The sequence below is a fragment of the Narcine bancroftii genome, chromosome 4 (genome assembly GCF_036971445.1).
Source record: "Narcine bancroftii isolate sNarBan1 chromosome 4, sNarBan1.hap1, whole genome shotgun sequence".
Lineage (NCBI taxonomy): Eukaryota > Metazoa > Chordata > Chondrichthyes > Torpediniformes > Narcinidae > Narcine > Narcine bancroftii.
This window is the reverse complement of record NC_091472.1, coordinates 304,995,049-305,283,406: the sequence shown is the minus strand read 5'-3', so window position 1 is coordinate 305,283,406 and position 288,358 is coordinate 304,995,049. Positions and strand designations below refer to the sequence as shown.

The window sequence follows — 288,358 nt, the reverse complement described above, 5'->3', positions numbered from 1 at the left end:
CACTAGCTCAAACCTCCCGCTCTCCGCCAATAACCCTCCAACCCCCTCACCTCCATGTACACATCCAACCTTCTCTTAAATGACAGAAGGGACCCTGCCGCAACTATCTCATTCGGAAGATCATTCCATCCTGCCACCACTTGCTGAGTGAAAAAGCCACCTCTAATATTTCTCCAAAAGTGTTGCCCCCTTACCCTTAATTCATGGCCTCTTGTTCCAACCTCCCTGCCCTCAGGGGAAAGAGTCTGTTTATGTCTAGTCTATCTATTCCTTTCATAATTTTAAATACCTCTATCAAGTCCCCTCTCAGTTGTCTACATTACAATGAATAAAGTCCCAATCTCCTTAATCTCTCCCTGTAATCCAGATGCTGTAAGCCCGGCAACATCCTTCTAAACTTTCTCTGCACCCTCTCCACCTTATCTATATCCTTTCTATAATTTGGAGACCGGAACTGAGCACAGTACTCCAAACCTGGCCTCATTAATGCCTTAAACAGCTGTAGCATCACCTCCTAGCTCCTATTCTCTATACTATGATTTATGAAGGTCAGCATACCATATACCTTCTTAACCACTCTGTCTACATGGGAATCTACCTTCAGTGAACTCTGTACCATAGCCCCCAGGTCCCTTTGCTCCTTTGCTTGCCTCAAAGCCCTCCTCTTATCTGTATATGTCCTATTCTGGTTATTTTTACTGAAATGCAACACCTCACACTTGTCTACATTCAATTCCGTCTGCCATCTTTCAGCCCACTCTTCCAAACAAACCAAATCCTTCTGTAATCCAAGAAAATCTACCTCACTATCCACCACTCCCCCTATTTTCATATCACCCGCATATTTGCTTACCCAGTTAACCACACCCTCCTCTAAATCATTAATATAAATGATAAACAACAAGGGACCCAGCACCGATCCCTGAGGCACCCCGCTTGTCACAGGGTTCCAACCTGACATACGGTTGTCCACCATGACTCTCTGCTGTCTATCTCCCAGCCACCATTACATTAGTTACTGAATAAATGCAAAAATTAAATTAAGACAAAGAGCAAACAGCACCCGACTAATATATGAAAAGTATGCAAGTGCTTCTTTGATAGTTTACTTGGCATAACATGATTTTTAACTGTGATATTTCGGATTATTGATTGGGAACTGTAATCAGTGATGTAATTATGATGGTCAAGGAAAAACCTATCATATTTGCATTTTAAATGTTGATGAAGAGTAAAAGAATTCATGCTCAAATTGAGGAAACGCTGTAGAGCAGTGATTCTCAACCTTTTTCTTTCCACTCACATCCCACTTTAAATATTCCATATGCCATCGGGTGCTCTGCGATTAGTAAGGGATTGCTTAAGGTGGTACGTGAGTGAGAAGGGAAGGTTGAGAATCACTGCTCTAGACCTAACTGTTACTGAAATATTTTGCTTGCGAAAAATTGTCATTGGTCCATTTCCTTTGGAGTTCTGAAACCGTGCACGTAACAAGTCAATGAGATACGATTAAAACAATGGTTTTCATACTTTTTTCTTTCCACCCACATACCACCTTAAGCAATCCCTTACTAATCACAGAGCACCTATGGCACAGAGAATACTTAGAGTGGTATGTGAGAGAAAAGAAAGAGGTTGAGAACCACTGCAGTTTTGAGGTTCTTTTTGAAATGAAAATATTCAATAAGGTCAGGGCATTCACTTTGATCACAGACTACAAACCTCTGTTCGCAATTTTTAGAATCAGCAATAGTTATGCTAAAAATGCCAAGAAAAACCATTCATCTCAATAAAATTCACAGTCGAGTATAAAAGTTCAAAGAAAATGCTATTCGAGTTCGTTTATTATCATCTGGCTGTACATACACAACCTGACAAAACAGGGTTTCTCCAGACCATGGTGCGCGCGTGCACACACACACACACACACACACACACACACACACACACACACACACACCCTACATAATAATCACACATGTACATAACGGTATATCTTAAAATAAATATACATATAAATATTTTGGGATGATGTACTTGTGGAAAGAAGCTACTATTTCCCAGTCTGGCAGTCTTGATTTTGATGTTCCTGTACTTCCTTCTTGACAGTAGTAGATCAACAATGCTATGTGCTGGATGGAAATGGCTTTCTATAATTCTTTGAGCCCTATTTAAGCAATGCACCTGATACATGTTGTAAATCGAGGAAAGGAAGACCCTAGTGATCTGCTTGGCCATTTTGGTCCATGCTTTGCTGCTACTATACCATGCCATGATGCACAGACAGGACCCTCTCAATTCTGCTCCTGTAAAAAGTTGTCAAGATGGGGGTCAGTATCCTTGCACTCTTCAACTTCCTTAGGAAGTGTAGGCTCTGCTACATTTTCCTGACTTAAGAGATATTGTGGGTCCAGTTTAGTTCATCCTTTGTATACACACCAAGGAACTTGGCGCTCTCTACTCGGCCTATGACGGACCCATTAGAGAATGGGCGACTTTCATCTTCCTAAAGTCCACAATCATCTCCTTTCTCTTGTCCACATTGAGACACAGGTTGTTGCTCTCACATCATTTTATGAACCCCTCAACCTCCTCTCTGTAAGCCGACTCATTGTTATTGCCAATGAGCCCAACTACTGTTGAATCATCGGCAAACTTGATGAATGTGTAAGATCTGAATCTGGCAGGGTAGTTCTGAATTAGCAGGTGTGAACTCTAGCTGGCTGAGCACGCAGCCCTGAAGTACCCCAGAGCTCAGCATGATAGGGCTTGAGATTTTGCTGTGACTGTGATCTTTTGGTCAAGAAGTTCAGAATCCAGTTGCAGAGAGATGTGTTGAGTTCCAGCTAGGCCAATTTATCCACTAGCCTCTGAGGCTGAAGTCAACGAGGCATCATTCACGATCTGGATCAGGACGCAGTATGTGGATTGGTTTGGATAGTAGGCAAACTGGAACGTGTTCAAGGTGCCTCATAATTGTACAGGTCAATGCTACTGGGCAGTTGTGATTTAGTCCAGTTACTGTCACCCTCTTGGGCACCTTGAGTTCTGCACGGAGAGTGGACTACTGCAGTGAGAATGTTGAAGCTGTCCCTGAGGAGGTCCAACAGCACTGCCGCACAGTCCATCAGCACCTGCCGGGTATATACTGTCTGGGTGCTTTGTGTGGGTTCACTCTGGAGAGGATCCTCCTTACCTCGGCTACTGTTATGCCAGGTACTTGTGCTTCAGGGGGAGAAGAGGCTTGCTTTGGAGTCACATTGTTTTTCTCATTGAAACTTGCATAGAAGATTTTCAACTTATCAAGAAGGTGCAGAAATGCCTGTGTGTTCTTTTGGAGAAGGTCATTTATAATTTGAGAAATGAGTATGATGTATTTTTGAAAATTTGATGCCATTACTTAAGAATTGAGGGAATTAATTTATAGACCACTTCCTTAAGCCTCGAACTTCGTTAACCTCCTTGAAAGTATTAAGAGTTAAAAATGATTCATACCATGTGGTGAGGAGGAACTTCTGGCAACCAGGTTTCTCTTCTAGTTTCTTACTTTTCTTTAATGTTATGATTTTATGTTTTCTTACACATTTCATTTATTTTTCTTTTCTTTCGCTTTTTCCTCTTTTGGGGTTAGTTTAGTGGGGGAGGGGGTTGGGGTTTATATCATCATGTAATAGACTTGGTGTAAATAATTGATTGTCATATTTTGAAATGAAATATTCATAAAGAAAACTGTTTAGAAGGGAGACATTGTCACTGGCACTTAGGGGTGCATTATAGTCAGTTACGATTTGAATATCCTACAAAATTCGGCAGTGTCTCACAGGTGTCTGTGCACAAGCCCACTTTCCAGATGCACTGACAAGGTTTAGGAAACAAAAGCATCATCTTCACATTAAGAATAGTGGAAGATGATTTCCTGTTTCCAGCACAAACAATATTGTTCTAAAGGTGTATGAAAACATTTCATCAGGATGGGCTGATTCAGACAATCTTCAGAGGAAGGCTGTAATGTAACCAATGACAAGAGTGAGCCCAGACACTTGTACAGAATCGGAAATGGTGAATGAATCCTTTCCAAAGAGAAGTCATTCTTTATTGTGAGAAGGCAATCAATAACGTTTGGAATTCATGGACAGTCACTTACAATAGTTTTAGATTAAGCATTTTGGGACGACACTGCAAAAAAGTGTCATCCATTTTCTTCATTTCATAATTTACTAGAAGATCTAGTCCTTTTTATTCTATATGAGCATTTTATGAATCAATGTGGTATTAAATACAAGGGTTAGTCCTCAACTTACAATAGGGTTATGTTCCAGCACTCCCATCGCAAGGTGAAAAAAATCCCGTCGATAAAGGGCAGTGGGATCAGGGTGGGGACTGACACAGGGCTGTGGGGAGAGAGCGGGGCCGTGGGATCAGTGTGGGGATCAACACAGGGCTGTGGGGGGAGAGCGGGGCACTGGGATCAGGGTGGGGACTGATACCAGGCTGTGGGGAGAGAGCGGGGCAGTGGGATCAGGGTGGGGACTGACAGAGGGCTTGGGGAGAGAACGGGGCAGTGGGATCAGGGTGGGGACTGACACAGGGCTGTGGGGAGAGAGCGGGGCAGTGGGATCAGGGAGAGGACTGACACAGGGCTGTGGGGAGAGAGCGGGGCAGTGGGATCAGGGTGGGGACTGATACCAGGCTGCGGGGAGAGAGCAGGGCAGTGGGATCAGGGTGGGGACTGACAGAGGGCTTGGGGAGAGAACGGGGCAGTGGGATCAGGGTGGGGACTGACACAGGGCTGTGGGGAGAGAGCGGGGCAGTGGGATCAGGGTGGGGACTGACACAGGGCTGTGGGGAGAGAGCGGAGCCGTGGGATCAGTGTGGGGATCAACACAGGGCTGTGGGGGGAGAGCGGGGCACTGGGATCAGGGTGGGGACTGATACCAGGCTGCGGGGAGAGAGCGGGGCAGTGGGATCAGGGTGGGGACTGACAGAGGGCTTGGGGAGAGAACGGGGCAGTGGGATCACGGTGGGGACTGACACAGGGCTGTGGGGAGAGAGCGGGGCAGTGGGATCAGGGAGGGGACTGACACAGGGCTGTGGGGAGAGAGTGGGGCCATGGGATCAGTGTGGGGATCAAAACAGGGCTGTGGGGAGAGAGCGGGGCAGTGGGATCAGTGTGGGGATCAACACAGGGCTGTGGGGAGAGAGCGGGGCAGTGGGATCAGGGAGGGGACTGATACCAGGCTGCGGGGTGAGAGCGGGACAGTAGGATCAGGGTGGAGACTGACAGAGGGCTTAGGGAGAGAACGGGGCAGTGGGATCAGGGTGGGGACTGACACAGGGCTGTGGGGAGAGAGCGGGGCAGTGGGATCAGGGAGGGGACTGACACAGGGTTGTGGGGAGAGAGTGGGGCCGTGGGATCAGTGTGGGGATCAAAACAGGGCTGTGGGGAGAGAGCGGGGCAGTGGGATCAGTGTGGGGATCAACATGGGGCTGTGGGAAGACACTGAACATCATAGCCTGGCCAAAATTGAAAGTACAGTACAGATTTGAACCATCATAAGTCAGGAACTATTTGTCTGCATTTATATCATTGCCTCATCCAGCATCAAATGGTGCAAGTGGGTGATCAAAGGGTGTAGTCAAAGGAACACTGAAGAGAGAAGTATTGCAAGGATACTGAAAGATGTGTTAAACCACAAATAACACCACATTCTACAAAACACAATACTCAAAGAAAACAGAAAATTATTAAGTTCGTTCAGATAAATCTTGAGAGGGAGTGGAAGAAAGACAGTAGATACAAGCAAAATTATGCCTCAACTCATGGAAAGAAATAGTTAAAACAACATAGTAGTATTTTTGATACCAGTGAAAAAAATTGGATGTTGGAGTGCTTGTTGAAATATGCAGTTAAACAAGGTAACTTCTGAACTTAGGAGGGAATGCTAGAAGTTTATGGGTAAATCATATAATTCCTAAACTTACCACATGCTTCACGTCTGTCCATACTTTGGCTAAACATGCCTCCTCTATCTCAACAATGAAAATACTGAGTGTTCTTCAGTTCTGCAATGCACTTTTAGACTTCCTGAGGTCATGAAAGGCCTCTAAAAGTCTCAAACCATTCTTCCGAACTTTAGGGGAGGTTTATACCTACAGTGGAAAATCATTTAGATCTGGTAATAATAATTTATGGAAAACATGGACTGGAATATTAGACACAACTAAAATTCTGCCAAAAATTGGAAAATGGAATCTCAGAATCCTCGAGAATTCAGGCCCATTTACCTCACAATATATCAAAACCTCCCCATCCTGGTCTTCACCACCACCAAATCCATTAATAAACATATAGTAAAGAACCCTTCTGTCTCTACCCCTTCCCAAACACCCCACCATCCCCATTAATAGACATTACACAGTTAAGGAATTATGGAGAAATATATTGAGGAGATTTTATGGACAGAAAAGTGGAATGGCAAGAACATCTCCACAATCGTCAGGGGAACACCACAGGGCTGTGTACTTACTTAAACCCCTGCTCTACTCACTTTACACCTATTACTGTGTAGATTGGTATGACGACAACACTATTTATAAATTTGCTGACAATACCACATAGTGGGCTGTATAAAAAGAGACAATAAGTCACTGTACAGGCTGAATGGTAGACAAACAGCAACCAACCTCTCACTTGATGTCACCAAAACCAAGGAGCTGGCTGTAGACTATGGGAAGGGGAAACCAGTACATCAGTGCCTCTATTTCTTCAGAAGTTTGTACGACATCGGAAAACTTCCACAGCTGTGTGGTGAAAAGTGCGCTGACCTGTTGCATCATAGCTTGGTTACGGGACACCAATATCTCTGAGTGGAAAGCCTTGCAAAATGTAGTGGACACAGTACATCAGTGGCAAAACTCTCCCCACCACCAAGAAAATATACATGGAATGTTGCCTCCGTAGAGCCGCAGCAATCATCAAAGATCCGCACCATCCAGGACACGCTCTGTTCTCGCTGCTGCCATCAGGAAAGAGCATAGGTGCCACAAGACACATACCACCACGTTCAGGAACAATTGCTACCCATCCAATATCAAACTTCTAAACAACATATTATTTCAGAGACTCATTTAAAGACTCTTATTTGCACATTATTTATTACTGAATAGTATTTTTGTATTCCAAACAGCAACTGACTAATGTATTGTTTACATTTTTTCTTTGTTTACATATCTCTCTTTTGCAAATTTATTTCTTTTTTTTGAGTACAGTTTACAGTTACCGAGAAGTAGAAATAGTGTCTAACCCACAGGAAAAAAAATCTCAGGGTTGTATGTGATGTCATGTATGTACTCTGACAATAAATTTGAACATTGAACATTTTACTTCAAGTGTACATGTGAAATGAAGCTTTATTATAGCATTGTAAAAAGAACAAATAGGTTAGATTACAGAGGTTATTTCATAACTTTTTAAAGTACGACTCATAAACTGAAAGAGGTAAAAACAAAGCTCATTCTGAAACATACATTTATGCTGTAACAATTTCAATTCACAATATCTTTTAAAATAGGTGGCAGGCATCATGTGACAATACATGGTTAGCACAGGGCAATCCTTTATGGTAACAATGAACAGCATTAGTCATCTCAGAATTCTGATGTAAATCAGTAAAAATGAAAGAGATAAATATTTCACTGCCTGGCCAGGTGATAACTCACTGCTGTGCGATTTAAAATGCTGACTGGAGTGAATTATTACCTAATGGCTTGAACTGCAAAGCCACAATCATTTGAGATGTTTAAAATGGAAGCAGAATTCCCATGTAATAAATAGAATACTGCCTCACTAGTGCATTAAATGCAGCGATTCTCTTAGTCGAGTGAAAGGATCTTCAGGATTGAGATTGAGTGGTCTGTCTTTTCCCCTCATTAATGAGTTGATGCAAAGCTCTGATTCCTTCTGTCTGTCCCCCTCATCCTCTTCCACCTCCATTGTAAGGGACACTGGTGTAGGAATATTTAACCACCTCGAAGATTTATGGAATTTAATTTAAAGGCTTTCTACAGTTTTACACCATGATAGAGTCCGAGCTGTGCTAAGAGTATCATAAATTATAATAACCCAATCTTTTATGGTATGGAAAGTTTACTGAATAAAATGGACAATTCTAGAGGGCAAGTTAGATGTTTTATAACTGATAAAAGAGCACCATGTGAAGATTTGATTTCAGAAAATCCCCTTCGATGATGCTGAGATCTGACATCGTATTAGGCCTGGATGATTATGATGCAGAATGGTGTTGACTAGCTCACATTCTCAATGCAGACAAGAGAACATTTGAGATCGCCTTGCACCTTCGATGATTCAGTTCTTATGCTTCTTGTTCCCCGTCAGTCTGGGCGATGGAACAGTTGGATTAATTTCAGGAAAAACGCCACCAACATTCTCACATCAACTTCATGTACCACAAGGCACAAAAAAAAATCAGGCATATTTTGGAGTCCTGATGCTGAACCTCAACTCAATTCAACAACCAACCCTCCCTGACTTCATAGATACTGGATGACTAGTTGGGATCATCTAGCAGTTTGATTCTCACTCAACATTCCTGTTCCTGCAGTCTATTATGTCTCCAGGCACATTTTTAGTGCGTTTCACCCAGCCTTGACATTCAAAGGTTAAATTTCCATAGATTTAAAATCTTTCGGAAGGGGATTGGCTGGTGCTACATTCAAGTTTGTACCAGGGCAACCTGACAAAACAGTCTTCTCCAGTCTATGGTGTAGAACAGTGCAAACACATGTACAGACATAAACGATACATATACACTGTTACATATATTAAATAAAATATTATTAATAAATAATAGATTCACGGAGGGTTGCTTTAGCAGTTCAACAGTCATTGAGTAGTCTCAATGTCCATGGGAAGAAGCTGTTCATCAGCCTATTGTTTGGAAAGGCAGCCATCATCATACCGGATTCAGAGGGTGCCAGTAATAGTTCTCAACGCCCACTGGCACTGACCGCCACCATTTCGAACATCTGGTGATGGAACGTATCAAAGTCCACCTCCGAGAGACACTAAGCCCATTTCAATTTGCCTACAGGTGGAACCGCTATTCTGATGATGCTATAGCCTTGTCCCTCCACTGCATCCTGGCCCACCTGGAGAACGACTCCTCATACCCCTGGCTGCTATTCATTGACTTCAGCTCGGCATTTAATACCATCATACTCTAGAGGCTGGTGGAGAAGCTATCCTCGCTGGGACTCAACACCCCTCTTTGTAACTGGATTATGGATTTTCTCAGGGAAAGGCCGCAGTCTGTCTGGGTTGGCCACTGTCAGAGAGCAGCAGCAATCATCAAGGATCCACACCACCCAGCACTGTCCTCACTGCTGCCATCAGGAAAGGGGTATAGGTACCTCAAGACTCGTACCACCAGGTTCAAGAACAGCTGCTTCCCGTTCATCATCAGATTCCTCAATGACAAATTCAATTAGAGACTCATTTAAGAACTCTTACTTGTGTACTTTATTGATTTCTTTTTGTTTTCTCTGTATTGCAGTTTATTTACAGTTCTTTCTTTGTTTACATGTGTATGTTGTGTACAGTTTATTTTTTTGCTCTACCAAGTAGTGGTAATTCTGCCACACCAGCAGGGAAAAGGAATCTCAGGAGTGTATGTGATGTCATTTTTTGTACTCTGACAATGAATCCGAAATCTAAATCTGGCCATCTGCATCACATCCAGTTATCCAGTTGTTGTAATGCATCAGATTGGAGGTCAATCCACAGGTCCATAAAAGCAGCAGAGAGGATCACTGGGATCTTCATCCACCCCACCGACATGATTTACCAGATCGTTGTTTAAAGAGGGCTCACAAAATCAGGGAGGACTCCTACCACCCTGCACACAGCATCTTCCAGCTACTCCCACTAGGAAAAAGATACAGGAGTATTAGAGCCAGAACCACTAGGCTGAGGAACTGCTTCTTCCCACGGGCAGTGGGCCTGTTGAATGACTGTTAAAACAGCTCTCTGTGACTTTATTTACTAATAATATTTATTTTAATATATGTATGTACTGTGCGTATGTATTGTGTATTATGTGTGTCTGTACTGTTCTGCACTGTGGACGACAGAAGATTGTTTCTTTGAGTTGTACTGGTGCAATTAGATGACAAATAAACTTGAACCATAGAGAGTTACAGCACTGAAAAACAGGCTATTTGACCCTTCTGATCTGTGCCGATCAATAAAACTATCTAGTCCCACTGAACTGCTCTCACTCCATAACCCTCCAGACGTCTCCTAGTCATGTATTTATCCAATTTATTTTTAAAACTCAAGGTTGAATCTGCATTCACTACATGAGATAGCAGCTCATTCCACACTCCTACCACTCTGAATGAAACACTTTCCCCTAATATTCCCCTTATACCTCTCCCTTTCAGCCTAAATCCATGACCTCTCATATTTATCTATTCCAATCTACGTGGAAGCATCCTACTCACATCTACTCTGTCTACACGCCTCATAATCTTATAAACCTCTATCAAGTCTCCCCTCATCCTTCTTTGTTCCAAGGAGTATAGTCCTAACCTGTTTAATCTTTCCCGGTAACTCAACTCCTGAAGGCCCTGCAACATCTTGGTAAATCTTCTCTGCTCTCTTTCAGTCTTATTGATATTTTTCCTGCTGTTGGACGACCAGAACTGTACACAATATTCTAAGTGTGGCCTCACCAATGACTTGAATAACTTCAGCGTAACATCCCAACTTCTATACTTAATAATCCCAACTTCTGGCTCTAATACTTCTATATCTTTTTTTTCCTGACAGAAGTAACTAGAAGATGCTGCGTGTGGGGTAGTTGGGGTTTTATATGTTAACTTCAATTTCCTTGTTCTTCATTATATTCGAGTTGAAGTTCAAATTCAAATTTATTTATCATCTGATTGTACAAGTACAACTAGCAAAAGAGGGTTCTCCGGTCTTCAGTGCAAAGCACTGCAAATATGTTTCACATGTAGAGAGACATATGATACATATGCACAGTATATATATGCAAATTCTAAAATAAATAAATATTATTATTGAATAAATAGTAGAGGATTCATACAAGGGTTTATCAGTCATTCATCAGCCTCACTGCCTGTGGGAAAAAGCTGTTTCTCAGTCTGGTGGATCTGGCTCTGATACTCCTATATCTCTTTCCCAACAGGAGTAGCTGGAGATGCTGTGAGCGGGGTGGTAGGGGTCCATACTGATAGTGTAATAGTAGAGTAATGCCCCTGCGCTATGGGGATTGGTAGATGCCGCATAAGTGTAATTCCTGGTTGCTTGAGATTTACTCTTACAATGTCTAACTAATAAACAGTTTAAAAGAAAAAAGTCAAAAATACAATATTGTATTTAGAATGAACAAACTTCACTTGTATGAATATATAAACCTTAAAGTATTTAACTTTATTTTCAGTCACATTCTTTGAAAACATTTAACCGTCACTGAATTGGCAGGGTGCTCTCCCTCTATGGAGCCGCCCAAAAGACAAATAGATAATGAACCCCCCCCACCCCCGCAAGTTCACAGAAAAAGCCTCTGTCCAGGGTGAATCTTAATCTTACTAAGCAGGAATAAGGAGACACTTTAAGAGAGTCACCCCATCGGCGAGCGGCACAATATAAAGGCCAACTAGTCCATGAAACCCACGCTGCACAATTACGCACAATTAACCTTCCAACCCCATATGTCTTTTGGATATCTGAGCATCCAGAGAAGCTCATGCGGGTGATAAGGAGGATGTGTAAACTCCTTCGAGACTGCGCTGGATTCGAACCCATATTGCTGGTGCAATAATCGTATTGAGCACACCGCTACATCAACCGTGCCACCTTCAAAGTATCTTAAAATATCCATGGGTGTTCAAAGGAGCTGTATAGAGATCAATTAGCTGGCTGCCTTTTTTTTCTTACCTAACTGAATCTAATTATATTTTGCAAGGTAGACCACTTAAGAAGTAAATAAAGACACAAGAGCATTTATTGTAGCAGAACCATAGCAAACAAGATCTTATTTCAGACAAAGCCCATCCTTTACCCTGTAGATTAATAACTCCAGACCCTCACCACAGATTTCAAACTTTACCATGTTCGGGTCATGGGCACAGATTTGTCTAATCAAATGCCTGCTGCAAAGTAACTATTTTCTGAGGGTGATAGAAGTCAAGACTTTGTACCCGACACCCTGTAATAAATATCCTTTGATGAACAGATTCTAAGATAATAAATCAAATCTCAACCATAATTTAGCCACATTGCTTTTATACGCACAGCAACAACTGCATTCATGACAATTTTAAAAAATGTCACACAGCTCCTTATAATCACCAGACCAATTAATTATATTAACAATGGCAGTCTGAGCAAGATCATCAGATATTGATGCTTCTTTTTTGCAGCTTCTCACCTCACCTAGTTTAGATTGCAGCACAAAAAAGAGGGTGAAAAGAACATAAATTATATTTTCCTATGCTATGATCTCCCCCTCCCCCCCACCCCCCCCAACCCATCAACTTTGAAGATTCTGATTGTGAAAGCACTACGCATCTTACTTCCATGCTACACTGGCTCAATGGAGCTATCTTTAATTCCTAGTTTGTACTTATCTTACTTGGAGTACCTCCATGAGATAGTGGTATGCCGACAATTGCCTTACAAATTCCATCATGGAAAATAACAGCTGTAGTCCCCTTGCATCATTACAGAGCCATATATTTACAAAGGTATTGGAAATGGTTGCAATTACTGTATCCATTCATAGAAGTAAAATGGACTGGGACAGAAATAGTGACGACCCTTTAGATGGAGAGTGTATTGGTCAAGTCATAGGTCCCTGATGCCAGTTAGTTCCTTCAGGAGGGGCTGGAAGACAGCAATCTGCCAACGTCATCTTTTTAAGATTGAAGTGCAGAGCTCATTCATGCAGCAGAGATTATCTGTTAATATTTACTTAAAGTTTATGCCTGGTTAATGTTCCTATAAATATTCTTTAGTACCCAAATAATTCAGTCAAAAGTTTATAGCTGGCAAATGGGCTCCACTCCGCAGATCACTGATTATATTAAGGAGTCGACAGTTTAGAAACTTCTGTTTCGAGAGGTTCATTAAAAAGATATCAATTTTATTTCAACGCTCCGCGTTACTGTTTCTGGATTATGGTGGATGGTTTCATCTTGCAGGAGAAAGGGCAAGACCTCCACATGAAAATAGGTAGACTTGCTGAGCTGCCAGGGTCGGGAAAATGAAAGGAAGGATGTGCTTTGGTTACATTCGGGATAACTTTTAGTCAAAATCCCAGGCATGGAGAACAGTTATAGGAAGGATGTCACTAAGTTGGAAGAGGTGCAGAGGGATTCACCAGGATGTGGCCAGGACTAGATGACTTAAGTTATAGGAAGAGGTTGGATAGCTGGGTCTTTATTTCCTGGAGCATAGGCTGCTGAGGGATGACCTGATAGAGGCTCATAAACTCATGAGGGGCATTGATTAAGTGAATGCTCACAGTCTTTGTTCCCAGGATGGATGCAACTAGAACTAGAGGGCACAGCTTTATTATGAGAGAGGAGAAATTTAAGAAGGCCTCGAGGCGAACCGCTGTCTTAGAGAGCATTTGCATCATCATTTGGAGTTTAAAAAGAACATCACACCAGGTTAGTGAAAGACTATTTTTTGAATTAAATAAATTAACCAAAATAAACCATTAACATTAGTTTTTGTGTGATGTTCCCAACACATTAGGGCAAAGGCTAAGTTGTTAGAATGTTTGCATGTCAGCTGTGCAACAGATTATGTTGTGTTTGCATTGTTTATAGATATGATTTTGGGAGATAAATTGGGGCTGGTTTTTTTGTGTAGGTCACATACAAACACTTTAAAACAGATCTTATTTAAATTATTGGAGTTCTGCTCATGCTAGACAGGCCGGTACCAAGAGCCTTTGCAAAATCTTTGGAGAGTGCCCAAGAGACTTTACTAATGAATTGTTGTTTACAAAAAGGCAACCGATGAAAGAACTCGTCGGAGCCGCAGGAGTGGAATGCTGTTCTAAGAGGGTCATGTGGTTTTGCAAGCAGAGAGAGAGAAAAACAGGCTTTCTCAAAGAGAGAGAGAGAGAAAGAGAGAGAGAGAGAATTCAGTTCTGCAGTTTTACAGTCAGCAGTAGCAACTGGGACTGGAACAGGAAAAGCTGGAAAGCTTGTGGAAAACCCCATTTGGAAGATGGGTTGTGACAGCTTTGTTCAGCCTGGTCAAAGCCCTTGTGGTTCATACAAGAGGAGAGGACTGGCTGCCTAATGTTTCACTTGAAATAAGAAAAACAAGAAGGAAATCTGTGGTGACCTGAAATAAAGAGGTTATCATCTGAAGAACCCTAAGGGGGCAAGTTTCTTCGGCAAGACACTGAAGTGCCTGGTTATAAGGAATCAGTTGTGGTGTCCAGTGAACAACAAATCTCTCTCTGAAAACTGACAAGGACCTTCCGAAGCAGTAACCATTTACCCTTCAAGCACCAAAGCCTGGTGAACTTTATAAATGTTAAAATCTGTGCACAGTGTAAGAATTGCCTACAACCAGTAAACTTGGAGGAATGAGAACTGAGATTGGACTGTGAATCAAAGAACTTTTTAAAACTTACATACACATTACATACACGTGCACTTAGAATTAGAAGGGGGTTAAGTTAGGTTAGTTAAGTTAATAATAATAAGTTAAAGTTTGATCCTGTTTTCATGTTTAAGATCATTAAAAGCAACTTTTGTTTAAGTAACCATTTGTCTTGGCGAATATCTATTGCTGCTGTGTTTTGGGGTCCCCTGGGCTCGTAACAGCTGCTAGTGCAGCTATTCCCCATGGGGGTCCTATGCCCCCCACCCCCTGGGAGCCATAGTACATTTAACAAAAGCATTGTTTTCTTTTCACCTCATGTAAGATAAATATTTTTTTATTTTTTCATGTCATTCATTTTGTTTGAGAAAAGTTTGGAAGAAACCTTGACTGCTTCATAGGGAAGAAGGCCCATAAACTTTGACAGATTTCTAAGGGGGCCATAGACAAAAATAAATGGTTTTAGTCAAAAGCACTGTTCACCTAGACTATCTTGTCAATTATGTAGTTGCTTCTATGATGTCTCTTTATGTAGGTCACATCAGCATTAATTAGCAAAAAGGCACCAGGCAGTGAGTGATTCTGAGTTGATGAATGACAATGAAAGAGAAATAACTTAACAAATATAATTTTCAGCGTTAGATCTTCAGTACTGAAAACACCAGTATACATGACGTATCCAGCATCCACAATGATTCAGGTGATACTGGAACTTTTTTTATTGCTTCATTATCTATAGTTTGAAAGTAATGTAACCTTGCAGCATAATAAAGTGCTTTGGAGAAATAATGCTTTAATATTATTTTCACCTTTTTCACTTCAAGGTGAACAGTATTCTCAAATATTTTGTTGTGTGTGAAATCTTTTCCATGCTCTTAGACTGGGTGTATTGCCATTGCTTCTCTTTGTTTCTTCCTGCAAGGGGACAGGGTCGTGGACACTCCCAGTGCCTCCTGACCCTGGGTAACAAATAAAGTTAAAATGTAACATACATGAAATTCTTTAACTTTTTTCCACCGTAAGGTGGACAACGAGTCACCACCTTGTCCAGCAGCTCTCGCAGAAACCTCCAGCACCTGGGGTTCCGAGGCGGTCTCCCCTCCAAGTACTGACAAGTCCTGAGCCTGCTTAGCTTCTGAGATCAGGCAATCTCAGATGTATTCAGGCTATTAGGTGCTGTTAACTGACTTAAGGACACCCATAATATTATTAAATTCAAAGATCCAACCAGCATACTGGCATACATTCTGATGCAATGTACAAATGGAAGCCATTCATTACCCAAGAAGTAGGTGCTGCTTATCTACAATGGTTAACTCTTGATCATTATCAACCATCCACACAAGAACCAGGATGATGACTGTCTAATCTCTCCTGCAGCTGAATTTGAGTAAGTTTCAAATACTGGAAATCTGACCTTTCAAAATGTCATCACTTAAAAATACTTTGATTTGGAACAGAAAGCATTTCTCTCCTGTGGTTCAGACACAGAATGGAATTTTCACATCGGTCAGACTCCAATCTGGCTCAAAGTGTTTATCCATGAGTAGCCACATGTATCATTTTATATTAGCAATTAGTCTCCAGTTCCTAGAGAAGGAAACTTTCATCTCCACCAAGGCAGTAAACAAGTGGAAGACATTGTAAAACTCACTCCAATTTCAGAGCTTGATACAGAGTGGAAATAGGTCCATCAGCCCAGCATAACAGACAGCAAGCAGCCATTTACACTTCTCCTCTACTGATTTATAATCTTATTCTTCTCACATTTCCATGAACTCCGCATAAATCCCACCGCTCACCTTCACACTAGAAGGTAGTCAATATGGTCAATTCTGACGAGTACATTTGTGAAATGCACAGCAGTTACTGGCGGAAACCCATGTGGTTACAGAGAGAAGGTGCGGACTCCACACAAACAGTGCAATAAGTCAAGACTGAACCCAGGTTGCAGGAGCTGAAGGCAGTAGCCCTGCCAGCTGCTTCACTCTTCTTTCAAATGGAAAGCTTGAAAAAATACAGATGGTCCACTTCTCCAAATCCAGACAGAAGGAGAAGCATAACCCATTATCTCTGAGCCACATAAACCAGTATGGTTCCTAATCTGTGCTGTTAATTAGTATCAATGATGAGATTGGAGACACTGTGAATGAAGCAAATAATGAAGTGCATTCAATTTGATTGCTTTCTGAATGAAAATTAAAATTTAGTGAAAACACATGAACAAACTTTAGTTAAAATGAAAGCAGGAACAATTGCAATGACTCCTGCAGTTGAATAGCTTGTTAATATTGTGACAGAGTATATAGATATGTTTTTGCAAGATAAATTGGGAATGGTTTGTTAGAGTAGGTCACATCAAACACTTTAAAACAGATCTTATTTGAAATACTGGAGCTCTGCTAATGCTAGACATATTGGCTCCACAGCTCTTGCAAGAGCTTTGGAATGTCCAAGAGACTTCACTAATGGATTGTTGTTTACAAAAGGAAACAGATGAAAGAGCTTGACAGAGCTGCAGGCTGTCTGGAGTGAAACTTGCTGTTCTAAGAGGGTCATGTGGCTTTTTTTCTATGTGTGTGTGTGTGTGTGTGTGTGTGTGTGTGTGCGCGCGTGTGTGTGTGTGTGTGTGTGTGTGTGTGTGTGTGTGTGTGAGACAGACAGATAGACAGAGATCACTTCTACACTGTTACAGTCAGTAACAGTAGCTGGGACTGGAACAGGTCAAGCTGGCAAGCTTGTGGAAAAACCCATTTGCCTTTATGGTTCTGCAAGAGGAGAGGACTGGCTATCGAATGTTTCACTTGAAATAAGTGAAACAAAAAGGAACTCTGTGATGACCTGAAAGAAAGAGGCTACCATCTGGAGAACCCTGAAAGGGCAAGTTTAGTCAGCAAGACATTGAAGTGTATGATGGAAGTACATCAGTTGTGGGTGTCCAGCGAACAACAAATCTCTCTTTGAAAACCGATGAGAACCTTCCTGAGGAGTAACCATTTACCTTTCAAGCACCAAAGCCTGGTGAACTTTACAAATGTTAAATTCTGTGCATAGTATGAGAATTGCCTGCAACCAGTGAACTTGGAGGAATGAGAAGTGAGATTGGACTGTGAACCAAATAACCTTTCTGAACTTACACACACATTACACACACATGCGCTTAGAGTTAGAAGGGGCTTAAGTTAGGTTAGTTAAGCTAAGTTAAAGTGTGATTCCATTTTCAAAGTTTAAAGATAATTAAAAGCAACTTTTGTTTCAGTGTCTTGGTGAATATCTATTGCTGCTGGGTTTATGGGTCCTCTGGGCTCATAACAATATGTAGATCAAACATTGAGAGCGAACATTGAAATAGTCATCAGAAATATCTGCAACAATAGATCCAAATCTCAGATGGAACCAACCCAAACATGAAGAAAGAGCATGTAAAAAGTTAGTGAAAGAAAAAAACATACTACTTCTGCAACATTAACACAAAAAAATTCAGATGCTGGAATCTTGAGTGAAGAAAGAGAAGCTGAAGGGATTCAGTGGGTCAGGCAGCATCATGGAGAGAAGTGATCAGTCCATGATTCAAGTCAAAACTCTTAACCCAAGGATCCCCACCCCAGATACTGACTGACCATTCCCAAGAATAAACTGGGATATAGACTGGGATTCTCATATGGTAAAAGGACTGGATGGGTTGGAGTTTGTCAAATGTCTACAGGAAAGTTTTCTACATCAATATATAGAGGTACCAACAAGAAAAGATGCAATACTTGATCTTGTTTTAGGGAAACGGGCAGGTCAGGTGGCAGAAGTCTGTGTAGGTGGGCAGTTTGGATCCAGTGACCATAATATCATTGGTTTCAAGTTAATTATGGAGAAGGATAGGTCTGGTCCTCGAGCTGAGGTTCTGAATTGGTGAAAGGCCCATTTTGAGGAAATGAAGAAGGGTCTTGGAAGAGTCACTTGGAATAAGTTATTTTCTGGCAAGGATGCATCAGCAGGTACAAGGCCTTCAAGTACGAAATTTTGAGAGTGCAGACATTGCATGTTCCTACCAGGAAAAGGTTAACAGACATAGGGAACCTTGGTTTTCAAGGGATATTGGAGAGCTGGTTAAGAAAAGGAGGGAGCTATATATGCGGTATTAGCAACAAGGAGTATAGAAAATGTGAGAGAATGGTTAAGGAGGAAATTAGGAAGGCAAAAAGAAGACACGTAGGTGCTTTGGCAGATAACGTGAAGGAAAATCCAAAGGGTTTCCATGTAAAAGGATAATAAGGGACAAAATAGGACCCCAAGAAAATCAGAGTGGTCAACTATGTGTGGAGCCTTGTGATCTTAAACATTTTTTTTTGCAATGGTACTGATGCATGAAACTGGATAGTAATTAAGGATGGAAGGGAAACAAATAGAAGTGTTATGGAGTTTGAGGAGAAGGAGGTACTTGCTGTCTTGCAACGAATAAAGGTAGACAAATCCCCTGGACCAGATATGATATTCCCCCGCACCTTGAGGGAGACAAGTGCTGAAATTGCAGGGCCCCTGGCGGATATATTCCAAATGTCCTTAGTCATGGGAGAGGTGCCAGAGGATTGGAGGGTGGCTCATGTTGTCCCACAGTTTAAGAAGGGCTCCATGAGTAAACCAGGCAATAATAGGCCAGTGAGCCTGACATCAGTAGTATGTAAATTATTTGAAGGATTTCTGAGAGATAGGATATATAGATATTTAGACAGTCAGCGTGGATTTGTGAGCAGTAGGTCATGTTGAACTAATCTTGTAGAGATTTTTGAGGACGTTACCAGGACGGTTGATGAAGGAAAGGTCATGGATGTTGTCTATAAGGACTTTAGTAAGGCCCTTGACAAGGTTCCACATGAGAGGTTGGTTCAGAAGGTTAGGATACTATGTATACATAGAGAAGTTGCAAATTGGATTCGAAATTGGCTTGGTGGAAGAGTGGTGGTGGATGGTCGTTTCTCAGACTGGAGATCTGTGTCAAGTGATGTGCTTCAGGGATCTGTGTTCGGACTATTATTGTTTGTTGTCTATATAAATGTCCTAGATGATAACGTGGTGAATTGGATCAGCAAGTTTGCTGATGACACAAAGATAGGAAGTAAAGTGGACAGTGAGGAAGATTTTCAAAGCTTGCAAAGGGATCTGAACCAGCTGGGAAAATGAGCCAGTAAATGGCTGAAGGAATTTAATGCACATAAATGTGAGGTGTGGTACTTTGGAAGAGCGAATCAGGGAAGGACGTACACAGTAAATGGTAGGCCATTGAGGAGCGTGGAGGAGCAAAGAGATGTGGGAATACGTACACATTGTTCCCTGAAGGTGGCGTCGCATGTGGACAGGATTGTAAAGAAAGCTTTTGGCACCTTAGCCTTTATAAATCAAAGTATTGAGTATAGGAGCTGGGATGTTATGTTGAAGTTATTCAAGTCATTTGTGAGGCCACACTTAGAATATTGTGTACAGTTCTGGGTGCCCAGCAGCAGGAAAGATATCAATAAGAATGAAAGAGTACAGAGAAGATTTACTAAGATGTTGCTGGGTCTTCAGGAGTGGAGTTACCTAGAAAGGTAACTCCTTGGAACAAAGAATGAAGGGAGACCTCCTTGGAATGAAGAATGTGGGGAGACTTGATAGAGGTTTATAAGATTATGACAGGTATAGACAGAGTAGATGTGAGTAGGATGTTTCCACTTAGATTGGGGGAGATAAATATGAGAGGTCATAGCTTTAGGCTGGAAGGGAGAGGAGTAAGGGGAACATTAGGAGAATTTTGTTTTACTTAGAGAGTGGTCGGAGTGTGGAATGAGCTGCCATCTGATGTAGCAAATGCAGATTCAATCTTGAGTTTTAAAAATAAATTGGATAAATACATGGATTGGAGTGGTCTGGAGGGTTATGGAATGAGAGTAGGTCAGTGGGATTAGCTAATTTTATTGGTTGGCACAGACCAGAAGGGTCAAATGGCTTATTTTTCTGTGCTGTAACATTCTATGGTTCTATGGATCCCCAGCCAAGACACTGCTGACCATTTCAGTTTTCAGGAAAACAGCTTAACCATGTGACAGAATAAAATGGTAGATTCTGGGTGTGGCAATAATAAGGGAGGATGGATTTGTTGTTGCCTCTTCAAACCAGACAGAAAACCAGACCACCTTGGGGAGGCGGGGGAGGGGAGAACACGGTTAGCGTAGGGGTGGCACAGTTAATGCAATGCTGTTACAGCACCAGTGACCACGGGTCAAATCTAATGCTGTCTGTAAGGAGTTTGTACGTTCTCCCCATCTCTGCATGGGTTTCCTCTGGTGTTCTGGTTTCCACCTCCCCTTCAAAACATACCAGGGGTTGAAGGTCAATTGGGTGTAATTGAGCAGCATGGGCTCTTGGACAAAAAGGGCCTGTTACCATGCTGTATATCTAAATTTTTTAAAACACACCTTCTATTGAGTGTAAAAGCAGTGTAAATCAAGGTCCAGCCTGAATCTGCCCCTTTCAATAGAGAGATAATTTTAAAATTGGTGATAAATGTATTGAGCCATGTTTTTTCATTTTATTTGACAGCGTAATATAAGTGATTAAAAGTTCATGAGCGAGGATATATTATTAATTTTGGCAATTATTTTTGAGATTTCAATAAATACTGTTAAAAACCCTTACCAATATTGCCAGAGTTAAATATATTGGAGTACAACTATGATTGGTTCATAAAAATGATTTAACAGCCCATAGGCTATCGTGCTATCGTGCCACAGGAAACTGCCTAATAAATGCATCATTCTATCAGTGAGTAGGCCATGCAGAACACCAGATTTAACCAGTGGTCTATGCTAATCTTTAGCTGTGATTGCATTGCGAGGTTGGGAAGGGGAAGGCATGTTATCCTAATGACTCTAGTATGGGGTGGAGTTGGGGGAATGGGGGGAACCCTGTGTTCCCATCTCTGATGTTTTTATCAGTAAATAACACTGTAAAGATCATTCATGAAAATAGTGGTCACAGACTGCAAGAGGTTTACCTCTGTCTTCCTGCAGAATCAACTATCCTACTCATTTATTAGGCTCATGGGAAAATAATCACTTGGACCAAATGTTGGAGAACTGACGTGCCGGAAACTGCGCCCTGTGAACCATTGCTTGGAGACAAAGCTACTAATAAAATATACAAAGCTAATCACAAATACAATTTTCAAATAACTTGAATGCCATTTTATTAAACAGAAAACACTAAATGTATCGAAAGCAACATTCCCAACATAGCTCCTACACAGTAGCAGATCTCCAATACCTTATCAAAGTGATTTTGAAGCAGTGCTATTAAATTCCTTCACCGACTTAAACTCAAGCTGTTTTTTACACTTTAAACAATTTTCTCTTGAGGCCAGGGAATGAGAAAGGAAATGCCCTTTAAATTTAGAACACAATTTAGTAATGTTTCCTCTCTAGCGTTCAATCATTAATTCCTGCACACTCACACTAAAGTGCTTTGGAAATTAATGTAAATGAAGTTATTAATATTAATTTGGATATATGATACTGCACTTAGTGGTGCCAGATGAAAAGAGGATTTTGTATCAAGGGGCACAGAATTGTATTTTCTTTTCATGTTGACCGAGGAGCGAGGGAAGCTATGTTCCGTTTCAGATGCAAGAAAGACAGAGTGAAGGCAAGGTAAGAAAATGGTCTAGTTGAGGAGAAAGACAAAGTTTACGAAATTCACAATGGAAAAAAAGAAAAACGAGACCCCACATGGTAACGCATTCAACCAATGAATCAATCTGATTAAGGCTACAGTCTTCTTTCAGTTGAAGTGTCTGCTCTATAATTCACAAGTATTGCAATAAAACTTGCATAACCTTTATTAATTCACTTATCATTTCTATGGTTTATTAGCTGCATATAATTTAATTTAAAGTATTAATTCAAATAGTTAACAATGCGAGGAGAAAAGCATTGGAAAATTTCAGGATTTTAAATGCCAGTTTGATCAGCTGATACTGAAGTAAGGCTTAGATCTGATTCTCAAGATCATGCCACTGGCAATAAATTGATCTGATTTCAGTATTTCTATATTGCACTGACAGATGCCATATTTTAATATTTAATTGTTTTTATTTAGACTCCTGCACATATCCCTAACTCTAGTAACTAACAGAAAAGATCATCGGAACTCCTTTGGAGGCTGGAAGGACCAATTAAAGAAGCCATGTTCAGCAAGCCACCATCTTAGAAAGTTCACTGCTGCAAGGTCTATCGTGTGTGAAGCCTGTTGCAGTACATGCAGCCATAGAACATCACAGCACAGTGTAGGCCCTTCAGCCCATGATAATGTGCCAACTTATACAAACCTACTCAACAAACTAAACTTTCCCTACCTCACAACTATGACCCTTTATTTTCCTTTCATGTGTGTTCCTAATGTACCATGACCTCCACCCTGGCAACACATTCCAGGCATGCACTACTCAGTCTGAAAAAAAAACGTACCCTCCAATGTCTTGTCGTACATGGTTTGCCAGTTTAAAGTTCTTCAAGGTCTTTTCTCTGCCTGATCTCACAATTACAAAATAAGCAGAGGGAAACTAATAGTCAGAATTCAAGGAAATTAGGAAAGAGAAGCTCCATACATGAAGAAGGAAATAAGGAAGAGTTATGAAAGAAATTATGAGAGTTTATCAGGAAAGTACAGCAGTAATCATGGATGACTTTAACCTGCCTGGACACCTGACAAATCAGAAAGGCAAATGCATCCTGGATGATGAAGTATTTTGGGGATTACTTCATAAATTCTGGAACGAACCACAGGGCAGACCTGATATTGTGTCATGAGACAGGATTAATCCATTCACTGATCGTGAAGGTAGACCTGGGCGGTGTGATCAAAATATGATTTACCTTTGCCTTCCATTAGAGGGAGAGAAGATTGGGTCCAATGGTAGTATCTCAATGAGAACATTGACGATGGCATGAGGTAGAGGAAGCTAAAGTGAAGTAGAAAATTAGATGAAGGGATCGGTCATTTGAGATACAATGGCAGGCATGTCGACGATTGGCTGACCAGAAGGAAACAGGATAAGCATAAATAATTGTAATTCTGCTTTGCTCTCATCTGTTGATGCTTTTCTCTTTCTATCTATATCCTATTATGCCTTTAGACCATAAGAAAAATAAACAGAGGTTGGCCATGTAATATGTCCAAGCCTGATCTGCCATCCAATACCATCATAGCAGATCAAAGGTCTCTGCCCTCTCCCCATCATCCTTAGTTCTCTTACAGACTGAAAAATCTCATCATTAAAAATATTCAAGGAATTAACTTCACCGCTTTCTGTGCAAGGAATCCCAAAGATTCACAACATTGAAGAAATCTGACTTCTAATTTCTTCCCACCTAATTCTGACTATGTCTTCCCACCTTAGATTCTTCCTTGAGAAGAAACAATCCCCCTCCCTAATAATCTTCTCTGTTTCAATAAAATTGCCTATTATTCTTCTGAGCTCTAATGAGTACAGATCTAACCTGTTCAAGTTTTCCTTACAAGCCAATTGCTTCATACTACGACTGTTACAGTCAACCTTCTCTGACCTGTCTCCAATTATAAAATCTATTCTTGAACAAGGGAATCCAAACTTCAAAGCCCTTTGTATTGCCCCTCTCTGTCATTTCTCCAGATGAATAATAACGTTTTATTCTCCTTGTTTCTGAAGTGAATGCATTCCTTTGTTCTACGCCATTTGCCAATTTTCTGCCCACTCTGTCAGTATCTCTGTGTAAACTACATCCCAACAACCTGCCTTCACTTTCTTTTACATCATCTGTAAATTTGGCTCTGAGTCATTAAAAATATTTTATTTTAAACACTGTATCACCCTCTTGGCAACTTAAAGATCATTCTCCTCCCTTATTGCTACTTCCTGCTAGTTAATCCATTCCTCTCCATTCCACTGCATTACCTCCAATAATATGAGCATTTATTATGTGTAGTAACCTTGTTTTATGGACTCCACATCTTCTTAGCATTGATCATTCCATATAATTATTCTAGTTTCATCTCTTACCACCATACATTAGTTTGTTTTTTGTACCTTTTCTTTTCTTCTCAAGCTCTTTAAAACTCGAATATCCCTGAATATCAACTTCCTAGTCTTCATCTCCTTGTAACTACATTTCCCTAATGGCTCTTAAAAATCAGATTAATGTGTGGTCCTCACAGACCCAGCAGATCTGTTTCCATGCTGCGACTCTCTACAGCCATAAAATCATACCCATTTATCTCTGTGCTGTGTGTTTATTGATATTGTTTTGAATACTACATGCCTTTACATCTAGAGCTTGCATAGGTTCCCATTTAATCAAATCTCGCATCATCTGCAGATATTGTAATTATTATCTTGTGCACATCTGTTCAGAGGGAGAGATTGCATCTAGCCTTCAATCCGAAAAGCCTTACTGAACCTCAGCAGTATTTTTGGTGAAGGCATTCCTGGAATTTTCAGGATTACAGGACAGGGAATTACAGATCCAACCAAAATGAAAGAATGGCAATCCATTTCTAACTTACGATGAAAGTGGCTAAGAGAGAACCTGCTTGTAATGGTTGTTCCATCTTCCCATGCTGCATTTGTCCTTCTCCATAGAGGTTGTGTGTTGGGACTTGCTGTCAAAATGCCTGTAACTGCAGTTAATGCTCTGTATATTTACTGAAAATGGAGCTGGAGTAAGCCATCTTCGGTCTGTTCCACCATTCAATACAATAATCTGTCTCCAGACAATATTTGCACATTTTCTCTCAATGCCTTTTGCATCTAAAAAAAATGACCCCATCTCCTTCCAAAATATATTCTGTGACTTGGTTATTGTGTTGTGACCAAAGTCTTTTCTCTTCATTTCAGTTTGACATCTACCATGATGAATTGTTTTTAGAGGTTGGTTAAGGAGGCAACTCTTGCCTCGGGAAGGACCTGGATCCACTTCAAAACAGGTCAATGACAGATTTCATCTTGCTGACAGGTCTTTGTGGTCCCTGAGTAAGTATGATCAGGGTAGTAATGGGAGGTTCAAAAGCCTGACAGCTATTGTAAATCCTACACAAATCATCTTTGGATCGAATGCTATCCTTAATTTTTGTTGATAATCATGGTTAAAATCTCTTTGGAAGTAAAACACAAAAATCTGCCATCCAATACCATCATAGCAGATCAAAGGTCGCTGCCCTCTCCCCATCATCCTTAGTTCTCTTACAGACTGAAAAATCTCATCATTAAAAATATTCAAGGAACACGACGCTGGAGAAACTCAGCTGGTCAAACAATGTCCTTTACACAGCAAAGGTAAAAATACAGAACCAATATTTCGGGCTTGAGCCCTTCATCAAGATCTGAGCAAAATATAGAAGGGTGCCCAAACAAAAGAGTTGGGGGGAGGGGGAAGGGGTGGTCTCAAGGCAGGAGGTGATAGGTGGAGAGGGAGGGAGGGGACGAGGGATGGTGAAGTGAACAGAGGGAGGAGGACTGGAAAGGGGAAGGGAGCGGGGAGGGGGGGAAGAGGACTGCAGGTTAGCAGAAACTAGAAAAGTTGATGTTAATGCCATCTGGCTGGAAAGTGCCCAGACGGAAAATCAGGTGTAGTTTCTCCAATTTGCGGGTGGTCTTGGTGGGACAGTACATGAGGCCATGGACAGATATGTGAGTGTGGGAGGGTAACACAGAACTGAAATGGTTGGCTACTAGGAGGTCTCTGTCCCTGGTGTGGATGGAGTGCAAGTGCTCAGCGAAACCATCTCCCAGTTTGCGCCCAGTCTCTCAGATGTAGAGAAGGCCACAAAGGGAGCACCAGATGCAGTAAATCAGTCCTGTGGATACACAGGTGAAGTGTTGCTTCACTTGAAAGCCTGTTTGGAGCCCCAAATCCAGGTGAGGGAGGAGGTGTGGGTGCAAATGTAGCACCTCCTGCAGCCAAAGGGAAAGGTGCTGAGGGGGGAGGGCAAATTGGTGGGTGGGGATGAGTGCACAAAGGAATCACGGAGGGAGCTAAAGGCAGAGAGGGGAGGAGAGGGGATGTGTCTGGTGATGGGATCCTGTTGTAAGTGCCAAAGGTTCTGAAGGGTGATGTGTTGGATGCAGAGGCTGGTGGGGTGGTGGGTGAGGATGAGGGAAATACTACGTTTCTCACGTCATGGGGCAGAGGGGGTCTGAGCAGGTGAGCGGGAAATGGAGGAGATGTTGCCTATCCATGATTATATCTTTCAGTGGAGTTTCCCAAATTATCGTATCATTATGTTAATATTTGTATCTTTGTAAATGCATTTCTGCATTAATTTATTGTTACTTAAAAATATTGCTTAAAATTATGAGGTAGTTGAGATATTTTCCAAAGTTCTATTTCTAGACCTTGTCAAGAGGGAGGAAATGGACCATTTTTCCTCATTTTAATATTAGAGATTTACCAACTTGCATGTTCTTCCATAAACACATAGTTCCCTAAACAATGAAAAAATATCTCATAACACTTTCAAAAGCCCACATTTTCCATAGTGTTCATTATTGAGTAGACCGTATGTTGTGGGTCTGCACAGTGAGCGTGCAAGCAAGGACATGTTTGCTATTACCTTCCGTGGACGCTGCCTGACCTGCTGAGTTTCTCCAGCATTTTGAGTGTTGCTTCATTGTGTGAACCGGTGCGGACTCGAAAGGCCAACGTGGCCTGTTTCCGCTCCGTAAATGGTTATATGGTATGGTTATATGACAGAGGCCATCTCATTAATCATCAAGCGTGTTATGGACATGCATACATACAATGTGCACAAGCTTAATGTGCCCTCTTAAAGCATCCAAATTCACATCTGTATCATCCCTGTTCGGACTACATATTATTCAGAACAATTAGGGTTAGGAATAGTTATTTTAAATGAATTATCGCTCAAAATTAAGTATATATTTATTAATCTCAAACATTTCAATGAAGAAATATTGCAACTAATGAAGCTAAATTGCTGTAGTCTTTGCCACAATATTTCAAAGAACTTTTTGACTTACTGATTTAACCATGTAATTTGCAATGCACATATGATATGCAAAACTCATTTTCTTTTAAAAATCAATCATCAAAAAACAGTGTTGTAAGTTTAAAAAGATTAATAACGTACCTTCCCTTTGCACAAGGTAACAATTCCAAAACATATTTGCACGTACCTTCTCTATAGCTGAATGCTTATTAATATTACAGACTAGACACTTGTTGTATAGGCATAAACCACTCTAAGGTTAAATCCAGCAAGGAAAGGTGAACATCAGGTACATAAGAGAGCTCAATCTGCCTTATCACCATAGAATTGATGATCTTCTTCAGTCAGGCAGCTTATAAAGATGACAAAAAATGATTTATTGATATCTGAAATCTTCTTTGCTAACAAGCACGCTTCTTTAAACTGACACTGATCTGATTTGAAATTGCATACAGCCACCATTACCCAAAGACGGCAACAGTAAGAGGCCTCAGTAACAGGCACTGACCTCCAACATTATGAAATGCTTCAAGTGTCTAAAGAGGGAACGTATCAAAGTGCACCTCCCACAGGCACTGGGCCAATTTAAATTCACCTACAGACGGAACCATTCCACTGACGATGCAATAGTCTTGTCTCCCCACTCCATCCTGTCCCACCTGGAGAACGATGCCTCATATGCCAGGCTGCTGTTCGTTGACTTCTTGCTGTGTGCTCAGCCCTTATCCAGACAAGCTACTGATCCACGATTGCAATGCCAGATCCAGCTCCGACAGAGTCATCAAGTTTGCTGATGACACAACGGTAGTTGACCTTATCTCCAAAATGATGAGTAGAAATGCAGAGAAGAGGTGGAAAATCTCATGAAATAGTAAAACAATCTGCATCTCCACGTGGACAAGATGAAGGAGATGGTTGTGGGCTTCAGGAGAATCAGGGACAATCACCCTCCATTCCCTTAGATAGCTGAGGCTGGCAAATCTGCTGACCACCATTCTGTCAACTTTCTACAGGAGCTCTACCGAGAGCATCCAGGCCAACTACATCACAGTGCGGTACAGTCGCTGTACAGCTTTAGATTGGAGGTCAATCCACAGAACCTTAAAAGTGGCAGAGAGGAATAGGAATATTGTGGTCTCTCCTGCAACCCGCCCCCACATCGATGGGATTTACCAGGATTGTCTTTAAAAGAGGGCCTACAAAATCATGGAGGGCCCCTACCACCCCGCACAAAGCCTCTTCCAGCGACTCCTGTTGGGAAAAAGATACAGAAGTATGAGAACTAGAACCACCAGGCTGAGGAACAGCTTTTCCCACAGGCAGTGATATTGTTGAATGACGTTAAAACAACTCCCTGAGACTCTACTGTTTATTAAGAATATTTATTTTAATATGTAGTGTTATATATGTATCATTTGTATGTGTGTTTTGCACTGCTCTGCACCGTGAACTGGAGAACGCTGCTTTGTTAGTTTGTATTAGAACAATCAGACAAAAAATAAATTTTAACTTTAACTTGAGATGCGTGACTCCATTATATTTTTCCTCTTAAAATTGTTAAGAGGGAGAAATTGTAGAAATTATTCCTTTCACTGAAACTCTCTGCAAGTGATTTTTAATTCCAAGCAAACCAACTACTTCTTAAAGACGTAAGTTTCAACTGCCTGCCTGCATTTTGTCAAATTAATATTCCACTTCCAAGCAAACAGTTCAGCTTCAGTCCTCATTCTTTAATCTTAAAGTGCATAATGGGGCACCACATATTTCTTTTAAAGACACCACAAATTATTAAAGAAGCAAAATAACATTGGCATTTTAAAATGATTAGTGACAAATAGGTTTTCTCTGTATAAGCTAACAATTCCAAAGTACATAATGTTCTGCCTGGTATGTCATTGTTGATGGTATATCAATACCAAGATATTCACTTTCTACAGCAGACTGAAAGAACAAATCTTTATTTACTCCCAGTATGTTCCAAACTCTGTTTTCAGACCCAGTTCTGAAATGACGCTGCTTTAATTCTAAACAATCATTTGCCAATAGTCGCTTTGCCCAAACTAGTTCAGTCACTGGTGGCATTCCAATAATTTGTTCAAGTGTGAATCCTACTGATTATGGCCAGGTGGTGTTTCTTACTAAATTAGTCCACCATGCTGACCGCTGTAGCGAAGCAGAGATCCGCATAGGACTTCCAACATCCCTAATTCAAGAGACTTAGGCAAATTTGTCTTAATATTATAGAATGGGAGTGCATAGACACAAGTAAAGCTTTCATTTTTGTTTTTGGGTGCTTCTGGGGAGCCCTGTGTATTTAATTATCCCAGCCCTTGGTCACAAGCCCACCATAAAACCAGCTTCCTTCACTACTGTAGATTGCACAATGGCTGGGAGTGGGAAACCTGATTGATTGCCTTCCTTGTATCCCAGAAGGTAGGCATCACAGCCCTAGTCCCCAGTTCTTTTCATTCACATCTGTCTGGCACATGCCAAAAATGAATTTTTGACTCAAAAAAAAATATTGTATAAACGAGTCAGGTTCTCCAGTCATGAGGTAAGTTTCCAAATTTACTCGTTGAATTCTAGGCAGACATGCACTGTGGCTTCACTTTTCAATAGGATACCTTTGGGTTCATAAAGATGAGGGTTGAAACCCCTTAAGAGTTTATTTTGCACAAAGCATTAGAATGCACAGAGGCAGAGAAAACTGGACCAGGCCCCTCAGCCCCTTTGAGTCTGCTTTGCCTTTAAATATGATCACTGCAGGTCATCTATGTCACAGCACACAGGCAGTCCCTGAGCCTCATAGGGTTCCATTCCTGATATCTGTCCAGAAGCTGGTTTCCCTGTTTGTCAGGTGTCTACTTTCTAGTTACCCATACCAGGACAAGATGGCACAATCTTAGAATTAGAAAATACCCATTTAAAACAGAGATGAGGAGAAATGTCTTTAGCCAGAAGGTTGTGGATTTGTGGAATTCGTTGCCACATACATTATGGAGGCCTGCTCAGTGGGGGACTTTAAGGAACAGATTGATAGGTATATAATTAGTCAGGGTTTCAAGGGTATATGGGGAAAAGGCTGGAAATTGGAATTAGATGCAAGAATGGTTTAGCTCAGGATGGAGTTGCAGAGCAGATTCGATGGGTCGAATGGCCTACTTCTGTTCCTTGATCTTGTGATATCACGCTACATACACCTGCTGTAATTGTTTCATTTCATTCAATAATTATTCAATAATAATCGGCTTAACACTACCTATAGCCAATCAAATAAACACTATGTCTGGTCCTTCATGAATACCTCGAGATGTTATATTATTCTCATTAACTGCTCAAGAATTGCTTCAAAGCTTGTGGGAAATTTTGTGTGAAGCCAGTTTTTGGCAAGTTGCACCAATGGTAACCAGGGAGCTCCATTATTCCTGTTGTCTTATCATATCTTTAATGTCTTTTGTGCATGGAGATATAGCTCCTTCTTATATCTGTTCAGCAATCTGACCTCCAGTGTTTACTGTGGTGGAGAACTCCACAAGTTCATCATTCTCAGAGTGAAATAATTTCTCCTCATCTCAGATCATCCCAGGCAAGAAGAAACAGGCTCCTGCCATCCACCTGTTCAGTCCTATCAGAATGCTGTACATTTCAATGAGATCTGAGCTCTGGAGAACAAAATCCGTGTCCCCATAAAACAGTCCTGCCATGCCAGAAATCATTCTGGTGAAATTTCACTGCATTCTCTCTGTGGTAAGGAACACCAGGGGTCTGGGCCCAGTATTAAGATAGTTACGAATTGTAGTTGTGGGGGGGGCGGGGGGAACAGTTAGTGAAGCATTTAGTACAATGCGGTTACAGCACCAGTGACTGTGACCAGGGTTCAAGTGCCACATTGCCTGTAAGGAGTTTATACGCTCTCCCCGTGTCTGCGTGAGTTTCCTGCAGGTCAATTTGGGGGTGTAATTTGGTGGCACGGGCTCATGGGCCTAAAGGGCCTGTTACCATGCTGTTTGTCTACATTTAAAAATAAATAAATTAATTAAATGCTGGGAAGCTGGAATAAAAACATAACTGTTACCTTCTTCGTCCTGAAATGCCCACTTTGTTTCTTATCCAACTGAGAGTTTCCAGCATTCCTTATTTTTAATCCTAAGTAATGGTAGCAAGATATCCTGGCCCTGATGCTATAAACATCAATTCAGGGATCTCAGACTTGGTACTAAGCTGCTAAGACACAAATAATTCACCCCACAATCCCAACTGATCTTGACTGAACTCAAAGCCATACCAGAATTGCTTATCTGGCTCCAAAGGATTTTTTTTAAAAAAGCTGTCACTTCATTGACAATTTGTAATGGGGTTTGGGAGAATGATGCTATCAATTTATGCTTTGTGGAAATCACCAAAATACATACCCAGGAAGTCATCAGAATTAATGATGGCTGACATTCCACACTGAGGACTGGATTTGAAATCAGCTGCGAGAAGGTAACCAAAATGTGCTGCTCAATGATCACCACCATTATTATTTTGTGTTAGTTTCCAGCACGTTATAATGTCCTCCTTCTTATAGCTCACCTTTATCAGCTTGTGCTTGAAAAGCGGTGGATAAACTGCTTGCATGTAATTGCTGAAAATCTCTGTCAACCAGCCACAAGGAGACACCAGAGACTGTTCCGTGACAAGAATTGGTGTCAGACCTCCCCTCCCCCTCCTACATTTAAACACTCTCCACCTAAATTTGGAATCATCCTGCCTGCTGCCCAGGACACAAGTAGAGCAGGAAATGGATTTGCACCCACCACTACTAAATAAACAAACCTCCTCACATTTTGGAGGAGGCTTGAGATGGAGGCACCTTAACAAAAACTAAACAGTATTAAAGCCTTTAATGTGTTAAGGAGAAAGTTACACTGGGATTGTCAAAAACAATGCTGGGTAAAATAAAGTGGGCACAATCCTTATTGGATTAATGGCTGTTAGGGTGTACCTTCAGCAGTTCGACCACTCCATTTACCCCTGACCTCATCTTCGACCACCCCTTAATCCCAATTTCACCTCTTTGAATAGCTGTCACATCAATGTTGGGATTGATAAAAATCAATAAATCAGACAAACTACAGGAACAAAAGTTCAAACTGTCCAGTAGTATCATCCAAACTCTGAGATGAGAGCCTGTCTTTAGATTTCTCACCGATACTTATCATAATCTATTACATTTACTGGCTATGGTTTGGTTGACCTCATTCGTAGAGAGAGAAACAACTATTATTTTGGCTACAGACATATACTGTCATATTGATTAAAGCAGGAAATCAACAAACTTGATATTTTAAAATATAAATTTTTACATTTATTTACAACACGGTGGAAGTTGATTCTGCCATTGAAACCCGTGCTGCCCCAATTACACCCAATTAACCAACCACCTCTGTACATTTTTGGAGGGAGGGACAGAATTGGGTCACCCAGAGAAAAGCCTCAGGTCACAGGGTGAATGTACAATCTCCTCACAGACCATGCCAGATTTGAACTTGGGTTGCTGGTGTTGTAATAGCATATTAATAATATTAATATATTAAACATTATTTGTGTCATTTGGGGAAAATCGATGAGCCGACAAGAAATGTTGTAATTTGGGCCCAGATTCACTGTAATACGAGGCAGGCACCATTTGAAAAACTTGAGTCGACTATTTCAAAAACATATCCTGGCAAGACAAGGAAATTATTCAGCCAAATGATCAGATACACTGAAGAGGATAGGGACACTACAAGGCATAAGGAGAAAGTCCCATCATAAGTGCAGTTTTCATGTAGCTAATGGCTTTAGAGGAGGAGAAAAATTAGTCAAATAAAAACAGAAAATGCTGGAACTAGTCAGCAGGTCACATCCTGTCTGGTACTCTTCCCATGAATGTTATGCCGTGATTAAACTGATATGGGAGTGGGAATACTGGGAAAGAAACAGGAGACATTTGAAGGGAGGTGGTTGTGAATATATCTGTCATCAGGACCGTCATAATCCCAAGCCCCTCCCACAGTGTTGGCATGGATAGCCTAATGGTTAAGCTCAACACTGTTACAGCGCAAGCAATCAGGACTGGAGTTCGAGTCCCGCGCTGTCTGTAAGGAGTTTGCACGTTCTCCCCATGTCTGTGAGGGTTTCCTCCCAACGTTCAAAAGTGTACCGGGTGTTGTAGGTCAATTGGGTGTAATTGGGTGGCACGGGCTTGTGGGATGAAAGGGCCTGTTGTCTAAATTTTAAAAAATTTTTAATTAGAATTTTTTTTTAAATCAGGAACAATAAATAGCAGATAAGCTAGATGAAGCATACAGAAACAAATGAGCATTGCCTGGCACTACCCTGGCACTGAGTACTTTGCATAGAATGCATGTCATTTTTTTTAAATTTAGAGATACAGCACAGTAACAGGCCCACTAGCCCACGGCACCCAAATACACTCCTGTGATCAATTAACCTACTCACCCCGTACATCCTTGGAATTGGCAGGATCTGTGTTAAATCTCAGAATATAAGATGGACGTTGACAATCACAGCTGGGATCTCCCTTGATGTAACTTGGAATCTCTGGGGAAGATTAGTGCAGATTTGACCTCACGACAGGATGAAATCTTCCACTGCTTTTCACCCTGCCTCACACCCTGTGAGCACCCATGCATTCCCAATGATTTTGCTGCACATGAGTGAAGCTGGAACTTGTGAACCTTTAGGGCGAGCTAACCCAGGTGTTCCCAAATTTGGTACCACTTTCATGCAATTCCAAGAGAGAGGGTTGATACTGTTTCAGACACCAAGGCAATCATGGATCCAGGACCTTAAATGAACTTGTGCAGAGGTGTTCTGGAGCAGAATCCTCTGCGTCCTTCCCCAAGCCCAAGCCCAAGCCAATATATTTGGCATCTCCATATTCATGAAAAGTAATATAAACCCAACATTGGATTCTACTTATTAATGATAAATATTTTTCATTCATGAGCATTTCAAAATAACCTTCACGGGGACTTCCTTAACACTGCAGAGCTGAAATAGAATAAAGTTTTGATCTGAAATCTATTTCTTGTGAAGGAAGTGCAAATTTAAGGCCACGCGAGTTTCGGGGGATTTTGCATCCTTTTAAATATGTCTCCAAGCGAATGAATCTTCTGCATAGAGATCTTTTTTTTTCATTGCAGATAATTATGCAAAACAAGCATAAATTTACAATAGGCACATCACCGAAAACATCTAGTCAGGTGCTAAGTCATTTAGTGCCCAGAAATCATATGGCTGATTTCTGTATTGCAGTCATTACATTCATTATCTATCTACAGTTCTTTTATTTGTTTGTATGTTTACAATGGGTACTGTTTATTTTTTACACTACCAATTAGTGGGCGCCCACAGGAAAAAAGAATCTCAGGGTTGTATGTGATGTCATGTATGTACTCTTTCAATAAATCTGAAATCTGCCAGACAAAAAGTCTAATACCAGTTATTAATGACACCCCAAGCCCTCTGTGTAATCAAAGGGCACATCTGAAATGATATATGACTAATGTCAAGCCAGAAATCTCTTTTCAAGAATAGATGCCTACCAGCTGATGGCAAAACATCCTCCATTCTGATTACGTGACAGACAACCCAAAGCATTGATTCCCCTCAATTTTATCCTCACAATCATTTTGTCACCTTTCTTGCCAGGGAGCCTGTTATTATGTGCCTCCAGTTTTAAAGTAGTGTTCATATATCCATTTGTAAACCTGATCTGTGCAGTTGATGCCTTTAGGTTATGCTATTTAGAGATGCCATGGCCTCAACATGAACCCGAGTTCTTGAGGAAAATAAATGAAAACTTCATTCCCCTCTGCAACATTTCTGCATGGTATCAAGACTGATGTCGCTTTCGCTGAATGTGACTAAGTAAAGTCAACAGTGTTTTCTAGTGTAATAAGCTATATTATACCACTCCAGAATGACATTTGGAAAAGAAATCAAATGAAAAAAAATCAAACAATTACAGTATATGAAAGCACTATGCATCTTCTTTGACTTTAAAAGTGCAGTCAGTTTCTAGTAAAAAATATAGAATTAATAAAGCCTTAAGCTTCAAAATGAAACTTAAAGCTTTAATATTTGTAAGAAAAATAACTCTGTAGAATTTTGTTAGGTTGTGCAGGATATTTTTTTCTGCTCTGAATATTTCAGAATGGTATTCAATCATGACGTAATGCCAAAGAATAGGAAGGTTTTCCAATTAGGGCTCCTCCAATCATATTCTACCTTGTGATTTAATTTGCAGTCCTGATGAACACTCATTACAGTGAAATATGTATAGCTTCCCATCATACAGCACTGCAATATCCTCTCTAATTCTGATTGATTCCAAAAAAGAAAAGCGCCTCAGGTAGAGCAGAGGCGCTCCCCTGCACAAATCTGGCACGCACACAAACACACAGTCACACATTCCAAAGAGGAAGTCAATGCAACCAAATGACCCTTCTGTGAACTTTCTGGGAGATGAAGAGATCATTCCAAAGGGCAAAGGTCAGCCATCACGCTGGTCACAAATGAAAGTCAAATTATTCATGCAAGGAAAGATGGTGCTAGCTTCAAAATCAAATAATGTCAAACATTGAAATAGTATTTACAAGATAGATTAAGGAACAGATGGAACAAAGAGTAATTTGAGCTGATTTGTGCTCCAATTATCAGAGATAGAAGTATTGCATTAAAAGCTGGGCTGCAATATTACTATTTAATAGTTTGGCCTGCAGTGGCTCTGCACTCCTTAGATAGGATTTGCTTCCAAACTGTTAAAAGGCAAATAAGCAGCACGGATCCCTCCAATTTATAAATGGAGAGATTCTCGAAACATAAACAACAAAGGTACTCTGGGATTTTTCCTGTGATCAGTTGATGCAATCCTTTTCTTCTTAAAGAAGACAGCAGACATTCTGTGGCACTGCTCTGATTTATTAACCAAACTGCCTGTGTGCATCCACCCAAATAACACAAATCTGTGGCGTGTCAGTATGATGGGCATTTCTTCAAACACAGACTTAGACCTTAACTCTCATCATGCAGGCTGGCCAGACGTGACGAGAAGTAAATACCAGTTTATGCCTAAGCAAAGCTTGGTTCCACAGAGAAGACAAAACAGGCTTTTCTGGCATGAACTCCCCAGTCAGTTTTATACTCACACCTGTTCAAAAGCACTTACAAGCGAATGCAAACAAAATCACCATCTCCAATCATCAAAATGTTAATTCATCACTAGTAAGACCATGGAGCAGAAAGTTGGCCTCAAGGAAATTTATTGGCTTCTTTGAAAGTGGATGAAAATAGTTCTCTGAACAAAACCTGCTATTAGAGTGTAGACTTTAAATTGAGACTTCAAAAGAAAACAAACATCCTGGTAACATTGGCTTGGATAACATCCTTGTTAGCAGCTGAGACTATTGCAGCCTATAAATGCCCAGAGTGGAGATGAAGGGAGTAGAAAAGAATTGAGAGGGAAAAAAAGAATAATGACAAGACACAATGGCAAAGTTCTCCTTGTTACCAATTAAAAGAGGCAAGGTGGCTAAAGAGTCCTTTCCTTGTTTTCTCCCTAGCACTTTGCATGTTATTACCTCAAAGCATCTGACAGAGGCCTCTTATTTTGATCCTTTCTTTCTCTGCATTAAAAGCAGCAATAACTAACCTGTGAACAATCAACCTCGACAATGGAGAACCTTGTATTTACCCAGGAAGTGATTTAACTTTGGGTTGGTCACACTGTCATGGCTGAAAAATGCTTTACTTTGTCTACTGTTTGAAATGCAAAATTTAAAAGCTTGGTTAGCAAGTGAAAATTAAGAAGTTTTATCTGCTTTGGTAAAGTAGTAATTTGCATTCAATTTTTCCATAGATTCCCCAAAAAAATTTCCAGTGAAATCGGCAGATAATTTATTGATATTTCACATTTTGTTATCTACAGGTCCTCAGTAACTGTGGAGCAATGGAGAATAATATTCCTATTGAAGCTTCTTGCGGTTCATCTAATTGAAATGGAGGGAAAGTGTAAATATCCCAGGCCACTCCTAAATATCAAACACAGGGTGCTGAATTGCAGTGGCATCCAATGCTGGCTTTGTTTGGCCCAGATCTACAAATAGAATCTGAGGCGATCTGAAGGGAATAATGGCATTCATTTGAATGGGGTCACCAACTCTATGGAGAAAGAATTGAGTTATTTTACCTTAAAATATTAATGTTATATTTTAATGTGTCTTGGTGTTTTAACATTTTGCTGGTTTCATTTTTATTTTGTTACATTTTTCAAATGTATTTAAATGCTGTAAAATGTCTCTGGCAGAGTATTTTGAAAATAGTTCAACAGTCAACGAACTGTCAAAAGAATATCAGGATGTTCGAAGAATAATGACTTTGTTGACATGTTGCCCACTGTCCGTTGGCTGTTCAAAGCTATACTTGCTTGAAGGCACCACTTGAATACCCAGGATCACTGGCCGTTGTGCCAGCCTTGGATGAAGAGGGCTGAATGAACCAGCCCACTATTTCAAATGAACATTGACAATTCCATTGGTTTATTAACAATCTAATTCAGCGTTTGGACCACATCTCGGTAAGGCAATGAATGCCTTGATTAGCCCAGATACACCAGAATTATACCAGGTCTCCAAGGCTTTAATTGAGTGGTATTGCATTCCTCTGAGTATTGAAAATTCTCATCTAATTCATGTGTTTAAAAGTGATTAAAGAGGTTGACAGGATAGATAGAGAGAAACAATTCCCTCTGGTGATGGAATTCAGAGGAAGGGTATAACCTGAAAGTTATTCAGGAGTAATGTTAGGAACCATTTCTTCAGGTAAAGGTTGGTGGAAAGATTGAACCTGTGTCTTGTGTCAACAAAACAAAACACATCTGTAGCAAGTGAAATCTTGAAAACCATAGTTGATCGCTGCGTTAAATAATAATGGTATAGCTGAAACAAATACCGTATATATCAGTGTATAAATCGACCAGCAGATAAGTTGACCCTCTTTTTCAGCCTCATTTTAATGGGTTTATTATGTAAAGGGTGTATAAGTTGATCCCCAATTTTTGGGCTCACCGGGCCTCCCAGCAAAAACCTAAAATTTGTTACAACACTCTAATCACCAAGTTACGAAGCTGTAAATTACGCAAACAAGTTTTAAAAAAGTTAAAGAAAACTTTAGCTTCTGACTGAGAAGATGCCAAACCGTGCTGGGTTCAAGTCTTCAGCCTATCAAGTAAGAGCAGCGACCTCACTCTCCCGAGTAGGAGCGGGAACCTCAGCCTTCCAAGCAGGAGTGGCGACGGCCTACTGGGCAGGAGCGGCAGCCTCAGGCTCTTGGGTAGAGTACAATTGGAGAATGTCTGGGTGGGTTATGGCAGTGCCCGGCAGTGGGGAGGTGTTTGGGAGTGGCAGCACTGGCGGCGGTGGTGGGGGGGGGGGGGGGTGGGGTGGTGCTTCCACGGTCAACTTGAACAGTGGTGAATTGAGCTGAATTTAAAGTCTCAAAATAATATCTGGGGTATAAGTCCACCCCCATTTTTTGAGAGATTTTTGAGGGTTTTGAGACTCGACTTGTACGACGAAATAGACAGTAGATGGAGTTGAGACATAGATTAAGCGTGATCTCGCTGATTGGGAGATGTTCAAAGGACTGAATAGAGTACATTTCGCCTGCTTCCTCATCCATCGCATAAATAAAAAATAAAGACAGGCAGGATTTGAAAGTGCAGTCATGAAAGTGAAATGCACTTCATAGATACTGGCACATAATGTCAAGAATATCAATTACTCATTCAATAAACAATTAAAAGAGCTCCTTAATGCTTCGCAGGTTTGCTTCTCTGTGACGGTGCAGTGAATCTCTTAAAATGCTAAATTTCTGCCACACAACAGATCACTAAGAATTCTTATCATTAATTTGAATATTATTATGCAGTGGTTTATTGTATAACTGACAAAACAGGAAACACGGGAACGTATAAAATTTAAATTAATTTCATTATGCGCCGTGAATAGCACAACTAATTCCTATTAAATTATAATGCTTTTAATAGCTTTTTCCACCAAATGCAGCAGATGAGATGAAATACTTAAAAAGTCAACAGACACTTGAGAGGATGCTGATGGCGACCTTTTGCAGCACAGACAAAAAAAAATCACCACTTTGTTGTCTGGGTTCACATGAGAATAGAGGTCACTGTGTGCCGGGGCATGGAGAAGGAGAGGAGAAACGAGGGCCATTAGCCTCCATAATAACAAACTAAAAATAATCTATAACCTGATGTTATGGATATATGCATGTTTTCACTCCATAGTGTGCGCGCATGCCTCTCTAAAAGCCCAAAAATTTCGATTCCTGGGCCTGCTCATACATTAGAGAGCAGTTACTTCCTGCAGAACTATAATTCCGACTATGTTTTTTTTAAAACATCCTCCCTGGTAACAGGCCCGACCAGCCCACAAGCCCATGCCGTGCAAATACCCCAATTTAGCTACAACCCCGGTACGTTTTGAAAGGTAGAAGGAAACCTGGAGGAAACCCATGCAGGCACGGGGAAGATGTACAAACTCCCGACAGTCAGGGCCGGATTTGAACCTGGGTCACTGGCGCTACAATAGACTTTGCGCTAACCACTATTGCTGACTGTGCCACCCAGCTATGTTAACCATGCAGTATTAAGAAGAGCACTGTTATATCGTGTTATATGGCGAGCTCTCCACTGGCCACCGTGACAGAGGTGCACCAAAGAAAAGGTACAAGGACTGCCTAAAGAAATCTCTTGGTGCCTGCCACATTGACCACCGCCAGTGGGCTGATAACGCCTCAAACCGTGCATCTTGGCGCCTCACAGTTCGGCAGGCAGCAACCTCCTTTGAAGAAGACCGCAGAGCCCACCTCACTGACAAAAGGCAAAGGAGGAAAAACCCAACACCCAACCCCAACCAACCAATTTTCCCCTGCAACCGCTGCAATCGTGTCTGCCTGTCCCGCATCGGACTTGTCAGCCACAAACGAGCCTGCAGCTGACGTGGACTTTTTACCCCCTCCATAAATCTTCGTCCGTGAAGCCAAGCCAAAGATTAAGAAGAGCAAGGGGAAAAAAAATTAAAGGGGAAAGGCTTTTTTACAAGATTACTCTAAAAATAACTTGCATCGATAAATAACCAAGGCAAAAAGTAAACTATGGAGTAAATTATGATGTTCTCTCATTGTTGGTTTGTATGCAAGCCATTTTGTCTCTACTGTAAACATCTTACATGTTGAGAACTGAGCTGCTGTGTGAAGGTGGGTATCCACGAACATATATTTGTACGGTATGTGTAGGGCACCTGTGTATGTGCCTTGAGAGTGCTGTGCATGTGTAATCCCTAAGAACAGTTTTTTAATTTTACTTTAGTTACTAGTGCAACTTTATTGAATTAAGGAAACACGACAGACATGCTTCAGGCCAGGGAAGATATGAATATTTGATGTTGACTCCAGATTTTTTTTTTGCAGTACTCCACTTATCACTTTGCAGCCTTCCTGCGGCTCTAATAGGCGCAAGAGGAAGTCAGAGGAATATAAATCACAGATTAGACTGTCAAACACAAGCAGATTCCAAACAATTGGCACAGAAAGGGAAACATGGCTAACAGCAGATAGCTTTATCAGACATCAATGCAATATTTTCTTTGCAGGAAAGAAATTAAAAATATAGTATCTTTGGCATTCACCTGCCTAATATGGAAATTGGAATTCTTTGGGTCAACACTAATTATGAATCTTAAAGAAAGTAAATACTTTCTTTATTTCTGATTAACTCTGTTGGCAACAGAAAAATAATATTTTAATTAACATAACTAATTCCTTTAATTAAGTGAAATATGAAACTTCTATAGCCTATAACATTCATCATCACAGACAACCATCTGGTTGTGTTATCCTCAAAAACAAGATATTTTGTGTCATGGTTTCCTTACTTGGGGAAACCTAATAAGAAAGCTCAATATTAAAAACATGTTAAGTACATGTATATGCTTCTGCCAAACTATGAACTGCAGTAGATTTCTGAAACATGCGCTATCATGTGAAACAAAGACAGATTTACAACTTGGATATAGATCCAATTAAATCTGATCCTTTTTATTTATTGACCTGGCTTTGTTAGACTGTGAAGAAAACACTCCTCAGTGTCATCAGGACAGGAAGCAGATTGCTAAGTGTGTCCTGATTCCAAGTCTCACAAAATCAGTAACATGGGCTAACGTCATTGCTTTAATCAAACGTCTAACCAGATCAGTATATTCACAATGCAAAGGGCAGTGATGTTTATAGATTATGGGTCCTTTGTTTTTATAATTGAAATGTAATTTTTAAGCTGATGAGTATTTTAAAATCAATAATACTGAAAGACCTAGACTGCTGAGTTTTAAAATTATTTCAGTCCAATTACACTATCAGACATTTTAAGGAACCAGACATATTTCCCTGTATTTTAAATATGAGAACAATTGATAAGTTGTCATAAATAGCAATCTGATCAGAAACCAGAATGTGCATAACTCTAGAATTTATGACTTCAGGTATTTCTTAAAACATCAAGATCTATTTAAAAATGACTGAACCAAAACCTGTTTCAGCTGGCAGGCACGGTGGTGCCACTACTAGAACCACCCCTTCGCTGCACCTGGGACCAGGTTTCAATCCTGCCCTCAGATGTTATTTGTGTGGAGTTTGCACATTCTCCCTGTGACCATTTGGGTTTCCTCCAGGTGCTCTGGTTTCCTCCCACATCCCAAAGTCAAATGGGTTGATAGGTTAATTGGCCAGTCCCAATTATCTCCAATGTATAGGTGAGTGATAGAATCTGGGGGGTGGTTGATGAGAATGTGGGGAGAATTAAAAGAGTATTAATATAATGAAGAATGATGAGAATGGAGGTGGGGGTGCGAAGGGAGCCAATATGTGCCTGGAGGTGGAGGAGGTCGGGGAGGTTCTAAATTGTTTCAGTATTCACAAGAGGAAAGGACCTTGATCAGCATGAGGTTGAAATTGAACAGGGACTGTGTGCTGGACTATGTGGTGATTAAGGAAGAGGAAATGTTGGATCTTCTTAAAAACATCAAGATTGATAAGTCCCCAGGGCTTGGCACGATATACTCCAGGCTGCTGTGAGAAGTGAGAGCTGGGGAAGTAGCTACGATCTTTGAATCCTCTGGCTGCAGGGAAGGTGCTGGAGGATTGGAGAATGGCAAATGTAGTCCCCTTGTTTAAAACAAAGGTAATAGGTAGAATCTGGGGAATTATAGACCAGTGAGTCTTATGTCAATGGTGTGAAAACTATTGGAGAGGATTCTTAAGGATAGGGTCTATACAATCTGCTCAAGAATAGTCAACATGGCTTTGCAAAGGGAAGGTCATGCCTCATGAGTCTAATTGAGTTTTTGAGGAGGTAACAAAATAAACTGATGAGGGTAGGGTGGTGGATATGGTCTACATGGATTTTAGCAAGGCATTTGACAAGATTCCCCATGAAAGACTCATCCAGAAAGTCATGAGACATGGGGACCTTGGCTGTGTGGATAAAAAAATTGGCTTGTAGGAAGAAATGAGAGAGTCATAGTGAAAGGAAAGTTTTCTGCCTGGAGTTCAGTGATTAGTGAAGTACTGCGAGGATCTGTTCTGGGACCCCTGCTCTTTGTGATTTTTATAAATGACCTGGATGAAAAGGTACAAGGATGGATCAGGAAGTAATCAAATGATACGAAGATTAGGAAGAGTTGTGGATTGAAGTGAAGGTTGTTGAAGGTTGCAAGAGGATATAGACGGGATGCAGAGTTGGGCAGAGATGTGGCAGATGGAGTTCAATCTGAATAAATGTGAGGTGATGCATTTTGGAAGGACAAGCCTTCTGGGAGTACAGAGTTAATGGTCAGTTACTTTCGAGAGTGGATGAACAGAGGGACCTTGGGGTTCAAATCTATGCATCCCACACAGGTTGATAGGACATGAAAACTTGTTAAAAAACACTTTTAAAAAATCTGAAATTTATATAGTGCCTTTCACAACCATGGGATGCTCCAAAGCACTTCACAGCCAATTAGTACATTTGAAGAGTAATCATTATTGCAATAAAAGAAATAACCACCAATTTGCTGAAGGAGCTCCTTCAAACAGGAATTTAATCATGATAAAACCATTCAATTGCCCTATTTTGGGCTGTAGGCTATGTCGCAAAGATTGGCCAAGATACCTCTCTCAAATTAGCCCTGTGTAAATTTGCATCTCCACAAGTGGCGAGTTGTGATTCAACGTCCTATTGAAAGTGGATCAGATCTTTCAGAATTGTGATAGAGTGCCAGCACACTTTTCTGAAGTTGGACAAGCAACTTAACATTCTGATTCCAATGCAAGAGGTCAAGGTAGGAGGTATAGCTAAACCCTCAGAAACTTACTGTGCTGCACTTGTAGATACTAAATAAGGCAGCTTTGTGTCCCATGGAGGATGAGGGGGAGTATGCTTCATGTGGTGAATGCCAGCCAAGCAGGTTCTTCTTTACACTTTGGGTATAAGAAAGCGCTGGTGCCCAGACGCCACGTGTCTCCCAATGACGTGTGTAAAATGTCTGGACATGTTAATCTCCTTAAGCCTGCGGTGATATTGGTGCCACACCTGAAATAAAGGTGATCTCATTGCACTCTTGGGTGCAAATGGCACAACAGAGTCGTGAAACATTCCAAACTAAACAAGCAACTGCCCAACTTAAATAATTTAAATAACATCAAAACCTAGATCATTAATTAAACTATAGAAACTTATTTTTCAGACGCTTACACAAATTAGAGAAAAGAAGTCAATCACCATATAATTTTCTATCATTACACTATTTTTCAAGTTATCTTTACGTGATGTCATAGTTCATTCTGGTGTTCTCTGGAGATAGCCAACGTAGATTCTGACCAATGATCAGATAATCACCGATAAATTAACTGTTAATACTGCTACCAGGGCTGGTGTAATCAGTATTAACATTTCAGCAGATACCTTTTTATGCAAAGTTATGTTTCCAGTAGCTTTTGCATTTGACATGCCAATGTGTTTCCAGGTGCACTCGGCATACATGCACAGGAAACCAGTTCAACCTTCAAGCCACCTCATGTTCCCAATGCAACTGTTTAATACAATAAGGGCAGTGTAGTGCCAGAAAAGAGTTAAGTTGCTTTTTCTGTCACAGTTTAACACTAGACAGAATCAAACCGCTGTAACCTGCCAGTGAACTCCGCAGTTAATATGACAAGTTATGATTTTGTCATCAATCAGAACAGGCCGAGAACTGACCAAACCTCAGAGCACTGCTTCACAATCTAATTGTGTCAGAGATTCATCAGCTGCTGTAATAATCCATGTTTTCCCGTTGTTACTGGTCACAGATAACTATATAACTTTAATGTTTTCAAATTTATGCTATTATCCCATTTGAACAAGGAAGAAAATTAGGCCTTTGGATTTTGTGAGGAAAATAATCCTGCATTATGTCATTAATTGTTTTTATTTATGAGCTTCTGTGTTGCATAAGCAGACAAGCTGATGGTGCTGTAGGGAATCAGATGAAAATTAGAATCCCATAAGGGAATTGCGTGAACTTTTGAACCAACATCAGACAACTTTAATTTGAATAGCTGCAAGTACAATAGGGCCCCTTCACTGAAAAACAGTGGTGAGTGTGGCATACAGAGTCTTCAATAAATTGAAATTACAGGCAGCTTCTTTAGAAAGCCATGGATATCATTCTGTCGAGTACATTATGTAGTCTGGTGCTCAATAAAGATTATCTGGAATATAAAGCTGACTTGAAGGAATTTATTTTCCCATGTCTTGAATATATGAGAGACACAGAACAAATGTTTAATGTGAGGAATACTCTTCCAGCAACCCATACCTTAATCAATCTATTTAATTAATTCCAAATATGCTATAAATATCTATTTCAAACAGAGTTCTCTACTTATTGAGTGAAAATCATTACCTTTTTATCACCAAATGATGGCATGATATGGACTGCTAAAGCTTCTGTGTGTTTAAAATTAATTATGTTTCTCTCTCTCAGTGGGCTGTAGAAATATCAATATTACAAAATGTATTCCTATTTAAACACAAGGATTTATGTAATTAAATCAAACCAATATATCTACAACTGCTGAACATTTGTACAAACAGTGAGATTAGCCTTGGTAAGAAGACCCCACAACCAAAGGAACAGGGCCGTGGCTGTTAAGGCAACAAGCGGGGGGGAGGAAGATTCATGCATGAAGGAGAGGGTGACACAGAATGATTCTGCTTTCTATTGCAGTCATTTTCATAGTGTCCAAGTACCCATTTCATCTCCTCTCAGCCTGCAGAGGGACGAGAGACAAAAGCCACATTTAAGTCAGGCTCCTTCACGTTGCAAGTGGAAACCTGATTTTTTTTAAATGAGCTAAGTGCAGTGTGGATTTTCTGGTGATTGTGATACAAGGCAGTCAACTAGAAGTAAGGGCCTCTGTGGGACCATTGGGGTGGGACAGCAGCCCTCGCTCACAACACCGACCCAGCCTTTCTCACAATTGCGCCCAATGGCTCACCCTCCTCTCCTTCACCACAGATATTCAATTTCCTCATGGAAACAATGCTGGAGAAACTCAGCTTTATAGAGCAAAGATACTTTGATGAAGGACTCAAGCCCGGAACACTAGTTATGTATCTTTATCTTTGCTCTATAAACTGCACTTTTTGATCTGCTGAGTTTCTCCAGCATTGTTTTTTTCACTTCAACCACTGCAGTTTTACTCCTTAATTTCCTAATCTTGATTTCTTTCCTGGCTTGGAATATTGCCTGTTACATTGTTAATATTCATTGCCATATTCATTGTTTTAAAATCTCTATTTTATTTTGTGACATGAGAGAATGAAATAGCAAATAAAAATGGAACATAATCAGATGCTGAAAATCTGGAAGCCAGTCAGGCAGCATCTGTGAAAAGTAAAACATAGTTGATACTTCAGATCAAAGACCCTTCATGAGATCAGACAAAGAATCTCGACCTCTTTCTCCCTGTTAACTGTACCCCGTTTCACAGTTGCTGCCTGACTTGTAAAGTGTTTCCAGCTTTTTCTGCTGCTATTACAGAATAAAAATCACAAATGGTTTTAGGAGCTAAATTTTGGAGACTCTCTGTGAAACTGAAAATGTTTTTTAAGGCTTCGAAGTGTGTCAAGAATCCGAAACAAAATGAAAGGTAAATATTAAGTGTAATCTTTTGATGACTGTAATTTTTAAACAAAAATAAAACTAAAAATAAATCTTGAATCAAAATATATTTTTTTAATTGGAAAATGTGAACGATAACTTGATATTCAGTCCTGAAAAAAAACCACTTCAAATGGGCATTTAGTGTAATTTTCATTACATATCCAATATTTTATTTCTACGGAAATGATGGCATAATCAGTCCTGATACAGGATCATGATCTGAAACATCAACCATCCCTTTGCCTCCGTAGATGCTGTTTGACCTGATGAGTTCCTCTAGCAGTTTGCTTCTTGCTCGACGTTCCAGCATTTGTAATCTCATGTGTCTGCAGCCACATGTTAAAGTTGTCTCAAGGTCTACAATTACAGACATTTTCATTTGTGTGCACATACATGCATGCACAAGAACAAGAAATTATAAAATTATAGATCCTTTCAGTTGTTTATTTATTGAAATATCTTTAAATACTTTAAAGAAACACTAAAGTGAAATGGGCAAGAAATAATCAGATGACCAAATACTTGGTTAGAGGTGGAAAGAGATGGCCAGCTGTTACAGAGACTGGGGTGGTGACGCCATGGAGAAATTCAAAAACAAGTTTTAGAATTGAAACTTTGCTAGTCTAGGGGTCAGTTTGCAGAAAGATGAATGTTAAACTGAACAGAATGTGGCAGGAACTGAAAAGCAGAATTTTAACTGCTTTAAAGTCGAGAGAAGAATGAACCAGACAACTCAGGTGTGAATTGGGATATTAAGTCTGAAAGGTACCAAAATCACAGAGATAGAACAGCATGTAATCGGTTAATCAGGATCTGGATGGAGGCTTTCTCTATGATGGTATGGCTATTTCTTCAGAAGCAAAAAAGGGTGGGGATGTCATGGTTAGGGTAGTGGTTAGTGCAACACTGCTACAGCGTCAGCGACTGGGGTTCAAATCCAGTGCTGTATGCAAGGAGTTAGCACTTTCTCCCCAGGCCCTCATGAGTTTCCTCTGGGTGATCCTCTTTCCTCCCACCAGTGGGTGGGGGGGGGGGGGGTGTAGGTCAATTGGTTGTAATTGGGTGGTGTGGGCTTTTGGGCCAAAAGGATCTGTTGCCATGCTGCAGGTCTTTTTTTTAATTAAAAAGGACTTTGGTAGCAGTAATCAAATCAAAAGGTTTTTCATGCAGTACATACATTATGATAAAGTCTTTATGTATTTTAATGGAACATGTTCTATTTCATACTTAAAAACATAACCTTGGAGGTATATTCTCTATTCAGTACATTATTATTGTACATATTCAAACAGTTGGGAAAATCTTATTGCAGCAATTTACTTGTTTGATAGAATGAGATGTATGCTGTAAATAAACGTAACATTTTAAATAAAAAAAAAGGACTTTGGTGAGTCAAGGTTTTAGAGACACATTTGAAATAATACCAAATAACACCAGGTCAATACATCACATCTGGAGGCGAATTAACATCATATCTATTCATGCTTTCTCTTGGGCTTAAGGGAACATACATGACATCTATACATGGTAAGGGTAATGTGAAGAGATAGAAATTATTTTAACGAGGGTCAGGAGATAGTATCCGTCAGAGGAGCACATAGGAAGAAGTAAGAGGAGTGGGGCTGTGGGTGGAGAGCATTGCAAAGAAGTGATCAGAGTGTGGTGGTACACCACCGGCCTACTGCAGGGGGAAACCTCTGTACCTGCAGGAGTGTACCGCTAGCCTACTACAGAGGGCAACCTCTGTACCTGTAGGAGTGTAAGGAGACAGGACAACACCTGGCCGGCTGTCCCAAGCCCCACCTAGTTGGGTGACAATCACCTTCCGGGATATAAGCCTGCACCGGCCTCCCAAGGCTTCACTCAGAAATGCTGCAGCCACAGTCAGCCTGGCTCTGTGGAAGTCTTTGTGGATTAAAGCCTGTTGTACAGTCATTATCTTTGTGTGTGTCTGATTCTGGCTAACAGAGCACCGCACAGAGATAGCCTTACTTGTAAGGGGTGGCACGGATGGCATAGCGGTTAGTGTAATGCCGATACAGCATCAGTGATCGGGACTTGGATTCATACGTTCTCCTCTTGACTGCGTGCGTTTTCCCCAGGGGCTCCAGTTTCCTCCTGCCATTCAAAACATACCGGTGGGGGGGGGGGGTGTAGGTTAATTTGGTATAAGCATGGGCTCAGGGGCTGAACTGGCCTGTTACTGTGCTGTATGTCTAATTTTTTTTTATGATGAGATGGAAATATCAGGGACGTGGCTAGGAATATAGACTTAATTGGAAGAGCCTACCCTAGGGTTGTGGAATAAGGATAGAATTGTTGTGGTATAAATTTTGAAAATGCAGCATGTCCAAAATGGTAGGAGGCAAAGATCAAGAGAGTGGGTATTTTGGGGAAAAAAAAACAATTAATTATTTGAAATTAAAATACAGGATTTGTATCCATGAAATTCCACCAGTTGCAGAGAAGACTCGATGGGCTGAATGGCCTACTTCCCATTCCTTTTATCTTGTGATCTTGCAACTCTTTTGTTCATTAAATTATTGATGTTTTCAGGGATGACCAATAGGTTATTTGAGTCCACATTTGGTTCTGCGATCTCTTCATTCACACCTGCATGAAAACCTCTCCCTGCTGCCTTTAAGGTTTGTGTATGAAATGTGTTTCCACCATAACAGACCAGAACTTAATGATCACTGATCAGTGGCTTAAACTAATCTACAATAAAATTAAAAAGTAACTTATTAAAACTTAATGATCTTGGTTCAGGAAGACACAACATGAGGAAAGTAAAATTTCCCAGTCCAGTTGTGTAGCATCTTCATCTGTGGTGGGAACTCCAGCGCATTGTTGAATCAGAAATCTATTCTGCTAGCCCATGTTATGTATGATTTGTATCTCATGATATTGACAATGATTAGAAAAAATGGAAAAGTGCTTCCAGGCACATCACTAACTAAATTAATCTTGACTCTCATAAAATTTAAGCAAAATTGGTTTCAGAGGGAAATCAGGCAGTATTATCATTTTGTTGCATTATATGGGCTCAGAGAAATAAAATGAAAATATTTAAATTGTAAGAACAGAAATTATAAATGCCAAAGCCCAGAGCAAATCTGTGCCATTCACAAACACACATTATCTTCAAGCATTTAAATCTTCATTTCTAAGTCCACCTGTCATAGCTTCAGCTGGATAGAGTGTGCTTATATAATAAAACATATGCTGTTTAGTGCAATCCTCGGCTCCATTACCACCTGCTCTGGAAGCCCAGAGAAACCTCTGTTTAATTTCAACTGGATGACGTAGGCTGAATTTCAGGCCCTATCCAGGTGAACCCCAGCTGCAACATTCTTCATACATTATATTACTCATTAGTACTGTGGCCTCTGGGAATAATAATGTTGCATTTAGTTCATTAAATTATTTTTTTTAAAAGTGTTTTTATGAAGAACAAAACATATATACCAAATACTCAAAAGAGAAATCCTTTCCTATTACTGTATTTTCACTTCACAAAATGAGCCTTTGCATACACGTCCCACACAATATCACCTTAATTGCACATTAAGTTAAAGCGAATTTATAACCAAGACAAGACCAACAAAGGATTTTACCTTTTGATGAAAAGTCCTCAAGCCCAAACGTTAACTCTCTATCTCCCTCCACAGATGCTGTCTGACCTGTTCAGCACTTCCAATTTCAATTCCAAATTTTCGTCACCTGTAGTTTGTTTTGCTTGTCGGACCTTTATAACTGCTCATACAACACTCCAAGATTCTACTATTTATTTAAAAATATTTATTTATTTTTATATACATACCGTATATGTATCGCTTGACTGTAGATGGTTTATCTCTGTTTGTGTGTTTGCATCTTTTTGTACGGAGGACCAGAAAATACTGTTTATTTGGGTTGTACTTTTACAAATGAATGATAATCAATCCAGAATAAAGCTGGTTTTTAAATTATAATTTTATCTTCTTAATGATGGAGATTTATCTGTAAAATCTAATAAGGAAACTCTTACGAGAATTGGAAATAGCACATGTGGTGTCTTTTATACATACAGAGCTGGAAATGATAAAGGACTGTATTAAATATAGTTTAATAACAAGGCGGCATGGTTAACACAACACTATTGCAGCACCGGTGAACCAGGTTAGCGTCTGGTGCTAACTGCAAGGAAGTTGTATGTTCTCGCTGTGTCCTTGTGGGTTTCCTATGGGTTCTTCAGTTTCTTTCCACTTTCTAAAGATGCATGGAGTTAGTAGGTTAATTGGTCAATTTGGACAGTGCTTGCTCGTGGGCCAGAAAGGCCTGTTACCGTACTGTGTATCACTAAATAAAAGTAAAAATTAAATTAAAGAGTACATTTCAATGTGGTGAAAAATAAAACCAACTATAAAGATCTAACCAGTTAAACTTCAGTAAAAATGCACACAAAAATACCAACATTGTAAGCATGCTTTCTGCAAAGCTTGTTTCAAAATGTTTGTGATGTATGCCCTTTGAAAACACAATTCTTCATTTTCGACACTCCACATACACTCTTCCCAGACTCCTGACATTCATAAATATTACACTTGCACTTCATCATGTTAGTGTGCTGTAACAATGTGCTGGAAACAGCCTTCATGGACTTTGTCTAGGTTATATTGTGATTGACATTACACTGTCATACCAAATGGTTCATAAATCTTGTCTGGATACAGATTTTTTTAAACAAGAATTAGTATTCTACGTCTTATCTGGTTGTTTTTTCACTGCCTGGCAAATCTCACAACTTACTCCCACTTCTTGTAATGATTTTCTATGGGTCATGATTTTGATTCAGCAAAACACATTCTAAAAATGTGTTAAGTAAGAAGATAATAAACTTTTGAACTTTTGAGCTTGATCCACCATTCAACAAGATTGTGGGCGATCTTCTTCCTCAAGCTTTATCTTCATGCTCCATTCTGATGTTTGTTTATTCTCTTAATATCTGCTTAAAACTATCAATGATTGAGCCTCCATAGCCAAACCATGTAAATAGTTCTAACATTCACCGCCCCCTCATTTTAGTCCTGAACAATCTACCCTTTATTTTGAAATTGCAATAGTGAGATCAAAATGCCAGGGGAAAAATATTGTCCATATTTGTCCTATTGAGCCCAAAAGTCTACCACTCTTTTTTCTTACTCTTGAGAATGGAGCCCTAGCTGATTCAACTTCTCTTCATGTGACAGACCTGCCATTGCAGGAACCAGTCTGGTGAATCTTTGTTGCTGTCCCTCAGTTGTAAGTCTGGTTTTTTTTAGGTAAATTGTACACAATATTTCAGGTGTGGTGGAAGCAAACCCCACCCCCCCCCCCATCCCCCTGCAATTGTAGTAAGACATCTTTACTCAAACCCTCTAGTAATATAAGGCAGCAACCCATTTGCCTTTTGAGATGTCTGATACACCTATGTATTAGACATCAATTACTTCTATTTAAGGACATCATTCAAACATCAAATTCTCTAAATGTCTCATTACCTGCAAAAACAAATTGCATTCTCTCACGTTATCTGTCAATATTCAGTGCGCTGCAATTTGACCAAGTTAACATGCTACAGGGGAGTCAGACATGGAGCATGAATTAATTGTAAGTGGATATTCTGACAAATTTTCATTCTCTTCTTCATCGACTTGGAACACTGCCCATATGAGAGCCATGGGAATGTGTTCAATTGCTTTTTTCTCTGATTGGTGACATATGACACACTCTGCGGCATTTAAGGCAAATGAAATACATAGCCATGCTTGTATTAAGGATGATATAAATTTTGCCTTTAATTCACAGTGTTGCTGCCATAACTAACAATGACCTCTTTCCACAAATGCTTATAAAATTTAGATAAGTGCGAACAAACTTGGAAAATTAAACCATTTTTCAGGCAAGTTCCTTAAATGTTTGATATCTTGTTTGGGTCGAAGATATTCAGAAAGTACTGGCAAATTTCACCCCCCCCACCCCCCTCCATCTGCAGCAGAAATCTGGTTGGGAAACTTTTGAAGAATCATAGCCTACAAGGGGGGGGGGGGGGGCGGGGAAGTGCTATGACAGAAATGGAAATGTTTGCCTTTTTGAAGACACTCAGGTTTCAAGCAGATGTGTTTCGATCCTAATTACAAAATAGTAAACTAACCACATTCTATCTGTCACTACCAGGCAAAGAATTTGATCAAAAATTAGGTGATGAGTTTCTTTTTGTTTTGATGTAGGATGTTGAGAGGTGAATAGAGGATAATTTAAATGTAAATTAGTGCAGCATTTATCATTCTGACATGTGATTCCAGGTGTTATCATATTCACAGTGCAATTCAGGAAAGAAAATTCAAGTACTACCAACTATTACTGCATTGCTACCAAGCTGACTGATTTGTTAATATTTTGCCTTCTAATCACTTCAAAAAATACTGTAGCGTAAAGCGCTAAAATTGGAATACTTATTAGAAATATAAACAGGAAATAGTGGAAATGCTTGATAGGCCAAGAAGAAAAGTGAAGAGGGAAAAGTAGTTCATGTTTTCGACCCAGGACACATTATCAAAATAAAATGACAGAATGTGTTCAATGCATTTATTGAAATGGATAAATGGAGAGAATTCAATAAATGACCTAATTTTGAAATGTACATGAACAAAGTGATGTTGGCCTGCACACACATGTAAACATATAAACTTGGCACGCTTGGTTTGCTAAGGAGTTTAAATATTATATGGATTACTATAGGGCAATAATGAACTGAAATCGATGCCAAAAAAAGATGATGCCCAAATGTTATAATTACTGGTGGGGCCTCCGATGGATGATGGTGAAAACTTGTGAGCAAAAAAACTTCAATGTTGGAATCTCCTGAGGAAAAAAATAAAAGGATTTACCTGGATATTGGCAGGGACAAAGGTCAAATAAAAATAAAAATCTTTACTTTTTTTAAAGATTGGCACAAACAGTGACTATTTTTTCCGACAATACAAATATCCTTAATTCTGAGGAGAGGTATGACTGGAAAAGATTAACACATGACTTAATTGTTCCTTTTCCATGTTCTTCTTTTCCTTGAATATATGTAGTGTCTTAGGATGCCTTTGACTATATATGTCGCAGCTGAGTCCCTTTTTGCACTTCCGTTCTCTTTATTTTGCATTCTGAAGGCAGTTGCACCATATTGTCAATGAAATGTTTTTCAAGGCAGCCAGAGGTGATAGATTAGGGAAACTCTCCATGCTGACATTAAACAGAAGGAAATACCTTGCAGATCAGACAGGATCTGTGGAGATTATTTCCTTAAATTCTATTTTCTGGACACAGATGCCCTCTGGCCTCCTGGTTATTGTAGACGTTTTATTCAGATTTCCAGCAAAAAAAGCATTATGCTTCTGAATTGAGGCCAAATAAGATAAGATCACAGATTCCAAGCTACTGGCAAATGCACAGCAGCCAATTTGAGATGAACTGTTTTCACTTGGAGAGCAGTTCCAATCTTGGAAGTTCTGTCAAATTATGTTGAAATCTGGTCAATCAAACTCTGCTGGGCTGAATTGGGCAAATTCGTTGGCACAGGGTTGTGGTCAAAATGTGGGACTATGACACTGCACTGGGAGAAGGATCTGGATACCCCACACCTCTGATGTCAATTCCCAGGAACTGTCAGGATAAGTCCAGTGTCAAGACCCTTCATTGATGAATGAAAGCGGTGTGAAATTCTGGGGAAAATCTCCAGGAAAAAATGAGCCAGATTTCCATTCGATTTGAAGCCGACAAAAATCCTCAGACGCGTTTTGAAGCCCATCCCACCCCAAACTCCAACAGCACCCCAAACTCAACAGCGAGGCCGGCAGCTGGCAGCAGGGATTCGGCCAAAAGTTTAGCCTTCCTGACACAACAGGACGATGCCGGGTGCCTTTAGAGGTACCTGCGTCCATACAAGATGCCGTGCCGCTGTCCAGCGGGTGGAAGTTCTCCTAGCACAGGTCATTTGACTTGACTGCTTCGAAATGAAGAAATCCTCCCTTCTACTCTCGAAATCCCTAAATCCTTAAAACGAGTACATTTTCGCGAAGCAGAACTCGCTTCGAAAGGGAACGTGAACACATCAGCGAAAGAGCACCGACACAAACAAGTTTTGGGGCGAACGGGCGGCGACCACAAGAGAGGGACGCCTTGAATTCAGTCCAAGAGCTGCCCCCCTTCAGCGGACTCATGTGCCAATTCATGGTTCGGCGAACGGTGCCCTTTCTTTTTTATAAAAAATCTAGGTTGACTTGAACCGTCTGTGTCTTACGATGTTGAGAACCCCTTTGCTGCGATGCCGTGATGAGCAGCCACTGAACTGTTGTCCCAAAGGGCCAGCGTTTGACCATGAGGCGCCAAGTCAAGGCACGTTTCGCGGGTAAAAGGGAGGACATCTCCACTGCTGAGCCAAATAATCTGCCATTGGAGCAGAAACAAATAGACGAGTCTATATCGAATATTGTTTAATCCCCATTATTGATGAATATTACTTGCCAAAGGAGTGGGCTTGGTGGATAGTTTAAGAAGGCAATCAAGATAACAGATCTCTGCAATGTTCCTCATATCTCCACAATATCGCCGAATTCACTGGCATGTCTAAACTCAGTTATAATGTTAGCAATTATTTTCTTCACCTGAAAACTGAGGCTGAGCGAAGTGGTTTAGTCAGTAATACAGCGCGGACAAAAACAGCATCACCCATCTCCCGAGGAATCCTCGGCTGAATGTGCACCTTTTTTATTTGAGGCAAACGCCTTAAAGTTAGAATGAAGGCCAACCCATTGGAGTCGAACGAGCACAGGAGAAAAGAAAAGAAAGGGGCTTCATTAGATCCCGGTCAATGACCGAGCCGAGCCTTCAGGACCAGGGAATGGAAATGGGTTTTTACTGGGGTGTTCGTGCAATTTAAGATTACCTGGAAAAGCCGAAGGGTTTTATAAATATCCAGTCTAATTTCCAGTCACGTTTGACGTTACCCCTCTAAAAAGCGGAGCATGGAAAGTTCTCCCCGAGTGTGTGTAACGTTGAAACGCCATCCCTGAACATCTCATTCAGAACGATAATGCGAGACCCATATCAATCCCAGGATGGAGCTGCGAACTCGTGCTCCACTACTCACTGCTCGTCTCATGGGATCGGATTTTATTATTGCCATGCCCTCATAGAAGAAGAATATCTAAATCTGGATGATGCGCTACTATATCCTGTCCTTTTTCCATCGCTAATATCCGAGTAGCTACAGAAAGGAACATCCCAACCTTGGATACAGAATGAAATCATATTATAAAATAAGAACTGAATTCCTACTGTCCCAACCAGGATGTCCAATGATCTCGAAGGTCAAAGATACAGAATTTCCCGACTCTAAAACTGAATGCAGCAAGCTAACTTTTAGATCCCCGCTATCGGGTCCCCCGTCCCCCACCCCACCAAATCGCAGGGAGTTCCTTTTCTGTAGAATGATCCACAGTAAATGAAGGGTTTCTTGTAGGAGAGAACGATATCTGCGATTGAGGTTGCGGTGTTACTCCCCGGGCAAGTTTCGAGCTCATTCCCTTGGTCTTTCATTAAAACTAGAACCGTTTCAATCAGTAACACTTTCATTACGCTCAGGTTTAACCAATATATTCGTGCGTTCGCCTCAATAAATCGTATGCCTGTGTGAGGCAGAACTTCCCCATTGCTTCCTGAAATATTCATTTCAAGTAAATGGTTGCAAAGAACTGGGGTAAAGTATTGATTACGGATATTAAAATGTTGACATGAGCTGATATAAGAACATCAGAAATACTAGCAGAAATAAGCCTTTCATTTAACCCCTTGAACCTTCTCCACCATTCAACAAGTGCAAGACCTATCCTCAACTCTACCACACTTTCCAGTTCCATCTCCATATCCCTCAATCCCCTCCAATATTCAGATATCTAATAGTCTCAGTTTTGAATGCAATCAAAGGCTGAGCCACACAGCTCTAACGGGGTGGAGAATTCCAAAGATTCACCACCATTTCAATAATAACATGGCTCCTTTTTTCAGTCCTAACTTCACTAACTCCTTCCTAGAATTATCTAAAATTGACCTGGACTGTTTCAGACATCTCTCTTCCCTTACTTGACCCCCCTGTCTTAATCTCAGTGGATAAACTACCCACAGATACCTATTACAAACCCACCAAATCTCTGAGTTACTCCTCCCACATGTCCCTTGTAAAGACACCATTCCTTTCTCATAATTCCTCTGCCTCATCTGTTCCCAGGATGAGACCTTCCACTGCAGAACATCCTATATTTCTTCCATCTTTCATAAACATAGAATCTCCTTTCCTCCCATTGATACCACATCAACATCTCCACCATTTCTCATCCTTCTGTCCTTACGCCACTTCCTCCCAAACAGAAGGACAGGGTCCAGTTGGTTTTCAGTTACCATCCCCTCAGCATTCCCATCCAACATATTATCCTCTGACAGGGTAGGGGGAAACCATTAGGAAAGGTGGGAAGAGGGAGTGAGAAATGTTAGTGGAAAAATGTACATACAGGAATGAGTTTTTAAAAAAAGATGGAAACAATGGACAGATGGGCTTGGGAATTACTTAAAATTAGAAAAATCAATATTCATCCATTTGGTTTAAGGCTGTCCAGAAGGAATATGCTGTGGGCTTCTAAAGTTTACATTTGGGTTGACAATGGATCAGTCTGAGGAGAGGAATGCCACTATAGTTTAGGGGAGATGAATTGGTTAGTTGCAGGAAGCTCAAGTTTAGACCCACAAACCAAATCCAGGTGTTTGGCAAAGGGTCACCCGATCTCTATTTGGTTTCATAAATGCAGAGCAAACCACACTGAGAACACCAAATACAGGAGGTCAGGTTGGATGATGTGCATGCGAAGCTTTGCCTTACCTTTAAGGTCTGTTTGATGCCCTGGCTAACGGTGAGGGAGGAGAAGAAAGGACAAGATTTTCACTTTCTGGGATTACAACAGAAGTACTTAAGAGGGGTGAGTAGGGAAGAATGGTCCAGAATCTCTCAAATAGACATCCCAGAGAAAAGTGGTTAGAAAAATATGTAGATGGTGGTGGGATCATGCTGAAGTTGGCAGGAGTGTTGCATTGTGTCCTTACAAGAGACAGGGTAGGAAGAGGTATAGTCCATGCAGCTATGGGAGTCACTGTGTTTCTGATAGATATCTATGAGATAAAGAGATCCCTTTTCTCCCAATTCCTGTACCCAAGATGATATCTGAAATATCCTTTCTTTAATAAACATTAATACCCCTATTGTCCTTGATAAAGCCTACACCCTTATCTCTTTCATTTCTCAATCATGCACCCCACCCACCCTACCCAAATAGAACACACAGAGTCCTTCTGTTTCCCACTTTCCACCTACCAGCCACAGCTGACACATGTCCTCCCACAGCTCCATCCACTTCAGTGTGATCCCACCACCAGCCACATCTTGCCCTACCACCCTTCTGGCCTGCAACATTGACAGAGCATTTCTGCCCTTGGATGATATCAGATCTCCTGAGTTCCTCCAAAATCTTGTCCACTGCAAAAGTTAGAAGTGAAATATTGGTTAAACAGATTCCAGTGAAGGTTCTCCACACACAGGATGGAGGATAAACTTGATTGAGTTGGGACACAAGTTGCAGTCGTTTTAAATGAGCTTGTAATTAGAAAACGGAGGGTAAGGGGGTGGGGGGGGGGGAGAACGATGGATTTGGAGGATATAAATAAATAGACTTCCTGAAGCATAGATGGAATCGTTTTAAATGTGAAGCAATGATGCAATGATTACAAGCCATGGGCAGTAAGAGCCCACCACAAAATGTGAACATTAGGAACCAGCCCTTTGTACTGGTTATGCCATTCAATACAATCCTGGCTGATCTAACTGGGACCCCAACTCCTCACTCCCACCTCCTTTGCTCATCACCTCTGGGCGAAAATCTCTTAAGGTTCATCTTCCACTGCCTTTTAATCTCTACGCTCCTCTGAATCTTGTACATGTCCATCAAGGCAACTCCTCACTTTTACGAATTCCAGCCGATACAAATTTTTTTCTCTCTCTCAGACCTGAGCCTATCCATCGGTTTAATAAATCTCGACTTTCAATAAAGAGGCTACTATCTCGCGACGGCCTCTGGGTGTGGTATCACCAATGTTCCCTCTAACTAACGCATACCTCCTCGGCTTGCCGCTGTAAATCATAACGCCCTGTTAGCTTTCTTAATGACTTCCTGTACCCTGCATTCTGACAGAGAAGTGAGGTGGCGCTCCACCCCACGTATACAGCCAAGACACGGTACTGATACATTTACAAACTGACAATCGCCCCACGTAGCGCCTTCATGGAAAGGCGGTGGGGGGGGGGGGGGGTGGTGGGGGGGGGGGGGAAGCATTTGTAATCTTTGTTTTAAAAACGTCTTTCTATTTAAAATCATCGCGTACTCAAGCCGGTTAGAAATGTTTTCGTTCTCTTTCCATCATAAATCTGTCAGATTTACATCGTAGCCCTGCACAGAAGTCCTGCGTGTAGCCTTCGAGAAACAAGGAATCGTTCCCATTTTGCAGCAAGACAGATTAAAAACAAACAATGAGCGCATCTATGTGTAGATTTAAAAATATATATATCAATAAAATACCAGCCGACATAACACTTCATGACTACTGTGGGCTACACGAATTGTCAACGTTTTAAAGTCGCTTCTGTTCTCCGTTAGAATAACCCGTCAGCGTCACGTCGTGCCACATTGGTAGAGAGCCTCCTTTGCATGCACAACGCGTAGCCAGAGAATAATAAACTGCAGCCTACCAATGCCCGCGGCTGAGGTTGGGTTCGATAAGACTTGTTTCTTGACGAGGATGCAAATTGCAGGTCTCTTCTCCTTGGTATGTGGTCAATCAGAGCCGGTGCTCCGGGGCTTCTTCATTGCCAACGTGCACTTGGATCCCTCCTGAAAACATTGATCGGGTGTTTCTGATATTTTTATCCGATTTTCCGGAATTGCAGAAGTTGAGTGAAGGTGACACCAGAGATTGCAGTGTTTTGGACTGACCATTTTTTTGAAGACTAGTGCAGTTATAAATTCACACTCATGCAACCGGGTGGAAGGGCAAAGATCTTTGGACAGTCAGCGAGACCCCGAGAGTCAGTGGGGGAAGTAATGTTCAGGAAAACCAATGATGTCCAAGGAGAATCAGCATTGCACCGGGAGAGTCGGACATAATCTGTGCCATCTGGGAGAGTTAATGATGTGTGAGGAATCCGTGATTCCTAGAGAGTTAATGAATCCGAAAGGCAGAGGCGCCAAGGGAGATATTAATATCCATGTAGTGGGCTGCAGAAGAGTTGCTGACTGGCTGAGAGTGTTGTCTCGCTGGAATCACCGACTCCACAGATCTCCCTGACTTCCCGAGGATCCCGAACTCCCTGGAAATCACCGACTCGGGGGGCTTGGTGCTGTTCGGAGAGTCTGTGATGTCCATGAGAGTCAGGCACAACCGAGAGAGTCAGTCACTCCGGGGGACGTCAGATATATATATATATATATATATATATCCGGCGATAGTTTGGAGTGAGTCAAAAGACGACGGCGGATTTCAGTGAGGACCCCCCCCCCCCCCCTCATTCCACCCCCTCCCCACCCCACCACCACCACCGAGAACGTCAGATGCCCAGGGCACCTGTGATACTAAAGAGAGCCAATAACATCCGGGAGAGTGAATGATGTCTGGGGAATCGGTGATAATCCCGGAGCAGAATCTGTGGTTTCCGTTGCGAGGCTGAAAGGCTTCACCTGTGAGTTTGTATTTCTGGAGTTTGGAAGGAGGAGTGAAGATTGAAACATAGAAAGTAAGGGGACATCCCGGAGATGGAGACATCTTCCCTAGTGGGAAAGTAAGAAAGAAATTGTTGCGGTCCTTGCTGAGATGTTTATGTCATCTTTGGCCCGAGTAAAGTGACGACAGACTGGGCGGTGACGAATGCTGTGGTGTTATTTGAAAGGGCAGCAAGCACACGCCTGGGAACTCCAGTCCAGTGAGCCCGATATCAGTAGTGGAAGTCGAGGGCATTCTGAGGGACGAGATGTACCAGCATTTGGATAGACGGGGTGATTGGAGGTACAACAGAGATTTATGAAAGCTGCAAATACTAGAACCTTGAGTAAAAACCCTGAGCAAAGAATTGCTGGAGAAACTCAGCATCCATGGGTAGCAATGGTTAGTCAAAGTTTTCAGACTGAACTCGGTATCAAGATTGGAGTAGTCATCATGTCTGTAATGGGAGAGATCATCCATCCCAAATGTGATAGAATTTTTGGAAGAAATTACCAAGAGGTTTAATGAGGGCTGGGATATTGTATATATGGACTTTAGCCACGCCATTGACACAGTCCCACACGGCAAGTTAGTGTAGAAGTTTAGATCATATCGAATTCAAGGCGATCTGGCCGATTGAATAAAAATCATCTTAATGGTAGGAGTCAGAGGGGGTAGTGGAAGATTGTTAATCAGTTTGGAGGCTTGTGACTCGTGATGCCACATGTCCATTGTAATTTGTCCTCTATATTAGTGATTTGGATGACAGTGTAATTAGCACGATTATTGAATTTGCAGATGACATCAAAATTGCCTATGTAGTGGACAATGAGGAAGGATATCTAAGTTCACAACAGGATCTAGATCAGTTGGTAAGGTGAGCCAAGGGACGTTCGAGATGCAACATCTTAGTAAATGAAACACGAGTATGATTACACAGTAGATGGCAGGACCTTGGAGAATGGAGACAAAAAGAGACTTTGGGGTATAGGTGCATAGTTCCATGAAAATAGTGACTTGTGTAGATGGAGAGGGGAAGAAGGTATTTGGCATGTTTGCTTTCACTGGGTAGGATATTGGGTACAAAATATAGGACCTTATGACCACACCTGGAGTGCTGAGTGTAGATCTAGTCACTTGGTTATAGGAAGGATATCAATACGTTGGAAGGGGTGCTGAGCAGATTCGTTAGGATGTTGCAGGGACTTGAGCAATAGAGAAAGATTGGATAGGTTGGGTCTTTGTTCCCTTAAGTGCAAGAGGTTGAAGAGTGGTCTTATAGGCGTTTATAAAATCACGGGGTGGTGGTGGTGGGGGGCATAAATAACGTGAATGCTCACAGTCATTTCCCATGGTAGATAATTCTAGAACTAGAGGGCATATGTGAAACATGAGGTGTGGGGGGGGGGGGCTAAGAGGGTCATGAAAGGCAACGTTTTCACTCAGTGGGAAGTCCATATCTGGAACAAGTTGCCAGATTGTAGCGCTACTGTGTCTCCTGTCCTTCAGCTCCCCAACCCCTCCATCTCCCCAACCCCTCCATCTCCGTTCAGATTGCTACCCTACCCCCAATCACCTGAACTTTTTATCTTTTGTTCTCCCACCTTTATCCACATATGACCTCTCATCATCTGTTCATCTCCCTCTGCTCCTTCTTCCCACCTCTCCTCTCCTACCCCACCTTTTTATCCAGGTGCCTGCTCACTTTTTGCTTATATCTTGTTGAATGACTCAGACTTGAAACTTTGGTTATATCCTTTTGCTTCCTAGAGATGCTTTGTGAATTGTACTTTTGTGTATTGGACAGATATGTGAATAGTAAAAGCTTGGAAGCATATGGACCAAATGAGGCAAATGGGATTGAACCAGGATATCAATTTGGTCAGCATGGACAAGCTGACATGAATCTATGATTCTAGCAGGTGAATCTCAAACAAGGGCACATATGTGGCATCTTTTAAAACCGAGAGTCGTGGAAACTTCTGAGAGGGTGGCGAATCTCTGGAATTCTCTATCTCAGAGATTTGTGTGTCTAATTTGTTAGAAACACTAAAACTGGAAGCATATTTTTTTTAAATGATGGGGTAGGTACGCTATGATCAGGGACAGGAGTTGAGGAGCTATCACCATATTGAATGGCAAGGGAGGCTTGAATGGCCAGAAGGTTTCCTCCAACATCTACTTTTCTCGTGTTCCCATTGATGTAAAATAGTGGAAGTTTGTAACAGGTTTGTCAGCGATGGGCACCCAGTTATTTATGTTTGAGAAAGCAGTGATATCCCAGGAATGGGATTCACTTAATCGTGAAATAATGAGAGTTCAGGGTTAACATTGCCCTGTTATGGAGAAATGGTGAGGTCAGCAAGCTTAAAGAACACTAATGTCAAGGGATACATAGTTGGAAATAGAAATAAAAGGAAGTACGTGGCAAGTTTAGAGAGCTGAAAACCGGGGAGTTCTTTCAGACATGTAAGGGTTTGCTTTAAAAATAAAGTTGGAGGTCAAAGAGGGGACAGGGAGTATCACTGATGGTCAAGATTAAGGAAAACCCAAAAGGATTTTATAAATATATTAAGGGTTAATATATTTTATAAATATGTTCAATATGTTACAACTCTACAAATCTCTGGTGAGACCACACTTAGGGTATCGTGTTCAGTTCAGGTCATCTCATTATAGGAAGAATGTGGAAGTTATGGAGAGGGTGCAGAGGAGATTTACCTGGATTGGGAAATAAGTCTTATGAGGCAAGGTTAAGGTTAGCGGAGCTGGGATTTTTCTCTATGTTCTATATAACTAGGGGGGGGGGCAGTATTTTAATTATCCATTAATGATCGAAGGGCAATCAGTTCATCTTAGGTGGATACTTCTCTGTATTTACCAAGGAGAAGCACATTGGAGTGGGAGAATTCGGGGAGGGAAACTTGGAAATTTTGGTGAAGTCGAGGAAATCGGTGCAGTCCTGGGAGAGTGTAATGTTCGGGTAACCAGTGAAGTCGTCGGGATCAGTGATGATCTGGAGTTTAAGGTGTCCCACGAATCAGCGATGTTGACAGAGCCTGTGACACTGAAGAGTCAGTGATAACTAGAGAGTAAGTGATGTGCGTGGAGTCCCCAATCCCTGGTCCACCAATCAATCCTACATGCATCCCTGTCCTGCTCCTCCAACCCTGTCCTCCATGTCTTGGCTTCTATCTCTGCGGATGTCCGCAACCTTGAGGAAGAGCTCCAGCCCAAGTCGTCAACCATGTGTTGAGTGTAGGAATGGATATCTTGGTTCTATGCTCTGTGACTATAGACTTCTCATGGTTCATCGGGGCCTCCACACTTCACCGATTTCCCGTAAATTCACAGCGATGAATCTCCGAAATCAGTGACCCCCGAGATATCTCCTGGAACCCTAAGCGTGGCCGATCCCCGGGACAAAGGACGGCAATGGCGCTGCGAGCAGACCTACAACCTTGCAGCTCCGGCGACTGGAATTAACTCCTGGCCTCCGCTGCTCTCTAAATGACCCCCCGATACCACAGACTCTGCTTTCGCCACTGACACCATTAATTGCTCAGATCCCAGGGTGCCGGGTATCAGATACTCCCGAAACACGATTATTGATTGACTGGCCAGACAGCACTGACTCCCCGGACATCCTCCCCAGTCGAACCCATCAGCAATGGAGGTCAAGTTTGAACCAGGGTGGCAGGGACAGCGAGGCTGAAGCTGGATGGACAGGACAACCCAAATTCCTTTCACAAATGTTCTTTGTAATGTTTCTCTCCAATATGGCCATCAAGTCTAAGATGTTACCGATAACCGAATGACCCACGTCTTTGGGATTTGGAAGGGAGAGGAAAAGCCGAGGGAAACCCCACGATCGCCGGGCGAACCAACAACTCTGCATAAACAGCACGGAAGACCATAATCAACCCCAGGTCTTCATTCTCTATTGCTCAACATCCTAGTGAATCTGCTCAGCACCCCTTCCAAACTATTGATATCCTTCCTATAACCCAGTGATATCCTGGAACTGAAGTCATGCCCCGGGAATCATTGTTTTACTGAGGATGGGATCTCCTGCGGGAGTTGGTGAACTTCGGCTTGCTGGTGTGGCCAGAGACTCAGCGGAGTTCCGGGAGTCGCCAATATCCGGGAGGTCAGCGATATTCGGGGGTGTTCTTTCCTCCAGCTCTCCACCGCCATTCACAGAGCCATTTCCCCACCTCCTGCTCCTCCACCTCCTCCCACCGTTTCGTTTGGGCGCTTGCCTACAGTTTGCTCAGACCTTGATGAAGCGCTAAAGCCCCAAATGTTGGGTGTGTAAATTTTTCTTTGCTGCATGAAGGACATGGTTTGACCAGCTGAGTTTGTCCAGCTTTGAACTTTGACAATATTCCGGGGGACTCTGATATCCAAATATTGGATTTTTGATATGTAATTTCAAAGTAGCAGTAATAATTGGCTCACACTGGGTGCCGGTGGTATTCAGATTTTTTTTGGACCTCTGGGGAATTCTTGAAGCTCGGAAGTCGCTGATGTCTGGGCAGTCAGCCATGCTGAGTTGGTGGCATCGAGGGTGTCAGTGGGGTGCTACTGGTGAAACCGTGGGAATCGGTGATGCCCTGGAATTAGGTGATTTCATGCATGCAGTGATTACCTGGAAAGTCTGTGACGTTATTGAAGCCATTAGTTTTCATGGATTCATAAGAAAAAGGAACAGGGGTAAACCACTCAACTTTCTACACCTGCTTTTCTATTCATCCAAATCATAAATTATCTTCCTCCATGGCTTTTTTCAGAATTATCCATAAACAAAAAAAGTCAATCCATCTATTTAAAATGAAATTTCCATATCCATCCAGGGGAGAACACTCCAAAAGCCCCACATAACCTGAATCAAGTCCTACACCCTCTTCTCAAATATGGCCCTTGGTCCGACACACTGTCAGGACAAACATCTTCCCTGTATCCGGCTCATCAGACCCTTAAAGACTTCTGTAGGTTTCCCTAAGATCTTCTTTTGTTCTTCTAATCTTGAAAGAATATAGTCCTAGTCTACTCAATCTCTCTCCATATGGCAATCCCACTGACCCTAGAACCAGTCTAATTAAAGTTTGCTGCATTCCCTCTTTGACAAGTACCAATTCATAATTCAAACTGAGCACCAATAATTCAGATGTGGTCACACTAGGTCTACTACAATTTCAATAAGACTTCTTTACTCGAGTGATGATGAAGTCTAGCATACCATTTGCCCTGCAAAGCACTTAGCTCTCCTGCAGTGACTTCATAAAAGCACATCTAGATCCTTTGAGCAACATGATCCAATCTCCATAAGACCATAAGATATGAGAGCAGAATTATGCCATTCAGCCCATTCTTTATTCTCTACCATTCAATCATGATTGATGAAGTTTTCCTTCTCAACCCAATTTTCCTGCCTTCTCCCTATAACCATTGACACCCTTACTAATCAAGAACCTACACTCTAAATATATCCAATGATGGGTATATGTAAAATGCAGCAATCTGTGGCAACAAATTCTGCAGATTCTCCCTCTGTCTAAAGAAATGTCCTTAGCTCGGTTCTAAATAGATGTCCTTTTATTCTGAGGCTCTCCATTACTGGAAATGTCCACTCTATCTTGGCATTTCAATATTTAGTAATTTTCAATGAGGTCTCCCCTCATCCTTCTGAACTCCAGTGAGTACAGAGCCATTAAACACTTCTTAGATATTAACCCTCTCTCATTGCCATGATCAACTGAAAAACCGCACAAAGATAAGCGTATACAGAGCCGTTGTCATACCCACTCTCCTGTTCTGCTCCAAATCATGGGTCCTCTACCGGCATCACCTACGGCTCCTAGAATGCTTCCACCAGCGTTGTCTCCGATCCATCCTCAACATTCATTGGAGTGACTTCATCCCTAACATCAAAGTACTCGAGATGGCAGAGGCCGATAGCATCGAATCCACGCTGTTGAAGATCCAACTGCGCTGGGTAGGTCATGTCTCCAGAATGGAGGACCATCGCCTCCCCAAGATTGTGTTATATGGCGAGCTCTCCACTGGCCATCGTGTCAGAGGTGCACCAAAGAAGAGGTACAAGGACTGCCTAAAGAAATCTCTTGGTGCCTGCCACATTGACCACTGCCAGTGGGCTGATATCGCCTCAAACTGTGCATCTTGGTGCCTCACAGTTCGGCGGGCAGCAACCTCCTTTAAAGAAGACCGTAGAGCCCACCTCACTGACAAAAGACAAAGGAGGAAAAACCCAACACCCAACCCCAACCAACCAATTTTCCCCTGCAACCGCTGCAACCGTGTCTGCCTGTCCTGCATCGGACTTGTCAGCCACAAACGAGCCTGCAGCTGACGTGGACATTTACTCCTCCATAAATCTTCATCCGCGAAGCCAAGCCAAAGAAGAAAGAGATATTAACCCTCTCTCATTGCCATGATCATTCTTGTAAAGCTCCTCTGGACCCTCTCCATCCTTAGTTATGGGGCCCAAAACTGCTCATAATACACCTCAGGTTTTGTGACCAATGCCTTATAAAGCCTTAGCATTACATCCTTGCTTTCCTATTCTAGTCCTCAAAATGAATATTAACAATGCATTTGCCATTCTTACTACTCATTCAAACACTGTGACTCCCAAGTCCCTTTGAGACCTCAGATTTCTTAATTCTCTCCCCATTAAGCATTAACCTTCATTCCTTCTTCCAAATTCCCTATGCTATATTCCATCTTCCATGTCTTTGCCTATCCTTCCACCTGTCCAAGTCCTTCTGCATCCTTCCTCAGCACTACCCGTCCCTCCACCTATCTTTGTAACATCCACAAACTTGGCCACAAATTTAGCACTATTTAACACACACTGTGGTTTTTTTTTATTTTGAGCACCAAAGTGGATGACTCATATTTTCCTCCATCTGCTGTATTCTTGCTATTTAGCTTGCCTATATCCTTAGAAGATTCTTTACACCCCTTCCCCCTCCATACTCACAATGCCACCTAGTTTGGTAGAATGAATAAAGTTGGAAGTATTCCAAGGCATTTCTTTCCATCATCAAAATCATTGATAATGATCAAGAATACACGGACCGAAGCACTGATCAATCCTGGTGATTCTCTGGTTGTCCCATTCTTTGCTTTCTGTCCAATAAATATATCCTCTAATTCCATTAACAAACATCCTGAGTCACACTGTATCTAGAAGATACACAAAATCCAAATACACCACACCCATTCATTCCTGACTCCTCCTCCATGCCTTATTCAGGAAAAATTCCACCATATTGGTTGAACATGATTTTGCTTCATGTTCACTCTGAACAATCCTATCATTCTTTTCAAGGTGTTCTGTTATGACAACTTTCAGTATAGATCTTAGCATTATATAGACATAACGCTAGGTCCATATGTTCCTCTTTTCTCTCTCCCTCCTTTCTGAAATAGCGAGATCACATTTCCTACCTCCAATCCACAGATCAACTTCTGTAAATACATTTTTTTTAATGTAGACATACATCACAGTAATATGCCATTTTGGCCCATGCTGCCCAATTTACACCCCATTCTCCTATACCCCTGGTACATTTTGAATGGTAGGAGGAAACCAAAGCCCTGGAGGAAACCAAAGCCCTGGAGAAAACCCATGCATACATGGGTAGAATGTACAAACTCCTTACAGACAGAGAGGGATTCAAACCCCGATCTTGTCCTGACCACTGGTGCTGTAAAGGTGTTGCATGAACTGCTGTGCTGACCATGCCACGCTTTACAGAACCATGGAAAACAATATCTGTATAACCCACTATCTTTGATGCCACCTCCCAGGTTCTTTGGATTTATCAGATTTCAAACACACAAACTTCTATAATACTATTGTTGACCAGTTCCTCCTTCTCAAGGCCTCTAAATATATCCAGGAGGTGTTATTATTTTTCCATGAAAACAGCATCCACAATATTTATGTAATTTTTCTAATTTCCCATTATATATTCCCATGTTATCTGCTGAAAGGAGTCCAGAATTGTCCCACTTGTCTTTTTCTTTTCAAGTATGCAAAAAAGCTCATAGTCTTTTTTTTTTCTATGCTTTTAGCCAGCCTGTGCACACATCTTGCATTCCTTTATCAATTTCCTAGTTAGTGATAATTGTGAATCATTTGTTGAAACAAATACATTGTCAGGGAATCAGTGACATTTGATGGCATCTCTCATGCTGATAAAGTCAGTGCTGTCTAGAAGTTCAGCAATTAGTTTGGCAGAGTCAGTGATGTTCAGGGTTCTAGGTATATCCAGGGACTCAGTGTTGCTGAGTCAAGGAGTAATTTCTGAGAGTCAGTGGTTTCTGGAACAAGGGTAATGTCAAGGGAGTTGGCAGAGTGGATATAGTCAGCTATGTTTAAAGATATTTGGACATCCAGTATTGTTCAATGATCTCTTGTGATGGCCATGAAGTCCCAAGGATAACAATGGGCCAATTTCAAATAGGAGAGAAGAACTTGGAATTATTCTTATTATGAAGGTTAAAAATCTTAGAAAAACTTCTGGTGCTGAAGGCACTCAAATCACCAAGCCTGCATCTGAAGGATTTAAATGAAATGGCTGCAGATATAGTGGTGATTGAAATTGTTTAAAACTCACTGAATTCAAATGTGATTTCATGAATTAAGAAGGAGAAAAATCTGGAAATTATAAAACCTGATGTCGGGAAAATGCTAGTCCATAATCAAGAAATAAATAGTAATTTACCAATGCTTGCTGTAATCAAATCAAGGTTTTATGACAGACAAATCACACCAACAAATTTGCTGGTGCTCTGCAATGATGTACAAAGATTATCTACAGAGGGGGTTCTATAAATATGTATATGGATTTCCAGAAGCATAAACATGTGACTCATACAAACTTGGTGGACAAGATAAGTGCCCATATTGGGGGAAATGTGTTAACAAGGACAGAGGACTGGTTGTCCCACAGCAGACTGAGAGTTAGAGGAAATGGTTCTTTTTCAAGCTAGAAAGATGTAACCACTGAAATATCCCATGAATCAATTCTTTGTCTTCAACTATCAATGTTGACGACTTGGGGGAGGGGGCAGATGGCAGTGAATCAAAGTTTGCTCTTGATGTGGGGGAAAAAAGGCATGCTGTAATGCGGATATTCAGATTCTGCAACTGAATATAGATAGATTGAGTAAGTGAGAAAATACTTATCAAAGAGACCATGCACTTTGGAAAGGGGAATCCACAGGGTGACTACTATCTAAATTGTATTGAAGATGTTAGCTTTCTACTCATTGATATTTTGGAGAATTGGGACATAATCTAAGGAACTCTAAGATCCATAGGTGGTCTGTGAAAAAAGGGATAAGATGTTCCCATTAGTAGAAGAATGTGATACATAGCGATATGATTCAGGCCACATCATTTAAAATTGAAGTGCATAGAAATTTCTTTCTCACATCACTGAGCCCTGGGTATTTCTGACACCGACTTGCAACGGAGATTGTCTGAAATTCTCCGTTCTTGAAGGTTATGAAGGCTGGATCACTGAAGATGCTCAAGGTTAAAATGTTGAAAACTTGGAGAATTGAGGACAATGTGGAAGAGGCGAGGAAGAGGTGTTGAGGCTTGATGCTGTGGGCCCCCTCTCTGAACCCTCCTACCATGTCCTCTTTTATACTGGCTTCTTTACTACATTTAACAAGCCTCTGTAAACTATCTCAGACTTGAAGCTATGACCACATTTTCTCCTGATGATGCTGTTTGACCACTGAGTTCCTCCTTTAGATGGTACTTTCGGTAATGCTAAAGGGAAGTCTGTGGTGTCCAGGAATCAGCAAGTATCTAGAAAATAGTTATTTCTCTTTAGTCTGATATATTCAGGGATAGTTTCTGACAATGAAGGAACTATTCGTTTCCAGGAATTCAAAGATGCCTACCTAGGGAGTATGTGAGTTTCAGTGTGGTGGGGAGAAAACCTTATCCTGGGAACCAGTGGGCATACCCAGCGAGACAGTGATTTCTACGGGGTCAGCAATGCCCGGGCCTCAGTGATGTCTGGGACTCACTGATGACTGGGGAGTTATTATGTCCCCAGTCCTTGATGACCAGAGATGGAGTGGTTTCTCGAGAGGGAGATCCGGAAAAATTCTAAATGTCTCAGGAGTCAGTGATCTTCCGGCATTCACGTACGCAAATTGTCACTGGATTCCCAGGGGCTCAGGGTGACACTGATGTTCTGCGTTTACTCGATTTCCAGGGAGTCGCGATGAACGAGAAGTTGGTAATTTTCAGGGAGTTGGTGGCATCCAGGATGTAAGCGCTGTTCAGCGTTATCACGGGAATCAGTGATGTCCTGGGAGTTAATAATATCCAGTGATTGGTTGATGTCCCAGATATAAATCATGGTCGAGGATTTAATGATATCCAGGGACTGGTTGTTCAGTCGTCCAAAATGTTCCTGGAGTCATGGGTGTTTACTGAGGCAGTGTCATTGCTGTCCGCGGTCTCAATGCTTTCCAGCTTGTCATATACAATGGGTTCGTGATGTGTGGAAATCAGTGATATCCTGGAAGACCGTGATTTTCAGGAATGAGAGATTTCCAGGGAGTCGGCGATGTCCCGGGAGTCGACCATGTTCTAGGATTCATTGATGTTCTGGAGTCAGGGAACCGGCATTGGCTCGGGAGTCAGCTTGTCCTAGGAGTTGGCGATGATCTGGGAATCCGTGATGTCCTGGGAGTCGGGTGATGTTTGGAGAGTCAGTGATTACCCGAGTGCCTGTGATGGCTGGAGGTTCACGTGATTTCAGGGGAGTCGCTTATGCCCAGGAAGGCAGGAGTGAATGAGAAAGCCGTGGATTCCCGTTTCTGAAATGCATGTCAGTCCTGGGTGTTCGTGGTGTCCCTGAACTGGGGGAAGTCCTGGGTCCAGCACTATTCAAGGCATTACTAATCTACGGCAAACCAGAAATCTTCCGGGAATCAGAGTTCGCGATTCCATGGCGTGATGGTTCGGGGAGTTGATTATGGTAACAAATTTATTGTCGCATACACTGTACAAATGCACCAAAATTCTTACTTACTGCAGCCAAACAGGTACTTTTGTGAACAAATACTTCCATGTTGTGAGAGGTAGTGATACTCGAATATGACGCTCAAAGAGCCCGGGGTGAGTCGATCATAAAGTAGGGAGTCGGAGATATCAGGGAGTCAATGTTATCTAGTCAGATGACAATGGTCTCCTGCGAAACAATGAATACTGGCGATCCAGTGGCGTTCAGGGAGTCAATGAGAGTCCCTGATGCCTGGTAGCATCACATGTCAAGCAAGGCAGCCACATTGGAGAGGTTCTGCTATCCGAAAAGTGGGCCAGGGAGTTCAGGAGACTGAATTCGTGATCGTCAAGGAGTTGGTAATGTTCAACAAAATTCCAGGGAATTTGTAATCTCCAGGGAGATCAAATAAAACATGGGATTTTCAGTGAGGCCGGACGCTTTTTTTTTGACTTTCCAGACGATCAATGAATACTGAGGAGTTAGTAATATTCCAGGAGCCAGTGATGTCCGGGCAGACTCGGTGATGTTATGGGATTCAGTACCCCCCTGGAGGTCAGCCATGTCACGAGTGTTTCTGATTTCCAAGGAGTTGCTGGTCTCCTTGGAGATTCTGTCATGCCCAGGAACTGCGTGGATAGGGGGAATTAGCGGCATTCTGGCAGATTCAATGATGTGCTCAACAGGGCTAGTGAAGCTGCGCCAACGACGCCTGTGCGGGGACATCGTTCACACCGCCTCTTCCTTTTCAGCAAGGTGGCCATGACAAGTAATTAAACCGTGGTTCAGCATCCTGTGCTGACAACGAGCCTGTAAATCCTTCACTTGCTATCAGTACATTCTTTTCCGCGCCAGCTCGTTTGTTTCTGCTGTTTAATTCGGTCTCAAGCGAGGAACAAAACCCATAAAGCTGTATTTAACTTCCCCTCATAAATGTAACAGCTTCCCAGGCAATGAATTCAGCGCTTCAACTGTCCCACAAATTCCAAATTGTTTTCTAATTGTAGTGAATAAATATTTGAAAGGAAACCTACTGGTAATTTTCCAAAGGTTAATTCCCACTGATTTCAGACGCTTTCCGCGTGGGAGCAAATACTCAAAGTATTTAACTTAGTTAATGAACTACAACTAACGGTTGCCAAAAATATCAAGAAGACTCCTCCGTGGTACTGTTGCATTTTTTGTTACAACAAGCTATCAGAGTCCTGTTGCACGCGCCAAGTGCTACATACACACACATTCCTTCACTTTGGACACATTCCAAATATTTTCGCAGTCTGCGATAAATTCCCGTTTGCAGCTTTATGAACAATCTCCTTCTGCACAATGACCAGTGGGGGGAGCTGTTTATGCAGTTACCTGAACTTGGGAATGCCGATTCCCCTCCCAGTTATCACCTGCCTTGGCGAGATGTTCGCCGGCACTGGCTGCACGTCACCAATTCGGTATTCGGCAAGGATGGAACACTTCACGACTGCAATTTGATGTTTAGGTGTAACGATATTTAATTCGTCTAAAATATTTACTGGTGTATGAATAATTTATTTTCAGTGGTCACAATGGCACTTCCAATAAGTTTTAGATATAGTCTCTAAATAAATAAATGAATGAATAAATAGATGAATAAATAAATAAATAGACCTTTTCATGTGAAAGTAATAGATAGATAGATAGAAAAATAGATAGACAGATAGATAGAAAGATAGATAGATGGATAGACAGATGGATAGAAAGATAGATAGATGGATAGACAGATGGATAGAAAGATAGATAGATGGATAGACAGATGGATAGAAAGATGGATAGATGGATAGACAGATGGATAGAAAGATGGATAGACAGATGGATAGAAAGATGGATAGAAAGATGGATAGACAGATAGATAGATAGATGGATAGACAGATAGATAGATAGATGGATAGACAGATAGATAGAAAGATAGATAGATGGATAGCCAGATGGATATACAGATAGATAGACAGATAGATAGACAGATAGATAGACAGATAGATAGACAGATAGATAGACAGATAGATAGACAGATAGATAGACAGATAGATAGACAGATAGATAGACAGATAGATAGACAGATAGATAGACAGATAGATAGACAGATAGATAGACAGATAGACAGATAGATAGACAGATAGATAGACAGATAGATAGACAGATAGATAGAAAGATAGACAGATAGATAGACAGATCGATAGGTAAACAGATAGATGGACATATAGACAGATAGATGGACATATAGACAGATAGATAGACAGATAGATGGATAGACAGATAGATGGATAGACAGATAGATGGATAGACAGATAGATGGATAGACAGATAGATGGATAGACAGATAGATGGATAGACAGATAGATGGATAGACAGATAGATGGATAGACAGATAGATGGATAGACAGATAGATGGATAGACAGATAGATGGATAGACAGATAGATGGATAGACAGATAGATGGATAGACAGATAGATGGATAGACAGATAGATGGATAGACAGATAGATGGATAGACAGATAGATGGATAGACAGATAGATGGATAGACAGATAGATGGATAGACAGATAGATGGATAGACAGATAGATGGATAGACAGATAGATGGATAGACAGATAGATGGATAGACAGATAGATGGATAGACAGATAGATGGATAGACAGATAGATAGATAGACATTTTTCATGGTGAAGGTAACCAACGATCAAAATAAATAATGGAGTTCAACTTTTTTTTCCAATTTCTGATGACTGGAATCAGCATTTGTTAATGCCAAAGATAAAACAGCCAACGAAGCATTTCCGTTCCACTGGCCTTGCGCATATTGGAGGGAAAAACACTCTTAAAACCAGGCAAATGTTCAATTATCATCTTCCTGCGACAAAACTGATGGTTAAACTTTAAAACGCCCTGGAAAAAGCACACCAAGCGCAACATTGTGTTCTAAACAAAATCAATATTACGAGATTTCCAAAATTAATATTACATGGAAATTCCTTGTCTTGCTTTCGGCCTATAGTATTCATTAAAACACATCATGTTCCTGTTTATTTATCATGGCCCTATTTACTTTCGAAAAGTTCTCATTTTTAATGAGATTTTGTTCTAACACCACAATTTCTTTTATCGACAGAGGCAAATACTTTCGGCACCAATATGTCGCACCATTGTTTACTGGGGTAAAAGGGTAAAGGTAAAGAGGACTGTTACCAAAGAGTGCAACAAAATGAGTTCCTTTCCATTTCTGCTCCAGGGTGAGTGCACCCTATGAAACAAGCCATCCCACCTTGCTGTCTTGACTCTGGGGGAATGCGATGTCTTGTCACCTCACAGATTTGATCTGAGCGATGGGGAGAAAGGATACCCAGGGTCAAAAATTATCTCTAAGTGATTCCAAACCTCGTTGGGTTTGAAGACAAATGGCCTATGATTTAACTTTTTAAATGTCATTCTACAGAGACCATTTCGAGAGTTTCTGCACACGAATGTTGCTTTACCTGGTGAGCGTTTTCTCTTTGTCAATGTTTGACTGAATGGGTAAAAGATTATAGAACATTGACTGTTTCTTTCGAAAAGCATCAAACTATTTGGAAATTTCAATGATTTAATTCAAGAGCGTCCAGGCCAACGAAGGAAACCCCATTAATCGTTTACTTTTGTTATCCACCTGGAACAGCATAATGATGTTTCGCTCTCTTCCTTTCACAGCCGTATTCAAATCCAACATAACTGTTTGAAGACATCCTTTTCACTTCGTTGTGGCGCATTCCAAATACTGAAGAAATGTATTCTTTGAAAGAAATGAATAAGAATTTATTTAATTAAATGGGTTCAAACCGCGGTAGTACCCTAGGGGGTCATATCAGAACAACCCCAAAGCCTTGCCTTCAAGGTGAGTGCTTGTACAAATGAGTTTTGCCTGAAGAGTTATTACCAGTATAAATTACAATTTGACCTGAGGGTTAGTGTTGCTACAAACCACAGTCTTACCTTCAGGATCAATGTTAATGTAAATTACCATCTTATTTTTGGAAATAATGTAAAATAAAATAATGGCCTTGCCTTGGCTTTAGTGCGACTACAAACCAAATCCCAAGCATATACTATAATCTTGGCGATTAGTGCTAATATCAAAGCAAAATATTATTGTCTGATATTTATTCATTATCCTAATCGTTTTGATTTATTGTGGCTTACAGGATGTTTTGTTTTACTAACTACCTTTCACTTTACCATGGCAGGAAAAATAAAAACATTGCCCTTCGTTTATTTTATTAATTGGTTGACCCTGACCTGATATGACTTTTACCTGGGTCTGACATAATAGAGATTGCCCGGTTGGGCATGTCTATAATTATCCAAACAAGAGACAAGCAAGAGCCAACACTAAGGCCACAAGAAGTATGCAGAAGAATTCTGCTGGAGTTTGACCCACAATAAATAATGAGAAACAATATTCACTATAGAATACGTGAGGGCACTTCACCGGGCACGTTCACTACTTACACCAAGCCGATACCTTGTCACTCCAAGAAGGCTCCTGGCCTGCATGCACACTCCATTGTTTACCTAGCCTAAATTGATTCAGTGTGGGTTTTCTCGATGAAATTACAATTACAAGTCTTTCTACTTGCACTTTGACATTTCCACCTTCGTTGAATATCTCAACTTGATTTTTCCTTCTTAACTATAATTCTCATCCCCTATCAACCCTCTAAATGCAAAAAAAGTTCCCACTGAGCCATCTTTGCTGTTCTTATTCTTCACCAATCAACTTCACAGACCCCCAAAATAAATTACTACAGATGCTGAAAGTCTGAAATAAAGTCAGAAACTCTCTGCAAGGTCAAAAAGAGTTATGTTTCATTTGAATGATACTTAATTGACAACACATCAGCTGTTTTGATGCTCTGGTAAAGCACGGGTCGCCCTCTCGCTGGCCACTCCTGCTTAAAGGCGCACACTTGAAAAGATATTGCTGACAAACGGTTTAACCTTCTTGAGATCTGGGCCAACCACATAAACCACTGCTCAGCGCTTCTCGTACCATTCAAAACATGGGCCACGAACTAAGTTCGTTCTTAAGATGTTGATTCTCTGATCGGGTTCTCTGCTGCTTCTCTCGCCCTTCACCGAGTCCGTGACCCCAAACTATTTAATCTTCCACTCAACCCGATTTGCCTGGGAACGCCTTGTTCAAGCGTTTGTCGAGTCCCTACCCGAAATTTCGACTGATTGTTTCTCTCCATAGATGTTGCTTAACCCACTATTTATTTGTTCACGGAAGATTCATCGGCAGCTCCTTTGTTTCTTTAAATCTCATCAGGTTCCTGATGAGATCCAATCGCAACTGCTCATTGCAACTCTCAAACCTGAAACGATACCCACTGAACGCTATTCCATAACATCAATTCCAACATCCACCAACTGAACATGGGGAAGGCATTGTATATATTGGCAGATACGTAAAAGTATTGTACAATATGTTCGCATTCGTTGGGTGTCGGCGACAGAAACTAAGCATCAATCTCCACCCCCACCCCACCCCATATATATCTTCCTACATCAAGGTATCAAAGGATATGAAGCAACTGATCACCTGAACCTCATGTGCAGTTCAGTCAAAATCTTGTGACTCAGCATGCTTGAGTGGTCACATTCACCTGGCTCCAACGTATTTGTAAAAACATAGAACTGCTGGAAGAACTCAGCGATCTCCTAGCGTTGACATCAAGATCTATAAGCCACGCTTTGGGCCTGAGCCCTTCCGCAAGGTAACCTACCTGTACCTACCATCATCTCCCGCACGCCCAATGGGCCTGACATTTCTCTTTCGATTTATTTCCACCCTGCAATACTTTGCTTCTTTTTAAATAAATGCTACGAGAAGTGCAATGGGTTGCCCCTGGAGGAGCCAGGATTGTCAGTCATCCTGCCCCGGCCGTGGACCAAGATTTGTGCGCTTCAATTTGGAATTAACCAGCACTGGATTATTTTTATATAATTACGTCCCGCGAACAAACGATCCAATTTGCGACCACGAGCCCATGCTTGACACTAAGACAGACTATTGGGCCAAGACAATGCCATAACATTAACGAAACAATTACTCCAGTAGCTGCTTAAAAGTGCTGTACAATTGCACTTTTGGCTTAACCAGGTGAACTGTATTTATTGTCGCAGTCGATACGATAACGGTGCTTGCGTGCTGTAATTATTACGATGCAATAAAATGCCATCACTACTCGTACTTGTTATAGATAGAGAATTTAGGTTAAAAAGGGCTTAAGTTAAATTGTGATGATTAATCATAAAAGGGGAAGCCAGAATAGACAGGGAGCTTACCATAAAAGTTCAGCTAGACAATGTTATAACAAACAGAGATTTTCATGGTCACAGAGAGACATGTAGGAGCCAAAGATTGATAAAAAGAGTGAGAAACAGAATTTAGTGTGTGTAGAGTTCGTAGTGTACGTAACAAACATGATAATTACAAATGCAAGTGTACTTAGGATGATTTTGCAAAAACTAACCAATTAAAACAGTGTTAAAAAGAAGGGGAAGGACAAACAAAAAAAGGTATAAAAATCAATGCACTGTATGTATCGGGGCTTGACTTGGCGAGAAGCCAGTTGAGTCCAACTCTGCAGACTTGTAAATAAAGCTTGTCGTGTCATCAATTTTAAAGAGACTCGTGTGTGAGAATTTGTACTTCTGACAATACTCATCGGGTGGAAACCAACACATGGTGTGCATTTCGTACTCAGTGTTGATAATAGTAAAAACACACCGAAATGGTGCAGGAACTCGGCCAGTCTTTTTGGTGTCTCTATTGCCAACGTTTCAGGCTTGAGCAGAATGAGCCAGAAGGAGAAGGTCTCAGAATTTAAACAGTGGGGAAAGAATCTAGACCAACAAAAGGTGTGAATTTGATATGATAAGGGATGAGGCATCATCTGTGCAAAAGAAGACAGGAAATGGAGAGATGAATGTGACTGGGGGTCGGGGAGGGGGTGATGGGGGTTGGTTTAAGGAAAGCGAGAGAAATTGATATGAATGCATTCCAATTGGAGGGTACCCATGGGTGCCCAGTTGGTAGATGAGGTGTTCTTCCTCCAATTTACTGGTGGTCTCAGTCTGGCAGTGCATGAGGCCATGACAGACATGTTGGCAAGGGAATGGGATGGGGAATTGAAATGGGTGGCCACTGGGAGATCCACATTATTGCAACAGACAGAGCCAAGGTGCTCAACAAAGCGATTTTTCAGTCTGCGTCCAGTCTCTCCAATGTAGAGGAGACCACAATGGGAGCACCAGATGCAGTAGGTGACCCCTTCAGATTCATAAGTGTAATGTTGCTTCACTTGGAGAGACTGGGGCCCCAAATGGTGCTGAGGGAGGAGGTGTGAATGCAAGTAGAAAGTCTCCTGCAGTCACAGAGGTAGGTCCCAAGGGGGAGATTGGTGGGGAGAAAGGAGTGGACAAGGGAGTCACGGAGGGAGCGGTCCCTGTGGAAGGCAGAGGGGGGAATATGTGTCTAGTGGTGGGATCATGTAATAGGTGGCAGTAATGGCAGAAGACGTGTTGATATTGGAGGCTGGTGGGGTGGTAGGTGAGGACAAGAAGAATCCTGTCCTTGTTGCATGTGGGAGTGGAGGGGACCAGGGCAGATATGCGGGCAATGGAGGATATGCAGGTGAGTGCTGAGTTGATGGTGGTAGAAGGAAAGCCACATCTCTGATGAACTGGCATGAAAATCCTTATCCTGGGTGCAGATGCAATGGACACAGAGGAATTGAAAGAATGGAATGGAATCCTTACAGGGGACAGGGTGGGAAGCGGTATAATCTAGGTAGCTGTGGGAGTTGATGGGTCTCATGCACTGCCAGACTTAGACCACCCATAAATTGGAGGAACAACACCTCATCTTCTGACTGGCCACCCTCCAACCAGGCTGCATTCATATCAACTTCTCTGGCTTTCATTAACCCCCCGCCCCTTCCTCCCACCCCCCCCCCCCTTCCCCAGTCATCTCTCCATTCTCTATCACCTTTCACACAGATGATAAAGTCTTGGCTCATCCTTTATCATATCTAATTAACATGTTTTGTTAGTCTGGATTTTTCCCCTCATTGTTTGAATTCTGAGGCTTTCTGAAACTTCCTGCATATTCTGCTTATTCCTTGAAGAAGGGCTCAGGCCCAAAATGTTGGCAATATATTTTTGTCTCCTATGGAGGCTGAAAAGACCGGCTGAGTTTCTCCAGCATTTTGATGTGTTTTTATTACAATGGCAGAGTCTGCAGACTTTTGTGTTTCATTCAGTGTTGATAATAGGTACAGCCTAATGTCTTAACTACTATTGAAACAATTTCTTTAACTAAATTAATTAACATAGCATATTAAAGAAATAATCTGCTGGACATTTGCTTCAGTGCATAAACACAATATAAAATTTCCATTATCAGTGAACTATAATTACTGTTAATAAATAATGCCTTATAGTTCTGAACCAAGAAATTTTACAGAAGAGGGATGAGGTAATGTTTTATTATAAATGCAATCACTTGACAATGAACTAAATCTGTTGATGGGGACAAACAAGATATCCTTTATGAGGGATCTGGAGAAATGGGCTGCAAAATGGCAGATGGAATTTAATGCAGACATTTTGGAAGGACAACCCAAGATAAGACTTACGTGGTAAGTAGAAGAGTGCTGTACAACAGAGGATCTGGGAATACAAAAACATAATTTCCTGAGAGTGGCATCACAGGTAGATTGGGAAATAAAGGGTGCTTTTGATACACTGGCCTCATAAATCAAAATATTGAGCATAGGAGTTGGGAGTGAAACACAAAAGCCTGCCGACACTGAGATTGCAGTAAAAACACACAGAAATGCTGAAGGGGCTCAACTGATCTTATAGCATCCATGGGAAGTAAAGATATATTACTGACATTTCAGGCCTGGTCCCTTCTTTAAGGCATAAGCACAACATAGGCAGGGATCTTAATTAAAGACGAGAGATTAAGGGGGAAGAATGACAGGGGAGGAGTCAGCCAAAAGGTCCTAATTGGATATGATAAGAGAAAAAATTAGAATTGATTTTGGCTCTATGAAAGGAAACAGAGGGAAATGAGAAGTGAGAGAGATGGACAGACAGACAGATAGAAGTATAGGGAAGGAGGCAGGGAAGAAGGTTTTTTTAAAATGGAAAATTAAAAAGTCGATGTTAACGCCAGCCAGTTGGAGAGTGCCCAAACAGATGATAAGGTGTTTTCCTCCAATTTATGGGTGGTCTCAGTCTGGCAGTGCATGAGACCATGGACAGACATGTCAGCAAGGGAACGGGACAGGGAGTTGAAATAGGCGGCCACTGGGAGATCCACAGCATAGTGGAAAACAGAGCTGAGGTAGTCAATGAAGTGATCTCCCAGTCAGCGCCAATCTCTCTGCTGCAGAGGAGACCACAATGGGAGTACCTGATGCAATAGATGACCCGTGCAGATTCACAAGTGAAATGTTGCTTCACTGGGAAGGACTGTTGGGGCCCCGAATGGTGGTGAGGGAGGAAGTGAGGTCACAGGGATAGGTGCCAAGGAGACAATTAGTGGGAAGGGAGGAGTGGACAAGGGAGTCATGGAGGGAACAGTTTCTGAAGAAGGAGGAGAAAGGAGGAGAGGGAACATGTGTCTGGTCATAGGATCTCATAGAAAGTGTTGGAAATTATGGAGAATGATGTGTTAGACATGGATTTGAAGTATTGTGTGCAGCTTTGGTCACCAAACTACAGGAAAGATATCAATAAAATTGAAAGAGTGCAGAGATGATTTACTCGAATGTTGCCAGGACTTGAGGAAATGAGTTACCAGGAAAGGTTAAACAGGTTAGGACTTTATTCCTTTGAGTACAGAAGAATGAGCGGAGATTTGTTAGAGGTATACAAAATTATAATGTGTATAGATAGAGTAAACATAAGTTATTTTTTTCCACAGAGAATAGGAGAGATACAAACTAGAGGACATGAATTAAGGGTGAAAGGAGAGATGTTTTGGGAGAACATTAGGGGAACTTTCTTCACACATGAAGTGGTGGGAGTATGGAACAAGCTGCCAGCTGAAGTGGTGAGTGTGGTTTCAATTTTAAAATTTAAGAAAAGTTTGGACTGGTACATGTGTGGAAGTATATGGATTGGATGTAGGTCAGTGGGACTAAGCAGAATAATAATTTAAATTTAAATTTAGACATATAGCACAGTAACAGGCGATTTCAACCCACAAGTCCATGCCGTCCAATTACACCCAATTGACCCACACCCCCGGCACGTTTCAAACAATGGAAGGAAACCGGGGCCCTCAGGGAAAACCCTGAGGGGAGAACATATAAACTTCTTACAGACAGCGCGGGATTCCAACCCCAGTCCCAAACACTGGTGCTGTAAAGGCATTGCGCTAACTGCTACGCCAACCATGCCACCCCACTAGAAGGCCAAAGGGCCTTATTTTTGTGTTGAAATGTTCTATAGTTCTATGGTCCTTTGCAGATTATATAAAATAAATTCAAATAGATTATAGTTAAAATTAATCAAGCTTTGTTTGATAATTCTGCATAATCACTGGATTTTGGTCCTGAACACATTAACATGACATAAACTATTTTCTTAATGTTTCTTTAAAAGTACAAAAGATTTGGCTAAATGAAAGAATTCAGTTAACAATCCATGAAGATGTAGTCACTTTAGCCTCGCAGCGAGTGAAAAGCCACGCAGAGTCGAAGGTGAGTTGAACCAACTGCTTTACTGATACAAAAACCATGCACTTAAGAACCCTCTCCCAGCAGCCCCTGTGATCTGTGGGGCGGAAATGATGTCAGTCACCAGACTGTGGGCTTGTCCCGCACCCGGAGCTCTCACAGTCAGATCTGCCGCAGACTTGCCCGCGACTCCGTGAGCCGGTTTGCCTGTTGCGTGGGTTAGCCACCACAAAGAATAAAATGTTTTACTGTACATGGTATTGTATGGATTGAACTCTAAGCATCGGACCATGTGTGTTCAGCAGTGAATGGATTAATACAAGTTATGGTGTAAAAAGATGGATGAAGAATTGAATTTTAAATGCATATTTTCCTTTTGTGGCAATTATGTGGGCAATTAAAACATAATTTAACATATGTTTGTGTACTCATTTATGCACACCTCGCATTCTTTGATTTATTTTTTGTTATGCACCAGTTACACTTTGCCCCAATTTTGCAAGTCAGCAAAGCCAAAAAACAACAGTCAGTTCAAGTCAAGTCCAGTCAAGTTTATTGTCATCTGATTGTACAAGTGTTATCTAGTCATCTGTGCAAAAAATATGCAGGCACACAACCAGACATGACACACATAAATCAGAATCAGGATTTATTGTCATGAACAAGTGATGAAATTCGGTGTTTTGCGGCAGCGTCATTAAGCAAACATTCATATAACCATCTTACATTACTATAAATTTAAAAAATTAAAATAATGCACAAAAAGTAAGACAGTGCCTTTGGTTCATTGATTATTCAGGAATCTGATGGCAGTGGGCAAGAAGCCGTCCAAGTACCAATGAGTGCACATCTTTAGGCTCCTGTGCCTTTTTCCTTATGGTAGCAGAGTGAAGAGGGTGTGGCCAGGGTGGTTTGAGTATAAGAGGCTGCTTTTTTAAGACACCGCCTCATGTAGATGTCCTCGATGGAGTGAAGTCTGGTGCCTGTGATCTCGCAGGCCGAGCTAACAACCCTCTGGAGTTTATTCTTGTCCTAAGAGTTGGCACCTCCATACCAGGCAGTGATGCAACCAGCCAGAAGGCTCTCCACGGTCCACCTGCAGAGATTTTTGAGAGTTTTTGGAGACATACTGAATCTTCTCAGACACCTTACAAAGTATAGCCGCTGATGAGTCTTTGTGATTTCATCAACATGGAGGCTCCAGGACAGATCCTTGGAACTGTTGACACCCAGGAATTTGAAGTTTTTGACCTTCTCCACGACTGAGCCCTTGATGAGGACTGCGTCATATTCCTCTGACTTCCTCCTGAGGTCCACAACCATCTTCTTGGTTTTGCCGATGTTGAGTGCAAGGTTGTTGTCGTTACACTATTCAACGAGCTGGTCTCTCTCCCTCCTGGACGCTTCCTCATTGCAGTTTGTGATTCTGTCGACAACTGTGATGTCATCAGCATACTTGTAGATGGCATTGGAATTGTGCCCGGCCACACAATCATAGGTATATAATGAGTAGAGCAGTGGGCTAAGCACACATCCTTGGAGTGCGCCTGTGTTGATGATCAGTGAGGAGGGAATGTTGTTTCCAATTTGTGCGGACTGTGGTCTTCTAATGAGAAAGTCAAGGATCCAGTTGCAGAGGGGGGATACAGAGGCCTAGAGTTTGTAGCTTCTTGACCAGCACTGAGAGAATAATGTTATTGAAGGCCGAGCTGTAGTTCATGAAGAGCAGTGGTATGTATGACATGCTGATTGTGAGGTGTTCCAGGCATGAGTGGAGAACCAACGATATTGCATCTGCTGTGGAGCGATTGTGACCAAATAACACATATGCAGGACCAGTTTTATATCTATATAAATAAATTTTGTTTTATACAAATGAGAGTCTTTGATGGTTAGTGTGAGTAGTTCTTTTGATTGTTCAGTATTTTCACTGCCCATGGGAAGAAGCTGTTCCTCAGCCTGGTGGCCCTGATACTCCTATATCTCTTCCCCAATGGGAGTAGTTGGAAGATGCTGTGTGCAGGATGGAACAGGTCCTCAATGATTTTGCACGCCCTCTTCAGACAACGATCCTGGTAGATCATGTCAATGTGGGGGGAGGGAGACTCTAGTGATCCTCTCTACAACTCTTATAGACCTCCAATCCATTTTTCTGTAGCAACCGTACCACACTGTGATACAGCCAGCCAGGATGCTCTTGATAGAGCTCCTTTAGAAGGTTAACGTAATGGCGGCCAGTTGCCTTGCCCACTTCGGTCTTCTCAGGAAGTGCAGTCGCTTTTGCACTTTCTTGACAAGTGAGGAGATGTTAAGTGTCCACGATAGGTCACTAGTCAGGTGAACTCCAAGGAACGTGATGCTCTCCTCTCTCTCTACTGCAGAGTTGTTGATGTATAGTGGAGGATAGTCATTCCTGGTCCTCCTGAAATCCACGATCATCTCCTTCATCTTGTTGAAACTCAGGTTGTTATTCTCACACCATTTTATGAGATATTGCACCTCTTCTCTGTAGAGCAACTCATCCTTGTTGCTAATGAGGCCAGCGACAGTCGTGTCATCTGCAAACTTGATGACACTGTTGGAGCTGGATCTGGTGATGTAGTAGTGGATCACTAGCATGAACAGAGTGGGCTGAGCACACAGTCCTGAGCTGCGCCAGTGCTCAGTGTGGCAGTGCTCAATATCCTCTTTTTCCTGTGGGTCTGAGCTCCACCTCCCACTTCCCCTCCCATTTTATTTAAGCATCTGCCTGCTTTTTGCATATACCTTGATGAAGGACTCAGGCCTTAAACATTCTTTATCTTTGTTACATAAAGAACATTGTGTGATTTGCCAAGTTTCTCCTGCATTTTTGAGAAAACTACAATCACAGCATCTATGGACTTTCTTTAACTACAGTAGGCAGTTCAGAAGCTCCTAATTGAAAATAATTTCAATGTTACACATGTATGAAAAAAATTCCAGGACATCTGAAATTTACATATTTTTTAAGCCATTATTAGCCCCTTTCACATTGGCAAACTGCTAAATTGGCGTGTGAATGAAGTTTTGAAATATTGGTCAGACCATTCACACTGGTCCAAGGAAAACCGGTCTGTGGACCCTTTCACATTACCTACCCAGTAGCGGAGAGCAAAGGGTGTCTATCCTACGCACTCTGTTATTCTTGTCTGCTTTATTCCAGCAATGATTTTCCCCACAGTCCTTCATAAATTATGTGTGTATGTTTACTTAAATTGTGTGCGTATTTCGCCACACCCTCATTCATGTGTGTGTTTTATTCCTGCTATGATTTTATGATACTGGAGTAGGTTTATATAGGTCGGCACAACAACTGGGGCTGAAGGGCTCATACTATCCTGGACATAATGCTTCATTATGTTTTAACTAAACATGAATAATTTTGTTTAAATATAAGATCATAATACCTTAAAACAATTATTTATAAATTTTAAAACCACAAATATATACAATTATTGTGTAATATTACAAATCCATTACAAATATATGAAAGAAAAAAAGAACCCCTCTATTATCCCCCCTTCCATCTATCCCCAACAAAGAAAGAAAGAAAGATATTTTTCTTTGGCTTGGCTTCGCGGACGAAGATTTATGGAGGGGGTAAAAAGTCCACGTCAGCTGCAGGCTCGTTTGTGGCTGACCAGTCCGATGCGGGACAGGCAGACACGATTGCAGCGGTTGCAAGGGAAAATTGGTTGGTTGGGGTTGGGTGTTGGGTTTTTCCTCCTTTGCCTTTTGTCAGTGAGGTGGGCTCTGCGGTCTTCTTCAAAGGAGGCTGCTGCCCGCCAAACTGTGAGGCGCCAAGATGCACGGTTTGAGGTGTTATCAGCCCACTGGCGGTGGTCAATGTGGCAGGCACCAAGAGATTTCTTTAGGCAGTCCTTGTACCTTTTCTTTGGTGCACCTCTGTCACGGTGGCCAGTGGAGAGCTCGCCATATAATACGATCTTGGGAAGGCGATGGTCCTCCATTCTGGAGACGTGACCCATCCAGCGCAGCTGGATCTTCAGCAGCGTGGACTCGATGCTGTCGACCTCTGCCATCTCGAGTACCTCGACGTTAGGGGTGTGAGCGCTCCAATGGATGTTGAGGATGGAGCGGAGACAACGCTGGTGGAAGTGTTCTAGGAGCCGTAGGTGGTGCCGGTAGAGGACCCATGATTCGGAGCCGAACAGGAGTGTGGGTATGACAACGGCTCTGTATACGCTTATCTTTGTGAGGTTTTTCAGTTGGTTGTTTTTCCAGACTCTTTTGTGTAGTCTTCCAAAGGCGCTATTTGCCTTGGCGAGTCTGTTGTCTATCTCATTGTCGATCCTTGCATCTGATGAAATGGTGCAGCCGAGATAGGTAAACTGGTTGACCGTTTTGAGTTTTGTGTGCCCGATGGAGATGTGGGGGGGCTGGTAGTCATGGTGGGGAGCTGGCTGATGGAGGACCTCAGTTTTCTTCAGGCTGACTTCCAGGCCAAACATTTTGGCAGTTTCCGCAAAGCAGGACGTCAAGCGCTGAAGAGCTGGCTCTGAATGGGCAACTAAAGCGGCATCATCTGCAAAGAGTAGTTCACGGACAAGTTTCTCTTGTGTCTTGGTGTGAGCTTGCAGGCGCCTCAGATTGAAGAGACTGCCATCCGTGCGGTACCGGATGTAAACAGCGTCTTCATTGTTGGGGTCTTTCATGGCTTGGTTCAGCATCATGCTGAAGAAGATTGAAAAGAGGGTTGGTGCGAGAACACAGCCTTGCTTCACGCCATTGTTAATGGAGAAGGGTTCAGAGAGCTCACCAACGAAAACCACGAAAACCAAAGATATATATTTTATATATATAAACTATATCTTTTTTTTGTAAGGGGATAGATTTATATACCCCCATTTTACGACCTCTTTTGTAACAATTTGTACATTAATTAATTTTTTTTAAATCTCCAATACGCAATAATAATGCCACCTCTGTCTTTACTGCCATTAACCATATAACATATAACAATTACAGCACAGAAACAGACCAATTTGGCCCTTCAAGTTTGCACTGATCTGGAGCATTTCCTTGCGTATTGTCAGATTCTGTCAAAAGTAATAAATTTCACTCCTTCAAAACAATTTTCAATCATCTTAATACCCTGATATTTCCAATTCTTTAAAAAGGAAAATGGAATAGATCTACTTTGGAATAAGGGTGTTCTTCTATTCATTAAACCTCTTTGACCTACTTGTTTATCAACCTTATTCCAAAGATCAATTAAATGTTTCAATATTGGAGTTTCTCTATTCGCTATTAACAATCTTGAATTTCATTTATACATAGTCTTGAGGATCTGCTTCTCCTATTTTATCAAATTCTATATTTATCCAAGCTGGAATTTTATCTAAATCACGCAATACAAGATCATAATACATTGATCAGGATTGTGAATTATTTGGAAGAATATCATTTGTTTCCTTCATGTTCCTGCATGCACACAAGAACATCATCAACACGTCACTAATTGGATCCGGAATATGGGTACCCTATTCACATTGGGGGGGCCCGGTATGCCGATTCAAAACAGATTGGCAATGATACTACCTCCCTAGGCGATTAATTCACAGGTCGATTTCCCCCCACCCCCCCTCCACTGGTTCGGGAGCTTTCACACTGGCAGGTCAACTGGTAAATTGCCGGTTAATCATTGGGTTCAAGCGTCAGTGTGAAAGAGGCTCATTATGTTTCAAAAACCAAATTATGAAGTACTCGAAAGGACCATCTACCAATTTCCTTCAGTTTACACTGTTGGCCTCCCCCATTCACATCTCTGTTTGTATTGGTGATCTCTGCCTCACTCTATCCTCCAAGTTCATTACAATTCTTTGCATTAAATGCAGCTGAGAGAGAAGAAAAAAACAAAAGATGAGTCTTTATGAAAATAATTTATGACACAGACATTATACTTTTCAACAAGATGATGATCTTTCTGAGCCTCTGTCTTATTATTTTTTTTCTCTCTCCACTGCATTTAATGCCAAGTCAGGCCCATCTGCAGAGTATCCTGTCCATCCAGAATCATTCTTGTTGGTCTTCTGTGTACGTTTTTTAAAGACATAGAGTTCTTGAGATGAAGGAAAAGCAAAACAATTCACATTTAAAATATATACTGTATTTCTTATCAGCCTTTAAAATTTCATAGTTTTATAATAAATAGTTTGGTTGGCTGTGCCCCCAGTGGCCTTGAACTCTACAATCATGATGTGCTTTGAGTGACTGGTAGGGAACACAACAAATCTGACATTTCAGCCACATTGGACCTGTTCCAGTTTGCCTACCCTCAAAGCTGGTCCACAGATAATGCTATTGATGACCATCCACTCCATCCTGACCCACCTAGAGAATGACGCCTCATGCGCCATACAATTGTTCAGCTCGGCGTTCAACATGGTCATACCTCAGAGGCTGGTGAATCAACTTTCCTCGCTGGAACTCAACACCCACCTCTTCGATAAGATTCCGGGCTTCCTGACTGAAAGACCTCAGTCAGTCCAGGTTAGCAACAAAATTGCAAGTCCCACCATGCTGAGCACAGGTGCACACCTCAGGGCTGAATGCTCAACTGGCTGTAGTTCACATTCCTGATTCATGACTTCACTTCCAGATTCAGGTTCTAACAGAATCAGCAAGATTGCAGATGATACAACAGTGGTTGGTCTCATCTGCATAACTGATGAGTTGGCTTACAGAGAAATCGGGAGGCTCATTAAATGGTGTGGGAGCAACAACCTGAGTCTCAACATGGACAATATAAAGGAGATGATTGTGGACTTCAGGAGGACGACGGTCAACCATTTTCCATTACACTATGACTCCATCGTAGAGAGAGTGGAGAGCACAAATTTCCCTGCCGAGCATATAAAGGATGGTCTATCCTGAACCCACAACACCTTCTCATTAGTCAGGAAGACTACATTACCTCTAGACGTTCAGGACATCAAGGGTACTGGCTCTCATCTTGCCAATGAGGATGTCCTGTCCGGCTACATCATTGTGTGATGTGGCAGATTTCAGATTTATTGTCAGATTGCATACATTACATCACATACAACCCTGAAATTTCTTTTTCTTGTGGGTGTGGTCAAATTAGCACTAATTGTAGTGCAAAAAATAAACTGTACACTGTGTAAACATGTAAACAAATTAAACTGTAAACAGATGATGAATGTAAACCAATTGACTGTACAATACAGAGAGAACAAAGAAGATCAATAAAGTCCACAGGTAAGAGTCCTTAAATGAGTCTCTAGGGTTTTTCAGGTGCATTCTACTCTAAGAATGCACCTGAAGAAGCTGAAGCGGCCCTTTAAATTGCCGTTCAGGTGGCAGCGTTTAAAGCGCAACGCTGGCCACCTGAAGGACACAGCTGCACAGGATGCGGCTCTGAGCCCACTCAGGCTCCTGCCCAGGGTCAGCTGTGATCAGCAGCCTGACCCTTTAACATCTGCTTTCATCCAGCTGCATTCAGGTGGCTGGGGGAGCCACTGAGCTGAGCTGATTATCCCTCTCAGAGCAGGGTGACGTAGTTCACCTCAAGAGTGCCTCCTGCACATTCAGGTGGCCTCAAAACAGCCACATATGCCTAAACAAGCGGCTTTACATGTGGGGCAATTGACCACCTGAAAGTGCCTTCTGATTGTCATTGAGGGTTCTGATTATGGAGGGATAGCAGCTGTTCCTGAACCTGGTGGTTCAAGTCTTGGGGCACCTCTACCTCTTTCCTGATAGCAGTAGTGAGAACAGAGCGTGTGCTGGGTGGTGTGGATCCTTGATGATTGCTGCAGCAGTGTTCCATGTAGACCAGTGGTTTTCAAACTCCTGAGGAGTTAGGGATGCTGACGTGCTTTCTTCAAGATGCCATTGGTGTGTAGGGTCCAGGAAAGAACCTTTGAAATAGAGATTCTCAAGAACCTAAATTTGCTCACCCTTTCCACCTCTGATCCCCCAATGATCACTGGATTGTCCACCTCTGGTTTTCCTTTCCTGAAGTCAATAATCAGCTCCTTAGTTTTGGTTTGAGTGCATAGTGGGGTGTTAACTCCTAGGTCTTTGAGTTTGCTGATCAGTTTTGAGGGGATAATAGTGTTAAATGATGATCTGTAGTCAATAAAGAGCCTGATGTATGCATTTTTGCTGTCCAGGTATTTCAGGGCTTTGTGTAGAGCCAGGGAGATGGCATCTGCCGTAGACCTGTTTCGATGATAAGCAAACTGGAATGGGTCCATGCCACTGCTCAGACAGGACTGATATACTTCAAAGCTTCAGATCAGAAGTCAACACAGAGGATCATCAAAACGGTAAAGAGGACCTCTGGGGTCTCCCTTCCCTCTAATGCCAAAATTCACTAGTGCATTGCTTAAATAGAGTTGAAAGAATTATTGAGGATGCTTTCCATCCAGCACACAATAACTTTGACCAACTACCTTCAAGAAGAAAGTACAGGAGCGTCAAAGTCAGGACTGTCAGGCTGGGAAATAGCTTCTTCCTGCAGGTTGTGAGATTGATGAACAGTATCCTGTAACAGAGTAAATCATCCCAAAATATTTATGTATATTTATTTTTAATTATATTTTCATGTATATATGTCATTATTATGTGCTGCACATTGTGTGTGTGTGTGTGTGTGTGTGTGTGTGTGTGTGTGTGTGTGTGTGTGTGTGTGTGTGTGTGTGTGTGTGTGTGTGTGAGAGAGTGTGTGGGCATGTGCCAGTGTATGTCTGTGAGTGTGGTATGTGCCTGTATATGTGTGAGAGTGGGTATGTGCCTGTGTATGTGTGTTAGCATGAGTGTGAGTGTGATACAGAGAAATGCTGTTTCATCTGGTTGTTTTAGTACAGTCAGATGACAATAAACTTGAACTTGAATTCGAACAAGCAGTAAACACTTTCACGTCTTTACTTTTCACGTTTGATTGACACCACAAATGTTCATTTCCATTTTCACGGAAACTCAAAGGTCAAATCACTCACTAAAGTTAGTCTTCAGCCCATTTTTAAAAACTACCTACATTTCTTTGCATAGTATGCAAACAGGGAATTTAAATTGGGAGACTAGAATGCTGGATTATTGACCAAGAAACACGAGTCTGAATTCTGTCCCAGCACAAAAGAGTCTGTTGGGTCTTCAATGTGATAGAAGCAGAGAAGCACATTCAAATACAGAAATTGCTTTTCTACAGCCTAACTCCATTGAGACATGCCAACAATAATTTGTGGCTTTATGCTCCTGGAGCTTCCACCACCTACATGAGGTTGAGAAGTGATCTGAATTAGCCATTTTTCTTTGGTTTCCCATAGGAGCTGGTACAATTTTTCAATGCTGTATATTAGCATAAAGAATCAAATAGAATCCTAATATTCCCACTCAACTGCTCTTTTTCTGTAGCACTGTAAAGTTTTCATTTCAAGGATTCTCTTCTGAATGCTGTTATTAAGTGTTTCCTCTACCCTTTCAGACAACAGATTTCTGGTTAAAAAAAATTGTTGTACAGAAAATATTTCCTTGTATTGTTTCTGTGTCTTCCAGTGACTGACCTTTTTGCCACGGAAAACAACTCATCTTTTTTTTCCAAAACTATTCAATGCTTTTATCAAATATCTTTTCAACTCTCTTCTCTGAGAGACCACATCCAGATCCTGGAGTCTCTCCGAGTAACCTAATTTTGTCAAACCGGTTATCATTCCAGTAAAACTCTCTGCACACACTCCACATATTATTTTTTTGAAAATGCTCACAAGTGAATCCTTAATCCAACTGAGGTCTAACCACAGTCTTTGTTTTTAACAGAACCTCTTAAAGCCAAGAATTGCTCGTTTTATTTATCAACCTCTCAAAGTTCAGATTTATTGTTAGAGTATATAGAAGACAACACTGAGATTCTTTTTCCTGTGGGCCAGGCAGAATTTCTTCTTATTGGTAACTGTACACTGTACTCAAGAAAAAGATACTACACAAAAGAGAGATATGCAAAAAAAGTAAACAAAATGACTGTGCAATGCAGAAAAAAATGAATATTCAGTAATAAATAATGTGTAAAGTAAGAGTCCTTAAATGAGTCTCTGATTGAGTTTGTTGTTGAGGTGTCTGATGGTGGAGGGGTAGCAGCTGTTCCTCAACCTGGTGGTGCGAGACTTGTAGCACCGATACCTCTTCCCTGATGGCAGTAGGGAGAACAGAGTGTGTTCTGGGTGGTGTGGATCCTTGATGATTGCTGCAGCAGTGTTCCATGTAGACCAGTGGTTTTCAAACTCCTGAGGAGTTAGGGATGCTGACGTGCTTTCTGATAACAGCATTCCATGTAGACCAGTGGTTTTCAAACTCTTTCTTTCCACTCACACACCACCTTAAGTAATTCCTATGCCATAGGTGCTCTCTGAATAGTAAGTGATTATTTAAGATGGTATGTGAGTGGAAAGAAAAAGTTTGAAAACCACTGATGCAGATTTTCTTGGTGGGAAGAGTTTTGCCTGTGATGTACTGGGCTGTGTCCATTACGTTTTGCAGGGCTTTCTGTTCAGAGGTACTAGTGCCCCCATAGCAGACTGTGATGCAGCCAGTCAACATACTTTCAACTAAACATGTGTAGAAATTTGCCAAGTTTTAATGTTATGGTGAATTTAGGCAAACTCTTGAGGAAGTAGAGGAGCTGATATTGTTTTTTCTCATGATCGCTTTAGTGTGTTGGGTACAGGAAAGGTCTTCCTAGATAATGACTCCCAAGAATATAAATTCTCAATCTGGACTACTATTTCAAAGATTTTGTGCATGTCTCCTTGTATTTTGTGGGGTTTTCCTTATTCTGACTATACAAACATAAACAATGAAATCACCAGGTTACAGAAAACAATAGGTGAACTGACCCTTTTAGGTTTACTTCATTTTAAAGAAACTCCAGAAATTTTGCATAACAAATTTTAATTCTATCTGGTGTTACAATATTACATGTTTTCACCAACAGACACATTATGAGAAAGACATTGTGATCCATCATATCCTTCCAAATCAACTTTGTTAACACATTATCGTAAACTCCAGATTTGAGAAATACTGTAATTCCAAGAGGTTGATTGCCTTTCCAGCCATTTGGAACATCCAGGCATTTGTGGCAACAATTTCCCACTTTTATCAGCTTAACCTATAACTTGTATTCTGTTGATACTATTCTTCTTTTGAACCGATCAACTAAAATGAATCAGAACTGAGTGACCGAAGGTTCAGTAGTGTTAAAAGGTGAGAGCATTAGATGATCAAAGACAGAGAAGGTGCTGAGATGCTGCTCCTCGAGTTAGGGGCTGGTCACTTGGAAAGAAATGTGGAGAATTGTGGTGACTTGTTTGGCTTTATGCCTCAAAGGACTGTGCTGGTCAACCTTTATGTGTAATCAAGTTTACGTTTAGTAGATTATTGGAAACAAAGGGCATCAAAGGAGGTGCTGATCAGGCAGGAAAGTGGATTTGAGACATACTTACCTGATGATCTTCCTCAATGACACAAGTCTCATGGGTCCTGTCACTGACACCTAGTTCTCATTTAAGGACTGTAACTTAGCACATTATTAATTATTGAATATTTATTTTATGTATTTTACAGTCAGTTTGTTTGCACCTTTCGATTCTTTATATTTCTTTCTTTCTTTTGTACACGCACCCTTTCTTGAATACAGTTTCTTACACTCCCACTGAGTAGAAATTCTGACTGGCCTGAAAGAAAAAGAATTGCAGAGTTGTAGGTCATGTCATGTATATACTCTGACAATAAATCTGAACTTTAAACTTTTTACTCGTGTTTACATTCTTGAAGTATTCTTTGAGATGAAAAGCATACATTAAAGCACCAGCATAAGGGCACAAATAGTTATGCAATTACTACTTCAATCAGCTTCTGTTATGATAGTTGCAAGGCAACTAGCAATGCCTTACTGCTCGATTAGATTTGGCTGCCACCAGGGACTGACACAGATCAGGAGACATACAGTTCGCTGAAGCTGTAGTGGAGACTTGGAGCCTCATGGCCTTATGGTGTTGATCATAACAACTTTAAAGCAAAGAAACATTCCCCTCATCCATTGTTATCAAGAACTCACACATACAAATACAAGATGAAACATGGTGTCAGAAGTGAGATGAAGGAAATTAGAAGGAATTACTTCAAAAGGTAAAAATCTAAAGTCAGCAACTGATCAGTGAAAAGAAGCTAATACAGTGAAAAATGCAAGGATTACATCCACCAGCAAAACTTCAGCTGACAGGTAATGTGGCTGAAAATTGGAACAGATTTAAACAACATTTTGAATTGTATTTAGTGACAGTCAGAGCTGACGAGAAAAGTGATAAAGTGAAAGCATCAGTTTTCTTATGTCATGGGTGATGAAGCCCTGGATGTGTATAATAACTTCACATTCGCTGCTGAAGGAGACAAAATGAAACTGGAAAAAATAATGGAACAATTTGAGGTGTACTGCAAACCTAAGCATAACGTGATGTTTGAGAGGCACAAATTTTTCACACGTGCACAGAAAATGGAAGAAAGTATTGATCAGTAAGTGACTGAATTGAGAAACAGAAGCCCATGTGAATTTGGTGGACTGACCGACTCACTGATAATAGACAGACTTGTGTGTGGTAATCCAGATAATAATCTTAGGGAAAGACTGCTAAGAGAGCAAAGTCTAGACCTGGAAAAAGCCATAGCACTTTGTAGGGCTACAGAAACTGTAAAATTGCAGACAAAAGAGCTTTTCAGTGAAATTAGCTGCAACATGGATGCAGTGAGCAAGAACAGACATAAACTGTTCAACAAAAAGTGCGCCAAAGTGGAAAGAGAAGCGTGGTGAACAAACATAAATGAAAAGGACAATCGAAAGCCATGCCGTCGTTGCAGTGCACGACACCTACCAGCATATTGTAAAACATGCTATCTGTGCAACAAAAGCAACCATTATGCCTGTTGCTGCAGGAACCAAGTGCAACAAAGCAAGGCTCATGCAGTAGATGAAAAGGAGATAGAGGAATTCTATGTAGATATTGTGACTGAAAACAAGAAAGAAAATAGAGACTGGATGTTGAGATTAAAAGTGAATGACATATACATTTCAGTTAAATTGGATACTGGAGCACAAATTAATGTAATATCAGAGATTGATTTTAAGAAGATTAGATCAAGACCATTGCATATGCATCACTCTCAATGACAGACGCAGAGACGTGTTGCGCTCAAATTGAAAAGGAGCTGCTCAGCATCACATACGCCTGTGAAAGATTTCATCAGTTTGTGTCAGGACAAGCAATCAGTGTAGAGACTAACATAAGCCCTTGATTGCATTGTTCCAAAAGCCATTAAATGAATGTCCACTTAGAATACAGAGAATGCAACACTATACACTGAATGTAGCGTGCATTCCGGGTAAGCTAATGTACACAGCAGACCCATTGTCTAGAGCTGTTGACACGAGAGACCCAGAAACACCAAAATGGATGAAGACATGAATGCCTTCATGGACATGATCACAAGTGCACTGCCCATATCAGATGCAAAAATGGAGCTCATAAAGTCAGAGACAAAGAAAGATGAAACAATGAGACAACTGAGGGAAAAAAACATCTTGGATGGATGGCCCAACATGAAACAGGACTGCTCACTGATGTTTCAGAGTACTGGAACTGCAGCGCAGGACTATCAATAGTTGAAGACGTCATCTACAAAGGAAGTAAAATCCTTATCCCAAAGAGTCTGAGAAAAAAGATGCTAAAAAGGATCCATGGAGGACATCTCGGAATCGAAAAATGTAAGAAAAGAGCACGAGAGGTAATGTACTGGCCAAGAATCAACAATCATATAACAAATGAAGTGTCAAACTGTACAATATGCCAGAAATATTAAGCAAGCAATTCTGCAGAACCATTAATGCCACACCATACAGACCTTACCAGAAGGTAGGTGCTGACCTATTCGAATGTCAAGGGAAGGACTATCTTGTAGTCACAGACTATTACTCCCTGTATCCAAAGGTGTGTAAACTGAACACCACCATGGCAGATGCTATAATAACAGGTATTAAACCCATATTCTCAGACATGGCATGGCAAGTGAGGTCTTCACAGACAATGGACCCCAGATTTGCAATTTAAAGTTCTGACAGTTTGCCAAAGAGTGGGACTTCGTACATACCACATCAAGTCCTCATTTTCCACAATCCAATGGTCTAGTGGAAAATTCAGTACAGACAGTGAAAAGACTGATGAACAAGGCAAAAGAAGGTGGAATGGATTTCAACCAGAGCATGCGAGTATACCGCACAATGCCGCTCGAGTGTGGTATGGCACCAGCACAACTCTTTATGGAATGTAGGCTAAGATCAAACTTACCCATTCGGGAGAACCTCCTAAAAATAAAAGAGGGGGAGAACGTTATGAAGTTCATAGAACAACAGAAAGAAAAGACGTAGGAACAAAAAACCTACTGGAACTCTATAGTGGTGACCAAGTAAGGCTAAAAGACAAAACAAACTTATGGATTCAGAAGGGAACTATCCTTAGTGAAGTCCAACCAAGATCATACACCATTCAGATAAATAAAGGTGCTGTTCTGCGAAGAAATCGTTGAGATCTTCAAAGCTACAGTAGATGGAAAGATGGATACTGTTGAACAACCTGAATACACATCTAAGAAGACATCATCTGAGGCAACAACTCAGGTTCAAAGACAATCAATCAGGAGATCGTCAAGACACATGAAACCTCCTAGGAGACTTACTGATCATATTTAAAGACTCCTGTTATAGAATGAAGTATCTTATTCTCTCTTCATGTTCTAGTCTATGTAAAATGTGAACACACAAAAGAAGTTTAAAAAATGTTAAAAATGTTGATAATAATGAAAATGTAAGTTCTTGTTAAAAGTTAAAATTTGCAGAGATATACAAAGAAAACATGTTAGTTAAAAGTAAACTACTTTTGTTTTAAGAAAGGGAGATGTAATGATAGAGATTGTGGTTGTAAGGCAACTGGCAATGCCTTATTGCTTGATTATACTTGGCTGCCACTAGGGACAGACACAGAGCAGGAGACACACAGCTGGATCTGTAATGGAGACTGGCAACCTCATGGCCTGCCTCATGGTGCTGTTCATAACAACTTTAAAGTAAAGAACTCTTTCCTTCATCCATGTGTTGTCTTAAGAACTCACACTTACGAATACAAGATGAAACAGCATCTAGCTCAATAAATAAAATGGATGCTTAATATCTAGGCACAAGATGTTCAGGAAAGGGCGGAATGGGAAATAGGTAAGAGTTTTATTTAAGACAAATACCTTTAAATTGTTAAAGACAGTGTCTATTTGATTGCATATAAGAAGTGAGCTCTATTTTTCACTCGGTGCTCTTTGTAGGTCTCTAAATAATAATTTGTTTATTATCACACACATAAGTTCAATATACATACACAGGAATTTTTGCATTGCTGCAGCCAATCAGTTACCTTTGTAAATAATATGCAACTACAACAGTAGACGTTAAATTACCCGAGTGCAGAAAGAGTCAATAAAGACTGATAGATAATGAATATTTAGCTGTTTGTTAGTAGAAGAAAAAAAGTTAAGTAGATTAAATAGAGCAATAATGCAGACAGGATGTTTTGTGGTTTAAGAGTTAGTTTATGGTTAGGGTAGTCAGGGGAGGTTTAAATAATGTGGATGAATCAAAGGCCAATCGCGGTTAAAATGGGGCATTAACTACACTAAATTCAGAGAATGTGCTGGATTTCTGAATATTACTTAGGAGATAGTTCTTGAACAGTATGTTTCCCGTGTAATGTCAAAGACCAACTGTAATAGATATTCACCAATACTATGTTAATTTTAAAACACTATTTTTCTTTAATATTTTAACTCCTTAAGCAATTTATCTAAACTTAACTCCCAACTATGTGCAAATATACATATGTGTGTGTGTGTGTGTGTGTGTGTGTGTGTGTGTGTGTGTGTGAGATATACCCAAAACCATTAGCTACAATTCTGGAAAGTTATTGCAAAGTCAGTCTTGCAAATCCAGTGTTGACACAAAGACTCTTAAACTAATTCAAATAAATAATCACGAAGGAGGTGCAAGAGACCGGGTGACCAGACTGTTGAAATCCTTGTTACATTGCTTCCAGAGCTAATGTCCATACAGATGAGTGGTTGTCACAACTCCCCGTTTCTTTTCACACGGGAAACAAAAGAAGTGTTTCCAGAACCCAGGCATGGATCAGGCAAAATGGTCACGATCCAGATGCAGTAATTCTCCTGCTTTCAACAACCCAAATACAGGTCAATCAATGTGACCTTTTCTTTGGTCATGGTGTAGTCCAATAATCCCCCGACAGGGAGAATCAAACAAATCGTCCATAACCACGCAGAGTCAATCCTGCTCAGCTTATGAGATGGCTGCTGTTCATAAAGTGTGTTGTTTCTTTAATGTTGGTCACAAGACTCTCTCCACCTGTATCCCTGGAACACTTGCTCTCTCCTCTTCAAAGTATCAACTTTGACCACAGTCCATACCTGATTGTTTCCACCCCAATCTCTCCAAAGCTGTGCAGGTTTCTGCTTGATTTGTTAACTCTTAAAGTGACAGTCCCACTAAAATAAAAATGGGAGCTCGTAATACCTGTCAAATGAGGAAAGAAAATAGCTAAATCCAGTCACGGGAATGAAAGAAATCAAATGGAAACTGCCACATTGTGGAACTCTGGGATTAGTGTTCACAGTATCATAATTCTTAGGATTCTTAAGATGAAACACAAAGTGCTACCTTGAATAAAAATACAGGTTTGGCTAATTTCATCAAATTGAATTGAGGCCTGGCTTGTCAGATTGGCTAGCGCTTAAAAAAGAAGTGGTTGAAGTACATTCTAGGTCCATTCCTTGAAGAAAGAAAGGGGAGAAAATGATACAAATAAATTAAGAGAGTGTAGCATTTGCTCCACTCTAGCATGGAGAAGAACGACACACACATCAAAGCCTTGGAAAATAAGACTGGTTTATTGTTCTGGCCATCGCGCTTATATGGGCCACAGGCACTGACGTCAGGGCCCCGCGTCATTGGGGCGCCGGCCTGGGGTTGGCTGCCATTCCCGCCAGAGTTCCCCACCATACACTGTGAGACAATGGCCGGTGTCACCCCCCCCCCCAGGTCTGCTCAGTTGCCGCATTCATCGGCCATGTTGTGGTCCAGTCCGTGTTCCCGCGCGTGAGCCTCTTCAAGAGCAGGTTAAAGCAGAGAGCTGCTGTTTTTTTCATTGTGATACTGCAGGAGAGAAAGTGCTGAAGATCCACAAGAAAGGAAGAAAGAAAAGTAATGGAGGCCAACAAGGGAGACCGCAGGCGGTGGATGAACTCAGTGGGTCAGACAGCATCCATGGAAAGCAATAGATCATCAATATTTCAGGCTGAAACCTTTCATCAGGAATATTTAGAAGCAATAGATTAGCAAATTAAGTACAGATAGTCTTCTGGCATTTTAACAGTAAAAAATGAGAATGATGGGCCGATTGAGACCAAACTGGTTAGGTTATTAATGACCTTTTTGCACTGTTTACCAAGACAGAGGACTTTTTCAAAGTCACGGTAAACAAGGAGATTTGCCAAGATGCCATATTCAACTAAAAGGAGGATGAAGAAAGATAGTAGCAAAAGAGGCAACACTTTAAGTCAGACAGTAACGGTTAACTTGCCCAGACAGGATTTAGCATAGGCTGTCCAATCAACCAAGGACAGAAATTGTGACCATGCCGACCATGACTTTTAAAATTATCATTTGATACAGAGTGCAAAAGAACAGAAGGATTGCAAATCTCATCCTCTGTTTGAAAAACAAGGAGATGGGCAGACCTGACATTTACAGACTAACTGGAATATCATTAACAGTGGAAAAAAAAATTGAGAAGCCATAATTTGAAAACTGAATTAAGAATATGCAAATAATTGTATTAAGAGCAAACTATGTTTGACCAATATTTGACGGAGTTATAGAGACTAGTTTTTTTTTCAGAGAAGACAAGGATACAAAGTGGAATTTCCAAAGGTTGAATAGAAGAGCCACCATATTGTTTTGATATATGTCAACGACTTGTGTTTGAGGATACAGTGTATAAGTTTCAAAATTGCCAAGTGGTAATGTAGTCAGCCCTGAGAAAATGATCATGGGCTGTGAGCATTCACTTGTAACAGAAGAAACCTAATGCATAAGCACATGAAGTGAAACGCTTTGGTAAGAAGAGTTGGGAGAGACAATATATATTAAGTCAGTCATTTTCTAAAATAGGAGCAAGAAGGCCTAGAAATTCTTATTGCACTACTGTTTGAAGTAATCATTGGGGGATTGGAGAATTTGTAGGAGAAAAACAAAAAGGGATTGGAGCTAGTTTAATTACTTTAATGAAGAATTGGTGATGGCTTAATGGGCTTCATCTCTGCTTTACTGTTGTTTAATTTTATAATACCAACTAGCAAGAAGCACTTTAATGCAAGATATTGAGTAAAAATATTTTCCAACCGCTTCCAGCCACAACTTTCTCCTGAGTTGGAAGTGATATGATCAATTGTTGCCCAAAAAATAAACTGCTAGAGGAACTCAGTGGGTCAAGAGGCATCTGTGGGCAGAAAGAGACTGTTCATGTTTGGGTTGAGACTCTGGATTAGGATTGAGAGGGAAGAAGTCAAAGTGGACGTCATAATGGCAATTAGAAAAGGAAAGGTCAAGAAAGGGTAAAAGGCTGGAAGGCAGTGTCCAAAGGGTAGGAGTGTGGTGGAGACATGAGAATGGATCATCAGCGGGGGGTGAAGACTCCATTGTCAGATAAATAGGCACGCAGACATATAGAAGTTCACTGAAGAGGGAAATCTGGAGGTCAAAACAAGGAAATAAGATGGCTTTTATGAAAATCCTAAAAGATTTTACAATATATTTAGAACAGAGGGATAACGGAAAAGAATGTAGATCTCCTTAAGATTCCATGTTGTTGGCTATGTGTGCAGAAGCCTGCTGAGGAGTTGAACATTTCACATCTATTTATCATGGAAAAGGTCGGAGAAGGAAATAAATAGTGAGGCAACCAAAGAGGGGGTTCTGGAGGTGTTAAAGCACAGGAAAAGAGATAAATCCCCACAACCTGATCAAGCACATCTTAGGAGATGGTGGGAAGTAGGGTAAGGAACTGCTGAGGCCCTGGAAGAGATCCTGCATTAACTTTAGCCATGGGTGACATGCAATAAAACTGGAGAATGGCTTATGTTGAGCCTTTATTTGAGAAGAGCTTCAAAGACAAGCCAGAGAACTACAAGGTAGTGAGCCTAACTAGTGATGGGTAAGTTATTGGAGGGGATTATGAGGGTCAAGAATCGATAAGCATTTGGAAAGGAAAAAACTGATTAAGAATATTTAGCATGGGTTTGTGTGTGGGAAATCATGTCTCAAAAATTTGATCGAGTTTCTTGAAGAGGTGATCAAAAATAGTGATGAGGTATAGAGCATTGAGTTGGGATGTACTGTTATAACAGTTCAAGACATTGGTGAAAACCACACTTAAATTATATGTGCAGGTCATGTCACCCAGCTAGAGGAAAGATGTCATTAAGCTAGAAAGGATGCAGAAAAAATTCACAAAAATATTACAGGGCTTGAATTATAAAGAGAGGCTGGAAAAGGCTGGGACTTTTCTTCCTGGAACATAGAAGGATGAGGGGTGACCTTATGGAGGTATATAAAATCATGAGGGGAATTGATGAGGGAAATCATCTTTGTTTATTTTGCAGAGCATGGAAGTCTAATACTGGAGGGCACAGATTTAAGAACAGAGGGGAAAGAGTTAATAGGGACCTGAAGGGCAGTTTTTTTTTCATAAATTGATATGTGGAATGGAATGTAATTGCAGTGGGTACATTGTTCAAAGACATTTAGTAGATTCTTGGATTTAAAAAAAGGTTTAGAGGGATATGGACCATACACAAACAGATGAGACTAGATAACTTGGTCATGCAGTAAAACTCTATGACCCTTGACACTTCAGAATAAAGACTCAATGGATCCTATCGGGTTTTCCGTTGAGCAGACTGCCCAAATCATCTGGCAATCCGCCTCATCGCCAGAACTCACCAACAAGAACAAGACCTCTCCAGCTGGCAGTGAGACAGTCCCTCCCTGTTCTGTCCCTCCTGTATAGTCAGAATCTCATTCCCAATGCATACTGCCCTTGCAATGGCTATGATTAGGCGGAGACAGTTGCCCACCTCTTTGCAGACTGTGCATTAGTGAACAGGGTCTGGAGAAGGGTCCTTGTCGAGGCTGTTCACGAGCAGCTGCCGAAAACTAAACAAAGTATTGTTCCAAGAGAGACAAACACTCAACTAGGTGAAAGATGATCTTTGGTCAGCCTGAAACCTTTTGGTCTTCCAGTTCAATAGGATATACATAAGGGAATGCTGATGGATGCAGTGAAGCTCAGTTCAGCCCATGCAAAGGCATTATGGGGAAGGACTGCACTCTAGACTCTTGCCACTGGCCACTGAAGGGCTGAGCCCAAGTGCGGAAACCCTTCAAACAACTGTAGTCGGTTTCATCCTAGGAGGTCACATGAGTGGCATTGCTGCTATGCAGACAAAAGATTTGCTGACCCTACATACACATGGAACCAATAGCACTGCATGTACAGATAAAACAACATTGCATGCACTTTTTCTAGTTTTATACTTTTATTATGAATAAAGTTTATTTTTGAAATTTAATAAATGGTTCCTATTCTCCCCCAGATCCTACTCAATCTACAGAGTTCCTTCTGCAGTTTGTTCTTTGCCCCAGAGTCCAGGATCTTATCTCCCAATTGTTATACAACTCAAAAGCTTAGCTTTTTTTTTCTCAGTTGCTATTTTACAAGTATTGTTTTCCACTTCTTTTCTTTGTTACATACGACAGCTTTATGTTTTTGTCAATCTTCCATCCTCCAAACACCAAATTCAGTTTGAGAAGGTCATCTTGTCAGTAGCCAGAGTGTATAACAGTTACGTGAAAGTCTGACTCCCAGCTAAATATCGCACGATGGAATATGAAAATACAGTGTTGCATTCTCCTGGAGAAAATCACCTTCAATTTACAGATGAGAAATGGCAACCGTATCTGAGGCACATAGGTGCACAGATATAATTCACACCCATTTCCCCCCGAATAAGAGAAAAGAAACAATCCGTCCCATCAGGTATGAAATGGGGAATGCAGCAGAGATGACATGTGTTTTTGCCCCAACCTGTTTTTATTTAATATATTCAAGGAGGAGCATTGTCTTTGTCAGTATTTAGGTGATGTTTGTATGTCTGTATTTTTGTGTTTTTATATTTTGATATTTGTATAATTTAAAGAATAGGGAGGGAGGGTGTAAGGAGGGAGAAATAAAGTCTCTTTTAATCATATTACATGGAAAGAGAATGTAATATTTTGTTTATTGGAAATATTCAAAAAAATTACTTATCTTCCTCCTCACATCAGCATTGATTATTTCTGGGGTGCAGTTCCATGAGAGTTAGTCACTTTCTGAAACATTCCCAAGAGACAAAATGAATGGTGGGTATCAGCCAAACACCTTCAGGAAACATCCACGCATAAGCACCTTCCAGGAGAACCCCTGCCTAGTGCCCTCACAAGAGGAACATTTCAGGATGTTTGTATCTTTGGTGCAACATGACATTGCTTACAACAATATCCCTACTGTCGCAAAACTGAGAGGTGCTTACTTAGCACAAGCTGATCGAGCTATTAAATGAATGGCCTTTTGATATCCTTCAGTAGTAATGTCTGTATCAAATTAAATATTTTTTTCCTTTATGAATACATTTCAAAATAATAAATTAGAGGATGCTGGAGAAATTCTTTTGCACTTCCAAGTGTCCATTACAGATTACAGAATATAATCTGTAATATTGTTATTAGTCAAGCTTTATGTACTGGTGTGCTCAGTGAAACAGCAGGAAAGAACTGTTGCTTCTCTTTGAGACATAATTCTTTTTTGAAATGGTCTTGATCTCAAGTTAAGGTCTGCGGTTTCTTTGCTGGCTTGCAGCTTCATGTTATAAATTAATTTGGAGTGAACACTGCACAAAAAGTTTTACACTTTTCATACCTTTTGCTTTGAACTGTGCTTTAATATTCTGACAGGTTCATAAGAAGATCATTCTGAAAGAGAATCAAGTTCTCATAAAACACACACAAAAGCTGCAGATGCTGCGCTGATGCAGTTGTCATAAGATCCGCTTCACTTTATACAGTATAAACAGAAACATTGGAAGAAAAAAAGCAATGTAACGGAGATTAAAAAGATAAACATGATGATGGTAAAATCGAATCTGTGAAAAATATAATACGGTACGAGTTTTTCCACTTTCCCACAAGAAGTCCTTTGATTCCCTTCAAAATGGAATCTTACAAATACTTTAATAATAAAAGATAGAGTCAATTCACATGAAAAGAAGAAATATCACAAAGTGTGAAACTTTTTCAACTTTACTTTTGTATAAAACGACAATTGAGGTAAATTATTTTTAATAGAAAGGTGATATAATTTCTGGATCTTGGTCAATATTGAGCCTAACAGTTTAACCATTTTTTTTAGTAAAGATAGAAGTCATTTCTTTGAGGAGACAGTAAAGAAGAAAAACCCTTTTCCTTTGTGACCCATGATATCTCACAGACTTCACTGGAGCATGATAAATAGGGGACGAAACTGGCTATTCAGCATTGATGCAGTACGGTATGTCCCTTGGTGCACAGGAGATGGAAACGCTTTGTTCTGAAACACCATTAGTCCAGTCAGAAGAGGCTCTTCTTCTGCATGAATAATTGCCAAGTCAGTACAGTAGTAAGAAGTATTTATTGCTTGTAAGTAAATAAAGCTTTTCTCACCACAGCAGAATTACTGTAGGTTTTGCTTTTCCTAATGGATTTCATTGGAAATAAATTAATGATCTGCCCATTGATATTTCATAAAATAATTAGTTGTTATAAATTATAATCGAACTGATGCCTTGTCAAAGCATTACCAATTTTATTTTTAACAAATAGCAATTGCATGGAATTGTAAAGCCTATTTGTTTTAAAGTGTATTCTTGGATGACCACATCTCAGAAAAACACCTTGTTTAATTTTGAAATGCAGTATTTATGAACGTTCAAAATACTTGATTTCAAAATGTTGCAGTTCAGGCTCAGCCAGAATAAGGAACAATGAAATCTCGGGCAGTATTCTGAGAGTCTTTTCAGATTCCCCCAAATCACCTAAGGAGGAATTTAATAACATATATGACGAAATATAATGTTTGAATGTGGTCTGAATAATAATAAACTATGGATTTGTGTTTCTCTGCAGTTTTGTCGGGAGAACTTATTTTAGTTTAATCCTGCCCCAAGTTCAGGACTGCATTCATGTGCAGTCATTCATAGTGCTTTGCTCTTTAATTGATTGATACCATTTTGTCGTAAAAGTCACCAAAATACATTGCAAAGGAAAAGAATGTAATAATCTATTTAAGGACTTTTTGATTATCGGTCTAAAGGGGGAAAAGTCGACTGCCCCTAGTAATAGGTGCTGATTTGCTGTGTGTGATTTACATGTAGCTGGTAGCAAGTCAACGTCAGGTTCCTGCTGACTTTGAAGATTGCTGCTTACAGCCATTCCTAATTGTTCACTGCATGGCTGCCCGAGCAAGAGAAACCTCAGTATCATCAACCAGTTTGCATTTCATAAAAATAAGGTGGACAATGCCCACAGCTTTTCAAAAATTCAGTCTGTGATCCTTGAAGAATGCAAGATCCTTGAAGAAGCTTTTTTTTTTACCTCTGCCACACATGGTTGGAGTAAATCAAAATAATCTACTTGTCGGGTCTGGAGAACCACCAGTACCAAAACTCCCTCTCTCCACCACACTAGGAGAAGGTAGCTGTGGTTGTCATAAATAGGCATCAGGTGCTGAGGACCTCGATGGACAGTGCAGCAAAAAGTTCAATAATGCCATACACGATTGAGTGAGTGAGTGAGTGAGTGAATGCATCTTCTAGTGCCACATCCCACAAGTCAAACACACCACTCCATGCCCCACTCCTCCATCATTCACTCTCCAATATTTTCCAGTTGCCAGGTCAACTATATTCGCAAGACTCACGTCCACATGTCAGAGGCTGCAAAACTGCTAGCTATCCAACTGCATTGGGAGCATCAGCCCAGCAAACTATGCAACACTCACTGAACCTCTTCCCACACTCTTGCAGCACAGGGTAAACAAAGGAAACTATTGTAAACTGGAATAAAACAAGAAAGTCTGCAGACACCATGATTGAAGTAAAAACCAATACCTTGATGAAAAACTCAGGCCTGAAATGTTGGTTATGTATATTTATCTTTGCTATGTAAAGAACATTGTATGACTTGCTGAGTTTCTCCAGCATTGTGTTTTTACTGTAAACTGGTAGCAGACAGGTGTAGCTGTGGGACTCAACCCTCTCCACTGCCCCCTCCAAGGATAAGGTAGTGCTGACCTTTGTTGGAGTGATAGTTGCTGCAGTCAAAGGAAACAATACCAGATGCCCATTTCCCCTTCTGTATTTTCATCTCATGTACAGTGCTTTAATGTAGTGATGAAGCTGCGATTCCCCTGTCCTTTACCAGAATCCTTCCCTTCCGAGTATTAACCAACTTGCCAACGTATTCACAGATATCTTCAGCGCCTCACTCCGCAAGGGCATGGTACCCATCTGTTTCAAACAGTACCAGTGCCCAAGAAGAGTGTGGCAATCTTCCTAAATGACTACAACCAGTGGCACTCACATCCATAGGGATAAAGTGTTTTGAAAGGCTGGTGTTGAAGCATATCAGCTCCTGTCTGAGCGGCGACCTGAATCTGTCCCAAGTCACCTATTAGAGCAATAGGGTCTACACCGGATGTCATCTCACTGTGTCCACACAAGCCCTGGAACACTTGGACAGCAAAGATGCATATATCAGGATTCTCTTTATTGACAACAGTTTAGCATTCAACATCATCACCCCCTCAAGATTGATCAGCAAACTCAAAGACCTGGGATTCAACACCCTACTGTGTAATTGGATCCTTGATTTCCTCACCTCTAGACCACAATCACTGAAGAACATCTCCACAATCTTCACCACAGGGCTGCATTCTTAGTCGCCTGCTCTACTCCCTACACAGCTTTGACTGTGTGACTCGGTAGGACAGCAATGCTATCTACAAATTCACTGACGATACCACAGTGGTGGGTTGTATAAAAAGGGGGTATGAGTCAGCGTATAGGAAGGAGATTGAAAACCTGGCTGAATGGTGCACTAACAACAACCTCGCACACAATGTCACCAAATCTAAAGAGCTGATGTTAACTTTCAGGAAGGGAAAACTAGAGGTGCACAATTCGTGATCATGGCGGGATCAGAGTGGAGAGCAAATTTAAGTTTTTGGGAGTCACTCTCTTGGAGGACCTATCTTGGATCAAACACATTAATGGCATTGTGAAGAAAACATGTCAGCACCTCTACTTGGGAGTTTGAGGAGGTTTGGTATGACATTGGAAATCCTAGCACATTGCTAGGCGTGGGGTGGAAAGTGTGCTGACTGGCTGCATCACAGTCTGGTATGGGGACACCAATACCCCTGAGCATAAAGGCCTGCAATAAGTAGTGGCACAGCCCAGGACATCACAGGTAAAACCCTCTCCTTCATTGAGCACATCAACAGCGAATGCTGCTGTCGGAGAGCAGCAGCAATCATCAAGAACCCACACCACCCAGCACATGCTCTGCTCTCAAGAAAGGGGTATACGTGCCACAAGACTCGCACCACCAGGTTCAGGAACAGCTGCTACCCCTCCACCATCAGACTTCTCAACAACAAACTCATTTAAGGACTCTTACTTTTGCACTTTATTTATTTACTTTCTCTCTGTATTGTCCAATTTGTTTATATTTCTTTATTTGTTTACATGTGGACATTGAGTACAGTTTTTTTGTACTACCAATAAATGGTAATGCTGCCTTGCTCACAGGAAAAGGAATCTCAGGGTTGTATGTGATGTCATTTTTGTACTCCGACAATAAATCTGAAATCTGAAACCTGCCTTTCTCTTATCAGATTGACAAATCCTGCACTCTTGTGTGGAGAAGTCATAGTTTCAACAGCAAAAGAAAGCACACAATCACTTGCTTTAATGTTTCCAGCCATCAGCTCAGATACTGCCATTGTATGTAATGGCTTAAAGGTAGGATCTGCAGAAACTAAGATTCCAAACAAGAGCTCACTTGCCTGAGCACACCGAACTCACGTTCTGTTACTGAGGACTTGTGAGGACTTTGATAAAGCTGGCTATAGAAGAAGAGTGATGATTATGTGCATTTAAATGGTTGATTCTTGACAGGCCCGGGAGAACACTTGGACAAAAGGTCAAGGAGCATACAAGGCTTCAGCATCGAATTTGCGCTGGACCTTGGAGAAAGCTTCCACCCTAGCCCTCCCATCGTGGAATACATGTGGACTGAACATGTGTCAGGTGGCTGGTGACTTGCCTTCCAAAGCAGCAGTTGTTTAAAGCAATCATAATGATTGTGGATAAGTGTATAAAGGACCTTGCCATTCAACATGAGGTGCACATGAGGGAAGAACTTGCTTTATATGCATGCTGCACCCATATACACTCCAAGTACTGGGAAGAACTACTGACCTGAAACAGTTAGGGCTTTTAGACTGCAGGCATGTAACGGCACAATCAACGAAATTTGCCATTACATGGGCAGTCTAAAAAGGAAAGTGCAGGAATTTTTAGTCAATTCCTGAACTGTGATTTATCCTGCAGGACCCCTACTACTTTTTGATGGAAGTCTGCAGTCTAAGTTGCACTGCAAAACCCACCTCATGAATTTGACATCCAGCTGATGACTCAGGCCACATTGCTCCACATCAAAACACCGGGACTAACGCACACAGGAACTTAAGGGGTGCAGTGTAAATGACCACGAGGTGAGTAATTATGTTAATTTATGTTAAATGTTTCACAGATTTTTTTCAACATTGCTGTCTAAAAACACAATTGATAGTTTTCTCTCCCATGGGTGCTGCTTGACTGGCTGAGTTGTTTTGCATCCAGTTCCAACATCTGCAGTTCTCCATATATGCACTCTGGTTTACTGAACCATGTAATCAGTACTTATTGTACAGTATTCACCAACATTTGAGCCAAACTGTAAAAAGGAGAAGACATCTTAACTAATCTCTTTCAAGTTGTGGCACACTGCAGCAGTGGCATGCACTGGTCCCAAAATCAAGGCATGAAATCAATGGCACCCTTCACCATGAGGAACCTATAATCATGTAGTCATAAATTTGCTCTGGGATCAGTCTGAATGAAATGTCTTTAGGTGTATAAAATTATTAACTTTCCTTAAGCAATAATAGAAAGCAAATAGAAAAATAGAATAAAATTCTCCCAGTTCTGCCTGCAAGTTGGCTGGTCAAAGTTTATAGCATGAGTTCTTGACATCCACTTACAATGTTTGTGTGTCATGATGGTTTGGTTGTGGCTGGAAGAGGAGAAATATCTCATTGTAAATGTCTCATGGTTGATGAAAGAAAATTACTCCCTGTAAGTCCTAGAGGTTAATAGGCTCCCCTCCCCACCATTGTAGCTCTTTTTCATAGTCCTTCATCTCCTCCTTTCTTTGAGACACTTTTCCTCTTCTGAATGCCCTTCTCTCAGTAACAATGAGGAATAATAACTTCTGCATCCGAAGCTGGGAACAACCAGTTTTCTAAGAACCCCAACAGTCTTAAAGTCAAGACAAAATCCTTTAGGTCCTGCCATGCCATTCATTGTTGGTTGAATAATACACCAGGAAGTGCCAAGGTCTTGGATTTTGTAGCACTGGGCAAATCAACCAGCAACTGCCAACAAGTAGTGCTTAATCCCTTTAAATAGCATCAGCAGAACTTTCCATCTCAGGAGAGGGGGTACAGCACCCACTACTGTCCACATCAAAAGTGCTGAAGTGAGAGTGTAGATAGCTTCAAATACTTGGGAATAAACATTTCAATGACATGACCTGGACCAACCACATTGGCTTCATGTTCCCCATGTCCCTCAGCCACTTCTACAGCAACAACTTTGCTGGATGCATCACCTTGTGATATGGGAGCTGCTCTGCTCAAGATCAGAAGTTGCAGAAGGTGGTGAATGTAGCTCAGGACATCAGGCAGACTTCCATCTCCTCCTTGGACTCCATCTAAATCTCTTGCTAAGAAAGACAGCCAACAAACTAAAGGACCCACTTTCTTCTCCTCTCTCCCCTTGGGGAGAAGCCTCAAGAGAGTGAAGCAGGTTTAGAGACAGTTCCTTTCCCGAAACCATCAGGCTCCAGAATGAAGCACACAACCGTGCTCTCATGCTGCTCTTGATTTGTAATCATTGATCATTTTTCATGGTAATTCTATATTCTGTAATTGTAGTCTTCTACTTTACATGACTCCATGAATGTTAGAATTGATCTGTTGGACTGCTCAAAGAAGAACCCTTCTCACTCTACCAGGTATCATGTGACAAATTAACTTAAACAGCTCCCGTCCCATCGGTTACTTGTGAAAAATCAGAAAGTGATATTGGCTGGCGCCGCTGACTTTGAAAATGACTGTGGCCTGCATCAAAATAAATTAATATCTTCTGTTCTGATATAACCACTAAGTGGGCTTGAACTATGAGATAGGCCAATTGTAGTTGACCTCTGTTTTGTTTTCCCCTGAAGCGGGTATGTTGGTTTCCCTGTGTCACAAATAAAGCTGTGCAAATATATTCTAGGATAAATCAAACTATTCAGTTCATTCCAACTTGGGTACAATGGCCCAAATTTTATCCAGAATAGTGTAATTTTTCAATAAATAATCATTATATAATAACTAGCTGTTATCTGGAAAAAGAGCAGCAGAACTGAAATGTTCCAAATTATTTTAGATTGTGTTTCTGACAGGACCCAAGGAGAGTACACAAAGGATATTTAAAATCTCACAAAAGCATTTTGGTAAATGACTGGTCATAACTCATTGCTGAATGCTTTGACATCACCTCTATTCAATATCTCCTTCTAATAGCTTGTCTTAGATTTGGAACTTACTGTGTGGGAAGAAAGTCATAGTTGATGAGCTACGGTGGTGAATGATTGCTCTAATATTTCATTTCATTTGGCCACAAATTGTTTACGATCATTTAAATCAGTGTGAAAAACTATACTTTTTAAGCAGGGTTTGATAAGATAAATATGACAGATGTTGAAATATGTATTTAGTTGTTTGAAACTGCAAGATATTTAATTCAAACACGTTCACTCATTAGTTTTAGTTCCACAGACCACTGTCGACACTTTATTGATGTTATGTGAAATGCTAATGCTTTTTCCTGCCCTGATGGTGACTGAGGTTATACTAGAGGGAATATAAAGAGACTCCCTAATTGTCTGATTATAGTCACAAGAGAGACTGATGCATTTTCTCCCTTTTGGAAATGCGATTCAAGTCACAGTGTAAATCCCACAGAATAAGAAGCCACACATCCATGTTTAAATTGATTTCTGAAAGAAGTAAATCCTCTGAATTTTTAAAAAAATAAACACTAAGGCACCACGCTGGCTCACTGATGTGGTGGACAAGACGAGTTCATGTCAATTAGTCCATATAATAAAGGAATTCTGCTTCAGCTGAAGGAGGCACAAAACAAAAATAAGCAATGCTGCCGTGCTCTACTGGGTCCATTGTTTTGGCACCATGCTTATTTTTGCATGATCATGAGTGAAAATGCTTAACTCATGCCATCCAGCCAATTGGTAATTTCTGCAGAATTGTGTAGCCACAACCAACATTATTGCTGAGATAATCCAATCAATTCCACAAGTTATGCATGCACAAAGTACCCAGTGTGGAGCCGCAGGACAAGCCAACCCCACTGATTCTATTAAAGGAATTCCATATGATCTCCGGATTCATTGCAAGGAGAGGCAGTTGTGCAAATTGGCTTGTTTTTCATTGCTGGATGCCATTGTGTTCCAGAAGGAAAAAAAACCACGATTTGAGGTAGAATTTTTCTTGCGCCTTCATGAAATATGAAACTTTGGTGACGAAATCTCGCCTTAAAAAGAACAAGTAAGCTTGCACAACAGTGAGAGAGAAAAAGAGAGTAAATGGGGAAGGATAAGCATGGCGTTCGGCCTGACCAGGATCCCTTATCTGCAACAAATTTTCCAGGAGTATTTATCTTTCATCAGCTTGCCTGAGGAGAAATACTAATGGAGGTTCAGTTTCTCCAGGGACATCCTCACATATACCTAGCACTTGCTGCTAGGACTTGGGCTGCCTTGTGAGAAGAAGCACTTGTGCTGAATTTCTATACCTCCAGCTCTTCCCAAATAGATATTGCAGGCAGAATTAACATTGCAATTTGTAACACAACTGTGGTGATGTCGTGATGTAATATATTATGCTGACTGCTTGCTATTGGTTATGACTGTAGATTGGCTCCACCCTACTGGTATAACAAATGGGGCAACTTATCCCACTGGTCAGTGGAGGTGGCTTCTTCTGTTAATAAAAGCCTGTAGTATGATGCAAGACTGGTCCCTGCTTAAGGCATATCAACAGCACTACATTAAGGTTGTTATAGAGGCTTTCAACTGAAGAAATATTGTTTATCTCCTTGCTTTTGGGTTGAAAACAAACAAGAAAATTTTCCAGGATCAAAAAATAATTTGCTGCAGGAACTCAGCAGGTCAAGTAGCATCAGTAGGAGAAAAAGAGTTTCCTCAGCAGATTGCATTTTAGCTCCTGTTTCAGGCTCCTGCAGTTTCCTGTGTGTGTTGAACCTTTCAGGATAAATAAATGGTGGCACTATCAGAGATGCTGGAATGCTGACGGTTCCGTACAGGCTTTAAGTGGCCCATTGAAGGTGCCGACAGCAGCTTCTTTTTAAATCCTGCAACCAGATGGAGGTGCCTAGGCTGGGCAGCAGTCCACAAGGGGTTGCAGATGTCGGGAGAGCAGGGCACCAGAAATGGGGAGAACATCACCTCACCTGCTAAGAAGGAAAAGCCTGGGAGATGATCTTATAGGACGGTGTCCACAACGCAGTGGCTGTGGGCTACTGGTGACTTGCAGTCAAAGGACCCACGCATGCTGTGGGCTGTTGGAGATGGGCTCATGGGAACTGCATATTGGAACCAGGATTCAAGAGGGAGCAGAGAGAAAGAAGGACTTGCAAAGGGCCTCAGGCACTGAAGGGTTCCTGATTATGTCAGAGATTTGAATATGGAACTTTTTGGGTTGCCGCTAGTTTGAACAGGAGGCCTTCAGCTGCACAGGGTGTAGAAGCGTTGGAGGCAAATCTACAGACACTCAATGTCCCTGAAGGGATTCTCTTTTGGTTTTCTTTCTCCTAGAGTTAGGGGTGCGGGGTAATGCTCATGGCAACTCTTTGTTTGCCTTTCAGCAAATGTACATTACATTTATAATGTATTATTACGTTACAATAAAAAGAACCATTGAACCTTTTGGATAAGCTTGGACTTCTGAAGAATAAAACACCCATGCTCATATGTAGAAAGGGAAACACAAAAGCTGCAGATGCTGGAATCTTGAGCAAACAAAGAATTGCTTTCCAATCTCAGCAAGCCTGATGGGGGAAAAAATGGTCACATCGGGTCTGAAGCCTTTATCAATATAGAATAGATAAAGTTACATATATAAGGTGGAGGAGGGGGGTCCAGAGGTAACAGGGTATAGGAAGAATTCAGTAGAAAGTGTCATTAATGAGCAGGGGAAGAGAGCTTCACACAGCCAAAAGTAGAAAGACCTGAGCAATACTCAAGCATGAGTAAGTAATTTTAATCACACGATAAACATAGAACAATGAAAAATAAAAATCAGCCAGTTTGACTTGATATTACCTTCATCAAATTCTGCCATAAATGTCTTTCAGGCCACCATTGACCAGCATCTTTACTGGGACATCCACGCCATACAAAAGCTTGTCTGAGACTGGGTATTCACAGTGAACAGAAACCCAAGAGGAGGGCCATGGTGGAGAGAAACAAGTTGAAACTTGGAAAATTAATAACCAACTAAATAAGTAGTGGTCATAAAGGCAAGCCGCAAATTGAGTCAGAATATTGGAAATGTTTATTGAATATGGAATATGGAAAGGCTAAATTTAAGAGCGTTATATCTAAATTCTGCTGTAGGTGGATAATTTAACAGCAACAATAGTTCTAAAACTTATCTGATCAAAATGCCTTAACAGAAACATGGGAGCAGAAGTCCCAAAACTGGAACAAAAATGCCCAGTGAATTTGACATTTAGGATGGACAGGCAGAAAGGAAAAGGAGGTGGGTTAGCTCTGATTGTGAGGAATGGTTTTGGGTTGGGATCCTTTATCTCGACTTTGGTGTTTGTCTTACCTACTGGAGCAAGGCAGTCTGTTTATTTGGCACCCAATCCACTATTATCAACATCTACTCCTTTCATCACCACTGCTTAATAACCATAGTGTGCACCAACAAAATACACTTCAGCTCCACATTAAAGCTTCTTTCAGAATACCTCTCAAAGCTGTGAACTCTACCACCTAAAGGAGTAGGGACAACAGGCTCACAGAAACATCATCACCTGCAATTTTACCAGTAAGTTACATGCGAATCTGAATCGGAAATAGATAATTGTTCCTTCATCAGTGCTGGGTAAATTCTTTGACTTTTCAGACTAACAATAATGTAGAAGAGTCAGAGGCCCATGATGGCCTTGCTATCAACTGGCATACCTAATGAGTTAGTAAAAATACATTAAATGAGCTAGATTTTAATTGGTACTGATGGCAGGCATGCTAAAAAGTAATTGTGTGACGTGCCAATGTTCTTTTCCTGTGCCCAAAGTTTGGGCATTGGCAATGTGGAATGAATCTTTCAAACCTACTATACTCACAACAGTCTCAGGCAAGTCCATTTGAACGATGAAACATCAGACAGAAATGACCAAAGGAATTGCTTTTGAGCATTATTTGGTGTCGGCGCATTGGGAGAGCAGTTCGGGTCCAACCTTTCCGCTGGCATTGTCGGTGTGGTGTTTGCATATTCTTTCTGTGACTGTGTAGGTTCTCTTGGATACTCGAGTTTCTTCACACAACCATAGGCACATGAGTTTCTAGGTTACTGGAAGGTGTCGCAAGTGTGCAGATGAGTGATAGAATTTGGGAAGTAGTTGATGGGAATGGGGGGGTGGTTGCAGAATAAAAAGCATTCAGGTCAGATTAGTGTAAATAATTTCACATCATGCAGCTTGGTTACTTAAAAATAGGTTTGGTTAGAAGAAAGAGAGGTGAAAAGTACTGGAGAATGTGTTATCTCCAATTAATTAATTATTTAAAGAGGGTGAGTTTGAAGCAGGCAGTGGCAAAATCAAAGAGGTGCTTCTGTAGCTAAAGATCAATGCAGTTCTGAAAGGCAGGACTACACCTCTCGTGACACCTTCATATTAATATTAGGAAAAAAATCATGACTTTTTCATATGCCCTATTGCTTTGTGTGCATTCTATAAGCAATACTGAATGTAATTAGGAACATAAAAGTCTTTCCTGTAGGCAACTGCATGCTCTTTTTGATTGATTGGTTGTACATTTTTATATTGGTTATTGCAGTATAGATGTGTTTCAGTCAGTGGTATTCAGCTTTGTACCTGCATCTCATTTTCTGCAATATAACTGAATTTTTGAAATTGAATGCTTTTAAAGTTTGATCAGTAAAAACAATCACATAATTGTGCATGGAAGGCTCATGACTTGTAAGTGGAGCAGAATATGGCTGTGATTTATGTTGTCGACTTTATGACTCTGAGACCACAGTGGTTATTAACATTAAGGTGTCACTAAGGGGTGTAGCCCTGTCTTTTACTACTGCATTAATGTTTAGCTACAGAAGCACCACTTTATTTCCAAGTTCAAGTAAAACGTACAAAGAACTCCAAGACCATTAAAAAGCAATACAGTGTTGTGGCTGTGATAATAGCTCATTTCCTGGCCATTAATCTAGACATCATTTAATCAGTCATAGAACTCCATTTCTCTTTATTGCTATTTTGAGCTCAGTGCCTCATTGTCACAGGTGCAGGCAATTTGTGACTCAGTGGTACGAGCCTTTTTTTTAAATTAAGAGAGTGTAAACATCCCTTTAGACACAAGTGTTTATCCTGAGGATCTGTCATCTACTTCCAGTAAAGAGCATGAGATGAGCTCAGACTCTAAACAAAGAATCTTTCTCATAAAGACAGCTGTTAAAGAAAGGCAGTGTAAGGGGAAACAGAGGGTTTTGGAACACGGGCAAACGGTTAAGTTCCTGTCATTGCAGATCCTCATAGACTGGCACCATTTAGTTCATTTCCTTGTTTCCTGTCATTCTTTTGTTTCCTCAATCAGCACATTGAACATCTGACATTTTCACACAAGAAACTGAAGCGTTATGTACACTCATTTACTAAAACTTTATACACAATTTTAGTTTCCAAATTTTGAATGATTTTTACATTGGCAGATTTGTAATTATTATTTAACTGTTAACATTCTTTATAAAGAGAACTTTCTTCTCTGCTTTAATCATATAAACTCTCAATCTACAACATTATGATTGATTTCATGAGACGTCACTGCTCTAAATGCTGAAAAAAAAAGAAACTCCAGAGACCATGAGACATCAGAAGCAGAAGTGCCAAATTTCTTTCTCAGCGAGTCCTCTCCACTGAGACACAATGTTTTAGTGTCAGTGCAAGTGAGAAATAAACTTCTTGAAAGTGTAGCAGATTTGTTACATGAAATACTGTAATTCTATTCACCTACCCTTCTGAGTTTCGTGAAGTAGAATGAGATCAATGTACATATTTCCCTGGATGGAAAACAAATGATCTGCTCCAACTTTGCCAGTGTTATTTCAGAGGACTTGGATCAGAAAATCTGTACATGGGTATGACTGGGGATTCGGCCTCAGATTGGGCCAAATAAAGCTGGGAAACTGGGAATAGAGGTAAGGAATTTTCTGGTGACTCCAATTTGCATTTTATTAATGCACTTTATTTGTTCTTGGATCTTGTGTCTTGCTCACCTGGCTATGGAACAGTGATGGACACAAAATCCATAATCGCTTTGAAATGGAAAGTGGATGAATATTTGATAAAAATGTAAATTGTGTGGGAAAGCCAGCTGACAAAGTAAGTACATTGCTGTTTCAGAATACTGGCACAAGTCCAGTGAGGCAAGGTGCATCCTGTGTAACATCATAAGGCCTAGAAATTCACTCATTTTAATGCAAACCCTTTATTTTGTACTTCATAGCTACATTGAGCATGTTCAAAAATGTGAATAAAAGACAATGCTGGGTCTACCAATTTGGTTAAGTGGCATCTATGGTAAGAGAAAAATTGATTTTACATGTTGACGACTTTTCATCAAATCCAACCAGTTCTGCGGGAACGTGGAAAGGCTGAAATTGTTGAATTCAAGATTTGAGTTCTGAAGATCATAATGTTCCTGGTAAGACTGTTATTTTTCACAAATGGTATTCTTTTTACTATAACAACAACAACATGCTATTCCATGCATCAGTTTTGGGCCTAAAGGAGGGTCTTAAATAGGAGGATGTGGGGGACAAATGAGTTTAGTGAACCGGATGAGTTTTGAGCGCCAACTTCATTACTGACTGAACTTGTGACCCTCCATGATAAAACAAAAGAAAGAAAAAAATAGCTAAGCTCGGAGGAGGAGAACATTCAAGAAAAAGGATTCTGTTTGAGTTGTTGTTGTTGCAGGCCCAAAGAGAGGCAGCAGGATTTTGACCGAGTTTCTCAGGAGTGTCGATTGTAAGATCATTCGGGATTGTTTGTATCTGCAAATGATAAAAGCAAGAAAGAGGTAGGAATGGTAGGTAGAAGTAATATTGGGTTGGAAAGGAATGGCAATGTTGTGATCTAAAGGAGCACATAATCCTTCCAGTGCAGGTCAAGATGATGGCTTTTGTTTTCTACGTCTTTAATTGGCTGAATTTGTTAATTATTCAAGTTGGAATATTAGAAAAAACAATGGGAGAAGAGAGAGTATGGTACAGAAGTAGTGTTGGATGTTGCCTTAGACGTGACCCTGTGCCTTTGATACTGTCACCAACAGCCAACACAGATGTGAGGAAGAGTCTGAGATCCTTGGGTAGCAATGAGCAGAGTATAAATTGCCATTCTGAGATAATCTGGCTATGTTTAGGCTTTAAGAGTGAAATCAAGCAAGAGCCGATTCACTCAGTTAATAAGATGCTGTGATTATTTCTGGAATCTGTCTGAAATATAAATTGTAATATGCTGCCAAAACTGTTGCCGGATACCACACAGGAAATTATTGCTCCAATTGAATATAACAGGCCATGTGTATGACCACAGTAATATAATAGATTTATGACCAGCAGTCAAAATGGAATGGTTCCAATTGCAATAATATCATAAAGATGGATAAATCTTATATCATAAGATAACATTTGTTATTTTCTCCTCTATATTCATTCAATTTCCCTCTACCTCACACCATTCATGACTGAAGGCTGATAAGATATCGCACACATTACCTCCAAATTTTTTCTTGATTATGGAGTATCTGGATAATCTTCTTTAGGATTCTGCTTTGGAGCTACTTAGAGTTTCTTGGATAACAAAGATGAGATTAAGAATTTTGTGTTCTCTGGACCATAAACTTAAATCGGCAGATCAGATTCAACATGTGGAAATTAAAATGGTGGGAGATGGTCTTATAGAAGGATCAATGCAGGGAATAATGTTATTAGATAAGCATGTTGAACTCAAGAACAATTACAAAAATTGCTGGTGACATCAATTTAGGGAACGCTGGTAATGCAAAAAATTACTAACAAAATGCAGAAAGGTTAATAAATTTGCAGAATAGCATGTAATTGGGAATAAATAGATCATGATAAATCAACGTGACATCATACATTTTATTTGGAAGAGTACCAATTCAATGATTGAGGGAGATAGGGATACATAAAGCAAAAGAAAAAGTTGGGTTCATGAAGAGATGTTAAAAGCTCATTAATTTTTTTAATAAAAAGAATTTAAATCACTGCACATAATTGGCAAAGATAGAGAAATTAAAAGAAGAAATGCTAAACTTCTGCAGGAGCTCCCTGTGAACTATTCTGGTCTTCATGATGTAATGAGAAGGTAGAGGCACAGGAGACAGTCAAAATATAACATTTACCATGACAGAGCCCATTGTATGAATTATGGAGCAACAGCTAGATGTCTTGTTTTTCTGGAATGTGACAGAGTATTGACACAAGCCGTCTAATTTGGCTGGAGACATTGAGACAGATTCCTCTCCCTAACTGCTGTTCGTACTCAATAAAAAATAAAATGGCCTCTCGTCTAAACAGCAACTTTAATAAAACCCTACAGCTACCTCCTCCATTTCCCAGTGAAGAAATTTGGATTCCAAAGTCATGGATAGATATGAAACATATTTCATAGCTCAACATAGATTTAAGGTACTATTTAATTTTTTTTTTTCTTTGGCTTGGCTTCGCGGACGAAGATTTATGGAGGGGGTAAAAAGTCCACGTCAGCTGCAGGCTCGTTTGTGGCTGACAAGTCCGATGCGGGACAGGCAGACACGATTGCAGCGGTTGCAAGGGAAAATTGGTTGGTTGGGGTTGGGTGTTGGGTTTTTCCTCCTTTGCCTTTTGTCAGTGAGGTGGGCTCTGCGGTCTTCTTCAAAGGAGGTTGCTGCCCGCCAAACTGTGAGGCGCCAAGATGCACGGTTTGAGGCGTTATCAGCCCACTGGCGGTGGTCAATGTGGCAGGCACCAAGAGATTTCTTTAGGCAGTCCTTGTACCTTTTCTTTGGTGCACCTCTGTCACGGTGGCCAGTGGAGAGCTCGCCATATAACACGATCTTGGGAAGGCGATGGTCCTCCATTCTGGAGACGTGACCCATCCAGCGCAGCTGGATCTTCAGCAGCGTGGACTCGATGCTGTCGACCTCTGCCATCTCGAGTACTTCGACGTTAGGGGTGTAAGCGCTCCAATGGATGTTGAGGATGGAGCGGAGACAACGCTGGTGGAAGCGTTCTAGGAGCCGTAGGTGGTGCCGGTAGAGGACCCATGATTCGGAGCCGAACAGGAGTGTGGGTATGACAACGGCTCTGTATACGCTTATCTTTGTGAGGTTTTTCAGTTGGTTGTTTTTCCAGACTCTTTTGTGTAGTCTTCCAAAGGCGCTATTTGCCTTGGCGAGTCTGTTGTCTATCTCATTGTCGATCCTTGCATCTGATGAAATGATGCAGCCATTTACTGATGATAGATCTCACCTTCCATTAATTCAACTAAACAGAATTCATTAGAAATCCATAAATATTACCGATATTTTATTGCAAAACACACAAAAAAATTCCTTTAAAATTATTACTAAATCATTAAAGTCCATATTTCAAATCAGTTTGTTTCAGATCAGGGTAAAATATGGCAGTAAAAGCTTGACATCATGCACCAAGCACAAAAGTAGTCAGATGTGGTTCAGACATGGTAGTAAAATGGAAGTAATTAGTAGGATTAAGTAAAGCACAAAATGCTGGAGAAGATCAACAGGTCAAACAGTGTCCTTTATGTAGCAAAGGTAAATTAGTAAGATTGCTTGTTAAAATATACCAAAGGATGACCTTGTATAATTCTGGTCAGGATGCAGAAATTAAAACACAGTGAAACTGATACAAATGCTTTTATAAATTAAGAATTTTTTTAATGAAATGCAATTAGGTGCATAAGTTATTCTTATTATTTCTTACATGCGTACACCATGTGGATTTTGCTGATAATTTGGGTTTTTTTTTAACATATATACGTTCAAATTGCCCTTCCTCGATGTAAGTCACTAGAAATCGGGTGCTGCAATTAAAGGGCTCCACCAAGCTAACTTGTAATGTGCTTTCTGAGTATTAACACATGACACGAGAGTTCAATATCTTTTGTACGGGCATCAGCTTGTTTTTAAGTGAAATGGAGAAGCTTTGTGGAGATGGAAACACGTTCAGGTAACCACCCTTGTTCTTTTCAGATAGATTGCTTTCTCTCCCAGATCAATTTGTAACTGTGAAACATTAAGAAAAAACGTATTTCTTAAATGGTGAGTAAATGGGAAAAAGAGCCGAGTTGGTATCTGCTGTTCATTCGTCTGCAGAGAATAATTATAGTTTGAGTTCAAATTGGGAATCTGGTTTGGTTTCCTAAACAAGTAAAGCTTAGTTTAGATGCTGCCTGTTTATAAGTCTGGCAAGATTACGTGGACACCTCTACAGGAAATGCAGCACTAGAAATTCCACTAGGCAGTTTGCTTTGCACACCACATGGCTACACCAGAATTGTGCTGTGTATTGTAATTGCTCTATAATTCTCTAAAAAGGGGCTGATAGCCAGATCTTATGGAAATGTAATAACTAACGTCTATCCCTGGTCCCTACTATTATCTTGAGCTCAGCATCTCAATTATTGACACCCAAAAAAATGAGTTGGGGGTAAGCAGCTGCATTACCACTTTCTAAAATGCTTAATCAGGTGCACCACTCCAGATCTGGTCAACAGACTTGGCCAATGTCACGAGTGTCCAGTGACTCCTCCCATCAGCTGCCTCAGTGGAAAATACTTTATCAAGTGTTGGTATTTGTACTTCATTTTGCACCCTGCCAATTCTCCCAGCAATCACCCATCTCCCTGTACTTGTGGCTATGCAGTTAAGAGCAATACCCTTGCCATCAACAAAGACACTATCGATAAGCAGCAGTTCTCTGGTCTGTCATTTAAATACCTGGCCAGGTGTCTCACAAGTTTCTTCACCACTTTCCTTTTTTAGCTTGCTTTTCTCAGCTGTTGTGATTTCAACTTGCATCTTATTTTGAGGAAAAATGCATCATATTTCTTAGGCTTAAACCTAATGGTATATAATTGATCTAATTTTAAGCAAACCCCACCCACACCCCATTCCAGTTTCCATAACTTTTTTTTTGTACTCCTGTATTTTTCGTAATTCCCCATTCATGGGTTTGTCTATCAGTCCCTCCACCACTCATATTTTCTGTCCAACAAACCATCATCTCTGGGTCCCTCTTCCAGCTTCTTTTCCTTTAATATGTCATTTAATTTACTCCATCTTAGTCCTGATAAAGAGTTCAGACCCGAAACGTTAACTAACCATTTCTATCCATGCATGCTATGAGGTTTCTCCAGCGGTTCTTTGTCTGCTAAAGATTCCAGCATCTGCTGCTTCTGTGTTTTCCCCATCTTTATTTCTTTCTTTGGCTTGGCTTCGCGGACGAAGATTTATGGAGGGGGTAAAAGTCCACGTCAGCTGCAGGCTCTTTTTAAGAATTTGCATATCACCACCAAACCCAACATTCATTGCTGATCCCAAATTGCTGCAGCCATTCACTGAGGCAGCCCTGCAGCTGAAGGTACTCCCATGTTTCATTTGGGCAGGGAGCTGCAAGATTTAGCTAAAGTGACAACAGCGGCCCAGTGACATATTCCCAAATTAAAATGTGCGACTTGAAAGGGAACCTGTAGGTGGTGGTGTTTGCCGGCACCTGCTGCCCTCATCATTCTTAGCTGCAAAAGTAGCTGGCTTATGAAATGGTGATGGACTAGCCTGGGTGAGCACGTGAGTGCAGCTTATAGCAACCAGTGTGAGTTGGTGATGGGACGGCAATTAAGTGGGCTGCCTTGCACTGAGCTTCCTGAGGTTTGTTGAAACTGGACTCTTCATCTTGGCCAGAAATTGTCTGGCAAAACTGCAGAACATGGAGAAGCGTTTAAGGAGGAAATAGTTGAGGCACAGTTGAGATGCATAACCATGAGAAGGAATAAGAAAAGGGTGATTACAAAATAATTGGGGGGTGAAAACTAAAATAGGATAGGCAAAGAGAGTGATGAGAAAAAACAATTGCAGGCACTAAAATTGGGATCCAAAAGTATTCTTCAGGCATATACATAGTACAAAGGTGAGATTTGGAGAAGTGGGCCAATTACTAATACAAACAGGGAATTGCACATGGATGCTGGAGTTTGTTAAGATGCAAAATGAGCATTTTGCATCTGTTTTCACTGGCAAAGTGGGGACTTTCATAGTAATTGTAAAGTAGGAGGTCATTGAGGCTGTATCCAGTAATGCCCCTGGTATCCAGCATGTAGAGGAATTGATAATGCCGGATAAGTAAATTTTCCAGTTGCTTGAGACTGTGTTGCCGATTGGCAAACTAATGATGAGGTGCACCAATTTTAAACCTGTATTTTTTAACCCTTTTTCTCCCCATGAGTTTTCTGCCCTTTGCTTGAATTCTGGATAACATGGATATTACCATATGTTAATAATTAGCAGAAAAGTTGATGACACAAACACATCACCAAGTGCAGATAGAATACGTCAGAGTTAAATATGATAGGAAGTCACATGGGCACCAATCATAATCATCTAGCACTCGTGCAAATGGGAGTAGTGCCAGAGAAATGCAGAGTAGTAAATGTTACTCCTTTGTTTGGAAAAGGGAGCGAGTATAAACCCAGAAACCACAGGCCAGTCAGTATGAAAGTGGTAGGAAAGCTTGCAGAAACATTGATTCCAGACAATAGTATTAGTTGCCTGGAGGAAAATGTGGCAAGCCAGCATGTTTCAGGCAAATCATGTTTCTCCAGAATGATTGAATGTTTCAATGAGGTAATGGATGCAGTTGATGATCAATGCAATTGACAAGGTGCTCATGGACTTGCAGAAGTCTTTTGAAGAAATGCTGGAGAAAGGGCTTTACAGCAGAGGGACAATGGCAGTGTGGATATGAAGTTAGCCGTGTAAAACAAAGGAGTTATGGTGAAAGGCTTTTTTTTTTCTCTATTGGAAGATGAATGTTAGGGCCATTACACTTTTCAATCTATATTAATGACCTGGACTTGGGCATGCAAACCATAATTTGTACATTTATAGATGACACAAAACTTGGCAGCATTGTGAACTGTAAAGAGGATACAGATCAATTGTAAAAGGAGACAAATTGGCTGGTTAAAAAAGGCAGACACATGGCAGAGAAAGTTTAATGCGAAAAATGTGAGGAAAAGCTCTTTGGTTGGAAGAAAAAGGAGGCAAACAGAATGAAGGATACTGTTCTAAAAGGGAAGCAGGAATAATGTTGAAGTTCAAATTTATAGTCAGAGCACATATATGACATCACATACAATCCTGAGAATCCTTTATCCTGTGGGCCAGACAGAATTTCTACTTACAAAGGGATCTGGGGTTTAAGGACATATCACAGAAAGAAGCATTGTGGGTTAAGAAATGTGTATTATTGGGCTTATTGAATAAAGGTACAATATGTGAATAAGTTATGCTGAACCTTTACAAAACATTGGTCCAATCACAACCCATGTTGTGTTTAATTCTGGCTGTCTCATTGTAGGAAAGAGGCAGCCAAAAGCATTTGGGAGGTCCCAGAAAAGATTTATATGACTTGTACTTCTACTGTCACCCCGGGAACAATGTTGAATTAGAAGGGTTGGGAGAAATCTGATAGAAGTGATAACAAAGAGAGAAAACCGGTAGAGAGAGAATCAATAGTGACATGAAGAATAAAATCATGCAACGTGTGGATAGAATTTTTTGTTGTCTTCAACAGGATGTCAACTAAGTCTTTGATGAAGAAGAATTTCCAAAGCTATGGAAGTGGTAACTGGAGTGGAGAAGGCATTGAACTACTGAGTTTCAGGCAGAGGGGTTGTGCCACAATGGACTGGATGATTTTTTTTTTGCTGTGGCCATTTTATTTTCCATCAATCTGTCTCTACATATTTAAGTACACTCCTATCAATCACTCAATGAAGTAAATAACCCAGCCTTCCCTTTGACTTTTCCATTCAGATGCCATTGCTGTCAGTCATTCCAATCACTTAGTTAACTCCAGCTTTGTTTTTGAAATGCTCTTTATTCATAAACCTAGTTTTCATCCTCTTTTTGTTTGCATCCCTGAAAAAAACTGTGTTGCACTGGGACGCATTGCAACAATTCCTCTCCCTGCTTTTCCATAGCCATGCACAACGACTCTCAGGCACGACCACTCTCTTACCTCCTACAGTGAATTAAAGCACATGGTGGACAACTGGTTTTGCCATCAGATGTGGAGTCCCATCTACCACCTAAATTAACGAAAGGAGAAGGAAATTAAAAGAATTGACTCAGTGGAATTTCTTGTTTATTTTTATTGAATGACAACATTGTTTGATTGGTTTAATGTGTCTTAGATTTTGTACTTTAAATGAATGGGGGGAGGTAGGGAGGGTGGGATGGGAGGAGGGGGGGAGAAAATGACACTGTATATATTTGAAAAGGAAAATGTATGTATCTTGGTCAGTGTGAAAAATAAAAAATTTTAAAAAAAGATGTGGAGTCCCAGTACGACCCTGCATCCTTTGACATCATCACCTCCCTCAACTCAGGAATGCAGAATGTTAACAGCAAGTTACTATTTTTAATTTCAACAACTTATAACTTTAATTTTTTTTGGAGTTATCCAAGTCCAATTGTTAATGATAGAGGTTGAATTCCAATTGTGACAAAATTAAAATGTTGCGGAAGATATGCTAAATTTGCATAAATATGCTACTTTCACAGTTGATCTCTTTATACAACTTGAGTATAGTTCTGGTATTGATAATGAATCTACTAAACTGTTATGGGAAATTAACTTATATTGTATGAAATATATTTTTGTGTACTAAATTAAGAAGATTATAATTTCCTATTATTGTTGGGAAATGTGATCATGTTAAAATCAGATGAAAAAAAAATCTTTTGCTTAAATGTGATTCAAATGTTTTTCTTCATGTATCTGGTTAGGGCTCTCCCAACTTATAATGTAGAAATTCACTTTTATTCTGCATTTACAACCTTCAGTCGTTACTCGTTTTTGTCTCCGCATTGAGTATTTGGCGTTATCAATATAAAAATGTTCTAACCACTTACTTTAAGTGGTGCTTCAGCTCCCACTGTTTGTGGGTTTATGTTATAGTAACAGCATGGAAAACTAGCACAGAATCTGCAAATGACAAACCTGAGGGCTTTACCAAATTGTTGCAAACTTGCAGTAGCAAGCAATATCTTAAATTGACAATTTGATACTTATTTTGTGAATGATGACTTGAAAGGCTCAAACTATTAACAAATTATCGGTGGCACTTTTCCACTGTTTCAACCCCACACATAAACTGCTTGCCCATATAACTCTACAGCAAAAAAAAATTCAGACTTTTTCTATGGTTGGGCGCTGAACAGGGAAGAACGTACACATGGTTGTCATTTGTCCTAGACTGCGCATGAACTGAAGGTTTTTCACTTTAAACACCAGTGTGGCAGATGATGTATGTGTTTCTTCAGTTCTGTGATTACCAGCTCAGAACCGTGGTGCAACACTCTTCACCTCATCAGTTCTAGAAGCAGCGCTCCAACACGGGTGAGGTATTCACAGCAAGATGGCTTCTGACATTCAGTGAGGAGGTGACATTCTGTGTAATTTCAGAATATAGATTTTTGAACAAACCTGCTGCTGGCCTAACAAAAACAGTGTGTCTGCTAAACTATTAGTATCCATACATTTCATTTGTGGATTTATCTTTTCAAAAAGATCTAACTTTTATAGAAAGCTACTGTGACTGTCTAGGGGTAACAACAGAAACAATTCTTCAAGCTTGTAACCCAGTTTGGATTTGTAAGACCAGATAATGAGCAGCAGTTTTTCTCTGTAGTGAATCATTAATCAAAGAAATGATCCTTGCTGGTGTTTAGATGTTTTACTTAATTCCTTACCTCTGGCCTGCTGCCCCAATAGTGCCAAAATTATTATTTCTCACCCAGCAGGTGATAAATAACAACTTCAACCATGATTAATACAGTGAATTTCAAAACCAGACTAATGTAAAAACTAAAACCTGTAGAACAAGTGGGTGATAATTGTGGTGAGAGCCATGGGATCTGAGGTCTTGCTTGTAAAAGAAGCTGCAGGAAATGAAGTGCATACTAGTAGTCCAGCTGATCCTAAGAGGCTTCATTAGAGAGACGCATCACGAGACCATCATGTGAGTATCTCCCTTTCTTCCTCTAATTGTACATCTGAAGCAATTGGTCAAAAATAAGATGATTTTTATATTTGGATCAAATTTACTCTCCAGCACAGGGGGGAAATACAACTAATAATAACCAGTTATAAATTATTTCTTGTTCCAGTCATCAGTCAGATGGATATCTCAATGTAGGGATCTTTATTATGCAGCTTTCTTCAGGATAACCATGTTATGATCTGAGGAATTAATTCTTCGGGATCAGAAAGGTCATAATGCTCTTTTAAAAAAAAATTCCCTGTATTAAGTCAATTTGGCTCAATACAAAATTTACTATTGATTGTTTTGACAATATTTGATTCTTGGCCTTTAGGTTACCACATTTAAACTACTTCATTAAGCTTTTGTGATGAAATTTGTAACATTTTCGCTCATTAGGGGCAGTTTTGGACGATACAATATCCAGTCAATATGGCCAAATTATTCTCCATGGATAATTAATATTTTGTCATATTACAAAAAAAATCTATTAGAGCTACAGTAACAATTTAGAAAGTTGCAATTTATTTAAAATATCAAATCTTCAGCAATGTAATTTGCCTCAGCTTGATGCAACAGAACTTTACATTTTGTGCAACACATCTAACGTCAATATATCACAAGGCTTTTTATATTATGCAAATGTAAAAGTACATAGTCCAATAATTCCTCTAAAATATGAACAAAAATATTCCATAAAATTTAGCTTTACACACGATTATTCTTAAAAATACCAGGTATATTCCATTCTCTCAAAATAAATGAAATACGACAGACAAGAAGGTTTCGGAAACAAAAAATCTGCTGGGATTTACAGGAGGTGAATAGAAAAGACTAAACTCTGGAAAATATTCCAAGTTTAGGAAAACAGTAATTGAAATTTTACTTTTTTTAAAAAAAATGCACTTCATCTGAAATGTTGTACTTAGAAACATTAGATCGCCATCACTCTATTTGTTAAGTCTTGTGCTTCATTTCAATGATAATACATTGGGTTTTGGATACAATTGTGCAATATTACAGTCCTGAGACAATCAATCCAGACCAATATAATATGCCTGATTGATCCATGGTATCACTTAAGCGGTTTTAAAATCAAGTTTATGCTCCAGTTTATAAATAGTTCACCTCTGTTAACCTAAACATGCATTTTCACCCTCATTCCCAAATCCCACCCCAGATATCATACTTTTTAAAATACAGTAAAATCCCCGTTATCTGGAATTCAAGCAACTGGCAACTTCAAGCAACCAGCAAAAAAAAAAGGAGATAAATAAACAAACCAATTAAAACAAAAAAAAGTATTAATAAAAAATTAAAGTTTAAAATTGTAAAAGTAAATCTTCTCTGAAGAAACACAAACTTTTGGGAAGATAGGAACAAATATTCAGCTAGTGGATTGCACAGCAACAGGCCCTTTGGCCCCTCTAGTCCATGCCAAACATTATTCCGCCTGGTCTCATTGACCTGCTTCCATATGCCTCCTCATGTACATATCCAAATTTTTATTAAATATCAAAATGGAGCTTGCATCACCACTTTAGCTGGCAGTTCATTCCACACACTCACCAGTTTCTGCGTGAAGAAGTTCCGCCTAAACATCACACCTTTCACCCTAAACTTCTGTGTTCTAGTTCTTGTTTCACCTAACCTCAGAGGAAAAGACCCGCTTGTATTTGCTTTATCTATATCCCTCAATTTTATATACCTCGATCAAATCTCCATTCATTCTTCTACACTCCAGGGAATAGTCCTAACCTGTTTAACATTTCCTTCCTGGCAACATCCTTGTAAATCTCTTGCACTCTTTCAAACATTAATATTTTCCTTTAATTAGGTGACCAAAACTGCACACAATACTCCAAATTTGGCCTCACTAATGTCTTCATTACATCTCAACTCCTATCCTCAATATGCCAAAAACTCCCTTTACAACCCTATCTACCTGTGATGCTACTTTCAGGGAATTATGTGTATTCCCAGATTCCGCTGTCCTACTGCACTCCTCAGTGCCCCACCTTTTTAACCATCTGTGTCCTACCTAGGACTGCCAAAGTGCAATACCTCACTTATCCACATCAAATTTCATCTGCCAATTTGCAGCCCATTTTCCCAGCTGGTCCAAATGGCATGCAAGCTTTGAAAGCCTTCATTATTGTCCACTACACCTGTAATCTTGTGTCATCAGCAAACTTATTGGTCCAGTCTACCAAATTATCATCCAGATAATTGAAATAGATAACAAACAGCAGTGGACTCAATAATAACCTCTGAGGTACACCACTGGTCTCCAGTCAGAGAGAAAATCATTTACTATCACTCTCTGACTTCTCCCGCAAAGCCAATATTTAATTCATTTTACCACCTCGTCCTGAATACCAAGCAACTGTATCTTCTTGATCAAACTCCCAAGTGGAACATGGTCAAAGGCCTAACTAAATTCCATGTAATCAATATTTCCTTCATCAATTTTCCTGGTAACCTTGAAAATCTCAACAAGATTGGTTAAACTTGGCCTACCACTTCCAATAACTTACCCACTACTGTATTGACATTAGGGTCACCAGCCTATAATGTCCTGAATTATTGTTAGAGCCTTTCCTAAATAATAGAACAGAACTATCCACCAATCCTCAGCATTTTTCCCATGGGTAAGGATGTTTTAAATATCTTTGCCAGGGCTCCCTCAAGGTCCAAGGGAATATCTTGCCAGGTCCGAGGGATTTATCCACCCTTTTGCCTCAAGACAGCAAATACCTCCTCTTCTTTATTATAGGTTCTATGATCTCTCTTCCAATAGTTTGAACTCTTCCGCCCTCATGCATTAAATAAAATGAACATTCAAATTAAGGGCAGGAGTAGGCCATGTGGTCCCTCAAGCAAAGCATCTATTTAACAAGGTCATTGGGTTGCAACCCAAGCTCCAAACTGTTTCCATTATCTGTTAACATTGCATCTCTGTGCTCATCAGGAAACTATCTGCACCTGCTGTCAGTCCTGCTGTTTTCTCTGGCCTTTGAAGAGGGTTGTACAGATTATAATTCAAAGAGAGAAAAAAAATCACCTCATCTACCTTAAAGCTGAAAATCTTCTTTAAACAGCAATCTCTACTTTCAAAAGCCCCTTTCACACTTGCAAGTGGTCCCAGGAATTAACACCCAATCAGCCTAAAAAGGGTCCAGTGTGAAACCAAAATCTTCTCAATGCCGATGCAAGATGACATCATCTCACGCCAGGGATAGACAGCCTCGACCCCTAATACAATCCCCGGAATCTGCAGACACTGGTGATGCAATTAGACAAGTGTAGAATGTGCAATTGCATTCTGGGACAGAAATGATCCAAGTTTTTGCAGGGACATGAAGGAAGATTAAAATGAAGTATTAACTTTGCCATGGGAAAGTCTAAATGGGAGAGAAAATAAATAAAATAGTGGGAAAGTTGGTAGCACTACAGAGCATAATTTATAAAGACCATGGAAAAAAACGATGGTTGTCCTGACTTCCCAGAATGCCATGTGACAGAGAAACCCATCCATAAGTGCTCCATGTATATAGCCCTTTCTCTGCCGCATGGCATTCTGGGATGCAGGTCCACTATCGCACCCCCCGCCCCCCCCACAGTATTTATAAACTGTGCGCGATTGTGCTACCAACTTTTACCCACTATTGCTATTTATTGCTAGCACTTTCCTACGGTCCCTTATAAAGGTTTAAATAGGTTGACACAACAACAACAGGGGCTGTAAGGCTCATACTGTGCTGTACATAAAGCATAGTTATGTTATAATTAGGCATGATTAATTTTGTTCAAATATAAGATCATAATACATTGATCAGGATTTAGGCAGGTCCACCAATGAGTCATGATGACACCAGTAGAAGGTAGAACAGTCCTAACCCCGGGATGGCTCCTTGTAAGTGTGCACGGGTGCAGTGTCCCAGTTAAAAATGGTCAAGTGTGAACAGCAAAAACAACATTGCTATCCCGGGACACAGAATAGCTGATTTAGTGGGACGCAAGTATAAAAGGGGAAAATTCTCCTTCAAAAATAAATGTAATCTTAATCTTAATGGTTAACTTCATTGAAACACAAGGTCCTGAGGAATGTTCTCTTTCACTCTTCCAATTTCAAGTGGTTACACAATTGTCTCATTCAGGCTTTTCTAAAAAAAAGCACCCATTCCAGGGACAGTCTGTAAACCTACTCTGGCCTGTTTCCAACAAAATTACATCCTCAAATAAGGAGACCACTACCATACAGAGTGCTTCTGATGTGTTCTCCCCAACAGCCAATATATCTGAAGCAAAATCACCTAATATGTTTATGAATTAGTTGCTATACCTGCTGTAGCTTTTTGTGAATCATGGACGAGGATCTTAGAGATGTCATCTTTAATCAGATAAATTATGCTTTTTAAATTTCACCTACCAAAGCAGACAATTTTGTATTTCCCTCATTGCAGTCCATTTGTCAGCTCTTTTCCTGCTACATCCCTTACTACATCATTTTGTCCTCTTCACAACTTCCTTTTTTTAATCATCAGTAAATTTAGCAACTCTACCTTTGGTACCTCAGCCATCATTTTTACAAGTTGTAAAAAAAAGTACAGCTCTTGTTACATCTTGCCAACAAAGAAAAAATACTTATGTTGACTGTTTCCTGTCAGCCAGCACCTCTTTCTATCCACATTGCCTTCTGTGCCTTGAGCTTTTTTTATTACAATAACTTTTGATGCAGCTTTTTAATCAAATGCCTTCTGCAAACCCAAGTGTTGACCACAAAGCTCCAATAATTCACTCAGTCGTGCACATCTGGAAATGTAATTTTCCAAATGTCCTCCCTGCCTTCAAATCCAGACAGCTATTTCTGGAATGTTACATGTGTACTCCATAGTGAAGATGGCTGCAAATATACCCATTTAGTTTACTTCCCCTCGGTATATTTTCCAAATTTAATTCCCAGCTTTGTTTTTTAAAGGACCAAATGCTCACTTTTCTGATTGAAGTATGTAGAATCTCCTAGCATCTGTCTTATGTTTCTTGCTTTAATTTCCCCATATTTACTAATCTGTTAGCTATCCATTACTGTTATTCTGCAAGTGTGTGACCTGTCACATCTTTGTAAAATTATGTGCTTTTTCTTAAAATGTGGGCATTATCTTCATTTTTTCTTTAACCCAGGATATCAAGTTCGTCCCTTGGAATTTCTCTTTGGCATGCATTTATTCTATGTATTCCATCAGATTCCTTTAAAGATTCTTCAAAAAAAAATTGATTGATCAAACCAAATTTGCCAGTTCTTTAGCTAACTTTTTTTGTGACTTCAGAATGGACATTATTTAAGTTTAAAATACTGTTATTGGATACATTCTCCTTCCCTTAAAAATGGAATGCAAAAATCATTTGTTATGACCCCTGATACTTAAGGCAATGTTCCTATAGGGTTGTTAACTAATCCTATCTCACTGTATATTTGCTGTTCCAGTATGGCCTGCTCTCTTGTTGGTTCCAGATCATGTTGCTGTAAAAACAACTGCAAAAAAACTCCACAATTCTCATCTAGGCTACTTTTGCGCAACAGATCAGTCATGGTATCTGTAAACTAAAAATCACAGCATCTTTCTCACATACTCTCATTATTTCTTTCTTTATACTCCATTCACTTGTGTGGTTACTGTGAGGGAGCCTGTGCACCTGGCATTTGTATTTATCTCCATCCAGATGATGACCTTTGGTCTCCCATCTCTATGGCATGAGGACAAATGTTAACTCACAGAGCCTCACCTCGACATTTTCCTAACTTATTGATCTTTAAGTACTTCAATACTCTAATTCCACTGGATGTAACCCTGTAGCCACGTCTCTGACCATGGCCATCAGATGATGGTTAAAATGAGAAGTCTGCAGATGCTCGAGAACTGGAACAATAGATAAACGAGCTGAAGGAACTCAGCAGGTCATACTGAGTCCTTCATCGGGTATACAATTGATTGGACAAATGCCAAAATGAGAAGGAGGAGAAGTGAGGGTGCTGGGGGAAAGAGAGAGGTGCACAGGCCACAGGTAAATGGTAGAACAAAGAAACTGCGGATACAAGGGAGGGAGCAGAGGGCTCCTCTGTTGGTATGTGGAATGAATGTTACGAGCCCAAAGATCTCAAAAACCTGCAGCAACAGAAATTTACCAAGACAATGGCTACTTACTGGTTTTTATTTTCTTCATACACAACATAAATAAGGTTAATACTTATTACTATGAACGTAACACCCTTCCAATTCTAAGCGCTCGTGGATGTAATGTTTGTGTTTAAGAAACATCTTTTTCACAGTCCAATCATTCACTTTTCACTTCTCCAAGTTCACTGGTATCAGGCAATCTTCAATACCGTGCACAGAATTGAACAAATATTATATTCACCAGGCTTTGGTGCTTTAACTTTCGGTTGTTACCACTCAGGAAGGTTTTTGTTGGTTTCAAAGAAAGATTAATTTGTGTGTTCATTGGACACAAACTGATCTCCTTCAATCAGCAACTGAAGTGTCTTAGTGAAGAAAATTGCTCCCTCTTGGGTTTTTCCAAAAGATAATCTCTTCTTCCAGGTGACCACAAGTTCTTATTTTTCCTCGATTTCAGGAGAAACACAATAAGCAGGTCACAACCTCTGCAATTAACTACAGAGAATTAGAACTGGCTGAGCTCAGAACTCAAAACCAGTCTTGAAATGGGGTCTTGCAGCAGGTCTGCCAACTTGCAGCCTTCACCACAAACTGCTGCAGAATACTCTCCCAAACAATGGATGTTTTTTTCTCTGTTTGTAAACCCACGTGGCCCCCCTTAGGACCACAAACTCCAACCAGAAATTTAAAAATCTGGAACCGGTTTAGCAGCCAAAAGACTTCTCAATTCTGGAGCCTGGACACTGTGTAAACATACTGATCCATTTATACCTATTTGTGAAATTTTCATAAGCACTTCCATTGTCTCTACAAAGCCAACTATAGACACAAAGTCTACCCCTGCAAAGCTCTTGCATGCCAAATGAGATGTTTGTTTGTGAAATTTGACCTAGCAACTAAAACTCACAATCTCATCCTTTTAAGATACATTTTATTAACTTATTTCATAACACTCTCCCCCTAAAGTATTTTAGCTCAAGTTAAAATTATTTTATACCCTACACTAATTTATAACTTTACAATCACTAGTGATAATATATAACAAGTTACACCAATGTATCCCAATAATGACAGTTTTTCTTTTACATGATCATTATAACATCTAGACAAGCAATCTGCTATCACATTATTTGTGCATTTGATATGATTAATTTGCAAATTATATTCTTGCAAGATCAAACTCTAGCTTAATAATCTATTTTTATTCTTCATTTTATTCAAAAACACCAAGGATTGTGGTCAGTAAACATCACAACTGGTTCATGGGTTGTACCCAGATACACATCAAAATTCTGCAAAGCGAGTATGAGAGACAACAATTCCTTCTCAATGGTGGAATAGTTCCTTTGATGAACATTGAATTTTTTTTTAAAGTAGGCAATTGAATGGTCAATTTTATCATCATGTTTTTGTAACAACACTGCAATTGCTGCTTCCTCACTGGCATCTACTGTTAATGAAAATAGTTTGTCAAAATCAGGAGATTTTTAAATGGGGTTATGACACAGCATCTCTTAAATTCTCTACAGCTCTCTGACAAGATTTTGTCCACACAAACGTCTTCCCCTTCTTCAAAAGATTGGACAAAGGAAGAGCAATTTCTTCAAAATTCCTGGAAAACTTCCTACAATATCCTGCCATTCCTAAAAACCTTCTTACTGTTTTCTTGCCATTGGGAATAGGGAATTCAGAAATCGCCTGCACTTTTGCTTGAATAGGAGCAACTTTGCCCTGACTAACTATATGTCCTAAATATGTCACAGTAGCATGTCCAAATTCACTTTTAGCTAAATTGACAGTCAAGTTTGCTTCAGATTATCTTGCAAACATTTTTTTCCAATTCTATCAGATGTTCTTCTCATGTGTCACTTTTTGCTTATCAATATAAGCATTTGTATGCTTTAAACTTCGGATTACAGAATTTATCATCCTTTGGAATATCACAGGGGCATTTTTCATGCCTAAAGATAGCACAATATATTCGTACAAGCCTGATGGTATGACAAATGTGGAAATAACCCTTCCTATCTCTGTTAGTGGCACGCTCCAGTAACCCTTCAACAGATCTACCTTAGTAGGAAATTTAGCTTTCCCAATTTTATCAATACAATCATCAATTCTAGGAATAGGATAAGCATCTGTTTTGGTTACTGTAATCTGTACAGAATCTAACAGTTTCATCTGCTTTAGGTACCAGAATGCAAGAACTCCAACCTGAGTTTGAAGGTCTAATAATATCAATTTCCAGCATGTATGCCACCTCCTGATCCATTATTTTACTCTTTTCAATGTTTATTTGATAGGGGTGTTGTTCTATGGGACTTGCTTCTCCTACAGCCACATCATGACAAATCACTGACATTCTTTTTGGCACATCAGGAAACCATAATACGCAATAGCACAGAAAACAGGCCATTCAGCCCTTCTAGTCTGCACCAACCCATTGTTCAGCTAGCCCAATAACCTGCTCCCATTCCATAACCCTCAAGACCACTCCCATCCATGTAGCTATCCAATTTATTCTTAAAACTCAAGATAGAATCCACACCCACATCAGATGGCAGCTCATTCCACACTCCTATCACCCTCTAAATGAAAAAGGTTCCCCCTAATGTTCCCCCTAAAGCCATGTCCTCTCGCATTTATTTCTCCTAATCTCAGTGGAAAAAGCCTACTTGCATTTACTCTATCTATATCCCTCCTAATTTTGTAAACCTCCATCAAATCTCCCCTTATTCTTCCAAAAAAATAAGCCTTTAATCTTTCCCTGCAACTCAAGTCCTGAAGACCCGGAAACATCCTAGTAAATCTTCTTTGCACTTTTTCAATCGTATTGACATCCTTCCTGTAGCTACATGATCAGAACTGCACACATTCCAAATTTGGCCTCACCAAAGTCATACATCTTCAACATAACATTCCAACTCCTATACTCAATACTTTGATTTATAAAGGCCAAGATTCCAAAATCTTTCTTTACAACTCTGTCCACATGCAATGCCACCTTCAGGGAACAAGGAACCTGCAACCCCAGGTCTCTTTGCTCCTCCGCACTCCTCAGTTCCCTACCATTTACAGTGTACACCCTCCCTTGATTTCCTCTTCCAAAAGGCAATACCTCAGGTTTGTCTGTATTAAATTCCATCATCCATGGCCCAGTCTCCCAGATCCCTCTGCAAGCCTTGAAAGTCTTCCTCACTGATTGAAGGAGATCAGTTTGTGTCCAATGAACACCTCCTATCTTTGTGTTATCAGCAAAGTTGCTGATTCCATTTCACACATTATCATCCAGATCACTGATATGGACAACAAACAATAATGGTCCCAACACAGATCCCTGAGGCACACCACTCATCACAGGCCTCCAGTTTGAGAAGCAACCACCACTACAACTGTTTGCTCCCACACAGCCAATATTGAATCCAGTTTACAACCCCTTCATGTATACCTAATGTCTTAACCTTCTGCACTAACCTCCCACGTGGACCTTGTTGAAAGCCTTATTAAAATCTATGTAGACAACATCCACAGCCTTTCCTTCATCTACCTTCTTGGCAACTTCCTTGAAATACCTATATATCCTATCTCAGAACTCCTTCCAATAATTTACCTTCTTCTGACGTTAGGCTCACTGGCTGTAGTAATCTGGTTTAATCTTGGAGCCATTCTTCAACAGCGAGTCATGAGCTACTCTCCAATCCTCTGGCACCTCTCCGTGGCTAAGGACATTTTGAATATATCAGTCAAGGCCCCTGTAATTTCAACACTTGTCTCCTTCAAGTCCGAGGAAATATCATATCTGGCCCAGGTGATTTGTCTACCTTTATTCACTATAAGGCAGCAATCATCTCCTTCTCCTTAATCTCCATAGGTTTCATGACAATTCTATTTGTTTCCCTTCCATCTGTACATTTCCTGAGTAAATACTGATGCAAAACAACTGTTTAAGATCTCCCCCATTTTGTGAGGATCCACACATAGTTGACCACTCTGATCCTCTAGGGGGCCAATTTTGTCCCTTGTTTATCCTCACTCTTAATATACTTGTAGAAACCTTTCAGATTTTATTTCACATGATCTGACAAAGCACCCTCATGCCTTCTTTTTGCCTTCCTGATTTCCTTCTTTAGTATTCTCTTACATTTTCTATATTCTGAAAGTACCTCATGTGTTCCTTGTTGCCTATACTGGTTATACATCTCTCTCTTCTTAAGAATATCATCAATATCCCTTGAAAACCAAGGTTCCCAATGCGTGTTAATTTTGCCTTTAATAATGGTAGGAACATGCAAACTCTGCACCCTCAAAATCTTGCCCTTGAAGACCTTCCACTTGCTGGACACATCCTTGTCAGAAAACAGCTTATTGCAATCAACTCCTTCAAGATCCTTTCTCATTTCCATAAAATTGGCCTTTCTCCAATTTAAAACCTCAACTTTAGGACCAGACCTATCCTTATCCAAAATAATTTGAACCTAATGGCATTATGGTCACTGGACCCAAAATGGTCACCTACAATGTCCCCACTCTGTCTCTGAACCACTTTGTCGTTGGCCACTTTAACAGCTGTCCCTATTATCTCAATTGCTCCCTAGCCCTAATCAATTAACTCAATTACAGCCTCCTAACTCCAACCCAAAAAAGAAGCAACTGTTTCAACTGCTTTTGTTCTTGTGGTTTAAGATGGGCTAACTTTTCCTACAGATTTTTTAAAATTGTTGTTAGTCAAATGCAAGGGAACTATGTTTTTTTTTAAAAGTTGCTCTCAAGGTTCTGTTTCCATGATTTTATGATCCATAACTTCCTCAACCCTGTCAACAACATCTCTGATGCACTCTTCTCCACTACCTTTTTTTTCCATAGTAAGGTTTCAACATGCTGATATGACAAACCTGGGTTTTATTCCTATGATCTGGAGTGTTTATAACATAGTTAACATCATTCAGTTTAGACCTCACTTTGTATGGTCCAGAAAAATTTGCTCTAAGAGAACTATCATGTGTTGGGGAAAAAGAACACTATTTCCTGGCTTAAAATTCCTCACTTGCGTCTTCCTGTCAAATAATTGCTTCATTTTACCCTGAGCCATTGTTAAATTCCCTTGAGACAAGTCCCCATTTTTTTTATAACCAATCTTTAAATTTAGAAACATAATCCAGTGTTCAACTGTACATCTTCATTAACTACTGATCTTTTAACAACATTAAAAGGTCCTCTAACCTGATGTTCAAACACTATTTCAAAAGGGCTGAAAACTAATAAATCCTGCACAGACTCTCTTACTGCAAATAACAGTAAATGAATACTTTCTTCCCAGTCCTTTTCATTCTCGAGACAATAAATCCTCATTATATTTTTATAAAATCTTTCCAAAGCTCCCTGAGTTTCAGGATGGTATGCAGATGAAGTGATCTGTTTAATTCACGGCTCAAAAATTTACTGCTGAAACAGTTCTGACATGAAATTACTTCCTTGATCTCTCTGGATCTCTAGGTAACCCAAAAACTGAACATTTTTTGCAAAGCCTTAACCCTGTTTTTGCTTTGATATTCCTCAATGGTATAGTTTCTGGAAACCATACACATAATTGTTAACAAGTACTAATTTGCAGCTTTTGTTTTAGACAGGCGACCCACACAATCCACAATAACCCAAATGAAAGGTTCCTTAACAACAGGAATAGGTCGTAATGAAGCTACCAGAGGACCCTGGAGAGGTTTCCCCACAACCTGACAAAGGTGACATGTCTGGCACCAATTTACAACATCCTTCCTCAAACCAGGCCAGAAAAATTGTATCAAAATGTATTCATAGTTTTCTTTACACCTGGATGACCTCCCAAAGATGTACTATGGGCCAAATTGAAAATAACATTCGAGTAGGCTTTAGGAATGACCACCTGATGAATCATCACCCACTCTTCATTTGCAGGGACATCACAAGGTCTTAATTTTCTCATTAACAATTCACCTTTCCAGTAATATCCACAGGGCATTTTCTTAATCTCCTCCTCATCCACAGCCTCTCCCTCAAGTCAGTAAGATCAGAATCTGTCTTTTGCTCCTCAATTAACTCTCCTTGACAAAGACAAATCCTAACTCTCAAATTTAAACTGCTCCTGGTGGAGTATTTCAGAAGTACTAGGCAAGTCTCTATCAACTGGATCTTCCTCTGCTCCTCATTATTTTCTTAGACAAAGACCTTGTCACAGCACATGCATGATATATCTCATAATCTTCATCAACCTCCTCCTTACTTGGCTTATTCATTAATCTCAACACTCAACCCAACTTTATCCTCCACCAAATCATTCCCTAGTAAGAATGAGACTCCTTGCATGGGCAACTTTGAAATAATTCCTACTACAACCGGTACTTTAACTTAATCTGAATTCAATACTATTTTGTGCACAGCTATTGATTCTACATCCCCTCTAACACTTCTAATCAAAGTCTGTCTTTTGATCAAGAGTTAAAACATTCTCCACCAACAGTGACTGGGGAGCACCAGTATCTCTGAGAATTTTAAATGATACTTGGGAAGTTCCTTCCTTTACTGAAATCAAGCCCTCTGACATAAAAAGTTATTTTAAAAATAAGAAGAGCCTGCAGAATTCTGGATAAAGGTCTTGTGGACAGATGAGAACGATATGAACTTGTATCAGAGTTATGGCAAGAGCAAAGTATGGAGGTGTAAAGGAACTATCCACCTGTCATCGCTGGGGGTGAGGAGGAGCATCACCTGAATCTCCAGGCTTCAACTTCAAGGTAGGCCTCACTTCTTCCAAACTTACCGACTGTTTTAAAATCTGTTTCTTTGTTGTTTGAGTTCTGGTCTTCTTCATATTTATTTCTAATTACTTCTCATAGACTTAGAAAACTTTTATACTGTTAAAAAGTTATTTTAAAAATGGGCTTTTCTTTAATCTGTTGAGAGAGATGTTTTCCCACATTTCTCCTCTACGCCATCACGCCACGACCCCCAAAGGAACTGTCCAAGATCCAAAGCATACTACCTTTGCCATGGTTTGCACCTCTGTATTTCTGCTCATAAAGTCTTCTGAGGACAGTGATCATTGACGCATCCACACCTGCCTCCGGAAGAATGTTTCTAATCTGTCGGACATTCGTTTGGGGAATTTTCTTCATTCTGATGAGGATTCTTCTGTCATCAGCAGTGGAGGTTTTCTGCGGAAGACCAGTCCCTTTCCGATTACTGAGTTCACCAATACACTTTTTCTTCTGAATGATGTTCCAATATCTGTTGATTTTGGTAATCCTAAGGTTTGGGCAAATCTCTCTTACTTGGATTTTCAGCCTCATAACGGGTTCTTTGACTTTTATTGGCACAACTCTGGCCCTCGTGTAGAAAAATGGCAACTACTGACTCTAAAGGCGATCAAAAGCTTCAAAGCAAACCTAGCTCTCTTGTACCTGCACCAATAAAGCAATTAAACATACCTGAGTAATCACCAACACCTGGAAAGCCAAATGTCCCAAACATTATGGTGCCCTGAAATGATGGGACTCGGTACAAGAAGTGCTCTACAATTTCTACACGGTCAAATCACAATGTAGAGAAATATCCTTGAATAAAATCTGGAATGTGCACTTTAATTCCATGTGAATTGTTTGATTAGAAATTGAAAACTGTGGAGCCCAGGGACAAATAAAGAAAAAAGTGACTTTGTCCCAAACATTATGGAAAGCAGTGTAGTTGTTAAATCTTAAAGAGAACAGACTGAAAATTTAGGCCTGTAATTGTCAACATGGAAATTTTCTGCATAAAGCAAATTGTTTCCTTTTGTGCTTTTGGAAATAAACGACATATTTAAAAACACCAACATCAGAGAACTATTAGATTGTCTGCATTATTCTTTAATATACTCTAGGTCAGTAAAGCTCCACATAGTTTGTAGCATTCATATTCAACAGAAAACAAAACAAAGAGGAATCAAAATAACAACCAGATCATCAGATCTGTATAGTGTTTTACTTAAAATGTTACAGAATGGACAGTAGTCATACAATTCTCTGTGAATCTGGCAATCACCTTGTTAAATACTCTGTAGTTTTATTTTTTTCCACAATGCGATAAGTATTTTGTTTTCAATAATTTAATGAGTTTGCTTTTTTCTTAAAAAAAATTCTACTTTGTGGAAGAACCTCTTGAGCACCTGGATGCTGAACCCAATGGACTCTCTCGATCGTGCTCTTCAAAGTAGTTCTGCTCTATTCTTCTACAAAACTTCACAAGGTTTTCATAATTTTTCACCTTTTCACCAAGAGCATCGTCGGTTAACTGAGTTGTAAGGATGGTGAATAAATGACCAAACACCAGTGCATCCAGTTCTGTCGGTCTGTAGCACAAACATTAAAAGTTAGAGAATCATTTCTTTTTTTTTAAATTTTTTATTTTTCACACCATAAATCACATTAGCCATGATACACACTTTTTCTTTTTCACACATATACAGTGACTTTTTCTCCCCCCCACCCCCCCCCCCCCATCCATTTTAGGTATACAATCTAGGTTGCATTAAACCCGTCAGACAATGTTGTCATTCAACAAAAATACACCAGAAATTCTACTGAGTCCATTCTTTTCTTTCCTTCTCCTTCCATCAACTTAGGTAATGTTTGTCCCCGGTAGGTTTTCGCTATTGTATTTAATGTAAGGCTCCCATACTTGTTTGAATATTTCAATATTATTTCTTAAACTATATGTTATTTTTTCTAATGGAATACATTTATTCATTTCTATATACCATTGTTGTATTTTCAAATTATCTTCCAATTTCCAGGTTGACATAATACATTTTTTTGCTACGGCTTGGGCTATCTTAACAAATCTTTTTTGTGCATCCTCCAAATCAATTCCAAATTCTTTGTTTTTTATGTTACTTAGGAGAAAGATCTCTGGATTCTTTGGTATATTGTTTTCTGTTATTTTATTTAATATCTGATTGAGATCATCCCAAAATTTTTCTACTCTCTCACATGTCCAGATTGCATGAATTGTTGTTCCCATTTCTTTTTTACATCGAAAACATCTATCAGATACTGTTGGGTCCCATTTATTTAACTTTTGAGGTGTAATGTATAGTCTGTGTAACCAATTATATTGTATCATACGTAGCCTCGTATTTATTGTATTTCTCATCGTTCCAGAATCATTTCTTTTGAGGGAACACAGAGATGTATAGCAATATACTGCAACGAACAGGATCAGATTACAGAAAGGTCACTTCAAACATATTTAGCATAGTACTCTGCTCCCTCAAAATAACTGCTGACTTGTAAAAAAAACTAAAAGTAGCCAATCTTAACAGGTTTCAAAGACCTTTCAATTTTTATTACAGAAATTTATTATACCTGTACTTATTCTTATGTAAACTAATCTTGTCATTATCAAATTAATTACATTTTTCCTGAAATGAATTCATGTTAAAAATACCCAAGGCGTACACTTTAAAACGTATGCAGAATACTATCTCATGATCACCAACAGTTGTCATCTCTGCAAAAATGTGCCTCCCCTGCTGCACCTACTGCGCATAACAAAACCATCTTTAAAACAGAATGCTGCACTTCAAATAGCAACATACATTGCTTCTGGGCATTTCATTTGTCAAAGACACTGATGCCTTGGTATTCCTTTGTACTTATGGTTAAACAAATGGAAAAAGAAAATCAAGCAAAACAGCACTGGGTCACATGCCATCTCTATTCTCTGCCATTGCGCTGTGCGCTCTTTTTTAAACAATATAACTTACTGTCGGGTAAAGAAATAGGGCTGGGATCCAAGTCTCTGAGAGAGAGCCTGACAGCATCGATCTACATCTTCATGTACCTAACAGTTATCGAGAGGGAGAAAATTTTTTTTAAAAGTTAATAAGCAACTAAATCCTGTCATGAAATGCATGTTAAATATCTGCTCTCTTTTAGGAGGTAGAATGAAACAAAAAAATGACAATATTTAATTTACGGTACCTTATAAATGCCCATATATTTATGCCAACAAGTGGCATGTTACCACATCATTCTAAAACAATATTTAATGCTACAAAACTTCAATGTGTACCTCAAAGATGCACACAAAGTTATGCACTCTTGAAAGTAAAGCTCAGCAAAGAAGCCAAAAAAAAAAATTACATAGTACCAATTTGGCTAGTACTCACACTTATTCTAGCTTTTCATGGATTGGTACAAATCTTCAGCATTCACTGTCTGACTTATCCAATTATTCAATGCATAATTTTCTAGGCTGAACAAGACTACAAGGCAAATCCAAGCAAAAATTAGTTCCTAGTATTGTACTTATATTTTGGAAAAGGGGTGGGGAGCAGGGGGGAGGGGGAAAGAAACTAAGAAAAAAGGACATTTATGCTCCAGAACATTTGCCCTTTCGTACATTTAACACCTAGCTTTTTAGTAAACTTTAGAAGTATAAAATTGGCTGATTTTGTGCAAAGCCTTTCAGCTTGTTTCATGGCTTGCAATTCACGTAGAAGAGGAAGGGACACCAATGTACAATGAAAGTTTCTCACAGCATTTTTATTTTGCGCATTAATTCTCATTATCTCAAAATTCCTGTGATGCTGTCAGATTATTTGATATTCTCCAGATAATGTTTAGCTTCCTATGGTGGAACCAAGATTTCAGATTTATTGTCAGAGTACATATTATTCCAAGGTCTATAGAACTGAATCGATTAAACATTCAGCTTCTGTAATGAGTTTTTTTAAGATAAAATACTCCTTCACTATCTTCAGAGAAGCAGTTACTGCTGGAGAAGCCTATTTCTTTTGAGGAGATTGTTGCAACAATTAACTTTTTGCATTCCGGCAAAGTTCCCAGTCCTGATTGTTTCCCAGCAGAGTTTTATAAGACTTTTCCCCATTTATTGATACCTCATTTGGATTTGGTTCTTCTGAAACCTTGGCTGCTTGGAAATTAGTGGATACTTTTTATGAAGCTTCATTCTCTCTTATTCCTAAAAAGAATAAACATACTTCTGGCGTTCTTCCTATAGGCCAATTTCTCTTTTGAATGCCGACGCTAAGACACTAAGATTTTGGCCTGTAGGTTTGAAAATATGCTCCTTATTATCTCTGAAGATTAAAACGGCTTTATTAAGGCTTGTTATTCACAATTTAATATCTGTTGTCTATTAAATCTCCTTTATTCTTCCATTGTTTCATCTTCTGAATGTATTATTTCATTGGATGCTGAGAAAACCTTTGACAAAGTAGAATGGGTTTACTTATTTAATGTATTGGAAAAATTGAACTTTGGTCCTAAATTTATTAACTGGATTAAATTTACATATTTATCTCCTATTGCTTCAATTTTTACTAATTCAATAAAATCCAAACCACTAAAGCTTCATCGTTGAACTAGACAAGGTTGCCCTTTTAAGACCATTATCAGTTAATCTAGCATTAGCAGTGGCCTTTCAGCAATCTGATGATATTTCTGGAATTATAAGAAGGTGGAATGCTCATAAGATCTTGCTTTATGCGAATGAACTTTTGTATACATCTGACCCTGGTGGGAATGCTCATTAAGTCTCACTTTTTGTTGGTGACCTTCTATTGTATATATCTGACCAGCTATTTTATCACTCCATCAATTTGGTCAGTTCTCAGGATATAAATTAAGTCTAAAGACAAGTGAGTTGTTTGTTTTGAACTGTTCTAGCTCTCTAGATCTTACCATTCCTTTTAAAATTGCTTAAAATCAGTTTAATTATTTAGGTATTACAAGTTATCAAGAACTTCAATAATTTGTTTAAAGAGAACTTTCTCACCTTAATGAACCATGTCAAGAAGTCCTCTCTCAAGGTCCTTAATTCGACACATTTATATGAAGATCCTCCTTAAGTTCTTGTATATTTTTCAACATGTATTTGTTCTCAAAACCTTTTTTGATTTGCTTGATTCAATGATCTCTTCTTTTGTTTGGGGGGGGTGAAAACACCCGTCTTACTAAAACTTTTCAAAACCCGAAAAAGGATAAGGATTAATCTTAGATTTTATTATTGGATATGTTACTTTTTGGATTCATCATAATGATGCAGTGTTAATCTAGAAATTGAATTTACTTTGTAGTATTTTCTACTTCGATACTTGGAGCACCATTACCTTTTTCTGTTTCTAAATCAACTGATAATTTTGTTGTTAAACTTACATTGAGAATTTGGTTTCAATTTAGAAAATACTTTGGATTCCATAGATTTCTGCTAGTCAGTCCCCTTTTAGCTAATTCTATATATTTGTTTTAAACCTTCAGTATAAGATTTTGGTTTTCATGAATGTTTGGAGTTAGGTATCCAATCCTTTCCATGATCTTTTTATTGACCAAAATTTGGCTTCTTTTGAACAATTATCTTCTAAGTTTTAACTATCTAAACATCATTTTCTTTTAGATATTTACAGATTAGGATCTTCTTGAATTCCTCAAGATCTGGGATTAAGTATAATAGAGAAGAATATAATTTTAAATGGAATCATAAAAAGTTGATAATAGTTCTTTATGTGTCATTATTGTTGTCTAGTAGTAATTCCCTGGACAAAACTAAAATTATGGGAGCAAGATTTTCAACAATTATTTTCTGTTGCCACATGGGATTCTATTTTGAAATTGAAATTCTCTATGTGCCCAATTTTCATTATTACAATTTAAAGTAGTATATTGAGCTTACTTCTCTGAAGTTCAATAGGCTAAATTCTATTCTAATATTTCTTCAAAATGTGACAGAAGTAAGACTGAAGAAGGTACATTGTTTCAAATGTTTTGGTCATGTTCTTCTCTTTCCACCTATTGATAAAGTATTTTTCGTATCTTGTCTTTAGTTCTTAATATTAATTTGACTCTTAATCCTTTTCTTGTCCTGTTTGGAATAAGTAAGCCAAATGACGAATTTATCTGGGCTACAATCCAATGTAGTTGTCTTTGCTCTCCTTATCACTATAAGAGCTATATTAATGAGATGAAAAGATGTTGCCCCTCCTCTACCTGACGTGATGGCATGCCTACTTTGGAAAAAAAATAGATGTTCTACTATTGCAATGAATTTTAACTTTTTAAGTTTATGGGGACCTTTTGATTATTTTCATAACTTATAAGGTTACTGAGATCTCATTCTGTGGTTTGGTTGTTTTTCCCTTTCACAGTAGTGGAGCACACATCTTCAGCAAATAACTTCACAAGGGAGGATTATTTGCGTAATATTTACATTTTTTTTTTCTTTTTAGTCTTTTTCAATGTATCATAGGCTATTTGTACCCATATGTAATAATATCTACTTTATTGGATACTTATTTTTATTTCTTTTTTTTTTCTTTGGCTTGGCTTCGCGGACGAAGATTTATGGAGGGGGTAAAAAGTCCACGTCAGCTGCAGGCTCGTTTGTGGCTGACAAGTCCGATGCGGGACAGGCAGACACGACTGCAGCGGTTGCAGGGGAAAATTGGTGGGTTGGGGTTGGGTGTTGGGTTTTTCCTCCTTTGCCTTTTGTCAGTGAGGTGGGCTCTGCGGTCTTCTTCAAAGGAGGTTGCTGCCCGCCAAACTGTGAGGCGCCAAGATGCATGGTTTGAGGCATTATCAGCCCACTGGCGGTGGTCAATGTGGCAGGCACCAAGAGATTTCTTTAGGCAGTCCTTGTACCTTTTCTTTGGTGCACCTCTGTCACGGTGGCCAGTGGAGAGCTCGCCATATAACACGATCTTGGGAAGGCGATGGTCCTCCATTCTGGAGACGTGACCCATCCAGCGCAGCTGGATCTTCAGCAGCGTGGACTCGATGCTGTCGACCTCTGCCATCTCGAGTACTTCGACGTTAGGGATGTAAGCGCTCCAATGGATGTTGAGGATGGAGCGGAGACAACGCTGGTGGAAGCGTTCTAGGAGCCGTAGGTGGTGCCGGTAGAGGACCCATGATTCGGAGCCGAACAGGAGTGTGGGTATGACAACGGCTCTGTATACGCTTATCTTTGTGAGGTTTTTCAGTTGGTTGTTTTTCCAGACTCTTTTGTGTAGTCTTCCAAAGGCGCTATTTGCCTTGGCGAGTCTGTTGTCTATCTCATTGTCGATCCTTGCATCTGATGAAATGGTGCAGCCGAGATAGGTAAACTGGTTGACCGTTTTGAGTTTTGTGTGCCCGATGGAGATGTGGGGGGGCTGGTAGTCATGGTGGGGAGCTGGCTGATGGAGGACCTCAGTTTTCTTCAGGCTGACTTCCAGGCCAAACATTTTGGCAGTTTCCGCAAAGCAGGACGTCAAGCGCTGAAGAGCTGGCTCTGAATGGGCAACTAAAGCGGCATCGTCTGCAAAGAGTAGTTCACGGACAAGTTTCTCTTGTGTCTTGGTGTGAGCTTGCAGGCGCCTCAGATTGAAGAGACTGCCATCCGTGTGGTACCGGATGTAAACAGCGTCTTCATTGTTGGGGTCTTTCATGGCTTGGTTCAGCATCATGCTGAAGAAGATTGAAAAGAGGGTTGGTGCGAGAACACAGCCTTGCTTCACGCCATTGTTAATGGAGAAGGGTTCAGAGAGCTCATTGCTGTATCTGACCCGACCTTGTTGGTTTTCGTGCAGTTGGATAATCATGTTGAGGAACTTTGGGGGACATCCGATGCGCTCTAGTATTTGCCAAAGCCCTTTCCTGCTCACGGTGTCGAAGGCTTTGGTGAGGTCAACAAAGGTGATGTAGAGTCCTTTGTTTTGTTCTCTGCACTTTTCTTGGAGCTGTCTGAGGGCAAAGACCATGTCAGTAGTTCCTCTGTTTGCGCGAAAGCCGCACTGTGATTCTGGGAGAATATTCTCAGCGACACTAGGTATTATTCTATTTAGTAGAATCCTAGCGAAGATTTTGCCTGCAATGGAGAGCAACGTGATTCCCCTGTAGTTTGAGCAGTCTGATTTCTCGCCTTTGTTTTTGTACCCATGTTTTTATTATTTTTATTATTTTTATTACCCATGTACAATTTACATAAATCTCAAAAATATTGAAAAAAGTACACACATGACATCATACAATGTTGAGATTCTTTTTCCTGCTGGCGAGGCAGTATTACACTTATTAGTAGTGCAAGAAAACTACACACTGTACACATGTAAACAAAGAAACAAATGTAAACAAACTGACGGCAATACAGAGAAAAAAAAGTGCAAAAGTAAGAGTCCTTAAATGAGTCTCTGATTGAGTTTGTTGTTGAGGAGTCTGATAGTAGAGGGGTAGCAGCTGTTCCTGAACCTGGTGGTGAGTCTTGTAGCACCTATACCTCTATCCTGATGGCAGCAACAAGAACAGAGCATGTGCTGTGTGATGTGAATTCCTGATGATTGCTGCTGCTCTCTGACAGTAGCATTCTTGTAGATGTTCTTGATGGTGGGGAGGGTTTTACCTGTGTTGTCCAGGGCTGTGTCCATTACCTTTTACAGGCTTTACCAGACCGTGATGCAGCCAGTCAGCACACTTTCCACCACATATCTGTAGAAATGTGCCAGGGTTTCCGATGTCATACCAAACCTCCGAAAACTCACAAGTAGAAGTGCTGATGTGCTTCCTTCATGATGCCATTAGTGTGTTGGATCCAGGAAAGATCCTCCATAATAGTGACTCCCAAGAACTTAAATTTGCTCACGCTCTCCACCTCTGATCCCCCAATGATCACTGGATTGTACACATCTGGTTTCCCTTTCTGAAGTCAACAACCAGCTCCTTGGTTTTTGGTGACATTCAGTGAGAGGTTATTGTTGGTGCACCATTTGGCCAGGTTTTAACCCTTTTTATACAACCCACTATGTGGTATTGTCAACATATTTGTAGATGGTGGCGTTGTCATATCAAGCCACACAATCATAGGGGTAAAGTGAGTAGAGCAGGAGGCTAAGAACTCAGTCCTGTGTTGCCCTGGTACTGATGGAGATTGTGGAAGAGATGTTCTTACCAATCCCCACTGATTACAATCTATAGGTTAAAACAAAAATCAAGGATCCAATTACACAGTGGACTGTTGAGTCCCATGCATTGGAGTTTGCTGATCAGTTTTGGGGGGGGGGGGGGGGGGGGGATGATGGTGTTAAAAGCTGAACTGTAGTGAATAAAGAACATCCTGATGTATGCATCTTTGTTGTCTAGGTATTCCAGGGCTTTATACAGAGCCAATGAGATGGCATCCGCCATAGACCTGTTGCTGTGACAGGCAAATTGGAATGGATGCATGTCACTGCTCAGACAGAAGCTGACATACTTCAACACCAGCCTTTCAAAATACTTCATCATTGTTAATGTGAATGCCATTGGTCAATAATCATTTAAGTAGGTTACCACACTCTTCTCAGGTACCAGTACAAATGACACCTGTTTGAAACAGGTGGGTGCCACACCCTGTGGGAGTGAGATGTTAAAGATATCCGTGAATATGTTGGTCAGAACAATTTTTAATATTGGACTGGGTACTCCATCTAACCAGATGCTTAGTCTTCTATAGGTGGGTTAAATTTTTTAAATAATTTTCAGGATGCTGTTTAATCCAACTATTAAAAAGCCCAAAGAAAAGGATAATAAGTAGACTCGTAAGGTTTCAGTTGCCTGGTACAAGATTGAAAAATAATGTAACATGGAGGGTTATGGAATGAGAACTGGTCAGTGGGACTAGCTAGTTTTATAGGTCAGCACAGACCAGAAGGGTCGAATGGCCTGTTTTTCTGTGCTGTAATGTTCTATAGTTCTTCGCGATGCAATCAGGTGATGAATTCAGAACACACAACACTGTACAATTAACAAATCTCAAAGATTGGCCTAAAAAAATTCAGCAGGTAAAACACATCCATGTTGAATTGCCATCTTTCAACGCTATCCCAAGAACGTATTACCTTTCCATGATTAGCCTAACTTAGCCCCTGCAAAGAATTAAAAATACCCATTTCATGTATAACAACAATGAAGTGTTCCAATGCACATCATGGCCCTTAACCCAAGTATTTGTGCTGTGAGTACACTGAACAGTAACAATAGCAGTCTGAAGATAGGTTTGAACTCTGCAGTGATTTTGACTCTCTTGATGTAGGTCTGTGCAATATGTCTGCTTCTAAACACCTGTTCACACCACCACCACCCATCCACCCCCACCAAAACTTTCAGGCATTTGCCCAAATTTTTGCTAGAATGCAAATTACCTTCAAAAAGAATTACATTTTTCAAAACTTGTCCTTCTATATGTTCAGGGTCAGAATTTCAAACTACATAAATGCAATTCACACAAGCCGCTTTCAGGAGGCCAAAATACCTCGATGTAAATCCTCCTATTCTACCTGAATGTGGCTGTCAGGAGGCCACCTGAGAGCGGAAAACCCGACCCCAAGGAGTACTTACCCAACCCTCCTCAGGGAGGTACATTCTCTGCTTCTGAGCAGTCCCCCGAGGCACCTGAAAGCAGTAGCGGCTTCTAGGGGGTGGGCTGATGATGTCGTGGTGAGTGTGCAGGCTCAGCATTACTGGTACAGTTACATTTTTTGGTACGTTAGAGGCATTTCTCTTCTCTGCTCCAGGCCCGCCATAATCCTGTGTTCCTTTCTGCTTCAGCCTCGATGCGCTGCAAATGACGTCACGACAGCGGGCGGGACTATGGCCACAGTCGACAGGAGCCAGCATTTGTTCCGAGGTGCCTTTCCTGCAGCCAGACCTTTCAGGTGCCAGAACAGCGCCTTCAGCGCTGCCATCTGAACGTCAATTCGAGCACACCCGCTGTCCCTTCTGCGGGTGCATTCTCGGAGCGATTGCACCTGAAAGCGGCTACAGACATCATGATGTGGGTAAAATCCTAATGGACTGGATTTCAGTTATTTCACTCCTGAGAAACAGGTTTTAAGATTCATTTCCCCTGCCGTCCACATTCTCAGCCTTGACTATAACTATTGCGACAGAAAAGACAACTTATTTCAAGTTGCTCTGCTATTAGATTTTTAAATCCTGCATCAGTGCAAGCTGCAGCAATAGAAATAAAAGCATTTTACTCTTGCTCTAAATTTCAGCTGAAAAAAAGGCCCAGAATATTACCAATCTCTATCCAATACAGAAGTTTTTTTTTTACATGTGGCATTCCTTCATTAATTATCATTCCAATGCCAATGCAACATGGGATATGAAAACATGGAACAAATACTCCAAGGAAGTTGAGCTGCATTTTTAAACATGCAGCCTTCCATATATTGACGATCAACAAGGATCACCTCAAAGAAGCTGAAACATGTGCCGAGGATCAAAGATAACACAGAAAACTTCCTCAATACCAATATCCATCAGAATCTGAATTTGTCATGAACATCATGAAATTCATTCTTTTGTGGCAGCATCACAGTGTAAACATTTACATAAACCACCTTACAAAATAAATAAAAATAGCGCAAGAAAATGAAAAAGACAGAGGGGAAGAAGCTGTCCTTATGTTGCTGAGTACTCATCTTCAGGCTCCTGTAACTTTTTCCTGATGGCAGCAAGGTGAAGAGGACATGGCCTGTGTGGTGAGGTCCTTGCGGATAGAGGCTGCTTTCTTAAAACACTGCCTCTTGTGGATGTCCTTGATGGAGTGAAGACTGGGGCCCTGTGATGCCACAGGCTAAGTTAAGAACCTTCTGGAGTTTTTTTTCTTGTCCTGAGCATTGGCACTCCCATACCTGACGGTAATGCAACCAGCCAGAATGCTTCCCATGGTATACCTGTAAAGGTTTTTGAGCGTCTTTGGTGGCATACTGAATCTCCTCCAACTTCTTACAAATCATAGCCATTGTGATTACATCCACATGGAGGCTCCAGAACAGATCCTCAGAGATGTTGACACCAAGGAATTTGAAGTCCTTGACCCTCTCCACTGCTGACCACTTGATGAGGACTGGTTTGTGTTCTCCTGATTTCCTCTTGAAGTCCACAATCATTCCTTGGTTTTGCTAACGTTGAATGCAAAGTTGTTGTAACACCTCTCAATGAGCCAATCTCCCTCCTTTACACTTCTACATTGCCCACTGTAATTCTGCCGACAATCATGGTGTCATCAACAATTTTGTAGATAGCATTTGAATTGTACTTAGCCACATAGTCACGGGTATCGGATGAGTAAAGCAGTGGGTTAAGTATGCATCCTAGAGGTAATTGTCAGAAATGAGACGTAGTTTTCAATTTGTAGTGAATATGGTTTTGCGATGAGGAAGTCAAAGATCCAGTTGCGGGGAAGGGGGTGCAGAGACTCCGGGTTTGGACATTGTCGACCAGTACTGTGGGAATAATGGTGTTGAAGGCTGAGCTGTAGTCTATGAAGAGCAGCTGTACATAGGAGTTGTTCTCTTCTAGGTGTTCCAGAACTGAGTGGAGAGCCAGCGATGTTACGCCTGCCGTGGAGCGATTATGCCAGTAGGTGAATTGCAGTGGGTCCTGTCCTTTACTTAGGTACATGTTAATCAGGCCACATCCAACCTCTCAAATTATTTCATTACAGTAGATAATAGATTTAACACAAAACTATCTGAAGCAGATCATAAAACCATATCAACTCAAGAAATAAGAACAGTAGAAGGCCAAATGCTCCCTGCAGCTTATTCCACCATTTAATCTGGTTTTTGCCCTAAACTGCACTTTGCTGGCCATGCACATATAACCTCAGTTCCCCTGCAGTCCAAATTCTCAGCCTTAAATATACTGTATATACTCATGTAAAAGCCAACCCCCTATTTTTGGTCAGAAAATATGGAATTTCCATATTTCAACCCTAGTCTCTCACCTCAGATCTGGCTACCCACAGGCCAGAGCTCCCTACACCTCAGTTGCAAACTCAAATCTTTCCCTGGCCACACGCAGGCTGTAGTTCTTGACGCCTCAGTCACAAATTTCTCCCCAGCCACCCATAGGCCTGAAATCTCGACATCCCCAATGACACAGATACCTACCTTGGTCCCAACCTCTCCCATTCCAGCACCCACACAAACTCCTTCATGAGTTCCCAAACCAACCTCAACCTCCACAAGGATGATTCCTTAGATATCTCCGCTGTTGGATCACACAGGCTCATCCTCCCCACCACCCTTTCCAATCCCCAACTCCCATCTCTTTCTTTGAGCTCCCCTTCTTGTCACTACCACAGCCCCCCCCCCCCCCCCCACCCAACTCTGTGTGTTTTTTTTTACTTCAATCACTGCTCCTGTAGACTTTCGTGTTTTACTTTTATGGTTTTTGTTACTTGGTAGGACATGTGTTTTGATAAGCAAACTCTGTTATTACTTTAATTCATTATGTTTTATTGTTTATTCGTTTTGAGATCATTCAGACCTGCAACTGATAAGGTATTTTGGATCCTAGTGTGAATTTAAGCCCCTCAAGAGTAGTATCCATGTAACAGTATACCCGATATTTTAACATTAAAAAGTGGTCTCGAAAATTTGCCTTTTACACGAGTATGTAGTGGTCCAGTCCCATACACAATGGACTGCATCACCACAGCATGCAGCCTATACACAACAGCACAGACTGCCTCCTCACTAAGGAGAAGAACCAGGGTTAAAGAGTGATCAGTGGGGAACGAGCACCGCTTCGGAGACTGCGCCCTGATGTCACTCCTGTGAGGCAGCGTGGTGGGTGGGGGTTTCGCAGTATTGCTTTTGTAGCTCGGTCTGTTTGAATAAACATTCAGTTACTAGTTCACTCAGCTTGGTGCAGACGTGTTCCTTTCTCTTCACAGTGCCACCGTATCTTAGGCACTACAGTGGTGACCCCACATAGATTGCAACGGTTTGAGAACCACCGGGCAAGCAACAGCATGGACTCTACTGGCTTTTCAGCAGCTCCTGAAGCTGCAGGCAATGAACCTGCCACATTTGTGGCTATTTCTGCTCCCACCCTGGCTACAGTGAATGCTGTGGGCGTCCACTTGCCACCATTTTGGGCCAACCAGTCACACAATTGGCTGCAACTAGCTGAAGCACAGTTGATGTTAAGAGGCATAATGACTGAAAATACCAAATTCTGGTACGTTGTCAGAGCCCAGGATGTAGTCACAGCAGCAAGAGTCAGCTCTTTAGTGAACCACCCACCCATGGAATGCAGGTATACCATCTTTTGTCAGTTCTTACTCGACTCCTTCGAACTCAGCTGGCATGAACGGGCCATTTGCATACTTAACTTACAGGGCCTAGGGGACTGCAATCCCTCTGACCTTATGCAGGATCTAGTGGCTTTAGCAGACAGAGACATCAAGTGTTTCTTGCTTTAAGCCCAATTCTTGTCAAAGTTGCTAGTCCACATTGCCTCAGCCATCTCCAATATGGACTTTACTCACCCACACCTCATGGCCGAGAAAACAGACCAGCTTTTCCGAACCCCTCAGCCGGACTCAATCCACGACCAGCCTATTTGTGCGATGGGTGCTACCGCACCAGCAGGGACTACTCAGTTCCCTTCCATGGCAGCCGTATAGACGCAGAGTGGCGACCGTCCCAACAAGGCTACTTGTTAATGATACTACCTTGATGGGGCTGTAATGCCTGATGTTGCGTCCCTCCCAGTAATTTTCCCGGATCCACACCTGGTCAGACGCCAGGAAACGAGCAAGCCAGCTGTCGTTAGTGGTCTTGACGGCTCACATCAAGGGCCTCCTTTACGTATGTGACCTGAAGACTGGGCGACTTTCCCTTGTAGACACGGGTGCCAAGATCAGCCTCATAACACCCACATTTTTCGAGCAGAAAAACAACCCCCAAGGTTTCCCCTTACAGACAGCCAATGGTTCTACAATCCCCCAGCTATAGAACTCGACTCATAACTATCCACACCACACCAAGGACAGTTTTCCGGTGAGAGTGCACAGTCACCTCAGTGGGTCAGGCCTTCCTCGGGGGAGATTTTCTGCAGGCCAACAAACTGCTGGTGGATTTGACCAGGTGTAGGAACCTTCCAGGCTTTCCCCCCCACTCACCGTACGCCAATGAAATTTCCAGCCAATGAGAGTCCACACCTCCAACTGGAACGAGTACACCTCCTGACTGGCCAATTTCCCATCGCTGCTAGCCCCGAATTTCCAATGCGGAATCTGCACAGTTTATAGCACTTCATTGAGACAACTGGACCACCAGTTTACACAAGGGCAAGAAAACTTCCCCAGGACAAGCTCCTCCTGGCCAAAACAGAGTTTGCAACCATGGAGGAGTTGGGTATTGCCCACCGCTTGAACAGCCCTTCATGGTCCCCAAGAACTCTGGAGGATGGCACCCTTTGGAGTCTACCGGCAGTTAAATGATGCAACAGTGTCAGACAGGTATCCAATACCACGTGCAAAATTTCACTGCTTGACTCCAGGGAACTCTAAAGTCAATTTGGTTAAAGGATATCATCAGATCAGAGTACACCCTGATGACATCCCAAAGATTGCCATCATTACCCCATTCGAACTTTGAATTTGTATGACACCTTTTTGCATAAAAAATGTGGCCTAGACGTTCCCAGTGCCTTATGGATGTGGTGACTCAGGACCTGGAGGGAATATTCGTCTATCTAAACAATATTCTCATCGCCAGCCCCAACACAGGAACACACAAGGAACACCTTCTGCATCTCTTCGCCAAGCTTTAGGCTCATGGGCTAACGATCAACCCCGCTAAATGCCAGTTTGGTTTGGACACCACTGAATTCCTAGGACAAAGTATCACCAGCACAGGAGCTATGGGATGGTGAACTTTTACCATCGTTTCCTCATACAACCACTATCATACTTCATCAAAAGAGGCGAGAAGACTCTCACCTGGGCCACTGAAGCACTCCAAGCTTTTGACACAACCAAAACAGCACTATCTGAAGCCACCTTCTTGACCCACCCAGACCCAGACTCCCCTTTGTCATTAATGACTGATACTGTGGGTCGATCAACAATGGAAGCCACTTGCTTTCTTCAGCAAGCACCTGAGGCCACCCGAACCTAAGTACAGTGCTTTTGATCGAGAGCTGCTAGCTCTGTACCTGGCCATACACCATTGAAGGGACATCCTAGAAGGCTGGGTATTCACAGCATACAGAGACCATAAACCAATGGTGCAAGCGCTGGGGAAGATCTCAGACCCATGGTCGGCCAGACAGCAATGCCACCTTTCCTATATCTTGGAATTTACTAGATATCCAACATGTTGCAGGGACATCTAATGTAGTAGCAGACACACTCTCACGCCCAACAATTTCAGAGGTTATGGGTGGTATCGACATGCTCCAATTCACCAGGGACCAAACCAACGATGCAAACATGCAGGCCTACTGCATGGCCATCACAGGACTACAGGTACAGGAGTTTGCCCCAGAAACAAGAGGACCACTACTCCTTTGTGAAATGTCCATTGGTTGCCCAAGGCCCATCCTTCCTGCGTTTTGGAGATGCCAGGTGTGCAACCAAGCACATGGAGTTCGCACCCCTCCATCAGATCAATAGTCCGCCTTGTCTCGGATCGCTTCATATGGCACAGACTACGCCGAAGTCACTCTCTGGGCAAAGACCTGTGTACAATGTTAACGTGCCAAAATCCAGCAACACAACAAGGCACCATTACAATCCTTCCCATCTACGGAAAACAGATTCCATCATATCCACATGGACACCGTAGGACCACTGCCAATCAGCCAAGGGATGAGGTACCAGTTCACTGTGGTTAACAGTTTCACATGCGAGCCAAAGGCGGTCCCTATGCAGAGACTTGCGTGTGAACATTCGTGTTGCAGTGGGTCACTTGTTTCAGCATCCCCTCACATATTGCCTCCAACCGAGCCCAGTTCACCTCCTCCCTGTGGTCAACACTATCAAAATTCTATGGTAGCCAGTTACACCACACGCCTACCACACCCAAGCAAACAGATTGGTGGAGTGCTTCCCCCGACACTTGAGAGCTTCTCTGAAAGTTCGACTCTAGGGTCCAAACTGGATGGATGAACTCCCATGGGTCTTGCTCAGCATCTGCACAGCACCTAAAGGAGTCTCCCCACCTCGTCGGCCAAGATAGTCTACGGGACCCTGCTCACCGTGCCAGGTAACCTTCATTTCAGCTCCATTGAACTTCAACCCAATGCCATGAACGTCCTGCAGTGTTTGAGGGACAGCATAGCCAACCCACTTCCTACTACCACACACAGCACACCACCCTGCCATGGCCCAGAAGATTTGAAAACTGTAGATTTCATATTCGTTAGGAGGGGCCAGCCAGGAACCCCTTTATAATGCCCTTACGATGGACCTTTTAAAATGTTGAAAAAGGGATGAGGTGTTTTTTTTTTACTCTGGATATTGGGAGTAGACAGGATATGTTCACTATGGACAGTTTGAAACAGGCCCATTTAAATGGCACAGAACCTTTCCCTGCTCCTCAGTTGCAGCAACGTGGCCGTCCTCCTATGGACTCTAAAACAAAGACTATGAGAACTTTTTACAATTCTGGGGGGGGGGGGGGGGGGTGGTGTAGCAGTCCAGGTGGTATGTACACAAGGGGCCGAATTGCCACAGCACGCAGCCTGTACACAACAGTGCAGAGACCGCCTCCTCATTGCGGGGAACAAGTGCGGCGTGGGGGTTTTGCAGTATTGCTTTGGTAGCAGTCTGCTTGACTAGTCAGTTACTGGTTCACTCAGCTCGGTGCAGATGAATTCCTTCCTCTTTGCTTTAACACTGTATCATAGGCGCTACAAGTATATACCATAACTAATGTGGTAGCAAATTCCAAGGATTTGCAAAACAGAAAGCACTGAGGATATCAAGCAAGGCAGGCACCATCTAATGTCGTGGTTCGCACAATGCCATTATGGCGCCAGCAACCAGGATTTGAATCAACCACTGACTGTAAGGAGTTTGTATGCTCCGTCCAGGTTTGTGTGGGCTTTCTCCAAGTGCTCCACTTTCCTCTCACATTCCAGACATACGGAGTTAGTGGGTTAATTGGTCACATTGGTGTATTTGGGTAGCTTACGCTCATGGGCAAGAAGAGCCTGTTAAATCAGCTGTATGGCCAATTTAAAATTATAAATTTAAAATTTCAGAAAGAGTAACAGAGTTAACATTTCACATTAATAATCCTTCATATGAAATGGAAAATTAAGAGATGAAATACCATTTAAGTTGCAGAGAGGCGGAGGAATGAAGAGAACAAAGGTAATGTTCATGATCAGATAGGGACCCAAATTGCCCAGATGACATAATGACTTTGTGTTATTTAAAAAGTGAAAATGAATGGCTTGTTATCATATCTGATATGTTGGGAGGAGCATGTTTAAAAAAAATTATGAGGAAAGAGGGAAAAAAAATGCCAGAATTGAAAGATACAAGATAGATTTTTGCACATTCAACACCTCTTGAAAATGAAATTCTTTTTAACCTCAGTCCAGTTGCTGGCTCCATATCTTGAGATTGTTGCCCTAGCAATGCTATTTGGAGAATGTTTTTGTTAATCCAGTAACACTACATCTACTGACCTACCAGTAAATTCCAAAGGCTGAAAATATATCAAAACTTGAAAAGGCTAATAACAATGATTTTGTTCAAAATGGACTCTACTTTCCAGTACACTGATGTTTCAAAGTTATTTCACAGCCACAAAATACTTTCCAACTGAGTGATAAAACAATTTTGCAGCAGGTTTGTCAGAAAAGACAACGAAAGCCCAATACCAAATCTTACTTTCAACATAATGCTAGCAAGCAAGTGTGCATCAATTATGGGATTTGCAATAAAAAAGAGGGTGTGTAAAGGATCTGAGTTAATACTAATCCTTTGGTTAATGTTAAGCTACATTTCTTATATATATATATATTTCTTAGATTAGTTGCGGGTTGGTTACAGGGTTTCACACCCCCATACAATATATTCAGAAAGAGTTCATTTTCAGAGTCGATGCATCTGGAAATGGAACAGAAGTGTTTTTAATTGAAACTCAAGTACCAGATGTGGTTCTTAAAAGTAATTAAGCCTCTTGAACAGAGATGAGGTCAGAGGTTGTTATGGGCATGGAGTGGTTTTGAAAAAGGCAAGACGTTTTGCAGAAATGAAACTAAAACTATAAGGATTCCAATACATGATCACACGGTTTCCAAGAAATGGGACTGACCTCATTGATGATGTAAATGTCACATTATTTGAAGAAATAGATGATCAAATTCAGATATTTTTGGATCAGTTCAGAAGTCAAGATCCTAATGGACCCTTGTGAAAGACAGGGTTGAATTGCAGTAACTGGAATAGGTGCTGTTATCGAGTGCTATTTTGAAAATATCGTGTAAGAAAATTGAAGACAAAAGATCTGAAAACAACCTACTGGAAAGACAGAAGTTGTATTATCCTATTCACAGGACATACTTGCTGTATTTGAAAGCCACTTGTGTTGTAAGACCACTTCTTATTTGTGCCCAGAAAATGGTCACTTAAGAATATCTCTGATAGCTCATCAAGAGAATCATTAGTTGAAAGAGATCTGAAAATATGTTTAAAAGTGCTCCATAATTACTTCTGAACTGTATCCTGAAGTCAACAAGATATTTGAAACTAGACTTTTAAAAGTGACTTTTTCTAGAATCAAGTTTAAACTGTAATGGTTTGGAACTTTAATACACACACATAATTGCGCATAATGGGGTTAAATTTAGAGATAAGTAAGAAATGTTATGTTATTAATAGTTTAATAAAAACTATTTTGGATTTACCATTATCTGGTGAATTTTCCATTGCTGTTCCTTTATTAGTACTAATAACAGATTAGATCCGTTCATAACAGATGTCAAATGCTTGATCTATTAGGCACTTTTCTTGAACAAATTAAATAAATGACCCACCAACTGCACATCTTTGGAATATGGATGATAACCAGGGAACCTGGAAGAAACCCCGAAGTTACAGAATGAACATGCAAACTCTACACAGTCAGTACCCAATCTCAGGATTCAACCTGGGTATCTGGCACTATAAGGCAATAGTCCTAATGGATGCAACAGTGTCACCACCCCCTCTCTGTAACAAATCCCTTTATATGCCACAAAATTACAAGCTAAATACAGGTGAGGAAGTACTACAACTTAATCAGTTTGAGTTCCAATCTTAAATAATGCAATGCAAGGCTTTCACCGCCCCCCCCACCCCATAAGTCCTTTCAATATCTTGACCAATCTGTAGACAAAAAAATTACTATATATTTTAAAAAACATACATTTTCTCAATTAAAATTTACTCTATCAGGATATCCTAAAACACTGTTGATGTTGTATCACTGTGGCAATATGGGAAACTTAAAAGATAATTGTGAGGAAAAATATCACATTAACAAGATAAAATATTGAATTAATTGAGGGACAAATGTTGCCCAGGACACCAGAAAAGCTTACCACTTTATTCAAACTGTAGCAATGCACATCTTGTGTTCAAACAGTAGAGAAGGGACCATAATTTAATGTCCAATGATTTCTCTCTCTAACAATGATCACAAGATTATAGGAGCAGAAGGGGCCATCAAGTTTGTTTCACCATTTTAAATCATGAGCTGATCCATCCTCCCACTCAGCTCCACTCCATGGCTTTCTCTCCATAACCCTTGATCCCCTGATCAATCAAATACCTGTCATTCTCTGCCTTAAATACACCCAATGACCTCGCTTCGATGTGTCAGGACCAGAATCCACAGCCTCCTAATTCAGCTGCATTAATTTGACATTCACATAAAAACTTGAGCAGTTTTATGTTGTTAAGTAACCCTCTTCTTTCAGTTTACATTGAAGTGGTAGGGATTACTACCTTTTGGTAGTTTTTTTTGGGGGGGGGGGCTTTCTTTTTATCTTTTTTTTTTATTTTCATTTTATTTAGACTTTAATTTGTGGTTTCTTTTTCTCCTATTAGAGGGCCTATTTACGTTGATCTGAATCTTTATATATTGATATTATTAGTTTTTAGTAATATTAGTGGATATGTCAAAGTTGAAGTTTGCTACTTTTAATGTTCGGGGTTTAAACAGTCTGATTAAGCGTAAGCGTATTTTTATCAAGTTCGATCTTTGGTAAAACATGTGTTCGGTGGAGATATGATTTTACCTGAAATTATTAAATTTGAGACTTTTGGCATAATGAGATGAAATATTGTTTAATAATGGAAAAAATTACACATGTTTCATGGATAACTATAGTTTATTTTAATTAATAGGTGGTTGTTATATTCAGAATATTTACATTTTGATTTATATTGACTAGATTTTAATATGTATGCTTTGCTTTTCTTTATTTTTTTTATTTTTTCTTTATGGCGCTCCTTAGGAGAATTGGCTGAAAGGGGGGGTTTCCTTTTTTTCTTTCTTTTTTTAATATATATAAAATATAACGTTCATGCTTTGTTTATTGTTATATATGTTACTTATTATCTATATTTTGAACAAATAAATAAAGTTTAAAAAAAAAGAAGTGGTTAGACTTCTTATCCATATATTACTGTACATATTTCAACAGGATTGCCCTAGCATGGTTTTGACTTCCCAAAATATCTCCACATTTGTTCTAAACACTCAATTTTCTGACAGACAACATCCATACTCAAACTAATAAGTTATGCACTGTAAACTCTCAACAGGAGATTCCCCAATTTGCAAGCATCACTGCTGCCACCATGCCCCTGGCCAACCCTAGCTTCTAATCCACACACGTAACAGAGTTTTCAAAATAGTTAATTTAGAGAGGACAGTTATAATTTAGGTCGATGAGACAACAAAGCAATGATTAAAAATAAGATTGAAAAATGTAATGGGTAAAACACTGAAAAATAAAATTCAATATAATCAAGAAGTTGGTAACACATTTTTAAACAAAGAATGATCTGCATACTCTATAACTGGTATTGACTTGGCTAGAGTTAGACTGAAAGATCTGGGAAACACCTGCAATATCCTGCACCATTGAGTAACAATTAACACACTAAATAAATGTTGAAGTAAATTTCTAAATCAATTGATCAGAAGTTAAAGGAATGGCATATTGAAACCATATAGTGAAATCTAATATTGTGTAGATTATTTTACAGACTTCAGCAATAAATGATTTGAAGTATGGAAGGCAATAAACGCTTTCAGAGTAGATTAGCTGCCAAGGCCACAGACTACAGTGTTTAATCAAAGTGCAGGACCAGTTTATAACTGTAGATCATATAGTTTAAAAAAAAAGTGGGAACTTAAAATTCTAATGGAAAATTTGTTTAAATATATATTTGTTGATCAAAATGGATGACACCAAAACGGATGACAGTTCTTGGATGGCGTGACTAAGTATACTCTTATAATGCCCAATGTAAAATGCATCAGATTTTTGTTTTTGTTTTGTGTTCATTAAAATAATAGTGAATATACCTCAGTCACCTGTATAGCCTTAGGTTGTTGATGACTAATATCGTTTACTTAAGTATTTTCATTTCCTACATCCACTGGTGTTAGAAATAGAAGTTTTGAAATTATGATAACAGTTGTACCTTCCAGCAATGTCTTTGAACTGATGTACTTATTTTTAATAATTTATGTCCAGTAAAGAAGAGGGAGTCAGAATGGTAACTGATTACCAAGTCAGAGGTGGGTATAAAGCTTTCAAGCACAAATAGAGGTAGGGAAAAGAATTGTAGAAAATGAATTCTGCGCAAATTTACTTCAGATATACAAAACAAAGATGCACATTTTTCTTCTTTGCTCATTAACACATTTTAAAACCTCGTGCAATACAAACTTGCACTATTGCCATTATGTTAGATCTTGAAAACAAGTTATAAATACAAGTTGGAGACATTTTCATGACAAACCTGTTTAATAGTTTTTCCAGCCCATCCAATTGCTTTCATCTTGCGTCTTATTTCCCATTGCTTCTGATACGCCAGGATGTGATTGAGAGGCCAAGGATATGGTGAGCCATATCTGGAACGAGTTATCTTAAAGATCAAAAAGGTTCAGATCATTACACATCAGTTTAAAGCTTTAAATATTTATGAATATTCATAAAGCTCTAATCTCAAATTTGGAATAGCACATCATTGAAAAGGAAGTACAGAATTCACAACTATCAAGCCATTTTGAAATCTTCTCATACATGAATAGGACATATTTAATCAACTTGACAATTCTTTGCTTACCAACTCTTTCTGCAAAATTGTATCAATCTTTTAAATTGTTATCATTTATATCAACAAATTTTATATTCTTATTTACTTGCTGGCCTTAGTCTTTGATTATATTAATAAAGGCATTTTTAAAAATTTAGACATGTAGCACAGTAATAGGCTCTTCTGGTCCATGCACAACCCCCACTATGGTGGGAGGAAACAGTACCCTGCAGTTTGCAATGAGAGCTGTTTATAAACTAACCCAATGTGGTGGAGCTGAATATTAGAACCTCATCTCATTCCATTTTAACCATTGTACATGCTGAGGAATTTCTCACCTTTGCTGAAGTGCTGTCATCACACCACTGTATGTAAAGCTATGGGATAAAGCATATTGCCAAAGTCAGTCAAATATTAATCACACATGACTGAAAATTGACATATATAAAACATGACAGCTTTAGATGCAACCATTAATCACAAAACCAGGAAAGATCATCTGGGCTGTTTATCATTGCTTTACAATTTTAAGCAAACTACAGCAATATAATAATCCTTTGATCTGACGTACCTCTGCTGTCAACAGCATATTATTCACCAGTTCGGTGTAGGCTTTCATCTCAGCTTTCTGAATTTCATCCAGTCCATCAGTGAGTGAATGACCCTAAAGAGGTTAATTCATAATGCAATGATGATCCCAACGCTGAATTGTCATAATTGATTATCTTTTTAAGTGCTCTTACATCGATTTTATTCAACTTGAGAAATAGGGAACGCAGTTCTCACACTTGAGATCATAATTTATACTATAAAAAGCAGAAAAACATTCACACACTATTCTCTGAACACAAACACCATTATTAAATTAAACACACTCTAAAGATGGGGAATTAAAACAGCAAAAGTTACTAATTAATTTCAAACTTTTTGTCCATAATTAGTTCTCATTTTTCTTACCTTGGCTTTTGCAAATTGCACAATAGGGCCAAGTTCTGATACAACATGATTACCCACATGTATAAAAGGTGCTTTACCTAAAATAAAACAAGAGCCCATGGATTATTACAACAATGTAATAATGGAAATGAAGTTTTCAAAAATAATGAAAATTATTAAAGAAGCCAAAATGTACCGCAAGAACCAAAGAGGTACACATAACGACAGTAATCTAACGTACCAAAATTGAATAGTTTCTCAAAACCTTTATGGAAATGGAGATTTATTTCATTGTTAATATGAATTGTTACCCCCTCCATATATCTTCGTCCGCGAAGCCAAGCCAAAGAAGAAGAATATGTATTTTATGTATACAAATTTATGTGTCATTACATCAAGTCAAGCTCACCAAAAAGCAAATCTAATCACAAGAGACATTTAAAATTATGATGGGGATAGACAGAGTAAATATAGGCAGGTGTTTCTCCACTGAGGGTAGGTGAGATACAAACCAGAGGACATAGGTTAAGGAGTTCTTCACACAAAGTGGTGGGAATGTGGAACGAGATGCCAGATGAAGTGGTGAATGCAGGCTGGATTTTAACATTTAAGAAGAATTTGGACAGGTACATGGATGGGAGAGGTATGGAGGGCTAAGGACTGGGTGCAGGTCAGTGGGACAAGGCAGAAAAATGGTTCAGCACAGACTCGAGGCCAAAGGGGCCTGTTTCGGTGCTGTAATGTTCTATGGTTCTAATATTTTTCCTGTTCATTTCTACCTGCTTTACAAATTCTAATGAGAGGTTACAGATTGATTAGAAAGGTTTCAATTTACTATATATCGTCTTAGATGTGCATATATTTTAATAAAGTTTAAGATTAAGTTCATTTAAAATCTATTTTATCATCAGTTTACCCAACTTTAAACTAAACATCAGCAATATCAAAATCACTAAAAAGGAATAACAAATTCTCATACCACTGGTTGACATAAATCCAACAAAATATTATTACACCACTCACAATGGTGAAAAAAATCTGATTACACAAAATACACATACAATTGAAAGCAAAATTTTTAAAATATTACCAAGGTCATTAGAAATGTGGTAATTTGCATGATGTAAATTACTTTATGAGAATTTTCCTTTAAGATCCTATTGCAAATGCAGTAAATTTTCAACGCATCAATTTTGTTTAAGACCATTGTTTATATATACTGCTCACAAAAACAAAGTTGTGATTGCTAGTGTAGGCTTTCATGTATGTCAGGACAAGGTAAAAATCCACCATTATAGCTATAGTAGACATGCAAAATTTCACTACACTTTTGGATAATGAAAAATAAGTTCTATCAAAATTACATGGATTTGAACAGAGGCGCTAACTCTCAGGACAAGTATAAACTCCAAAGCATAACTCCTCCTATGATATCACAGGCACCAGACTTCACACCATCGAGGGCATCTACTTGAGGCAGTGTCTTAAAAAAGCAGCCTCTATCCTCAAAAGACCCCATCAACCAGGTCATGTCCACTTCACTCTGCTACCATCGGGAAAAGGGTACAGGAGCCTAAAGTCGAACATTCAGCGGCACAAGGACAGCTTCTTCCCCGCCACCATCAGATTCCTGAATAATCATGGAACATAGAACATTACAGCACAGAAACAGGCCCCTTTGGCTCTTCTAGCCTGTGCTGAACCATATTTTTTGCCAAGTCCCACTGTCCTGCACCCAGTCCAATAGCCCTCCATACCTCTCTCATCCATCTACCTGTCCATATTCTTCTTCAATGTTAAAATTGAAGCCGCATTCACCATCTCAGCTCACAGCTTGTTCACATCCACACCAATCTCTGTGAAGAAGTTTCTCCTCGTGTTCCCCCTAAACTTTTCCCCTTTCAATCTTAACCCGTGTCCTCTGGTTTGTATCTCACTCCCCTCAGTGGAAAAAGCCTATCTACATTTACTCTCACTATTCCCCTCATCATTTTAAATACCTCGATCAAATCTCCCCTCATTCTTCTACGCTCCAGGGAATAAAGTCCTAACCTGATTAATCTTTCCCTGTAACTCAGTTCCTGAAGTCCAGACCACATCCTAGTAAATCACCCATGTAATCTTCTTTGCTGCCTTCACTCTCACTTCTTAACCCTTCAAATTCTCTCCAGACTTATCCAATCAATGAACCAAAGTCACCGTCTTACTTTTCGTGCATTACTTTTAAAAAGATTTACAGTCGTGTCGTAGGATGACTTGGATGCTGGCACAAAACACCGGATTTCATGACTTGTTTATGACAATAAATAAATTCTGATTCTGACTCTCAATGGGAAATATCATCAGAAAATACTTGTTGGCCTGATCAAGTCTGTAGCCAGTGGGATGAGGTCCTACAGAATAAGCAGAGTTTGGGGAACCTTTTGGTATCAACATATTTGCACTATATTATGTAGAGGAAAGAACTTAAAATTAGTTAATTCTGAATAGGCATAGTTCAAGTGTCCAAGGACAAAATAATGACATTCCTAATATTGAGTTGTAACGATAAAGTGGAGAAGGCGGCCCAATAATTAGATGATAATCAAATAACAGTGCAGATATTTAATAAGTGGTTTGGCCGCAAAGATAAAAGGCAATAACTGGAGCCCCACCAACTTCAACACTTTTGCTACTTGGACTTCAAAAGATTGTTACACATAGCTTCGGAGTGGCAATAGTATATTGCAACATGATCAGGGTTAAACTGCCAGTTGTTAAAAATGAGACAAAGTCCTCTTCCTGCATTTGATATTTCAATTTGAATATACAGCAGAGAAACTATTTGATTTAGGAGGCCGCCTACACACGCACACGCACATCACAAAAACAGGCTACTTAGTCTAAGCAGCCTGTTCATTTTGCACTCGAGTTGGACCTTAGTTCCTTCGGATAAAAAAAAAGTTTTTGTTTTTCGTTTTCACCTCACCCTTTGAATCTCACATCTCTGAATCTTCATTATACGAGTCTCCAGGCAACTACTTGTGAAGAACAGAAATAGTTTCTTCATTGTTAAGGGCAAACCCAGGTCATCATTCATGAAAAGTGTGACTTTTTTTTAAAAATCTGAATACAAGGAACCTTGAGGTGGAGGTTTTGTCTTGCTCTGCTTGGATAGTTGGTGATTATTTTCTCTCATTTAATCTCTACTCCAAAAACTTCAATTTCAACATAACCAAAATTATAAATAATTCTTTCCAACTGCCAAATGCAATGAAGCAATAGAAAATCTACAGTATTAATGGAATGGTTTGATAATTTATGCAGGCACACAAAACTGAGGATTCTGATAATATTAGTCTGCAGCTTTTTGGGACCCTACACTTGCATGAAAGTCTGAGCATACACATAATAAAGCTGTGAAAACATTCTGGGTGCAGGTAATGAAACAGTAGATTTTCATTAAGCAATGGTGACAGACAAAAGATCCTCCAAGTGTTTCCTGTCAGTGTGAAACATTGATGATTGGAATATGCCCAGTTTGACACTTCATCCTTTTTTACAGCAGTGATGCTGGTATATAGCAGTAGTTTGACATTGCAGACTTGCATTGGCACTCCACTGCCCAGTCCTTACAAATTTAAAAATTTTAAACCCATTAATTGGCATATCTTACTGCCTCCAAAACCTGCACCAGCAGTTTAAATCCGATCAAGAAAGCATTTGGCATGCTGGCCTTCATAAATCAGAGTATTGAGTACAGGAATTGGGATGTCATGTTGAAGTAGTGAGGTCAGATTTGGAATATTGTGTGTTGTTTTGGTCGCTGAATTATAGGAAGGATATAAACAGAACAAAGAGAAGATTTACAAGAATGTTGCCTGGGTTTCAGTATTTGAGTTGCAAGGGAAGGTTGAGCAGGCTGGGACTTAAGATTGAGGTGTGATTTGATAGAGGTATTTAAAATTATGAGGAGGACAGATAGTCCATGTAGACAAGCTTTTTCCATTGAGAGTGGGGGGAGGTTCAAACAAAAGGACATGGATTGAGATTGAAGGGGGAATTTATTCACTCAGTGGGTGGTGGGAATGGAATGAGCTTCTGGCTGAAATGGTAGATGCAGGTTCGATTTTAATATTTAAGGAAAAATTGGATAGGTTTATAGACAAGGGAGGTGTGGAGGGTTATGGGTTGGGTGCAAGTCAATGGGACTAGGTGGGAGAATGTGTTTGGCATAGACTAGAAGGGCCAGACTGGCCTGTTTCTGTGATGTAATTGTTATATGGTTATATGCTGTCTCATAGCAACATCTTTGCTTCAGGGTCATGACTAGTTTTCTCTACTTGCTTGGGAGATGAGAGTTTTAGTTTTTGTTCTGCAGAATGGATGGTAAGAGAATCTTCCAATATTTTCTATTGACCATTTAACGACTTATAACAATGTTAGCAATGTTTAATATAATTTAATAAACTTTTGAAAACTTAACTTTAATATAAATTTGTTTGAACAATTCAAAACTTTTTTTTTAAAACATCATACTTGTCTCTAAATTTAGAGTTCTAAATTTAACCCCACTATGCACAAATGGAAAATGGAAATGTGTGTGTGTGTAATAAAGTCCCACTCTGAAAAGTCAATTTTTAAAACTTGAGCATAATTTTAGTCTTGCTTGAAGGTCTTAAATTCTCAGTTCAGAAATACAAAATGCTTTTCAACATCATATCTTCAGGGCTTTTGACTCACAATTCTGCCCTCCCCCCCTTCCCCCCCCCCCCAAGAGACAGGGAATGTGGCTATTTTCTTCCACAATGTATTCACAAACCCAGACAAGGGTTAAACGAAGTGGCCATATAAAAATAGACCCAGTAGAATTCTCCCCTTTTTATAAAGAGACAGCAAAGTTGTCTTCATTATTTCCAAAGCCACTGATTCTGTATTCCCCTTTCCCCAGGAGTAACACGCACAACAGCACCTACTCTGGTTACTGTAACTCTACCCTGTCTTTCACAAGGTTTCAACCCATCACAGGGTTTGGACTTCTGTAAACTTCAAACTGAACTCCTTTAAAAATGTCTGAATTTGATAATATATTTCTCCAAGCCATGTGACAGTTACATCATCAACTAGGTTAGTCTTAATTCCTCGAAAACATGTAATCAGTTTTTGGAATTTTACACAGTTGCCAACCCCAGTTTCTTGGAAGCCATGTGATCTTCATACCCGTCTTGTAGATAACAAGAGTCCAAAAGATTACCTCACCTGTTTCAAAGGCTTAAGTACATCACTCACAGGCTGAGTTTCATTTCTCTTGTTCAAGAGGCCTTGTGGTTTAGTTTAAAAATAGATGCTTCCTTCAGCAGTTCTTATTGAGTACTCAGATACTTCAGTAAACACTCGATTGTTCTTGAATTAAGACCCACTTCAAATCCATCAGTTGTCTTTCCAAGACGCATTGACTCTGAAAATGAACACTCCTTCTGAGTTCAATGGTTCTCTGTAAATGAGCTATGACCTGTGTCCCTGTACCAGCCCACAACTTACTAAAAATACATGTGCAATATTTTAACTCTGTAATTTACTTTACTAAGACATTTTGATATGAGAAATATAGTTAAACATTAAAATGTTAACACAAACCCTGTCTTTCCAAATAAGTGTATACACCATCTCGAAGAGCATTCTCCATTAATTTACCGACATCAGACTCACAGGCTTATAATTACCAGGTTTACTTTTGGAGCCTTTTTTAAATAGCGGAATAACACGAGCTACCTTCCAATTCTCCAGCACATCTCCCGTGGCCAGTGGCATTTTAAACATTTGTCAGAGCCCCCACTATTTGTGCACTAACCTCTCTCATGGTCCTAGGGAATTTCTTGTCAGGACCTGGAGATTTATCCACCTTTATTCTCTTTAAAATAACTAATACTACTTCCTCATTAATCTGTATATTATCCAAGACCTCACTACCAGATTTCCTTACTTCACCTGGCTCAATATTCCTTAGTAAATACTGAAGAAAAAAAATCATTAAAATTTCCAGCATCTCTTCTGACTTCTCACATAGCCTACCCCTCTGATCCTCAAGGGGCCCAGTTTTATCCTCACTATTCATTCACTTTTAATGTACCTGTAGAAACTCTTTCGATTTTTTTAAAAAAACCTTGCCTGCCAAAGCAGCCTTATATCTCCTTTCAGCCTTTCTAATTTCTTTAAGATTTTTTTTTAAAGCACTCCCTATATTCCTCAAGTGCCTCACCTATTCCCTGATGTCTATACCTGTTGTGCACAACCATCTTCCTCTGAACCAAATTCCCAATATCCTTTGAAAACCAAGGCTCCCTATATTTTCTATCCTTTAATCCTCACAGGGACATACCGACTCTGTACTCTCAACACTTCCCCTTTGAATATCCTCCATTTATCTGTTACATCCTTCCCTGAAAATAAATTATCCCAATCCACCCCCTCTAAATCATTTCACATCTCCACAAAATTTGCTTTATTCCAATCAAGAATATCAACCTTTTCCTTCTCCATTATTAACCTAAAATAGTATTATGATCACAAGACCCAGTGTTGCCTAACACAAACCTATGTCATCTGACCTATCTCGTTCCCTAATAGAAGATCCAACACTGTCCCCTCTCTAGTTAATTCTTCTATGTATTGATTTAGAAAACTTTTCTGAACACATTTGACAAACTCCAACCCATCCAGCCCTTTTATGGTAAGAGCGTCCCAGTCACTGTGTGGAAAGTTAAAATCTCCTACAATCAGCATATACGTGTAATAAACACAAGGTGATATCTCCTTACAAATTTGCTCCTCTAATTCCCTCTCAACCCATTAGGTGGTCCATAATACACTCCCATTAGTGTTTTCATGCCTTTCCCATTCCTCATTTCCACCTAAATAGCCTCACTGGATGAGCCCTCCAATCTATCCTGCCATAGCACCGCTGTAGTGTTTTCTCTAACAAGCAATGCAACTCCTCCACCTTTCATCCACATTCTCTCCCCCCCCCCAACCCCCCACTTCTATCACACCTAAAACAATAGAATCCTGGAATATTTAGCTGCCAATCAGGTTCCTCCTGCAACCAGGTATCACTGATGGCTACAATATCATATTTGCAAGCTTATCCACCTTTCTAACAATGAAATATATACACTTGAGATAATGTCCTCCACATACACTCTTTTGATTACCATCTACTTTTACCAATTCTCTTCATTAACTTTAACATTCTGGCTCCTCTCTCCCTTCAAATCTAGGTGTAAACATAAAGCCCCAAATAGACAAATGGCAAGCATAAAACACATGTTAATCCCTACAATACTGGCCCCTACCATCATAAAGGAAAAAAAAACACAGTACACAGTATATATCAGGTAAAATCCAAAAGAAAATAAAAGTCAATTATCAAAACTTTTTGCCTCTTGTAAAAGACAGATTTTGGTAATCAGCCTGTTCAGAAAGTCGGTTTTTAGTCTTGAATGGCACCCACAATCTTCTTCATCAGCCAAGAAATTAGAGGAGCTGAATCATCCATGATGATCACAACATTCCCGGGCATGAAATTGCACCTGATCGTAGACCAGTTCCATTGCTCCTCTATGAACATTTCAAAGAATTAAATCATATAAGTGAAAATCTTCGACCAGTATGACAGGATGTTTCATCTCTTCTGGTATTGTTGCTCTGCTATGTCACCACCCACTCTTAATACACTATGCCCAAAATAGGGTTGGGTTTACAAATGTGGCTTGTTCTTTTGACGTTTATCCCATTTCTCAAATTTGAGATTTCATCTGCAAATCTCTTCTGTTACGAACTGCACGTGTATCAAGCAGTAATAGACCATGAACCAGTGTTTAATTTTAAAACACTAATTTTATTTATAACTCAAACTATAGTCTTAACTTTTAAACTATCCTTAACATTAAATCTATCCCCAACTATGCATAGGTGTACTAGTGTATGCCTGTGTGATATACCCAAACCATTAGAATCCAGGCCAAAATCTAGAAAGTTACTTCAAAGTTCAGTCTTTTAAATTTAGTGTTGAAATTTGATGCCCAGAATTAATGATGAAACCGATGGGAAGACTGGAGTTCTGTCTGCTACAGACTCACGAATAATCCATTCAAACGAGCTGTAGTCAAAACACTCCTGGTCTTTTTGTAGGCAAGACTTGAACGAACTGAGCTACCTCCACAAAGCTTTCAAGACCCTGGCACCAGTGTCTCCAAGTGACATTCACTGTTAGTCACAGTCAAAAATGAACCGGTGTCTCCAAGTGACCTTCACTGTTAGTCACAGTCAAAAATGAAGCACTTTGCTTCCCAAAAGACCCTCCTGGCTCAAGTCAATCCACCAAAAAAAGGCTCAGTCATTCACAGAGCGTGCTTTGCTTGAAATTTCACAAAATGGCTGGCCACAAGAGTTGCATCAAAAAGCTGTTTTCTCTTCAGCAATCAGAATGGTTCTCCCTTGCAAAATCACAATGCCTTTGCAAGCCTTCCCTCAGTTCTTCCAATATTCCAAATGGTCACTGGGCTATGACTTGTATTGAGAGGGTGCTTGAAATTTCACAAAATGGCTGGCCACAAGAGTTGCTTCAAAAAGCTGCTTTCTCTTCAGCAATCAGAATGGTTCTCCCTTGCAAAATCACAATGTCTTTGCAAGCCTTCCCTCAGTTCTTCCAATATTCCAAATGGTCACTGGGCTGTGACTTGTATTGAAAGGTTGCTTGAAATTTCACAAAATGGCTGGCCACAAGAGTTGCATCAAAAAGCTGTTTTCTCTTCAGCAATCAGAATGGTTCTCCCTTGCAAAATCACAATGTCTTTGCAAGCCTTCCCTCAGTTCTTCCAATATTCCAAATGGTCACTGGGCTGTGACTTGTATTGAGAGGGTGCTTGAAATTTCACAAAATGGCTGGCCACAAGAGTTGCTTCAAAAAGCTGCTTTCTCTTCAGCAATCAGAATGGTTCTCCCTTGCAAAATCACAATGTCTTTGCAAGCCTTCCCTCAGTTCTTCCAATATTCCAAATGGTCACTGGGCTGTGACTTGTATTGAGAGGGTGCTTGAAATTTCACAAAATGGCTGGCCACAAGAGTTGCTTCAAAAAGCTGCTTTCTCTTCAGCAATCAGAATGGTTCTCCCTTGCAAAATCACAATGTCTTTGCAAGCCTTCCCTCAGTTCTTCCAATATTCCAAATGGTCACTGGGCTGTGACTTGTATTGAGAGGGTGCTTGAAATTTCACAAAATGGCTGGCCACAAGAGTTGCTTCAAAAAGCTGCTTTCTCTTCTGCAATCAGAATTGTTCTCCCTTGCAAAATCACAATGTCTTTGCAAGCCTTCCCTCAGTTCTTCCAATATTCCAAATGGTCACTGGGCTGTGACTTGTATTGAGAGGGTGCTTGAAATTTCACAAAATGGCTGGCCACAAGAGTTGCTTCAAAAAGCTGTTTTCTCTTCAGCAATCAGAATGGTTCTCCCTTGCAAAATCACAATGTCTTTGCAAGCCTTCCCTCAGTTCTTCCAATATTCCAAATGGTCACTGGGCTGTGACTTGTATTGAAAGGGTGCTTGAAATTTCACAAAATGGCTGGCCACAAGAGTTGCATCAAAAAGCTGTTTTCTCTTCAGCAATCAGAATGGTTCTCCCTTGCAAAATCACAATGTCTTTGCAAGCCTTCCCTCAGTTCTTCCAATATTTCAAATGGTCACTGGGCTGTGACTTGTATTGAGAGGGTGCTTGTGTGAAATGTTAACTGTGACCAGTTTCTCCTGTCTACACTAAAATGGGAGCTCGAAATACTTCCTTGAGTAAATGCACATTATCCCCGTCTCAGCATTAGCCAATTCTTCAACTATGAGACCACTGTCTTGTTGAATCTCAAGATTTTCTGTTTCTTCTTGTGGTTTATCTCACTGATGGATGTTATCCGATTGAAACTGAGCAAGAAGACCGCTTGCTTGTTTTCTATTTCTGCTATGATGCAGAAGCAGTCCTTTAAGTCTGAGCATCCATGCTACTGTGCTTTTCAAATGAGTCCAGGAGAAGAAGTAAATGGATTAAGCAGGTAACTGCATCCACTTGTTCAGACATTAGCCGTCATACTCCTGATTTCAGGGTCCTCTGGTAAGATTTCTTTTAATTTATCAAGATTTTGAGGCCACTCTTCCTGAGGCTGTAGAAGAAACCAAGGCCTGGACACCCACATTTCTTTCTTCAGTAAAGACTGGACTCTCAAACCTCGGGAAGCCAAGTCAACTGGATTGTTAACATAACTTCACTGTATTGGACAGGAGACTATCAATTTCAGTCACGAAAGTTTGAAACCTTGTGGTTTTATTGTTGATGTATTTCAGCACAGAGGTGCTATCAGTCCAAAACATGGAGTCTGTTAGTTCCAGCTGCAACTCTCCTTTCAACGTTGTGTCCATTCTGCTCACCATAGTAGCAGCCGTCAACTCCTTTTGAGGAATAGTGGCTGGCTTTAATGGAACCACTCTGGCCTTGCCCGTTGCAAATCCACAATGTACCTGATCCTGATTATCATGCAATAACAAATAACTAACAGTTCCGTAACCATCTTCACATGCATTCACAAAGTGATGCTATTGAGCAGATGTCATTGTTCCAAAATCTGTGAGCTTGAAGCATCTGTCAATCTGTACGTCCTGCTTATGTAGATCCCAAATCCAACAGATCCATTCCTGTACAATGGGGTCTGGTATAGCATCATTCCAACCAATCCTTTACCTACACAAATCTTGCAGGATCTTCTTGACAGTCAGAACTACCGGTGTCAATGTGCCTAGGGGATCATATATCGAATGAACTATTGAAAGAATCCCCATTCTGGTTAGAGGTCAATCTTTCAAAAGGATTTTGGATTTAAAAATATCTGACTGAACACACCGCTGCACATCTAATTCAGATTTTTCAATACCTTTGCTCTTTCTGCTTCAGGTATGGCAGCCAACACATAACTAATACATCCATTTGGTAAGTAGAAAACCTCCATTCAATCAGATGGCTCACAACCCATGATAAAGAGCCGTCGCTTCTCTTTCTGAACCTGCAGAGGTGAGGTAGTCATCCATATAGAAGTTATTCCTGATGGTGCTTATAGCTTGAGAGCTAAACTGTTCTATCTTGTCCCCAGCACACTTCCCAAGGGCAAAATTTGCACATCTTAGAGATGAAGTTGCTCCAAATAATTGCCCTGTCATTCTGTATTCTACCACGTTCTGACTATAATCTTCATCAGGCCACCAGAAGAATTGTTAACGAGTTATGGTCTTCTTTCAGTACATTCACCTGGTGGAACGTTGTTTCAATGTCTGTAGTAATGACAACAGGTTCTTTCGGAATCTAGTTAAGACTCCTATCAATGTACTTGTCAAATCTTGTCCCTGTAAGAGCTGAGAATTTAGTGAAATGACCCGAAAAGGTTGCTCCACAGTCAAACACCACTCTCAAATTTTTCTTTTGTGGATGCAAAACCCCATGGTGTGGCAAGACCCATTTTTTGCCATCACTACATTCCAAGACATCATCTGGCACTGTCTCTGCATAACCTTTAAATATCACGTCAGACACGCAGTTGGTGTAGTCTGAATGAAAGGAAGAATCTTCTCTTTAAATTTAGCGTACATTGTTCGACAACATTGCTATTATCAAGCATGCATAATTCCCTTTTCTTTAAAGGTAATCCAATGGAGTAATGACCATTAATTAACTTGGCAGACTTTGACACCAAATCCAAGAACTGCTGGTCTTCCTTTGAAGGTATTTGGTTGACCCTGAAGCACTCAGGAAAGTCAACGTTGAACTGATGCCCCCACAGTTTTACAATTGACATCTTGTCATCACATAGCCGACTGGTCCCGAGCCTCATTTCTTCATCCTAATGGTCCAACCAAGCATAGTTTTGACAGTCGAAGGTCCACATCCCACATTCATTATATCTAGTGGTTCCAGAGCTTTTGGTACATCTGAGTCAATCAGCAACTCAATCTCAGAATTGATTTTGCATAAACAAACATTTCTCAAATGGGTTCATGGATTGATGTTGTTTTGTTGTAGGAGTTTTCTGAGTTTATATGCCAGGGAGTTTACAAAAATCATTGCTGCCCAGTGCAGCCACCTCTAAACAATGCTGGTTTTAATGATTTTGATTTAACCTATAGTTCTCAATAGAATTTTTGACCTTTTTTGAAGATTAAGCTTATTCATTAGTCACATCATGCAAAATGATGTAGTGCTACCCGGATCAAGAAATGCACAATCGCACTCCCTTTCTTTGCCTTAACTTGTACAGGTACTATTAAAGGTTTGCAATGCCCTTACTGGCCCTCGTCCGACCATTTGTACACAACGAGGCAACAGCACCGTTTACAGCTGCTTCTTTTGTTGCTGTTTGGTTTTTTTTCTCTTGTAGTTCTGAAAAACATGCAGCATTTTGGGAAGCTTCAGACCGCGCATATGCCGCAGCTGAATCACTTTTTGCTGATGTGTCCCCTTTCCACTGACAGCCAAAACATGCTCCATTTTCCTGCAGAAAAGCAATTTTCTCATTATACGTCTTCTTTTCCAACTGTGCACACATTTCCAAAGCATGCACATCTTTACAGGGCAAACGTTTCTCCACAGCAGGCAAACTCTCCTTTTCTTTAGTTTTTTTTTAAATTTGCAACTGCCAAGGTGGTGGCAAATGTACTTCCCTTTATTTTTGTTTGAGACAGTATCTTGAACCTTCTCACATCTTTGCTCGTCTTTGGAGTATCCTTGATACCTCCAAATCCTGGTACAGTTGCAATCTGCACGAGTCATTCAAGGAAATCCACAATATCCTCAAAGGTAGCACCTTGTTTATATTTTATCTGAAGATTGCAAACCCTTGTTCTCCACAAATCCCTCACCCGGTAAGGAAACTTCTTTATGATTAATATATTTGAAAATATGTTAAGCTCACACATGTAGTTAATATCTTCCATGGCATTACAATATCCTCTTAAAAAAGAGTATGCTTGGAGAGCTTTTGTGCCATCCGATCTTATTGACGATCATGAAAGAGCTTTCTCCACATAAGCCATCGCAATTCTACACTTTTTGCCAAAATGATCTTGTAGTAAAGCCCTTACCTTCACAAATCCTTTTTCTGGATCCAAATGCAGGCAACTCCTTACAAATTCTTTTGGCTGTCCTCCAGTATACTGTTCCAGATAATAAAGCAAAATCTGGTGTTTTTATTCTTACTTTCAATATTGTGTTCAAAATATTTAATGAACGCTTGATATTGAAGTAGGTCTCCATCAAAAAACTTGAATCTCTTTTTTTGGGTAGGGAATAGAGTCCTTGTTGTTGAATTAATAAAGCAGTAATTAATTTTGTTTTCCCACGCTTGACAATATATTGCCCTGTTCACTGTTGATTAAAACTAGTAATGTTGCTGGAAATGTCAAGTGCTTGTTCTCCAGGATTTCTGATACCTGACTGGAGCATCAAGTAATCTGTCACAAGATTTTGGATTTGGCTCATGTCTCTGTCAGTGGTGGTTATTGTTGGCATTTGAGAATTGGCATCACCATTTCTTAACATGGTTTGTTCGAATACACGTGCATCTTGTGAATGTATTACAACAGGACTTAATACATTAAGTGTTCTCCTTTCAGGTTGTCCTTCACCAAAATTTGTTTCCCTACCAAAAGACACTAGATAGGTTGTCTCTTACCCTGTATCCTTCTGAGGTTTCATTTTTTCCATATTAACAGCAATGCATGTTTCCAGCTCCTCTTTTCCTCCTTAGCTCCGCCTCCTGTTCTGACAATACGCATTTACCTCGAAGCATTTTTCATTCATTCTGGTTCAAGGGCAGCCACTTCAGTCTTAATCTTTATAGTGCAGATGTAGTACTTGAAACACTGAGCCTGATCTAGAACTTTGTTTGCTCCCCCTATTCCCAGCATTTGACAAACTATCTACTCAGTTTGAATTGCCCATCCTCCTCGTCACCGATTTGTGACATCCTTCAGACATTTCCAGCTGATCTTAGATTCTGTTGATGTCTTTTGCAGTAATTCTGTGGGGTTTGTATTCCCAGCAGCCAAATCCTTTTCAGCTTCTCTTGCCTCTTTCAGTCTTTGGCTCCACATGTATCTAAATGCTTCCACCGCAATTCTTCTCTCAGTTCCGTGACCTTCAAACATCGCTCCTTAGAGGCGACAGCTTCAGCGGCCATTTCACTCTTATCCACCCAGCCAACCGCTGTGCTCAGGCACCAAACTTGCACAACAACAACTCCAAAACCAAAAACAGTCCTCAAAGGACAAGCAGCAGTAACTCCAAACTATGTTCCTAGGTAAGGCTTACCAGTTCTGATGATCTTGATGCTGCTATTGACAATCGTGCTTCCATGAGTTTAAAATGCTCTAAACAGGCCCCAAATTATCCAATCCAAATTCCAAATCCAATTTCCAACTTTCTATTGATTTATTTTGTTGCGACTTCTTTCCATTGTGGTCACTTGGATGCTACAAATGTTGTTGTCTATACATTCAAACAAATACATACTAATGTTAAGAGGAGTTTTCTAAAGTTTATTAAACAATATTAAACATTGTTAACGTTATTCTAAGTTGTTAAACGTTCAATAGAAAACGTCGGAAGATTCTCTTACGATCCATTCCGCAGAACAAAAACTAAAACTCTCATCTCCCAAGCAGAGAAAACTAGTTATGACCATGAAGAGACAGGATAAAAATGTATTTCATGCTCATCGCTTGTCTGTTTATGACAAAAATGAAACACATTTTAACCCCTACAGTGAGTGTAGGAAAATTGAGGGGAGATTTCAAAGGTAGTTGTTTTTCTAAAAAAATTCCGAGTGCGGTAGGTGCCTGGAATCCATTGCTGGGAGTGGTGGTGGAGATTGGTGCAATGGGGACAATCAAAAGAAACTTAGATTACATGTGGATGCAATAAAAATAAAATGATACCCCTCTTGTATTCTTTGTTACATATTCACCTTAATTATTTTTTGTAAAGTATAACTTGGAAAAAAAATTAGGTTACACTACAAATGTGATCTAAAACAGTGTACAGTCACCATTTAATATCCATGGTGATTCCCACTGTAAATATGCTGGTTAAATGAGAGTAGCTAAAAATATTATTTTGCATCATAGACTAGAATTCTTTAGTAAATGACCAAACTATATTTTATTCATAGAATGAAAGGAGTACTCAAAGCTTTGCAATTTGTGATTTAATAATCATAAATCATTGATTGAACCAATATTGAATTATTCCATAAGAAAATTATGAATTTCACTCTCTCTCCATCCGCACCCCCCCCCCCCCAAATCTTTTATACATTTCCATGTTTCAATCATACTTTTTTGCTCCAAACCTTTGCTGGCACGATCTTTATCCAACACAGTGGATAAAGGGGAGAAATACAAGAGTTTATGAAACACAATTGGAATTAACTGCCATTTGTAAACACACAAGGGACTGAGGACGTGCTGCTCTGCTGTAGGTTGATAGATGGCAGGTGAACAAAATTGCATCAGAAATTGCCACTCCAATTTCAAATTTACACTTTTGAAAAATGTCTGAAATTGGTTAATATTCGTTGAAACTTTTGCTGTTTGCAAGATAATTCGGAATGCATAAATACTGGATAAATGAGAATTACTGTGGATTTAAAGTATAAATCTACAATAAAATATTTAATACCTCAAAATACAGTGCAATTAATTTTCAAAGAATAATATCTTTATTTTAATATTGCCAGTTACTCTTCTAGGGCCCCCTTCCATAACATTGTCTTTCCCCTTAAAAGGCACATGCAGCTCATTTACTTTCAGAACTCTTTGACTCGAATCAGTAATCAACTGCTGGGAGATCCTTGCATAGTTAGGATTATTTCATTCTCATTTTTCTTCCTGTTTAGAACAATGGCTATTGCAGGATTATATATGCATGCTGGTCAATTTCTTTTCATCTATTTGCTAGTCGTAAGTATTTAATGAAATCATATTTAATAGAACTAAATCTCATAATTATATGAGTTAAGCTTTCATGCAAATGTATGCAAATTGTACCATGGCTCTCATCTTGGAAAAAAGATAGGAAAAGTGTTTTACCCAAATGCATGAAGCCTGCTGTTAAGGCCAGTTCATATACAGTTCACACTAACAGCAGGCTCCGTCATGGTTCTTTTGAACAGATTCATTCTTCATTGCCTTCGCAGGCAGCCTTAGGGTAATAGATGAGGTGAAATGTATGAACAAAAGCCTCATCTGCATCCATACGATAAGTGTTTCACAAAAGAATTGCAGGTCTCTTTGAACATAGTGATCTCTGAGCTTTTATTCATATCTGTTCAGGCACAAAGGAAACCTCAATAAAGGACAAGAGCGGCACTAAAACATTGTTAAGATCGAAATGTCAGTCTTTGGAATATTCAACAAATCAGCGACACAATCTGCTCTCTTCTTATTTAGAATAGTAGGGATTACAATCAGCAGTGAAGTTGATGATAAAATAAATGTGGGAGGTATCCACACAGTTTATGGTCATTTATTTGAACAAATTGTTAACATGGTAATAATGCTACAACATGTACAAGCCATTTCGTAACAGAACTATCCCAATTTACATAGATATCAGAATGAAAATTCCCAAACAGCCGTAACCTTAATAGTCACTTATTCCTCAAATGAACAAGCTCAAAGTGAAGGCTGGGTTATATGGAAGGGGGTGGGGGAAGGAAAGCCCATGACCAGAACAGTGCTTTTACCGGCAACCGGAATGGAAATGTTACCATGGCATCACACAAAACAACCCCTCCAGGAATTTAAGTCAGCTTTAGACTCACCAGATGGGGACATGTACTCTGCATTTGCCCTACAAATCACCTGGACTGGCAGATTGCACATCCGCAGAAATGCCTGAAATACAATTTAAAAATAAAGATTTTAACTAATTTATGATCAGGCTACAAAATAAATAAAAGATAACCAGTCAATTTACCTTTGGCAAATAGAGGTGGGATTTAACCAAATTAAAAAAGATAGTTATCAAAATTAGATTTTTACCTTGCAAAACTTTTTAAAAAAATGCTTAGTTTATTAGTGCAAAGTTAAGAATGCACCATCATGCTACAATACAAATGGATTAAATATAAATATACAAGTATTAAATATTGCTTCAAATAAAATGTGCATATTAATTACAACAATCCTTTCACAGATCTGGGAAAAACTAGTTTGCATGAAATTATTTTTATAATTACTGAACCATGAAAATAGAACTACATATTTCATTGGATTGTCAATGCTACATTTTACCTCAAATATTGTCTTGCATTTAATTCATTTCCTAATCAGAGGTGGTGCCAAAAATACTTTCTGATAAAACAACAGATTTCCATCTCATTGCTTGTATTATTAACAGTGAATTATTAATTCCTTCTAATAAAATCCCAAATTATTTCAGACTTGGAAAAGAAAAAGCTGACTGAACAGTAACAAAGTTTACAGGTTTGACAGGCAGCAGATTTATAATTATTTTCTTTGGCATCCATGTTGTCCATGCTCCCCAAAGGCTCACAGGAGCATAATGTTAGAGACAAATAATTTGTGAGCACTTTGCTTCAGTGTGTAATGCTGCCAACTATGAACCATTTCTCAATTTTTCCACCAAGCACTCTTAAACCAAACCACATCAAAGGCAACTAGCCCGAGGTAAACTGTAAAATTATGTCACCAGGTTGCTTGTCATGGGTACGAGGAGCACAGCTTGAGCTTTGGGGTATGTATTTGCACTGCCAGCCAGCCAGCTGACTGCATTGCCCCTGAATGGCACACTTGAGGATGGGAAAATGTACTAAGCTGCCAACAAGGAATTCTCAGGATATTTATATTATTATAAGATAAATGCATTGTCAATGTGCTGTCTCTAAAGAGTTGGAGACTTTTTTTCCTTCTGCAATACATTAAATGAAACTCTACAATAGTTTACATTTGCAAAAAGAAACAAAAGAAAGTGGAACATGCAATTTTACTCACACCTAGAATATTTGCTAGACTTCTTGAATTTGGCCCGATCAGCTGGGAGGTAAAGATTTTTAACAATAAAGATATGGAACAACCAACATTTAGACTGAGATAATAAATGTTCTGATCAAATGGCTTGAAAACAGTGTCCATAACAAATACTTCATGACGAATAGCAAGAAAAATGGACAGGAAAAAAATGCAACAAGCCATTTATAAAAAGGTGCAAGTCACTGATTCTCAGGAAATCCTGAGTACTAACAACTCTGTTCCTTTCTCCACAGCATTTTGCCCAATTTGCCAAGTATTCCAGCTGGCTTTTAAAATTTCCTTTTGTTGTCATCTGGCCAAGAACCGAGCATTTTATGTTCAAGTTACACAATTTCTTATTGGTATTGTATATTTTTTTCTTTGGCTTGGCTTCGCGGACGAAGATTTATGGAGGGGGTATAAAGTCCACGTCAGCTGCAGGCTCGTTTGTGGCTGACAAGTCCAATGCGGGACAGGCAGACACGATTGCAGCGGTTGCAGGGGAAAATTGGTGGGTTGGGGTTGGGTGTTGGGTTTTTCCTCCTTTGCCTTTTGTCAGTGAGGTAGGCTCTGCGGTCTATATTGAACGTTTAATGGGTTTGGAGGGGGGGTGGGAAGGCAGGGTGGAAAAAAGCCGAGAAAATGCCACTGTGTATATTTAAGAGGGAAATGTTTGTATGTATTTTGATTGATGTGGTTCACAGTGTGAAAAATTTTTTTTTTTTTTTATAAAAGTTACACAATTTCTTGCTCTTCAATTTGTTATTACTTATATAGTTTGATAGTTATATAGCTGAATGATTACCAGTATTCTTAATGAGATATTCTACCATTTACAGGAACAAAATTACAATAACAATGTTTGATCCTGAGGCAGTTCTATTTTTTTTTAAATGTTGGACACAGGAATTCATATTTTAAGGAGTGAGCAGGATTTTTCACCTTTCTGTGGAAAATAAACCCTTTAAGTATGGGAGCCATGAATTTGACAGAATCTTATGAGCATTTTTTGTGTCCCTTCTACAGCAAGGTATCTGAAAACCCTTGCTGGCTTAAAACCCTTGCTGGCTATCAGGCAGAAAAGCCTGCAGCAAAAGACTCCAGGGAGTTTGAGGAGAGGGGTTGCACAAGAAGAAACACCCAGGTCATCAGATGGCTGGTACCAGATCAGGAAGGAGGAAAATCGTATTAGTTTGGCAGGGTGCAGTTGTGAACCACAACTTGTCACTGACCCCAAAACTGGAAAAGCACATCCTGCTTCCCTTTAGATGCATGGGTAAAAAAAGCTTTGGAAATCATACTAAAAAACAATCAAGTCTATATGGCAGCTAAAATCTGAAACATGCAATCTCTCTTAATAATTACTTTCTTGCCTATTGATCTTGGGTTAATTGTGCAACCTCATTCAATTGTTAAACCAAAAATAAGCACAACTATGGAGGGTTACTCTTTTGTTTCGGATTTTGAAAAAAGGTTAGTAGAGAAGAACAGTTATGAATGGATCTGAAAAACAACATTTTTGACAATGGAGTAGGTGGAGGGGTCAGGGGAGGTACAGGATGTCATTAAAGTAACAAGGCAACTGGGCAAGGAGTTCGCATGCATCTACAAGACTGGTTAAGTAGTGTGAAGAGCTGAAAGTGGCTGGAGGTGGGGAGATCAAAAAATCAAAGTTGTAGACAAAAATCGAAATAAAACAAGGAAATCACCTGCTTCATCAACCACAACTCCCTTTTCCTACCATCTTTTTTCCTGTCCCAGTGAGACAGACCTATCCTGAACCCAGCACAAGTGGTCCCTAAACTTTCACCACATTCGTTCTGTGCTTGTACAGGGCTGTATTGTACCTTAAACATCCATTTCCAATTTACTCTCGCTAGTTCCTGCCTCATCCCATTATAATTAGCCCTTCCCTAATTAAACACGTTCCCATTTGATCTGCTTTTATCCTTATCATTGCTATGCTAATACTCAGGGAGTTGCAGTCACTCACACCAAAATGGTTTTTAAATACACTCACCTCAAGCTGGTTCTCTACACTCACAGCTCTCCCGAGTCCCTGGCTCCTCCTCTTCCAGCAACAGTCCCAAGATGACTATATCATGGCAGAGATTTGCTAGAGCTTAGGGAGGGTCTAAACTAGTTTGGCAGGGGTTGGAGACCAGAGTGATAAGGCAGAGAATAGAGCAGATGGTGAAAAGTTTAAAGCAACATGTAGCAAGAATGTAAGGAAGGACAGGCAATGGAGAAAGCATAAATGAAGTCAGTGTGGGAGGAAGTCAGATATAGGAAGGGAGTGATCACACTGTATTGGGAGGTCCCCAAATAGCCCTGCAGATGCAGAAGTGCAGATAAGAAGGCAAATTTAGAAACAGCAATAACAGTGCTGTTGTTATGGGAGATTTAAACTTCCCAAATATTGACATTGATGCCGAATTACTGCAAGAGGGGTAGATGGGACAGAATTTGTCAAGAGTGTCTAAGAAGGATTCTTGACACAGTATGTGGGCAAGCCAACTAGAAGTGAGGCCATACCTGTACTGGATCAAGAACCAGGTAAATGACAACAGGGGAGCATTTCAATGACAGTGATTACAATTCCGACTTTTAGCATAGCTGTGGACAAGGATAGTAGACAAAATGGCAAAACTTTTAATTGGAGAAGGCCTAATTAGGATTGGATGACGCAAGAACTTGGGAGGGTAAATTTGGAACAGATGTTTTCAGGGAAAAGCACAGATGTAGGAGATGTTTATGGACCACTTGCGCGTGGTCTGGATAGGTCTGTTCCACTGAGACAGTTAACAAAAATGGCAAAGGAAGGGAATCATGGTTGATAAAAAGAGATGAGATGGCTAGTTAAAGGAAACGTACATAATTTTTAGTAAAACACAATTATATGGTTGCCAGAAAATAACTAAAAAAAGGACTGAGGGGACCTAGAAGGGGGTATGAGATCTTGGCAAGGGAAACTCTAAGGCTGTCTATGCATAGGTGAAGAACAGAAAGATAACTCAAATGGCGTGCTGCTCAAAAATTAAAGGAGGCATTATGTGCCTGGAGCAAAGGAGGTAGGAGAGGTCCAAAATGAACATTTTGCTTCAGTGTTCATCAGAGAGAGGAACTGTGATCAATGTCAATATGGAACAAGCTTATATGCTGCAGCATGCTGATGTTCAGAGGAAGTGCTGCATCATGTTAAAAACATTCGGATTGACAAGTCCCCGGGACTGGATGAAATATACTCCAGGTTACCAGGGGAAGCTAGGGAAGAGATTGCTGGAGTGTTGGCAATAATCTTTGCATCCTCCCTGGCCACAGGAGAGGTACTGGAAAATTGGAGACTGGCAAATGAAATCCCCTTGTTTAAAAAAAGTAATAGGGAGAATCCTGTGAATTATAAACCGAGTCTTATATCAGTCAGGGGTGGGCAAACTATTGGAGAGGATTCTTAGAAGCAGGATTTACAAGCATTGTCTCAGGGATAGTCAGCATGGCTTTGTGAGGGAAAAGTCATGCCTCATGGTTAATTAATTATTTTTATGGAAATGACAAAAGAAATTGAGGAAGGTAGGGCAGAAGATGTGGTGTATATAGATTTTGGTAATGCATTTGACAAGATCCCTCATGGTAGACTCATTCAGTAAGTCATGAGGCAGGAGATTACAAAACTTTAGTTATGTGGATTCAGAATTGCCTTGTCGAAACCAGAGTATATGGAACATATTCAACTTGGAGGACAGTGACTAGTAGAGTTCCACAGGGACCTATTCTGGGATCCTTGGTCTTTGTGATCTTTATCTATGATCTACACATTGAAATGGAAGGATGGGTCAGCAAGTTTGTAGGTAGCACTTAGGTTGGAGGTGTAATAGATAGTGTGGACGGTTGTCATAGGCTCCAAATGGAAATAGATAGATAGGATGCAGATTTGAGCAGAGGTGTGTTAAATGGGGTTCAATCCAGATGTGTGAGGTTATGCATTTTGGAAGGTAGAATTTGAAGGCGGAGTACATAGTTAATGGTAGTATTCTTAATAGTGTGGAAAAACAGAGGGACTTTGGAGTCCAAATCCATTGATCTCTCCAAGATGACCCATGCAGGTCGATAGGGTAGATAATAAGGCATATGGTATGCTGGCCTTCATGAGTCAGGGGAATAAATTCAAGAGCCATAAAGGTACTGTTCCAGCTCTATAAAACTCTGGTTGGACCACCATTATGTTCAGTTCTGGTCACCTCATTACAGGAAGGATGTAGAAGCTATGGCGAGGGTGGAGAGGAGATTTACCAGGATGTTGTCTGGACTAGAGAACATCTTATGAGCCAAGGTTAACAGAGCTAAGGATTTTCTCTTTAGAGCGAAGGAGGATGAATGGTGACTTACTACAAGATAAGAGGCATTGATAAAGTGGGCAGCCAGCACCTGTTTTCCAGGGCAACAGTAGCAAATACCAGAGGACATCTGTACAACTTGGGGGGGAGGGGAGGGGGAAAGAGAAAAAAAAAATCAAAGGTTTAGGAGACGTCAGGGGTGAGTTCTTTTTTAAAAAACAGTCATGGATACCAGGAAAGCATTGCTAGGTATGGTGGTGGAAGCTGGTACAATAGGGACATTTAAAAGACTCTTAGACAGACACATGGATGCCAGAAAAAGAGGGTTTTGGGCATGAAGTAGGGAAGGTTTAGTATATTTATATAGGTCGGCATAATATTGTGGACTGAACACATGTTCTTTATTCTCCCTACATTAACAAAGCATCCCCATTGAACTGTCCAAAAAGTAGTAAAGCTTTGGCCAGTGGCTCAAGACCTCACTGTCAAGTCTGAGCAGTTGATTGATGTGTATTAACTATTCCACCTTTAAAGATATCTCACAGAAACCATTTTAACTTTCAATATGAAGTTCAGTCCCCAGAATATCAAGATCATCAGAGATGATGGTAAGAAACTACAATTTCATCCTCCTGAAAGAGATATGATGGGGATGAGTTGAGTTTGTTAACAAGTCTGGCATCTTAGCAACTACACAAGGATATGTCGCTGTCTCGCAACCCTCTGGCTCTCTCTCATGTGGAATTAATCAGACTCGAGGCATTACCACGAGGATAGAAAGTTGTCAGAATCTATGGAAGTAGCATATCACAAAAATGTCAAACATAACTTGACACAAGCATCTTTTAGTCTCTTGTACAGCAAACCATCTAGTCCAACAAACATCAACCCTGACCAAAGAGTCCCCAAAAAGCCCTATACCAATTTAAAATCAAGTTCACAAAAGCAAATCTATTCCTGAAATTCTAAATCTGGAAGAGGAACCTCATACATAAAGACACATCTTAATTTCCCACATCTTGGAAGAGTAGGACATGCCAGAAGGCAGATGCTGAAATTGTAAAATTGAAACTGTTAAGGCAGGGTCATCATTATTTCTGATCATGAACTACTACTTGAAAATATTCTTTGTCGCATGCTTAAGGCAAGGGTATAATAAACATATCAATGGCATGAAAACAGGAAGCAGTGCAAACATAAGAAAATCACAAAGATTTTAGCCTCTTATTCCAACAAACTTGTCTTTGAGGTCAGGTGCACAAAGGAAAATTACAGGCAATGCAATCAAGTAACAGGCATTGTTCCTTTTGTATCATGATTAAAAATGTGATATTTGGAAGGTTACGTTTTGAGTGGGAGCACAACTATCTAAAATCGCTCCTTCTGTCCTACAAATACTTCCAGCATTCTTGCAGGTCATTCATTCACACATGACAAACACTTTCCCGGTGATGCCAAATCAGTGTCATCATCCCTCCTGGAGACGAGGGGTGTATTTAAGAAATGGAGCACCATTTCAACAGAAATCATTAAATCACATGAAATATACTAATATCTTGGAACTTATTTTATCAGTAGAATTAGTTTGTTCTGCAATTATATGGAGTAGTCTGAGTATTTCAGAGAAACATGCCCACAGATCCAGCATGTCCATGCCAAACAGTATGCCCTCCTGCTTTAGTCCCACTTGCCCACGTTAGGCCCAATTCATGTAATTATCCAAGTGTTTCTTAAAGGAAGCTCGTGTACATGCATCTACCACACTCTCCGGCAGCTTTTTTGGTAGGTGAGGACAAGCCAACACAGGAAGGCCACTCAACTTTTCCTCTGCTATATCGATGACTACTTTGGTGCCGCCTCATGCACCCACAATGAGCTTGTCAACTTTATTCACTTTGCTGCCAACTTCCACCCTGACCACGTATTCATTTGGCCAATTTCTAGCAACACTCTCCCTTTTCTAATCTCTCTCTTTCTCTCCCTCTCCCCATCTCAGGGGGAAAACTCTCAGCAGACATAATCTACAAACCCACCAACTCCCAAAGCTACCTCGATTAAACCTCTTCACCCCCTATCCCCTATAAGGATTCCATTCCTTTCTCTCAATTCCTATCGCATCTGCTCCCAGGACAAGGTCTTCATGCCAGATTATTAGAAATGTTCTCATTCTTCAAACAACATGGGTTCCCCTCTACCTCTCACATTTCCTCCGTGACAGATTATGTTATATTTTGTATTGTATATAGATATATTTTAAAGGAGATAAATTATGGGGGGGGGGGTTTGTGTCCCAACACATATCTCATTTAAAATGCCGCTCAAGCCAGACAGTCCAGGCTCCCAGTGCCTTTGTAAAGACAATGGAAACTTCTTTGCTGAAGAACTTCACAAGTAGGTGTTAACTGGACATGCTGTGGAGTAAATGAATTATTATTTTGGAAAGCAACAGATGAATAGACTCAGAAGATTGGGTCTGGTGCCACAGTCTGTCTGAATGCAGTTTGCTGTTTTAAGAGGGTTATGCGATTTGGCAAGAGCAAGAGCTCAGTTCAGCAGGAGCAGCTGGGATTGGAGCATGACAAGCTGGCATTCTTGTTTGAAACCCCATTTTTAATATGGGTTGTGAGTTCTTAGTTCAGCCTGTACAAAGCCCTTGTGGTCTGTTTGCTGTTCTCAGAAGGTCGTGTGGTTTTGCGGGGAGAGAGAGAGATCTTAGATCAGCCTCTTCAAAGCCCTTGTGGTCCATACAAAAAGAGATGGCTGGCTGAGATAAGGAAAACCATTCACAGAGCGGAAACAGGCCGCGTCGGCCTTTCAAGTCCACACCGGTTCACTAGAATAACTCCACGAGCTCAATCCTCCCGCTCTCCACCAATAACCCTCCAACCCCCTCACCTCCAGGTACACATCCAACCTTCTCTTAAATGATAGAAGGGACCCTGCCTCAACTATTTCATTCGGAAGATCATTCCATTCTGCCACCACTCTCTGAGTGAAGAAGCATCAGAAAAGGAACTCTGCGGTAACCGGAAAGAAAGGTTATCATCTGGAAAACCCTGATGCGGCAAATTTCCAGCAAGACACTGAGTTGCTGATTAGAAGGAATCAGTTTGTGTGTGTCCAATGAGCAACAAATATCTTTCTCTCGCTTTCTCCGAGAAAGCCTATTTGGTTCTCTCTCCCCCACACCCCCCCCCCCCCCCCCAACCTTGCAAAACCACATGACCTTCTTAGAACAGCAAACTGTAATCAAACAAATTGCAGCACTGGACCCAATCATCTGTTGCTTTCCAAAATAATAATCCATTTACTCCACAGCATGTCCAGTTAACACCTACTTGTAAAGTCCTTCAGCAAAGAAGTTTCCATTGTCTTTACAAAGGCACTGGGAGCCTGGACTGTCTGGCTTAAGCAGAGCTCTGGCATTTTAAATGAGATCTGTGTTGTGAAGTGTTTGTTTGTGACCTACACAATAAAAACCCCCACAATTTATCTCCTTTAAAACATTTCTATATGCAATAGAAAATAAAACAATCTGTCACATCTCCATTACCCTCACATCTACCCTGACCTCCTCTGGCCCCACATGTAACAAGGACAGGATTCTGCTTGTCCTCACCTACCACCCCACCAGCCTCCACATCCAACATATCCACCTCTGCCATCTATTTCCAATTAACACCTTTTGTTGGTCTGGATTCCTCCCTTAGCAAGCATTGTCTGAATTCTGAGACGCCGCTTCTAGCTCATTCTTCTTATTCGTTGAAGAAGGGATCAGGCCTGAAATGTCAGCAATATAACTGTTTTTTTTTTAAAAAAAAGATGTTGAAAAGACTGGCCGGGTTCCTCCAGCATTTTTGTGTTTTTACTACAATCATCTCTGCAGACTTTCATGTTTCATGCTTATTCCATATGCCCACCACCCTCTGAGTGAAGAACTGAACCTTCACAACCTTTTTAAATCTCACCTCCCCCCCACACCCCCCGCTCCGTAGCTCTGCTCTCTTGTTGTAGAATGTCCTACTCTAGGAAACAGACTCACTATTCACATCATCTATGCAACTCATGATTTTAAATGACCTCGATAAGATCCCCTCTCAACTTCCTACTCAGATGAAAACACACCTTGATTTTCCATTATCTCATGATAACTCAGCTTCCCTAAACATAGTAGCAACTTCATAAATCTCTTCTATACTCTTTCCAACTTTATAACCTCTTTCCTATAACTCAGCGAGTAAAACTGCAAACAATATTCCAAGTGTGGTCTCACCAACATCTTGTTCAACTTCAACACAATGTCCCGATGCTTGCATTCAATGCCCCGACTATCGAAGGAAAGTATCCCAAATGATTACTTCACTATTGTCTACTTGTACTGCCATCTTTAAAGAGCTATGTACCTACACCACAAGGGATCTCTGCTCCATAATGCACCTTAGGACATTGCCATTCATAGATTAAGTCCTGCCCTGGTTCAATTAACTCAAATGCAGCACCTCATACTTCTCGGAGTTGAATTGCATCAGTCATTCCTTAGCTCAGGTCCCCATCTGAATTAGATCCCACTGCAAACCCAGGTAAACTTCATTGTTCACCATGTATATCACAAAGCAAAGATCTGAGTACCAAATCAAGGCATCACAAAAATTCCCTTCATGTCTACTCTCTGACACCTATTGCCAAGTCAATATTTTTTTTATCCAGTTGGCAAGCTGATTTCCTCTCCTGTGTGCCCTAACCTTCGATGACAACGTTCACTGGGATTGCATCAAACAGTTTATTAATATCCATAAAGATAACATCAATTATCTTACCCTCATCTACCATCTTTGTCACCCTGAGCAAGAAAAATTCTATCAGGTTCACAAAACACTATTTCCCACATATAAATCCATGCTGATTGTCCACAACTTTTTCCTAGCCATCCAATGTTGATAGATTCTCTCTCTCAGAAACCTCTCCAGCAGTCAAACTAACATGTTTACCTTACAGTCCTTTTTAAATAACTTCACATTAGAAAATCTCCAGAACTTCTCCATTGAGGAGTTTGAAAAAAAAACACCTGTCTACATCCCAATTTCCTTCTTGCCTTCCCACAATGTTCTGGGATGTATTTGGTCTAGAAATTTACCTATAATACAATCTCTGACTACTAACACCTCTTTACTAACTGTGCGTACATGGCCTAGGCTTTCTTTAGTTGCCTCCCTCCCCTCCCACTCCTACTTGCCCTGCACCAGAAAAAACATTCTCAAAATACTCAATTAAGATATTCCTCATCTCCTCCAGCTCTACATAGAAACATCTTCCTGAACCCTGTAGGGCTAGAAATACTAGTGAATCCCAGATTCCAGAAATAAACCTAAAGTACACTCCAAAAAAAAGTTCATCCTGCTAGTGTTATTTAAAATGCTCATCTACCATTGAAACAGTGATCATACAACATGTAAATAAAGAAATCAAATAATGCTTGCCAAATTTTAAGGTTTGTACCAAATTAATGAGCAAGTTAGATAACCTCAGTTAATAATATGCTGGAATATATGAGGCTTAAATTCTGTTTGGAAAACTAAACTTCTTGGAAGCACACTTACCAGTATGCAAGTGTAATGAAACAGATTTAGAGCAAGAAATAGGTCCTTCATCCCACACCAACCATACGGCATCATTTACACTCATCCCATTTTATTCTCTGCATCTCTGACATTAAACAACTATGAAAGATCATTGTTAACCTTACACAAGGATGTAGGTTTAACAAACATTGACTTATCTATAAAGGATTCTGCTGTGAATATCATGAAAATTTCAAATGAGGCTTTGCTTAACTTTGTAGCGGCTACTACGGTGGAGCTACTGAGAAAAAAAGCAATCACACACTAGGCAAGTCAACCAAAGACTGGTTTATTGAAGCTTTACAAGCTGCTTTTATTCCATGCCTGTCCCAGGCTCCACTCCACTGTTAAGGGAACAGCTGCTGGTCCACAGGACCAACAGGTTTAAATTGAGACTTGTTAACATCCCGTGCCTTTCAGCAGGGGACCCAGCTGATCAACGTGCCGTTCCTCAGCACTCAGTACCGCTAATGCCAGCTCTTAGGTGAGTCCGCACACTGCACTGATGGTGGCGGTTCGCATTACTGTGCTGAGCACCTGCTCAGCCCGCTACAACTTCATCTTTTTGGGAATTGTTAAGCAAAATACAGTAAAACTACTGGTACTTAGAATTCAAGCAACTAGTAAACTTAAGTAACCAGCAAAAATTAATCAAGGAAAATAAATTAATAGGTAAAAATACACAAGTTTAAAATTGTAAAAGTAAATGTTCTCTGAAGTAACAAACGTTTAGTGAAGATAAGAGCAAATATTCATCCTTGGTAGCAGCTCGTAGCTGCTGTTTGAATAAAGTTGTGTGAAACAGCAATGGCATCGCCCAGGATGAAGAGCTGGTTGATGCCACTCACCATTGAGATGACTCTCTTAAAATGTCTCCTATCCCTGCTTCACCCCAGTTAGAAGCTTTATCTGTAAACTTTGGCGGGGGGGGGGGGGGGGGGAAGAGGGTTAATTATCTGTATTTTGGTCTTTTAAACTGTTAATTCTTCAAGCAGGTGTATTAGATAGGCAGCGAAAGGGCAAGTCTCAAGCAAGCGGAAACTACACTAATCCAGCATCTACCAATACCCACAAGTGCCAGATAACAAGGATTTTACTGTATAATTATTCTCAGTTATTCTGTTGATAAACAATATTTACACTGTTGAACACTCACTTTGACCTCAATTCCAGGGGTACTTTTTAAAATATGTATCAACATATATTTACTTTTATATTAACATCCACTGCAGCAAAATATATTATCTTACCCTTTACATCTTGCAAAGTTATTATTCTTTAAATTTAAACTCTGTGCAGGGTTTTTTCTAAAACATTAAGAGTTTTGCATATGTCTTTGTATTGCAACTCATTTTATATGTGACAAACTCAAAGGTAGTCTTCACATTTCAGTCATTACAATTTACTGTTTCACAGTCTGATGACTAAATGCTCTCATTAGTTGCAAACCTTTGAGACACTGTAAAGATCAAAAATAAAGGAGCATAATGAAGTTCTAGAGTTCTAATGACACAGTCATCCTTTTCTACATCATACACAAGATTAATGTTCAGTAGAAAGGGAATCAAAATAAAAATTCCATTCAATATTCTCAATGAAAAAATGTAGTTTGTAAAAGCAACCGAAAACAAAACATTTCACTAAGACTCAAGACATGAAATAAGCAAGTGTTCAGTTTATTTTACAATGAAACAGTTGTTTGAAGTTATACATTAATGTTTATCAATTCTATTTTATCAAGAATTTATTTTAAATTCAATAAATCACCTGTCTGCACTAGGAATAAAATTGTCCCAATGATAAAGTCAACATCTTGAACATCTGCAAAGAGTACGTGTTTTGAACGTGCTTAATTAATTTCTAATATTAAATGTCACTCGTTACTATATTAAAAATGTAACATGTAACATTTAGAATGCAACATAGATGAAATTCTTTGACTTTTGTCATCTTGAAACATATTAGCAAATTCTGAAGTAGTTGTGGGTCTCTCAACTTGGGATTTACTAGTTGACAATATGCTGCTATAGATAAAACAATGAAAACATCCACTACAGGCTGCAATTTTGCACTATAATTTCCAAGATTCTTTCATTTGTCAAGAACATGTGATATTACATGAAATTGCTTTCTGCCTGCCACAAGACAAGAGTAGCCATTAGTATTGCCCAGCGCCTCATACAAGAGGAGAAGCAAGAGAGTCCCTTAAGAATCACTGAGTCTGTAGATTTAACTCCTGCACTTCCACAGTCATACAGACACTTATTCAATCCATTGGCAACCCGAGCTCCAAAACCAAACCTCCAACATGATTAGGAAGTCTTCAGTACCCGATGCCCTTCAGAAGTCCTTCTTGCCATCAGCATCCTCTTAGGCTGAGATACCTGGTTCCCATGATCCCACAGTGGTCTTCCGACTGAAAGGTGCCCACAACCTGTATGGGTCCAACAGCTGCTGAGCCCCTCACTGGTCCCTGCAAGGTGGTCTCCTCTGTTTCCCCTTCTCAATGGGATGCAATCTCCCCTTTCTAGTGCCCTGTGCTGATTTGCTTCTCCCCAAGACTGCAACCCCTCATGGTCACTGCCGAGTGTAGGTGCCACGATCTTAGGTGCAGGCCTCCATAGTTGCAGGATTTTACTTACAAACACTGTCAGGTCTTTTAATACGGAGTTTAAAGCCTGTGTGGAGTCACTGGCATTTGGACTGGGTGGGTGAACCCTACCTTCAGAGCAGTGCTGTATCTCTGCTTTCCTGGGTCTGGGTTCAATGAACTGTTAAATTATTTCACAAATATGACCACATGCTTTAACGGAGGTTCTGACCTTACCTGTGTTCTTCACACTTCTAGCCAGCAGATTCTATTTGATGGAGGTTCTGACCCTACCTGTGGTCTTCACACCTCTAGCCAGCAGATTCTATTTGACGGAGGTTCTGACCCTACCTGTGCTCTTCACACCTCTAGCCAGCAGATTCTATTTAATGGAGGTTCTGACCCTACCTGTGCTCTTCACACCTCAAGCCAGCAGATTCTATTTAACGGAGGTTCTGACCCTACCTGTGCTCTTCACACCTCTAGCCAGCAGATTCTATTCCCCCCCCCCACCTCCAGCAGATTCTATTTAACAGAGGTTCTGACCCTACCAGTGCTCTTCACACCTCTAGCCAGCAGATTCTATTTGACAGAGGTTCTGACCCTACCTGTGCTCTTCACACCTCTAGCCAGCAGATTCTATTTGACAGAGGTTCTGACCTTACCTGTGCTCTTCACGCCTCTAGCCAGCAGATTCTATTTAATGGAGGTTCTGACCCTACCTGTGCTCTTCACACCTCAAGCCAGCAGATTAGAAAGCTCATTAGTCTGGAAGGAATATTCACTGGGTGGTTCGGTTTGGAAGGTCGCCTGGAAGGCCTCAAATAGTGCAGAACAGGGCAATGCAAATAAATAATATTTTTAAACGGGCAAAGTAAATTCAGATACTGTGGCGTCAATTTCACGCATTGTCTCTACTGTGGAGTGTAATTTTGAAAATATTTTCCTTTGGAACTTTAACTTACCAAAAATAAGTAGCCTCCTGCTCTCTAAAACTTATTTTAGATCTTGCTATTATATGGGCATTAATTTAACTAAATGTATATGGTTACAAATGAAAAACACATTGCATCATTCTTCATTTCTGAATAAGAATAAATTCCTAATCTGGTTAGTCTAATGGCTCTATTTGCATCTTAACACAAATTAAGATGCTAATTACATTAAATGCTATTTTAAACAATGTAACAAATTTCCTCAATCGTGTGAATGCAATTTACCATTAAGCTACAATCATATTTGAAATCAATCTAGCTTATGTTGCTATTAACTGTACAAATAGCATAATGTAATCTTTTTGCTGTTTTGCATTAGCACAAATGCAATCTAGAAATGATAAATGAAGACACTGCAGTCACCAGTAATTTTAGGATTGATACATTTGTTTTCTTATCTTGTAGTACAAAAGTACATCTTATCATTTCCTAATCATAAAAATTCTGAATTAGTCAAATAGACTTAAATCCAGATTAATCACTGCAGATTAGGTTTCAGGGAATGCAATTTCAAATTCAAGTTTATTTATCATCCAATTGTACCAGTACAACTCGTTGAAACGATGTTCTTTGATCCACAGTGCAAACACACATACTGACAAGTACAGTAAATAGATATACATTTAAAATAATTATTAATAAATGGTGGAATCTCAGAGAGTTGTTTTAGCATAGGAATATCCAAAATGGTCGACATCAATCCCTGGGGGTTAATGGGACAATCCAAAGGTTCAATGAATGCCTCTTGCGAGAGCTGGCCTTGGCGGCCACCATGCTGTATTTGGCTTGGGCCTCTTAATAGTAGAGAGCAAAGGACTGATGGAGCTGGGAAGAAGGAGTTATGTGTCCAACACCACTGCCCAACCCACCACCACCCCCAAGGATTCCATTAACTGGTCGATGGTCTAAAATGTTTGGGGACACCTGTTTAATTTAGCAGTTCATCAGTCATTCTGCAGACTCACTGTCCATGAGGGAAAACACTATTCCTCAGCCTGGTAGTTCTGGCTGCAATACTTCTAAGTTTTTTCACCCCCAAACAAGAGAACCTGGAAGATGCTGCATGTGGGGTGGTAAACATCCTCACAGATTTAACAAGTCCTCTTTGAACAACAATTCCACTTGCCTAAGCTTAGAAAAAAATTAGATGTGTCAAAGATTCAAATACTAATTTTTCAATGACATGGGACCCTTTTATGGACTATTATCAAGTTTTACAATTGCTCTAAACCTTAATGTTGCATTGTCAATTTCCGAGTTGTCTTCACTCGATACCCATATAACCATATAACCATTTACGGAGCGGAAACAGGCCATGTTGGCCTTTCGAGTCCGCACCGGTTCATATGCTTGGTTTTTTTCCTAACCTTGTTAATGGAAGGGGCTTTGATTAAAGAGTTTCTTTTTGTTGATTAGTTTTAAATCTAACTGTACTGTTTAAGGGTTTTGCTTAATTTAATGTCCTTTATTATTGCTGTGGTATTTTGGAATTCATTTGTAGGATTATGCTTGCAGGGTTTTTTTTCCCTTTTTTCTATGGAACATTCCATAACTGTACTGTACAAATTTACTGATATTGAAATTAATAAAAATATTTTAAAAAGAAAACAATGATCCTGGTAAATCACACTGATTGGGGCGGCGGTGGGGGGGTGGGATAGGAAAAATGGAGATCTCAGTGATCAACTTTGCTGCTTTTATGGCCTTGTTGATTGACCTCCAACCCAATGCTCTACAGCGCACTGATGCAGCTGACAAGGAAACTCTCTATAGAGCTCCATTAGATAGATGGCAGAATGGTGGCCAGTATCCTTGCCTGTATAAGGAAGTGCAGTCACTTTTCTGTCTTTCTGACAAGTGAGATGTTTCATTTCTAGTTTAGGTCTCTTCTTAAGTGGACTCCAAGGAACTTTGTACTCTAATATCTCAGTGGTGGAGAGACTACAATGTGTAGTGGGGGATGGTCACCCCTTGTCTTGCCGAAGACCACAGACATTTCCTTGGTCTTGTCCATGCTGAGACTCAAGTTATTATTCTCACACCATTTCACTCGATTCCACCTCATCTCTGTACATTTGAGTACATTCTGCTTATTTGAAGTTTCAGTTGGATTCCTTATATACACAATTCAACTAAGTTGTGTAACACAAGTAAATCTCTTTCAACACGAACCGCTATTTAAAAGCTCTATTTGATATCATACATTATCTCAGCCCAACAGCTCTAAAATCAACCACACCCCTCCTTCACCCAAAACCTCACTAGTTGCCAAGCTCCCTTTATGAAGTCCTGCGGCTTGCTTTCTACTTCCTTTCATAGCTTTGGATATGCAAAGTGTCTCCATCATTTTTTTAAAATGAGAAACAGGAGTCAATGCATGCATAATTATAAAACTATAGGAGCAGAAGTAGGCAATTTGGCCCATAGAGTCCACTCCACCATTCCATCATGAGCTGATCCATTCTCCCACTCCCCTGCCTTCTCCTCATAACCTTTGATACCTTGACTATTCAGATACCAATCAATCTCTGCCTTCCTTTCAAAGCAAATGGCGATTTATTCAATAGCCATCTCCACAAAAGTAGACAGAGATAATGGGTTTATTCATTATTCACCCTACCTCCTTTAGATTTCACTTCGAGCAAAGTAATTTTGAAACCCTTTGAGTTTTACATGTTTATAACAATAAACTCATTGTCATTATGTGCAGGTTCTCAATCCAAAATGTCAACTTATACCTTATGGACCCTCGACAGCTTTATTTTCTGACCAGGGGCAGGAGCGCGAGCCTGGGGAAGCGCTGAAGCAGCATGCCGAGAAAATGAGCAGATGCTCGGAGCACGAAAGCCATGCAGTGGGAGAATTGATAGCTGTCAGGTGTGCGAGAGAGCTCCTGCTGAAGCCAGTGGGCTCGTGAAGAGTGTGCCTGCTGTTGTCAAACCATCTCTGCCAATCAGGAGTGCTGAAGGCATGCGCTGGGGCAGTTGCCCAGCGCACTGAGTTTGAACAATTAATCAGACGTCAGTTAGTCAGACAGTGGTTTACGTGTGGGTGCTCACCCAGCAGGAGGCTGAGTTGCTTCGTTCACGGGTGCCAGCTCTGTTATGACGAACTGTCAGTGTGCTCATCCAGCAGCTTCAGTTAGAAGAAAGGAGTCTGAGCTGCTTTGTCCATGGGTGCCAGCACTGGTGTCCTGACAGCAGTTTTTGACACCAACTCCCAGAGGGCGTGTCCGGCCTGTGCTTCTCCAGTACCCTTTCAACAGGAGGACTTCATGTGGCAGAAGTCACTTGACAACCCAAGACAGGGTTTTAGAGAAGGCAGCTCACATGACAGATCATCACTCAGCAACCCTAAAAAAAAATGGGCTTCGGAGGTGGAGACCTAGTGTTAGTGACTAGGTCACTGTGTGAAAACTCCTTTTGTGAAAAAATTAAAGGTGGTCGTTACCACATCAGAAAACTCAGGGAAGTCTCTCATATTCCCTGCCAAGGTCCTAAGTCTGCAGTGATAACAGTCATCTCTCTCCACATCCAACTAAATGAAGAAATCAGCACCTGGAGACCAGATTCTGTAGACTGTTCTTTTGATTGACTGACTTAACATTACTAACTTGAAGTTTTGTTTTGGGGGTTTTATTTTGAGGCATTTTGGGCTTGGACTATAACGGTCGGGGGTTTTTCTCCTCCCCACATACATGTTATGAAAATCTGTTGTTAGTATACAGTTGCCATATGTTCAGATGTTAAGTTTATTGAGTTAATTCTATTATTGGCAATTGTTAATAAATTGAGTTAAACTTAACCCATCTGTTTATGCATCTCTTAATTGCTGCTGGTGAGGTGCAACATCAAAATAGATGCTTCTTTATCTGCCGAGAGGGCCTGTTGAATTCTTTGCACCATGTATTTTTCTTTTTAATTGCTAAAATATTTCCAAGATACAGACAATGAAACAAAGTTAATTGTTGCCAATTCTCATACAAAATAGCTACTGTACTACCCCACTCTTTCAATATCATGGTTCTAATTCAAAATAACCCCAACCACTCCAACTTCCAAAGAGATAGGGAACAATTTCTTTTAAATTGCCATAATAGCATAGAATGAGAGTACACAGGTTGAAATGAGGGTTAGCGCTAAGCATGGGGATAGTAATATCAACAGTAAGGTCCAGTCTTTCACCCACAGGAATGGAACATCTGGTTTTCCAAAAACTGCCTTGATCATCAAGGCTCTCCTTGTCTCTGTTTTTTTTTTGGAGTGGACGGAGCAAGCCCCTATTCCATCTCCCTGTTCCAAAAATCAATTTAATATATGGTCCCTAGATAAGGGACATATCAGATATTAAACTGATAAGAACAGATACTACACTTGATCTTAGCCAAAAGGTCGAGATTTGCTGGTGTTCTTATGGTTGGCAGTGAACATTGAATATCAGTGCTTTCCTTATGCAAACTACAGAATTCGCCAATTAACATTACAAGCGATGATGATGATTTAAATGCCATCAGCCTTCACACTGCTCCGTCAAACATCAACAAAAGCTGCCAACCCAACCAGCATCCTGGATTCAACACGGATTTTGATCACTGTGGATAATGGGGAGGTCACATGATGTGGAGGATGTTGACCCAGAGCTCCCAGAGCAAAGAGGGTAAAAAAAGTTTAAAAATCTAGAAAATTCTAACAAAACAGCCAAAAAGTCTTAATAAAGGTTCTTGCCTTATCCTCATGGGGAAGAAAAGTTGCAGCCAAGGGAAGACAGCCAACAAGCTGGGAAAATTTGCCGTCGCCTGGATGAGCCCGCCTTGTGGAAGCCAAGATGGCACTTCCAGCTCCAGGCCCAAATCCCGAGAAGGCCCGGCCTGCCGCAGAAGTGCAAGGCTCGCCCAAGAAGTTGGCATCAGGCAAGTCTGAACCCAGGAAAGCTACCGGTATGGTCCCTGACCGAGCATCAGGAAATGACGGGCTCGCAGGGGAAACTGAGCTCGAGAGCTTGGCACACGTTGCGCCCCTTCCCCCGCCCCAAAAGCAGCGCAATCACAGCGCAAATGGCCATAGGAAAGACTCACCTGGGGGAGCTGGAGACCTTAACCCCGCGTAGGGGGTTGGCTCCAGTATGGATCCCAGTGAGGTGGACTCAGATGACAGTCTGGAGAGAGACACTGGTAGTGGACCTGGGACTAATCGCAGAAGCAGTCTGGCATCAACAAGAAAGGGAAGCAAGGAACACTGCAGGACATATTACAGGCTATGTTAAACATGGAGAGAAGAATGGGCAACGATCTAAAAGAATGGTGAGCTAAACAATAAGATGGAGAAATGGGAGATTGCCCTAACTAGTTTAGCTGGAAGGATAACTGAATTAGAGGACAGAACTGGTAATAGCGAAGACAGAATAAACAAACTGTCCACTGAATTTGCTGCTTGGGAGAAGGAGGGGGAGCACCTCTGGCAGAGGATAGATACTCTGGAAAACCATAGCCAGAGGAAAACTATTAAAATTGTGGGGCTGCCGGAGGGTAGGGAGGGATCCCATGGGTTTTTTCAGCAATGGCTCCCATAGATCCTGGGAGAGGAACAATTGGGGGATATGGTAGCGATAGAGAGAGCCCATCGGACACCTTTCCTGCACCCCGTATAGAGACCACACTCTGTCCTGGTGAAATTTTTGCGTTACCAGGATCATGAAAAGATTTTAAAGGTGGCAGCGGTCGGGCCAAAAGCTGGAGGTGGGGGGGTGGTGGGGAGGGTACTGCGGATGGAACTGGAAGGGGGGGGAGGATAGTGGCAATAATGTTAGGGAAGAGTGTTCCAGTGACAGTGCAGAACGTGACCACAGATAAAATGGTAATATTTATAATGGGGCACCATCAGCTATATTTGGAAGCCTGGACCTCAATTTTGATGATGAAAAGTTTATACAGAGCACTTTCATAAAATTGTCAGAAGGAACAGAGAACATCCTGATTTGGGGAGATTTCAATTTTTGTCTGGATCCCATCTTAGATAAGTCAACAAAGAAAATATCTAAAACAAAGGCAGTGAGGGCCTCCATTGGCTCTATGAAGGAGCTGAATTTGATAGCTGTGTTGAGACAGAAGCACCTGAGGGAGTGCGACTATTCCTTCTACTCAAAACAATACAACTCCTATTCTAGAATTAACTTTTTCCTGGCTTCAAGATCATGGAAGCTGAGTACACAGTGAGACTTCGCTTAGACCATTCACCCCGACACTAACAATAGAAATGTCAGATAAGCAGGATAGAGCATACAGATGGCACCAGTTAAAGAAGCTGGAGTTTTGTAGTTTTATAAGAATACAGATAGATATATTTTGCAAGGCCAATTGTTCCTCAAGACCAGATAAATTTCTCTTATGGGATACCCTCAAAGCATATTTAAGAAGCCAGGTAATTGGATACACCAAGACAATGAGGAAAGAATACATGAGGGAGGTGGATGAATTGGAGCAAGAAATTACCCACTTAGCAAAAGAATACAAGAAATCAGGCTCAGAGGACCATTACAGAGCTCTAGCAAACTAGAAAATGAAGTATAATACGCTTCAAACCTGTAACATGGAAAGGTCAAAACAAAAATACTATGAATTGGGGAGAGAGCCCATAAAATCCTCCCTTGGCAGTTGAAGACAGAATAAGCCTCAAGGACAATCAATGCAATGCAAACTGGAAGGGCAGGACCACGTACAAATCAAAGGAGATTAACGGGATCTTCAGGGAATTTTGAGGGTTTATACAAATCTGAATTAATTGGGGGTGGGGGGGTGGTCTGATAAAATTAAAAAGTTCTTGTCCAAATTAGTGCTTCCAAATTTGGATCCAGAAGAACAGGGTAACCTAGATCTTCCTTTCACAGAGGAAGAGATGGGGAAAGCATTGAACTTACTGCAGATTAACAAGTCTCCAGGGAAGGATAGGTTTCCACCGGAGTTCTATAAAGAATTCAAGGATTTACTGATACCCCTCTACATGGAGGTGGTGGACCAGGCAATGGACTGTTACAAGCCCAGAGGACCCCAAAACCCAGCAGCAATAGATATTCAACAAAACAAATGGTTACTTAAACAAAAGTTGCATTTAATTATCTTTAAACGAGATAAAGTTTGATCCTGTTTACATATCACTATTAACTTAACTGCCTTCTAATTCTAAGCGCACATGTATGTAATGTGTGTGTAAGTTCAGAAGAGCTCTTTGATTCACAGTGTAATCTCACTTCTCATTCCTTCAAGTTTACTGGTTGCAGGTAATTCTTATACTGTGCACAGAATTTAACATTTATGATATTCACCAGGCTTTGGTGCTTGAAAGGTAAAGGGTTACCACTCAGGAAGATTCTTCTCGGTTTTCAGAGAGAGAATTATTGATCCAGGACACCCACAACTGATTTACTTCAATCAGTCACTTCAGTGTCTTGCTGAAGAAACCTGCCCCATCAGGGTTGTCCAGATGACAACCTCTTTCTTTCAGGTCATCACAGAGTTCCTTTTTCTTTCTATTTTTTTCAAGTGAAACATTAGACAGCCAATCCTCTCCTCTTGCATGAACTACAAGGGCTTTGACCAGGCTGAATTAAGTAGTTATAACCCATCTTCCAAATGGGGTTTTCCACAAGTTTGCCAGCTTGTCCTATTCCAGTCCCTGCTGCCAACTGTAAAACTGCAGAACTCTCTCCCTTTCTCAAAGAAAAAGCCTGTTTGACTCTCTCTGCTGGCAAAACCACATGACCTCTTAGAACAGCAAGTTCCACTCCAGACACCCCGCAGCTCCAACGAGTTCTTTCATCTGTGGCCTTTTTGTAAATAATAATCCATTAGTGAAGTCTCTTGGGCACTCTCCAAAGCTTTTGCAAAGGCTCTTGGCACCAGCCTGTCTAGCATGAGCAAAGCTCCAATATTTTAAATAAGATCTGTTTTAAAGTGTTTGTATGTAACCTACACTAAAAACCTGTCACAATTTATCTTTCAAAAACATAACTATATACAATACGAACACAACAATCTGTCACAAGACCCATACCCTCCCAGAATCTTTCTCAACAGCAATCATTACGACGATACTCAAAGACAAAGGTCCGTTATTGCTGTCTTCCTATAGACCTATTTCACTGTTAAATACAGATTATAAGATACTTGCCAAAGCTCTGGCGAATAGATTGTTTATCAGTTTTTACAAATAATTAGTCAAAGACCAGGCAGGCTTTGTGCAAAAGAGACAGGCAATGGACAATATTGGCAGACAGTTGAATATAATGCATCTGACACAAACCAGGAATGAGAGGGGTCTGGCTGTGGGCCTGGGTGTAGAAAGGGCATTTGATAGACTGGAGTGGGATCTTCTATTCAAATTCCTGGAAATGTTTGGGTTAGGGTCAACTTTCACAAATTGGATAAGGGTGCTGTACCACACGCCCAAGGCTAAAGTTGTGACCAACGGACAAATCTCTCTAGCATTACCACTGACAAGATCAAATAGACAGATGTCTGCTGCCTCCAGCACTCTTCATATTGGCCATGGAGCCATTAGCTGAAGCTATTATACGGGACCCAGACATTAAAGGTTTTAGAGCAGGCCCGGAAGAACATAAAATCAATTTATTTGCAGATGATGTACTGATCTGATAAACCTGGTAAACCCGTTTCTAAGCTGCGCTCTACGCTGGAGGACTATGGGGAGATCTCTGGCTATAAAGTTAATTGGAACAAGAGCGAAATTTTACCCTCACCAAGGGGGACTACAGTCAATGTCAGCAAAGCAGTTATTTAAATTGGCCACAAAATGGGATCAGATATTTAGGAGTGAGAATAGATAACAACTTAAATAATTTATACAGGTTGAACTATATCCCCTTGCTGAAAAGGATTGAGAACTTAAATAGGTGGATGTCCCTGCCAATAACCTTGATGGGCAGAGTCAATTGTATTAAAATGAATGTGTTGCCAAGGCTTCAATACCTCTTCAATACCTGTGACGTTGCCCTGGGGATTCTTCCAAAATATGATCTCATGTGCAAGAACGTTCCTATGGAATGGAAAGGTGGCGAGTGTTTCTATGGAAAATTGACCTGGAATTACAATCTGGGTAGTTTACAATTGCCAGATTTTAAGAAATATTATTGGGCAGCTCAGTAGAGATACATCGCCTCACTCTTCCGGGGGCCGGGGACAGGGGGAGATATGTACCATCCTGGGCACAAATTGCCATGCATATGGTGGGGGAGAAGGTGGCAGAGGACATTTTTTAATAAATGGGATGCTAAATTGTTATCTGGAAAAGCAGATATTTTAAAACAAGTCATTGTTTTTGTTTATTTTTTAAAAAAATATCAATGTAGGGTTGTCCCCAAAAGCCCCATAACTCCAAATAGATTAATATCTTTAACAGTAGGTAACAAGATCCTGGACATCTGGCGTCAGGTGCATAGAGGACCGTTATGAGCAGTGGGCAATTTATGTCCTTCGAACAACTCAGACCAAAATATGGTTTAATCGAACAAGACGTTCCACTGCTACCTTCAGTTAAGATCTTTCTTACAGGACAAATTGGGTCCAACCATGGCCCCGCCAAAATGCAGTGACATAGAGACCGTGATGTGTAAGGGGAACACTCAGAAGTTCATATCGGCAGTGTATTTCTTGCTCCAATCGCAAGGACCCAAGCCGGGCCTTCATAAAATCGAGGCAGAGGTGGGAGTTGGACTTGGGGATAGTAATTGATAAGAGGTGCTGGTCCGACCTGTGTCGGGACAGCATGACTATAACCATCAATGCACGGTACAGGCTGGTGCAGTATAATTTTCTGCACCAGCTGCACCTGACGCCACAAAAATTGAACAAATCTAAATCTAAGTTATCGGACCAATGTTTTAGATGCGTCGTTGAGAAAGGAACCTTTGTGCACGCAACCTGGAGATGTACCAAGGTGAGACCCTTTTGGGTGGAACTAGGCCAAGCCCTAGGGAAAAATCATAGGTAAAGAATTGCCGCAGGACCGAGTTGTTCCTGTTGGGAAACATTATGGACATAAGACTTACAATGAAGCTGTCCAAATTCAATTTGTGATGATCGTATTGGCAGTGGCCAGGAAGTGTATAGCAGTTACTTGGAAATCCGACTCCGATCTGAGAATCACGTGTTGGAACATGGAAATGCAAAGCTGTGTTCCCCTGGAGAAAAATCACTTATAAATTAAGGAAAAAATATGACACCTTAAAAAAAAATTTGGCAACCATATTTATTTTTCTGGGAGCACGACTATAGATAAAACATTGTACCCCACTGTCCTGCCTTGCCTGTTACTTAAAGAACAATAATAATGCTTACCCAAGTACTGTACAAGCTTTTGGAAAGCATGCAACAATCATACATTTGAAATGGATGAACTGAAAAAAAAAATCCCAACAAAATACACCATAATTATTTAAATAATTGAGAATATGTTACATGATCTGAGTAAATCAGCAAAAAGTGACAAAATATACTGTCATCTTCAGAATCATGCTCTGCTTCGATCATTGCGGGCTGCTGGAAAGAACCTTCCAACTCACTGCATTCTTGACTTGGATAGTTGTGCGAGTTTTCATTTCATGGATTTAGCCAATTTCCTTGAAAGCTGCTAAAGAATCTTCTTTTATCACTTTCTCTGGGACTGGAATTTAAATTTTAATAATTCACTACATAAAGTCCCACTTTCCTTTCAGCCTATATGAAAAATATTGTCAGAACCTTAAACTCCACTAAGATGAATGGCCTTAACCAAAAGCAGGTTAAGCAGAAGAGTCTGCAAACATTGGGAGTGCAGTGCAATCCCCTAAAGTGCTGGAGGAACACTCAGCAGGTCAAGCCCTTTGTCAAAGCATCATCCCTCGATGAAGGGCTCAGGCCAGACAGGTTAGATACTCTTTGCTTATTATAGATGCTGCTTGGCCTACTGAGTTGTCCATCACTTTCATGTATTGCATGGACTAAAAACACCCTGAAGGATTTGGCATAACTGATAGCGGACACATTCGATTATCATCCAGCAATGAACATTTTGTCATGCTATCCAGCTCTGAGGCCAAAGTCAGAAGGTGAAATCTCACAAGGCATCAGGTTCTGATGGCGTACGTGGCAGGATACGGCAAATCCAACCCAACCAACTAGCCAGAGTGTTCGTGGATATTTTGAATCACTCACTGCTGCAGCTGGAGGTTCCTACCGACTTCAAAGGGCACCAAGAAGTGCAGTGCCAGATGCCTCCATGACTATCGCACAGTAGCACTTTTATCGACTGGTCATGGCTCAAATCAACTTGTACCCAAGAAGAGTTGGACCCACTGCAATTGGCATAACATCACAATCACTCCACAGCAGATGCAGTATCTATCAGTGGCTTCCCACTCAGCTCTGGATCGCCTACACATCAGCAACACAAACGTCAGATTACTCCTCATCGTTTACACCTTAGCTTTAAACACTAATCATACACTCAGTGCTAGTTAATAAGCTCCAAAACTTGGGTCTGTACATTCCCTCTGCAACTGAGTTCTTGACTTCCTTATCAGAGGATCACAACGTCTTCACCTCACTTAGAATCAACACAGGAAGATCTCAAAGATATGTGCTTAGCCCTCTGCTCTAGGCTAGGCACAATTTAAATGTCATCTACAAATTTGCCGATGACACCACACTCATCAGCAGAATCACAGACAGCAGTGAAGAAAACAGCATGCAGGAGTGAGACAGATCAGTTAGTTGTGTGGTGCACAACAACCCTACAGTCAACGTTAGCGAAACTAAAGAACTGATTGTGGACCTCAGGAGGGGGTAAAAAGCAGGAGAACACAAACTAGTCCTCAGAGGGGTCAGCAGTGGAAAGAAACAGAGAAAACAGGTGTAGGAGTAGGCCATTTGGCTCTTCAAGCCTATACCGCTATTCATTATGATCATGGCTGATCAGTAGCCGGTTCCTGCCTTCTCCCCCATACCCCCCTAATCCCCTTGGTCACAAGGGCCAAATCTAACCTACACTTAAATATTGACAGGGAACTGGCCTCAACTACTTCCTGTGCCAAAGAATTCCACAAATTTACCACTCTCTGAGAGAAGAAATTTTTCCTCATCTCAGTCCTAAAAAAACCTCCCCCTGATCCTTAAACTATGGCCCAATCTGTCCTGGAGCCTCCCTATCTATGCAATCACAAAGAAGGCTCAGCAACAGCTATACTTTGAGGAGATTAGGTAGATCATCAAAGACCCTTGCAAATTTCTATGGGTGTACTGTGGAGAGCATTCTGAGTGATTGCATCACTCTCATTTAGAAGTGTCGATGTACACGACAGGAAAACAACTACAGAGAGTTGTGAACTCAGCCAGCGCCATCATGGGCATTAGTCTTCACTCCATTGAGGACATCTTTACAAGGTGTTGACTTAAGAAAGCAGCCTCCATCTTCAAGGACTCTCACAACCAAAGCCATACCTTCTTCACATTGCTACCAAGGGGAAGGAGGTACAGGAGCCTGAAGATAATCACCCAGCAGCACAAGGACAACTTCTTCCCCTCTGCCATCAGATTTCTAATGGACAACGAACCACAGACACGACCTCACTTTCTCATCGCTTTTGCACTCAATAGTCTTTTTTAATGTAACTTTATAGCAAAATTTGCTCTGTAATACTGCGGCAGATCAACAAATTGTATGACATATTCCATGAAAACAGATTCTGATATTCATTTTTATAAAAGCAAAGCTATGCCTTGTCTTTTTATGGATTAACAATATTTAATGAACATACAAGGGCTGTGATATTGTATACAATGTTCACATTTAGGATCATCTTTCCCCTTAAACTCCAGATCAGATCACCACTTTAATGGAGCACATTCATTTTTTTCCAGCCATTTCTCTGAAAGCTATGTGCTTTTGAATCCAAGCATGCTTTGATAAGTTTCCTAAAAGTTATTCAACCAGATATTATTTTGACAATGTGTTTGGTTTTCCTTACCACCTCACTTTCACACCATAAAGTACAGATTTTGCATCAGATTCATTTAATAAACCTTTAACACTGAAAACAGCAGCTTCTTTTCTTACCTGAACAGCAAGGCATGAAGCATTGTCTGACAGCAAAATCTGTTCCCCTGCATAATAATGAGAAAACAAAAGTCATTGAGAAGGTACTTTTATCACCTGTATCCGCTCATTAATACAATGCAATCTATTTTGCACTTGCAGTAGGAAGTCATTCGTATTGTTCTTGAAATCGGTTTGAAGCTAATATTATAAAACACTTCAGTCTGTCAGAAGAAAGAAAGATGACAAGTTCGCTGCAATAAAATTCCTTGGTTAGAGGACAGGGGCAGCAACCCATTAGTCTTCATTACTTTGCAGTCTTCTGACAACTGGAGCAGGCTGCGTGCCCCAAATGGGGGCCATAACATGAGCTGATGATATATGAAGAGCTGCTCAAGGAAACCTGAATTGTCTTTTCTGATGTGAAGCATTTAAGTTTTTAATGAGAGCCATGTTTGCCATAACATTTAAATATTTAATACAGCTACAAATCACTTTTCAACTGTAGGGAAACCCAACAATAGAATGTTTATCACTTCATTTGACATCAGCTACTAACACCAATGGATGCAATAGTCTATTAATGAATTATGAAAGCTATATTTCATGAATATCAGTCAAAATTCATAATGATGTAAAATGGTGCTAAACATTAACAACTTTCTAAATCTCTTACTAAATAATTATTTCAAAGTAGGTGGTGGTTACTTCTCATTTTGGTATTATAATAGAAATGGAACTTGATTACAAAAATAAATACCTACCTTTTAATGGTTGATAAAGTGCTGCATTTTCAGGCCAAGGTTCAGCAGCTGTGAAAACAGTACATTTTATGCTTAGTACAGCAAATGAAATGACCACACTCACAATACATTTCTAAATTTAAAACACTTGACCCAATATCTGAGGACATTTTTCTATACCCACTGAAAATAAAAAGCACAGCATAAGATGCACCTTGCCAGCTCCCAGATCTTAATTTTATGCTAGATTTCATGATTTCAAAATTGAAAAGGACGATTACCCAGTAATGATGTCAAATTATGAGACGAAGATTAATTAACTGATTTTATTTTAATGACAGAATTGTAGCAGTAGCTACCAACTCTGAAACACACCACAGTACTCTGAGGGGTTTTAGTTGAACTGATTTACTCAAACTTTGCACGCAACCTTTAAGGGCAGCATGAGCTCCGCACCCACACTGAGGGTGATGTCATCACATTTGCCCGAGGCGTGCGCTTTGGCCTAAGCCAAGAGACACTGTGCCTCCCCCCGATGGCACTATCTTCCCATGGCTGCCCCACCGGCACGGCGATACAAGTGGGGTTGGTTCGCCACAAGAGATGTGCGCCGCCACAGAAGCAGGGGTTTTTTTAAATAAAAGAATTATGAGACATAATACTACAATTTCCTATCAAGAATAACACATGTAATTTATTGAACTTTCACCATTTAGGCCTCATCTCTTTTGGGCCTTACTGGCTTCAGCAGTAACTAAAGTGAAATAACCAATTATATTCCGAGCAAGGAATTGGTTAATCTGCATCAGAGGCTGGACATAGACTGGGAGATTGCTTCATTGAGCACCTTGCCTCTGTCAGCTGCAATAGTGGGAATTGCCCAGTAGCCACCAATTTCAATTCCCTACCCTATTCACTTGCATGGTCTCATGCGCTCCCAGAATGAAACCCCCCCTCAAATTGGTGGATCAACACCTCATAATCCATATGAGCACATTCCAAATGGATGCACTAACATCAACATCTACAGTTTCTGTTAATCCCTTTCCCCAGGCCTTCTTTCCTCTAGCTCTGCAACTCTCCCTTTTCCCTGTCTCCTTTCCCCAGCCCTGTATTCAGAGCCAAATCCCCACCCCTCGCCCCATTAATTCTCACTCTCGCCCCATTAATTCTCTCCTTTCCTTTCTCTGGTCCTCTTATCCAATTAATACCTTTTGTCTGTTGGTCTGCATTGCTCTCCTATATTCTCCCCAGCATTTTCATTCAGGTGCCTGCCAGCTTTTTAGCTCACACAATGAAGAAAGGCTCAGGCCCAAAATGTCAATTATATCTTTACCTCCTATGGACACAGCAAGACCTGCCAAGTTCCTCCAGCATTTCTGTGTTTTTAGAACAATCAGTTCATGAAATTGGGTTAAGTTGGTGGAACCATCAACAAGTGCATTTTATGATTAGCAGATTTAACAATTTTAATATTTAGGTTATAGTTTTGCTGACAACACCAATTGATCCATACAGTGGTTAGTGAAACCTCATCAAACGGACCTATCACAGTTACAACAGTGACTTGCATCAATGTAAAAAAAAATGCCCAATTTCTGGACAAATCTAATTAATAGAGAGTCTACTCTCAATTATCAGCAAAGCAATGGAAAACATTACATCCACCAGGGGACATTCAGCCCTTTGATCCTGCCATTCAGTAGGGCCATAAATAATTTAACACGTCTCACAAGTACCTGCTCATCCTTTCCTCAGAAACTTTTGATTTCCGGGATCAACTGCATCAATATCTACATATCCCAAACCTTTCCACCATCAACAAGTTCACTTGATTGGACGAGTGCAACTGCAATAATACTCAAGCAGCTCAACTTCATTTAAAATAATGTAGACTGCTTGACTGGCATCCTATCCTCTGGTCTAAACATTCCCTTCTACACCATGGCTACAATATGCATGATCTATAAAATGCACCATACTTTTTTGCCCAAGAAACAAGTTCAAGCTGGTTTATTGTTTCATATATAAAAATGCAGTGATGGATTTGCGAACAGACCAGTAGACATCTCATACATAGCATAACAAGACAAAATACACAAGTACAAAAGGTCCAGGGTGATAGAACGAGATCAGTTAGTGGGAAGAAATGGCAACACAATTGTGGTTCATTCAAGAGTCTGATAACAGCAAGAAAGAAACCATCCTCAAATGTGGTACACTTATGAATCTTCAAGGGAGGAGGTTGAAGAGAATGTCAGGGTGTAACAAGTCTTAATTATATTGGCTCATTTTCTAAGGCAACACAATTTGTAGATGGTGTCCATGGAGAGTAAGAGGGCATGTTTGATAGACTGAGCCTCATTCACAACCATGTGCAGTTTCATGTGATGTTGGGCAGAGCCGATCCCATACCTCAAAGTGATGTAGCCTGATAGAATGCTTTCAAATGGTGCACATTATAGAAGTTAAGAGATGCTCGGGACATGCCGTATTTTTTCAAGCTTCTCCCAGGCCTGCAACATCAAGGGCATTTATGTCCCTGGACCATTAATCCAAAAGCACAAACTTAAATGCCACATCAGCAATTGGAAAATTTAAATTCAATTTATTGAATAAATATGGTGTTTTAAAGAAGTATCAGGCATTACTGAATTGCTTTAAAAATTCAACTGCTTTGTTAACATTCTTTATTGAAGGAAATTGGACATCCTCACGGCCCATCTACGATTTGACACCAGCAATTAGAACATAACAAATAGCAACAAGAATTGACTCTTGTGCTTATTTCACTATTGAATAAGAACATTATCACCTTTAGCCCCTTTCACACTTGCATCCCACTAAATTGGCAGTTCAGGGTCCTGGGATAGGAATGGGGGTTTGGCTTTTCACACTTGACCACTCCTAAATGGGACAGTGAACACTTGCAAGGAGCCATTCCTGGGGTGAGGACTGTTCTACCTTCTACCAGTGACGTCATGACACATTGAGCAATGGTGGACCTGCCATAATTCCTGATCAATGTATTATGATCTTATATTCAAACAAAATTAATCTTGCCTAATAACATAATTAAGTTTTATGTACAGCACAGCATGAGCCCTTCAGCCCACTGTTGTGTCGACCTAAATAAACCTTTATAAGGGACTGTGGGAAAGTGCTAGCAATAAATAGCAATAGCAGGCAATTTTTAAACATGGGAAAGGTGGTAGCCCTATCGCTAACTTAAATAGCGTGGGGGAAAAACTACGGCAGACCTGCCCTCCCAGAATTCCATGCAGCAGAGAAAGGGCTGTATGCCCAGCAGCATGTATGGAGCATTCATGGAGTATTTTCTCTGCTGCGCGGCATTCTGGGAAGTCAGGTTCGCCATTGCTGTTTCCCACTGTCTTTATAAATTGTGCGCCATAGCTCTTATCAATTTTCCCAAGCTGTTTAAAAACTGTCCACTATTGCTATTTATTTTCTCTCTCTCCCACTGCAACCTTCCCACAGCAAAGTTTATACTTTCATTTTAATCTTTTCTCCTTCACGTTCCTGAACTCACAAAAATTGGGTCATTTCAATCCCACAATGCAATTACCCATTTCACATTTACCTGATTGAGACGCCGATGATTTTACGAGGGGTCAAGGGCATCAATCCCTGGAACGAGATGGCATCATCTGACCCTGGTGTTGAGCTGATTTTGCTTTCTCACTAGACACTTTAAAGGCCGATTGGCGGTTAATTCCTGGGATCACTTGCAAGTGTGAATGGGGCTTTTTACTTACTATGGCCATATCACTATTACTTTACTTTCTAAAAATCTCTTGATTATTCATCAGCAAACTTAGTTTCACTAACCCTCAAATAGAAATTCCCCTCTGGGTAAAAAGTTGCTTTTTATCTTTCATAGAAAAATAGGTGCAGGAATAGGTCTAGCCTACACCACCGTTCATTTTGATCATGGCTGATCACCTACTCAGTACTGCCTTCTCCCCATACCCCCAATCACCTTAGCCACAAGGGCCAAATCTAACTCCCTCTTAAATATAGATAAAGAACTGGCTTCAACTACTTCCTGTGGCAAAGAAGTCCACAGATTCACCACTCTCAGTCCTTAAAGACATCCCCCTTATCCTTAAACTGTGACCCCTGGTTCTGGTTTTCCCCAACATCAGGAACAACCTTCCTACATCTAGCCTGTCCAATCCCTTTAGAATTTTATACGTTTCTATAAGATTCTCCCTTCAATCTTCTAAATTCCAGAGAGTACAAGCCTAGTCAATCCAGCCTTTCTTCATATGCAAGTCCTGCCATCCCTGTATCAATCTAGTGAACCTTCTTTGCACTCCCTCTATGGCAAGGATGTCTTTCCTCAGATAAGACCACCAAAACTGTACACAATACTCCAGGTGTGGTCTCACCAAGGCCCTGTACAGTTGCAGTAGAACCTCTTTGCTCCTGTACTTGAATCCTCTGCTATGAATGCCAACATACCATTCGTTTTCCTCACTGCCCACTTTCAATGACTGATGCACAGTGACAACCAGGTCTCATGGCATCTCTCCTTTTCCTAATCGGACACCATTGAGATAATAATCTTCTCTCCTGTTCTTGACTCCAAAGTGGATAACCTCACATTTATCCACATTATATAACATCTGCCATGCCTTGCCCCATTCACCTAACTTGTCCAAATCACCCTACATCCTCTTCGCGTCCTCTATACAGCTAACCCTGCCACCCAGCTTTATGTCGTCTGCAAACTTGGGAGATACTGCTTACTATTCCCTCATCTGTCATTGATACATATTGTAAATAACTGTGGTCCCAGCACCGCCTTCTGAATGATAAAACAATCCCCAGATCGAGGCATTCCAACTAAGAGAAACATGTAGAAACTACATCAATCCTGTCAAGCTCTAAATGTCTCGATGACACCACTTCTCATACTTCTAAATGTAACTTGGAGTACAGACCTAGTCTGTTTACTGTCTCCTCAGACACCATCTCAGGAATCAATTTCTGCATTTAGCCTTCAAATGAGTCCAGATGCCAACACAATATTTTGGGTGTGGTCATACAGAAGTCCATTTTATATAATTAGAGCAAGACTTCTCCACTAGTGTTCAAATTCTCAAAAGGGTAAACACTTTGTGTTCTATTTCCACGTTGAATCTGCATTTTTACTTTTTGATTGTATACAAAGGCACACAATCTGAACATCCAGATCTTTCTCTCTCATCATGTAAAGAACTTCATGGTCTATCTTTTCTATTAAAGTTGAGATATTATGCTTTCCACATTATATTTCATGTTCCTGATCACTTACTTAGTCCATCTATATCCATTTGAATTTGAAACCTCTCCATGTTTCCTTCAGTACATTTTGCCATCAGCAGCAGACTTGGATACATTGTACTCGATTCCTTCATCAAATCATTAACTTAGATTATGAATAGCTGGAGACTCAGCACCAATCCCTGTTGCATCCTATTGTTCAGACCCTCAAACTGGAAATGATTCTTGTACTCCTATTTTTCATTTTCTGCAATTTAAACAAACCTCATCTCTCCAGGTCTGTCCTCAGAAGGCACCTTACTAAAGGCCTTGCAAATCCGAACTCTGCACACTGACTAGTTCATTTTATATATTCTGCTAGCTATAAGTGTGAGAAAAAAAAAACTGTAGTTTTATCAAACACAATTTCCCTTTTAGAATAACTGCCCAAAACTATTGCTATTTTGTAAGTTTTTTGTTTCCACTCCCTTCAAAGCTTTATACTTTTTCCCTCCTGCTGATGTTAGCTCACTTTTCTCTGGTTTACATTTTCTTTCTTATGTAATCAGGTTACATATGCTACTTTCCAACTTTTTTTTTTAATTTAAATTTAGACAAGCGGCACAGTAATAGCCCACAAGCCCATGCCTAGAAACCCAGTACATTTTTGGATAGTGGGAGGAAACTGGAACATCTGGAGGAAACTCATGCAGACACGAAGAACGTACAAACAGACAGCACAGGACTTGAACCAAGGATGCCAACACTAATAGCGTTGTGCTAACCGTGCCGCTTCAAAGGTTGAAGCCATTCCAGAAATTATGTAATTTTTGACAATCAATACATACAGTAACTTTCTTTCTTCTTTGGCTTGGCTTCGCGGACGAAGATTTATGGAGGGATATGTCCACGTCTGCTACAGGCTCGTTGGTGACTGACAAGTCCGATGCAGGACAGGCAGCCACGGTTACAGCAATTGCAGGGGAAAATTGGTGGGTTGGGGTTGGGTGTTGGGTTTTTCCTCCTTTGTCTTTTGTCAGTGAGGTGGGCTCTGCGGTCTTCTTCAAAGGAGGTTGCTGCCCGCCGAACTGTGAGGCGCCAAGATGCATGGTTGGAGGCAATATCAGCCCACTGGCGGTGGTCAATGTGGCAGGCACCAAGAGATTTCTTTAAGCAGTCCTTGTACCTCTTCTTTGGTGCACCTCTGTCTCGTTGGCCAGTGGAGAGCTCGTCATATAACAGGATCTTGGGAAGGCGATGGTCCTCCATTCTGGAGACGTGACCCACCCAGCGCAGTTGGGTCTTCAGCAGCATGGATTCGATGTTTGCGGACTCTGCCAGCTCGAATACTTCGATGTTGGTGATTAAGTCATTCCAATGAAGGTTGAGGATGGAACGGAGACAGCGCTAATGGAAGCGTTCTAGGAGCCGTAGGTGATGCCGGTAGAGGACCCATGATTCGGAGCCATACAGGAGCGTGGGTATGACAACGGCTCTGTACACGCTGATCTTTGTGTGTTTCTTCAGGTGGTTGTTTTTCCAGACTCTTTTGTGTAGTCTTCCAAAGGCGCTATTTGCCTTGGCTATCTCTTTGTCGATCCTTCCATCAGATGAAATGGTGGAACCGAGGTAGGTAAACTGGTTGACCGTTTTGAGTTCTGTGTGCCCAATGGAGATGTGGGGGGGGGATGGTAGTCATGGTGGGGAGCTGGCTGATGGAGGACCTCAGTTTTCTTCAGGCTGACTTCCAGGCAAAACATTTTGGCAGTTTCCGCAAAACAGGACATCATGCGCTGGAGAGCTGGCTCTGAATGGGCAACTAAAGCGGCATCGTCTGCAAAGAGTAGTTCGCGGACAAGTTGCTCTTGTGTCTTGGTGTGAGCTTGCAGGCACGTCAGATTGAAGAGACTGCCATCCATGCGGTACCGGATGTAAACAGCGTCTTCATTGTTGAGGTCTTTATAGCCAGGTTTTATATCAAAACCCTGAGACACAGAACATCAGGTTCTGGAGATATATCTTTCTGTCCCTTAGATTTCTCCAAAAGTAGTAGTTTTTTTTATAAAGTTTCTCATTTAATATAGCTCTATAGTCTTCCACTGATTTGGGAGGGTTTCTGTGCTTTCCCCCCCCCCCCCCCCCCCACCCCCCACTTATGAAAACAGATGCAATATCTGTTTAAAGTTTCTGCTGTTTACATATTCTCTTATGTGATATTGGCCAACTCTTTTGCTATTCCTTCTTTCTACATCAATTGACAAACAATCATAGATGGGCAAAAACATCAGTATTGCCAGCAAAATTCAAGTCTCAGGAAACAATTATAAATCAAATAACTATGTTATTTTGTAATATCTTTGTTATCACTCCCTACAAAGCTTTATACTTTTTCCCTCCTGCTGGTTTCTTTCTCCCTTCTTTCTTAAATAATAGGGCTACAATTTGTCCAAATCCTGATTTTCCCCTAAACAACAGCAATGCAGCTGTTCAAGGTGGTTCCACCAAGGATGGTTAGGGCAATAAACACAAGCTTTAACAGCAACATCCTTATCCTATAAAATGAAAAAAAAAACCAAAAAGGTGCTAAATGAAGTACTCCAGTTTCTATGAAAGTTGATCTCGGATAACATTATTTATGTCAGTACATTTCAAAGGCAGGAATTTTATATTTTAGAATGTATTTTCTTCCACTTCAGGAAAACTGGTCAAGAAATTAAAAAAACAACTTTTATTTAGTTTTCAAAAATAATCTGTTTTCCCTCAGTGAAATGCAACGAGAAGTTGTTTCACTTCCCTCGAAGTTAAACAAGGTTTTCTATAGAATGAGTCAGTGGACACAGACAACTTGTTTCCAATGCTGAATACCCAAAGAACAAGAGTGAAACACAAAAGTCTGCAGATGCTTGGATTGTAGTAAAAACACAAAAAATGCTGGAGGAACTCTCAGCAGGTCTTGCAGCGTTCATGGAGGTAAAAACTGACATTTTGGGCCAGAGCCTTTCTTTAAAGAAAGAGCAAAAAGCAGCCAGGTGCATGCATAAAAGAAGGAAAGAAAAGGCAGGGGGAAAGAAGCACAGGCCAACCGACAAAAGATGATAATTGGATGAGGTCAGTCTATGTTAATGCCAGATAGATGGAGGATGTTGTTCTTCCAATTTGCGGGTGGTCTCAGTCTAGCAGTGCATGTGACCATGGACAGACATGTTAGCATAGGTATAGGATGGGGAATTGAAATAATGTAGAGGAAGAGTTGAGGATCCTTGCTTGTGTAGGCTTGTAGTAGGTGTTGCTCTGCATAGCCAACATGAAGGAGGCCCTTGCAGGTATCCGTGGCTACCCCTTTGACGGAGAAAGAGGATGAATCAAAGGTGAAGTTATTGAAGGTGAGGACAAGTTCTGCCAGTGGACGAGAATGGTGGTGATGGGAGATTGGTTGGGTCTATTGCCAAGGAAGAATCTAAGGACTCTGAGGCCTTGCATATGGGGGATGGAGGTATATTGTGATTGGATGTCCATGATGAAGATGAGGTGGTCAAGTTTAGGAAATTGGAAGTTATTTAAGGCGATGGAGGGCATATAAAGTATCGCAGATGTAGGTGGGAAGGGACTGGATCAGTGGGACAAGACAGTCGTAACCAGACACCAGCTTGTATGGATCTACTGGGATAATTGGGTTTTCAGATCTTGGGGAAGAAGTATAACCTAGCGGCAGATCCTGGCAGTGCAGAGTTTGGAAAAAATAAGGTTGGAGGTCATGGAAGAGAGTTGACTGTAAATGACCAGTCTATGATAATTTCCTCCCCCACCACCTCACCAATTGCCATTCGGTAGAATTCAGTCAAATGTTTGTCAAGATCCTCCTCTGTTAGCTGTTCACAAACCAAGGAAGATTTTGTAATGCTACTTCCTTTGCAGCTACACAGCTTAAAAGGTCACTCACATTCTCACTTGCAATTCTATGCTCTAATCAAGAAAGTTGCTCCTAATCTGACTTTTTTCTCTGACCAACATTTTCAGAACTTAAAATTTACAATCAAATGCAGTTCTCTTGTGCTTGAGATAAGGATTTGGAACTCAACATTGATATTGGTGGAATTGCAGGCAAATTATCAAATACCTTATCCTGAAAACAGTGTCTACAGAGGCTACAACATACAAAAAAAAAATTGACCAACAACTTTCTACACTCCTGGTTTGCCTTTGTTCACACAGTTTTGGAAGTTTTAAAAAAACTGTCATATTCAACCCTTTCTGCATCACATTGTTTATGGAGGTTGTTACTATCTTTCTTTGGCTTGGCTTCGCGGACGAAGATTTATGGAGGGGGTAAAAAAGCAGGCTCGTTTGTGGCTGACAAGTCCGATGTGGGACAGGCAGACACGATTGCAGCGGTTGCAGGGGAAAATTGGTTGGTTGGGGTTGGGTGTTGGGTTTTTCCTCCTTTGCCTTTTGTCAGTGAGGTGGGCTCTGCGGTCTTCTTCAAAGGAGGTTGCTGCCCGCCAAACTGTGAGGCGCCAAGATGCACGGTTTGAGGCGTTATCAGCCCACTGGCGGTGGTCAATGTGGCAGGCACCAAGAGATTTCTTTAGGCAGTCCTTGTACCTTTTCTTTGGTGCACCTCTGTCACGGTGGCCAGTGGAGAGCTCGCCCTATAACACGATCTTGGGAAGGCGATGGTCCTCCATTCTGGAGACGTCACCCATCCAGCGCAGCTGGATCTTCAGCAGCGTGGACTCGATGCTGGACCTCTGCCATCTCGAGTACTTCGACGTTAGGGATGTACTCAAGGAAAAATAACTTGCTATTTTTGTTTAATGCAGATGTTGAAACAAAACAAATGTGTGGATCAGCCAGCACTATGCAAATCCCCAAAGTTCAGGCCAGCATAAATAGTATCCACTCATCTCTTTGGGCTCTCATTCTGCACACAGTGATTCAGAAAGCCATCCGAAGAACCTCTCAGGGTTAACACAGGCTGTCCTGCAGAAGTCAGGTGACTATTTTGGGACATCAAGTTTAAGGGATCTTTTAGCACGATGGATGGATATTGGGTGAACTACTCCGGGACCACCACACGATCTGTATGCACAATTGAAACCTCACATTTTTCTAGCACAAACTGTAATATTTATCAACACTTGTGTTTTTTTTTGTCTTGGAATGCTATGGTAATATCATGTATATTATTGTAGTCAGTGCATCTTACATGCCCGTATGGCAAACAAGAACTTGGGTGTATCTGTACAGTGCACTTGCGTGTATGCAACAAAAAATTAAAAAAATACTCACCTCAGGATGATATCAGAAGGTACATTTATCAGGTAAAGATGAATATCCTGCACATTAGTTAAATCAACTATTTCAATGAAGGAGCAAGGCAACAGGGAAGAAGTACAAGCAAACTAGAACTACCAAGCTGATTGACCCTGAAGTATGAGTTTAGCTGCCCCAGTGCCCAAAAGAATCCTCTTCTACACACCATTCTTTGGCTTGGCTTCGCGGACAAAGATTTATGAAAGACAGAGATAAATCAGTGAAGTGGACAATATGGTCGATTATTTAATGAACACGTGTTACTAAGTGTCAGAAAGCCTTCGGGGTGAGGTGGAGTGGAAGGATGGGAGGGGAGGAGGAGTGTAACCAGGGAGATGAGTATCTTTTGTAAGACACTGGCTGCAGTCTTGAGGCCATATCTCACGCAGATGTCAATGGATGGGAGGTCAATGTCCTCAATGGACTTTGCTGCACTCTGCAGCCTTTTGCATTCCTGGGCACTATTTCCAAACCAGGATATGATGCAATCAGTCAGTATACTCTCCAAAGTATGCCAAATCTCTTCAAACTTCTTAAAAAGTAAAGGTGTTTCTGTGCCTTCTCACAGCTGCTTTGACATGCTGGCTCCAGGAGAGGTCCTCTGATATGTGAAGACCGGTGGAGAGAGCTAGAGAGGGGTGCAAGACAGGAAAAACAAGAGCATACAATGGTGGGGCAAAGTATATGGGAAACTAATAGGGTAATATTAACAAAGCAAAAGGTGTTGGGACGAGCAGAGGAGACAAAATCAAAAGAGGCCAATTAAGTTGGCGTAGCGGTTAGTGCCAGTGATCGGGACCAGTGTTCGAATGCCATTCGGTCTTTAAGGAATTTGTACCTTCTCTGCGTGGGTTTTCTCCGGGGGATCTGGTTTCCTCCAAACGTTTGGGGGGGGAGGGGCGAGGGTGTAGGTTAATAGGGTGTAAGTTGGGTGGCACAGACTCATGGGCCAAAATGGCCTGTTACCAGGTTGTATGTCTAAATTTAAAAATTTTAAATTTAAATTCACAGAGAGACAGACAACACACGGGAGACTGCATATGCTGGAATCTGAAGCTAAATACATTTTGCTGGGGGAGCTCAGCCAATCAAGCAGCACAGAGAAAGAAAAATCAAACTTAGTTTATTCTGGAGCAGCACATTTCCCAAGCATATGGATTATAGTTTGTAGCTCACCATATTTACCAGAGCACATAATAATTTCCAATAGGTCTTCTGATCCGAGGTGTCTAGAATATCAAAATATGATTTTCTGATGTATTATTTAAAATCCATGCCTAACATTTTAATAAGGGTTTTAAATCTTACAGGCTCCCATTTTGTGCAGGAAGTTTTCATTTTGCACGAATGCTGCCACTACATACAGAGTGACCTTGCCTTGACTTGACTACACCACCAAGGTATCCATTGTTCATATACAAGCTCAGACAGCAACTTCCAAAAAGCTAATCAGCCACAAAGATAATTACACCAGAACAAATATACACACATGACCATTTGCAATTAGGGCCCATCAAATAACATGCAAGAATAGCTGATTTGCTTGCTATTTACATTTAAAACATTGCATTATTAATTGGGAAGCTAAGTAACAAGTAGAGCCAAGTCTCTCCCTCCCCCATCGATGGGATTTACTGGGGTCAGCTAAAGATGGCTCGCAAAATCAGGGAGAACCCCTACCACCCTGCACACAGCACTTTCCAGCTACTCCATCAGGAAAGAGATACAGGGGTATCAGAGCCAGAAACACCAGGCTAAGAAACAATTTCTTCCCACTAGCATTGAGACTGCTAAGCAACTGATGAACTGCTCATAAAAACCCTCCATGACTCAACTATTTATTTAACAAAATAATATTTATTTTAATATTTGTACATGAGTACTGCGCATATGTATAGTTTGTCTACATGTGTGTTGCACCGAGGACCAGAGAATGCTCTTTCATAGGTTGTACTTGTACAATCGGATGACAAATAAACTTGGAACTTGAAATAAACAGACACTGAGAAGCCAATTTACCTATGGTGAGCATTCAATGTCTTGATTTAAACTTGTTCAACAGCTATTGTTTGTTGTATCAAAGATTAGATTAAAACCAAGGAACTGTGATGCTTTATCACAGAAAAATTATGGAGGAAATTTTTGGGGGTAAAAGGGAAAACAATTTTCAAAGATGATTGTTCTTTACCAATAACATACAGATGCAGATAACGCATTACAATCACTGACATTGCAAACCTGCATAACGTCCTGCACTATTTAATGAAATTAGGTTTTCATCTTGTCAGAGTTTTTTGAAATATAAAACAATGCAGTGGATCAACATGATGTTCCTTTTTAAACTGAGTTTTATAAACATCCCAAAATTAGACTAGTTAAATGAAAAACTCCTTTAAAATTACAGGGAAGTTATTAAACTGGATAGAAAAGTGGATGATAGGCAGGAAGCAAAGGATTGAAATTAAGAGTTCCCGTTCTGGCTGGCTGCCTATAACTAGTGGTGTTCCGCAGGGGTTGGTATTGGGGCCACTGCTCTTTACAATTTATATTAATGATTTGGATTGTGATATGAATGGTTTTGTGGCCAAATTTTCAGATGACCCCAAGATAGGTGGTAGAGTAGGAAGTGTAGTAGAAACTGTAAAGTTGCAGAAGGCTACAGACAGATTAGGAGACTGGGCAAAATTATGGCAGATAAGATTTAACATAGAAAAATGTACAGATGTACATTTTGGCAGTGGAAATAAGCAAGCAGAATACTATTTGGATGGGGTGAAAATTCAGACCTCGGATGTGCAAAGGGACCCGGGTGTCCTTGTGCAGGGAAATCTAAAAGTTAATGAATAGATGAAATTGGTCGTGAAGAAAACTAATGCTATGTTGGCATTCATTTCAAAAAGAATAGTGTATAAGAGCAAAGAGGGGTTGATGAGGCTCCATGGGGCACTAGTGAGACCTCATTTGGAGTATTGTGCGCAGTTTTGGGCCCCCCATCTTAGAAAGGATGTGATGTTGTTGGAGAGGGTGCAGAGGAGATTTACTAGGATGATTCCCAGAATGCAAGGGCTAATGTAAGAGGAGCATTTGGCAGCTCTTGGGTTGTATTCATTGGAGTAAAGGAGAATGAGAGGAGATCTCAGAGAGGCATTTCATATTTTGAAAGGTTTAGATGTGGGTAAGATGTTTCCCTTGGTGGGTGAATCGAGGACAAGGGGTCATAGTCTGAAAATTGGAGGTTATCCTTATAAAACAGAGATTAGAAATAACTTCTTTTGCCAGAGGGTTGTGGATCTGAGGAACTCACTGCCGCATACAGCAGTGGAAGCCAGATCACTGGGAGTATTTAAACAAGAAATAGACAAGTATCTCATTAGTGAGAGCATCAAGGGATATGGGGAAAAGGCCGGAAATTGGAACTAGTGTCGAGTAGCTTAGTGTAGATTTACAGAACAGACTCGATGGGCCTAGTGGCCGCTTCTGATCCTTTGTCTTGTGAAAATACATAATTGAAGTTCAGCAATAATAAGCTGCTCCATATTATGCACAGATTTTATATTATAAAAATATCCATTCAGTGGCATAATTTGGCAATTATTTACCTTTTACAATAGCTACCTATTTATGCCAAAGTTTGAACAAGTCACCTGACCTTCAGCCGGAGATAGTTAAAAGCAAAATAATCTGAAAATGCTTGATATTGGCAGTGGATTTCTGAAATGCATTAGAGCTGCTTTTCATTAAATCTAGCATCTTACACATACACATATCTGACAAAACTCAACTGATAAAACTATTTTCCAGAATTTCTATGATTATTGACATTACCAAACTTGGTAAATGCTTGGTAGCACCAGTAGAGTAAACTGTCCAGCACATTATACTTTTATTTTGCACGAGCCAAGGTCAGAATATGGCCAACCTTTCCTAATAAAGAAAGGTGCCTTTCAGAAATGCATGTACTTATTTTCCATAAATGAGGCAAATGACAGAATAACTTTTAAAAAATTTCTCCATTTTTCTAAGTGGCAGAATTTGTATATCAAGAGAATAGATAAGCTGCTTCTTCAAGAAAAAACTGCAAAGGACCAAACATGCTGCTGAAAGAACTGCTTGTTTTAAGGATGCAGTAGGATATTAATATGTTAGCACAGAACCTTGATTGTTTCACCTCACACATTATATAGAAATGCTACATTGGACAACGCCAGAAACACTGCCACCTGTGTGATATGTTAATGTATATATCGGCATACAAGAAACCCAAAATGACATTCAAAAAAAGGTAGACTTATATGCCAGATATACTTTTGAGACCTTAAATTTAGCTCAAAATCCAATCCATGCCGATTCCCATGAAAACACTGATCCGGAGCCCAAGTTGGCCCATGGAAGGCAGATTTGGTGTTCAAGTCGATCCTTGAAAAAAACCGACTGTGACAGATTTTCATTTATATTTTTACTGAAAACAACAATTAAAACCCCTCAAAATCACTATCATTGTTTGAAAACAACACATTTAGAACCCTTCAAAATCACTCTGGCTATCACTGTCTAAGGCAAAGATGGCAGCAAGCACATCCATGCTCTCACTTTTTAAAAACGGTCATCATATGGGTCTCACTTTCCATCTGATGAGGTGGTTTCTGCTTAGTCGTCAGTGTCCCACAACAAATCATCATTTGTGCCATCAATTGCATGAGAGATTTCTCTACTTTAACTTTTCCCCATGCCTTGAGCACCAAGTTACACAGCATATCAAGTGACACAGCATCCATTGCCCAGCCTTTTGTAAACAACTCTTCTGCCCTCGACATCCATCTATTCCAGTCCTTGCACACGGTCTTTGAATGGGTTATTCAAGTAGACATCAAACCACCCATGTAAGTATTATGTAATGCTAATCTACTTTTCGTCTTCTCAGTTAAGTGGCTATGAAATATATCCTAGACCAGCAAACTCCGTTCTTTGCGTAAACTGCCTGGCCACCTGTTCCATTTTCATCCATCCATCCTTTTTCATGAGTTAAATGGAGAATGACTGCCTTTGATATTAAGATAGAATTTTAAAATGTGTGTCATCACAGAGCTCTGGTAATACTGAAGTCAATACGCAAAGGAGCAACACTGCAGTGGTTGGAGTCACATCTTACCAAGAAAAAGTTGCAGTTGTCTTGAACTCCATCATCCCTGCAGGAGTTTCTTAGAGCAGCAGCCAAAGCCTAACCACCTTTAGTAATGATCTTCCTAAATAATAGAAATGGAGGTGTTCACTGCTGGTTATCTCTAAATAATTCACACTTATCCAAGTGACTGCTTATTCTGTCTGTAATTATAGTATACAGAAATTACCTGCCAGCAAGGTCAAACTGATTGGTCTGTAGTTAGACTCTTTTTTTAAAAAAAACAAGGGTTTAACATTTGGTTTTCCAGTTTCAAGGCATCATTCTCGTCCAAGTATGTTTGGAAGATTATGGACCAGACTTCCTTCAGCAACTTAAGATACATTCCATCAATTTGAAGCTATGCCTTTTAGGACTTGCCTGATTAATTTTGAGCCATCCTGACCCTAGCAGCATCACATTCCATGAAGAAAACTAATGTAATGTGCTCACTGCACCTCAGTCATACCCTCTGCCACCATGAGTAAAGTTTCTGAGCTCTCTGAACGACTGCTCTTCTTTTACAACCCTTTCTGGGCCTTTAAAAGATTTGCAGCATCTCTTTCATTTGCCAATTACCTTTCCTTGCATTCCTTTTACATTCCCCCCCCCCCCAAAAAAAAATAAAGTACTGACATGAGACTGGTTCTCACTCACTTGAACAATCTTGCATTTAATGTGCTCTATTTACTGCAGTACTTTACTTTATGAACATTTGGTCAAACACAAAGCTCTGATTTTAATTTGTCAGGACTGAAAATGCAATGGTTCCGATGTGCCATCCTTGGCTTCCCAGTGTGAAAACCAAAAAAGACATGCATAGTTGTGAGCTTTATCAATAGAGGTATAGAATATATATTTTAAAAAAGTTATGTTGAACTACAAGACCTGTTTCAACTGGAGAGTGGTCTTCAATTCTGGTTGACACATGATAGGAATAATATGAAAGCTTTAGAGAGGGTCCAGAAAAGATTTTGACAATAGCTCCTAGGATGAGGATCTGGAGTTCAAGATAGCTCAGAAAGAACAGACTCTATGGTGAACTGAAAACTGAGGGAGAATTGATAGAACACAAAATAATGAGGGGTCTGGACATAGTGGACAAGCAGAAGGTGTTGGAAGGTGAAGACTGTAGATTTAAATAAGGGGAGAATTAGGAGTGATGAGGAAAAGCTTTTATACAATGTGATTGTAATTTGGATTGCACTCCTTGTAGATGTAGGGAAGGCATACAGCAGAAAAAAAATCCAAGGGTACAGAGAAAGGACAAATGGAACGAATAAGAGAGCTGCTGTTAAATAGGAAATGTGATATGTTGAGCCAAATGGACTCTCGTTTTATAACCCATTAATGATTCTAGAATGAAATATAATAAAATGTTAGCAACTCTCTTGATATTGCATAACATGACCAGCTCCACTACTGTGCTTGGTTCAGGTATTCATCATCCCAGTATTTTTCTTTACTTTAATAATCCTACATCTTCACATTGATCCTTGTTTACACAGTAAACTTTCTCTGCTCACAGAAATCAGCAGTCAAAGATGGTGTGAACTAGACAGAAAATGTACAAAGTTATAGAATAGCTATACTTGATAGGGTTGATTATTGGATGCACCATAGTAAAACACATATGATTGGGTTAAAACTTAGAGCTGAGTATTAGAATTATCAAACTGATTTGAGGTGAGTCATGTTTGCATCACATTAGTGGAAATAATTTTATAGCAGTAAAAACATTGAGCAACAGTGGTTTACTTCAATCTATAACCAAAGCAATGCAATTCATTATAAATATCAAAAAGCATTGGATGTCTCATTAAATATTAATTATTGAAGCCACTTTAGTTATCTTCAAATAATGTCACTGCTAGTTGGAGACTGAGGCACTTATTGACAGACTTTTGAAAAATGTAAACACTCAAGCAGCATGTCTGAAATCCTTAATTTCCCTTCTTGTTTTCACGTTTTTCTCACTGCTGATTAACAAAAAAAAGCCTTCGACCAGAAATATTCCATACACGCTGCCTGACCTGTTAATGCCAACACTTTTTTTTTGGTTTTAATTTTCCAGCATTTGCATTTTTGCACATCAACTGCATTAGGAACTGAAAACTGCCTGCAGGAATGAAATGACATTAACTTATCAAGAAAGCACCTGCACTTTGTGCTTTTTTTTTAAAAAAACACAGAACACAAGCGAGCAAGTTGAAAATAAGCCACTGCCCTGAAGAAGGTAAAAATCTATCCCAAACATTAGAGGATGCTTCTTCTTCACTCAGAGAGTGGTGGCTGAATGGAATGGTCTTCTGGAAGAAATAGCAGAGGCAGAGTCTATTCTTTCATTTAAGAGGAGGCTGGATATATCCATGGATAAGAGGGGGATGAGAGGGTTGTGTGCAGAGAATAGGCGGGGGGGGGGGGGAGCTCGCAGAGTTGTTTGAGTGAACCGGCGTAGGGCCGAGATGGCCTGTTTCCATGCCATAAAATGTTATATGGTGATATGGTAACTGAAGGCACTGGACGACCTGGCTCCAGGCTTGCGAGTCAACTGGGAATGTCAATTCTCGCGAGAGGAGCCGCTCCTTCCCCACCTCCCACCTGTTGCACCTCAGATCGGGGCCTTTTCCTCTGACTCGACTGAATCCATTTTGTCATCCAGTCACTCTTAAGCGGCTCTGAAATCGTTACCTGCCATTTGGCAAACAAACGCATCCGCCGCGATGGACATGATGCTTCCCTGCGAGAGAAGCTCCGGCGACTCCCCTCCTCACACGCTAATCACCGCGCAGCACGAGCCACTTCCGCAGGATCGAGCCCCACTTCCGCTCGGCGAGGGACTGCGCGTGCGCAGTTCAGCCCGCGGGCGGGCGCGCCGGGTCGTCTGCGCAAGGCGCCGCGCGTGCGCAGTTCAGCCCGCGGGCGGGCGGCTGACCGGGTCGTCTGCCCCGTCTCAGATCGAGCTTTCAGGTGATTGAAACACCGGTTATACGACGTTTCGGACCGAGACTCCTCTGGATGCTATTTCGAGTGGCATTTATACAGTGCAGAAACGCCCACAGCACCACCCCTCGTAGCACGGTCCCGGACCCGAGAAAGACAGGATGGGGGTGACTAAAAATGGGCAAACTGACAAGGCCTCGGGAGGAGGCGATGGGGAGGGTGCAGAGCTGAGGGCGAGGACGATTGGTGGGGAAAACCATGAGCGAAGGAGGGCAGGAGATGGGAAAGGACTGAGATGGGAACTGGAGAGAACGGTTGCTGGATTTGGAGATGCAATTAACATGGGTGGGGTGGGGTGGGGAGATCATGGAAGAATTTGGATGGAAATGTTTAAATGCCATGAAACTAATAATCTTGATCAAAGCAACATTGAAATGCTATGGAGCGCACGTTAGTGGAGAGCGTGGAATGAGCAGGATGGCACCAGAAATCCTCCAGAGTGTGAAAATGTTCCCATCAAAATAGAGTATTTTGAATACTACATTGCCATAGAATATCCTCGGGGGGTGGGGGGGTTAGACAATTTTATCAAAGACCTTCATTCCATCAGAAGATCACTATTTGAAAAATGAACAATATTTGGTCCCATTTGAAGTAGCCAGTGCCCCTTGCAGATTAAAAAAACACCCCTTCAACATTCTAGCTTAATAACAATGATTCCATGCAAGGGAGATGCCATGGCTATTGTCCATGGTTCCATGCCATAAAATGTTATATGGTGATATGGTAACTGAAGGCACTGGACGACCTGGCACCAGGCTTGCGAGTCAACTGGGAATGTCAATTCTCGCGAGAGGAGCCGCTCCTCCCCTCCCACCTCCCACCTGTTGCACCTCAGATCGGGGCCTTGGATGAACTCAGCAGGTCTCACAGGTCCGAAAAGAGATATAGATATATTATTAATATTTTAGGCCAGAGCCCTTCTTCAAGATATGAGAAAAAACAGGCAGCGCCTGAATAAAATAAATTATCAGAGATGTCTTCCTTCAAAAAACATGGCTTCCCATCTGCCACCATCAATTCGGCCCTTACCCACATATCTTCCATTACCCCCACATCTGTCCTGATCTCTGCACCCCACAGATAACAAGCACCTACCACCCCACCAGCCTCTGCTATTTCTGCCATCTACTATGTGATCCCACCAACAGATACAACTTCCCTGCCCCTCCCCTCTCCACTTAATGCAGGGACTGCTCATTCCATGATTCCCTTGTCCATGCCTCCCCACCAATTGCCCCAATTGGCACCTAAGCCTGTGACTGCACCCACACCTCCCCCCCTGACCACTATTCAGGGTCCAAAACAGTCCTTCCAAGTGAAGCAACACTTCACTTGTGAATCTATAGGGGTCATCTACTCTATCCAGCGTGGTGTCTTCTACATCAGAGAGACTGAACGAAGACTGGAGATCACTTCGTTGAGCACCTTGACTCTGTCCACCGCAATAGCCAGGATCTCCTAGTGGCCACCCATTTCATTTCCTTGCCAATTCCCTTGCTGACATGTCTGTCCATGGTCTCATGCACTACCAGTCTGAGACCACTCGCAAATTGGAGGAACAACACCATATTTTCTGACTGGGCATGCTGCAACCAGATGGCATTAACATCAACTTCTCTAGTTTCCATTATCCAACTTCCCCCTCCCCCATGTGACTTTTTCTGGAGCTCTTTTTCTTCCCTCCGTCTCCTTTACTCCAGCTTTGTATCCTCAGAGCCAATCACCACCCCCTCCTACCTCTCCACCTATCAATTCTCACCTTTTCTTTCTCCTGACCGCCATATCCAATTACAGTAAAATCCTTGGTATCTGGCACCAATGGGAATTGGTAGATGCCAGATAAGTGAATTTTCAGGTTGCTTGAGATTGCGTGTGGCGTGATTGGCGAACTAATTGCAAGGCGTGCCAATTTTAAACCAGTATTTTTTACCTATTTATTTCGCACAATCTTTTTGCATTGCTTGAGGCTGTCAGTTGCTCGAATTCCAGATAACAGAGATTTTACTAAATCACCTCTTGTCTGTGGTCTGTACTCCTCCCCATGCCATTTCTTCTATTCAGGGGCTACCTGCTTTTTTTCATTCCTTAAAGAAGGGGTCAGCCCCAAAACATCAGGTATATATCTCTATCCACTCTGAACGCTGTGAGACCTGCTGGGTTCCTCCTGCATTTCTGTATTTTTACGACAATATAATCACAGCTTCTGCAGACTTTCATGTTTCACTCCTTCGTCAGTAGTCTAATTTGTTAAACAGCAATATTATGTAATCACACCATCAATAACCTTAACATCATCATCCATAAACTTTGCAGGGAATAGCATAAATATTGGAATTAAATGATCAGAATATTCATAAAGTGCCAGTTGATGAAGTGCTCCATCTCTAGCAGCCTCTGTCAGATGTAACTGGAGTCAATCCCGTTGACTAAAGCATCCATCTTCAAGGCATTGCAGTGTTGTTGCACATTGACTGCCCTGACATCACATTTATTTGCCAGTGAGTCGAGAGCCAGTGCATAGGCAGCATCACTTTCCCCGAGTTTCAGGCATCTGGTCAGCAACTGGTGTCGAGCAAGCACCGCATTCCATGGCACTGCACAGTAAGCAGTCAGACGTTCCTAGGCTATAGCCAGAGTGGTAGCTCCTTGCGTAACGGTGAAAGGGACCTCACCCAGCAGAGAGTTCAGGTGGCCCCACTGTATCGCCTCATCGACCACGTTGTTTCAAGCCATGTAGTAATTGAAACAAGCAATCCAGTAGTTGAAAATTTCTCTGGCCCTCGGGGCAGACTGGTCGATTATCATCCGCTCTGGCTTGAGTGCTGCATCCATTTCTGCCAATAAAATTGAAGTGCCAGTTGATGAAGTAGACAAAGACGATGTGGTCAAGCAATAATCATGGCTTTTATTAGCAGAAACTCATGGTACAATAATGAAAGACAATAGATGCATATACAGTTATATCCAAAGGGAGTGTCCTTAACAGCCCATGTTAGTACAGCAAGGCTCACCAGAGGGGACACAGGCAGATTGGCAGACATTCACCACAATTCAGTGGTAATTGATTCATTTGACTCCCCAAGTTTTTCCATTATCTACAAATAAGAAGGCCAATGAATGCATGAATTCAGTTCCAACAAAAAGTTCAATAGTGACTAACTAGAAAGCCATTTGTTTGATATTCTATCATCTTAAACATTCACCACATCTCCCACCTCAAATTATGGTTACAAGAAGCATTCCAATAAATCATGAAGCCTTACTTCCTGTCCCCATAATTTTTACAACCTACTACTTACTCTCTTCACTACACCATCCTAATTGAATCATTTGTGATTTTTTTTTCCTTCATTGACAATGGATGAAATATTTAATTCTCTACCCACCAGCACAGTGGTCATACCTTCTCTTTTCAGATTACAGAGATTCAAAGCGCCAGCTCATCAATTTTTCTTAAGAACAATTAAACATAATAGAACTGTCACCCAATATATAAATAAAAATGATCAAAACAACTTTGGTTCTATCATATTCATGTATAAACTACACAGTGTAAATAGAATGTCGGCTTTTAAATAACGACCTCGACCAAAATTGAAATTCATGTTCACAGTTCTTTTCTCAATGAGTAATCACTTGTTTCCAAATTACTGCATGGTCTACCTCCTATATGACCACATCATTGCCAAAACCCCAATCAATACCTTTTTCAGCCTAACAATTAGCTTGCCAATTTTTTTTACACTTTTCATATTTACAATTTATTCCAGAAACCAAAGCCTGGATTCTCACGCACGCAAAGTTTCTTATAAAATTGATGGTGAAATTTGTGATGATTTTATTTCATAATTAATTGGCACATGAATGTTATGAAGGATAAATGTAATAATTGATACAAGTTTTACATTTGGTTAAAAAATAATATGACATTTATGGGGCATTGTTTAAGTGCCTTTTAAGATTCCACTGCAAGCTTTCTAAACTTTACAGTGGGGTATAATTGGAGTAAACCCTGTTTTCTGGCATGAGAACTGGCCCAGATCTGAACTCTGGTACCTCTGTCTCTTAAGTACACATGTTTTAATCTGGTTTATCTGTTTTATTCAGAGTGAGCACTTGTGTAATGAGCACTTGTGTAATGTTCTTCAGTTTCTCAATGGGTTACCTAAATTTTTTAATCTTGGTTGGCATCCTGCAGTTTTGGTCTTCCTTCTTAACTTCCCAAAATTTCAATTTCAAACTTTAATGATAAAAAGGAGTTTAAAACATAGTATTAAACTCTAAGTATATATCCTCAATATATTTTTACTTATATGTCCTCCTAGTCAGAACAATGGATGTTATTTCTGATTATTCACTGCAAATACTCAAATAATCAACTTTTTTTACAATATTAGCACAGAATAATGTGGTTGCGATTTAATTTCCCTGAATTAATTCAATCTCGTTGTGGTATTGTAGTTATTTAATGTGGATTAATGAATGTTTTACATTCTGGCAATTCCATGTGAAAAGTAAACCTAAAAGCTAATTTTCCTAACATAGAAGCGTTGAACAGTACAGCACAGAAATAGGCTCTTAAGCCCATCTAGCTTGTGCCCCCATCTACCAACATAAGACCATAGCCCTCTGATGAACCATCAATTACTCAAAGACTGAGATTGAGAAACCATAAGCTTTTATTCACTGAAGAACAAAGGCACATCCATTCTGCTCGATTGTTCTGCTCTGAGGAGGGGACTGTGGAATAGTCACTTTAATACAGGAGCTGGTGCGATGGGCCACAGGTACAACTGGCAAATGGGTGTGCCTGACCAGACAAATACATACAACAGTGGTTTACCACATTCACCCTCATTTTTATAAAGAGTCCAGTGGTGTGAAGTGGCTAAGTCACAAATTAAGTCTCTCAGGTGGTCTGGTCATTTGTTGTGACCAACATAGTACCAGTTGTGACTGTGATGCAGTGACAAGATCCCGGATTGTGGTGGTGGGTCTGGTGTATTCTCTGTTTGGGAAGAGGCATGGTACCATGGTTCAGGTGCATCTTTTGTGGTCAGGGGTGAGGGGGATGTGGGGTGATCATTGGAGGCCTGTAGGGGCCCTGGAGGGGCCAAATTCTAACAGAGACAGCATTCTCGTGTCTGACAGAATATGCCACGTAGGCATATTGGGGATTGGCATGGAGGAGATGGACCCTTTCGACTATGGGTCAAACATGGCTTCTCACATGCTTACAGAGTAGGACTGGCCCTGGGGATGTCAGCAATGCTGGCAGCTTGGTCCTTGTTGCAGATTTCCTGGGAAAAGAAAACATGCATGCATGCGATGTGGCATTTGTGGCAATATATAGAAGGGACTTGATGGAGTGGAGCACCTCTGGGAGGACCTCTTTCCAGCAGGAGACTGGAAGGTCCCGAGAGTACAAGGCCAGGAGGATGGCCTTCCAGACCATGGCATTCTCCCTTTCCACTTGCCCGTTTCCCTAGAGGTTGTAGCTAGTGGTCCTGCTCATGGCAATGCCCCTGGCCATTAGGTACTGGTGCAGTTCACCACTCATAAAAGAGGACTCATAAAAGAGGATATAGCTAGGGAAGCTGAATAGAGTGAAGAGACTGCACTGGGTCTTGATGACTGTGGTAACTGTCATGTCAGAGCAGGGGATGGGAAATGGGAGTATTCAACAATGACCTTGAGGAAATACACGTTGCGGTCTGTAGAGGGTCCTTTAAAGTCAACACTGAGGAACTCGAAGGGGCGGTGGCTTTTATCAACTGTGCCCTGCCTAGCCGATAGAAGTGTGGTTTGCACTCAGCGCATACCTGGCAGTTCTTGGTCATGGATCTGATCTCTTTGATGGAGTACATCAGGTTGCGGGCTTTGATGAAGTGGAAGAACCTGGTAACTCCAGGGTGGCAGAGATCATTATGGAGGGGTTATAAGCGGTCAATCTGCATACTGGCACAGGCCCCATGGGACAGGGCATCCGGTGGCTCATTAAGTTTCCCTAGCCGGTACAAAATATCGTAATTGTAGGTTGGCAGTTCAATTCTCCACCTCAATATCTTGTCATTTTTAATTTTGCCTCGCTGCTGGTTGTTAAACATGAACTTAGCTGCACATTGGTCTATTACCAGGGTAAATTGCTTACCAGCCAGGTAATGGCGTCAGAGCTGCACTACCTTGACAATGGCTTGGGCCTCTTTTTCAACCGAGGAGTGTCAAATTTTGGGACCCTGTAGGCAACTGGTCTGCCTGCCTGGTTAAGGATGGCAACCAGGGCGAAGTATCACGCATTCTTTCTATCTGGAATTAGACAGATTCATCCACACTGTGCATTATGACCTTGGCAATGTTTGCCTTGATGCAGTTGAAGGCTACGCGAGTCTCTGTTGTCAGAGGGAAGGATATGGATTTGATGAGGGGACGGGCCTTGTCTGAAAAATTAGAGACCCATTGGACATAATAAGAGAAGAACCCAAGACACCTTTTCTGGGCCTTAAGGATGGGGGACTGGAAGTTCCAGGAGTAGCCGCTTGTGGTCAGGGTTTGGGCCAATGTCTCCGTTCTCAATGACACAGCCAAGGATGGCAAGGCAGGTTGTGCAAAATACGCACTTGGCCTTATTATAAATGAGGTTGAGGAGCTTGCAGTTTGGAGGAATTTCTGGAGGTTGGCGTCATGATCCTGCAGGTCATGGTCGCAGATTGTGACCATTATCAAAGTACGGGAAAGTGGTCTGCAGCTCATATTGGTCCGCCACGTGGTCCATCTCCCGTTGGAAGACTGAGACACTGTTCATAGTGCCGAAGGGGACCCGCAGGAAATGATAGAGGTGGCCATCCACCTTGAACCAAGTGTCCTCCAGATGGATAGGAAACTGATGATATGCTGACTTCAGGTCGATGGTAGAAAAGACCCGATACTGTGCAATTTGATTCACCATGTTGACTATGTAGGGGAGAGGGTACACATGTAATTGTGTGTACCTGTTGATGGTCTTACTGTAGTCAATGACCATCCTATTCTTCTCCAAATTCCTCACTACCACTATCTGTGCTCTGCAAGGACTGGTTCTGGCTTCGATGATCCCCTCCTTAAGTAAATGAAGGCTCTGTCCCCAGCACTGTACTCTACTTCTAGTGGCGATGGGCTTACAGTCAGGGGTAAGGTTGGTGAACAATGGTGGAGGGGTGATTTTAGTGTGGATTGCTGCAGATCGTGCATGGTGGGCGACTGGGTTGTTGGGGGAGCACAGCAGTTGGTTTGAAAGATGCCAGTTAGAGACAGTGAGGTGTGGATGGGGCTGTGGAACTCCCTCATCATGCTTTTAAGGTGATATTGAAAATAAGATACAACAAAAATAAGATAATTGGCGGACAAAAAAATAAAGTATGAAACATTACAAACGTATAAAGTGGAGAAGAACATAATGAAAATAAAGCAGAAGTATTACGAGTTAGGAGAAAAAAACGCATAAAATACTAGCCTGGCAACTTAAAACAGAACAAGCTAAAAGAACTGTATTGACATCAAGGTAAAAGGACAAACAAATTACTTATAACCCAACAGAGATCAATGAAAACTTTAAGGAATTCTACGAGCAATTATACCGAACTGAGAACGAAGGGAAAGAAGACAAAAGAGACGAGTTTCTAGCTAAAATTGTATTACCAAAATTGCAAGAAGAGGAGCAAAACAAATTGATAAACCATTTGAAATAGAGGAGATACAAGATATATTAAAAAAGCTACTGAACAATAAAACGCCTGAGGATGACGGACTCCCAATAGAATTCTATAAAACATTTAAAGAGATACTAGTTCCTCCTCTCCTGGAAATAATGAACCAGATAGAAGAAACACAAGACTTGCCAGATTCATGTAAACAGCAATAATTACAGTAATTCCAAAGACGGGGAAAGATCTACTAACGCCAGCATTGACCAATATCTCTACGTAACTCAGATTATAAGATAATAGCAAAACTATTAGAAACAGATTGGCCGACTGTGTACCAAAAATAGTAAAACTAGATCAAACTGGATTTATTAAGAAAAGACAAACAACGGACAATATTTTTAAGTTCATTAACTTAATCCATGCAGTACAAGGAAATAAGATGCCAACAGTGACTGTTGCTTTAGACGCAGAGAAAGCCTTTGACAGAGTAGAATGGAATTATTTATTCAAAGTATTACAGAAGTTCAACCTACCAGGGAAATATATTAATTGGATTAAAGCATTATATAAGGGTCCAATGGCGAAGGTGACAGTAAATGGATATATATCGAACAAATTTAAATTAAGCAGGTCGACTAGGCAGGGATGTCTATTATTTCCCTCACTGTTCACTTTAGCAATAGAACCACTGGCAGAACTGATAAGAACAGAAAATAAAATAAAAGAGAGGGAATATAAAATCAGTCTCTTTGCATATGATATCATAGTATACTTAACAGAACCAGAATTATCAATAAAAGAATTACATAAGAAATTAAAGGAATATGGAGAAATATCGGGGTACAAGATCAACGCAATTAAAAGTGAAGCGATGCCAATGAATAATGCTGATTTCACAAAGTTTAAAAAAGAATCACCTTTTAAATGGCATACCTAGGTATTAGATTAGATAATAATCTAGGCCATTTATACAAATTAAATTATCAGCCATTAATGAAGAAAATACAAGATGACTTAGAACATTGGAAAGATTTACCACTAACACTGATAGGAAGGGTAAATTGCATTAAAATGAATATCTTCCCAAGGATACAATACCTATTTCAATCATTACCAATTCCCTTAACAGAGAAATTCTTCAATGAGCTAAAGAAAACAATATGGAAATTTTTATGGAAAGGGGGGGGGGGGGAAACCGAGGATAGCACTAGATAAATTAACAGAATTGTACAAACAAGGTGGTTTGCAGCTACCAAACTTTAAGAATTACTATAGAGCAGCACAATTAAGATATCTGTCAGATTTTTATCAAACAAGGAAAAAACCAGATTGGACCAGGATGGAGCTAGATAAAATAGGGGAGAAGGTACCTAAACATATACTTTATAAGTGTGATGAAAAACTGGTGCAATATAGAAGTTCACCAGTACTGCACCATCTACTCAACATTTGGAAGAAGATTCACGTAGAAAGGAAGAAACCAAATTACCAACTACCAAAATTACTATTGACTCAAAATCAACTAATCCCTTTCACAATAGATAGTCTTTCCTTTAGAGAATGGGAGAGAACAGGGATTAAAAGAATAGAAAATTGTTTTTTGGGAAATAATTTATTATCATTTGAACAAATTAAATACAAATATGGAATAACTCACGGTACAATGTTTGCATACCACCAACTGAAAACCTACTTAAAGGACAAATTGGGAAGCAAACTGAGGTTACCAGAAGGAAGCAGCTTTGAATATGTGATTACAGACACAATGATAATTAAAAATTTATAACAAACATGTACAACAAGCTGCAAGAGAAAGCAAATGATGAAATAAGCTGTAAACCCAAACAAAAGTGGGAACAAGATCTAACAAAAAGATAAAAAATGAAATATGGGAAAAACTATGCTCCGAAACTATGATAAATATAATAAACACAAGGTTACGCATGATACAGAATAATTGGTTACACAGGTTGTATATCACGCCCCAAAAGTTAAATAAATGGGACCCAACAGTATCAGATAGATGTTTTTGCTGTAAGAAGGAAACAGGAACAACAGTACATGCAATATAGGCATGTGAGAAAGTGGAAAAGTTTTGGGAAGATCTAAATCAGGTATTAAATAAAATCACAAAAAGCAACATCCCAAAAAATCCAGAGATCTTTCTTCTAAGTAATATAAGAAGTAAAGAGTTAGGCCTTGAACTGGATGAAGCGCAAAAAAGATTAATTATGATAGCCTTAGCTATAGCAAAAAAATGTATAATGTCAACTTGGAAATCAAAAGAGAGCCTGAGAGTACAGCAATGGTATATAGAAATGAATAAATGTATTCCATTGGAAAAAAATAACATATAATTTAAAAAATAAAGTCACCATCTGCTCATCACAATCTTAACAGTGCCCCCTGTAAGTTCACAGTAAAGTCTTGAATATGGATCACAGGATACCTGTCCAAAATGGTGGCCTCATTGAGGCGGCAGTAGTTACTGCACAGCCTTCAGCTACGGCTGACTTTGGGACCATGTGGAGGGGTGAGGCCTAGGGGCTATCGGAATGCTTCACAATGCCCAGTTCCTCGATTTTTAAAAATTTGTCCCTAGCCAAGTTATGTTTTTCAGGGGGGAGGCAGTGTGCCCTGGCGTGGAGGGGAGGGCCCTGAGCAATGATATGGTACCTCATCCATGTTTGGGTTCTGCTGAATGAAAGTAAGGCATGGTGATGGTGGGAAAATCCATCAGGATCTTGAGGAACTCATTGTTGGCAGTACTCACCGAGCGCAGGTGGTAGTTGGTGAGCTTGGTGCCATTGAGGGAGAGTGATTGGAATGTCCAGCATGTACTTGTCGATCCTCCTTGATGTTCACCAGGAGGGAGTGGGCCCTCAGGAAATCAGCACCTAAAAGTGGTTGCTGCACAGCTGCCACAGTGAACTTCCAGGTGAACTGGCAGTGCCCAAAGCAGAGAGGCATGGAACGAGCGCCGAAGTCTGGATACTGGAGCCGTTTACCACCCAGAGTTCTCAGCCCAGTGAGCCTTGAGGCTAGTGGGGGAGGTGATGCTGTATTTTTGTGCCCCAGTGTCCACTAAGAAGCATCGGCTCGAGTCCTAGATAAATAGGAGTCTTTGCAGCTGGCAGGTTGTCGCAGCCATAAATGATGGGCATTGCCTGGCTTCGGAGCCCCACGGTTGATGATAATAGCAGTACAGCTTACCAGTGGGGTGTCTCATTCCGTTAGTCAGTCGGTTGGATGGTTGGTTGGATGGCCGGTCGGTATTCCTCATGGCCAGATGCTGTTGACATGGTGTTGTCATCTGGTCATTCAAAGAGCAGATGACCCTCTTCATTACCTACAGCCCGTCTGCTTTGGCGGCCACCTTCCTGGGGTCCTCGAAATCCTCCTTTGTGATGAGCAGCCGGATGTCCTCGGGCAGCCAATCCAGGAATATTTGCTGAAACAGCGGGCAGGAGGTGTGGCTATCGCAGAGGGTGAGCATGTCACTCCTGAGGGCGGATGGGGCCCTGTCTCCCAAACCGTCAACATACAGCAGACAGGCAGCACGCTCGTGCTTTGAGAGTCCAAAAGTGTGGGTTAGTAGCTCTTTGATGGCCACATTCCTGCCTTGTTCCGGGGGCTGCTGGAGGAAATTGATAATCCAGGCTGGTGTGTCCTGGTCAAGGGCACTGACCATGTAATAGTGTCCTCCTCAAAGATCCTTCGAATGGCAAACTGCACCTCAGCTTGCTGGAACCACACCCATGGTTGGGTGATGTAGAGGCAGGGCAGCTTCAATGCTACAGCATTGATCTCGAGTTGTTGCTCCATCATCGGGTCCAAAACGTCATTTTGATTGGTCAGGGTCACAACTGTAGCAGGGTCACTACTGCTACAGCCAGGTTATAGCTCACGGTTACAGCTCCTGGACTGTAGCTCAAGTCTCATGGAAGAAAGAAGACATTGCACACTGGTGGAGTGTATTCGTCACTGAGTTTTTTCAGGGGCATCTTGCCTTTTATAGTGAGCTTGGCTGAGCAGGCCGACCACCGATTGGTTGGTTCCAGCATCCGGGCCCTGATTGGGCCCCCTGGGATCTGCCAGTGGTGATTGGCCAGTTTCATCGTTCCCCTGGCGGCCTATGGAAATGTGTGTCTCAGCTCGTACAAGGTCTTGCTGGTCACCGCGTTAAATGGCCCTTTCCAGCCTGAGGGGCAGGCCACTACAGTGTCGTATATAGGAAGTGCTGTAATTTCAACACGGTCAAACCAAAATGTATAAAAATAATCTTGAATTAAATTTGGAATGTGCACTTTACTCAAATGTGAATTATTTGATTATGGAGCACAGGGTCAAATAAAGGAAATAAGTGTCTGTCCCAAACATTATGGAGGGCATTGTATAACCTTTCATCCTAAATTCATGACATCTAGTTTTTGACTCATCCAATTTTAGTGGAAAAGACCTGCTTGTATTTAATCTGTTTATACAACTCATAATTTGTATATCTTTATTAAATCTCCCCTCATTCTCTGATGCTCCAGGGAATAAAGACCTAACCCATTCAACCTTTCCCTATAACTTAGCTCCTCAACTCCTGGCAACATTCTTGTGAATTTTTATGCATTCTTTTAGTATCATTGATATATTTCCTGCAGTAGATGACTAAAGCTGCGCACAATACTCCAAATTTGGCTTCACCAATGTCTTTATACAACTTCAGCAAAACATCTCAATTCCTGTACTCGTTACTTTGATTTATGAAGGCCAATGTGCCAAAAAGTCTCTTTATGACCCGATCTACCTGTGATGCCACTTTCAAGGAATCATGTATTTGTATTCCCAATACCTCTGTCCTCCTACAGTCAACAGTGCCCTACTGTTAACTGTACAAGTCCTACCCTGGTTTGTCCTTCCAAAGTACTTACATTTATCAGCATTAAATACATCCTGCCATTTTGCAACCCATCCTTCCAGCTGGCCCAGATTACGCTGCAAGCTTTGAGAGCCTTCCTTACTGATCCTGGCACCTAGGAAGAAAAAAACCATTTGGGTATTGTTACAAGCCCAAAAGACCCCAAAACCCAGCAGCAATAGTCATTTACCAAGACAAGTAGTTACTTAAACAAAAGTTGTTTTTAATTATTTTTAAACATGAAAACAGAATCAAACGAACTTATCTCTATTAACTTAACTAACCCAATTAACCCCCTTCTAATTCTAAGCGCACATGTATGATGTGTGTGTAAATTTAAGAAAAGTTCTTTGGTTCACAGTTCAATCTCACTTCTCATTCTTCCAAGTTCACTGGTTGCAGACAATTCTTATACTGTCCACAGAATTTAACATGTATAAAGTTCACCAGGCTTTGGTGCTAGAAAGGTTAATGTTTCCCGTGCATGAAGGTTCTTGTAGGGTATGCGGAGAGAGATTTGTTGTTCCAGGATTTCCACAACTGAGGTACCACCATTAGTCACCTCAATGTCTCGCTGGTGAAACTTGTCCCATCCATGTTTTCCAAATGATAATCTCTTTCTTTCAGGCCAGCACAGAGTTCCTTTCTGTTCCACTTATTCCAAGAGAAAAATGACAGATAACACTTCCAGCCATCTGCCACTCTGGAGCTTTCTGTTTCCAACAAGCTTCTCCTGGCTTGCACTTTTCAGCTGCTTTCAGTGTCACAAACATTAGCTGAGAGAGCTTGTTTCACCTCTCTCTCTCTCTCTCTCTCTATCTCTCCCCAACTTCCACCTTCCAGAAAGCCCATGTGACTCTCTAATTTGCCACAAACCCCCCACCTTCTTCAGCAAACCACAGGAGTTATCCTTCTTGGTCAAGCTGTTGCCTTCAGGTAAACAAAACCCAGGAATGACCTTTCTGTGAGCACTTTGTAGAAAGGTCAGAAGCCTTGTAATCAGCCGAAGTGTCTCCAGTCCAAAACAATAGTCTATTCATTTTATGACATCATTTCAATTAGCACCTACTTGTGAAATGTGCTTTGCATTCTCTGTAATTTCTATAAAGTCCACTGAATATGAATTATTCAGTATTTCAAATGTAACCTACTCTAATTTTAACAAATTCTCCCAATATTTATCTACTCCATTACAGTATTCCGATCTCATCCTCAGAACCTCATCTATTCCTATTACAATTAAATCCCCAATCACCACAGTACATTTATTCGTTCCCCTTCCCTTCTGAGCCAAAGGGACAGACTCTGCCACAGACATGACCACTGTAGTTTGTCCCTGATAGATCATCCCCTTCAAAAGTATCCAAAACAGTGTTCATGTTTTTAAGGAGAACAAGCACAGCGTTATCTTGCTCTGACTGCCAATTTCTTTTCCCTCTCCTGACAGTCACGCAGCTGCCTGCCTCCTGCCTCTTAGGAATGAAACAGGAATGTCTGCAGATGCTGTGATTGTGGTCAAAACACATAAATGCTGGAGGAACTCAGCCAGTCTTGCAGCATCCATTGGAGGTAAAGATATATTGTGACAGAATATATAGAAATATTTTTGGGAGATAAATTGGGAAAAGCAGATCTTATTTGAAATACTGAAGAATTCATATCCACAGTGACTTAACAGAAATTGTGAAGAATGCCTATGGAGATTTCACAAATAGGTGTTAATTGAATTGACTTATGGAATGAATGAACGATTGTCTTTAAAGCAACAAGCATGGAACATGATGTCTATTGATAGCTCTTTGCAGAGTTTTAGAATGATCACAGAAAGGTCACTAATGGTTTCTTGTTTACCTAAAAGCAACAGATGAACCAGAAGACTGACTTCTGTTGTTTGTTGGAGAAGGTCAGGGGTATTTGCAAAAGAGAAAGAGAGGGGCAGTGTCCGCCAGGAGATGCCTGTTGGAACTGAAACAGAAGCTCTAGAGTGGAGGATGGCCTACTCTTTTGTGTCAATCAAGAGGATAAAATGATCTGTCTAGTGTTTCTCTTGGAATAAGTGGAACAGAAAGGAACTCTGTGGTAACCTGAAAGAAAGAGGTGATCATCTGGAGAACCCTGATGGGACAAGTTTCATCAGCAAGACATTGAGGTGACTAATGGTGGTACCTCAGTTGTGGAAATAATGGAACGACACATCTCTCTCTGCAAACCTACAAGAACCTTCCTGAGCGGTAACCATTTACCTTTCGAGCACCAAAGCCTGGTGAACTTTATACATGTTAAATTCTGTGCACAGTATAAGAATTGCCTGCAACCAGAGAACTTGGAAGAATGAGAAGTGAAATTGGGCTGTGAACCAAAGAACTTTCTTAAATTTACACACACATTACATACATGTGCGCTTAGAATGAGAAGAGAGTTAAGCTGGGTTAAGAAAGTTAAAAATAGAGATAAGTTAAAGTTTGATTCTGTTTTCATGTTTAAAGAAAATTAAAAACAACTTTTGTTTAAGTAAACCATTTGTCATGATGAATATCTATTCCTGCTGGATTTTGTGGTCCTTTGGATTCATAACAATATTACCAATATTTCAGGCCTATGGAAGGGCTCAGGCCCATAATGTCAGTAATATATCTTTACCTCGTGTGGATGCTGCGAGACCAGCTGAGTTGCTCCAGCATTTCAGTATTTTGCTTCCTTGTTATTACTGTTTCCCTGTAACTCCTGTCCGTCATCCCTTCAGTATCCCAAATGATCCGGAGTTCATCCTGCACCAGCTCCAGTTCCCTAATGCAGTCTGTAACGAGCTGCAGTTGGTTGCACTTTTTGCAACAGCTATAGTCATCAGTCATCATCAGATAACTACAGGGGAATCACGTTGCTCTCCATTGCAGGCAAAATCTTCGCTAGGATTCTACTAAATAGAATAATACCTAGTGTCGCCGAGAATATTCTCCCAGAATCACAGTGCGGCTTTCGCGCAAACAGAGGAACTACTGACATGGTCTTTGCCCTCAGACAGCTCCAATAAAAGTGCAGAGAACAAAACAAAGGACTCTACGTCACCTTTGTTGACCTCACCAAAGCCTTCGACACCGTGAGCAGGAAAGGGCTTTGGCAAATACTAAAGCGCATCGGATGTCCCCCAAAGTTCCTCAACATGATTATCCAACTGCACGAAAACCAACAAGGTCGGGTCAGATACAGCAATGAGCTCTCTGAACCCTTCTCCATTAACAATGGCGTGAAGCAAGGCTGTGTTCTCGCACCAACCCTCTTTTCAATCTTCTTCAGCATGATGCTGAACCAAGCCATGAAAGACCCCAACAATGAAGACGCTGTTTACATCCGGTACCACACGGATGGCAGTCTCTTCAATCTGAGGCGCCTGCAAGCTCACACCAAGACACAAGAGAAACTTGTCCGAGAACTACTCTTTGCAGACGATGCCGCTTTAGTTGCCCATTCAGAGCCAGCTCTTCAGCGCTTGACGTCCTGCTTTGCGGAAACTGCCAAAATGTTTGGCCTGGAAGTCAGCCTGAAGAAAACTGAGGTCCTCCATCAACCAGCTCCCCACCATGACTACCAGCCCCCCCACATCTCCATCGGGCACACAAAACTCAAAACGGTCAACCAGTTTACCTATCTCGGCTGCACCATTTCATCAGATGCAAGGATCGACAATGAGATAGACAACAGACTCGCCAAGGCAAATAGCGCCTTTGGAAGACTACACAAAAGAGTCTGGAAAAACAACCAACTGAAAAACCTCACAAAGATAAGCGTATACAGAGCCGTTGTCATACCCACACTCCTGTTCGGCTTCGAATCATGGGTCCTCTACCGGCACCACCTACGGCTCCTAGAACGCTTCCACCAGCGTTGTCTCCGCTCCATCCTCAACATCCATTGGAGCGCTTTCATCCCTAACGTCGAAGTACTCGAGATGGCAGAGGTGGACAGCATCGAGTCCACGCTGCTGAAGATCCAGCTGCGCTGGATGGGTCACGTCTCCAGAATGGAGGACCATCGCCTTCCCAAGATCGTGTTATATGGCGAGCTCTCCACTGGCCACCGTGACAGAGGTGCACCAAAGAAAAGGTACAAGGACTGCCTAAAGAAATCTCTTGGTGCCTGCCACATTGACCACCGCCAGTGGGCTGATAACGCCTCAAACCGTGCATCTTGGCGCCTCACAGTTTGGCGGGCAGCAACCTCCTTTGAAGAAGACCGCAGAGCCCACCTCACTGACAAAAGGCAAAGGAGGAAAAACCCAACACCCAACCCCAACCAACCAATTTTCCCCTGCAACCGCTGCAACCGTGTCTGCCTGTCCCGCATCGGACTTGTCAGCCACAAACGAGCCTGCAGCTGACGTGGACTTTTTACCCCCTCCATAAATCTTCGTCCGCGAAGCCAAGCCAAAGAGAGTCATCAGTCATCCATGTAGCCATCCATGCTCAAGGACAAGCATCTGTTGTGATAGCTGATTTAGAAAAGTTTTTGAATGTAGATAAAATATGCAATAATTAATTATATACAAAATTATTTCAAAAATAAGTTTTAAGAAAATTAAAAATTTATTTTCAAAGAGTTAAAACATTTTTTACCACGCATTAAAAAGTGTTGCTATATTTTATGGTGTGAAAACAAATGAGAGTTAGCAAACAGATTTTTCTCAAAGGCTCATCAATTTCCAAAGGAAAGTCCACAAGATCAAACAATAAATTACAGCAAAGAATCTTTGGTATAAATCGAACCATTGTCTATAATAATTGGATTAATCTTATGTATCCAGAAAATATGTATTAGATTGACAACTGTATACAGTTGAGTTTCAATAGACAAATAATTACTAATATAAAATCAACTGCAATATCGCATGGAAGAAAGTGTCATCTACTTAATATCACAATATGCTTTTATGAATGGGTGAAGAACCTGCAGATGAAATATCAGAATTAAATAGAAGAGCTAATACTGATAGAATACTTGATTGAACTTCCCTCATCTGTACCTTCTTATTTTTACAAATTTTGAAAGGAATTAAGAAAGGGACCCCATAAAGAAACAAAGTTAAGATTCATTTCAGTAGTGGAACATCTAATTTTTTTCAAAAGTCAAACATGCTATTTTATATCAGACTGCTATTGAGTATTAGTGGGAGGAACAGCATATTTCTATTTCATCAATATGGCCCTTCTAGTGATAAGGGAAGCGGGGGCAACTACACGGGGTTGTGAAGCAGTCAATATCAAACCTGCCCACTTAGTCCAAAAAAAGCAAGAAATGGACTTGGAGTCAAAGTAATATTAAGAACTTAAAACAAGGTACCAAATACCCTTTCCCAAGAATTGGAAAGCTTAATTAGTTTCTGGTTTTTGACCCCATTGCTTACCTTCCTTTTTATTACTGTATCAATAATGGACTGTTTGTGTTAAGCCAGTAGCCTCTGATGGGAGGGGATCGACAGTTAGATAATGATTATAGTGGGGTTTTTTAAACTTCTTTTCAATGTAACATAGATTTCAATGCCATTTTTATAAGATTTGGTAATATTTTATTATCATGTACTTATGTAATATTTATTTGATGAAACCAATAAAAATATTGAAAAAATAAATATCTCTAATATTGAAGAATATTTGCTTCAGTTATTATATCTTCTTATTGTCAAATGTTTATGATAGCCAGAAAATGGAATTCAATGAAGACATGTCATGCTATATTTAGTAGATCCTTAGTGGTACATCTTTGAATAGATCACTGAACGGATTTGTTGTTATATTTTGGTGGATAACCAATGTGTTGTCAAGGACAGGATGTCAGTTCTACTTCAAGATTACTAAATATCTGAGCTTACCTACATATTGTTGTTAAGATAAATGAAACAGCCATTCATGAAATGCTGTAAAGAATCAACATTGATAGAGTAGACCATCAAAGAGCATCTCAGGAGAGTTTAAACATGAGATTATTCTTCATTATTCCTCATTAATCATGGATTGGATTGATAAAACAGGAAGAAACTTTGGTATCACATGATTTACTGTTTAATCCAAGCAGAAAAATTTAAATGAAAATTTTGGAAAAATCAGATAAAAATGTAAGTTGCTTGTTTTGACAAATATAAACTTTTTTTTCATTACATGCAAAATACAGAGAAATCTAAATGCCACAAAAATCCTAAAGCATTATAAAAAATGAAAAAGAAATTTGTAAATTTTATCCATCTTATGGATAGGATAACCATAGAGAATTATTTATTTTCAATATCCTTGTGATGCATTCCAGTCCTTGAAAACACCGTTGTCATGGCTTTGAAAAAGATACTTCTAGAAATCAAGAATTTGATGTCCAACATTATCATAAGATCCACAGAAGGATCAAAAATCTTACAAAGTAATAAATAGAAAGCCCAGGGGCGATGAGGAATTTTTGATTTCAGCCAAATGATGGCTGGTGTCCGGACTCACTGCCTGAAAGATTAGTGGAAGCAGAAACCTTTTTCTTATATCAAAAGAACTTGAATATGCCCTTGAAGAGCCTTGAACTGCACACCGAGAGATCTGATGGTAGAAGTGGGATAAGGCTGGATATCTCTTTTTTCGACTCACAGAGACATAATAGTCTGAATGGCCTTTGCACTATATATTTTCTGAGCTCAGTGACCCTCTGTTTGCACGAGGCATTTCCCATCATGTTATGACTATGATCGGTTATACATTATTCATTGTCTTCTACCAACATCTTAAAGCAGGAAAGTCGTAGTTACTGCTTCATCCAGTGAGAGTAAATTGCAGATGTAATTGTTATGTTATGTTATGAAAGGGGTGTTTGGTTCGGAGCGGACTAGAAGGGCCTAATGGCCTGTTTCCGTGCTGTAATTGTTATGTTATGTTATGTTATTGCTGGAAATTATAAAATATATCTCTGTGTCAACAATCAGAGAGAGTAAAGAGTAGCTACTCATGATGCCAAAAAAATGTGTCTGGGTGTTCCACGAGGAACTGCCATTACCACTTCTGCTAATAATTTGCATTAATAATTTAGACTTGGAATCAAAAATTCCAATTATGCAGACAACATTGAAGGGAATAGTCAATACTAATATTAATAATTGTGCAGAATAGGCAAACAATTGACAAAGAAATTAAACACAAATGAAAACCAGGTAGTATATTTTGGTAGTTGCAAATCTACTTAGAAAGGGTTTCAAAAGAATGCTGGTGTATAAATGCATCAATCTCTTCGAGTTCTTCTGTAGGTTTCTGGATAGGAAAAAACTGAATTTTGGACAACTAATGCCACAGCTAAACTGATTTTTTTGGATAGAGATTCTGTATACAGTTCTATGAAAGAGAAAACGCTCAAAAAAGAGGATATCTGAAATCTGAAGAATTTAGCTGAGTATATTTTCTCTTAAATATTTGCTTAAAGATTGTGAGAATAGATATAAAGAGAATCAAATGGAGAATGCTATAACTTGAAGCAAGGAATTTGAATGTCACCAAGAAATTCAGTGGGAAATTCAGAAGAAACATCATTTTTTCAAAGAGAAATTATAATGTGGAAAGTGCTGTCATGGGGGAAGGGTGGATGCACTTAGGGGAAGGCCATCCAAGCACACGAGGAGAAGGGATCAAAGAATTTTATGCTGTTGGATTTACATGAGGAAAGATGGGAGGAGGCAGAATGATGTGGCAAGACTCACATGGACTATTTGAGTCAAATTGCTGATTTCTGTGCCAATATGAATGTAATCCAAAATTAAACAAGGAAAGCAGGCACCATATTTTCCAACTTGCATCTCCTCCACAATTTTTTTATGAATAAATGAGAAATTACTTTTAACAGAACTTATAATTGGGTTTAGCACAGTGATTTTCATCCTTTTTCTTTCCACTCACATACCACAATAAGTATTCCCTATGCCAGAGGTCCTCTGTGATTAGTTAGGGATTGCTTAAGATGGCATGTGGGTGGAAAGGAAAATTTTGAAAACAACTGTTTTAATCATACCTAATTGACTTATTATGTGCACAGTTTCATAACTCCAAAGGAAATGGCCAATGACAATTTTTCTCAAGAAAAATATTTCAGTAACAATTGGGTCTAGAGCAGTGATTCTCAACCTTCCCTTCCCACTCACATACCACTTTAAGAATTTTCTTACTAATCACAGAACATTGATGGCATGGGGAATACTTAAAGTGATATGTGAGCGGAAAGAAAAAGATTGAGAACCACTGGTTAGCATGAATCCTAACCCCATGGCAAACCTTGGACATGACAGGCTGATCTGGAAATGTAGATCACATGGGATCCAAGGTGAACTGGAAAATTAGATACAAAACTGTCTTGGAAGAAGTAGTCAGAGACTGGTAGTGAAGAGATGCTTTTCTGATATGAGGCTTGAACCAGGCTGGGACCATTGTTGTTATCTTTATTAATGATTTTTATGACAAGAAGAGTAAATTTTCATATCTCACCAAAATTAGAGAGTGAGGAAAGATATTTATGTCTACAACAGGATTGAGATCGCTTGGGAAGGTGGTCCAAGAAATAGCTAATGGAATTTTACTCTGACAAGTATGAAGTGTTGCACTTTAGTAAGTCAAACCAGGGCAGGATTTACACTAAAAATTGGAGAGCCTTGGAGAATGCTGTAGAAGAGAGAGATTTAGGAATACAAGTGCATTGTTGCATCATTTCCTAAAATTGGTGACTCACCAGAATGTAATTAGAACTAGAGGGCTTAATTTACAGGGAGAAGCTGGAAAAGGCTGGGCCTTTATTCCTAGAGCACAGAAGGTTGAGAGGTGACCTTATGGAGGTATATCAGGTAATGCTGGTTATAGATAAAGTAAATTCCCACAGTCTTTTTCCCAAGGCAGATAATTCTAGAATTAGAAGGCTTAGGTTTAAGGTGAGAGGAGCAAGAGTTAAGACGGACCTCAGAAGCAATGTTTTCAAGGTAGTATGTATCTGGCAAACAAACTACAGATATAATTGCAATTTTCAAAAGATATTTGGCTGGATATCTGGGTAGGAAGGGTTTAGAACAATATGGGCCAAATGCAAACAGATGGGAACAGCCCAGAATGTCAACTTGGTTAGCATGGATGATATGGGCTGTAGGGCCTGTTCCATGTTGCTCGGCTCTGTGACCCTGTGTTCATCTTCATAAGTGAAACTTTTAAAAAATATTTTATTTAATATTCCATACATGCAGTAACTATAATTATTATAATACTACAAATACCAAAAAAGAACAAATTGACTACATACATGATGGTTTTCACCCCACCTCAAAAGCCCCTCCCTCTCACCCAACCTCCCAACCCCCCTCAGAGAAACAATATACAAACTGAAAAAAAAAAAACTTTAGAGGTATAAAAAGAAAAGAAGAAAGAAAAAGAGAGAGAAAAGAGATCTTTGGATTGCAGAGAGATGTCGTCCAGTACAAATCATCTGTTCTAGTATAAACATACAGAGGAGAATCCCGCAGGACTAGAGGGATAAGAAGGATTTCACTGCAAATTTAATCCCATTATTTGAGTGTACGAGTACCAAATTTGTAAAAACATAAGAGTATTTATTTCCTAATTTTCATTTCTAAAGGAGTACAACTTTGAATTGCAGCATGCCACCTTGGCACAGTTAAAGATGTATCCAATTCCCAAGTAATTACAATGCAATTCCTTGTTCCCACTAATGCTAATTCAACAAATTTCAGTCGATAAATTGTTAGTTTCAATTAAGGACTTGTACCTTCAATATTTCCTAATAAAAATAAATCAGGACTTTGCAGAAAAGTAATTTCTGTAACTTGTTTCAAAACTTTATGTAAACCACCCAAAAGGGTCTCACATTGGGACAAGACCACATTGAATGTATAAAGGATCTTTCATCTTCACCACATTGGTCTGATAAATCTGATTTCAATCTATTCAACTTCTGTGGTGTAAGATATAATTGATGTAAAAAATTATATTGTACCTGTACTAATCTATATCTTACATTAATAATATTAGTCATACAATCCCTACATAAATTTTATCACAATTGGTGATCCATTATAATATTCAAGTCTGTTTCTCATCTCTGTCTAGAGCTATGTAATCCTAATTTGAGTTCCTGCTTATAATAATGAATATATCAAAAAAGTGATTTTTTTTTAAACCATCCCACTCCTAATAAGTTCTACATCACTACAACTAGACAGAAACATGGTTGGTCCAAGCTTATCTCTCAAATATGCTCTTAACTGAAAATAGCAAAAAGGAGTATTATTTGGTATAGCATATTTGTTTCTCAATTGTCAAATGGCATTAATTGACCTCTTTCATAACAATCTTCAACATTAACAATCCCTTCACGAAACCATATATTCAAGAAATTATTATCTCTTGAAAAAGCTGAAAAGAGGGTAAATCAATGGCATTTTAGGTGATAAAGACCCTCCACCAATATCATGATTTTTCTTATTCTAAACATTAAGCAAATGTTTCAATAATGGTATCTTTTGATCATCGACCAGCAATTTTGATTCCCACTTATTTATAAATTCTTCTGCTTTCTTTTCTCCTATTTTATTCAGTTCTATATTAACATATGCTGATTTTTTAAAATTTCAAAAAACGAAGTGAGAAATCTCATCTGTGCCGCTTGAAAATAATTTCTAAAATTAGGAAGCTGCAATTCATATTTCCACATTAACTTCTCTATAGAAACTCTTGCCATTTTACCTTTCCAAAGAAATTTTTTTACTTGTTTTTTAATCTTGAAAAAAATTTTGAGGTATTAAAATTGGTAACTTCTGAAAAAGAAATATATTCATCTTTATACAATTCACCCTTCTAACTAGAGTTATGGTTAATTTATCTATTTTTTCAAATTATATATAAAATTCTTCAAATTACTATCGATACTTATTCCTAAATATTTAATGCCTTATTTTGGCCATTTCAACTGCGTATCCCTCTGACATTGAATATAATTACCTACTGTCAATGGCATAATTTCACTTTTATCCCAATTTATTTTATAACCTGAAACTTTTTCATATTCTTCCAATAGGGCATATGATCTTGGTAAACATGACTCAGAGTCAGTCAACTATATTTATCTGCAAATAAACTAATTTTATGTTCTTCTTGGCCCACCCTAAAGCCCTTTAATTTGTAAATCAAAGCAAATTACCTGGGCAAGTGGTTCTATAGCTAAAATAAATAAGGTTGGCACTAAGGGACAACCATGTTTGCTTGAACATATTAATTTAATGGCAGAGACACATCCATTTGTTGTTACTTTAGCTTTAGGGCTATTATATAATGCTCTAATCCAATTTTTAAAATTCAATCCAAATCCAAACTTTTCTAAAACCTTAAACAAAAAATCCCACTCTAATCTATCAAAAACCTTTTCTGCATCTAAAGCCACTGCAACACTCAAATCACTAAGTAATCTAACTACGTTTTCCAAAGATTGTCTTCTTTTTAACAAACCTTGTCTGATCTATATTAATTAATATAGGTAGCAAGTTATTCAGTCTATTTGCCATAATTTTGCTACTATTTTATAATTCACATTTAATAATAAAATTAGTATATTGGATGAAGGTTTTAGAGGGTCTCTGTCTTTTTTATGAATCCAGTAATTATTGCCGTCAAGAATAATTCTGGAAGAGTATAAGTTTGTGAAGCCTGGTCTCATGCTTGCCTAAATATAGGAATTGGTAAATACTTAAATTTTCTATAAAATGCAGATGGAAAACCATCCTCTCTTGGAGATTTATTACTTTGTAATGAGCTCATTGCTTCTCTTACTTCTGCCTCAGTAAACAAAGCATTAAGTTCAATGTAACTGATTCATTCTTCATTCTCCTCCACTTGTTGGCTTCTTTCAAAATGGTTAATATTCTGATACCAAATTACAAGATAATTTTGCTTGGGTTAATGTCAATAAAGCATTTCAATAGAAAATAGAAGTCATAAGATGCCGGAATACACAGACAGGAGTTGAGGGATCTCTATAGAGATGCCAACTAAATGTCATGGCAATCATGATGGTCCCATGAAAACTGGAACTAAAAACAATCACTAAAGTGCTTATCTTCCTGTCAGATGATCTTCTGAGATCAAGATGACTTACTTCTGCTCCAGTTTAGTGGCTTATGACGTAACAGGTGAGAGCAATGTGGATCAGCAGATCAAGCCAGAGGTGGGGAAGGAAGTGCTAGAAGCTGATGTGCTTCTGTCATTTTACACTGAGCTTCTTTATTCTTTAGTTATCAGTATCATCCCACAATCTCCTTTTGAGCAGATTCCCAGAAGATGGATATTACACTTCTTCAAAGAAGATTTGAACATACACTTGAATGTTTTCCTCCATCCACCCAATTGTCTCTGACCAGACAGAGCACAGAAGAGACTATCTATTTTGGGAATCTGCAATCAGGCACAAAGTTCTGTACCTTGTCAAAGATATTGGCCTGATAGAGAAAAAAAAACCTGATTTTGTCCTGAACTATGCTATGTTATGTTCCATGATCATGTGGAAACATCATTGACGGAATCTCCAGTGCTTTGAGGTATCTGCTGTAAATAAACTATCAAGAGGCTTAGAGGGGGCAAGGACCAGTAGTGTGCAGTAGACCACATGTTTTATGCCAAATTTGAGGTTCCAAAAAAATAAACATGCTTTTCCTCCAATGGCCAGAGGCTGTGCTGGTGCACCAAAGATGATGCTGAAAACCACTGCTTAAGACACTTTTAACTTTTCTAACAGAAAGCACCAAGATTGGTATGATGAGAATAGCAGATCTAGGAGCTAATTAACCACAAGTCAAGGCCATTCCTGCATTGGAAATTCATCATTCCTCAAGAAAAGATAAGCAACTCAATCTTCAGATGCCTAAAATTAAATGGAAAACCCGAGGAGAAAACAAAAGATAGGTAGAAAGTATGCAGGAGGTCAAGCAACTCACTGACAAATGGGGATTCTTCACCACCGTCAAGACCGCTGATGGGTGAAACATCAGGGATCAAACTACTGAGACTCAGAAACATAAGTGAGCACTGATAAACAGTTTGAGACTGCAAGAGAAAACACTACAACTCTGTCCTTGACATGAGCACTTTTGACTTAATCCCACAGTAATCCTTTGAGTCCAGCCTTAGAACCACGTCTTACCAACAAGAAGTTTAAAAAGTTGCATGCCAACTAAAGGAAAACAAGATCTTGTAAGCATATGGCATCTCTGCTAAAGATGTAAAACTTGGAGGTGGTAAATCTGCATCCACATTTTTCACATCTGGAAAGAGAAAGATATGGCAGTTGGGCTTCAGCGACACCATAATCATGACTACTGAGAAGTACAAATCTACCTGTAGCATTTAGAGATGAATCTCTCTGCCATGTGCCACAAGAAAAGCCAACAACTGGGCCCTACTGAACCACTTCACTCAGTGGCCAAAGAGCTGATCCCAAAATTGCAGTGTGGACTCCATCCAATTTCAAGTATTGTGGATCTGACCTCCACTCTGTGGCAACTCAGAAAAATAATCACAGCAGCAGAAGCCACTATTCATTACTTTTTCCAATCCCACTAAAGCCATTATCTCCATCATTTGGAATGGATTGTAGACCATCTTCTGCAATTTTGATGTCCATTATTTTATGTTTTCCTTATGTTAGCATGCAAGCCATAATAAAAATAATTCAACAGATTTAATCCTACTACAGACTTGTGCCAATTAAAAGCTTCCAAGAATGGGCAGGTGTTTGTGGTGGTGAGGGTATAGTAATAGATTTGAAGGGTTCAATGAGTAATGATCCTGGACAAGTGTTAATATTCAAATTGTGCAATTTATTAACATGTGAAATTGAACACAAATAAAAGACAGCACAACTGGTTGCAAACAAAACACTAGCATGCATGTTTAACAAAATGTTACACACATTATATTGAGAGTTAAAACAAACAATACCTGCCACCCCTCTCCCATGTACAGCCGCACCAACTAAAAAAGATTAATACTTATTTACTCAATACAATGGGCAAGACTTGAAAGTCTCACTTGGTCATGCCACAAATACCCTCCCACATTTCACTGGCATACACCTCACAGTGTCTCCTGCAGCTTGCAACCTGGAGTGGAGGTTAGGAATGGTTCTAAGAGAGGGAGAAATAGGCTATGCTAATTTTTACACTACAGTCAGCCAACAGGTTGGTCCAGGTAGGCACATGTGACTTCAGATGAGGAGGAGGACCAATTGGAAGACGGCTTTATCTGTGGATGGGTCTGGAATTGATTGGCATGGGGAACTGACAGCTTCCTGTCCGATTGGTCAGATGACCCTCCAGGTCACAAGAATATGGAAACTGACCTTTGACCTGACCATTTTCCTGTTCAACCTGTTAGATAATCTTGTGCTGCAGTGGTGCCCAATAGGATTGGCAGGTAAGTGGGCATTTGTGAGGTTCTGAGCCCTTCAGCTATTTATGTTGGGTTTCTGTTGCATGGAGATAGTGCTCAATACCATATAAAATGTTCTTCCATTTTGAACGTTAATGGATCAGGGATTTCCAAGAGACAGTGGATAAGTTGTATTTTTGAATTTAACTTTAGAGGTCTTCTTTCACTTGGCTTCGCGGTGACTGACAAGTCCGATGCGGGACAGGCAGGCATGGTTGCAGGGGTTGCAAGGGAAAATTGGTTGGTTGAGGTTGGGTGTTGGGTTTTTCCTCCTTTGTCTTTTGTCAGTGAGGTGGGCTCTGCGGTCTTCTTCAAAGGAGGTTGCTGCCCGCCAAACTGTGAGGCGCCAAGATGCACGGTTTGAGGCGATATCAGCCCACTAGCGGTGGTCAATGTGGCAGGCACCAAGAGATTTCTTGTACCTCTTCTTTGGTGCACCTCTGTCTCGGTGGCTGGAGAACTCACCATAGAACACGATCTTGGGAAGGTGATGGTCCTCCATTCTGGAGACGTGACCCACCCAGCGCAGTTGGGTCTTCAGCAGCGTGGATTCGATGCTTGCGAATTCTGCCAGCTTGAGTACTTCGATGTTGGTGATGAAGTCATTCCAATGAATGTTGAGGTTGGAGCAAAGACAGCGCTGATGTAAGTGTTCTAGGAGCCGTAGGTGATGCCGGTAGAGGACCCATGATTCAGAGCCAAACAGGAGCGTGGGTATGACAACGGCTCTGTACACACTGATCTTTGTATGTTTCTTCAGTTGATTGTCTTTCCAGACTCTTTTGTGTAGTCTTCCAAAGGCGCTATTTGCCTTGGCGAGTCTGTTGTCTATCTCTTTGTCGATCCTTCCATCAGATGAAATGGTGCAGCTGAGGTAAGTAAACTGGTTGACCGTTTTGAGTTCTGTGTGCCCGATGGAGATGTGGTGGGGGGGGGGGGGGCTGGTAGTCATGGTGGGGAGCTGGCTGATGGAGGACCTCAGTTTTCTTCAGGTTGACTTCCAGGCCAAACATTTTGGCAGTTTCCGCAAAACAGGACGTCATGCGCTGGAGAGCTGGCTCTGAATGGGCAACTAAAGCGGCATCGTCTGCAAAGAGTAGTTCATGGACAAGTTGCTCTTGTGTCTTGGTGTGGGCTTGCAGGCACCTTAGATTGAAGAGACTGCCATCCGTGCAGTACCGGATGTAAACAGCGTCTTCATTGTTGAGGTCTATCATGGCTTGTTTCAGCATCATGCTGAAGAAGATAGTAAAGAGGGTTGGTGCGAGGACGCAGCCTTGCTTCACGCCGTTGTCAATGGAGAAGGTTTCGGAGTGCTAATTTCTGTATCTGACCCAACCTTGTTGGTTTTCGTGCAGTTGGATAACCATGTTGAGGAACTTCGGGGGGCATCCGAGGCGCTCTAGTATTTGCCAAAGCCCTTTCCTACTCACAGTGTCAAAGGCTTTGGTGAGGTCAACAAAGGTGATGTAGAGTCCTTTGTTTTGTTCTCTGCACTTTTCTTGGAGCTCTCTGAGGGCAAAGATCATGTCAGTAGTTCCTCTGTTTAGAGGTACAGCATAGTAAAAGGCCTTTCTGGCCCATGAGTCCTCACCACCCCATGACCAATTAACCTGCTCATCCCATACATCTTTGGAACATGGGAGAAAACTGGAGCACTTGGAACAAACCCACACAGACGTGGGGAAAATGTACAAACTCCTTACAGACTGCAGTTTTGGCTGAATGATGTACTAACAGCTTCTCATTCAATGTCACCAAAACCAAGGAGATAATTGCAGACTTTAGGAAGGGAAAACCAGAGGTGTATGGAGCATCAGAGGTGGAGATGGTGACTAAATTTAAATTGCTGGGAGTCACTATCTCGAAGGACCTTTCATGGACCCCAATATACATCATTTTTAAGAAAGCACATCAGTGCCTATACTTCCTCAAGAGTTTGCAGAGGTTTGGAATGACAAGAGAAACATGTCATGTAAAATTTGCTGACCGGCTTCATCACAGCCAGGTATGGAGGTACCAATACCTGTGAGCAGGAAGACCTGCAAAATGAAGCGGGCACATCCAGTACATCACAGGCAGAATTCTCCCCACATTGAGAAAATCTACATGAAAGACTGTAATTGGAGAGAAGCCGAAATCGTCAAAAATCAACACCACCAAGGACATGCTCTGTGCTCGCCACTGCCATCAGGAAAGAGGTGCCACAAGACTCGCACCACCAGGTTCAGGAACCCTGCCACCATCAGACACCTAAACAACAGACTCAATCAGAGACTCATCTAAGGACTCTTACTTTCCATAGTTTTTATTACTAAATATTTGTTCTGCATTTGCGCAGTCAGTTTGTTTACATTTCTTTCTTTGGTTATTTTTCTCTTTTTTGTACACATTTTTTCTGTAGATCCTGGAATCTTTTCCATAACAGTCAGACAATCTCTTCCTAAAACTTCTCAGGATGAAGTGCCTGTTTCAGGAATCTGGTGTTGGGCATGCAATTGAGGTCCCCTGCCCAACAGAGTTTAATTAGGGCCTTATTCTGGGGATCTTCATCTAGTTTCTTGATCTTTCCAGTAAATTTGATGGATTTTGCAGAAAAGTATCATGTTATTTTTTTTTCCTTGAGGGACCTGTTGTATGCATTCCATGCCCAAGACATGGTACAACACAGAAATCACTGTTGCCTAGCAGATCCTGAGTTTGTGCTTGATTTGAGGTCTTAATCTTCAACTGTCAACCAAAAGTTGTGCTGGTGCTCTGACAGCAATGTTTGTCATTGATGGCTACATTGCCAAGAGGAGTTTTCTAAGATGTGAGAAGAATGCCTTTGTTTTCTGGGTTTTGTCATGCATCTTTCCTGTTGGATGCTGGTGATGGGCAGTAGGCACAAATTGGTAAAGGTTCTATGCCTTGCAGAAATTTCCTATGAGGGTCACACACAGATGCAAGTGTGATCTGTTGATTACAGCTTGATTACTAAGGTTCAGATGAACTTGATCCTGCAGTGCAGACACTGTGGATTGAACAGACTCCCATTAGTTCTGAAGGTTAACTCCATTCACAAAGAAAGTGTGTTGAAGGTCACATACAATGGTGCAGAAAATCAAACTAAGGAATGCCTTGGAGTGACAGAGCAGCCCTGCTTATTATGTGCTTTACTTAGATTGGCTTTACTCTAGAATTAGTAGTTAGAATTATAGATTGCATGCCATATTGAACCAAAGTAAAACGATGAACAATTTCTATGAGCAGAATCAGAATTTATTGCGATGACTATGTCATGAAATTATTTCCTTTGCGGAAACATTAGAGACCAAATATTGCTAAAATTACATTTCAAAAATAAATAAATAGTAAAGGAAAATAGCAGAAAGTAAGGTAGAATTCATTGTCCAATCAGAAATCTACTGTACCACTGGTGCTTGTGTTCTGGCTCCTGTACCTTTTTCCTGATGGTAGTACTGTGAAAAGGGCTTGGCTGTTTATTTTGAATAATTTTGATGTTTTTGGATTTCAGACATTGACACTTAGGTCCAAGGTATTGTGTGGGAGTTCTTCCTGGATAGGAGTGTTTGATAGAAATTTGTAAAAATGTATTGATAAAGATGATGAGCAAAGCAGTTAAGACTTTGAGTTTTAATATTAATGGGATCAACGGACCCATAAAAAGAAAGATTTTATCTTATGTTAAGAAATTTGGAGTGGATTCTTACAAGAGACCCATTTAACTGAAAATGAACATTTGAAATTGAAAAATGATTGGATGGATCAGATAGCTTTTTCCACATTTAATTCTAAGGCTAGAGGAGTAGCGATTTTGTTTTAAGAAAAATCTACCGGTTAAAATTCAAAGTGTAATTACAGACCTGGCGGGAATATATGTAATGATAGAATGTCAAATTTATTCTGAGGCGTGGACTCTATTAAACATATATGAACCAAACACAAATGATCAGAAGTTTAAACAAGATACTTTTTTGACTTTACTAGATGTACATGAAAATGTTTTAATAGGTGGTCATTTTAATTTTTGGTTAGAATCTTTGTTCGATAAATCATCAACAACTATAGTTAAATCAAAAGCAGTTAAAACATTGTTATCTTTAACGGAAGATTTTAATTTGATTGATATGTGGAGAAGGATGCACCCTAAAGATAGATACTATTCTTTTTATTCTAACAGGGTTGATACATAATCTAGAATTTATTTTTTTTTGCTTTCAGCTCAAAATCAATCAAGAGTTCTAAATGTTGAATGTAAAACAAGGATATTATCTGATCATTTTCCATTGTTGATTGAATTGGAATTTTCTGAAAAGCAATATTCAGTGTATAGATGACGATTGAATTTTTTATTATTGAAAAGGTAAGATTTTTGGATTTTTATACACCAAGATATAGAATTGTTCTGTAACACTAATTTAAGTTCAATGGAAGATAAGTTTATTATCTGGGATACATTAAAAGCTTATTTAAGAGGACAAATTATAAGTTACACTTCCAAACTTATAAAGGAGTATTTGAAAGATATAGATAAATTAGAAAAAGAAATAACAGTATTGGAAAAAGATATTCAAAAAAATCATCGGAGAATAAGTATAGAACTTCAATTAATAAAAAATTACAGTATAATATAATGCTATCATATAGAACAGATAAAATTATATTACGGTATAAGCAGAAATACTATGAAATAGGAGACGATCACATAAAGTTTTAGCTTCCCAACTAAAAGCAGAACAATCTTCTAGAACAATTAATGCAATACAACAGAATAATAATAAAGTGACATTCAAGCCACAGAAAATAAATGATGTACTTAAGGAATTTTATGAAAAACTATATACATCTGTATGATTGCATGATGAGGAAGCCGTAGAGGACTTAGAGAATACAGAGAGTTAGGTAAGAAGTTAAGAAATAAGACTTCAAAGGTGGTGATCTCAGGATTGCTGCCAGTACCACATGCTAGAGAGGGTAGAAGCAGGAGGATATGACAGATGAATGCGAGGCTCAAGAGTTGGCGCAGGGAGCAGAGATTCAGATTTATGGATCATTGGAATTTCTTCTAGGGAAGGTCTGACCTCTACAAACAAGATGGGCTGCACCTGAACTGGAAGGGGACTAATATCCTGGCAGGCAGATTTGCTAGAGTGGTTGGGGAGGGTTTAAACTAGTTTGGTGGGGTGGGGGGTGGGAATCTGAATCTTAGTGCTGAGATTAGGGAAAGAAACCAGGATATAATGGTGGACAAAGTTAAAATTGGAAATGTCCAAAATAATGTGCAGCAAAAAAGACAAACAAAGGAAAAAAGCAAGATAATTTGGTGAACAATGGAACTACAGAGAAATCAGAGACCGATCTAAAGGGATTGTACTTCAATGCACAAAGCATTAGGAATAAGGTAAATGACCTGATTGTGCAGATGCAAATGGAAAGGTATGACATTGTGGCTTTGACCGAAACATGGCTGAATGAGGGATGTGATTGGGAACTGAATGTACAGGGTTACACCTTGTATAGGAAAGATAGGCCGGTAGGTAGAGGGGGTGGCATGGCCCTGATGGTAATCAATGCTATTGAAAGAAGAGGCATAGGGACAGAAATTGTGCAATCTTTATGGGTTGAAATAAGAAATGACAAAGATAAAAATACCTATTATCTGTAATATACAGGCCCCCAATCACCAGCCAGGACGTGGACTGTGAGATGCAGCTGGAATTAGAAGAAGAACGTCAAGATAATTATGGGAGATTTTAATATGAAAGGGGATTGGGAATGTCAGGAAGATACAGGATCTCAGGAGAAAGAGTACCACAGAGGATTGGCGGTTTTGGATTGGGTGATGTGTAATGAACCTGAGATGATTAGAGATTTAAAGGTTGTGGAGCCCTTAGGAAGTAGTGGTCACAACATAATAGAGTTCAGCTTCCAATTTGAAAGGGAAAAAAATGATATCAGGTTGTCAATATTTCAGCGGACAAAGGGAATTACAGAGAGGAACTGGCCCAAGTTAACTGGAAAATAAGCTAGATGGTGGGGGGGGGGGGGATGGGGGGGGGAACGGCAGAACAGAAATGATTGATATTTCTACAAGAAATAAAGAAAGCACAGGATAGATATATTCCAAGAAAAAGGAAAATTATGAATGGTAAAATAATGCAGATGTGGCTAAGAGAGGTTAAAGCTAAAACAAAAGCAAAAGGGAGGGTAGCAAAAATTACTGGAAAAGCAGAGGACTGAGAATTTTTTTAAAACTTGCAGCAAGAGGTAAAGAAAGTCATTAGGAAAGAAAAGAAGAACTATGAAAGGAAATGGGAAAATAACATACAAAAGGATACTAAGTTTCTTCAAATATATAAAAAGTAAAAGAGAGACAAGTATAGGTATAGGGCTGATTGAAAATGAAGCTGGAGAAATTATGGTTGGTGACAAGGAGATGACAGAGGATCTAAATGGATATTTTGCATCAGTCTTCACTATGGAGGACATTAGCAATATACCTGATATTCAAAGGTGTCCTGGAATAGAATTAAGTACAGTTAGGATTACAAGAGAGATAGTTCTTAGTAAGATGAATGGTCTAAAAGTAGATAAGTCTCCAGAACCGGATGAGGTGCACCCACCGGTTCTGAAGGAGGTGGCCTTGGAGATTGTAGAAGCATTGCAATTGATTTTCCACAAATCAATAGACTCAGACATGGTTCCCGAGGATTAGAAGGTCACAAATGTAGTTTAAGAAAGGAGAGGCAGAGAAAGAAAATTATAGGCCTATTAGTCTGACTTCGGTAGTTGGAAAGATATTGGAATAGAATCTCAAGGACGAGGTTATGGAATACTTTGATGTGCTCATGGCATGATAGGTCCAAGCCAGCATAGTTTCATGAAGGAAAGATCCTGCCTAGCCAACCTAATAGAATGTTTTGAGGAAATCTCAAGTGCAGAAGAAATCAAAAGCTTACAGAGAGACTTGGACAGCTTAGGAGAATGGGTGAAGAAATGGCAGGTGCTATATAATGTTGAAAAATGTACGGTTGTGCATTTTGGTAGAGGAAATGACTGGTCGGATTATTATTTGGTTGGGGAGAAAATTCAAACCTCAGAAGTACAAAGGGACTTGGGGGTCCTCATGCAGGATAACCTGAAAGTTGACTGCCAGGTTGGATCGGCAGTAAAAAAGGCAAATGCAATGTTGCCATTCATTTCAAAGGGGATCATGTATAACAATAAATAGGTGTTGATGAGAATCTATGGGGCATGAGCGAGACCTCATTTGGAGAACTGTGTGCAGTTTTTGGCCTCATATCTTAGAAAGAATATAACAAGGTTGGAGAGGGTACAGAGAAGGTTTGCCTGAATGATTCCAGGAATGAGAATAATAACATATGAGGAACACTATTCATTAGAATATAGAAGAATGAGAGGGGATCTCATAGAAACATTTCGAATAATGAATGAATTGTACAGAGTGGATGTAAATAAGATGCTTCCCCTATTGGGTAATTCCAGGACAAGAGGACACAGTCTTAGAATTTACAAAGTACCAATTTACAACACAGATTAAGAGAAATTTCTTTTGCCAGAGGGTAGTGGATTTATGGAATTTGTTGCCAGATGCAGCTGTGTGGACAGGATCTTTGGGAGAATTTAAAGAGGAAATTGATAGGTATCTAATTAGTCAGGGTATCAAGGGATATGGGGACAAGGCTGGAACTTGGAACTAGATGCAACAACAGTTTAGCTCAGGAAGGTTTCACGGAGCAGACTCGATGGGCCAAATGGCCTGCTTCTGTTTCTTTTTCTTGTGATCTTGTGATGACTATTTGACACAAATGGCATTACAAAAGTTATCTGAAGAAGATAAAAATGATATGGATAGTCCTTTTACTGGACAAGAGGTTTACTATGCACTTAATTGTTTACAAAACAATAAATCTCCAGGAGAAGATGGGTTTCCAGTGGAGTTTAACAAAGTATTTAAGGATTTATTGATTCCTTTATTTCTTTCTTTTCTTTGGCTTGGCTTCGTGGACGAAGATTTATGGAGGGGTATGTCCACGTCTGCTGCAGGCTCGTTGGTGATTGACAAGTCCGATGCGGGACAGGCAGGCACGGTTGCAGCGGTTGCAAGGGAAAATTGGTTGGTTGGGGTTGGGTGCTGGGTTTTTCCTCCTTTGTCTTTTGTCTTTTATTTATGAAGGTAATAGGACAGGCTTTTAAATTTCATTATTTTCTGGAAACTTTTTTCACGGCGATAATTACGGTTATTCCTAAAAAAGATAGAGGTTCATTAAAACCAGCTTCATATAGAGCTATATCATTATTAAACATTGATTATAAAATTATAGCAAAGGTATTAGCAAATAGGATTAATGATTATCTTCCTGAATTAATAAATACGGACCAGACAGATTTTGTTAAAAATAGACAAACTTCAGAAAATATAGTAGGTTATTAAGTATAATTCATTTAGCCGAGTGGGAAAAGGATTTAAATGTGATAGTAGCTTTAAATGTAGAAAAAAGCTTTTGATAGGTAGGAAAGGGACTTTTTATTTAAGGTTTAGAATAAATTTGGTTTTGGTGTGAATTTTATAAATTGGATCAAGGCATTACATAGGAATTTTAAGGCTAAAGTAATAACAAATGGACAGATGTATCAATCTTTTAGTTTAAATAGATCAAGTAGACAAGGATGTCCTCTAACACCACCCTTGTTTGCCTTAGCTATAGAATCACTTGCACAAAAGATTCGTGATGATCAACAGTTGAAAGAATTTTCAATAAATCAAAATGAACACAACATTTATTTGCTGCTGATGTATTAGTTTATTTAACTCACCCACAATTGTCATTACCAAGACTATATAATTAGTTATTAGAAAATGGGAGAATTTCAGGTTGTAAAATAAATTGCGATAAAAGAGGGCATGGCTTGGGTGGTGGGCATCCTGAGTATAGAGGCTGCTTTCTTAAGACACGGTCTCTTGTAGATGTCCTCGATGGAGTGATGACTAGGGTTTGTGATGTCGCTGGCTGAGTTAACAACTCTCTGGAGTTCTTTCCTGTTCTGGCCTTTGACACCTCCAAAACAGACACTGATGCAACCTGACAGAATGCTCTCCACATTACACCTGTAGAAATTTTCAAGTCTTTGCTGACATACCAAATCTCCTTATACTCCTCACGAAATATAGCCTTCTTCATGATTGCATCTATATGGAGGCCCCAGAGCAGATACTCAAATATGTTGACATCCAGGAATTTGAAGATCTTGACACTCTCCACCGCTGGTTTCTGATAAGGCCTGGTTTGTGTTCTCCTAATTTCTTCCTAAAGACCACAGTCAGCTCCTTGAATTTGCTAATGTTGAGTGCAAGGTTGTTGTGGTAACACCTCTCAACTAGTACATTTCCTGTGACACTGTCTGTGATTCTGGTGATGGCCATATCATCAACATTTGAATTATGGCTAGCCATACAGTCATAGGTGTAGAGTGGGTGGAGCAGTGGATTCACCTCGCATCCTTGAGATTTGTCTGTATTGATCGGCAGTGAGGAAGTGACGTTGTTTCCAATTCATACTTTCTGTGATCGTCTGATGAGAAAGTCAAGGATCCAATTGCTGAGTGGGGTGCAGAGGCCCAGGGTTTGGAGTTTGTTGACCAGCACTGTGGGATTAATGATGTTGAATGTTAATGTGTAGTCGATGAAGAATAGTCGGATGTACCTGTTGCTGTTGTCTAGGTGATGCAGAGTTGAGTGGAGAGCCAGTGATATTGCATCTGCCATTGTGACGGTAGGCAAATTTTACTTGGGTATGAGTTAAATACTGGTCATGACCAATCTCTCAAAGCATTTCATCACAGTAGATTTGAGTGCTACTGGTGATAGTCATTGATGTAGCTCACTCTGCCCTTCTTGAGCACCGAGAAGCAGGCAATTTTGAAACAGATGGAAACCTCTGACGGCAGCAATGAGAGATTGAAAATGTCTGTGAACATTCTGGCTAGTTAGTTGGCACAGATTTTCAGTACCCTGCCATGTACTCCATCAGGGCCTGATGCCTTTGTGAGGGTTCACCCTCTTGAATGATGTTCTGTCGTCAGCCTCAGAGACAGATATCACAGGGTGTCAGCTTCTGCAGGGATTCTAGTGGGTAACATTGAATTCTCCTTCTCAAAGCAAGCATAAAAGGGGTTCAGTTCATCAGGTAGTGAAGCATCGTTTCTATTTTATGGTGTTTGTTCTTGCTTTTTGGGATGTAATGGTCTCAGGATTGTGAAACATCTCCTGAGTTGTTTCTCAATCACTCTAATTGAAGGCTTCTGGGAAATTGAAAGAGTCTGCATATGGTTATCCATGCTGTGATCTACAATTTTATTTTGGAATTGTATAATGGTTACCACAGCGCTGTTACACCACCAGTGATCTGGGTTTGAATCCAGCGCTTGTCTGTAAGGAGTTTGTACATTCTCGTGTCTACATGGGTTTCCTCCAGTTTCCTCCCACATTCCAAAGACGTACAATGTTTTTTGGTCAATTTTGGTTAATTGGACACGTATTTGCACAACACAGGCTGGTGATTTGAAGGACCTGTTACAGTTTGTATCTCTAAATTATAAATGATTAAAAAAGTCATGTCAACAGTGCCTCTCAATAAACACACTATAAATAGAGGAGTATTTCTTTGCCAGTGGGAGGAGGTGGTTGAGAAGAATTTTCCAGTGACAATCAGCAAGGAGATCATTCAGGTGGTAGGTAATGTATGTTGTGGTCTGCTTGTTGCTGTTCCTACCATGCCCTTCTTCACTTCTCATTGAACCAGGATGACCACTGGATTTGATATGGTTGTGTGAAGGATACGCAGAGACATGCTCAAATATATTTTCAAGGCTGTAATGGAATCGACTATTTTAAACTCCTCTGCATACACAACTTTGAATGATCTTGTATCTACAACAAGAGTGGAAGAAAGATCTGTTGAATTTAAAGAATTACTGCAAAAATACTACTATATTGCCCTTTTTTTTTCACAGAGCATGGTGCAATGGCAGAGGAAATGACCCTTTAGTTCACCATATCTGTGCTGACCAAGATGCCAATTTAAACACATTCATCTACTGGCATATAGTTTATATCCCTCCACTCCTTGTCTGCCCATGTGCCTGTCTAAATGCCTCTTAAACATAACATCTGCTTCCACAACCTTCAGTTTGCAGCGCATTCCAGACTGCAGCACACTGTTTAAAAAAAACACTTCTAGCACATCTCCCTTAAATTCGCCCCACCCTCCACCTCACCTTAAATCTGTGCCCTCTATTATTGGACATTTTCACCCTGGGGGGACAAAAAAAGATTTTTATCGAGACTCTGACTTGCAAGGTGTAAAACTGAATTCTCCACAACTGCAAATTTACCTGGACATCGTGTGGCTGGGAGCAGTTAACATTAATTATCAGGGACTGTGGCAAAGGCCAGGGATGCTGCGGAAACAATCGCGAGAAGGTTGTTTTTTCCGGAGAATAAACGAATCTGATAACCAAACTTCACCTATTCACATTCTGCAATTCAAAAGGAAGGGAGCAAGTCAATGGTAAAACCTTTTGGAGCAGGTTTTCGGTGCAAGTAGATAGGAAAAAATATTGCGATCACTGGAAATTGCTATATTTCACAAATATATTTACATATATTATACTTGTTTCGGTCTTCATCCTAATGTGGAACAATTAAGATGATTTTTACAATGTTTTTCACAGCTTTTGTACAACCTAAGTGTTTTCCACCCTAATGATTTATGGTCACTATTTGTTAGGAAAATCAATTGCGAATTTGCCCCCTCTGAGATTAAATAAATATCAGTGTAACATTATTTACTCCACCTTTTCTCCGAGATGTATGTTTTAATTCTGATGCGTGTCAGTTTAAGAATTAATACTAATGCCTAAATTTACTTTTAAGTCTGTCCGAGAAAACTTCTGCGTTAAAATTGTCTGCACTGTACGTCCTCAATAGTTAACTGGTGAATTGAAAGGAATGTATTGCGGTAATCCGCCAGTACCGCCAACGGCTAGTCCTGCAGCAAGACTTGAACCCTCAGAGACAAAAAAAAAATGCACTCCTTACTTGCAGAAGCCTTTTGGGTATCAGCAAGGTTGAAACTCATAGCAAAAATCATGGAACATCAATACCATGGATACAAGATTTGGCGATGTGTGCGGTTCTTGGTGAAAAGTTGTTTCTCAGAATGGGAGGAGATAGCTTGTGATATCACACAAGGTCATATATTTTAATCTATATTAATGACTTTGATTTGGTGGTGAAAGCTAATATTTCTCACAGCAATATTTCAACTTGAACAATTATACTTATTTCAGTATGCGAGTAGAATGGTTGACTGTGAAGGGTTGAAGAATAAGGAGAGAGAAAAGAGCGCAAAGGATACTGTTCTAAAGGGGATCATGCAGTATGAGCCAGAGAGATTTGGGAGCATGGAGGCACAAATCATTAACCATCTCATTTCAGGTTCAGAATATGATTAATAAGTTGAAGACAATTCTGGGTTTACCAATAAAGAGGTTCTGCTGATCTGTATAAACACTGGCCTGGACTCATCGGGACCATTCTGATCGTTGTCGAAAGCATTAGAAAGGATTTTTTTAAAACGATCTCGGATTGGCTCCCAGTATGAAAGAATACAATTACACGATTAGATTTGAGATACTGGGGCTAATTTCTTTGGGGAAGATGACTCTGGGAAGATTTGATTTTAAAAGTATGTAAAATAGGAAAGGTCTGGACAGAATGAATGGAGGGATGCTTTTCCCATTGGTGGAGGGATCAAGGTTTTTGCAATGAAATAAAGCAGGAGAATTGGTGGTTACATAGGATATTTTCACGGTTGGAATCTGGAAACCACTGTGCAGATTCCATGTTGGATACATAGATGGCAGAGGGGAAAAATGGAAAGGCTATAGAGAAGGGGAGGGGGAGTAATCATAACTTTGATCTGGTGGAAGGGCGGCGCTTAATGGCCTCTCTTTGTGTTGTAACAATTCTCCGATTCGTAATTATGGTCAGTTATAATTTATTCTTTGCGGATATGATCATTTTGAAACTCCAGCTGAAGTATTTAACCTCATCACGACAAAACTAGGCAATAAAATTGTGATGAGGAATACATGAGCATCGTGTCCGTTACTAAGGGAAACTCAATAGATTTTAAGATTAAGCAGTGGAAATCAGAAATGATAGAATTCGTTCAAGTCTGCAGCAAGTGACCTGTTTTTGCGGAATATCGTGAATACTTATTTCAAATCCTGGTTAAACAAAGTTGGTCTGGTTATGTCAAAGCTACTCCAAATTCGTGCAATTCTCGTGCAAGAATAACTTAATTTGGCATGAACAATTTCATTTAAAGAACCATCTCGCTGTAATAGAATAGTCAACCACGTATAAGCGTATTGACTCGCAAATGCTGGAGTCCTGAGCAAACTTCGGGTCAGGCAGCATCCGGGGGTAGAAGCGTATCGACTGGTCTGTAATAAGCATCTTTTATATTTAATTCTATTGTTTTCATGTACTATTTACAACTCGGGCATTTTGAAATTACTTTCACCAAAGCGTTTGATTCTTCGCGAGCATATAATAGAAATATAGTTAAGACTATTATAAGTAAATAAGTTAAGTGTTCGATCCATAATAGATGAGACTGATTTAGAAATTTAAAAAGACTTATTGGAGATAATGGTTTATTATTTTAAAAATAGTTCAGAATTGGAGCATTCTTATTGATCAATACTGAACTAAAGCGCCTATTTAAAACAATAGATAAAATGCAAGCTGCGGAAAATTATATTCCTTACGATCATGAAGAACTGCAGATATAAATCAGATCACGAAACTTCACCTCTGTGCAAGGATATTGAATTGATTCCACTTCAGGCGTCCGGTGTCATCAAACATTTCCAGGTCGTGTACAGAGCTCGGTTCTATTTGGTCCCAACAACGCCCGCTGTTGCACTGACATGATTTGTTTTCCAATTTACCACACCAGATCTGTGGTTTCTTTGAGAGAAGCTGTCAATTAGTACCGAACTGGACAGTTCTGTGCCGCAGGCCCACGTTAACTAGTTACTAGATTGAGACTGACCAAACTCACTTAGGGTTCTGACACAGACAAATTCAATTATTCTGTCAGCACTGAATTTGAACCACAGTGTCAGAGGAGGTAGGTCAGTCTCCACTCAAATGCACTAACCAGTCCTCTTCTGTGCAAAATATTACATTTCCCATAGAATACACGAGGACTGAAATATGAATCGACAGTTAATGCATCCTTGGCTATTTAACTTTTGACGCGCCTTAGAAACGAAAGCTCGATTACCCTGGTAATCGGCTACCCTGGTATAGTTGGATGGTGTTATAATATTTCATTCATGACAGACTTTATAATTCAAACTAATATGTGGAACAAGTTTAATAGTTGTGGAGTCGAATAAACATAAATTCTGCGTTCCCACTTACTTGTAGATCGGTGCGCTATTGCAGTGAAATATAATTACTCCTTGTGCAGGAAGGAAAGGAAGCTCAGTGATTTAAACCCTGCGATTAAATAGCAAGGAGAATGGAATCAGTTGACTGTATTTTTGTTTTACTCCAAATAATGGAGCCGTTTTCGATTCCCCAAAGAAACAGTCTGCTCAAGAAAATATCAAAATTATTGATTGTAATATCTTCTTCGTGGTCCATTGCAATCCGCGATTAGATAAGCCGCCATTTCTTCTGCAATTTCATTATTACTTTTACTGCGGGTTGGACTGGATGCCAATGCGCTGGGAGCACAGTAAAACGTTCAATTAGAGTGCAAGAAGTCTATTAATAGAAGTGTGTAGGAAGTATGCAGTGATTTCTTTTCTCGTTCACTGTCTATTTAACTCATTAGAGTTAAACTAATGAATTTCGAGAATATAGAAAAATAGCAAGATATTTTGAATAATAAAGAGTGTGAAACATATCATGTTGCACTTAGTTATTAAAATTGTGGGATAATTTATTAGAATAAGACATCCAATTCGGATAATTTGATGTGTTACTCAATATTGGATTCGGTTTTACATTTCAACCCTCTGCTTTGTAGGCATTATATAGTTTTACTTAATGAGTACCATTTCACTACTAAAAGTATCCTGTATATTCTGGTAGTTTTAGAATATTTTAGTAAGTTATTGTTTATCAATTTAAATACATTATTTAATATTTGGTTCTTTAATTTCTAATTAATATTTAACCAAGTCTAATTAGAGGTCGAATTAGTAGTTGGTCATCCTGGGTTTCGAAACAGAATTATAAAGCAAAGATTTTTTAAAAAAAACCTTGTTATTCGTCTAATGCTGTTCAAATTTTTACTCAATCGTAAAAGCAGATATTATCATCTTTCTTTTTGGTCATTTGCTACGATGCAAAATATAATAACTGGTGATCGTTGTGGTCTTCCTGACCAACTTGCACAATCGGCCAAATGGCTGGCGATGGTGTTTATTGTGGAAACGTCGAAGAAAAGATGTATGTTCTTCACTTTGTCACATCTCTTGACCCTCAGTACATTCAACGGCTTTTTTTCTTAGGACCAGAGATTCTCATGCACATGCGCAGAAAACTATTCTTCAAAGGGTCATGTTTAGCGGAACAATAAACATGTCCCCACTGCAATGGTGTCCTGCTGAAGGGAATCGTCGCATCTAAATTAAATTAATTTTCAGTTGGATAATCTCTACCCCTGCAGCACTGGCAATAGTATATACTAGGTTTATTCACAAAATGCTAATTTTCATGACCCTCTTATCAAAGCATTGCTTGAAGCTTCTTCATATGGAATGGTTTCAAATGAAAGCAATAAAGTCATTTGTGATTTTAAATTATATATTCATAGTTCTTTAACTACTCTTCACTTAAACGTAAGTGTATCTTGCAGGACCCGTTTTTCAGTTGTTCTTAAAATTAAGCATATTATGCCTGGTTATAGAAGAAGACATGTAGAGATCGTTTATAGTAGGCTTTTCCTTTTGTCATTGAGTACGTTGTGTGAGAATGTTAGAACAATGCTCGTCACCTAGATTCAGTAAGTCTACGGGAATCATTAATGTTACATCGCTCCATCAAGGACTGCAGGCCGTACAACTTTTATTAATCGATGATCTTGACTCTTGCCAGGTTACTGAATGCTCAAGAAGTATCAATGCCAAATTTTCTCAAATATTTGAAGATACAAAAATCTGAACAACGCTGCGCGTTGTGATTTACTTCCTGTGTCCAAAAAAGTTTAATTTCTTGCAGTTGCTATGGTAACTGTAAAGGAGCACGATAAAATCTGAATAATTCTATTCAGATAAATATCAAAATAAGCTAGTGCCGAGCGTTGTTCGCCAACAAATGGCACATGGGGACATGAACACGATAACACATATCCTCATCCTCGGAGTCATCGAATTAGTTTCATTCTCAGAAACATGCCAAAGTATTTTACGAGCAGAATAGGTTCAACAGTCAGATAGTAAGTATCTTGAAAAGGAGAAACATCATTTATTTTCCGGGTTGATGTTTTCATCAGAAATGAACGTTTTAAACAGATAAATGAACAAGTATAGATGCAGGGAAGAGAAAACGAACGTGTAAAGGTGCGTGGGAATAGATTCCAAGACAGAAGAGATTAAATGAGAAAGGAATGATTCAAAGCAAACTAAACCAAAGCACAACGATCACCAATTATTAATTGGTAAAGAACAATCGAAGCAGTAGTTAGCCGAAACCCATCTAATCAGTGAATAGTCTAGACGTATCTAATGAGAAGGTTCATGGGAAAAAAAAAGTTTTGTTTGGGATGGAGCGTTCCGGCTATGAGTGAAATTTGGATGGGCTCGATTTGTTTTCCTTATTCAACATTACGATTAGATAGTGAAGAGCTCTCTCCCTTCCCCTTAAACACAGAGGGTAGAGTTTAAGGCCAGGGGTGTGAGATTCAGAGGGAACCAGATGAAGAATGTTTTCTGCCGGTGAGTTTTGAAATCTGGAATGAATTGTTTGGAGGTGGAGTGGTGGTGGGTGCGGAACTACGGCGTTGCAGTCAGATAGACTTTGACGGAAAATTTAGATGAACTCTTGAAGCGCCATGATATACAAAGTTATGGGTCGAATGCCGGAGAATCGAATTAGTATGGATGAGTATTTGATGGTCAGCATGTACACGACGGGCCGAACTCCACGTAATTTAAGTTTCACAGGAAAAGCAGAGGCGGCTGAAAACAGGCCCTTCGGTCCATATGCCCATGTCTCACCCATACTAGTCCCCATCTGCCTCCCTTTGGCCTCAAAGCCCATCTTATCAACGCGTCTGTCCAATTATTTCTTCAACATTTCAATAGCAGTGAGGTTAGAGAATTTGGAGTGGTGGGTATAGCAAAGGGTCGCAGGTAAATCTGCAGGCATTTGTTCTCATCATCAGAAATTACATCAGGAACAAAATACATATAATCGAATAAGGTACACGGAGTTTATCACCTCGCAGTATTGCTTGGGCCCTGGATGAGGAAAGGTCAGGATACAAAATACTAGGTGTTCCACCTCCAGCAAATGCAGGAGACGTTGCCATGAGAAGGCCAGACTGAATGAAGAATGGGTTCCGAGTTGCGAAGGGAAAGGTCCCTCTTGAAAGCCTAGAGAGGAGGGGGAAAATGTGTGATGAGGGTGGCAGAAATGGTGAAGTATGGACCATGTTTATATTTATCACATGTTTTCAGCGCAAACTGATAAACTCGACACAAAACGGTGAAGGTCTGCTGCCAAGGAATGAGGTTATCATCCCTGCAACAATCCTGCCTGAGCCCAGGGCGTTTTGATTGCTTTATTTTTGTCAGCGTTGGTTTCCCTACGACATTGATTGAAACATAATCCTCATACGATAAGAGTTATTTGCAACAAACTTCAGTATTATCCAATTAACCTTGTAATATACTGTAATTTAGATAACTGTTGTATTATCTAGTACAAACGTCAAAAATAATCGGCATTAGCGAATAGCCCATATATGACACGCCCTTGATATTTTCAATGAGTTGGCGGCAGATTAATTGTCCCGTCAGCATAAAATAAGGTAAAATATTCATATATGCAGTGGCACGGTGAACTTTGACCTTTAAGTCTATTTACAGATAAGAAGTGTGCATCACCTTTTAAATTCGCGGAATAAAAGCAAGTTTTCTGACCAGATAAAGGCAAGCATATATTTTGTGGTGGTTCGTTTTGAGAAGGGGGGGGGGGATATTGAATTGTGATCACAGTAGGAACCCGAGGAAACTAAAGATCGATCTGGTTATTTATTTCATGAACTTTCAGTGAACCTGGTTCTGGGGGTGGGGTCGGTAGGATGCCTGCTATGGTTCACCCTTCCACAACCTTATTCAGGCAGAGTAAATATTGAATAGTCCTTCCGCTGTGAGCTGCAGTAAAACGGGATATCAAACAAGTGCAAACGAGTATTGTGACTTGTACAATATAGTCACAGTAACGAACAGTTTTCGCATTGTCCTAATAAAATCCCTCGCATTCCCCGCTCTTCAGGAGCTTTTGGGAGTAATCACCATTGAGACCAGAGGGGTATGATAACATAAAAGCGAACAATAGGCGCCTAACAGCAAGGGACAAAACACAAGACCTGCAAGTTTACAACATGCAATCGCACCGGGATAACGCATCTCCCGAGGCGTCACCTGGCATCACTTTACTCATGTTCTCAAAAAGCATCACGTTTTTAAACTAATTTCTCCGTCTGGGTGTAGCATTCGTCTTGGCCTGAAAGCAAAATAGCTATAATATGTCATCATCTTCTAAACGAACCATTTCCCTGGGCACAGAAAAATGGGAGTCATCATGAAAGAATCGTGGATTTCATATCAAAGATCCCCGAGTGGATTCCCTAGGAGGTCATTGTAAAATTTACGGCTTCAGCCGTTCTTTGAAATGTAGCTTCTAGGAGACTGTTGTGTGTTATTTAGTGGAACTGTAATTAACACCGAACCGATAGGACCAAATGGTTGAAACATTTGGGTCTAAAATATTGGCATGTTGATTACATTCTCCTTTTTTACTACTTTCTGGAAAACCTATTTAGTTCCAGAATAACAATGGCATTTTGAGTTCCGATTTTCTCTTTTCAATTCCTCAGAAATACGGAAAAGTGGACAATCAAAACCTAACGGAAAATCGCGATGTAAGAAATTAGTGTGGAAAATTGGTGAATTTCACTTGTTTAAAAATAAGACCAAATTTTAATGTACACGTTAACATTGAACATAAAATCCACTCTGGGCGTGTTGTCCTCAAGATTATTGAAAAGTTAGTCTTAAAATATATTGCCATGGATGGAAATATAAATGTTTTTTTTATCATCAACATTGTTCTTGTATTTCAAAACCACTCCTTGGCAGCGTTATGAGTGAAAGACGTTGGGTATAAAGGCAAGCTGTTTCACTTAGTTTAACATTTTCCATTCATATTGCACATGTTGAATTTTAGGGTTCATCAAACATTAAAAAAAGGGATTAGTAGACCCTTGCTTGAATTTTCAGTATAATCAAGAGTGATCATTTGTAACTGGTATTCAATTGGCTACTTCAAAATTGTGCTTTAAAATAGAGCTGTAAATTAAACGTGGTTACAGTATTAACCACAGTAATCTGCCAACATAAGTTGTAATTCAAACACAGCTGTCAGAGAATAAACATGAAAAAGTTACATTTAAAATTGATGGTGTAATTTTGACAAATTACACAACTGCCATTTGTTATTCACAAGCAAAGCTGTTCATTTTGCATTTACCTGTTCTTACATAACAGTGAAGCAATTTTTTTCAAGAAACTGAATTTATTTCACCACCAATTATTGACTTATGTTCCTTATTACAACCAACAATGGAGAACTTTGGTTTTTAACTGGGTGATATAAGAAATGCTTTTACCTCACCGTACATGGTACAAAAATTTTAAAACCATCTTTTATTGAATTGAGCAGGAAGTGGAATTAATGTTTTCTCTCTCTAGTGTATTGACCATTGCTTAGAAATTTGCTGAGTAAAGATTTTCAATGCAAGTGTACTCATTATAACATATTAATAATGCAAAAGCTTGCTTATCTTCCCTTCCCTTTGGAGAGAGCTAATCTTCTAGATTTTTCAACTATATTTCGATTAAATAAATATTAGAGCAGCAATGACAATAAAAGGTAAAATGATAATAATTTTACTATAAAAACTATCCACACCAGCTAAAAGTAGCAGGCCTGATGGTTCTTTTAGTTGGCAATGTATTGTACTCATTTAAAATTCACTTTTGCTTTGATCTGCTGTGTTTTCATCCTTCAAGTACATTCTAGATCAAAGTAAATGCCCCTTTTGGCCTAATTAATAAGTCCTGTATATGAAAAGGAAATATTAGATGTTTGGAACAGTTAATTTGTTCCAAGCTTTAGCTATTGCTGTGTTTGGTACCAATTATAAATGCTGACAAATCATTTCTTATAACAGATTAAAAATTACAGACTTTGAAGTCAATTCGGATAATAAAACAGAATACAACCTGATCGTCATTTTTTTTTATTTTGTGTAACGAGGTAGAGTAGCCAAATATTATATTTCCTAGTAAATCTATTGTAGATAGGCACAGTGTTACATAGCAGCTACTGCAACCTTTAAACCTGAGGCATAAATTGTGCAAATTCCACTCATTGACCAGCTGTATTGAACATGCTACATTACATTCTCATTGCCATCACACGTAGATCAATACAAATACTACACGTAAACAAATTACTTCACACAAGTAACCCCCGCAAGTCAGTACACAGAGAAATAAACTTGCAACACCATGGCAGCCTGTTTATGGTCAGACTTACCCCAGCTTTCTCAGTGCTTGTGCAAACGTGTAAAAACATTTACTATCATTAGTTTAACAGTTGTACTTAACTTTAAATGATAAATTTGTTAATGTACATTGCAAGTCAAAATAAAGACATTGACCAAACTTAAATGTTGTCTGATTCAACAACTATAACATTCAAAATAACCTCAAACCAATATGTAGAAATGCTTCACCTTCTGGCAGCTTTACAATGAATGTGAGAAAGGCGGTCATGTGCTAATATGTCGAGGCAGATACTGTTGTGTAATTTATGTGGTCAAGGAAATAAGTCTTGCTTTTCAGAACATTTACTTCAATCAGCAAGGCTGGGAGTTTCCGTCCTGCCCTTTGTTGGTGGGGAAGGCACTGGCGAGGTGGAGTTCGATATGTCAGAAGTTTCTGTGAGCGGTGAGTCCTGACTACCGCCTAAACAGACTAGACTGGCGACAAGGCCTTCTCTCTCTCTCTTCTTTTGCTTCATTCTTCTATTCTGGAACCAGATCTTCACCTGGGTTTCACTCAGATGCAGGGCGCTAGCTATTTCCACCCGCCTGGCTCGTGTTAAGTATTTATTGAAATGAAATTCCTTCTCCAGTTCCGTCAGTTGTTTAGTGGTGAAATTTGTACGTGTTGTGTTGGGAGGGCTGGCGATTCCGTGGTGTGTCGGTTTCACTGCAAAGATATATAGTATATAGTTAGACATATGGATAGCACAGCGAGTTAGCAAACGCATTCCGCCAGTTGCAGGTTGTTTTTCTCTGCAAGCTGTATTCGATTCACGATTCTAATATTAATGCCATTCATATGAACTGGAGAAGCAAAACAAATCTCACCTTTGCTTTGTCTCGAGTTAACGAAGGTTAATATTAAATTATTGCTTCGAACGCATTGTGCAGAAGGCATCCACGCGACTGCAGATTCCTTAGAGTTAGAGCGTTTAGAAGACTAACCTGTTTTGGGAGGATTTCTCCTCACTTTCATCCATTCGAAGGTATTTGCTGTGATGACCTTTTCGGTGGTGGGGGACCCCGACCTATGGTAAACGCCTTGAGAAGGAGATAGATTCTGATATTGCCCGGAATAAAAGTTTGGGAACTCTTTGCCATAGGTTTGGTACTGTTCCTGTCCACCAAAGATACTGTACTCTTGCCGGTTTGCACTGAGTGGAAAAGAGGCGCCTCCTGAGTAAACCGAGATAAGTCCCCCAGTGTCATCCAGCTCCTGGTTCGTAGGGTAAGAAAAGTCACAGGCGCGATCACTTTGAGGTAAGAAGTTAATATCTGCAGTTGGAGAGGAGTTATAGGAAAGTTCGAGGCTGGCTGGTAGAGCCTGATTAAGGTGATGATGACTGGGAGACAGATCACCTTCCGGCCCAATTGCTACATACCGACCTTCTCCGGAGCACTGCTTCAAGGAGACAGATGGAGAATTACTGCGACAGAACTTTGGTGAAAACGTCAGAATGTCTGCACTGGGAATATATTCTAAGTAAGAGTTCATTCTTCCAATAAGGAGAAGAATGGGATGTACAGCGATGGGATGTTTACTGTCTCTCCCCGATCACCATAGCAGATCTTTCACTTCCAACGTCGAGGAAGTAAATATTCCTAATATAGAGCAAGGAAGTCACATGGCAATGCCCGTCCAATCACAGCACCCACAGCCAGCGCTATTCTATGGCGGTCGAAGGTCCTCCCGTATCACGGAAAGGAGTGGACTCTTCAATCCACTCATCTTCCATTAGGATCGCATCAACAGCAGAACGCGCAGAGACAGACGTTCGTTCGCCAAGTGCATGCAGAGGGCGATTCGCCGCAAGCCCTTTGAGAGGTAAGACCTTTCTGTTAGCCGGGTGCGGAGCAGTGAGGGTGTTGTGGTGGCGTGTACAGGCACTTCGTCTGCTGTCAGGAATAGTTCACGAAAGGAGTTACTACAGTTACATAACGAACAGATCAAAGATTGACAGAACAACGCCTAACAACCGTTTAAATAATTTCAGGCTGAGTTCGACGATTCTGCGTTAGTCTTGAGTTTCTGGCGTGCAAGGGCTTAGTTGATAGAGTGTAAAGCCTTATCTCTGGCTGCCGCAGTTTTCTTCACTTGTCAACGACAAAGAAACGCTGGAAAAAATCTATTTTGAAAGGTCGAGCTGATTTTTTTTCACAAGAAACGATCCAATTGCGTGTAATAATAATAATGCGGGTTGCGGATTTCCCAATATTAACCCCAGGGCCTGCTGCACAAGTGGAGAAGCCGCTGAACTCTCTTGTTGACGATATGAAACCGAAAGATTGTCTTTCCAATCTGAAACCTGTCAATTAATGGCATTAAAAGCAGTAAAATAATGTCAAAATTACAATAAACGAGTGGCTAACGTATAATGTTAAGATATACATATGTATACACACGTATAACATACAAGAGGCTGGGATAGAAATTTTGACCTTTCTTTGCTGCCATTAACTTTTTTAATATTAATCCACATCCGGGGTTGTGGCAAGTGTGTGATGTAAACAGTCGTGATAAAAATGAAGATCACGTAAGACAAGAAGTCTTTTTTTTAACATAAAATGGTGTTTTTTTTGCGAACTGCACAACTGGGTAAGAGGATTTGTAAGGAGAAATCGATGCAATAAAATCATATTTTGTTTTATTTGGCAAATGTGTATTTATTTCCCCGGGAGAAGCTGAGTGGAAGCCACTCGCCTGTCAAAACATCCTCGAGCAATGAATATACAGGGCAGATAGAATTGTTCTTTTTAAACGCCAGGGGCAGTCTGCATTCTAATTTGTTTCACAAAGTTGCTGCCTGTTTGTGTTAAAAGCATTGGTTTGAAATAAAATTTCCTAACCATATAAAAGGACTGCAAATCCACTGCTTTATTCTGAATTTAAAGTTGCAGAAGGTGCGCATACTCCGTCGGTATGTGCGATTTCCCCCCCCCCCCCCCCCCCCCGAGGTCTGTCCGTCTCTCCGAATCACAAGTGGATTTTGGTCCCACTGCTTGAATTTTTAAGCTCCTTACTTTTTTTTCTCCTCGTGGATCTTAATGAGGGCTTGAGTGCTGTAATAATAAGGTTGTTGTGGCTATTCTGCGGTTGGAGTAAATGGGAGACGCTTTTCCCGTCCATCTAAAGATCTATATAGAAAAAAAACGGGTATGCATAATTCAGTGGGAAGTGGGTTTGAGGGCTTTGAAAGCAGAGTTACCATGGGATTTGCAAAGAGACTAAATTCCTGCATACACAAATCAAGAAGATGCGCATTCCCATTCACCTCGCATTTGTCTTTCACTAATATTGCCTTTCCGTTTTTTGTGTGAAGGATGGACGTCGCCTTCTAAAGTAAAAAAATAATAACAGCGTATCGAAAAGTTACATTTATTTCGCACCTTTTACGTCCCAATCAAAAAGTTTCAAAACGTTACCAAGCTAATGAAATACTTTGAGGCATAGCAAGGGTTAAAATATAGCAATTAAATGGATTTGCTCCTCACTTTAATGCCACATTAAAACGCAATGTTTCCCTTACATTGTTTCTCAAATCTATATATTTCGATACAAGTACAATCATTTTGTTCACATCGGTAGATTTAGTCTTGATATGCAGTGGTGAACATTTGAACTGGGCTACTGCGAAGAATATGGGTCCCCAGTAAATGTTCATTCATTTATCCTGATATCTGTCGCAGCACAAGTTTCACGGCCAGTGATATGATGACGGTCACTTCTCAACACGTGTTGCATGGTCCAGTTCCCAACAATTTTTTTTAACCGATGACCATTATCATTGTATTAAATGCAAGAACAAATACAAAAATAGGTCCAACTTCCAAAATTTCTTCGAATATGTATATTTTCCACAGAAAAATAATATTGAAAGTATTCTGGTTGTGCTTTCAGTTGACCACCGTGCGCATGTCTGTTTTACAGCTTTGAATAAGCAGGCAAGCCCTTGAGTATTGACTTACATTCATCGCAATTTCACTTTATTTTAAAAACCGAACGCACAGTAATCCACGGGTGTGGTTCCTTCTATAAACAGGCAACCATTCTTCCTTTCAACCTCTTTCTAGACTTCCTTCTGCAACGAGTTGCAATCAATTTGAAAGCGGGTTATTTGATTTGGCCAGTATTGAGCACAAATGACTGAGGTTTGCATTGTGTGGCACTTCAGAAGCGGATGTCACACGTATTTTATCACAGATTGTATTCACTTGACTAAACTGTGTGGGCCTATTCTCATATCACACTGTGCATCTAGATTTAAAGAATGGCGCCCTTTTTCGCATTCGCGACAGTTAATCATCGGTTCACTTGATGCAGGACAGCTAAGCGCCTGACAGAGAGGATGTGGCTTTTTCTGCAAGTACTTGGCCAAAGATTTACAGATAAATGTTCTCCGTGTCCACATGACTCGGAGTTGGCTAGGAGCTTGTATAATCGGATAACCATGTCAATAACTTTCCCACGCTTTCTAATAAAACCCCCAATGCCTGTGAGTTCCCTCCAATTTTAACGCTGTAACCAGATGGGGCGGAGTTGGGGTGGGGATGGAGGCGACTGGCAACTGGAGGTGAAAGGGTCCGTTTGGATATATGAGCTTTCGCACAGCGCTGGGAGTTGTTTCCTAATTGTGCCACTTGTGAGGAACCCCGGCTTGTCTCTGAACTAATTTTGTTTTCATTTTATTTTATCGTGATTACGGTGAGCCCTTTCTTTCTTCCTTAAATCCTTTGTTAAACGCCAAAATTATGTCACAATATTTTCAATCGTTGCATTTCCCCGACAGAAATAGCATTTATATATGTTTCCCATTAGCTGTGCTGTTAATCGACAGGAGGAAAGGTAATGCTGTAAATAAAATATATTGCGTTTTATACATCAGGGATTCTTTGAGCCTACATCTATTAGTGCCACGTTTTAGAAAGGTTAATGCAAATGACCCTGTACCACAAAAGCAGCCGAACATGAAAATAATGTAAGCACACGGAGCTTTCGTATCCTAGCTAGAATCGTTGATGTCCTTGAAATATTTTTTTTTTACCCCCTTTAACGAGCAGTAACGAGGGATCCAGATTTGACGAAGACTGGCCGTACAGAAGGATTCGTCTGTGGCGTGATTAGACTGGTGTGTTATTCGTTTTCACATTTGTCCGCTTTGGCAGCGGTTGCTGGAGGGATCCCAGCTGGCCGTGGCTTGCTTTAAAGTAGGAGGAACTGCTGTCGAGGGAAAAGTGCAGATTTCATGATTGATGAACTCTTAACAATGCCCCGCTGACAGGCATGCATCCAGAGTTAGCTGCAAGTCTTTCACCAGAACTCCTTATTTGCTAGTACGTTGTTTCAAATTCCCAAATTAGCCTTCCTTTTCATTTACAATTGCGCTTTTACAGCCATCATGTTTGTAAAATAAACGGAAATAGTGGTTGTAAATATACCAGCTAGTTGTCAATATACCAGTCATGAAATATGATGACTGATTCTGCTGTCACATGACCATTGCGTGCGGATTCCTGGAGCGCTGCTATTTATTACCAAGCGCAGTAAACAATGATCTCACGAATTGTTTCTATTTGGAGAAGGAGTTTAATATTTTTGGAAAACATACCTTGTTTTCTACTCATTAAAACAGCAAAAAAATCTTCATAACTTATGCTGTGTCAAAGGGTCGCTTGTAACTGAATAAAGCTGGAGGGGATGAGTTCACTGCGGTGGAACGAAAGCACAACATGTTGAGTTGGGGAAAGAATTAAATGCATTTATTGCTAATTTGATCAGCATTGAATGCAGATGGAAAAATGCAGTACGATTAAATATACTGAAACATGTTTAGTACTTTTGATACAATATTGAAGAGATTTGCAGAGGTCGAGAATAATTTATTTCAATTTATAGTTTCTAAAAGTACCAAAAGTGTAATTAATTAAACGAGTGTTCATTAACGTCTTCACGCCAATAACACATGTAAATAAAAAAACGCTGCCCCTTCAATATAAAGACAGTTTATCCGGAAATGTGAAACGATATACCGTTTGAGCAATAAAATGCATGATAGAGGTCGATTGTGTAAACAAAAAAGCCCCAGACAGCTAGGAAGGTTAGAGTATGCAGAGAATGGCGTTTTATCTGGTTAAAAATAAAGACATAAAAGGATTTTTGAAAAATAAATATTTATTGGGCTCAACAAATATGCACCGTGGGCGTTCCAAAGCGCGATGTCAACTCCGCGTGGGCGTTAAGGATTTTAAAACGCCCCCCCCCCCGCCCCCCCCAACCCCTAAGTAGAGTATTATTTGTTTGCTGCTCCAGGGAGGTAGATGTTTTATAAAATTCGTGTTCATCTCCAGAATCAGGAAAACGATTTGCACCTTGACTTGGAATTTCTGGCTTAGACTGTGACTTGTTTTATTCGTTTTTAAACCGTTTTAAGCCATTATTATGTGCAATAAATTTCGAGAACTTGTGAATCCAATTGATAAATGACTCGGGGAAATATTTTCGAGAATGCAAAAGCGTTTCAATTCAGTTTTTGAAAAAAATTGCTCTGCGGGGCCGATCTTATCAACTGCTGCTGGTGACATAGAAATGTTTCCCGCTTGTTACAATCTGATCTTTCTCATTCCAGTTTTAATTTGGCGAACATTTGGAAATACGAATAATACGATCAATGCGCTAACCAAGCCAGAAATGATACAATATAAAGTAATTGACGGCTACCTGAAGTGTGTCATTCATTCAGCCCTGGAGATGTCTTCAGAATTTGTTTATATTTCCAGATGTCATATATTTCTTCGGAGGGATTCTAGTTAGATCATGGCAATTCAGTTATTTCTGGAGCCATTGTTTTCTAAATGGATACCTATATATTTGACGATTCAGCCTGCTAAATTGTATTAGTCTAACAAAATGGCGTCTTTCCTTGGTCATCGTTCCCTTGGGGTGGCTCAGAATTTTGTTCAAGAGCGACATTCTTCATGCAAATGATCAGGGATCTCTTGGACTTTAAACATCAGAAGTATCCTTGATATTGAATAAAATTCCACAACGGTGCTTGAAAAATCAACCCTATAGTTCTTTCTAAACCTGATTTCTAAATACTAAGTTAAGGTAAGTAAGCCTGGAAGCAGTCCCACAATTTCTAATCAATGTATTTTCTATCACAATGGATCGTTCTGTAAAAAAAAAACCTTTTTATTTAACACAATCAACGAATTTTGTTTCAGCCAGAGTACAATTATAGTTAACGTTGTTTGCTTGCTGGTTAATTTTTTTTTTCTTTTGTTATTTTCCAGGAATATTGCTGATTTGGATTTTGGACTGAGGCAGACCATCTCTTGGGTTGAACGTGATCACCAGGCTATTAAAATGCCGTATGTTGATATAATGTGTTACTTAAGGAACGTACTTCGTTTTGCAAATATGCAATATTTATATTCAAAATAAAATATTGAAAATACTTTTCTTTCTTGCACTTCATTGTTTTCATTTATGGCACAAGGTTGAGCTCAAGGTCCATAGTTGATTATATGTTGGACCAAGAGGCTTGTAACAAATGGCATGACTTTCCAATGAGTTACTGGAAATAGTAGGTATTTTTGTATCTCAGCCGAATATGTTTGCATAAGCTGAAATTCAAACTAAAACTGCAACTGCTGCAAATCAGTGGAAGCAAAATGGTCACTTAAAAAGTCAAACACATTGGACGGAATAATTAACGTGTCTTCATTTTCCAACAAAGACATTTGAGGTAATTCTACCCAATCTAGACGGGGTTCGATAGTAATTCTGTCTAAATCCTCCAGAGATGGGATACTGAAACTCTCCGGACTGCTGGGGCTTGTTCCAGCTGAGCAGTTCTTCAGCAGATGTAGCAGGCAGTCTGTTTCATCTGAACTCTGAGGGAAAGTATGGCTCTGGGCTCCCTCAGTGGGGATCAGAGAAGTGCCAACCACACTGAGTAGGTCATTCCTGATATCACTCAATGTATCTTTCTGTGTACGACCACAGATATCTTGCTTTGTAATGTTTTCACTCTCTAATGGATTCAAAGATTTATTTACAGGTGTCTCAAAACTTCTGGTGGAAATTCCACTTTGATTATTGTTGGCAACATGGCGCTTTGAATCAGCGATTTGGCTTTGTTTGAATCGAGTTTGTCTCTTCTGTTTCATACGTCTGTTCTGAAACCAGACTTTGACTTGCCTTTCTGTTAAATCGAGGAGAGCTGCGATTTCTACCCTCCGTGGTCTACAAAGGTATCTGTTGTAATGAAATTCCTTCTCAAGCTCCAATAGCTGAGTGTTAGTGTAAGTGGTTCGAAGTCGCCTGGAGCTGTCAAAAGGGCTCCCGTTATCTGGCTCATTAAGCTCTTCATTTTCTGTAACAAGCAAAGAAAAGTCTCGAAAATCACCACAATTTTAACCAAATAACCCAGCAACATAAAATGGCCGTCTCCGTGACACAGAAGCTTTCCTTTTAAGTAATGGCCCAGGCAGAGCAATAGAAAAATGACACAGATGTTTGTCTGCGTATAGTCCAGTTGTGGGGAATTACACGAGAATGCGTTACCTTCTGAATAGTGTTGGGGGGGGGGGGGGTGGGGGAAGGGGGGGAGGCATCAACATTTTGTGGGTATGACATCTTTCAATCAATTAAACGTTTGCTTCTGTTTCAAATTGATCTTTGTTTAAAAAGCACCACGATCTCTGAACACAAAATTTAAAAGAAAAGCACAAATAAATATTATTGACCCAACCTTCATTTGATGAGCAGGACGAGAATGATCCTGGCGCATGGACGGTTTTTTTCTTGTGGTTTTTCTTTTCTTTCATCCACGGATATTCCAGAGGTTTGTCCCCTAACGTGGCCCGACCAATGCCTTTTGAAGCGTGGGTTTTCCCATTTTGGTGTGTGTTACCAGGGTCCACGCTGCAGAAGCTTTGCTCAGAAGGAGGAGGAATCAGTGTCGAGTGTGAAAGCATCGAGTTCTTGATTGATGAACTTTGAAATGTCTCGTTTACAGGAGGAAAGGATGTCAGGCACTCGGCAAGCGATGGCTCACTATTGATAAAACCAACCTCTCGCTCAAATTCGTTGTTCATTTCTGCTCGGGCAGAATCGGTAGAAAAATTGCTTATTGGACAATTTCTTTGAAAATGTATATTTATGAAATATTCTGATTGCAAACTCTAAGGGGGCCCGTGCTATTATTAAACTATGTCTATTGAATACACGGTCACGCCGTTGAATTGAGGCTGGTTTTTTTAATCGTCACATGATCGTATTAACCAATGACAAGAGTGGAAAATAAGACCGCTTTCTCAATTATTCTGAAATAAAATCTGGAAAGGTGTTGGTAACATTTACTGTGCCTTCCGCAGGTCAAGATATTCTAATGTAAGGCAACGAGGAAACGGTTGACTCAGGTACGATTACAAACGATGGGTGGGTGGCTGCATCATGGAGCAGTAAAGAAAACTCAGATCTGCAGCCCTGCCAACAAATATACACGGAGAGGAATAATAAACGACAAATCAATTAATCGTCAGAGCTCTAATAAGCTTCACAAGAGCCTTCTACTCGAAGAATGAATACAAGCTGTGGTCAAAGCAGCGTCTTATACATTGAAGCCAAACAGCGGAATTATTTTCAGATCCACCCTGCATTTTACGATGAATATAAAAAACTAGCATTTCCAACTTTCCTTTCTCTCCCCCCCCCCTCCCCCCACCATGGGTCTTTAGAAATGGTTTTAATTAAGCAATTTATTCGATATCTGTACAGTCTCAACAAGTCCCATCCAACTTACCCCATCTGGAGCAGCACGCCCTGTTTACAAACGACTCCTTATTCATGTTATTTGTTGCTTTCATAAACAGCCACAAGCCATTTGTTAAATATCTTTGTGAGGCGACATCTCGGGGAATCCTCTCTCAATACAGCTGTCGCGATTTACGAGCTTTCCACATTTGACAGTATGTGTAGATTATTGGCCATTTCAAGCCCTGGGCTGTGCATTCTGCGATACATTCTTGGCAAATTAGGAAAAAGGATATTTGTATTTTTTTAATCTCACATGCACAGAATGTTTAGAGTTCAAAACTCAGCCGACACAAGACGTTGTATTTCTTTGTGTCATTCTAGTGAATTTGTCGGAGCTTTTAGAAATGGATGAGTGGGCGACTTCTTTCTGCGAGGAAGACAATATTTGGTGGGGTTTTTTGTTTACCGTGTAGGTGGGCGAAGAGGAAATCAACCCCTTTCCAGCGTTGTTTTGAATGATCACAAGCCGGTGAAGAGATCTCTGTTGTGAATAATCTACACTGCATCCCGATCTAGTGCGAGCTTGCCATTAGAAGCGTGATTGTGAAATAAATCGAACGAGTCAAATTATATTGAGAACATTTAAAGTGCTCCACCACTGGCTTTCCGACGCAACATGGTCCTCAAAAGACAGATAGATTCGTGTCTTCAGCCAAGCGCCCATGGTTTTAAATCTGCGCACCTTTGGAAAGCAAATGATACAGTTGCCACTTAAAATCGAGACACCCACTCTTTTTTCCCCCCCCACTGCATGGGAGGGATATCAGTGTCCCTGCTCAGCTTGTCACAAAATGGCGGTGCCAGGGTCGGGTTGCGGGTGACTGGTGTGCCAAGAGACGGCAGCCCGGGAGCTGCCTCGGCTCCCGCAGGCACCGACTGCCCTGCGCAGCACCGGGTCAATTGACCCCTGGCAGCATCGGGCGAAGCGGAGTAACGGTGTCTCCCCGAGTCACCGTCTTATTCTTGAAATTAATTACGTCGGACTGTGAAAATGTGAGCGATCTTTAAATTGCCACGTTATTTTCCAAACGATCTTAATCTTTAAATGTATAACACTGGAAATATTTAATAGGGCATA

At 40.3% G+C, this 288,358-nt stretch overlaps 3 protein-coding genes, 1 long non-coding RNA gene and 1 pseudogene across 7 annotated transcripts; 1 reads left to right on the top strand and 4 right to left on the bottom strand.

Annotated features, from left to right (window-relative positions):
* Positions 1-125,880: 125,880 nt before the first annotated feature.
* mtx2 (metaxin 2) lies at positions 125,881-229,254 on the bottom strand. Of its 3 annotated transcripts, XM_069935806.1 has the most exons (11): positions 229,121-229,254; positions 210,712-210,759; positions 209,969-210,015; positions 206,925-207,056; positions 182,119-182,191; positions 165,254-165,330; positions 164,868-164,960; positions 164,635-164,673; positions 164,000-164,125; positions 143,952-144,028; positions 142,033-142,535 (listed from the first exon to the last, which is right to left on the bottom strand). In XM_069935806.1, exons 1-11 carry the CDS (start codon positions 229,158-229,160, stop codon positions 142,325-142,327), a joined length of 963 nt encoding a protein of 320 aa, XP_069791907.1. In that variant the 5' UTR covers positions 229,161-229,254; the 3' UTR covers positions 142,033-142,324. The 3 variants fall into 3 exon arrangements, with proteins under 3 accessions (XP_069791909.1, XP_069791907.1, XP_069791908.1); XM_069935808.1 differs by lacking the exons at positions 142,033-142,535; positions 143,952-144,028 and adding an exon at positions 125,881-126,041; XM_069935807.1 differs by lacking the exon at positions 206,925-207,056.
* LOC138762507 (U2 spliceosomal RNA) lies at positions 201,114-201,265 on the bottom strand (annotated as a pseudogene).
* A 65-nt stretch (positions 229,255-229,319) lies between the features above and the next one.
* On the top strand, positions 229,320-284,914 carry LOC138760196 (uncharacterized). Of its 2 annotated transcripts, XR_011355503.1 has the most exons (4): positions 229,320-229,399; positions 243,474-243,595; positions 260,734-260,875; positions 284,751-284,914. It is a non-coding gene; the product is annotated as an uncharacterized lncRNA (long non-coding RNA). The 2 variants fall into 2 exon arrangements; XR_011355502.1 differs by lacking the exons at positions 229,320-229,399; positions 243,474-243,595; positions 260,734-260,875 and adding an exon at positions 279,107-279,285.
* Positions 277,147-279,030, bottom strand: LOC138760195 (homeobox protein Hox-D1-like). The gene is made up of 2 exons (XM_069930548.1): positions 278,406-279,030; positions 277,147-278,127 (listed from the first exon to the last, which is right to left on the bottom strand). The coding sequence occupies exons 1-2, from the start codon at positions 278,953-278,955 to the stop codon at positions 277,769-277,771; spliced, it is 909 nt and encodes a 302-aa protein (XP_069786649.1). The 5' UTR covers positions 278,956-279,030; the 3' UTR covers positions 277,147-277,768.
* Positions 284,915-285,095: 181 nt separating the features above from the next.
* Positions 285,096-286,559, bottom strand: LOC138760194 (homeobox protein Hox-A2-like). The gene is made up of 2 exons (XM_069930547.1): positions 286,214-286,559; positions 285,096-285,835 (listed from the first exon to the last, which is right to left on the bottom strand). The coding sequence occupies exons 1-2, from the start codon at positions 286,557-286,559 to the stop codon at positions 285,096-285,098; spliced, it is 1,086 nt and encodes a 361-aa protein (XP_069786648.1).
* Between the last annotated feature and the right edge of the window lie 1,799 nt (positions 286,560-288,358).

Excerpts from the sequence above, each read along its gene's own strand:
- mtx2 (XM_069935806.1), bottom strand. The coding sequence starts at position 229,160 with ATGTCCATCGCGGCGGATGCGTTTGTTTGCCAAATGGCAG. Across the intron at positions 210,016-210,711 it reads ACTTTATCAACCATTAAAAG|GGGAACAGATTTTGCTGTCA; the intron begins GTAGGTATTTAT and ends ATTATTATGCAG. Across the intron at positions 182,192-206,924 it reads TGAATTTGGACAGCTTCATT|GCATTTCTGCGGATGTGCAA; the intron begins GTAAGTCTTATG and ends ATTGTATTTCAG.
- LOC138760195 (XM_069930548.1), bottom strand. The coding sequence starts at position 278,955 with ATGAACTCTTACTTAGAATATATTCCCAGTGCAGACATTCTGACGTTT. Across the intron at positions 278,128-278,405 it reads GAGAAATCCTCCCAAAACAG|TGAAACCGACACACCACGGA; the intron begins GTTAGTCTTCTA and ends ATATCTTTGCAG.
- LOC138760194 (XM_069930547.1), bottom strand. The coding sequence starts at position 286,559 with ATGAACAACGAATTTGAGCGAGAGGTTGGTTTTATCAATAGTGAGCCA. Across the intron at positions 285,836-286,213 it reads GTCCTGCTCATCAAATGAAG|AAAATGAAGAGCTTAATGAG; the intron begins GTTGGGTCAATA and ends TGCTTGTTACAG.